The sequence below is a fragment of the Macaca thibetana genome, chromosome 12, assembly GCF_024542745.1.
Source record: "Macaca thibetana thibetana isolate TM-01 chromosome 12, ASM2454274v1, whole genome shotgun sequence".
NCBI classification, from domain to species: domain Eukaryota; kingdom Metazoa; phylum Chordata; class Mammalia; order Primates; family Cercopithecidae; genus Macaca; species Macaca thibetana.
Window position 1 is genome coordinate 29,555,298 of NC_065589.1, and position 217,631 is coordinate 29,772,928.

At 35.1% G+C, this 217,631-nt stretch overlaps 1 protein-coding gene across 11 annotated transcripts; it reads left to right on the forward strand.

Annotated features, from left to right (window-relative positions):
• Positions 1–14,510: 14,510 nt before the first annotated feature.
• Positions 14,511–170,334, forward strand: IKZF2 (IKAROS family zinc finger 2). 11 transcript variants are annotated; one of them, XM_050751378.1, is made up of 9 exons: positions 14,511–14,789; positions 15,967–16,070; positions 17,583–17,631; positions 18,418–18,522; positions 108,656–108,922; positions 116,208–116,375; positions 147,730–147,867; positions 155,978–156,121; positions 161,919–170,334. In XM_050751378.1, the coding sequence occupies exons 3-9, from the start codon at positions 17,598–17,600 to the stop codon at positions 162,641–162,643; spliced, it is 1,581 nt and encodes a 526-aa protein (XP_050607335.1). In that variant the 5' UTR covers positions 14,511–14,789; positions 15,967–16,070; positions 17,583–17,597; the 3' UTR covers positions 162,644–170,334. The 11 variants fall into 11 exon arrangements, with proteins under 11 accessions (XP_050607335.1, XP_050607331.1, XP_050607337.1 ...); XM_050751374.1 differs by having other exon boundaries at positions 15,967–16,033; XM_050751379.1 differs by lacking the exon at positions 14,511–14,789 and adding an exon at positions 14,811–15,643.
• The last annotated feature ends 47,297 nt before the right edge of the window (positions 170,335–217,631 follow it).

Below are 217,631 nucleotides of genomic sequence, written 5' to 3' on the forward strand. Positions count from 1 at the left end.
CAGTGGATTATTTTATAATACTTTATTGATGAAGGCTTTTATCTCTATGATAATTTTTATTACAAGATAGTACCAAATCTGCTTAAAGCACTGTATTAAGAAATAAGAGCACTATAAAAACAGTTGACTGAGTCTTTCTCTAAAATTGCTCTAACATAGCAGTGTAGATAAGATACACATACATGAAAAAATGTATTTTATTGAGATAAATGATAACATTATTGATGTAGATAGTAGGTGCTAAATAAGTTAACCTAAAGGGAATTACAAAGCATTCATTTATAATATATGGTATCAGCATAGTTCAGGGGCAAAAATAAAAATGTGGTGTAGCAATTTAACAGAATTAAAGCTGTATATAAATAAGGTGTAACAGACTATGTTGTCTTTCCATATACATAGGTTTTTGTCTATAGTTTTTTCTACTATTTTTGATCTGATTTCATTTAAAAATGCTGGAGCCAAAATTTTTCATTTTAAAGACTCCCAATGAGGGCAAACAAACAAAAACTAGGCAATTTTTAGTCTTTGGAGGAGAAAACTTAGTTGGCAGGTTGTCCTAAACTTTGCACTCCCTATGTAAGCATAGGTTAGTTCAGCTGATTGTTGCTATGTGTGGTTTTTCTAGGCACTTATATTATACAAATGCTCTAATTTAGAGTTGACCGTGGTCTGGATAGAAAAATTGGAATCTGATATATGTTATTTGGGGTACTACATTTTGAAGAACAAGCATAAGAAATGGGTACTCTGATGTGGAAGAAAACATGTTTTCATTAGTTTGATTTTTTCTTTTTAAAAAATGACATCATACATTTAGGAAAAGGTTTTGAACTATTGGGAAGGAAATCAATATAAAATTAAGGTACAAGGCTGAGCAACATAGAAAGACCCCATCTCTAAAAAAAATTGTTTTAAAAGTTAGTCGGACGTGGTGGTACATATCTGTAGTCCGTTACTTGGGAGGCTGAGGTGGGATTATTGCTCAAGCCCAGGAGTTCGAGGCTGCAGTGAACTATATAGTCACAACACTGTACCTCAGCCTGGGCAACAGACAGCTATCCTGTCTCTCTTAAAAAAAAAAAAATAAAAGAAAGAAAGAAAAGAAAATTAAGTTACGAAACAATGATCAGCTTTTATGTCACTGCAATAATTAACTGTAATAATTTCAATCACACTAATGTAAGAATGTCCTTTGTAAAACTGCTATTTAGAATATTCGTTTGTTTATCAAAGACATGCAAATATAACCCTTAGCCTTGAATGAGGCATTGCTCTAAGCCTTGATGTGATCACCAATAAATATTAACTCATGTAAACTGTATTAAAAACAAAACTTAGGTAAGTTTCATTATTTCCATCTACTATTAACGGATGAGAAAACTGAGACTATTAAGAAACTTCTCCAACTGTTAAGTAACACTGTAAATCATAGGAGCCTGGATTTGACAGCAGGCCATCTGGATTGAAAGATCTTGATAATTAGACAGCCAATGGTACTTGTGCCAGTATCCCCTGGGTCAAATTCCTCTTGGAGTACTGAGCTGGATTTTTTTTTTTTTTTTTTTCAATCTGGGCTGATGATTTTACAGGCTTCCAAGAGAATATGAGCTATGTAACGAAGAGTGTGTTTCCTTTTTAACCTGATTACTATGTTTGCAGAAGTAAGTTTTGTGTTCAATTGTGGTTTTTTCATAACCAAGATTTCTTGATATTTTTCTTTCCCCTTTGCATCTTAGTTTCTCTTATTATTTTCTGAATTTACCCTGAATTCGAATTCCTGTAGGAAGTACTGGTGGATAAATCAGTCAACCAACTTCAAAAAGTAGCCACAAATCAGTCTTGGAAAGAACTATTTCATGTTTTCCCATTTATAAATCAAAGGACTAGAGGCTACTATCAATTATTTAAGATAAAGCATAGCTAAACTAAAGGTTCACTTGACAGTGATCTTCACTGCTTTTAAAATTTAACAGGAAAAACATATACACATTCAATTATATTTGGCCTTTTCAAAATATTAATTCTCTCCTTCAGTAGCATTAGAAGAACCATAGGCCACAAGGCCCACTTCATACAGTAAGATGAGGAGAATGGTAATCTCTTGATTTTACCATCCTACATAAAATGATGCCATGTCCTTTTATCTTTCCTCAAAGGCATAATTACGGGGTAGAGAATGAAACACTATGATTCCAGATGACTTCTCTCTATCTAGCCTGAGTTCTACCACTAGCTAGCTGGTTAACTTTGAGTAATCAATTAAATTCTATGAGTTAAATATTAGATGAGCAAATGTTTTCATTACACAAATCCACTTCTCCTTCCAGCCGGACTCTTTGATCAGTCTCTGGTATTATCCCTTAATTTCACATAGGAAGAAACAAGGACAAGAGCAATGAAGTCACCCAAATCAGAGTAAAACAGGCAGGTAATGGCAGAGCCAGAATTAGAACAAAGGTCTCCTGCCTTCTAGAATTGTGTTTATTAAGAAATCAAACGTTGCTGATGCATCTCATCCTCCTCTCTCTGACCCTGGAGGTTACTGCTATTCCGAAAATGGTGTCTTTCTTTTATATTTTATAGTACTTTTACTACATATACATATGTACAAAAACAATACATATCATTTTCTATTTTTTTAAGAATTAACAATTTATATAAGAATCCTTTTACAACTCACTTATCTTACCCAGCATATTTTAGGGATTTTTGTGGTGGTATATGTGTGTTTATATATGTATTGATTTATATAGTACGTGTGTGTGTGTGTGTGTGTGTGTGTGTGTATGTATTTGTTGTAGTATTTAGTAGCTGTACAATATTTCAATGAAATGATACACTTCAATTTGTTTATCCACTCTCTTGGCCAGTAGCTTTCAGTCTTCTTTTGACCATGTAATCCATAGGGAGTAAAAATAGCTTTTACATGGTGAGTCAATAAATAGATAGACCTCTGATACAAAAATTTACCTTTTATTTATCTTTGTTGTGTTTGACAAATGTACTCTATTCGAATCTATTTTATTTTTTTTTAGATGCTGGTTATGACTGACTAAATACACACAGCCTGCTAATGGGGTATAACCAGGCATTTGAAAAATATTGTTCTGGGGGATATTTTTCAAACTGCTATAACATTTCCAATACTCTGATATTCCTGCTGAACATAGTGGGAAGCTAGTTGGGGGTGAGTCCAGCTTAGAATTTTTTCTGGCAATGAAATATGGAATTAAATAGGAATATCTTTAACATGTGGATCGTTTAGGTACAGAAAACAAGTTTGAACCATTGTTTTAAGCAGTGAGGCTGATTATGAGGTAATTCTTAAAAAATGTGTGTAGAGTTTTAAACAAATGATTCACATTTTGAATTCATGCTGCTAGCATACTACTTTAAGAATTTCTATGGACAGTCTATTTGTAAACTGGAATGAATATTTTTTAGAAAGTGAATAAAAATCCCCCATTTTAATTTGATATTTATTTGTCACGGTCATTGAAGAATACCCCTAACTCAGAGAAATGGCTTTACCTACATTTTCATAAATTACATCAATAAACTTTATGCCTTCATTGCATTACAGTAATATATTATTTGCAGACCAAAATACAAATGACCTCATTGACTTAAAGGTCTGCTGTGATGAGGTTGTAATGAAGATTTCTGTGTTTAGTGAGTTGAGATCATTTCATTTTAAAAAAGGAATCTTCAATTACAATTTGGTTACATGTTACTGGCCTTTGAAGGTGCATTTTAGCCTATCGCTGTGACTAGAGACATAAGAATATTTTGCTTTTAGCAAGGGTGGTAATTTCTGCTTCCTTTTTGGCATTGGCATCTGACTTGAGTACTCTAATTCTTTCGTCATCAGCTCTCAGTGTACAATGCTTGGCAAAATCTAGTGACTTCGATGAATAAACCAGTCTTCATATGATCCAGAGGCCTTAAGCTGCCTTGTTTTCTTACCCTGATTTTGAAGCAAGTAATGGAGTTGGCAGAGATAGAGCTGAATCTGCCAAAGCTCAGAATAAAGAACACTCAAAACATAAGTGCAAAAGAAAGCAAATAGTAGGAGGTTATCATCTCAATTAGGAGTCATTGTATGGCAGTGATCTGGAGGAACTTGGACTCTGGTAAACATTTATAAAGGTTTCTTACCTAAGTCTATCAGTTTGCAGCACAGTAACTACTGCAATCACTTGCAACAATGCAAAGATATAAATAATAGTAGGCATATTTCACCTATGAAGGCTTGACTGTCCACTTGACTCCAGATGGAAAGAATGAGAAAGTTGACACAAAGATTGAAATGGAAGATGGGAGCTAAAGCTGAGGTCAACTCCTTTCTTCTGCACTCTCAGTAACAACGTTGTTTAGAACCTCCTTTCTCCTGAATCAGTATCTCACTGCTCAATATGCTCTCAAACCTTTTTTGTTATGGCCCCTGGAACTCCTCTTTTAAGAAAAAGAAACAAAAACAAACACGTAAATCCATCTATATCCTCCTATCTCTTAAAAAAAAAAAAAAAAACCAAAAAACATTGCCTAGGCTGGGTGTGGTGGCTCACTCTGTAATCCCAGCACTTTGGGAGGCCGAGGAAGGTGGATAACTTGAGGTCAGGAGTTCAAGACCAGCCTGGCCGACATGGTGAAACCCTGTCTCCACAAAAATTACAAAAATTAGCTGGGTGTGGTGGCGCATGCCTCTAATCCCAGGTACTCAGGAGGCTGAGACGGAAGAATCGCCTGAACCCTGGAGGCGAAGGTTGCAGTGAACTGAGATTGCGCCACTGCACTCCAGTGTGGGTGGCAAAGTGAGACTCTGTCTCAACAACAACAACAACAACAACCATAAAAACAACATTGCCTAAATGAAAGAGGTCTTCTTTGAGGCCAGTACTTCTCATCTAGGATGAATATGTAATGTGACACAGAAACCAGGACACTTAAAGAATAAAAGGGGGTACTATTAATAATTATGCCAGGACCACAGGTGTAAATTGAGACCGTTCTCGGCAAACCAGCTCATATGGTCAACTTACCCATAGTCCTCTCAAGTGAAAGCTTTTCATTTTCTATTGATTCACCTTGCTCAAGTTTAGATTAAGGAGTCAGCATCCCCTATACAGTCCAAAGACATTTTCAGAACATACACACTTTCATGTAAAACCCCAGTTCCTCTGATGCTCATTCTTTCCAGCTGCCACGTCACAATTCTTCCTCCTTGCGTTTATTTATCAGTTTTCCAGGGATTCATTCTTCACAGATTTTGGCACCTAGTTCAGTATTTCCCTCTCTTCCCCAAGAGCTACATCTCCTGATTATCCTTTCATGTTTCTGATATTCCAACCCCTAGAGGCCATGACTTCTCAACCTCCATTCTGGATTCTGGTACCTTGTTCTCCATCAGAAATTTCTGTTCCTAATCTTCTATACCTTCCTATCTCTCACTATTCCATCTTATGCAAATTATTTAACCTCACTGGGACCCAATCGAGGTCTCTGTATCCCTCTACTTCTACCTGTCAGTACCCTCTCTGTTGGTGTTCTTTGTATAGGTTACTTGATGATCCATTACTCCAATTCATTTCTTTAAGTCAAGCTCAACTTCTTTGATTCAATGTCTTCCAGCTCTGCAGCCAGTGAAATTTTTTTACACTGGATCAATCCTGTGGTTCATTCTTTTCAAGATTCTGTCTGGGCTGTGAGGCCAGCTACAGTTACAGCATTGAGCTTATTGATGGTTTATTTGTGGTCACCAGCCTCAACTGGGTCCTCTATTTGGCTTGCCTATTTTTCTACATTTTTTTTTTCAGTTAGCCTCTCTCACTTTCTTTATAAAAGCAACTATTTCAAATTTATTCACTCTTCTTAAATTTTCAATCCAGTGGCTTTTCCTCTCACCCTTAATAAATAACATTGATACTTTCTTCAAACCTTTCCTAAACTTTCCATCATGACAACTCACAAAATTACTTACGTCTTCAACCTTCCTTTCTTACTTATTCTAAGCACATGAGGTATGTCGTCTTCTAGCTGAAGTTACTCATGCCAACTGCGCAAGAGATCCTTTTCTTTCCTATTCCCTCAGGGACCCCACTTTACCAGTTTTCTCATTAGCACTGAGATATGTCAAGGTCTTACTTAAAAGACAAAACAAAACAAACAAGAAACTTCCCTCAACCCCACATCTTCCTGTAGCTACTAGCTTCTACCTTTCCTTTTATAGCAAAACTTTTTGAAATTATTGTCTATACCGACAGCCTCCATTCCCTCGCTTATTCTTTTCTCAACAACTCTGCTGTCATTATTACAGGCAGAATTTGATGGTGTTAATCTCTCCTTTTCTCATTCTTAGATCTTTCGGGTTTCCTCTCAGATCTCTGTGGGGCTCCATTGAGACAGGTTGTCTCAAAAATACTGCTGTCCCTCATGAATCGACTTAAGAAGGCTGGCTTGCTTATGAATCCACTGACGTTCTAAAGCAGGCAGAAGGATGGTGGCCATATTCTCGAGGGACAGGAGAGAAGTCTGGCCAGGTGTCAGGGACAGTGCTGAATGGCATGACCTTAGTGAGCCCCACTTTCAAGTGACTGGCCATTAGCCTTAAACTCAAGTTTACAGATACACTACTGTACTGTTCTTAGAAAAGAAAACCATACATTTCTAAACTCATAAGCAATATGTGGAAAAACCCCAGAAATATCATTTGTTTATAAAGAAAAATAAAATGATCATGTATATTCCCTTCACATATTAAAATCACACGGAAAGTGAAAATATCAGAAAGTTGCTAATGTTGGGTTTAGAACTGAACAAAGAGTTTTGTGTATGATAGACTGCCTAATGGCACCAGGCCTGACAGCCTGCAGTGTCCCCCTCACATCAGGAATGACCTCTGAAGGCAATATTTCCAAAGACTTGGGGGTAGGGTACTCCTCTGTCATCCATATTACGTTGTAAAGGAACATCATTCCTTCCTTTTTAAATATTCAATCAGTCTGATACCAAATATTCATCTAATATAAATATGGGAAAATGTTAAATATTGTAGTTTGAACCTACCAGATACCACGTTCATTTTATTTGCTGGCTACTACCTGATGTTTTAGGAAGCTCTTCTGGGTTAGGTTATTCAAAATATCCTTAAGCAGAGTTCTCCTAAAATCACTGATTGGCTTTTCAAATCAATAGTGTCTTTGTTATCAAATAAAAGCATTATTTCTGTTTTTAGAAAAAATAACCTGTTATGAGAGAGCAAATATGTAATTTCTACACGCATGGGATAGGAAACCCTAATTAAAATAATATAGTTACGTTTCTCTACTCCAGTATTCACTGTATTTGTAAATTAAAAATGAGAGAAACATTCTAATCTCACAAGCTTCATGTATAGACCCTAGCAAAATGTTCAACTTGACTTTTACTATAAACTGAGAGCTGTTCTCCACTGGAAAAAAAAATCTGTTTCCTGAGAAATCCAAAATATCGTTTAAGAATGCCATAACCATTTAAAATTACAGTGTTTATCACAGAAAGCCATGCATTCTTTATTCACACATGTAGGTGAAGTATGTCTACAAAAGGGAGATGTACGATCCATCTGTTTCTGGGAGTAATAAATCTGAAATGGTCCCCTTTGAAATAAAATGTGTGAATATACTTGGTGACCCATACTTTTAAGTTATGTTCTTATCTGGATCTCTTTGTCACCACTGATTGTTACTCAATTCTTTATAGGGTGACTTTCTTTCAATTCACTCTCAGTGATTCTCTCATGTCATTGACTTATTCAGAAGAGCTCAAGGTAGGTATTAATAAACATCTGATATTAACATACTAAATGCCAAATAGGTAATGTTTCACATATAGATAAGTATTGGGTTTGGTAAAAAGTTCTATGTTGATATCACATTCAATTAACCTTCTTAAAACACCCTGGATATTCAGTACGCTTTCAAGAGATTCAGCAGTGGACTGTGTATTACTCATAAGGCTGGATTTAACTACAGTAAGATGTCTGTATGATTGATGAAAATAATTGGCAATTTAGAGAGACTATAGTATGATGGTTATGAATATGGGCTTTCTAGAACTTAAAACATGTGTTTGACACTGTCTAACGCTGACACTGTGGGACCAGGGACAAGTTAATACTGTCTCCAAGCTTTCTTTATGTGAAAAATGGGGATAATATTACCTCTCTTAAAATGACAGTGGGTGTTAAATGAGATAATGCATGTAACATGCTTACTATGGTATCTGGCACAAAATAAATTGATACAATTATAAAAATGATATCTGTGACTTTCCTAGTCCCACTGATACTCTAACTTCATTGAAATCAGTTATACCATCAATTTAAAATGCTACAGATTCTTCATATGGATTTATTTCTCAATAATAGTACACTTCAAAAGTACAGTCTTCCAATGTGGCCATTTCTGCAATATAGTTTGCAGGACTTAGAGTGATATTCTTAGTCTACTGAGTGGGACTTTCCCAGGTGCCTAGTACCTCACCATGACGTTAGGTTTTAAATACTTTTGTGAAGCTTCGGCACAGCTGCTGGGGGAGATACTCTGATGGTGTTACTCTCTTCTTCATCTATCATGTCTTACGACAGTTCAAAATGCCACACTAAGTTCTATATTAAGCTAACCTTTTTCTAAACCACAGTCATGAAAATTGGGGGAGGTGACATTTGACTTTACTACTTGTAAATGACCTTTCTTTGATTCAATTCCCTTTTCCATAGCACACGCCCTCTTTCAGAGTTATAAAACAGAAAATGGCTCCCCAGTCCTATCCCTATGTGGTTCTCAATTCCCTAGGTTGTAACCACCTGGCTATAAAAATGGGGAAGCTGAAATCTCTGGATTATTTCCTTTACTATCTGTTGGTAATGTGTTCCTCTATTTTTTTTTTTTTTTCAGTCTATACAGAAATTTAAGCAAGTGATTAGACTTTGCTTTACTGTGAAAGAATTTTGGTTTATAAAGAGTTGAAGCTTCTCACAAACACTATCTATGTACTTCCACAAGCTTTTCACAGAATTGAAAAGACAGTATCATACTGCTATTGGCACTGGTTTAACCACCAAATGTTTCCCTTGAGATGCAACCTGTCATCACTTTACTTTAGAGTATGGATCTCTCTTGCAGAATCCAACCTTTGAGATCACAGATCTTCAGGCTAGTCTGTCCCATTTTCACCTCCCAATTCCAAAGTCAAATGATTATGTTTGGTTTTCCTGCTGGTTCCCAGCGAAACAAGTTTCTTTTTAATCTTTTGCATGTAGCTGCTGAAAAATATTCCAAATAATAAGAGTGTTTTTTTGGTACTGTATCTAAATAAATGCTCACTAGGCGTCTTCTCCTTTGTTACCCTCTTTTGGTAAGTTATGTCTGTACAAAGCTGAATCATATCTTTTTTATTTCTTGAATTAACACTTTATTGAGGATTCCAATAACTTCCCTGTACTTTTTGTGCTCTAAAGTTTTAGGGTTACTTAGAAGAATGGTCTTCCCAATCCTTTTTAGAGTTGACTTTGAGCGTCACCATTTGACCCAGCTCAAAGTTCCCTCGTTTTTGCATTAATGGAACTCATTTTATCAAATGCTAAACAAATCTGCATTTTGAAAGCAATTATGGTGGATTTTAATGACATCTTTAAAAATATGTGCGTTCATTTTATTCAGGAACCTCTCTGGTCCTCACCCCATTGGTTTAAGTCCCAGAATTTATAAGTTTCATTTGGGATAGAGATAGCTTATCACCTGCTCTACATCAAAACATGCTCTCTGGAAGAAATCTGATAGTATTCTATCAACGTGTGAATTTAAGTCATAATGTTACCTTTTTTAGGGACATGAGTATTTGCATAAGAGCCTTATCTCTAATTGCAAAGTGACACTCTCAAGACTGTTAAAAGAAACTATTGTTCAAGGTAGATGGAATTAGAAGACCCTCACCATGTGGGACTTACATGCCAGCTGAACAGACCCCAGACTATCGGTGTAGTGACGGAAGTAAAGTTTGACAGTACTTATATGCTTTACTTATAAACTGGATTTGGTATCTTGGAATATTTTCTTCGAAAAGGTAGTTCCATTTTTGGCTTTCTTGCTTCTTCATAGTGCCAATCTAGGTCAACAGAAGTAACTGAGACCATTGTTCCATATCCCGCTTAAAAAGAGAACGCTGCTTCAAAGACAAGAACAACATCACCTGACAAAAATAAAACAAGTTATCGGTTTTAAAACATTGTGCTTATGTGTGCCTGTTATTCTTAACTTTTTCAGGGATTCAAGTTATTTTAGGGTACCTATTCTGGTTCATTGTGTTCTGTATCTAGCACAATAAAGCCATTTAAATAAAAAAATTAATATAGAATTCATTTCCAAAAATGTCTTCTTTAAGGAAAGAATTACAATTTTCCAAATTGTCCCCTCCCACCTTCTGCTAAAAACAAAACCAAAACTTAAAAATATACAGTTAATTCCTTGAGCAAACAAAAGGGGATTTTATCCAAATTCCTTTAAAGGGTACTTAGGGCTTTTAAATCTAAAACAGATAAAACAGACCACTCAAAGAAACAAAACCAACACTCCATAATGTACCTTTTAGCTATGTTGACTTGTAAAATTTTTCTTTTGCTGATCACACTTAGTGATTACAAAATTAAACCTGTTGCATTTCTTGATAGTCACCCTGGTTCATGAATTGTCAGGTAGTAACAGGAAATAATTCATTTTTGAAACAGAGAGGTTACATAAATGTATTTTATTCCAAATTGCATTTTATATACAATTTTAGCCACTTTTCACATTTATGTTTGCAAAATTAATATACAAACGTTAAAAATAGATATTTAAATTTTTTAAAATTTATATAACATTGTATTTTATATACATTTTGTAAATATAACTGTTATCTACCAAGAGGTTCAGATCCTTTGTATAGCTTGTAAGCTAGAGCTGACCTGTTAAGGATATTTGTAATATGACTTATGAGCCAAGATCTGACCAAATTCTTCATGAAATCAGCATGTATCTTTGAAATCTGACCTTTTTTGTCTTTTGAAAAGAGTTTAATACACGAAAGCTAGCTGACTTTATAATTTCCTTCAGATTCATTCATTTAATAAATGTTTATTGAGTACCAACTTGTACCAAATACTATGTTACTTCTGAGAAAACAATGATTAACAGGACATAATCCCTGGCCTTAGAAAGATCATATCCCAGTGGTAAAGACAGACTTTATTTTAAAACTCAACACATTAATAAAATATTTACAAAGTATGTTATGAAGGAAATATTCAAGGTGCTACGATAGGAATTGGTGTAAGAAAATGTTTGGGTAGGTTGAGACAGCAAGGGTCAGAAAGAACCAGCTACGTCAAAAATGGTAAGGGTTGACGGGTCTGTTTCCTCCCCACCCTGTCACTTCTTCCCTAAAGTAAAAACTTAACTCTCCAACTGGATACAGTGGCCAAAGAACATGGTACTCCACTTCCCTAGTGGTATATTTTAATGCACGGTATAGCTATATGTGTACCTTAAAAAAAAAGTGTACAGTCTATGTCTTCTGGCAAAGGACAGAAATAAATGCACCCTCTATCAAAATACTACCCAGAGACGCCAGGCGCAATCGCTCCCGCCTGTAATCCCAGCACTTTGGGAGGTCCAGCACTTTGGGAGACCACCTTAGGTCAGGAGTTCGAGACCAGCCTGTCCAACATGGTGAAAACCCGTCTCCACTAAAAATACAAAAATTAGCCAGGTGTGTGGTGGTGGGCGCCTGTGATCCTAGCTACTTGGGAGGCTGAGAAAGGAGAATCACACGAACCCAGGAAGCGGAGGTTGCAGTGAGCCAAGATTGCGCCACTGCACTCCAGCCTGGGTGACAGAGTGAGACTCTGTCTCAACAAAAACAAAACCAAAACTAACAAACAAACAAACAAAACTACCCAGAGAAATTCTGAACAAAGTCAATCACAGTTTATACAAGGCTTCTTTCCCATGAGGGGATTGCATTGTGAATCTTAGGACTATAGACTCCACAGCCATGAAATAAAACCCCCAATCTTGGTATGAAAACATAATCATGATTTCTCTCGATGAGTTAGATACACCATAATCTGCAAATAAGAAAGGAATGTAGGATGTTAAAAAGAGGGAAACATTTGCCAAGATGGTCCAATTCTCCCAGGTGGTCATGAGATCTTTGTTATTCCAAAATCTGGGATCCAATCAGGGGAAGGCAGGATGACAGAATGTAGTGTCTGAAGCCTTAGCCACTAGAGGGAGAAAGTGTGCCTCTGGTGACTAGGGAGCCAATGAAAGTTAACTCTTGAAAAGGACAGGCTTCAAGGAAGCTAAATAAAGCTCCAATAAACCAGGTGCAAGGGCTACATCAACTTGGTAACTCTGGGGAACCTGAGGATGTATCTTTAAGATTTCCCAGTGGATCCTCTTCTACCAAATAATTAAATTGTGTAAACTATCAAACACATTTCATCTTAATTTCGATTACCTTTATTTCATATTTTCAAGGATCTCTATAACTGTACAGATACCTAAACACTTAGGTTCAGTTTTTAGGAAGGACTTATGACAATTTAGAGAACTTATGTTATCCTTTATATTTTGGGCATTTACATATTATAAACGACATACAGATTTTTTGAGGTAATTTAAGACTAAAATATTTGCTGTCTGTTGGGATAATTAGAGTGACTTACTGGTTGTCTACTCAGACTTTCCCAAATATGACTTTAGGAAAACTAATTTTATTTAAATAACTGGCAACTAAGTGTTTAAAAATCTGCCTTACCAATATATAACTCACAGGAACTGCAATTTTCCTTAAAATCATCATGTTATTGCAAGCCCGAGCCCAAATAATTTCTCTCCAACGAAAATTTGTTAATCTTGTTTGCTGTATCACACCATCTACCATTTTCTATAGTTAAACAAAAAGAGACTATCGTTATAATTGTTTAATAATACAATGTATGGCAAAAAAACCTTTCAAGAAGTAATTCATTATAAAAGCTACAGTGTCACACAAGTTATATGGTATCCATTATTTAGTTTGTGTCGATGTGAATTAATTCCTTCCCCATATCAAAATGTAAAGAAAAGACACTATCCAAAATTACCTATAGAGTGGTGCTTAAGGTACCGTTGATGATTTAATTTTCAATATATAGTTTTTTTTCTCAGCAGAAAAAAAACCTCAACAACTATTTCTGGAATTCTTCAAAGGAGTAGGAGTACGGTGCCTGTTCCGACTCTTCCAGCATTGATTTTCTTCACAATCTGTGATATGGTTTCTCAGAAACACCGTTTGGCAGTCCTGATAATTTCATGTGTTTTCAAATTTCAGCCACCCAGACTACACAGTTCACTATTTTCAGCTCCTTTCATTTTCCTTTTCCCTTTAATTATAGAAGTCTCTATTCCCTCTTTTCGCAAATGTGGTCAAGAAAGATACTAAACGCTACTATTTGTAGAAAGAATATGCATTTGTTTTTCTCTTGACGGTTCACCTAAGTTCTTTCCAAATAAACAAGCTGTGATTGATAGTGATAGGTACTTCAAGGGTGGCAACTTTTCGGACCCTCATCCATTCCGTTGACTTTGGGGGACGTGGCACATGCCTCAGGGGAGAAAAAGCAAGTAAACACTTTAATTTTAAACTTGCGCTGTTAAAGCACTTTCAAAATAGTAATAGTTGAGCTTCATCTCAGACGTGAATGCCTTTCTCAGTCTATTCCCCAGGACCCCTCTTATGCCGCTTCATGTCCCGGTCAATGCGGTGCGTTTTCCGAAATGGGGCCGCAGAGTTGCCGGCGGAGACCAATGGGTGGGAGGCTCCACGCGCACTCCCCGACTCGGGCCGGGACGCGGCTCCCGGACTCCGCGCAGGGCGCCAAGATCGCCGCCGCACTCCCTTCCCCCGGCCTCCCCACCAATCCCAGTTTGAAAGAAAACTTCACGCGGCCGAAATGAACGTCCCCTCACCGCTCCAAGCCTCCAGCCGGCAGAAAACGTGAGATTTATTATGACACGGGGAGGGGGGATGGGGGTCGCCGTGGCACACTCGGAAGCGGGTTACCTGGCCCCCGTCGGGGGCGGGGTCCGCAGTCCGGGGACCAACGGGCTGGGGGCGACGCGGCCGGGCGCGCGGGTGGGCGCGAGGGAGTGCGCGCGTCGCGAAGCCTCCGGGGCAGCACTTGTCCTGTAATCGATTGCCGAGCGCGCCGAGCGGCTGAGCGCGCAGACACGCGCACACGCGCCCGCCAGCCCGCGCGCGCGCGCGCACACGCGCTCTCATACACACGCACAGGCGCTCGGGACCCGCACACACGCACGCGCGCGCACGCACGTCCGCCCGCCCGCGCCCGGGGCTCCGCTGCCCGCCGCCCGCCGCCCGCCGCAGCCGCCGCCGCCGCCGCCGACACCGCCGCCGCCAGCCCGCCCTCCGCCCGCGGGCGTCTGCGCGAGCCCGGCCGGCGGGGGAGATGTGCTCGGGCTCCACCGGATCGGTTTCTCGGGGTTTGACCAGCTGTCCCGGGCTAACCCTGCTCCTCGCTGAAGATGGAGGAAGTAAAAACAGGATTACCCTTAGCTACAGATCCACTGCCTTAGTTTCCACCACCAACTGCAGTGCACAAACACACGTTAGGCACAGGAAAGAAAGAAAGACAGAGGACACATTAACAGTAAACACAAACAAAAGGGTGATGGGATTATTTTACTGCATGCACTGCTGAGGTAAATCTCCGCTTGGCTTTTGCGTGGTGAAGAACAGCTCTTGTTTTATTTGTCTTCTGATTCATAGATTATATATAAATATGTGTATGATTTGCAAAGGGGGGAGTGTTTTCAAAGTTAAGTGTAATTATATAGCATCTCGTTTTGCACTGTGGTGTGATCAAATGACTTGTTGCTGTTAACCAGTAATAATAATAATAATATAGGTGTTTTTCTCTGGGAGGGATGGATTGTGGTTCTGATTAGGGTAATGATTTTTGTAAAGGACGCTCAGGGAATCGGGTTGAAGATGATGTCCTCTGCCTTAATTTATCGTCCCCTCCTTGTAATCTGTTTCTGGGATGTTAATCGATTAATCAGTTCTCATCTCTATAGCTGTCATGAATTTGGACTTGTTTTGCTTTGTTTTAACTTGAATTCCAAGAAGAAAGATTGGGTAGGCTGGAATAAATTGCAGCTGTCCAGATAGAAGGTAATATCCAGATCCTGTTGGAATTAAAAAAAAAAAAAAAAAAAAAAAAACCAACCCTGGTATGACATATGTAAAAAGGCAGCAGTTAAATCACTTTGACAGGTTCTAGTATGGGCGAAAGAGATGGAATTAAGATTTAATTTTTTTCTTTTTTGCCAAGGGCCAAAAACAGTCCTGTGAAGTTGGCCTAGGTTCCTAGCTGGGTTCTGCCTGACTGTCCCTCCCCTCTACCCGCCCCCCCCTCCTTTTCTTTCAGTTTTCTTGTCTTAGCTTTTGGTCGATTCTTAAGGAACCGGTGGATCAAGTTTTTTCTCTTGTTAATCGCATTGCTATAGCACTGACTGACCTCTCTCTCTCTCTTTTTTTTTCCTCTTTCCTGAAAGTACGTGGTGCCATTCCTGAGTGACTTTTCCTACTAGACCATCCCAAAGGGACGAGGGGGAGGGGTGGAACAAGGAGGAGGAGGAGGAGGACGAGGAGGAGGAGGAGGAGAAGGGGGGTGTTCCTTCTCTCTCATTTCTTGGTTTTGTTTATCAGCCGATCTGTTTGCTGGATTTGGGCTTGGAATGACCCACCTGTAAAGTGCTTTTCCTTCCTCCTCCCCTTGAACTCTGCAGGGGGCTTGGCTTGGAGGGGGCAAGGGAGGGAAAGAGAGAAGGGGGAAACACAAAAAACTTCTTTCTTTCTCCCTCCGTTTATCTTCAGCCCGACATTGTCACCTCCTCTTTGAGGGGTTAGAAGAAGCTGAGATCTCCCGACAGAGCTGGAAATGGTGATGAATCTTTTTTAATCAAAGGACAATTTCTTTTGTATGTACATTTCGTTTCTCTTTCTCCTTTTTCTTTTTCTTTCTTTCCTTCTCTGAGGGTTAATAACCATTTCATTGATGGGGCAGCCTTCTTTCGCTTCTCCCTGACGTTTCTTTCTTTTTAATGTGTGTGTGTTAAATGTGTACATTTTTAAAGAGATAAGCTCATTTGTAAAATATCCGAAGAAACTGCTCCTCTTTTAAACTTTACGGATCTCTTTCTTAAAAGCCTTATGTAATCATAATTTAAAAGAATGTGATAACAGTACAGCAGGTTGAAATTTAAGTGCTGGGTAGTGACTGAGTTGGGAATTTGATCTGATTATTCCATAAAGAAAGAAAGAAAAGTTTTTTTTTGGGGGGGGGTAGTAAGGGAGGGTGGTGGTGAAGAAGGGGAGGGGAGGGAGAAGGGAAGTGGTTTTGGAGACAAGAAGTGAAGCTGCCTGTTTTCCAGTAAGTAATGGAGAAATTCCAGGAGCCAGGGCTAAATATACTTGGCGATCAATACAGAAATGGCTCATTGTGAATAATTTAGCTGCTGGTGCAGTGAGAGTTTTGAAACTAAAGGCAAAAAGGACCAAGGCCAAAGGGGGGAAAAAAGTAAAAATCTTCACAGGACTTGTCAATTCTTAAACTTTTTTTTTCCCCACAGAATACAGTTAGATTATCGATCTTTTCATTATGTGAATCAAAGCTAGGGGGTGTCATCTCATACAGTTTACTTTTGTTTCTGAGAATTATGTTCTGTTTTCTATCATTTGTGCATAAGAATAATTGTCCAAAGTTTTTTTTTTTTTTTTTTTTTTAAGTGATTATCTCTAGTACAACCAAAGTTTATGAAATTTTCAAAATCAGACTGTATTAAGTAGGCTTGGCATTTGTATCCAAGCATGGTCTGGCAGGAAATTAAGGTTACATTGAACAGGTGCTTACACAGAACTTGGGGTAGACTAAAATGTCAATACAAGTCAGGGAGTTGGCCAACTGCTGTAGAAATCTTCAAGACACCGTTGGGCACTAAGTTTTTTGTTTTGTTTTGTTTTCTTATGTTTGTTTGTCCTCCCCCTCCCTATTAGAACATGATGAACCAACTTGCAACAATTGTGAATAGAGCTATCTGTATACTGGGGAAGTCCTCAAACTGCAGTGTGATTGTGGGAAGTAGCGAATGGTAAAACACTTAAATCCCAGTTAAAGCTGACACATTTGAGGTGTACCCCTTATTTTTTCTTTAAACCCAGTAAATTTTGATTAAGACAGTCATTCTTTTTTTGCTCTTGCCCATCTCACTACACACTTATCTTTCCTATCCTATCTCCAGCAGGAATCAGATCATTTGCAGAAAGAGTTCAGTGACTTGCAAATGAGCACATACAGTACACTGTGTATGTTTCTGGGCACAGGTTGCAGCAGCAACATGGACCAACTGCTTGGAGCTTCAAATAAGTTAAGAATTTGATGGCAGATACTGAAAGGAATCATTGTATTAAGGGTATAATCTTTTGTTTTGCAGCATTGCACTTTGACTATGGAAACAGAGGCTATTGATGGCTATATAACGTGTAAGTATTAGTTTTCATTAATTTGTTATTGGTAATAAAGTTGCCTTTGTACTACCTGTGTTTTAATTCCTGGATTATGAAACTTTATTAAGAATTCTGTATTCTTTTTTTCTATCTGTTCACAATTTCACCTTTGAATGAGTTTGAGAAAATAACAGCACTGAAGTGAAATAAGAAGGAAATACAGAGATATACTAAGTTAAGTAGTGTACTTAAATCAATAGTAGCTAGCAGATCAGCACTTTCCTACTTTTTATAATTTACTTTGTTGTAAGTTTAGAATAGTCTAGGTTTCATATATGTCTATTAATGTGATGTGTACTAAATATTTACTTCTCTGTAACCTAATTTTTCAGACATATTATGTGAAAGAGAATTAGCTTTCCTAACTTGACATTTCTTGAACTACCTGTCTTTTCCATCCTCTCTCTGATAGCTAGCATTTTGGAAAATGCTCATTATATATTCTGTATGCTTAGCAATTAAATTAGATGTTAAAAGAAAAGTTATTTCTTTCAACTGAAAGATACTTTAGAAATCAACAATTTATGTATTAAGATAATGAAGTTTTGTTAATTTTTTTTATTGTGGATTGATTATGGCTTTTCATCCTTTCATTCAACTGTATATTTCTACTGGTATTTCCTTATAGTTTTTTTTAAGGGAAAAATGTATTACCTTACAGTTTGAAGGCTATGCATGCCATTGCGTGTATAAAGCAAAGTTAGTAATTACATCTTACGTGACAGTGAATAGAAACCAAAAGATTATATTTTGTGAAAGCAGGTGACAATGAGCTTTCACCCGAAAGGGAACACTCCAATATGGCAATTGACCTCACCTCAAGCACACCCAATGGACAGCATGCCTCACCAAGTCACATGACAAGCAGTAAGTCTTCGTTTTATGATTTTTTTTTTTTTCTATTTCTCCAGCAACAGACTTGAATTTGTTAGGTCTGTGGGTCCTCTCACATTGTGGTATAGCTACTGTTATAGATTTTGCTAAAGAAAGAACAACACAGATTTATTCCTGTTCATTCTAGTATTATAAAACATGAGCCTGCTTACTAGTCTGAACTATCCCAAGGTGGCATTTGGGAGCTGGTGCTTACCTGTATCAGGTAAGAAAGGTTAGAATTTGCTGGTTATTGTTTTGACTTGCCAGGTTTATGACTCGATTTTTTGTTGTTGTTGGGTAAAAAATGTGGAAACATCACTTCCAAAGGACTCTTCACAGTTAATAAATGAAATAATTTTATATTGCCTTGGTAGAAAGCTAAACTGTCAGTGATAAAATTATAGTGTTACTTGCTTTTAAAAAATGTGAAAGTTTTTTCTCCAAAGCATTGGAAGTGAAGTGTAATTGCAAATTTATAGAACTCATTTATATCCATTTCTCTAACAAGGTTGAAAGTCTTTTGTTCAGAGAAGAGCTGATAAAATTTGGAAAGATGTTTTGAATTTGTAGGAAAAGACAGTTTTGGCTACTATTTTTGATAAAGGGTCATTTACTGATATAATATACATTGTTTTTGTGTAATAAGATGCAACTTATGTGCTGTCAGTGACAGAAGACAAAATGCTTTTCTTAATTAAGAATATGGTTGCTTTTTTCTTAATTACAATGTTTTATCAGTTATCAAGTGCAAGTGCTTTATTACTCTTACTCAAAAGTAATTTGAAATCTTGTTTTCTTTATACTTTTGATTTATATTTTATTCTTATATGTTATAGAAAGGACATTGGACTTACATGTAAATATAATTAAATTTACAAGTTTTCTGTTCTGCCGGTATATGAAGGAAAGGCATTTTCTTTCCTTTGTTTCCCCCCTGAAGATTTAGTAACTAAGAAAAGTGAATCATCTACTTAATTGTGAGCATATTCAGAAATGTATTCTGACTATCCAGGGAGAGCAACTTTTTTTTTTTTACTTCTAACAGCTCTCGAAACTTTTAAGTTATTATAAAGCTACGAGCTTAGTAATTAGTAAAGACTAGTGAATTATAAGCAATTTATATAGAATACTATTGAATACATTTTGCAATTTATTAACTTTAAGTACTTTTAACTATTGACTTGAAATTATGATTGAGTTATTTGAATTTGCTTTATTTATTTAAAAGTTATAGTTCTTTTAAGTAATGAGCATTTCCTAAGAAAATTTAATTCTAGAAGCAGTCCGTACAATTCCTTTATCATTTAGAAAGAAAAAACTAGTAAAGTTAGTGAGTGAATGTATACTAAATTATCATGCTAATCTCATAATGAATCTTTTGCATTCTTTTTTTTGCTAGTTGATTTGATAAAAAATATACTACGACTACAATTTAGGCAATAGAATTTTTACATTTCAATATACTCGTTATTTGGTGCAATGTTTTTATTTCTCAGATAGCTCACACAATTTCCCAAAGAGTAAAAAGAGATGAATATGTAGTTTCTATTAGTTAGCTGTTGGCTTTAGAAACATTGCATGTATCGGGTAGGGAGTAACTGTTAATCAGAGACTCGACTGTCATCCCCTAGACACAACCACAGGAAAATGCTTGTCAATTGGTTAATTGGCTGCTTTATTTGTGAATTTGATTCTGATTTTTCAAGTACTTGCTTCAGAAAGGCAGTTCACTCATCTTTTTAAATAAACAGTGCAGAGTGTAGGCATGATCAATTTTAACAAATAAGAACTGTGCTTTTGATATTTGAGCTTTTCTCACCCCACAACAGTAAACTTATGTTTGGTAGAGAGTTTTTTAACTTACTAGCCTGTGGCAATTCCATGTTAGTACAGGTTTTGGCTAAGATGCACGTGTTTTCAGATTCTTTTCCAAAGAGTTGCAGGTTAAATATTTTGGCTCTCACTTCAGAGCTGTCTCTTGCATCCTTTATGTAGCCTCTATTTACAGTATCTAGGTTACCCACTTAGGTGTTAGATGGAGAAGATACCCATTTTTCCTCTCTGTTAGATCTAGGAGAATATCAGCATTTTAGATTGCCAAAGCAAATAGTGATAGAGAGGAACTCTTGTCTGTTAATTAGTACAAGAGACCTAGAATTGGTCACTCTGATGTTTTTCCGTGACTTGGAATAATTTTTGTGTGCATCTGGCCTGTCAAATCGCTTGTGTCTGAGATCACCGGTTTTCCTAAATCCCTTTACATGCATTGTTGACTTTGTTAAATGAAAAGGACTTATTTATTTTCTGCATTTTTTAATATCTTCAAATATACTTCCTGGAGGGTGGCTGCTTCCAAAAACAGAATTGCAATTTTGATTGAAAGTGTTAAAGCTAAAAGTAAATGTGAAAACCTTTAAGACAGTTTCTAGTAGCAGGAAGGAGAGGATGGGAATATATGTGTAAGGAGGAAAAAAAGTTATTTTTAAACAGTTAAAAAAATAAAATAAGTAAAATCTTTTTTTTTTTTTTTTTTTTTTTAAATAAAACAGCTAACGCTCTGGCCAAAAAAGTATCAATAAGGCATGAGAGCTCACTTATTTTGACTTTAGGAAGGTGGTCAGTACTACTGTAAGGTCCCAACATTTGTTTGAGGTATTTGGTAACTCTTCTAAGATGAAGGGTCTCTGTGCAACTTGCTGCCAGCTATTGTATAAAAATAATGACAGCAGCTATCATTATTTGACAGTGCTAGAATAGAGCACCGGCGACTTGGGAGAAAACTAAAAATGTTATAGTGCCTGACAGTTTTTGGTTTTGAAATTTAGCATGTAAGATAAACTTAAGAAGAAGTAAGAGGTATTAGTGATTCTGACATTTTATAGTGACTACTTCCTATGGTTTCGAATGAATTTTCTTAGAGAACTTTAAACTTTTTCTTCTGGAATAAGGATCTCTTTGATAAGAAGATGGGCATTGTTGCCTGAGATCATTAGTGTACATATTGAGTCTGCTGACAATCTTCTGTGTCAGGGATGACAGTATATGCCTTGATGGCTATTGGAAATACACAGTGTTAAGTGATTTTTAAAAATAGAATCTGGGAGTTAAGAATCTGAGACAGACATCTCAGACAGAACAATATAAAAATACTCCATATTGTATTTCGGCCCATCAGATGAAACTTACTTTGTGATTCCTTCTATTTCTTGGTTAGCTCATTTCCTATTCTTGCATAGTTGTTCAGTATTGGTTTCAGAGTGTTCTATACTGGCAGCTGACTATTTTGAAAATTGTTTAAAGTTCAAAATTTTTAAATTAATTTCATTTTTCTTACCTATTTTTTATAATGTTTATGTACAAATTTACTTTGCAAGTAGTTACTTAAATGGGTATGAAAATACATCATGATGCAAAATTTGTTTCTATTACTTTAAAGCTCTTAAGTGGATCAACTGTACAGTCAATGCTATTTATCAGTCTGATGACCAAGTGGCATGTATGGAATCGGTAGAAGTAGTAAGTCTAGTTTTACAAGGCTCTGACCAATAATCAGGTCAGGGAATCTAGTTTATTCTTTTCAGAGTACTTCACATTAATTTTTTTCTTAGCTAGTTTCCATTTTTGGAACCTAGTGAGGCAGAAGTATATGATGATTTCTATTTTTCATATGTGGAAATTGAGGCTTGAAGAAATCAATTTACCTCTCAGAGAACTTAGCAGAAAGATGAAGTTATCAGGATTGGGACATACAATTGTGACATTACCTTGTGGGTAAATTAGATAACTGCTATCTCTACAATGTCACCTTCTCAGGGTGTCTGCCGTGTCCACTACTGGCCCATATTTTTGTGACGAAAACAGTATTTCAGAAATAGAAGAGTTATTATGAGGGTGGAGTGATATCAGCTAATCTTTTGCACTTTTTGAAATAGAGCTTATATTATGGGACTCACCAGCTTTCTGAGTTGTCTTCTGTAGCTTAGTTTGGCAGTCACCCTTGGTTGGATTGCTATAGGACACACCCTAATGTAACAACAGATGGGCTTGATGTAAAATCTTGTTCTGTTTTAAGTCACAGTACTTAGGTTTGTGTATATACCCAATGTTCTTATTTATTAGGGAATTAAATAAAAATAGTTCTGATTTAATTTCTTTACAGCTATCAGAGATAAATGTCATAACTATGTACCAAAAGAGGAAAAAAAGGGAAAAAAAAGAAAGTAAAGGATGTATAGATTTGTTGGTAATTAACAGCAAAAGTGCTGTAATTTTTTCTTTGCACCTCATTCCACTCCTAACTCCCCATCCTGCTTAGTATTGAGAATTAAAGTCTGTTTTCAAAAAACAAAAAAACTTATGGCGGAAAGATTATCCTTATTGTCTCTATCTTTGTTCAAAATCTGTCTTTCCCACTAGAAGTACTTTTTAAAAAAAAGGTAATATCATTGAATATGTTCTATTGAGAGTCTTCCTGTAAGCCGCAATGAATTTTCGTCTCTGGGTTCCGTGCTCTTCTCTCCTAACTTTTGATATATTGATATATTTTGAATATTTACATATTTTTATCACATTTGGAAATATCAATAGCAGGGTTCCAGTCCTAAAATGAGGTCGAATATGTTGTTTTTCTTCACTTTTTTTCCTTTTTATCCATTTATGTTAAAAGTACTTATTGACCTGTTAGTATTTTCCTTTTGTGAATTAATTGAGACCCAATATATCTCTGTTTTGATATAGGTAAGGCACATTTAGGGACAGTTTCCTTTATTATAAATGTTATAATCACCACTGGAGTGAGAGAAGGAAGAGGGGCATCCTTTATTGAGTGCACTTAGTATATTAGATGCTTTACTTATTATTTCACTTTGTCTCCACATCAATTCTGTGAGGTAGGCATGTAATTACTCCATTTTATAATACTTAAAACTGAGGCTCAGAAGCAGTAGATTGTGAGTGGTTAAAAATACGGGCTTTGCAATTTTGCTGGCCTGGGTTAGAATTCCTATTTTGCTGTATGACCTTGGCCATGTCACTTCACATCTTTGAGCTCCAGTTTCCTTATCTGTAGTATAGGGATAAGCAATACTTACCTCAATGGGCTGTTGTGAGATTTCAATAAGGCAATATGTGCAAAATACTCAGCACAACTTCTGGCACATGCTAAGACTCAATAAATAATCACTGCTGCTATTACTCAGAGCAGTCAAGTTACTTTTTTATGGACCTATGAGTCATAAGAAAAAGGATTTGTTTTCAAATCCAAATCTATTTGAAATCTGGGTCTTTTGCTCTTTTCTGTTTATTGCACAGGTCCAGGGAAGAAAGATAGGGATTTCTGATAATTTTGGGTAAAAATTGAAGCAGGAACCCTCCATTATTTAAAGCAGCTATGAAGATTTTGGTTAAGAAAGAAATAGAGTTTGTCGATATGTCAGAATTGGGGAGGGGGCTGGCGCTCAATGTTCCTGAGTATAGTTTTGTGGTTTTGATTATATGTAAAGCACATCACTGCATATTATTGGTGTTCCAGATATACCAGTCATTACAAATGACAAAAGAAAACAATTCTGGTGATAGAGTACCTATTCCTACAGAGAATCAATTCTTAGAGAGTCCTTATCTAAAATCTAACCTCATTTGATGCTTCTGGTGGTACCATAAATTCTCACTTGGTGATGTGATACCTAATAAAATTGTTGGTTTAATTGTTGATTGTGCACTTTGAGGGTAGTAGTTTAGGTGTTTTAAATTTGAAGTAGGCCTTAATGCAATTATTAGTTATAAGCATTTGACATTTTGCTGTTCAATTCTAGTTGATCAATGCAATAAATATTTGTGGGATACCTCATATGTACCAGGTATTGTAAGGTGAATCTAAAGGTGAATAAATAGTATAGAGTCCTTTTCCTCCAGGAACTCATACTCTAGTGGGACAGACAGACATTAAGTAGGGCATTTTACTGTAGTAAACTTAGTGTCTTGATTATTATGGGGGATGAGAGGTGATGCTCGTTTGGAAAGATTTTTTAGAGGGAGAGACTGCTTGAGCCAAGACTTATTAAATGAATAGGACTTAGGAGAGAAGTGGAAGGCCTTTTCAGTAAATAATATATCCACAATAAGAGGTGAGAAATAGCATGCAATATTCTGGGAAATACAAGCAGATTGGTATTTCTAGACTGTAAAGTTGGAGTCTAGGAATTTGAGGCAAGGAATGATTTTGGAGAGTTAATCAAAGCAGGTTAATGGAACATCTTGTCTGAGAGGAAACTTGGCTTTTATTTTCATGGAAGTCAATGGTTTTAACAAAGTAGGTGACTTCAGTCTTTTGACTGACATGGATCAATTTGACTACAATGTGGGGAAAAAGATTGTGGATGGGGACCAGTCTATAGGCAGGTGCGTCTTTAACAGGCTGTTTCAGTGATTGAGTGAGAAGTCATGCAAGCTAGTAGTAGTGGGATAAAAAAGAAGGAGAAGAATCTAGGTAATATTTAGCAGCTTAAAGTAGACAGTACTTGGGTAGTAGAATTAAGGAGAGAACAGAGTCAAGGATGACAGCCTCTAAATTACTGGATAGATGGTGGTAGGTTCTGTCAGTGGAGACAGCAAATACTGGAACAGGTTTCCTGGAAAAGATTTAGATTAGTTCAATTCTGGTTTGAAGCACCCATAGGGTTCAGTTTGGGAGGGGGATAGCAATTAGGCACATGGATATAGACCGAAGTATGAATTTTCCTAATTAGAGAAAACTAATATTAGCCCATGTTTTGGTTGCTTTTCTGCCCATATTACTTTAACAGTAGTTTAATACCATATTTTGAAAACATTCATGTCTAAGTAATTCTCAGTATTTGATCAGTGGCCTTGTTTCCCCAATTGCCCCATTAAATCAAAATTCTATATTGAATTGCATGCACATAGGCTTTAATAAACTCTTTGCTTAATGGAATCCTTTATGCTAGTCTCAGAAGTTGAATTAATTGATGTGATTGACTCACTGATTTTTAAACAAAAAGCTCTTCAGCATTTTGTGGTATATCTAATATCATAACTTCTATGTTTTTAAAAAAATCGTAAGACTAATGTATGCCGTATACTCCAGTGCCTCTACTCTAATGCTCTGTCTTTATTCTGCAACCTGTTTCTTTATAAATTAATATGCTCTTGAAAATATTGCATACTTGTTACAGGTTGTTAGCTAAATACTGGTCAGTCCTGCCACGTTAATAGATGAGGAATTTCATACTCCTCACCAGAGCCTTTTTGAAGACTTTGAGATAAATATGCAGATACAATATATATTATTTAAAAATGATTTTGTATATAATTTATTTTTAAAAAATATAATATCATACCCCTTGGGATGAGGTTACCTAGATGGGAACGTATAGCATAGATAATATGTTAGTTAATATACTTATTCTAAAATATTTATTATAGAATTCCATCTTAAAAACATAAGCACTGACTACCCAAGACACCATAGAATTCCAAATGAATGTTAATGCTAGAAACACTTCTTCTGAGATTTCCTGTATGTGGAGAGTCAGAACTCCCTAGAGAGATATTTTTCATCTTTCGATCATTGATCCAGCAAACACTTATTAAGCACTTACTGTGTATGATGCATTGCTGGTGCTGGGGCTCAAAAAAAAGGCTTGGGGTGTTTTCTAGAGAAGGATGTTATCTTCAAGGGTCCAAATGAATTGATATTTTGTATGAGATCGTAATAATGCTTATTACATTTAGAAGTAAATGAGTGTGATGTGCTAACTGTGACTTTATTATAGATTAATGAGCTGCTTATCACCTTTTACATCCAAGAGTTTTTCAAACGTGTATAAATTTGAGGATGTATAGTGAAACAGACAAAAGGGCAACCAGCCACTTAGATAGGTTCTCACAGGATAACATTTCCCCACAGAATTATTTATAATGCAGGATTTGACACTCATCCTTGCAAGTTCTGAAACTAGATTTGTGGCACACTTAGAGTGGATCTGTATCTCAAGGTTGACTGACATTAAAGAAGTTTACGAAATTGATATTTAAAATCAAAATGCCAGTTCATGTTTAGATATTGATTAAAACTAAAACACACACACACACACACACACACACACGCATATCCAACCAACAAACATAGGAGCTAGATCACTCTAGTTGGCTTCACCAGATCATTTTGTTCTTGTGAACTGACCTATATGGGTAATCAGTAAAGGTCATTTACTGAGCAAGGAATCTGAATAAAGGGAGGTAGTTATATAATTCAAATGTTTAATGGCATTAGACTAAGAAAGCCTAATATATTCAGCATCACAATAGAGATAGCATTGCTATTTGGATAATTATGGTGGAAATCCTTTGTCCAGTTCTTTCTCCTTTGAATGGACATGGATTTAGATTCCCTACGTCGATGTTCAACCAAAATACTTCAGAGAGTCATTTTTTTTTTCCCCCTTGGCTTCCTAGGCTAAACCCCCCATATTCAGTCTTTAACCTATATTAATACATACAATCAGGTTACGACCAGTTCTTTCTGGCCTGGGATCCATTCATTTTCTTTAATGTGATTTATATTTCTGCTTTAATTTGTAAAATGTTGATTTTGTAGCCTAACTCGATGAAGACAATCTTGTAATGCCCATAAAGGATACTTCCTTCAGCTACTATTGCCATAAATTCAAACTTCCATTCACAGAAATCTCGATAGGTGATGTGGTCAGCAGTTTAAGAGTTCTTAATATCTATTTTAGATGAAGATGGAAAATAGCATTACCACCTGAGAAAGATCCTTAAGTTAGTTGTTGATATTAGAGGCACTTTCCAGTTTATAGGTCAGAAGGAAAAAAACACCAAACCAGTCTCTTGAAATTATTGAAGTGATCTGACCGCAGTAAATGAGATTTTATAGCAAACTGTTGTATTTCATGTTAGTTAGTGGGAAAGCTGTCTTAATTACTGAGTGTGAATTAAGTAACTTTTCAAAGCATATAGATTTATTTGGGGGCCATACATTGATTATAAAGAAATTAATCAGGTTTTCCAGACGTGAATCTTTGAGGAAAATGGTCATGCCTCTTCATCCCTAGCATAAGCATTGTATGCATTGTAGGAGCCCTGTAAATATTTGTTGAATGAAGGAACTACTTAAGATTAGCATATTACATATGTCTATTTAAATAATATGCTTCTGACCTACTTGAAAAAAAATTTGGAAACTTGATTTCTTAGTTGTTGAAATAATCCAAAATCCTAATTTACTTGTGATTTTTTTCTGTTTGGGAATGTGTTATTTTTATAATGTCTCACTCTGAAAAAGATTTTGTAATGTTCAAATTGGTCCCAAAAGCTGATCTCTAAGGTTCTAAACAGCTTTTATGTTTTCTGATTCTATACAACCATGTTCAGTGGAATCCACATTAATGTTAATGTAGATGTTTCCATGATACCACCATCATCATCTTCCTTACTACTATTAATATCTTGATATAGCACATTTAAGGTTACAGATTTAATTCCATACACTTGTAATTTTAAAGCCAGTTCTCTATCACTTATTTAAACTGTTTTTAGTAGCATATACAAGATGGAATGCTTCAATTAGCTTTTCTTATGCACTCCAGATATTTTGATGAGTGTATAATTAATCAGTGTGAAGTCACGTTCTAATGAATTAACATTCTGGGTGTCTACACTTTTGACGTTTTTGTCATTGCTCTCATTATCATTGAAGCTGTAGTTCTCCTTACACTTGTCTGTGTCAGCTCTACCTACTTCTTACTAAGACATCAACATGCAGGGCTTGATCATATTTTGAAGTGGTAGGGTACTATGTTGCTCTGTTTTCAGTTGAATTAACAGTGAGAATTTCTGGTTGCGTTCTAAAGAGGCTTAATTTCTTCTACAAGTATATAAAACATTTTCTTTTATGGCCATTTTCATAAATGTCCTTGTTGTTTAAAAATATACATTTTAACAAGTAATATTTACATATGGAAATATCGGTCTTCTAATCAGACTTATGCCAATATGCTTATTATTCAGATGGTCTGAAGTAGATCACTTTGTTTTCAACACATCTGTTGCTTTTTAGACTGAAAAGTGGCATTTCTATAGTTTTTAGGGCTGAGGATGTGTGTTTAATTCCTGATTGTAAAAGATCTGTCTATTTCTATTGGAAATGTTTGCTCAGATCACCCATATATCATCTAAAGCTTGAAAACTGAGCTATTCAATAATTTTTAGGTACTAAAAATAGGCGGTACCTAATCATTTCTGTGTACTGCTTTAAAATGACTTACACCTTAAAAACACTGACTCGAATGTAGTGTTTGGAAATATAAAATGACTTCTATTACATTATTACATTTTTGAAAACTACTTGAAAGCAGCAATAGATTGTGACTAGACATAACTTAGAACTATGAAAGTAAGTATGAGATTTTTCTGTAAGTCTGCTGTTTGTAAGTTCTCAAAGCATGAATTTACACACTGCCATCTGTCTGAATTATGACACATTAATGACCTAATGATAGTTTTAGGTTTAATTTTTTTGGAACTAAAAACAAACAAAAAGAAACACCCCCGTACTGCAACAAAACACAGTTTAAAATAAATTATTTTTACATAAATAATCGCAGTAATGCTGTTTGCATAAATTTTGGGGGATACATTTGCATAGTTTTAGTTGGTCTTGCATTTTGAGTATAATACTTGTAACAAATTTGAAAAGATTTTTTTTTTCAGCCAGAGAAGCTATAGTTAACTAGACAATTGATTTCATACAACTCTATGTATGTAATAATGCCATTTATGTTTTTAAAAGCATATGTGTGCATGTGTATGCATGTGAATGTGTGAAAGCAAAGAATAAGAACAAGAAGGAAACATCAAAACTTGATATAGTTTATTTTGGAATATAGGAGGGTAAACAGGTTATTTTATATTTTATTCTAAATAGTTCTACATTCTTTAAGTCTCTTACAAAAAATAAATTCATATGTTATTTGTGTAATTTAAAGAAAAGACAAATTAATTCACTCAGCCATCATCTAAAAGAAAGTGTGGAGCCAGAAAACTGATAGTGGCTCTGATTACATCCGTTTAACTTTGAAATTTCAGTGAAATTATAGACTCATAAAAATGATCAGCTGTCATCAATGATAAATACTGAAATCGGGCATTTTCATGTACAAATGCTATCTTCAGATTTATTGAATACTATCTTACTATAGATTTACTCATAATGTAAGGTATTTTCTTTTTCTTTCTTTCTTTCTTTTTTTTTTTTTTTTTTGAGACAGTGTCTTGCTCTGTCACCCAGGCTGGAGTGCAGTGACGTGATCTTGGCTCACTGCAACCCCTGCCTCCCAGGTTCAAGTGAATCTCATGCCTCAGTCTCCTGAGTAACTGGGATTACAGGCACCCATCACCATGTGCAGCTAATTTTTAAAATTTTTTTAGTATAGACAGGGTTTCACCAAGTTGGTCAGACTGGTCTCAAACTCTTGACCTCGGGCTATCCACCTGCCTCAGCCTCCCAAAGTGCTGGGATTACAGGTGTGAGCCACTGCGCCCAGCTCTTTCTTTTCTTTTTTCTTTTTTTTTTTGAAATGGAGTCTCTCTCCGTCGCCCAGGCTGGAGTGCAGTGGCGCGATCTGGCTCACTGCAACCTCCGCCTCCCGGTTTCAAGCAATCCTCCTGTCTCAGCCTCCTGAGTAGCCGGGATTACAGGCGCACCACCATGCCCGGCTAATTTTTTTTTTTTAATGCACTGCACCCGGCATACTTTACTTTTCTTTTCGTTTCGTTTTGTTTCTCTTCTCTTCTCTTTTCTTCTCTCTCTTTTCTTTCTCTTTCTCCTCTTCTTTCCTTTTTTCCTTTTTCTTTCCTTTTCCTTTCCTGAGATGGGGTTTCGTTCTGTTGTTCAGGCTGGAGTGCAGTGTCACAATTATAGCTCAGTGCAGCCTGGAACTCCTGGGTTCAAGCAATCTTCTCAAGTATCTGGGGCTACAGGTGCATGCCACCATGCCCAGCTAATTTTTAATACTTTTTTTTAGAGTCAGGGTTTCACTCTCTCATTGTGTTGTCCAGGCTGATCTTGAACTCTTGGCCTCAAGTGATCCTCCAGCTTCAGCCTCCTGAGTAGCTGAGTTTACAGGTGTGAGCCACCACACTTGGCTAGGTTGTTTCCAGTGGACTTTCCAAATGTTACATACTCTGAGTTGTTTCATGAGTAGTATTCATTCCTAGCATGAAATGTCATACACTAAATAATGTACATATAAATATTAAAATGACATATCAATATTAAGGAAACATTGTGGCATCTGACGGCAAAAGAAATCTGAGTAGAATGAGTTAAAACATAGAATTTCAATTCTATCTTGTATGCAACAAACAAGTTTACTTTTAAAAAAGAGCCTTAGTCTGTTTTTCTTATTCATCAATTTAAAATTCCATTGAATGTTGCTAATTTTTTACATTAAAACTATTAAAGAGAAACTATTTTTAGCAAGACAACTCTGGTATGTTGCTAATGGAGGTAGAACCTGTGAAGATAACTTAAGGCCTATAAAAGAAAGAGCAGAGCTGTGAAGTATAGAGAGCATAGAAGAAAGCTGGAGCCAGGAGAAAGAAAATAAACATAACAGATTCAAAAGTGGAGGACAAGCCACAGACTCCACTTGAGTTAGTAGATCTCCTGGAGAGAGCAATAGAGTAAATGAAAATTAGCATCTTTTCCTCCCCTTTTTCTTTCTTCACAAAGAAATAAATAAAGATAAATCAGAATTTATAAGTGAATCAAGGAAGCTGCCTGCTTAAGCGATGAGGAATGTGGCAATAAGATTAGAATGGTTTCTGGTAGAAGCTAAATGAATAAGCATTTAGATTCAGTAGAAAGAAGCATACTTCTTCAGATATTTGAAAGCCAGGGAATTGGAGATGGGGGTAGATTGGTTAAAAGAACTGTGTCCTAAGGGATTGATTCTAGAACAATTAGCCAATTAAAGCAGGATAAAAGTTAGTGGTGCCTGGTTATTAAGTTATATTAGTTATAAACCAGTGCTATTACCAGTGGCCATCTTGGACTAATCTATTGCTTTTATCTTTTGCAAAAATGACTGTGTACTATACTGTGTGTGTGAGAGATACCCTAACTGGTCATATTCCTGAATTATCATGGATGCTGTAAACTTTGATCTTGCCCCTCAGTTGTCTTTTTACTTTAGTGGGAAAGGAGATTGGTAGGGCGTTAGGGAGACTGCAAGGCTGCCAGAAAGAACTTTCTCTGCCTTTTTTTCCCCTTCTTGGGAGGTGGCAATGAAGAAGGAACTTGATATTGAGCAGATGAGATGGGGTTTTACATCCAGTTTTTGTCCTCTGATCTCTGGTTTTTCCATTTTCCTCTTGAAGTGTCTAAGACACAGGCACTGAGGGTTCCAGAAGACTTTCTTGAGATCATACTCTGTTAGAGATTTAGAAGGCTCAGGTTGGCTTTTACCCATTGAGACATTTTTAAAAAATTAATCTGTTTTAATACTGTGGTAAAAATTTATCAGATGTGAGATAAACTTTACATGTGTATCATTGTTGAAGAAAAGGTTTACTAAGCCCATAAATAATAATAACAATAATAAAAAGATCAGGGTATATATTTAACTTGCTTAAAAAAAACAAATTTTAAGTCTATTAAGAATACCATTTTATTTGTAAGGTACTTTTTTCAAAACGCTTTGACATCTAGCATAGTATGTGCTGATCGAAACTTGAGCTTAACATTTATGCAACCAGTGTCAGAGGAATCTACTCTTTTTGATAGCACTTAGCATTTTATTACTGGAAAATAGTAAACATTTATTTATTTATTTATTTATTTTGAGATGGAGTCTGTCTTTGTCACCCAGGCTGGAGTGCGGCGGCACGATCTTGGCTCCACTGCAACATCTGCCTCCCGAGTAGCTGAGATGACAGGCACCTGCCACCATACCCAGCACATTTTTGTGTTTTTAGTAGAGACTGGGTTTTACCATGTTGGTCAGGCTAGTCTTGAACTTCTGACCTCAAGTAATCTGCCTACCTCAGCCTCCCAAAGTGCTGGGATCACAGGCGTGAGCCACCGCGCCTGGTCAATAAACATGTTTTTAAAAATTACAGAATTGAGCAAGTTTTCCTGTTTCTCTCCCTCTGTGGTATATAAAGAAGTGGGACCTAATATATGTCAAATATGTGGCCCCTAGACAGATATTTCATCTCTTGGAATCTCAGTTTTATTTGTAAAAAGGGGGTATTGCTCTCTGTCAGAGGAGTGGTAAGCATTAGAGACAACATATTTGAAGCTTCCAGAACAGTGACTGGCTCATGGTAAGTTAGCCAGAATGATAGCTCCTATTTTATTGTTAGATAAAAGAGTATGAGAAAAAAGTTGAATTACATAATAACTAAGAGACAGATCCCACAAACATGTATCAAATAGTCTTCTAGGAAGGACATGCTTTTAGTCTGCTTTTAATCAACAATAATTTTAAAAATTAGTCCAAACCATTGCATGGAACACAATATATCTGGATCGCTTCCTGAATATTTCTGCTTTTCATCTGTTTGAGTGCTGTCAGGTAGACAGACTCAGAGTTTTTGTTTGAAAAGAAATGTGTATGCAATATGAGACTATTAATTCTGTTGTATTCAAATCAATTACTGAGGAAATAAAAGTAAAATTACCTAATTAAAGTGAATCACACATAAACCTACTCTGTGAGGGGTATAATTGAAATGGTAATTAAGTGGTAGTAATGCATTTCATTTGAGGATGGCAATTCAGAAGATGTGTTTGCTGGCAGTTCTTGGCTGCATGGTGTACCTCCCTAGGTGACCTTGTCCAGAGTCAGTTTTTAGGATGGACTTATTTACTTGTATACTAGATGTGTTGGCGAATGAACTCCTAGTATAGCTCTGAAATTTTATGAATTTCCATACTTATGTTGCTATATGTTATATTAAATTCATGTCTCTATTGCATATCTGGAATTCTCAGAACCACATATACATACCCCAGCAGTGTTTTTTCTTTCCTCTTCTCTTGTGTAGAATCAAGGATAAAACAGAATATTCAGTTTAAAAGGATTTCACATTAGAGTATACATAAACAGACATTTTCATGAGTGAACTTTCACCTTTTTGGGGTCAGAGTTACTATTGTCATAGGCACAGGACAGTCGATCCCTAATTCCATATGATATATATATATTTTTAATCCAAGAGTCCCTTCTCTAAAAGTTTGGATGCCTTTATCACTTCCTATCCTTTTTATCATTACTTAATTTCTTGAGTACATCTTATCTCCTCTGTGTAACTGGAAACTCCTTGAGGGCAGGGAAAATGCCTTTGTAATCTCTGCAGCCTGAGGGTAGCAGACAGAATATGACTTTTAGCACCTAACCAACTGGGATAGTATCTTGCCTGTGCTGTGTTTTAGTTTCCATGACCTCATTTGCAAAATAGGGAGAGTTAGTGCTTGTCTCTTGGAGTTGTTATGAGGGTTAATAAACTTAGTAAAGCTTTTATCACAGGGCCTCATACATTTTAATAAATAATTTAAGAAATATTCATTTATCTTTTCCACAGAAGCTAACACAGTGCCTTGTACATAGTAGTCTCTCAATTAAGAAGATTGGCTGTTTATTTTAAAATATATTATGAGTTAATATCCCTATGTGTTGGTTATCTGATTGACTGAATGCATTAGAGACATCTCTCAGTTATTCCAGGCGTTATTATTCAGATTAACCCCATAGGTTACTTTAGTTATGCTATCTGTGTTGAGGATACCAGAGACCAAATCACTCAGCTAGTCTTACCCAGAAGGCAGTTTTAAAATAAATGTACTAACGTTGGCTCTAGCATAGACAACTTTTAACTCTCTTCTCAACACTCATTCAAGCAAAGTACTACATTGAACTAAAAGCTTCTCAAGTACATGGCTTCAAAATCTTCACATGGCTTCAAAATATACATCTTTTCAGTGTCACTCTAGATTTAGAGATAGATTTTATAAAACACTTTAAGCTATACCTAGAGAATCTTGAAATGTGTATACAAACAGGTCAGAGGTATTATTGGAAAATCTGAAAGATACAATTTAAAAGTTATTGTTACTATTATTATTTTGAGTCATGAATATTTCTGATCTTCATGATCCAAATCTTTCAAGTCATAAATCACTCATTTAGTAGATATACATGAAAATGGCATGTAATTCTAATGTTGTTTTCATTAAACTTTTATCCAGTAGCTAAATCCCAAAGATCATTTAGAATCCTGTGAATCAAATGGCTCTTCCTTAAAACTGTTAAGACAGTTCTGTTTATGCCAGATTGTGAGCCAGACCTCCATTTTCTTAGAGCAGTTGTGATAATCATCACATTTGTCTGTGATTATTGTAACAGTACCTGGGTTCGTATACACAGTGTTTACAAAAGACATTTCCCCCAGTTTTATCCCAACATTTACATTCCCCCTCAGTTTAATTCTTACTAGAAATATTTGCTTAAATATGTCCAAGCAATTTGTTACATGAGCAATCATTATCTAGTTTTGCAAGCATTTGTTTGTGATCATTCCTATAGCTGCAAGAAATAAGCCAGTATATTTAATAACTTGAAGAATACCATGTATTCTCTTTGTTTACATTGTAACAGATCATCTTCTTAAGAAGTAGTCTTTCATTGTCTTTCACTGTTTTTTTTTTTCCCCTTTAACATTACAACAAAACTTTGTGTTATTTGGAAGCTCATGAAATATAATTTGCTTGGCATACGCTTCTGTGAATTAAGACCATACTATCTAATTGGCATATATATGAAAGCAGTGTACTTAATCCGAACTGAACTGAAAATTCAAGCTTGTATCTATATATTTTTAGTAGCAATTTTATGATAATCAAGTCATATACATTTATGTGCCAAAAAGAACTGTTTGTGGTAATCAATCTGTAATTTTCTGTTTGACGTTCTTTTCCTTTGAATTACTGTAAAACACTTTCAGCTACTAGTAAGATTATTTTAAATCACAATTAAAATTGATTTTTCCCTACTTGGGTGGGTCTTAAGGTTGGTGGGGAACTTCAGTGCTTCCCCACTGCTTCCTTTTCAAGTGTGAAGTTTATGAATATTTTGGATCTTACTGTGTTCTCAGGATCACATCTCTAGGTAGGCACAGCTTTGGTGATTAATGTCTATTAATTGTGTTTATCAGTTTATAACAAAGCATTTATTGCTCTAAAATGCTCTTATGCTTTGGTATTTTGACTTCTTTCCTGCCTGTCAGAGACCCTAGCTTAGTGATTAGTATTTGTTTCTGAGTTTCTATTTTTACCACATGTTTTTATTTTCTAGATTACTGACTATTGAGGTAAAGGAAATGATCCAGTTAGAGGATATCAGAAAACTAGAAACTTTTGATAGAACAGTAAGATCTAGTGTCCCTATCTAAAGAGAAGAAATAGAGAAGGTATGGCTTCATTAGAAGTCTCAATAGAAGCTATTGATTATAATCAATAGCCAATTATTCAGTGATCAGAAAACATCTGGTACTCACCTTCATCTGTTTGCAGCCCGTATATCTCTATGTACAGGTCCTCTTCTCTCTCTCAGTTTATTTATTTAGATACTATAGATGCTTTGATGACTTTCAACTCTGCATCTAGCACTGTTTCTTTCCTCAAAGGAAATCCCACATCCAGTCTATCAGAAATCCTTGGCTCCGCTTCTGAAATACATCCTGAATTTAAACAATTCTCACCAGGCCCGCTACTGTAACTTTAGTCTATCATCATTTCCTAGTACCTTAAGCCTAAAATGTTGCAACAGTTTAACCAGTCTTCCTGCCTCCATTCTTGCTTCTCTATAGTTTGTTTTCCACACAATAGACAGAGCCTGACTTTCTAAAACCCAAATCAGATTATAACAATTCATTGCTTTAAACACAAAAGCTTTCCATTGAAACTAGAATACAACTGAAATTCCTTTCCAAAGTCTGTAAGTTCCTAAAGGCTGTGGCCCTGCCTCCATCTCTGACTTCCTCTTCTCTATTCTTTCCCTGTTCACTGAACTTTTAATACTTCTTCCCTTTTTCTTTTCCCGGACATGGCAAGTTCATTCCCGCCTAAGGACCTTTGTACTTGCTGTTTCTTTGGTTTGGGACACGTTTTCTTCCTGGTTTTGCATGAAAGCCTCCTTCTTTTCTTATTTCCATTTAACTGTCCCCTCCTTGGCGAGGCTTTGCCTGAGCATCCTAGATAAATAAGCCTCTCTCCAGGCGTTCTGTGACATTATCCTGTCTTATTTTCTTTATTATACTTAATAGTATCTGAATTTATTTAATTTATGTATTTATCTCTTCTCCCAACACACATTTGAGGAATATTTGGCTTGTTCATTCATGTAATAGGGCCAGGAATGTAGTAGACAATAAATGTGGACTCACAAATGAACTGATTTCTTGTTCTTTCCCTTCCATAAATAGAATTCTCTGTGTGTGTCTGTAAAGCCAATAAAGTATTTTACACTGTAGCATTCATTCTAAACCCTCTATTTTAGAAATCTGTACATTGAGGTGAAAGTCACATGGGGAGAGAGTAGTACAACAACATTTAAAAAACCTTATCTTGGCTGGGTACCGTGACTCACGACTGTTATCCCAGCACTTTGGTAGGCTGAGACGGGTAGATCACCTGAGGTCAGAAGTTTGAGACCAGCCTGACCAAAATGGTGAAACCCTGTCTCTACTAAAAATACAGAAAAAAAAAAAAAAAAAAAAATTAGTGGGGTGTGGTGGCCTACGCCTGTAATCCCAGCTACTCTGGAGGCTGAGGCAGAATAGTTTGAACTTGGGAGGTGAAGGTTGCAGTGAGCTGAGATCACACCACTGCACTCCATCCTGGGTGACAGAGCGAGACTCTGTCTCAACAGCAACAACAACAACAACAACAACAACAACAACAACAACAAAACCTTATCTTCTGGCTCTTGGCTTGGTGTTCTTTGCTTTACATGATACACTCTTATGTTTTGGGGTGAGGCCCTGTAGAAGTAGTTAAGAATACTGACTTTCATATTACATAGACCTGCTTTGGAGTCCTGGTTGTGCACCCTACTTTTGGGTTAAGCCATAAGGGATTACTGATACTCCATTGTTTTTCAACCTAATAGCTATGTGACCTTAGGAATCTTCCTTAGATTTCCTAAATTTAGTTCCTTCAGCTGTAAAATTATATAATAATAATACTTGCCTTAAGGTTTGAAGAAATAAATGCAACAATTGCATAGAGCACTTAGCTCATTTTTTGGCACATTTGCTGTTGTCATTTATAGACTGCAAATATTTGCATATAGCTTTTTAGTATGTATTAGATAAGGCTTCTAGGGTTTGAAAATTAATGAATACCAACCCCATTCTAAAGTTACCACTAGCATTCTAGGAAATACTTTTTTTTTTGCCTTGTTTTAAGATTTAGAATATCTTTTTTTATTAAACAGACAAACAAAACAAGTTTGCATCCTCACATTTCACCATCTCACAAATTTATTGTGGTATTTCACAAATCTATTTTATTTTATAATGGTAACTTTATTTAGCTTTTTCTATTTGCTTTTATATTATACTTAATAGTATTTTAATTATTATGGTTGATCATCATGGTAATTTAATAGCCTCTTAGGAAGGGGAATGCTTTATAAAAACAATCAAATCTCATTTCTTTAGTTCCTAGGATATTTTGGAAATACATGTATTCTTAATTTAGTTAATTGAGTGGAAAAATTGCATGTTATAATTCTTTAGAAAAGAATGTTGACATATCTAACCAAAAACTTTGATGATAGATTAGGACCTAAAGAGAAAATGCAAACAAGTGTGTTATTGATTTCAAATTACTTTTATTTGGGCTGGATTAGCTATCTTTATGCTAGGACTATTTGTGTGTAATATAGCTCAAATAAGGTGTTCAGAATGGAATTAACTATCTGGAAGGAAGTGGTGTTATTAACACTACTACAGCTGGAAAATATGACAATTACAAACTTAATTGATCAATACTGTTTCACATCATTATTCAATGATTAAGGACCGCTAGGCGAAACTGACATAATGGGGTTATCTTTTTGGAAAATAGTATCTTAGTTGTATTGGTATTCCACTGGATATTTAGTAAAAATGCTATTTACTGAGAACATCCTTAGGATTTAGAAAGAGAACTATGTAATTTTATAGTTACAGAGATTCTGGTGCTGATTTGGGAAGAGGTTTGAAATTAGGATGTAAAGTCAGAATAGCATGACCTCAACTAATGTACTGTTTGCCCTTGACCCCTTCTCCACAACCTGCCACTAATGAAAGGTCTTTGATAAGTGTAACTGCCTTATACCCATTTTATTTACAGTTTTCAAAGCTAATGAATAATAAGAAAAGTCCACCAGGACCTGATTGTTTACCTCTCTAATAGCGATTTACAAATGGTGTATGCTGTGGCTGTTACAAACCATGTCCTATAATAGCATTTGATGTAAGTAGCTGCTCACCATTCTGTATTGTGGTTGGAGCTGGAGAAGTAGAAAATTGGTCATTTCCCGGCAGATAGCAGTAAGTTTCAATTCAGTCAGAATGCTGTATGGGCTGTGATAGGTTTATAATTATTACCCAAAGATTGATGGTTTTTTGGTGAGTGTAAATTTGTGCAGCAGTAATCCATTAAGAAATCAATAATCATTCCATTCTGATGTGTAGTTCTTATTCACTGTTATAAATGTGTACCATGAGCTGAAACCAATGTGTTTGCTTTGTTTTTTGAAATTGTAGTTGACAGTATTGGAAATGAGGAAACTATTATAATATTTTTTTCTTCAGTCAAATTTTTCTTTGTGTTCCCTTGTACCATATGACATACCTGTTGCAAGTCTGCATATTTTCTTTTAAAATTTTTATTTAGAACTATTTCTATCTCCTTTTTACCATCATTTACTTTATTGTTTAATAATTACAAATTATTTATAAGCTTAAAGTAAAGTACCTCAGTGTTTCTTTCTCTAGTCTCAAGGTGATTTATTACCAACTCTGTAGGGTCAGGAAAGTAGGAAATTCTTCCCTTGTAAATACAATTTTAACCTTAAAACTATAATCTCATAAAAAAACAAATCTAATGTTTATTTATTACTGGTACCTGCTAGAATGCCTTTGTGGGAAGTTAGGATTAAGGCAGCATTGACCCTCCTCTCAAAGGAGCTTAGATTTTAGAGAAAGAAAGGCAGAAATCAACACATATAACATAAGGATGTGAAGAAATGGGAAAAGTGGTAGGGGAAATGTCAACCCTGAAACCATCCATTACGTAAGTTCCGAATTGGAACTTTGGTGTTATGGCATGATAGTGCTAGGGATGATGGGGTGTGGGTGGTAAACTTCATGCCACAGGGGATGTGGCCAGCATTACAAAATTCTGACATAGTGTGGGGCTAAAGAGCAGTCTAAATAGAGATTCTAGATAAAAATGATATAGGAACATAAAAAGTAGAGAAAGATGTAAAATGAAAAAAGCTCCACCACTCAAGTAACCTTAGTCCTCAGTTTCCTGTGCTACCAATTCCTTAATTATTTTTCCATAATTTTTTAGTATATACTAGCACAATTATGTGTCTACATATTTTGTTTCCTTTCCTATTAGTAATACAAATAGGGTTGCATGGTGCATACTTGCCCTATGACTCAATTTTTAATTTAGGATATTTTTTAATACCAACATTGTTCTTGGGTGCATATAATACCTTTATACACTGATGATACTTGGTGATTTAATTTACTCCTCATTCACTGTTGGACATTTAGGTTGTTTCTACATTTTTGTTATTATGTAGACATCGTTTCAGTGATACATTCATTTACCTTCCTTACATCCTTAGGATAACTTAACTGTATATTTGTTATGTCAAGAAGTCTTTGCAATGAATATTTTAATAGATAAAGTGTGGCCAAATTGCTCTTTGGAAAGTATAACAATTTACACTACAACTAGTAATATATGAGTGTCTGTTTTCTTACCTTGACAACAATGCATTTTATCCATTTTAGTTAATCTGAATGGGGGAAAATGGTATCTAGGTGTATTTGACATTTCTTAATTATGGTTTTTTAAACATAATTTCAAATGTTTGTTGGTTGGAAACTCTGTATTTAATTTTTGTTCCTGAAGAATATTGCTGCTTCAGTGTCTGGGAGAAATTATAATTAAAAACTCTATTAGGAACTAGGAGAAAGGGAGAAAAAAGATTTTATTCGTGATTCATGGTTTGAGGCGTATTTATTAAAAGGTAATGGGAGGGAATGGATGATTTGATGTTAAGTAGAAATTTTCAAATGTTATACACTCTAGAACAGAAGATGTGGCTTTTATTTCTGTATCTGCTCTAATTTCACTAGTTATCTTGGTAAATCACATAAGAAACCCTTCCAAAGTATTTAGCATAACAGTTCAATGAAGTTCAGGGGTTAATGAAATCTGAATTGTTATATCAAGAAATCTTGCCATCCATATAGCCATTCTATGAGGGGAAAAGAGTATGTATCTAATAAGAAGTAGCAAACAAAGAATACAGAAAGAAAAATAAGTCTTTACTTAAAAATTATACAATTAATTACATTTAAGTTGCTAGGTGAGGTGTAAGGGAATAGATACCTCATGCAGGATGTAAGGGATAAGGACTTGATTTCTTTTTCTTTCCTGTTTCAAGACTGGTAGAGAACTCTGAGTCTGTCAATTGATTAGCAAGTTGAATTCCCTGGAAACACATAGGCACAGTCTTCTCTTGAGAAAAGCTGAAACGTGGTACTTTTTTTTTTGTATACTTGTTCAGGAAACTACCAGGTTTAGACTCACCCTATACACATGGGAAACTGAAATACCCTTGAGAGCAGAGAAAGTTCATTGCATGACATATACACTTGTACATGAAAAATTATGCATCCAAGTGTGTCGTGTAGTTTTGTAGCTTCCAGTCTGTCCCAGGAACTGGATGGTTTGCAGACTGTTAGAGAGTATGCTGAAGGTTACCTAGGACCTGGGATTGTTCTTTGACCTAAAGAGAATCCCTAGGCAGAAGGCTTGTACCGGTATCCCTTTCCTCCTTCTGCACAATGGCAGTTTCAGTATAGAGCTGATTGATCTCCTTTGCTTTTTGCCTGTAAAATCACATTTTAAAATATCAGGCTTCCAAGTTCTTTTCTGTGGCTGTGTGTGCGTGTGTGTGTACGTGTGTGTGTGCACACGTGGACGTGCACCCATGCCATTCATCTCACTGAAAATGATCCTTGAATCAGTTACTTGGAAGTGACCCCAAAGGTCATTTAGAACAACTTCCTAAACAAAGCAAGAATATCCTTGACAGCATGCGTGACAGGTGGTCTCTGGGATTTTGCTTGACCGCTTCAACTGCTAGAGGAAAGGAAGTTTACTGTTCCATTGCTGATCAGCTCTAAGTCTTAGAAAGTTCTTCCTTATATTGAGCCCTCATCTGCCTGTCTGAAATGTCACTGCTTTTTTTTTTTTTTTTTTTTTTTTTACTAAGACTCAAGCTAAGTATCTCATGAGTTTTAGATGCTTTGTTATGTATTAGCGCTTGTAGAGTAGGTTTTCATGTAGGTTTTTAGAGTGTTTTGCATTGGCCCTTGTATTTAGAATACTATCATCATTTCTTCTGAGGAATGATGCCCTCGGTGTAGTGCTTAACGTATATATTATGTCTTTTTCCACCTTTGCACAAACGGCTGCAAGTAAACCATGTAAGTGTGGTAAATAACAAAACAACCAAACCCTGAATTTATTTTCAATAACTTGTATCTTATTAATGTTACTTTTAAGCACTTTACTCTTAACTTTTAAGTCTTTTATTCGACAATTCAAATAACTTATGGTTAAAATAAAATTTTGTACAAGAACTATGCATATTTTGGAAACAGAAATCCATTGCTTGTGTTTGCATTTAAATACACAATTTTGACTTTGTGCATAGAATTTTGAGCAGTTACTATAAAACCTGATGCTTTGAGACTTAAAAGTAGGACATAAAGTGAAGAAGGCTATAGGGAGATGTTACAAAACTCACATAAAGAAAGTATGATCATCTTTCAGGATTTTACTTTGTTTAGTTTTGGAAATTCACCACGGTTTCCCAGCTTACATTTCTTAAGAAAGATTCCTAGGTGAAAAAGATAATATGGAGTCCACTGAAAGTGGTTGTAGGCATCCACATTTGTTCCTCTAAGGACATTAGCAACATCTGAATTAGCTTATGACTTCTTATTTCTCCCTTGCCTGAGTGGCAGTTTTACTGTGCCTTTATTGGATTTACTGTTGTAATTAGATACGGAATTGTGCCGGGAAGCATATATTTTAGTATGTGCACCTTAGCAATCTAAATCGTTAGGATGGTGACTCACTCACATTTAACAGGGAAATTAGCTGGCTTCGTCTTTGTGTGAACATCTGGGGAGGAGTTGACCCTAGCTGCAGAAATATCACCAGTGTTCCAGGTCACCTGTGGCAAAATGTAGCCATGTGAAGGGTTGCAGTTTCTTTTGATTATCCAGGCTAGATTTTGTCATTCATCTCTTTGCTTTAGTTTGGAGAATTATCTAAGTAGGAGAATCACTGGCTGACGAATGATTGGATATAAATTTAAGAGCTATGTTAGCCCATTTAATTATGTCGCTGCAGATTTGGTAAGAGTGTTTCAGCAAAGTCACGTAGTACTTTTGTGGTCTGCCATCATGGCAAGAGACATTATGAATTTCTTAGGAAAGAATAATCCTTAAAACCAATTTATTTTAAAAATATTTATGTCATAGGGCCTTTTTCTCAAACTTGCTTGATCATAAGAATCATCTTAGATACTTGAAAAACATAAACAGTCCCAGACCTCAACTCAAGTATACTGAATCAAAGTGTTCAAGGGAGGAGGAGCCTGTGACTCTAATTCTGATAATCAGGCAAGTTTAGGAAATACTGTCAAATAGTATATATGCAGGGACTTAGGAAAGAAGATAGTGGTTGTGCAATGATAATATAAGGAGCTAATTCCAAGGAGCTATGATATTATAGCATTTTACCATCATTTTACCATCAATCACTAAAATATTCCCTACTTTTCAGAAGATGATAGAACAATGTGACTGAACTGTATCTTTAGGGTTGGGTGGTAGGCAGAGACAGTTGTAGCTCTTTTCAAGAAAAAACTAAAAATATAAACATATATGCATAATTTTATTGTAGTTTGCCCTCTCTCTCTCTCTCTCTCTGTCTGTCTCTCTGTCTGTCTTTTCTTTTCCTCTACCTGCCTTTGATAATTTTCCCTACTTGGCTTTCTAGGTCTTTTTGATTGGAATGTTTTATAAAATCATGTGAATATTTTTACACTGTATTTTATTACACTCTCTTTTATGTCTGTACTTCTTTCTCAGTTGTATTCCTTCAGCCTGTTTACACAAAATAGACACATGTTCCTGTTTCAGCCAGGGAGTTTGTGCAATCTGTTGACACTTCAGAAATAATCAGTTTAGATTTCAACAGCTGATTAGTGTGCTGTTCTAACCAAACTGAGAAGGAACTCTTAAGAATGGAAACAGATATTATTCTATTTAGTTTTTTGTACAAATACATAATAATGGCCATTTTAAACCAATGCTATAGTTATAAAAGGCCTTTGCTAAAGTTCTGTTTTTCTTTATTATACCTCAAAGAGGCTATCAAATGTTTAGTGACCAGTATTCCACAAGTTGTAATATTCCAGGAGTAATCACAAACATTTCATAATGGTCCTTGTATTTATAGCAACTCTATGAATGTTAGAAAGAATATTGGTAGAATTCCAGGAATATCCTACATGATCTGCTAACAGTTTGAGAACTCCAGCTTCCACATTGAATTACTACTGAATGTAAGAAATATAGCTAATGGTATCAGTGTAGCACCCAAGTACTGATTTGCCTAAGATAGGAAGCCATATCTCCATGAGTTGGAGCCAGAAGGAAAGAAGAGCTGCACATTTTAAATGCGCTTGTACAAATACTTACCTGGTTGACCTTATATTTCTCCAACAGTCTGAAGAAATAGATCAGAAATAGTATCAGAGAATATAATAGAATCAGTAGAAATATTATATAATATAAATGGAATCAGAAAGCATAAAACTAGTTTCTAAAAAAGATCCTATAGGATAACTGTTATGCATCTGAATCAGTCAGCAAGTATCTATTTAGTACTTTCTGAAAAATATCGTACATAGGACAGAGAAGAAGAATGCATTTTTTTCTTCAAAAGAATGAGATTTCACAATTACATCATACATAAATTAAAAAATTAAATAGCAGTTTAATATTTTAGATGTGAGTTTGAGACATTCAGGCAAACATAGTAAAATTATTTTCATATAATTAAAGTATAGCAGCCCGGGCAACATGGCAAAACCCTGACTCTACAAAAAATACAAAAAATTAGCTGGGTGTTGTGGTACGCACCCGTAGTCCCAGCTGCTTGAGGGGCTGAGGGGAGAGGATCGCTTGAGCCTAGGAGGTCGAGGCTGCAGAGAGCCAAGATCCTGCCCTGCACTCCAGCCTGGGTGACTACATGAGACTGTCTTAAAAATAAATAAATATATAAAGTGCAGGATAAAGTGATTTCTTAGGAAGAATTGTAGGTCATCTGCCTTGCAGTTAGATTTATAGAATTAATCATTGTCTTTCAGTAGTTTTGTCACCTAATTCTGTTATAAAAATTTGTTTGCCATTCTTTTTTCTAATAACCTGAATGACTCCCCTTACCTAAGGAATGCAGTCTAATAAGCTCTTTAGTATTTTGTACTACAGCCTTTATTAAACAGCCCAATCTATCTTTTTGTCTTCGTCTCCTGAAATTCCTTTTCACATATACTGTGCTTCAGCCACAGATACTTGCCATGTCTTGAACATAACATATTCTTTCAGATTGCCTTTTCTTTGCATGAACCCTTCAGCCACAGATACTTGCCATGTCTTCAGCATAACATATTCTTTCAAATTCCCTTTTCTTTGCATGAACCATGGATGTCTGTACTTTTTCTCAACCAGGCAAACTCTCAATCCTTTTCAAAGGTGCAGTATAACTGCTTATTTGAATTTTTAGTTAATTCCCCATATTTCTACAGCACTGAGTATGTACATGTATCTATTATAGTATTCACATTATAGTGTTATTGTTTTATATCTTTGTCTCCCATATTAGACTTTGAGCTCCTCTGGGGCAGACTGTGTCTTGTTCATCTGTGTACCTATAATTTTGCCCCTGTACCTGGCAGAGAATAGGTGTACCATTTCCCATTGTTTTATGAACAAATGACTAAAAGGAGATGAATTAACTTCCATGAAGTGGATGGGATTAGGAACTGCCCTTGAAGAAAGAGAGATGGAGTTGGCTCCTTTACCTGGGGAATGAAAAGAGGGAGAGACCCAGGCTCACATAACATGTAGTCTACCTTCAACACCAAATTCTTTTCTCCAAACAAACAGATACTATCTCACTAAAGTCAAATAAGTGAGACTACTTCTTTCTTTGCCAGGTACTTACTGACTACTAACTATTTTTCTTCTCCTTCAGGATTGCTAGTAAAGGCCAATTTTGATCTGATATCACATGCCCTTATGCACACAGGATGTGGTAGGGATCCATATACGATGGTGACCTCTGAACCCGAGTCTATAGAGAAAGTCTTGTATTCAGTACCCAAGTCCATTCAGGTTGGCTTCAGGCTTATTCTTATAACTCGGAGCTGACCAAGATGGATATGTCTATAGCTGTGCCTCATAGTAGGGTAGAGTATTAATACAAAAAATTCCTAGGGACTTCCTTATATGTGTCATCTGTAACAGAATAACAGCAGAACAGTGGTACATCCTTTCTTTTTTTTCTCCTTCTCATGTTTCTTCTTTCCCACACTTTCATCTCTCTTGTTTGTGCTGGCTCGCAGCTTTAGATTTTTAATGAAACTTCTTCTGACTAAACTTAGGGAAATTTGTTTCATCTCAGTCATTTGCTCTTTGTCAAGCTGACCTATTTCATTAAAAAAAATGAGGTTGTGGTAGGATGAGTACTTAGAATGCAGGAAAGGGGCATGCCACCAGTGCCCTAGCAAAGGTTATACAGATAGGGCTGGCTTTAGAGAATTACCTATGAATTGTTTTTGGGCCCCTTTTACTATTCTTTTTTTCTTTCTTAGCACTCCCATTTGCAAACCCACTTCCTTTGTGGTACTTGCTTGCTGCCTCGCTGTCCTGCTCAGTCCTGCCTGACATTCAGGGTTACGTGATTCTGATACGTGTCTTCACAATCTTTCTTTATCCAAACCAAAACCTGCCTGTGGACACTAGGAACCCTTTCCCCAGCTTTCCATCCTGTCATAGAACAATTCAAGTAAACGAATTCAAGCTGAGGTTTTTGAGACTGACATAGTTTAATAGGTTACTGTTGTTTTATAGTAGCATAAATGCCTTAATAGAGATGTCTCTAGAAATTGGTTCCCAAGCCATAGTAGGAAATTTCTGATAATGGAGATTTCAGGTACCAGATTGTGCTGGAGGGTATGGAGAAGAAGTTTGGGAGAGTGAATGTTATTCTTTTGTTTTCTGTCAAATTAATACCATTAAAGTAACTGTCTTTGCAGCCCGAAGGTGGTACCAGACCTGAGTAGAGACTTTTTTTCACAAGCACAAAATATTAGCACTAATGACTGACTTTGTAGTTCCAAAAGTGTTAGAGAATATTAGAATCTGAAAGTGACTCTTCGGCCACTCTCTGACCCTGTTCCAAATAATTTTTTGAGAAAAAAAGTTTTAGGTGGCATTTGTAAAGCTAAACAAGAACTTTGATTAATATTCTTTCAACTACCTTTTTAGTTTGTTAAGTTAGTGTTTTTTGCTTCTGTTGTGTTTTAATATAAAGAACTTCTAGTTATAGTTTTACAAATATAGAACACATTTACAAATGTCTTCGAATACTGCATAATATATAGTCGATAGTCTTAGCACAGAGCCCTCCACCTAGCTAGCCTCTTCTGGATAAGCAGTTCTCAGTTATGTGTAGTGTTGAAAAGGTGTGCTCATTTAATTATTTCCACAGTTGTCAAAACTCTGCCATGGAAAAGAATTTCAACTATTTTGATAAAGCCCCTATAAAACCACAGCTTCTAATTATCCTTAAAAATGGAAATGCCACAGGTATAAAAAATGTATTTTGCAAAAATATACCAAGTGTTTCTATTGTGGTGTCCAATTCACTTCTTCTAGGATAGAAGGAAAGCCTGGTGTGTTAGAAGACAGAGTAAAAAGTCCTTAATGTAACAGAGATGTCTTTTAAGTCCATTTATAAGTCATCTTTCTTTTTTAAATAAGAATGCCTTTTTGTTCTGTATCCTGATTATATGTCGTGGTTATAAGAATCTATACATGTTGTAGAACTGAATGCTAAAAGGAAGAAAATGCTCATATTTTTTGTATGATAACTTTAAAAATAAAATGAAGGGATTAAAGAATGTATTTTTCATTTGAAACACTGCTAAAAATGGTGGTTAATTTTCATTGAAAAAACAATTAAAAGGCTTAGTTAATGTGACAATTGTAGTGGGATTAATAGTATTATACAAACTAACGCTATGAGGAAATACATTTTAAATCACAAATCAGAATTTGGAAAATACACTTTCCTCTGTTCATTGTCAAGAGTGGGAAACGGAAGTATTGTAATTAGCCTTCTGGTGCAAGTGGAGATAAATGCTGTTGTAGTGACCGCAGTGATGGATGTAGGGGCTCAGGATCAGAATTTGAAGAGGGTAGACCTAGAGTAACTGTTAGAGCCCCCGCCCTTAGCAGGGCAGAGGTCTTGACTATTGCACAGTTAACAGCTCCTTGCTGTGCCTAGCATTTTTCCTGGAGTAGGTGTTCAGTAACTACTGATTAAATTCTGGGGCTTAGGTTCAAATCTTGGCTCCACTTACCAGCTGTGTGATCTTGGATATGTTACTTACCCTCTCCATGCCTCGTTCCTCTCAGCCCTAAAGGGTGTGAAGAACATCTCTCTCATAAGACTGTTGGGATAATTAAATGAGATTAAGCTTTTAAATCTCTTAGCAAAGTATGGAGCACATAGTAAGTGTTCCAATAAATGTGAGATATGATTTTTCAGTAACTGTGGGTTGAATGGCAGTATCTCATAAGGCTTGTGTTGGGGAGGTAGTGTTGAATGACAATTGCTCCTTTCAATGTTGGTTTGTTTATTGGGGTCAGGAGTTTTTGTGAAATTAATTTCTTTCACTGTTCAGCACAGAACACTCAGATGTCTAACATTTTAATGTTTATTTCTTCTCTTCCTTATATACCTCAAATTCTGGGCTTTTTACCTATGGAATTTACTTTAAGTGCTATTGAGTACAAATTATAAGGTACAACAGTTAGGTGAATTTTTTATAATATCGGTTAATTTTTCCAAATTGTGATTATTGGACATGAAAATTGTGATTTTTATAAAATATATTTTAATGATATATGTTTTTAAATAAACATTTTTGATAGAATGAATGCAGGTTAATTAACGAGAAGGAGAACATGTACAAGTAAAAGGAAGTTCGGGCTAAAGCTGTCATAATTGTACATTCAGAGCCAATTACCATACAAAATGATAAGAGCAGATTTTTGTGTGTGTGTGAGACAGGGTCTCTCTCTGTCACCCAGGCTTGAGTGCAGTGGTGCGATCGTGGCTCGTGTCAACTTTGACCTCACAGGCTCAGGTGATCATCCCACCTCAGCCTTCCAAGTAGCTGGGACTACAGGCATAGGCTATCCTGCCTGTATAATTTTTAAAATTTTTTTTAGAGACAAGATCCCACTATGTTTCCCAGGCTGGTCTCGAGCTCCTGGACTCAAGCAATCCACCCGCCTCGGCCTCCCAAAATGCTGCGATTGCAGGTGTGAGCCACTGTGCCCCCAGCCTGCAGAAATTCTTAAAGAGCATTTACTGTGTATTAGACATTGTTCTAAGTGCTTTGCATATAATTCACTTAGCAACTCAAAGTATAACTGTTTAGATTATTTTCTGTGACCATGTAAACATGGAAATGGATGGGATTGTATAATAGAAATTATTTATGACATAATTAATTTTCCTTTAACATTGTATGTCCTCAACACTGTTTCATGTTTCTAAGCACATGCATATATTATAATTATTAATGGCTACAGAGTAATTCATTCTGTGGTAATGAACTAACCGGTATCTCTTTTTTGTGTTCCTGTAACCAAGAAAGAGTTTAACATTTAAGATGGTAGTAATATGATTTTGTTTTTCTAAAAATAGTGTTATTAAGTAGAAGGTCAATAAATTATAATTTATTATCCCTTTATATTAAAAGAGGTCCAGGCAGTGCTTTGCTATATCTAAGAGTTTTACCTTGTTTTTGCCTTGTTTTCCTTGTTTTACTCATATACAAAATAAGAAAGCTCTGATGTTACACAGTTGTTTTTTTTTTCTGTCTTACACCCATACATTGTAACAATGTGATGGCTATTTATTTGCTAAAATGCTTTAAAGTAAAATAAAATCTAAGTATTTATTATACTATGTGAATATTTTTACTTTTTTGGTTTACTGACATTTGGTGTTTAGCATTTCCATTGTCTTTTAGTTTTGATGGGAAAAGCTTGGTCTAAAACCAATTATGACTGTTCCAAGATTATAAATGGGACATACTTGTTGAGATTCACATGGTTTGAGTCATGCATTGCCTTTACCTCTCCCTTTAATTTATTTTTAAGGCAGGAGTTCACATTATGAATTGGTTTCAGGGTGTGAACATCAGTCTCTGATTATAATTCAGGAGATATGTGGATCTGAAGTTGATGGGCAGGCTGCCTGGTTAGCCAGGCAAGCTCCCATTATCTGAAGAACCTTGGCTGATTAGTTGGCTATCATTTTGAGAGACCTCACTATGAAAACCGACATTTTCCCAGGGTGGCAGAGAGATAAAGGAAATATTCGCTATGTGGTTAAATTCTTCCATTGTTTTAAGCCTATAGAATTTTATTTAATAGTATAGCATATTCAGGAGGAGACTAGTGTTATTTACTCTCTAGTCACTGTTTTCCTTCCTCATACCTCAAATTAGGATTGTTTCATAATACATTATATTATTTTCTTAGACCAGTGCCTGACATTCATGAAAACTTCAGTAAACATAACTAATACTGAATAAATGGAATTAGGTTTAGATCTGTGTAGGAACATGCAGTATGCTTTATTATAATGTATGCGATTGTATGTATTTATTATCCAGCTTTTTCACAGCTGCCATCGTCCAGCATTACCTACTATAGCTGTGATTCTGCCTTCTTTGAGCCAGATAACTACTCTGTTGCAACTTTTAAGGGTTAACGTGCATTTGCCTTCATTCTAGAAATAGGTTTATGCTTTTGTTTCTTTGTTTTTTTTTTTTGAATCGGAGTCTGGCTCTGTCACCAGGCTGGAGTGCAGTGGCGCAATCTGCGCTCACTACAGCTACCTCCCGGGTTCAAGTAATTCTTCTGCCTCAGCGTCCTGAGTAGCTGGGACTACAGGTGCGTGCCACGACGCCCAGCTAATTTTTGTATTTTTGGTAGAGATGGGGTTTCACCATTTTGGCCAGGAAGGTCTCGATCTCTTGACCTCATGATCTGCCCACCTTGGCCTCCCAAAGTGCTGGGATTACAGGCATGAGCCACCGTGCCTGGCCATGCTTTTGTTTCTTAGGAAGTTTTTGCATTGATCAAAATCATATTAAATCAGTTGCTGTTCAGGTTCACATCTTCACACTCTTTGGAAGACTTTTGGAAAAATCTCTTACCCTGAGTTTCACATTCTCTTTCATATACTTTATTTTGGGAAGGCATTTGGTTCATTCGGTGTCATACATCACATGGCCAATTAAATAATCACTATTAATTCCATTTCTCAATTCCATCCAACAGTAAATAAATGGGAGAAATAGGAAAGGAAGAAAAAAACTTGGTTTTTAAAAGTATTTTATTTAATTCAAAATTAAACCATTTTAGATGTTTCTGTAACAATTTACATTTAGGATCTCTCAAAGTAAAACTGTCAGAATACTTGTCAGAGTTAAAAAAAAAAAACCCTTTGCACCTCTGCACCTATAACACACACACACACCTTTTTATTATGGAGGAAGATTTCATTTTAGATTACTCTGAGGAAGAAAATACTTTTTTTGAAGAAAACCTATTGTTATCATTAGCAAATATAAGCACTGAAAATATATTGAAAACTTTCAGTCAGCTATTATTTGAACTTAAAATTTGGAGTTGGGTGTAAATGTTAGAGATTTTAGGAAGACGTTTAAGGCAGAGAACCAGGCTCAAGAGATGTGTTAGACATAACTGATTATTACAGCTATATTAGGAGGAGTTCCAGATTGCAGTTGCAGCGGGAAATAGGCATTCTGGCCATTGTTAGCACTTGTCATCCTTGTGATGAGTATAAAAATAGCTATTTACCTTTATTTCTGTCAAACTTGTGTACCTTGCCCCTCCTTGCTCAATAGATGCCAACTTTAAGAATATAATCCCAGGCACATTTAGAAACATGCTAAAACAAAGCAAACACCTCCCTCCACCCCTTCCCTACAACAATTAGAAAAAACATATGTGCCAAGTATCAATAGGTACATCTTAAGAAAAGAGCAACAACCAAACTTCTTACTTCCAAAGTAAATTAACTTTGAAACATGGTTCTTTGTTTTTTAGAGAAACAGATATTTGCATAGTTAGGGGATTTCTTGAGCTTGTACCTGAAAGTAGGTAGCATATTTGCCAGAGGTAATTTACATTTTAATACCATCTGCTGTGCACAAGGGATAAATCCTAGCAAGTTTGTATAATAGTAAAATGATAAGAAAAAGCTGTTCTTCATGGGCTCTAAAGTTAACTTTGAAGAGGTCCCGAAAAACTGAGTTAAGGAAGAAATAAGATTATTCTTTCCTCCAGGCTGATTTTGAGATGTTTAAACTCCTAAATGCTGTAAAGTTTAGGCTACTTTCTATATACCATTTCAGAATGAGTTCGAGTTATACCTTACAGATCTCCACTATGTCTCAGTGTTATCAACTTGTTTGATAGCTGTTGGAGCAAGGAACATCCACAAAAAGCAGGAATAAAAGAGACACCTTAATGATTATTTAACTTAGCTAATATTTACTGTTATCTCCAAGGTCTTGAAAGAGAAGATCCAGTTCAGATTCACATTTTTTTTTTTTTTTTTTGAGACGGAGTCTCGCTCTGTTGCCGGGGCTGGAGTGCAGTGGCCGGATCTCCGCTCACTGCAAGCTCCGCCTCCCGGGTTCATGCCATTCTCCTGCCTCAGCCTCCCGAGTAGCTGGGACTACAGGCGCCCGCCACCTCGCCCGTCTAGTTTTTTTTTTTTGTATTTTTTTAGTACAGACGGGGTTTCACCGTGTTAGCCAGGATGGTCTTGATCTCCTGACCTCGTGATCCGCCCATCTCGGCCTCCCAAAGTGCTGGGATTACAGGCTTGAGCCACTGCGCCCAGCCCAGATTCACTTCTAAAAACAATCAGATACTTAGATTACATTGGCATGCTCATAATTATTTTTATGAGATGATAGGAAGTCTGTATATTTAATGATTTCTCCACAGTTTTGGTATTTTGGGGATGCAGGTTTTTGTTTTTGTTTTTTTTTTTTTAGCAACTGTAGGATCAAGGGAAAGGTTTTGTTAAACAAATCAAATACATATTTCAAACATATATTTACGTGTATTAATTCATTTAATCTCAATAAAACCCTATGAGGTAGATACTAGTATTGCCTGATGAAAAACTGAGGTACAATTAAAAGCCATTAAGAGGTAAAGCTGTGATTCAAACCTAGGTTGCCTAGTTCCAGAATCCTTCCCCTTAGCTAATATGATAATATTTCCCAAACTGTAAATTTCAATTTATTATGGTTTGGGGAATCAATATACTGTATAGAAACCAATGCTTTAGTAAAAATGATAAGGAATAGAAAATAATAGAATATGAAATATTGAGCTGGGCCCAGTGGCTTGCACCTGTAATTTTAGCTATGCAGAAGGCTGAGGCGAGAGGATCACTTGAGCCCTGGAGTTCATGGCTACCGTGAGCTGTGATCGTGCCACTGCACGATCTGTCACTAGGAGACAGGGTGAAATTCTGTCTTTAAAAAAAAAAAAAAGAAGAAGAAAAGAACTATGATTATGTATTGTATTGTTTCATGAAGTCATTTTTCATAAACATTAATATGTATTTAGACATACATAGACATATGTATATATTGAATTACAATAAAAATATATTTTCTATTGTCTGGGCCAAAAATGGTTTGCAAGCCACTGAACTACACAATCTCAATACCTTGAAAATAATAGATGTTCAGTAAATCTGTACTAAGTCGAATTAATGTATTGTTAAATAAAAAATAACCCATAAACAATGTTAGGATAAAATGCTTCATTAACCAATGAAACTGTAATTGTCAAACATAATCTATTAATTTATACCTAGTCCTTAACCCAAAGTTCTCCTCTGCAAATCTTTCTGGTTGAATTTTTTATTGCTTTAAGGCTTGGCCTCTTGTCCTTTAACAATATCAAGTAATAATAGTCCAAAAAGAAGTGGCAATTTCTTAAAAAAAAAAAAATACAATTTGAATTCCCTGAAAGCAGTAATTTGTTATTAACAAAATAAATTTATTTCAGCAATGCAAGGATGGATCAATAATAGGAAATCTAATATTTATCATATTAAAGAGAACAATCATATGATTTTCTCTGTAGACACTGAAAAAACATGTGACAAAACTTAGCAACCATTCTCTATACCTAGTAAATAGAAATAAAGGGAAACTTCTTCAGAGTGATAAAATGTATGTATGTGAGTCCAAAAGTCATCATGAGTCATAGGAAAACACTCAGTAATTTCAGAAACTAGGCAGATTTTGTTTGCTTTCTTTACTCTTTTTTAATATTGTGCTGGACGAAACTGCCAATGTATTTAGATAATAAAAAATAGGATTATAAAAATTTGATAGGCAGAGATAAAATGATAACTTTTTACAGATGATACGTTTTGTATCCATAAACTGCAGAGAATCAACTGAAAGACAAATAATTTAAAAACAAAATAATTTAGTAATAAGGAAGTTTAAATTAACATGCAAATATTTAAATGTGTAATATTTGTATTAAGGAATATGCAGAAGCATACTTAAAATGGGAAAGACACTGTATTCTTTGACAGGTAGATGCAATATCGTTTATATCTTATATTAAACTTCAGGATAAACTCTTTGGAACAAAGATATATACATGAAAGATAACCATGCAAGTAATAGAAGAAAATATGAATGTCTATTATGACCTTACAATGGGAAGCTCTTTTTAATAAAATTCAATATCTGAAAGTCGATTTCAAAGGATTAATTAATTTTAAATAATGAAAATTTCTACATGGCAAAAAATAACATAAATAAGGCCAAAAGATAAATGACGAGCTGGAGGTAAAATTTCCAACTCATATGATGACTTAAAGAGCTAATCTGTCTAATACATAACAGCTCCTAGTAATTGGCAAAGTACAGTCACCATCTAATAGAAATTTGGTTAAATTATTCTAACACAGTTCACAAAAAAATAACATTGGCTTATACACATATAAAGTTTTTCTCAACTGCACCCAAAATAGGAAGTATATAAAACTATACTGACATAGCATTTCTAATTCATTATATTAGCAAAAAACTGAAAATTTTATGTCACACTGTGTTGGCAAGGCTGCAAGGAAACAGGGACTTTTATGCATTGTTGATGGGAGTATAAATTTATATAAATGTGAATTGGAACAAATGCTTATAAGCTTTGACTCAGTACTCCTGTTTCTACAAATTTATCTTATAATAATTTGTCAAATGTTGAGTGCACAGATTTGTTCATTGCAGCATTGTTTTTAACATCAAAAGACGGGAAACATTGTACAAACAATGCCCATCAGTAGCAGATTGATTAAATAAATTAACTATATCCAATAATTGAATATTATGCAGGTATATAAAAAATAAGAATCTTATGAATATGGAAAGATTTCCAAAATATATTGCTAAGTTTAAAAAAAAGGAAGGGGCAGAAGAAAATAAGTTGGGCAAAAAAAACCCCAGAAATGTTTACTAATAATTATTTTCAAAAACTCACAGGATATACAAGAAGGTAATGAAATAATTACTTATTTGGGAGTGTATAGATAGAGGGATGACAGCTGAGCAGATGAAGGGCTGGGATGGAACAAGACTCTTCACTAGATATACTTTTATACTTTTTGATTTTTGAACCATTCAAATATCTATCTATTTTACAACAACAAAACAAAAGGAAAAAAAAAACACTAATAGTAACAACTAAACCACACTAAATATTAGTTTTTTTGAGAAAATATTTCTATAGGGTGAGACTGAAAGTGTCAGCCCTTCAACTCTTTGCCAGTGGAACTGTAAGAAACTGGTGTAATCCATTAATTTGCTTCTCCAACACCCAATGTAGATGTAGATTCCTTATACTCAGACCATTTTTTGATGGTTTTATTTATTGTGTACATTTAATAATTTTAATTGCATTTTATGTCTTTGTTTCCTATGCATTAACTCCATCAAACAATTAATATCTAACAGTTTAATTAAGTCAGTAGTTTTAAAACACCAGTTGTACAAAAATGAAGACTAGTGTTGATTTTAAAATTTATCATTTTTGTACAACATGCAACTTTAGAAATGATAGTATTATTTAAAATTTCTGTATATATTTTACCCTGCGTATGTTTTTCTTCTTGAAATATAGCATTGCCACATTGCTATACTATAACATCATGATAATAATGGTAGTGTTAGGAATTTATTGTCATCATAGTACAGTTAATATAAATATATAGCACATAAATGTAAATGAGAACACTAAATATCTGTTTAGAAATGGGATTCAAGAGCTGCATCTTAAGTTTTGGTAGGATTCATTTAATAGCTGTGTGAACTACTTAACCTTTCAGAAAGTTAATTTCTTAATCTGTTAAAAAACAAGGTGATACTAATACATGTGTTAGGGTTGTGGTCAAGGTTGCAGTGAATGTCTTTATAATACCTAGTATACTGTCTTCAATGCAAGCGTTTATTATTCCTGTGGTTGTGTTAATTATGATGTGTAGCCCTAAAATTTCAAGATGAATATTAACAAGACAATATGCACAGTTTGCCACTACCTATAAGATTTGATTTATTTGAGTAAAATAAAGGGGAGGTGGATTATAAAATTTTCACTGCTATAATTTTGTGTCTGCTTGCATTTTTTACTTGCTGAGAATTTGGTAGAATCAACTGTTAAAATAGCACTTCTAAAATAAGTCTCCCCAAAGTGATTATTTAATGTGGAGAATTAATTACTAATTTGAAATATTTTAAATAGTAGTCAGTTATTTAAAAAATAATATATTAATTGGATAGAATAAAATGGAACTGTTAAAAACCATGTGCTTTAAGAATGATTATGGCATAGACTTTTTTTAAATACATACATTAAAAAGGTTATACAAGTTTATATAGTAGGATCTCAAATATGTAAATAAAAGCCTGCCATATAGAAATAGATGTATATTTCATAGAGGAGAGATGAGAAGAATATACACCAAATATGAATAGTGGTCATTTTTGAGTATTAGGATTCTTTGTGATTTTTGTTTGATTTATACTTTTCTAGATTTTACATTTTTTTTTTTACAATGAGCATGTATTACTTTTATATCAGCAAAAAAAGCAATACATTTTTATGTATTCTTCGAGATTGAATTGTAGGATGAATAGAATCTAAATATATGTACCTTCTTTTAAAGAAAAGCGCTTTAAAGCTGTATCAACTTTGTTAGTGGAATTTTATTCCAGAAGAGTAGAAGTTGGCACCTGGAAGCACTCTTGGACCGCTTTCCTATTGAGGAGGGGTTTATTTTGGTAAAGTAACACTACCACTGTAGCCCGATGGCTACTGCAGTGGGATCAGATCTCAGGTCACATCAGTTCAGTAGCTCAGCTTGTAGCTCTGCTCTCTCAAATTGTGGGGCACAGTGAGAAGGGTTTTTTGGAAGCTGGTCCCTATGTCTTTTCATGCACACAAATCTGCTTATTATGACCACAGGTCATTGGGGATGGCAGAAGTGGTACATAAAGCTAATGTAAGCATAACATTTTACATTATGTAAAATATTACATCATGTAGAAGAAATTTTTTTAAATTTGTAAAATTTTGTCAGAAAACTTTTTTTTTCCCTCAATAAAAATCACCTACTTTCCAATGGATAATTCTACATCTTATAGTTCTTATTTCATTTTTTCACAGGTTATCCTAGTTGACATCAAAGCAAGCACCCATTTTGAATATTTCAGGAAATCTCATTAAACACTGAAAAGGATAATGCCTTGTGGGTTTCTCTATAGTAATTTCAATCATTTTTTCCCCAGTTTATATTGACTCCATTCTTCTGACAAACTCAATATGGTGTCACTGCTGTTTTTGCTTCTTTTTGCCCAGTTTAGCATCATACTCCCTGATTGTTTACGTTTCACTTAATCATAACTTTTGAGATCTATCACACCTCCCTTTGTTCTAGAGATATGAAAACTGACCTGCACAGTTAGAACACAGGTGAACTTCAGGTTTTTTGACTTCTAATTCAGCATGTATTTTGTTCTATCCTGTTCCAGTATTCTTGGTAATTCTCTAAAATGTTGTCAAGAAGGGCCTAAGATCTTTGTGATCTCGCCAAAGAGTTTATAAGTGTATATGTGTGTTGTTTGTTTTTCCTCCTGTAAGAATTCCTGAGATAAATTATCTGAATTTTCACTGAAAACTCTAATACATGAGGGTAGTTACACAGTTCCAGGAATGACTGAACTTGAACCATGATTTACATACCTTCCCTGTTAAGTGCCAGTCAGGTTCTCACTACAGATGAGCAAATCTGCTTTTTCCACAGTGAGAAAAACATTTAGAGACAATTCTACAATTAGAATTTTGTGATACTAATGGAAAGTACGCGTATGTACACGTACTTAAAATGAGCTATACAATTTGTTGGGAGTTCAGTGATGCCCCCCCTTTAAAAACTACAACTGTGAAGCTATAAGACCTCGCAGTGATGATCTCTTTGTTGACATAAATGTGATAAATCTTGTCTAAGAAATGTATAATTCTTTGTTTTTCTTGCTAAGCCTTAAAGTTCTCATGGGCAAGGGATAAGAAATGGTCTTCTGAGGACCATTGTTTGATTGTCTTTTATTAACAGCCTGAGTGGTTTGTGATGGTCTTCTTTCACTGTTGTCTGAGGGAACCCTAAGTGTTGTTTCTGACTCTGAGCAGGCTAATTTGCTCATCAGAGACAATGGACCTATTGACAAACAGGTACATTCTCCTTACCCCGTCATTCTATATGTGATATAATTGATTTCCAGGTTTATGATTTTCTCCATTATAATTAATCAGCAGCATGATGTATCTGCTGTTTATCATATAATGACTTTCTTAATGGGTGGCATAAGAAATATTTTAAATTAAAATTAAAATTTTTTTTTGTCTTTTGCTGTAAATCGGAGAGATAGTTTTTAGTACCTTTGCCCAAGATTACATATTAACCACATCTTAAATATATGTATTACTTAATGTGTTCATCATAGTACAAAGTATGAAGAATAGAGCTATGAGTGAGACTTGAGGTATTTCACTTTTAGATTTTTCAAGTGGCAAGACACTTGTAGATATTTAGTCTCAGAAATGGAAAACCTACTAAAAAAACACTTTTTTTTCTTCTTTTCTTCTTTTTTTTTTTTTAGTCAGGGTTTCCCTCACTGTGTCACCCAGGTTGGAGTACAGTGGCACAATGATCATGGCTTGTGTGGCAGCCTCGAACTCCTGGGCTCAAGAGATCCTCTCACCTTAGCCTCTGGACTAGCTGGGGCTAGGGACATGCACCACCACCATGCCTGGCTAATATCTCTCTAGAGCTGAGGTCTTGCTGTGTCTCATAGGCTGGTCTCAAAACTTGGGCTCAAGCGATTCTCCAGCCTCGGCCTCCCCAAGTGTTGGGATTATAGACGTGAACCACCGTGCCTAACCATTTTTTTTTTTTCCCGTAAGAATAGTTAGACCAATTCTTCCTTTGAAAAACAGATGTAAGGATCTCTTAAACAGAAAAATAGTTTGGTGCCCTCTTTCCATAATTTTTTTTTCAACCACAGAAGAAATTTTTTTTTAAAAAGATTGATTTTAAAGATATTTAAATACTAATTATTTGGATTATAATTATCAGTCATTATGGTAATGCCTTTTTAAAAAGAGAAATAGCTAATCATGAAGTGTAACAATTTAAAGAAAGACAGTTTAGGTAAATTTATATCTTAAAGTGAAAAATTGAATCGCTTAATTTTGTTACTATATTTTAGGTCATAAAAATATACTGATTGAAGAAAATGTTTTCAAACAAATTGTACATTTATCTTTTGCCCAAGAAATCTATTTTTATCTGAGCTAGGTAAAACTTAAGTCAGTGTAAAACAAGTTGTTTGGAAACGCTTAAATCTTTTTGAAAACATTACAACGAAATAACAAAAGTTTTCCAAAAGGGCCTGGTTAAGCATTGAGCTAGAGCACAGCATTTTCACAAGAGGAGTTTTCAGCAAGATGCTAACCTATCAATAGTTATGGCTGAAGAAGTTCTTTGGTTTTTGTTTGTTTGCAGAATTCTGATTTGTAGCATTTGATAATCACAAATTAAAAAAGGATCTTTGCACTTGTGTTTTGATTTTGGTCACAATTTTATAAATTGGTGTGTTTTGCTGTTTTTGTTAGGAAAAAAATGTAATATACTGACATACCACCCCCCGTTCCCCCCCACTATACTTCTTTAAATGTGCCAGATAAAAATCATTTAATCAAGCTTTTTGGGAATATTTGAGTGTGTCAGAGGTGATGTATTGTGTATAGACAAAGGTAAGAGAAAACCAGTCCAGGAATTAGAACGTCATTCCTGCACTGTGTGTGCATGTGTGTGTTTGGTGTGTTTTTCCTTTGCTCTAATGGTATTCCTCCCTTCCCCCAAAACCTCTGGTGTATTTTCACTAATAGTGATGTCAGGTTAGGTACTTTGGAACAGTTGGAAAGGAAAACAGCAAGGCAGAAGAGGATTGGATCTTCAGGGAATGATTGGGAGGGAAGGCAGTCTAGGGAATTGGTTTCTGTGGGTAGCTCATGAGGGAGAGCTTTGCAGTAGAAGAGGAGTCAAACCTTTTGGGAGGGTCAGGGGAATAAATGGGACATTTCAGGGAGTCCTTGGAATTGAAAGAAGCAGTCAAAGCATTAAGGGAAGTCTTTTCGACACTACTTAAAGGAAGCCAGTGAGGGAAAGCAATGAGCTCCTTTGAGAAAATTCTGGGATAGGAGCATGGGGGCTTGGGAGGGGAGGGAATCTCTAAAGTACATTTGTTGTTGGCTCCACATAGGTCCCTGGTGTGTGAAGTGATCTAGATAGATGTAGTTATAAACGGGTTGTCCCTGTAAATCTGTTTGTATATGTGAATGTCTTTCTGATTTCCTCTTCTTTTTATATTCTTATCTGAGTATGGGAATGGCTGAAGGCTTTATTGCTATCTCTGTGTTGCATGCTATGTGGATCTTTTAAGGCGTGACCTTATCAAAGTTGGCATCTAAATGCAAAAGAAAATGCAGGGCAAGCTTGTTCTAGTTGGGTTCCTGTCACCAGACCATAGCAATTTGGAACAATGGATACATTACCTGAATTCACTGGGAGCAAGCAGAGTCCCTGCTTCTATGCATGCCCTTATCAGTGTTTAAAATAGTGCTTTGTACTCTGCGTACTATCTAGAAGAGAACATCTCCTTCTCATTCTCTTCCTTTCCCTATTCTTTATTAATATTTTGGGGGGGAATGCTTTCATTTCAATAATTAGAAAATGTGGAAAAACAAGATTGCAAGGTTGAGGTGAAAGCAGTACAAGATTGGAAGAATGAAACTCTTTTCTTCACTCAGTAAAATGATACTTTTGGCTCAAGGCCTGGGGAACATAGGCGAGTTAGGATGGTGCAGACAGGACTAGCAACATGTCTGTTAAGGAATGGGCTGAGAACCCCTTGCCTCTGCCCTGTGGTTTACTACTGAATTTGAGTTGTAACTCTTTGTTTTTTTTTGTCCGTTAGAAGCAGTGGTAGAGAGATTACACACTAAGCTTTAAAACCACAGCAAAACAAAACTTTTAAAACACTTGTGTGGTAGCCTCAGAAGACAGGTTAACACATTCTGTTTCAACTGTACTATTAATGTTTTTTGCAAGTTGGTAATACCTCTAGACATGGAGGTCTTTTTCCCCCTTACATTTTATCTATATTGCAAATTGAATCTGAGGTGTGGCATGTGAGCATTAAAATAATGAAAACAAAACACAGTTTTATCCAGTATATATGTAATTTTGAACACTAAAAATCTTTTTAATGTATCATGTATGTAATATAAGTATCATCACTTTTATTCAATACATTTCAAAATATACTACTCGTTTTAGCAAATTCAAAGTCCTTTTAACATTTTCTTACAAATCTGATATCACTAAATTTGTAACTAAGGAATTTTATGGTGAGATTATTTGAGCTTTGTTTATTTCTGTAACAGTTGTTCTAAGCTATAAAAACGAACATCTTTAACACATCTGTATAGATTTTAAAATAGCTTATTTGTAATTTAAACTAGCTTCAAATATTTTGCTATATTGCTATTTCCCCTATTCAAAGTTTACAAAACAAACATTTATTGAAGATCAGAGATGTCATAGTTTTTTTGTAAGAAGACATTTCCTTTCAGAGAGTGAACATAGAAATAAGGAAGGTTAAGGAGATGTCCTATCCTTTCCTTAAAGAAAAAAGGCCTATTTATCACTTGCCATCTTATACTCATTCATTCATTCTCTCATTCACTATGCATTCAGTAAGTGCCCACTAAAGTTTTCTTAAGCCTTTCTTTTCATTCAGTCTCTGCTGATTTGATAAATCAGAAGGTTATCTTTGATAAGTATTCATATAATACTTTTTATTATCCTTTTGTGATTATTAAGCTGTCTGTCCAAGCTTTGAAGACAGTCTGCAATCCTTCAAATTTAAGCATTACCATTAGTTGTGATATATGTGTATACATGTCTTTTGGTCTCTCTATCATCATTTATCACAGTCTATCATTGTTTACCCAAAGGAATAACTAGCTACTGACTGAATGACCTTGTGTGAATAATTAATATCTCTGAGCCTCAGTTGACTTACCTGTACAAAGTAAGAATAATTATATTTTTTAAGATTGTTAGATTAGTTGTATATTTAAGCCCCCTCTATAGTATTTAGAAAATGTGAGGAGCGTGGTTACTTATTATTGTTTATATTGCCATTATCCTGACCACTATATGGACTTGACCCTCCAATTATTTCCTTGGGTCCATGCCATCTTACCTCTCTTATTTTTCCATTACTGCTTATCTCACAATATTCGAGAGTAAAAAGGAACTTTTTTACAACCAAAGGCTACCCATTTGTCACATATGCTTTCATCTTGATGCCTTCATGCATGCTGTTTTGCTTGCTGTTGTACAGCAGCAGAATATTACTGAGGAAGCACTTCTTTTTTAAAAAAATTTATAGTACAGCTGGAAATATGACAAGAAGAATAGAACAATTGATTCTTAGTTAAATCAACATATTATTCTGTAAATTCAGTAAAATTGAGACCCCCCCCTTCCTTTAAATGTTATATTTAGTCTTATTAAAATTTATTTTGCTATATGCTGTGGATTTTTATTCATTATTTTTGTTTAATTTCTAATGAAGAGTTATTGAGATTTTATGAGATTGACATCTTATTTCCTTTACAAATTTCCTATTGCTTGTACATTGGGAGCAAACCAAGAAGAGGTGCAAAAACAACCTCCCAGCTTGTCTTGGTGAATTGTGAATTGCTCTGGTTTATTCTTGTTTGTATTACATTTAATGAACAAGTCCTGTACGGTACTATGCATTTTAATTCAGTTTTGAAAATTATCAATTTGCAAATTTTGTCTTTTTCCACTTTCTTTTTCTGCTTCAAGAGCTTATTACCTTTGCTCCAGCTGAATAAAAGTTGGGCAAACAGATACCCTGACAACTGCCAACAGCACCACGCCTTGACTTTCCTGGGTACAGAAAGTAGTCAATATTTCTGGGACTACACATCTGTCCCGTCTGAAAGATGCCACTCACAATTTCTAATTTAAATACAGTATGACTGAAAAAATGAAAATCACCACTTCTTTAAAAATGTGTATTGTATTTGCTTCTTTCCTGGTTTTACCAAAAAAAGTAAAAAAGATCCATGTAGCAGATTCAGGTCTATGCCTGCAAATTGCTTCCTGTTTGCTTGCATGGTGACAATGTTCTAAGTGCCAGTTTTGAATACTAGTAACCTGTCATGGATCAGTTATCTGAAATGGCAGGTTTATTTGTTATGGGAGGAATGACATTATCTCCTGTCCTTTAGACAGAGCTAAAGTGAGAATAAAGTGGTAAGAAAGAATGTTTCTTTGCACTCTAGGTGTGAACGTACTATCATTTGTGCTACTGATTTGATTGCCACAGCTACTATCATTAGCATCTTGGACCAAACATGGAACAAGCTGTACTATATTTCATGTATGATGGAATACAGAGACTGATTAAAAATACTCTTAAAGGTGCTGGATTATTCATTTGATAGCTGATCGTTATAAGACGTTAGGGTCATGCTTTCCTTTGTGGACATAAACATTTTTAATAATTGCTTTTAAAAATTAAATATAAATTTAATTTTGAGCCTAGGTGAGAATTTTCTTCATTTGAACTAATTTTTTTTTTGTTATCTCAGAATTATCTTAATAGTAGGTAGTGTCAGTTGCCAGAAAAACCTCAATGTGAAGGAAATTTATATATTATAATTCTTTCCTAGTGTTGTCTTTAGGTAGACTACAGTGAACCTATCTATTCTATTTTAATTCTGATTCCTTTTCTAGATAACCATAGGTAAAGGTAGTTTTAATTTGACCTCTGAAAGAAGAAAAAAATTTTCCCGGTTGGAGAAATAATGAGTAATGCTGGTTTAGAGACTGCCTCTTATCTTCTTCTCAAATCTTAGTCACTACCTAGTCTAGTGTTTTAAATAACTAATGAAAACATTTTTATGGTTTCTGAGATTTTTTTTAAAGCAGGCTTGAAAGATATGAAGTAATTTACTAGTAAACCAAATTTTAACATTATAGACATAAGAATGTTGTTTGTCCATCTCACTTTGTTTCATGATAATATTTTTTCTCCTAGGTGTAGGGAAAATAGGGGATTTTGTTTAATCAATAAAGGGATGTCTCTCTCTCTCTCTTCCTCTCTTCCTCTCTTTTGCTCTTTCTCTCTCTCTCTCTTTCTCTCTCTCTCTCTGTCTCTCTCTCTACCATGGCAGCCCAAATAGGGTTCAACTGTGCAGGTAGGATCTGTATTATTAATTTTCATTATGCCAAAACTGAAAAAACGTTGTGTTGAAATCTTAAAGCACTAGAAAAGTAAATACCTAGAAAGTATTATCTGTTCTGTAAGAAAAACAGCAAACTAAACATTTTAATGTATTATTGACTTTGTTGGATTTATAATATTAGGACTTTTCTTTATACAAGTACCTGGCCTTTAAAAAGAAATACTACCTAGAGTAGCAACAAGTACTGTTAAAGTTGACAAGTGTTCCTAAGTATATTGTAGTTAGATTAGTGTGAGGAACTTCATTAAAAAATTTAAGTGTAAACCTGTAAGGTTACTTTAATTGGTTGTTTTTCATAGTTTATTTAGTGACTATTGCACAGTAATGCTTTGTATTAAATCAACATTAAGTTAGAATTCAGTGGTTGTATTAAATAGCCTTTTAAGACAGTATGTTAAATACGTGGCTTTCACCAAGGGGCCCCTATGGTATTTCGGCAATTTTACTATTTTTAAAAATTCATACCTACTTTGAATTGAGATTCATGTAAGTGAAACACCATTAATAAGGATTTTTGGTTTTAAATTTTAGTTTGTTTTATTATAAAACAGTCCATATCCATCATTCTTAAAATCAAGTATTCTTTATAACAGTCCTACTTCATATGCAGTCTGTAGGCTGGAAAGCATTTGTTACCAGTCTGCCTTGAAATTAAATATAGAAGTTGAGTAAATGCTTAAAACTGTCACAGAAGTTTGATAGAGTAATACAAATTGGGGGCTTATATTTTGTTTTTGTCAAATTTGACTTTATTATACGAATGTGATGAATTAGAAATTTAAAAAATCAATTGGTCCTTCCCACAGAAGGATATTTCATTTAAGAAATATCACTTTAGATGACATTAGAAGAGTTATCCATGTGCTTAGTGTCAGTTAGCTTAAATGCTATACATTAAAATATAAACATATCTAAAACCCACTTATATTAGTAACTTATGTAGGTAACCATATAATTTTTATAAAGTAACCTTAAATGAAAATGAAAGCCAATTCTTTAATGAGTCTAAAGCAGTAGAGCCTTTACTCATATACCTAGTAATAACTATCATTTATTAAGTGCTTACAATGTGCAATAGGGTGTCTTTTATCTTATTTAATCCTCTAAAAGCACAACGGGATAGGTTCCATATTACCCTCATTTTAGAGATACCGAGCTAAGGGTCAGAGAGGTTAAAAATGTGCTGATGGTCACTGAGCTAACTAAAAAAGCTAACATTAAAACATGCTTTTGTTCGTAATATGATTACACATCTTGTGCTTCACGTTTTTTTCTTTTCGATGAGGAGGTAATAACATGTACTGGGTAAAGAATGTTGTTTTGTGCTTGTAGGTAAAGCTGTGTACCACGCTGTATATCAGGAATTAGTTAGAGCTAGAAGAGGAAAGCTCAAGCATGCAAATCTTCAGTGCTGAGTTGGTATAGGGAGTAAGATGAGGCTTCATCACGTACGTTGCTCTTGATCTCAGAGTCTGTTACCACAAATTGTTGATGAGCACAAAAATTTAAGGATAACATGTTCAAGTTCCACTTGATACAGCTTATAAGATAGAATCCCTTTTCAAAAAAAGCAGATGAGATGTGATTGTTAAACGGCATCTCTCTACTCTTCATGTGTACCTAGATATTCAACTTTCAGGAAGCATGTCTATGATATTTGCATCTTACAGTAATATTTACAATATTTGTTTTCTTCTTCAGTCTCTTCAGTTATCTTTATAAAAGAAAGGAGGGTGGGAGGAGGAGGCTGACTTTTGTCATGTAGCTTCCCTCTTCAGATCTTCATCAGTATATGAGTAAACTCAGTTTACTAGATGCTTCACTTCTGTAAAATTCTGTAAATCAACTAGCTAATATTTAACTGAATTTATATCTTGTTTTCTTCATTTGGTCCATTTGATTGCTGATCATTGATATTCATCTGCCTAATTACCTTTGGACGTGTTTAAGGATTGAGGATAAAAACTATCAAGGGCAAGATTAAAAGAGGTGACTGACTCCCTGATTCTCTTCTGCCCTTGAAGGCACTGGATAATGGAGAAACAAGTGCTTGCATGTGTTGGATTTTGTTAGTTGGATCCAGCTCCAGCAGAGTGACAACTGAGGTCACGTCAGCACCTTGGAAGGCCGGGAAGCTGGAACTGGAGCAGCTGAGCCAATCCCCAGACAAACAGGTTTTAACCGGGACAGAGTGAGAGAATGCTTTGCTTTGGAAACTCTCTGCCCATCACCTAAGGCAGTGATTCTATTCCTATATATTTTTTCTGCTGTCTGTTCATTTTTATGTAGAGAAGATTAGTTATGAGGACTTCTTTCTATTTATGTATGGCAAAAGGTAATTGCAAAGTAATTATGTTAGATTTTGAGATATTTTTTGTTTTCTTCAGATTCAGGAGCAAAGAAATGTTACTTTTGAAATTAAGGTGGTGTGATGGAAGGATCATTTATGGCAGTAGTAAGGGTGATCATTTGTTGACTATCATCATTTTGTGTAAGGTTGAATGCCAATTAAATGTCGTGAGTACCTCAATATGTTTAAATATCTTCATATTATATAATACATATTCAAACCTCTTTTGATTCCAGGAGGAGATTTTCTTATAAGTCCTAAAATTGGAAAGTTGGATTCTAGTCTCATTTTGCAAGTCACTCTACTCTGTAGTTTATTTCTTCTCAATATGTAGAACGGTGGTTCTCAACTTTGGCTACACATTAGAACCATCTGGATATGTTTTAAAAATACTGATATCTTTACCCCATCCCATACCAATTTAATAAAAATAGGGGTAGGGCTCAGGCATTTATAATGATTTATTAATTTCCCCAGATAATTCTGATGCACAGTGAAGGTCTAGAGTCATGGATATAGAATGATATCACTGACCTAACTTCTCTGATTTTTTTGAGGTTGATTAATTCATATTAACTGTTAATCACCTTTATAAAAAGTTTCCTCTAATTTATAGGGTCTTTTTCAAAAACGTAGAATTAGAAGGTCCTTTGATATACTTCTGTTCCTTGCCAGATTACATTCAACCATTAATTTAAGGTAAGGATGTTTGACAATAGATATTGTAAATAGGTAATTATATTTTTTCACCTTTTAATTACAAATAAAAATTTGATTTGTCGACAAGTACATATTGATAGAGAGCAGAGGGGGTGAGCTGGAAGTTAGGGGAAAGGGAATGGCATTTATTGAACACTTCTGTGTGCTATGTATCAGGTTCTATGATACAATCACCTCTAATGTAGGAGTCACAATTTCTGCTTATATATGACGAAGTCAGTACTTAAAGAGTTATTAATTAAGTTTAATTATATTTTATAAGTCATAGAATCTCAAGGGTATGATTGATCTTAAAAGTCATTTGAATAACTCATCTGCTGCACATAAAGGCTAAATGTGAAGGTTTCTGAATACTTTAAAATATGAAATCAGGAATGAATGTTAGGATTTTAAATGTATGTCATCAAGAAGTATGGGGAAAAAGTAGCCCAGAGAGAGATATTTGGTAAAATGTTATACAAGTTATACAGTGTAACTGTTTGCTTAATGGTGTTGAGTTTTATTTTTATTTATTTTTCAATTATGACAGACATAGAAGTTTTTAATTCTTTAGCTATGATTATTAAAACATTTTGAAATATTTTATATCAGTTTATATTATTATAAATCCAAATTTTCCAACTGCTGCATATTTTAAAAAATCACCATAGTTAACTAGAATGATTCCCACTTGTACTAATTAGCATAAAAAGCTAATTAATTATCTCATTAAACGGCATGCCATTAGCCTTGATTTTACTGCATATTTGATGTATTATCTCTTGGTCTTTAAAAATATAGACAATAATAGTTTAGTCTTTCAATAATTGATTTTAAATTGGCATTTTTCAAAAAAACTTTTGTAATCTCAGTAATTAATAATTAACACAACAAATTCATCTTTAAAATGCTTTAAAAATAAGAAAATAGAAGAAATGTTCATCCCAACTTTCAATTAATGAAATGCAGTTTAAAATAATAAAATACCACATTTTACTCACCATATTATAAATGATGAAAACTACTAAGATTGTTTAACATCAATAACATTGTGTTGGTTTTATTGATTACATTGGTAATGTTGTTTTTACACAGTGCTCATGCAAGTTTAAATTGACACCTCATTTTGGATGGCAGTTTTATATAGCTTGCCTTCTCTTTTCACCTGATAATGCCTTCTTTAAGACTTCAATTTTAAGAAACCTATTAGAAATACAGACAGGTTTATCCACAAAAGTGGACACTGGAGTGGTATTATTGGAAATTACTTTCGGTACAGTGCTTAGGTAAATCATGGTTATTCCATAAGTTGAAGTATATATAGTCTTAAAAATTATGCTGATGAAGAATTTCTTCATGACATGGAAATGCTTCATGGTATGTTATTATAGAGAGATAAATAGTTTATAGTGTATTATATATATGTCCATACATTATTTGTTTATCGATAGATAAAATCTCAACTTTTTTGGAAAAGAAACATGCTAAAATGTTAAAACTAGGGGTAGGTTTCGGTACTAGTTTAAATATCTCTGTAAATACCTGTTTTTATATACTGAGGCATTGTTACTTTCATAATCAGAAAAAGAATAGAAAACAGTTTTTACATATAGTTAGCAGCTTTATTTTGGTCGGGCCATGCTTGATTTGCTATTCTTAGACATTCTAAGACATTTTTAGAGTCAGTATTTTGTATTGATTCTCTGGCTATCAAGTTTCTTTCATGTGAAATTCGCATCAAGTTTAGAGTATGATGCTCTCTTGGTCAGGTAACATATCCTTAGTGAATGGGTGCTATTTTATTGAGACTTCAGCTATACCCTCTTCTCTAGTACCTCTTCTAGGCTCTTTTGGACATATCTTCTGGCTTACCTTCTCATAAGCTGTATAATATTTAGTGGTTACCGTAACCCAGACATGGGTTCCTTATGACTATCAATTACTGTTAAAGATACTACAAATGGGAATTTTTTTCTCCAAGCCATACTATTTAAATTTTATTTCAAATATCTATAATTACCTCTTTAGGAGATAGAAACAATATCCTTAGATGAGCTGGAAACACCAAATTAGGAATTTTCCCCTAGGTTTGCTTCTGTAGAAATACTTAATAACTTATTTTTCTTTAGATCTAGTGAAATAGTGAAGTGTGCTTCTTAGCATAAATGGAAATGTTAATTTGTTCAACTTTTCATTAACACACATTTCTACCATAAGAGACTTTAGTAAAACTAGATTTAAAAAATTTGAAAGACATACTGATTTTTACAAAAACATATTTTAATCTTTAAAATGTTTATGGTATACCTGTGGTTAAATAACATATGCATGGTTTTAAATTTTTGATTCTTCTACGTTTAAACTCTTTTCAGTGTCTAGATAAATCTTTATTTTTTAAACCTCTTCATTGAAGATTATTCAAATTTTTTTCTAAGAATTTGACTTTACATATGTTCATTGTACAGACTATTTTAATTCAGTGATTCCCATCTAATTGGTCAAGCACCAGTATGATGTTAAAAGTTACCCGAAGAGTCTAATATGCACTCCAGTTTGGGGATGACGTTTTAAGATGAATCTTGGATATTTAAAAATGTTTTATTTAGTATATTTTACAACATTCTAATTTTTAATTTAATGATATGTTTTGGTCAATTTTAATTTACTTTATCCTAAAAGAAAGCTATCTATATGCACATTTATTCAGCATTCATTTTAATGTTCACTTACTTAAAGAGTTTATCTATTATTATCACATTTACACTGATATTTGCATAGTTTTCCCCAAAGTCTGTAACTTTGAGTTCAGATCTGAACTTAAGGTTTGTACTTTTAGTTGTCTTTATGGATGTTTATGAACAATTACAAATAACATTTTCAACTCAATAATTTAAAAACTCATAATTCTCATATACCACTTCACTCAAATTTATTCTGTTTCCAAAATACCTAATGTCTGTTATTAATATAACACTGTCCCCTATATGGTTCTTTAGACTTGAAATCTTGGAATCAGATTACTTAATATTCTTTGTTTCTCATAGTCTGTCATCTGGTATCTTGTTCTTTTTCCTTTAAGATTTCTTTTGATTTGATTCTGTCCTCTCTCTTCTTGCTGGTCCACATCTTATCTAGCCTTTCTTTACCCGGCTGATATTCACCCAGCACTTACATATATAATTATACTGGTTGCTAAAATATTAAAATACTTTTGTATAGGTTTGAGAAAGAGACTTTTCCTCAAGTCCATTGAGCACCTATACTCTATCCCAAGAGCTTTGTGGGTACCCTGCTTAATATGCTGTCAACTGGCTAACCAGCCTGTGTCCCAGCCCATGCATCTCAGCCTCAGTGTGCCTATGGATGTTCTCTACCAGGCTAGGGGGGTCTCAGATTCTTCCAGGAAAGATGGTACCCTGGTGTCAGTGCTGGCACACCAGCAAATAGTACTTACATGGGCCCCTGAAGCTATGGTATTCTCTTGCCAGCTCTCTCCTGCTGTTGCTTGTGGGAACTGCAGCCTCTCTGCTGTGTGCCAATTTATAGAATTGTTAAATACGTAGATATCACCCTATCTTTACTCCAGGCTTCATAGCTGTTATGGTAGATTGGTAGCCCCTTAGTTACTCTTTATCCCTATCTACTTATCCATCTGACATATTCAGCATAGCCAGATGAATCTCCCGAATTTTATCACTCCCCCAAGAGATGGAAATTTGAACCCAGTTCAAACTTTTTAATCAACTCACTTTACCATGTTTGCTTAACTTGTTAATCCATATCTTTCCCAGATGAACTCAGGTTTACCTTCTCACACAAGATGTTCTCATTTACCTTTTTATGTTTCCCTTTTCGCATGGTCACGTCTCTGAAGTTCTCTATCTTGTACAGTTTCAAATCAAACATTTCCTGTAAGTTATATCTTGATTATATTTCAAGTAATTCCTCCTTGAAACTTTTACTAACTTCCCAAATAAGAATGACCTTCTCTTCTTAGAATCCACATGGCAGCTTATGTCTTACAATGTATTAGTTCCAGAACTGGAAAGTTCAAGGCCATGTAGTTCATCTTTCTTCCCAACTTAGAAACCTTTGTGCAAAACATGTGATTTACAATGAAGATTTCTTCCAAGACAATAAAGCTAGTGGTTCTGTTATTGGGTATTTCTAGTTATTCCTTCAGTTATCTGATAAAATATTTCTTGAGGCTTATTTTGGGTCAGGCACTAAGCTTGCTCTACAGCAGTGAACAAAACAGACAAGGCTCTGTCCTTATAGAGCTTACAGTGTGAAAGAAGGCATTAAAAATGTAAGCACATATATAAGTGTGTAATAATTTATATTAGATGCTGCAAAATAAAAATAATAGGACATTATAATTAAAAAGAACATCAGGTCCTTAGTTTATATTGACGATTTAGAGTAAGTGAAATGTAAACTATAGAGGAGGTAAGGAGGGGGCTACTCAGGTAGCAGTAGAGTATGCGAGACCAGTGTATATGTGCAAAGGCCCTACAGCAGGAGAAAGTTGGCTTTTATAATATGTTCACCAAAGAACTGAAAGACGGCCTGTGAGCCTACTATAGAGGGAGATGGAGTGGCTCATGATGGAGCTGGAGAGGTGAGAAGGAGCCATGTTATATACATTTTTGTTTTTTGAAGCTTTGGGGAAGAAGTTTGGATTTTTATCCTAAAAGCAACAAACAACTATTGAAATAGTGTTGAACACTGACTTGGTAGAATTTGATTTATGATTTTTTTAGGTGTTGGGTGGGAAGAAGAGCAGATATTTAAATCTAGAAATGCTCATCTTCTGTATTACTTGAATAACTTTCTTAGTTAAGCAAATACAGAGCAGGTACACAATCATTGTCATAGAGCAGAAAACTTTCTGACTTCGTTAATAAAAATCTGCCACTCCCTGAGAATGCACTTGTATTCTGCTCTGTAAAGCTGGTTCCTGGGGAGGAGATCAGTTTACACAAGATGCCCAGTGCCTTCTGGGAGAGAAAGAACTAATATCTAGTCTCTGTTGACATAGAGCTGTGTGGCACTGACTCAATCCCAGTCTCTGGAAAGGGCATTGAGATTCCTGAAATGAAGTTACATTGAGAACAAAAAGGGGACCCCACCTGGCAACCAAGATTCAAGAGAAGCCCTTTTGAACTGATGGGGCTGACGATAGAAAATTATGTATGTGCTGTCATTAGTGTAGTTAGTACCTTAGGGAAGAAAAGCTGGTAATGGTAGTTGCAAACACAGAAGTAGAGCACCCTTGACTGAGCTGGGCACTAAAGGAAATAGGATCATCACTGTAGCTTGAACAGGGCAGCGGGATGGTACCATCACAGGGGGGACTAACATTGCTAGGTGATAAAAGACCATTAGCCTTGTGAGTAGCAGATTAATTATGGCTTACCAACTCTCTGCATGGCATGGTATGTAGACTGAAGTTCTGGGGAAAGTGAGAACTCTAGCCAGCTATATTTGAAGTAAAAGTTTAAATATGACCATAATTGTACATTGAAATGGTAGAGGAGGTTATTATGGTTACAGTTTATAAAAGAGAGCTTAGAGGCCAGGAACAGTGGCTCACACTGTAATCTCAGTATTTTGGGAAGGCCAAGGCAGGAGAATTGCTTTAGTCCTGAAGTGCAAAACCAGTCTGGGCAACATAGGGAGATCCCATCTCTACAAAATAATTATTTTAAATTAGCTAGGTGTGGTGGTGTGCACCTGTGGTCCCAGCTACTCAGGAGACTGAGGTGGGAAGATCACTTAAGCCCAGGAAATCAAGGCTGCAGTGAGCCTTGATTGTGCTACTACACTGCAGTCTGGGCAACAGAGTGAGACCCTGTCTCAAAATTAGTATGTGTATATATACATATACTAGTATAATAAATAAAATAGGTAAATAAATAAAAATATAATAAACTAAAAATAAAAAAATAAATAATAAATAAAAATAGTATGTGTACACAAACACACACACACACACACACACACATGCACACACATAGCTTATACTGTCTTTCACAGAGTGGATTGGAAAATGTAAGGGAAGAAATGGGGAAGCTAGTGGCCATGGAGAGGACCAGCAATAATTAAGTAAAATATATTAGCACTAGAGTGACAGTTACACAGAGAAATAGAATATTCTTTCTTTTATAAGATCTCACATCTTTTTTGCATAAGCTGCTTTGGTCCCACATCTTCCATAAGTCCAGTCTTGATCTCATATCTACCTTTCCCTGTTGTTTTTCTCTTGGTTAACATCTCTAATTCCTTCTTTCTTTAGACAGATGATTTCTGGAATCGAAACTCAGCCATTGAGGGGATCAGGTATCCTTGTCAGCTGTGTGTCACGCACAGGTTTGATAAACATGCCTTGCAAGTTTCTTTTCAATCTTGTTAAAGTAGCCCTGTGGCACACAACTTGAGATCTGTTTTCATGTTAACATCTTTTCATTAATCAATACACTTTGGGTGTGGTTGTTCAACCTGTTATAAATGTACCTCTCATATTATTTCCTACATATTTCTCCATATTGACCTCAAGAACACTTGAGAGCTTTCTTCAGATTTGGAATTAAGTTCATGATGAACAAAGTCCACATTTTTAAACTACCAGTTTAATAATTCCATCAACAATAAAAATATTATTTTTAGCGAACCCATATTGGATCATACTTTTTAAAAAGTTGTTATACAAACACTTGCCTTCCAATTTTAATGGGTTCATTGTAAGCATATTTATCTTATATTTGCAAAATTCTCATCCTTTGCCTTTAAAAATCATAAAATTAGCCTGTCTCTGGTACTCTGGCACCTTTCCTTTCCTTTGAAGCACTTCAAAATGTTCTTGCTGTAGTGTCCCGATCCCTTCTGCATCTCCTTTCTGGTCCCCAAAATATATCTCATCTGAGCCTATATTAACTTCCTGGGTTTGCTGTAACAAACTACCACAGACTGGATGGCTTAAACAACAAAAATCAATTGCCTCAGTTCTGGAGGCTGGAAGTCCGAGATTAAGGTGTAAGCAGTATTGGTTTCATGTGAGGGCTGTGAGGGAGAATCTGCTATATGCCTCTTCCCTGGCTACTGATGGCTGCTGATATTCCTTGGTGTTCCTGGCTTGTAGCTGCATCACCCTCATCTTTGCCTTCATGTTCACAGCATTCACCCCGTATGTATGTCGTTGTCTAAACTTTCCCTTTTTGTAAGGACACTAGTCACAATAGATTAAGGGCTCACCCTACTGTACTATAACTTTATCTTACCTTAATTCATTACATCTGCAATTTTTAAAGAACCCTAGTTTTTAAATTGACTTATTTTTTGGTGAAAATAGAGTATGATATAAAACCATCTTATTGTATAATTATCTTCTGTCTGTCTGTGTATAGCCAAAGCATCAGATAGAAATGTGAATGCCAAAGTAAATGAACCTGGAGTTAGTGACGGAAAAGACCATGTTTGTTTAGTTTCCTTTAGAAATATTAGGGGAAAAGCAAAAGAAATTGGACTTAACCTAAAGGCAGAACCAAGATGTTTACAGACCTTACCAGCCTTGACTTCTGCATAAAGACACATATACTTTAGTGAGCAGACTGAGATGGTTCTGACTCTCTACTACTGGCCCCACTGGCCTGATTCATATAAATTCACCTTCTTCACCATGTTCCTGTGACCCTCTAGGAATCCACTGTCACCTCACATATGTCCAGAAACCATTCTCTCAGCTGTCACTAGCACACACTGCCCCCATTTCTCCCCTAGTTCCCAAACGTTTGCATCCACAGTTCAGGAAGTCCATTGGCAAAGACCCTTTGTTGTTACTCCCTATCAGGAGAAAACCAGTGCTTGTGTCAAGGATGCCACATGTGGCTTCTGGGTGTTTTGGCAGGAGGTCTCTGCCCAGCTGTGTGTGATGTTATATTGTCTGGGCCTTAAAGAAGCTCTGCTAGTGCCCAGAGTATCAGGAAGAGTCTCTTGATCAGTTTCTGGTCATAGTCTCTTTTCCAGAATTTCATTTTAGTTCTATCATTTTTCGGCTGTCATTCCTTTACTATAAGCATTTAATCTCAGGCAAGGAGTCCAATGAAGAACAGATGCTAGGCTCTACTTTTCTCTCTATACTTACCTTTTACTAACCCTGAGTTCAATTTCCTCCTCCTTCTCCCCCTAACGGAATAAGGGTTGCCATGCATATACATGGTTGCAAACCAGATTAGGGCTGGAGAGTAGAGGTTAAATTTTTGGCCCATGATCTGTCAGCCAAAAATGTTCTATTACAAAAGCAGTAGATTTTCTAGTTAGAATCATTATTGGGAATTGTAAAACTTTGCATATTTGGTGTACTTGAGGAACAACAAGACTACCAGTTTGGTTTGGTTATAGTGGTCTGAAAGAGGGGAGAGATCCGTAGGGGGTAATCATATATTTCAAAAATTATCTGGGTCCTATGTGGAGAGTGGACAAAGAGAGAGGACTGCAAGCAAGCTGGCCTGTGAGGAGACCTGCGCGGAAGTGAAGAGGCCTGTGCTGAAGTGAGAGGGTCTGCGTGAAAGTGATCTGTGTGAAAGATGGTGGTGGATCCAACTAAACTAGAGCAGGAGCAGTGGGGATGGTGAGAAGTGGCCAAATGTCTTTTGTAAGTGGAGCCTGTTGGACTTGCTGATGGATTGGAAGTAGCATGTGAGGGAAAAAGAGGTCTAAGGAGTGACTGCTAGTGTTTGGCTTAAGTAGCCTGGTGAATAGTGATGTCACTGATTTGGGGCAGGAGAGGACTTGGGGAAGTGAAGAGCTCTGTTTTGAACAGGTGAAGCTTGAGATTCATTCCTAGAATCTCAAATGAAGATGAGTCTTAATCAAAATGTCTTAGCCAAAGGATTCGAGAGCCAGGATGCTCCTGCAGTGTAGTGCAATTATGGTTTCCCTTAAAATGCAGCAGAGAACCAAAGCTGCCAAACAGTTTTTTAAGACTTAGTGTCCTCACTTATAGGTGGGGATATATTACTTATTTCACTGGGTTCTTTGAAGGTAACATTAGATAATGTTTGTGAAACTCGGTGTAATTCTTGGCAAGTAATTAGCACCTAATAAATATCTTCGGTTATTGTTATTAATTTTCGTAAAATGAACTTTATTTATTTATTTATTTATTTGTTTATTTTTGAGATGGCGTCTCGCTCTGTTGCCCAGTCTGGAGTGCAGTGGTGCAATCTCAGCTCACTGCAACTTCAGCCTTCTGGGTTCAAGCTATTCTCCTGCCTCAGATTCCCAAGTAGTTTGATTACAGCCGCCCGTCACCATGCCTGGCTAATTTTTATGTTTTTATGTTTTTAGTGAAGAGGGGGTTTCACCGTGTTGGCCAGGCTGGTCTCAAACTCCTGACCTCAAATGATCCCCCTACCTCTCAAAGTGCTGAGATTACAGGTGTGAGCCACTGTGCCCGGCCAGGAACATTATTTTTAAAGCTGATTTTAAATATCAGCTTTGGAATGAGATAGGATATAAATTAATAATTAGTAATGGATAGTCATTTCACATGTGCAGTGTGTATATACCCACACACTAATGTAAATAAAACAACTTTTTCTTTTTAAACGAGTTGCATTTTCATCCTCAGAACTACAAAGTATTAAAATCAGGATTTTGAATTTTATGCGTACATGTGAGGAACTTTCTGAATTACACGTGTGATTAGTGACATGATTATTTGCTGCCTCTTAAGATTTGCCATGCCTTTATGCAAATCAAAGTTCCCACAGAAATAATGAATCAAATACAGCAACAGACAGTATTTAAATTAGCATTTTTTTCTCTGCTCTGCTTGGGTCAATTTTACTATACATTGCATATCAAGACCTTTGATTTGCTCAGGTTTTCCACTGATTTGACTTCCCCTACCTTTTGTTTCAAAACCTAAGATTACCACTTAAAGTGTACTGGTACTGTGGAAGGTTTTATTCAGAACAGAGTAAATATATATTAGAGAATATTATATTGATACTCTCCCTATTGCATTAACAGAGAGTAACAGAGAGATCTTTATGGAGCAAAGGCCAGATCACTTAATAAAACCACAGTCTGTTTTTTGGCAATAGTGTTGAACCTGGAGGAAAGCCAGTCTTAGCTAGTATAAAGTTAGATTCCATTCCATCAGCATAATAGTTAATAATAGTTGATTGACAGGGATGTGAAGGGTGCCCTCTTTTCCTCCCCCCTCCACTCCCATTCCACACTAACCTCTCTAGGGAATATGCCATTCCTTTCCCCATTCCTAAAATTCTTTGCTTGAGCACAGCCAGGGGCTGCTTGACTGGTGCCTGACTGTTTGGAGGCTGGAGAGTAGAGGGTCTCTCTGAAAGAGTTCCTAGTCCCTGTAGTCACTGCTGAGGAAGCCTAGCAATCTCTGGACATCTTTAGGGATATGCAGTAAAGGTGAGCTTCCTGGCTAGTGTTTATGTGTGAAAAATAACCATACTCACCTGAGCTACCTTAATACCATGGGATCAGGATCGTTTTTGCTTCCCTTCAGCCGCACACATTCATCTTGTCCACAGAAATTTAGAGCTTATTTTAGTTTGTTTTTTGTAAATCATACATCATATCATATATTATTTTGCATTGTTAAAACTATATTTTGGGGGTGTTTAGTACTGGTAAATTAGTAACATTTGCAGTTTTCTTCCAACCCTTTTTTCTTTTTGGATGTAGGTATTTGCAGGATATGAACTATTCAAAACAGTTACAGCATTCCAAAGATTCTTTCCCTGGATTCTACATGCTCACATGGAGTTATATTTAAATGCTAAGAAGTATTGTTGAATATTGCCGAACATAAGGTTCACTAGTACAGTGTTTAGGTGAAAATTCAAAAGTTTTTTTTCTAAGTCCAAATGATTTCTGTTTTGAGTGGAATAATGATTCCTATCCTACGCAGTTTTGTGTTCTTTAATTTGGTGAAGTTGGCATTTGGTGTTGCCCTCAGTTTGGGTTAGGAATTATTCTTTACCCCATGTCTCACCACTACAGAACCACTTGCTAACTTTTAATCACCACCTTCTCAAGTTTAAGAACTTGGCCAGAGTGATCCCGGAAAGTCTCAACATTTTCCAGTGAGTAAAGTCCATCTCTTTTGGAGATCTTGACACCTATCATTAACAAGTCTGCAACCTCCTTAAGGATAATTGAGAAAAGAGAACTGCTCTTCTGTATATATAGCAAAACATGAAGAGGTTATACAGCAGGATACAATAGTTCTTAAATAGAGTGCATGTATTGTCTGGCAGGCTGACCCAACATCATGTTGCCTCCTTCATTCTACAGATTATGTTATGGGTTTCAGGTGTTTTTCTCAGGTCAGTTTCCCTATCATTAATGCTGCAACACCTTTGCTGAGTAGATATCCGCTCTCTCATTCTTTTATTACACCATGGTGAAACCAGCACTGCCGACTCTCATGAGTTGATGAATAAACTCTAATTTTACTGCATTTATAAATAAAACTTTAAAAATAGTTTCTGGAATAAGATCACAGTGAATAAAGTCCTAACTAGATTTTTAAACAAAGCCACGTTTAAATGAATCACATTGAAATATGTTAATATATTTAGTGTTGGTATGTTAATATAGAAGCCCTAAGATATCAATACTGTCACTTGCCTTGCTGGCAAATTTGTCTCATAATAAGAACATATGTCCAAAAGGCTTTTTGTTTAAAAACATACATAATTTGAAAAATATATAGTTACTCTTTAGTGCATTTTAATAAAAGAAGGAGCTCACCTTTCGGTTTTAAAAATGCTTACTAAAAATTGCTTTTAACGTCATCTGTTTCCAAGTGTTTCTAAGTGTTTTAAAAGAGAAAGATGACTTGGGAAAGAATTCAGCTTGATTCTGTAAACATTTTTTGAACATTATTGTGTGCCAGCCACTGTGTTAAGTGCCTGGAATGCAGAGATGAGTAAGATTGTTCTTAGATCATAGTGTACAGTGTAATAGAAGCAGCAGTTAAATTATATTTGCAGTGTAGGTTCACTATTCTGTTAGGAGCCATTAATTTCACCAAAATTGGTCAGAAAGGGATATTCTTTTAGGAAATCACATTGAAGCTGGACCTTGAATCATGAAAGCTAGAAAATGAGGACATATGAGGACATCCAATGCAAAGGGATACTACATAAGCAAAGAGACTTGTATGTATGTGATGGGGAAACAGGGAAGGGCTGTAAAGTTTATAAAATACAACTTCAACAGGATTTAATGTTATTGTATTCTTTCAGATTAGAGAAGGCCTGATAATATTTTTTTGTGTGTAAAAGGCCTGAAGATAATGCTCATCAGCTGATACTGGGACTTAGTAGTAACAGAAAATAAGAAAGGGAGAGTTGAAGGAACCTTTTTTTTTTTTTTTCAATTTCTTTTTTAGAGTGACATAGATATATTTTATCATTTAATGATTTTTTCCAAAAATCTTTATGTAGACTTTGTTACTTCTGTTTTCATATATGTTCATTTCCTTACCCCCAAGCCATAATAAAAATGATTACTAAGCACTCTTCTAACACTGGCCATAAGAATGAAATTAATATTGCTGTGAGTAAACTGTAGTTTAGGAAAATCTTTTGGAGTGAGGAACAGAACTATTATTTATTGAGTATCCCTATATGTACTTATCCCTATATGCACACAGTACCTTAGGTACTGTGTGAGGTACTTTCATATACTCTATATAATTTACTCCTTAAAGCATCCTTAGAAAGTTATTATCTCAATTTTCTAAGCCAGGGAAGCATTCTAGGGAAACTGAGGCTGACTAATATGCTCTGTGGTATACACCTGGTAAGTGACAGGTTTGGGATGCAAAACCAAGGTGGTTGAATTCCACATCATATGCTCACTTTACTGTAGATTAGACAGGTGTACTTGAATAATTCGTAGGTAACAAGTGTCAGTTTGGATATTTAAACTGAGGCCTGACTTACTGTAAATAATCTGTATTCTATCCCTAACCTTTTTGGCACCAGGTACTGGTTTCGTGGAAGACAGTTTTTCCACAGCCTGGGTATTGGTGGGGGATGGTTTTGGGATGATTCAAGCACATTACATATATTGTGCACTTTATTTCTATTATTATTACATTGTTATATATATGAAGTAATTCTATAACTCATCATAATGTAGAATCAGTAGAGTCCTGAGCTTGTTTTCCTGCAACTAGATAGTCCCAGATAGTCTGGGGGTGATGGGAGACAGTAACAGATCATCAGGCTTTAGATTCTCATAAGGAGCACGCAACCTAGATCCCTGGCATGTGCAGTTCACAATAAGGTTCGCCATCCTAGGCCGGGCGCAGTAGCCCACACTTGTAATCCTAGTACTTTGGGAGGCTGAGGTGGGCGGATCACCTGAGGTTGGGAGTTCGAGACCATCCTGACCAACATGGAGAAATGCTGTCTCTACTAAAAATACAAAAAAAAAAAAAAAAAAAAAAGTTAGCCTGGTGTGGTGGCGCATGTCTGTAATCCCAGCTACTTGGGAGGCTGAGGCAGGAGAATTGCTTGAACCCGGGAGGCAGAGGTTGTGGTGAGTAGTGGTGAGCCGAGATTGCGCCATTGTACTCCAGCCTGGGCAACAAGAGTGAAACTCTGTCTCAAAAAATAAAATTAAAAAAAAAAAAGGTTCGCCGTCCTATGAGAATCTAATGCCCTAATGCTGCAGCTGATCTGATAGGAGGCAGAGCTCAGGCAGTAGTATGAGAGATGGGAAGTGCTTGCTGTAAAAACAGATGGAGCTCACCTCCTGCTGTGTGGCCAGTTTCCTACTGGTTCACACTGGTCCCTCGCCTGGGGTTTGGGGATGCCTGCACTAGAACTTATAGAAGCTATTTGAACTTCAAACATTGTAAAAACAGAGTGTTTTCATTACTTAGTGTTTAATTTTAGTGCGTCTTACTTTCTGGCTATAGTTTTTAATAGACTTTTCAACTATATGGCTCATTTTAACTGAAGGTTTAAAAAGTCATTTTATTGTTTCAGAGGTATAAAATTACCATCAAATAAGCAGACATATGAAGTAGAAGAAATATAAAATGCTTTTCTGGACCTCTAAATGAATTGTTAAAAACCCTGCAAAGCAAAACAAAATTTCTCCTCTGAAATTATATTTTGCAAACATATTTTAGAAGGAAAACTTGAACTGTCAAAAGTAGTGAAATGTCCCCAGTGTTTATGGATGTAATGAGTTAATTAGCTGAAACCCCATTTAAAAGAATTGTCAGTGAAATTTATGAGTCCTTTTGCCATCTGTATGGAGTTGACAGCAGGTGTTTCTTACTCACACACTCATCAAACTTTGAAGAAGATTATTTTTAACCCTTGCTTCATAATAGGCAAGTTCAGATGATCTAAATATTTCTTCATATTCTGTATACTGAGTGTCTTGAGTAATTTGAATGATATGGATATTGACTATATATGTGTTAAGTTCCAAATCCAACAAACTTAGAGTTTTAAAGTTGACTTAGTCAGAGGGTTTGCTTCATTGCCAACATTAGTCCAGATTCTTTTGTGTAAATGGGCCTTTTCTTCCTTTTACCTATGTTTTTATCATTATAAATCTTACCATTTCTTGCATGAATATAACATCACAGGATAAGCTAGTAAAAAGTACATTGGCATATAAAAGAAGAGACCTATTAACATTTGCTGTACCTTGTATATTTGCTCATATTTCTAGATAGCTGTTTTATTTCCTTGATTTGGCTGTAAACTTCTTGAGAGTGAGGATCATTCTTTATCATTATTTTTATTCCCCAAACTTAGCACAATAATTTTTCTATTGTAAGCCTTCAGTATACATTTATTGCTGCTTGATTTCGTGAAAAACTGTTTTAACATATAGCACATAACACTGTATAGAACAAAACTAGAAAAATTTCTGTTTGACATGTTATCAAAATCCTAGATTTTTCATCACTGTTGGGTAACTTGTAGTCAGCCTCACTTGCCTTTAACTTGATCATGAATCCCACTTGCTCTTCAGAGACCTTTCTTTAGGTCTGTAAAGTTCTTATTAAAATATAACTGGTTTAGTTCTTATTAAAATATATTTAAAGACCTGCCTAACTTTGCAGCCAGACCTCTGACCTTTATAGCTGAATATCGTTAATGGACTCAGGTTCTGGACCCTACCCCCAGAGGATATTAGGAGTGGTGTGGTAGCTCACTGGTTTAGTACACAGTCGCATTTAATGTCAGTTCTGGTCTGACCTTGGTACCTCAGTTCCTCAGGGCATGAGTTTATGGTTTGCTCTCAGAGTCTTGAGTTTCTTGCCCTGGAGACCCACTTTCCCCATGACTGGCACCTGATGATAACTCCATTTTTCATTCTCCATTGCATTTGCACTTGTTACTCCCTCTTCTGGGATATCTTCCCACCAAGCGTGACTGGTGAAGTCCTCTTCATGTTTCAAGGTGTAATTCAGTCATCTTCTTTGAGAAACCTTCCCCAACCTATCCAAACTTCTTTGATATCTTCTCTTTACACCTGAGTCCACACATCTATTAGTGCACTCATCATGCCATATTCTCATTATTCGTTGACTTTCTGTCTATGTTGGACTTTGAGCTCTTTGTAGTTCAATAAATGTTTGAAAGAGTGAATTACTTCTGTGACTTTGTTTTGGGTCATTGCCAATCACCTGTCCTGCATCTACTTTGAGGATGTTATAGATATTGGATTTAATTGAATCTACTAATGACATACTCACATACCTGTTCTTTTTTTTTTTTTTTTTCTTCCGTTCTGGCTAATATCCTGATTTCAGTGTACCTTTGGGCCATGTTCCAGTTTGTTGGTTGCTGGAATAACCACTGGCCAGCTCTATATGCTGTAAGTCTTTCTGAACTACCTCCTGTACTTTTCCCAGGCCTGGTGTGTCTCCACTTGAGCCTCATGGGCAAGGGTTCTGCGTTACTCACCTTTCTGGACTCTAGGCCTTCACCGACCTAACTTAATATATGTTGGACATATAAATAGAAACTCTAATTGCTTTTTTATTAATTGTAATAGATTTATACTAAAAAAACTCAACCTAACACCAATTTTTTTTTCTTTTTGAAAGGGGTATTTAATGATTAGGACTAATTTAACAATAGGTCAAGATGGTGCCAAACATTTCATCCCTTATTAAATGGATTAGAAAAGTAGCTTAGTAAATAGTCTTTTTTTTCCCTTCCATATGTGTTACAATTGTCAAGCCTATTAGAATTAGTTAGGATTTTGAGTCAGTGATATGTGTGGTATCATTAAACCATTTCTTGCCATGACTAGCCCATGTCCTTTATCTTAAATTTGTCAATGATTTAAAAATTAATGTTGTTCCTTTAAAAATATTCATTAGATACATCAAAATTTACTAGATGTAAGAAAATGTTTAAAAGTCTTTTCTGAACATTTAGTTCTCATTTATTTTGAACTAGTCTTAATCACTTGCATTTTACCCATGTCTCTTACTGTCATACATTATTAGAGGGTTTTTTCACTTATTTTCTATTTCAACCATTTTCAAAGTTTTCTGAATTATAATAGTTGCAGTTATGTAACTTTTGCTCCCTCATTCATTGATTGATTTGTTCTCCTCTTTTTTTCTTTCCTTTGATGTTGAAAATTGAATATATAGAGAAGTGGATGTTTAATAAATCTTTGTGCCTCCATCAATGAGCTTTAATAGTTATCAATTCTAGTCAATATTTTTTAGCCATATCCCAAAATACTTTCCCTCCCAAATTATTTTAAAGTAATTTCCAACTTTAGAAGTTCACTGATAGAGTATTTGTAAATTATGGGTGGGCAAAAGAATCTCCCTTTCTATATTATCACATTATAACAGAATATGACAGGATATCCATATCTGTCTATCTCTATATAGATTTTTAAAATATACACTTCAGGGTAAATAGAAGCTCAAGCTTATCTCTTTTTCTCTTAAGAGAGTATTTTTATTTCTTTTGTTCCTTTGAACTTTGTAGTTGTAAGTTGTGGGAACTGGAATTGGGTACATGTGTTTTTAAGTGTTAGTTAAATTTCTTGCTAAATATTGCTTAGCAGTTTATCAGATTAGGTGATTGGTTTCTTAAAAAGCTTTTGGCAGGGTTCCAGGTGATAGGAGAAGTGAAAAGTAAATTTTAGTTGTGGCAGGTGATACAAAACCAAATACAAAGTGTTGTTCATTTAGGGTATGTCATAGAAAGCTGGGCATCAAATTGGAGGGTGGAAAAACAATGGGCACTAATTAGATGCCTTAAGGTGGGTAGCACTTTGGGAAAAATGGAAGTTGCTGCTAGGAAAAAATAGAGAAAGTAAAAATCAGGAGATAACAAGCTTTGCCTCTTTCAATCATATTTTTACTTGGGCTGGCAAATGTATCCTGCCCAACTGTGGTGGGACAATACAAGCTTTCTCTCTTGGTAGTATACGAGAAATTTATGGTGATGGTTTATAGATGGAAATATTTTCTTTTTTTCTTTTCTTTTCTGTTCTCTCTCTGTCTCTCTCTCTCTCTGCCTCTCTCTCCTTTCTCCTTCCTTCCTTCCTTCCTTCCTTCCTTCCTTCCTTCCTTCCTTCCTTCCTTCCTTCCTTCCTTCCTTCCTCCTCCTTCTCCTCCTCTTTCTTTCTCTTTCTTTCTTTCTTTCTTTCTTTCTTTCTTTCTTTCTTTCTTTCTTTCTTTCTTTCTTTTTCTTTCTTTGTTTCTTTCTGTCTCTCTCTCTCTCTCTCTCTCTTTCCCTTCCTTCTTTCTTTTCCCTTCCCTTCCCTTCCCTCCTTTCTCTCCCTTCCCTTCCCTTCTCTTCCCTTCCCTTCTCTTCCCCTCCCTTCCCTTCTTCCCTTCCCCTCCCTTCCCTTCCCTCTCACTGTGTTACCTAGGCTTGAGTACAGTGGCACAATCATGGCTCACTCCAGCCTTGAACTCCTGGGCTGAAGCAATACTCCTATCCCAGTCCCCCGAGTAGTTGGGACTACAGACATACACCACCATACCTGGCTACGTTTTAAATTTTTTGTATAGATGGGATCCCACTATGTTGCCCAGTGTGGTCTTGAACCACTGGGCTCAAGTGATCTACCCACCTCAGCCTCCCAAACTGTTGGGACTATGGGCATGAGCCACGACACCCAACCAAGACTATTCTTTATAGACCTTCTCCCCCTTCTCCCTCAACAACAACAAAAAGAAAATTCGACAACAGCAACATATAGCAGCAACAGCAAATGCTGTATTCAAGGTTTATTTTTCAATAGATTTAACTTCACAATGATGGGCTAGTACTACTGTCATGTCAACCTGACATATCAGAAGTTAGTACTCACCATGCAGCTATTGTTTCTCATAAGTCTGGAAACAGAAAACTCAGAGAGCAGTTTGGTTGTGAACACAGTTGGTTAACATGGGAGAGAAGAATGACTTTGGTTTGGCAGGAAATGACAGCAGAATTTCGTTTTATATGGTGGGCTGTTCATCTGGTCCGTCCATGCTAAAGAGACGGATAAATGAGAACTGTCAAAATTAGGTAGCTACTCACTCTATTTCACTAAAATGTAAAATTACCCCTCTGCACTCACTTTTCAAAGGGATGAAGAAACACAGTATTTAGAAGGCAAAGCAAAAAACAAAACGTAAGCCCAACTCTTCAACTTACTTACTAGCTGTGTGATTTTGCTCAAATCAATTGAGTTTTCTGGGATTCAGTTTTCTTGTAGGTTTGCTGGGGATAATAATGGCACCTACTTCATATTCTAGTGTGAAGATCTATTGAGATGGAAGATTTGAAAACACTCTGAACTAAATAGAACTATTTAAGTATGAGTTACATTATAATATAACTCATGAAGAAAAGAGTTTCTCGTAATCTCTGTAGGATACAGATTTTGTTTCTGGAAAGAATATAGTAGTTGTTCCTGTGAGTTGAGATCTAATTTAATATTAAGTAAAGGGAAGAAAAAACGTTTATTAAAAATAGAAAGTATAATTTTTAACATTTTCAACAGAAGATAAAATATTACTGTCTACAGTTTTAAGTTTTCTTAGCAAGTTCAGCCAATTTTCTCTACCCTTCTAAAATAGTATAGCAAAACATAAATCTTTGTATTCATGAATTGTTTTTTTTTTGAAGGACACACAATCTGTTTCCATTTGAGGAGCTGAGGATACAGGAATATGTAGGTTTATCAGTGGGATCCTTAGTAGGATTGTAAAGCTCTTAAGATGGAAAGGAATATGAAATCTTCTAATCTAACCCACTTGTTTTATAGATTATAGATTTCAGAGAGAAATATAGATAGAATTTTATCTTCCAAACTAGTGTGAACATGATTTTAAAAAATGAGTGTATAGAATAAAATCAGAACTGGAAGCCCAAAGGTCAGTTAAAAAAATTTTAAAAACAAATTGACAAAGATGTTAGATTGTTTCCCATTTTTGTAGTTCATACTTATTTACTATTTTCATTCATTTTGTTGATTGACAGCATTCACTATAGATAAGAGTTCATGGCAGTGGTTTAATATAAATTATTAGAGAAAATTTAAATACAGAAAGTTCAAGAAATTCATATTTCTGTGATGGAAAAAAGACCAGTATTATTTTACTTGAGCTATGGAATAATACAATTTAGTATATATAACACTTATGCTTTTCATGGATACATTTTAAGAACCACTGATATAAACAAGTGACACATTAATACACTTATTTGTTCACATTATCATATTCATTCGGTGTTGGAATTCTGTAAATGGAGAATTAAGTCACTACAAAGTCCTTAAAATAAGCGTTCTCTATACCAGATTCAGTGAATCTCATGTATATAAGATGGATATTTATATAATTATTAAGCAGCTTGCATAAAGATACTCTACAGTCCTTTAGGTAAATTTGTACCCATGTGTAACAATCTTTTATTCCGAGGAAACCAAAATTTTCCTTGAAATGATTTATATGTTAGTTGCATGTCTTCTGATTCACTAAGTTCATATACTTTTATTTCTTAATAGTGAATTGTAGAATTTGGATGTAGAATTTGGAAGTGGGACATCTCTCAAGCTTCCAAATAATTTATCCTAAATAGTTGAAGATAAATAATTATTCCATGGTATTAAGTATAGGTAAGTGACAGTATCTTGTTTATTCCTGTTTATATATTAAACATTTAATTCCAAAAATATTATAATAACCAGCAGTTAATATATGAATTTAATTTTAGAGTTAAAAAGCACTTCACATACATATTTCATTTAATTTAAATAAAGTACAAATGCTGAAGATAGATCGATAGATGTTATATCAGTATAACTGTATTGCAAACCACCATGTTTAATTTTTGTGTTAGGATTCTATGCCTACTATACATTATTTGTGTTTGAATTGTTCTCTGTCTTATTCTTCTCTTGTTTATATTACATATTTAGGAATTTTGTGTTTATTATTGTAGAAAATGAGATTATATAGTAGTTTTGTTTCAGTGTTTTAGAATAAATGGAATTTCTATAAAAAGAGTTTTCTAGTTTCTTTTTCTAGTGGAAAATTAGTGATGGTGCATATGACTTCATCCCTAGTTGTATTATTGCTTTTGTAATAATAACAAAAAATTATTACTTTTGTAATGGGATTTCATGAAGCTTACTTCCCTTCACTTTTTTCCCTGCCTGTTTAAAAAAAATCCAGTTATAGTTTAAATGATATGTAGGAAAGCATTGTGAAAACATTTTTTTTTTTATAAATAGTTATTTAAAAACATAGTCATTAATGTGTCTGTGTTTTAAATATGTATATGAATTTCTGTGATGCCTTATCTGCTCTGCTTTTTGCTGTGTGCCGTTAACCTAAATTTGATAAAGTCTGGTGGTGGTGTATTCTTAGTATTTGCTTATGATTATTTTATGAGTTCTTTGATAATATTATTCCTAGGCAGAGAAAAATAAAAAAATCTTCTTTCCGTATTCTTTAGTTTGTATGTCAGTGCTTGAATTATATCAAGATAGAGGTCATATGAAAATGTTTTATCTTCATTTCTCACCCAAACGAACATGGTTAAAATACACTGGTTGTGTTTAATATAAACTACTTAATGGTTATTATGTCAGTATGTATCAATTAATGAAAAATTAATCAAATGTTTACTTTGAGGATACTAGTTTCATTAAAAGAAAACTTCTGTGTGACCTCAGAAAATTAATACTTGTATTCAGATTCTTAAATGAGAGTTGATAATATTTATTTAGGCGACATTTGGAGCAAACTGTGTCACTTTAAAAAATAAACTTCTACTAATGACATTATGACAACATCCACATTGGGGGAGCGCGAATATAGGATAAGATATATATTTTTTCTACTGAGTATAACTTGAAAGTACTTGGAATTTGTATTTATTTCCTGGTTCATTTTAAATATTAATGGCAAAAACCACAGTTACTTTGGTGTCAACCTAATATTTCAGCTGATACCCTAATTTTAAGTATTGCAATGGCCAATTTGCTAATGAACATAAATACATACAGCATGTGCCAATAGATTGTTTCTCTAAAGCAGGGATTAGCTTTTAGAAAACTTTCCCCAGTGAGATTTACTATTTCATATTTAATGTTAATAAATGGGAATGGGACATATGTTGAAATAATGATAAGGCCGTATTAAGCCAGCAGAACAGAACGAAACTTTAACTGAACAAAATAAGATAGTACAGACTTCAGCCTTTCTCTTTCGGTGAGACTGTCTCAGTATCTGTATAGCGTATGGCTAAGGAACAGTTTGAAAGCCACTTTAGAATTGTCTTCTAGAAAAGTACACACATAGTAGAAATCTGAAATAACTGAAAATTGGTTTTAAGAAAACAAACTGCCTTTTCAGGATCCATACTTGTCTGTCTAGCCTGAATAATTTAGGCTTACATTCAATAACCATTTAAATACTATTGTAATAAATTCATCATCATATCAATAAGGCTTGATGAATCAAATTTTTATAGAATGTGTAAGAGGAGGTTTTTACCTAAATGAAATAATTGCAGAAAATTTGGCATTCTATTACTGTAGCAAAACTTGGCAAAAACCAAAGTACAGAACAGAATCTAGATTCTTAGTGAAATTTGAATCACAGCTTCTATGTGGTAATGCAGTGTCAGTCTTCTAAGAAATATGTATGTAAGCATAATCCATTGATTGGATTTAAGAATTTTGTTAGGCTTTTGTATATTCTAACTAATGTTCCATCTGGATTTTAATATTTGACATAAATATGTACAGTTATGTGCATGCCTGATGAGTTTTCAATGATAGACCACATATACAACAGTGATGCCATAATGTTATAAATAGGATATTTTTAAAGTACATTTTCTGTGTATATATAGATACCATTATGTTACAATTGACTACATATTCAGTATAGTAACATGCTGTGCAGGTTTGTAGCTTAGGAGCAACAGGCAATATATACCATACAGCCTAGGTATGAAGTAGGCTATCCTGTCTAGATTTGTGATGTGCACTTGACAATGTTCACAGCTAAGGACTCATTGCTCAGAACACATTCCTGTAGTTAGGTGATAGTTGATTTTATGTGATAGTTACAAACATGTCAGAATAATATATTTTCCTTGACTTAGTATTGTATGGGGTTAAAAAGTAAAGGGCAAAATACTGCTACCGTGTTCATGTTTTTAGTTAGACATGGATGTGTCTCTTCAAAGTTTTTTCTTTTTGCTCTTTTTCTTTTCTTTTTTTTTTTTTATTATACTTTAAGTTCTAGGGTACATGTGCATAACGTGCAGGTTTGTTACATATGTATACTTGTGCCATGTTGGTGTGCTGCACCCATCAACTCATCAGCACCCATCAACTCGTGATTTATATCAGGTATAACTCCCAATGCAATCCCTCCCCCCTCCCCCCTCCCCATGATAGGCCCTGGTGTGTGATGTTCCCCTTCCCGAGTCCAAGTGATCTCATTGTTCAGTTCCCACCTATGAGTGAGAACATGCGGTGTTTGGTTTTCTGTTCTTATGATAGTTTGCTAAGAATGATGGTTTCCAGCTGCATCCATGTCCCTACAAAGGACACAAACTCATCCTTTTTTATGGCTGCATAGTATTCCATGGTGTATATGTGCCACATTTTCTTAATCCAGTCTGTCACTGATGGACATTTGGGTTGATTCCAAGTCTTTGCTATTGTGAATAGTGCCGCAATAAACATACGTGTGCATGTGTCTTTATAGCAGCATGATTTATAATCCTTTGGGTATATACCCAGTAATGGGATGGCTGGGTCATATGGTACATCTAGTTCTAGATCCTTGAGGAATCGCCATACTGTTTTCCATTTGCATGTTTAAATCAATGCTCTGGATATTTACAACAAAATAATGAATATTGTCACTTTTCTCAGTTTGAGAGTTTAGTAAAATACATTCAAGGGACCAGGGAAACGATTATAGGAACTGGGTCAAATAGGTACAAGTTTCTGGATCCCAGGGATTGTGAAAATGAAATTTATTTTTTTCTACTTCTGGATTTTGTTTTAGAGATAATTCTTCACATCATTCTGAATTTTTAAAATTTAGGTTATTTAGGGAGGCGGAGGTTGCAGTGAGCCAAGATCACGCCACTGCACTCCAGACTGGGTGACAGAGCAAGACTCCATCTCAAAAAAAACAAAAAAAAAAACAAAAAAAGATTACGTTATTTATAAGTTTTTATGGACTTCTGATTCATTAGAAGTTAACATGGCTTTCACTTCCCTGATTTTCATTTTATATATTTAATATATGCTTTACATTTTGGAAAGGTGAAGTGTACATTGATTTTTCTGCTGTTTTTCTTGTAGTGTTACATCTTTCAAAGGTGTAACATGCTATCAAGCATTTGAATAATTCTGTCGTACTCTACATTTTTATATTTATGAAAAATAGATCATGGATACTATCATTTGTTTAATATTTCCCTGGAAGTGTTTTCTGTTTAATTTTTATATACTTCTTCTGTGTATATGGAGTTAGTTTATTTCTGGTTATTTATTGGGAAACTGAGACACTAACATTTACCTCCACTTTTACTCATTGAACTCCATCACTAACCAGCAGTAGAATCTAGGAATCTTACTTCTAGTTCAGTGATTGGTTTCTTGTATCTCAGTTCCTAGTACCAGATTAACTATAGTAGCTTCTTGTATTAACTTTTATTTGTGATGTTTTTCAAGGACTGGAAAAACAGTCTTCATTTCCACTTCCCCCAAATCACGAAGAATGTGGACTTATGACATATTAAGTAAACTTTAAGGTTTTTAAGTAAAATGTTTACATCTATTCCTGTAAACCTTCTGCCTTCTTGCATCCGAGACAATACTGTACTTGTACTGGATAAGTATTCTGTCTGAATATTTACTGAATTTATGCATTATTAAATGAATGAAAAAAAGGAAACATTGATTGGCCATCATTTGAGAGTATTGAAGAAGCTTAAGCAGAATAAAATTTATAAAACAGCATAAATTCAGTCTCTAACTGAATGGGTTTCAGTGCCTTACATTTCATGTTCATGTGTCATTTTCGTTGAATTTTTATTTCTTCTTCTAGGCCATACTTAATTTTTATTGAGTTGCTATGTTTAACAGTTTTCAGCAAAAGCTTAAAATAAAAACACTGGAATATATAAAGTTTAGTGTACCTAATATGCAAGGCTTGATAAGGTGCCCTATAAATGGGGAAACAAATAAATACAGTCATTTCTCTTAACAGACTTACTTTCAAGAGTGCTGAAATACACTAAGGCTTATAAAAGTTTGTTACTAAAGTCGGTATGTAGAAAGGTATCTTTGCCTTCTCTATCTTTGGATGAACTGCTTGGTGACATATTCTACTACAGGGATAAGTTCAATACCCAGTGAGTGATAATGATAATAAAATCTGCAGATTGTAGACTGTCACTGCATTATTCCTTACTATTGTATAACACTATATATTTTCAGTGAGTTTTACTCAATATATTTGCTGGTGACAAAGTGAGTTTTTAAAGAAAAGAATTAGCTGACTAGTAACATTTAGGGAGATCATCAGTTGAAATAGAAAAAAAAAAAACAAAAAAAACAAAGGAAAGGAATCTGAAAACTAATCTTTTTTTGACCAATTAGTGACAGAAATTTCTGAGTTACTCCTTTCTTATATTTCATCGTTAGCTGATTTGATTGGGAAAAGAGATTTTAATTTTACCCCTGTCATTCAGGGTGAGAATTAACTGTTTGAAAACAGAACTGACAAGCGAATTTCATTAAGACTGATAATATAGCAACATAGTGAAAGCTTGCAACTATTATCAGCATGTAGAAGTTTTAAACAAGCTATTATTTTTGACCAATGTTCTATTACTTGTCATAGCGATCTTGTATCTAATGATGGTGACTATAATGGGTTGAAGAGGTTTCATTTTAGGTTTTCATTCAAAAATGTGTGTGTGTGTGTGTGTTTCATTTTAATATTTTTAGGTTTTGCTTGCATTGTAGGGCTACCTTCATAGTGAAAAAAAGACAATTATATAATTTTGTTTATATTTGTGGTGGAAACAACCTAGGAATTATTGGTGAGAACTACCAGTTGATACTGATATGTGTATTTTCAACAGTAAATATTCTGCTTTGTTAGTTGTTTACATAATAAAAACAAAAGTACAGATCTATAAAGCCATAATGAAATGATGCTATTTCTGATAAAGGGATATATGGTAGAGCTACAAGTCCTTAGTTCAGGAATTTGAGTGAATTGCTGGGAGCTTTCCTTCTTCCCAATTTTCTGCCTTTATACTAACCCCCTCCTTCCACGCAGACAGATACTTGTAATAGGACTGTGACCTCCTCTTGTCTCCACCTAATATAAACAGAATGTGAAGTTAGGACTATGGCTTGATCGTTACTGTATCTTGAGTGCTTAGCAGTGTGTCTGGTACAAAAGTCTTACCCATAAATATTTGTTGAGTGAATGAATGAACACTCACATTTTATCACCTTGAAACTGGGTGTAAAAAGCCCAGTTGTTAGACTCACTCATTGCATTCCATTCCCTTTTCTCCGCAGATTCTTTGCACTTTTCTATTTGTTTTGTTGCATTTCACTCGTTTGCATATTACTTAGTAAATGAGCTTGTGTTTTTTAATGTTGTATATTTTTATTCCGTAATATTCAGATATCAGTTACTAATAAATATTTGTTTGTATAGTATCTAGTAAAATATAAATGGCCCCATTAATGGAAAAAGACTTTGAATTCCCATATTTGTAGAAGCATTTTCCCCCAACTTGGTTTCCTTTATAGCCAATGATATACATTATGAGGGTGTTTGACTGGTTCAGACACACAGTATTATTCAACATTGTGATGTGGTCTTGATCCTTAGCTTCCTTTTGTATAAAATGAAACTATTACTTTCTGGAAAGATTTGTTTGGTAATTAAATGGCTAATGTTGAAGGATGCCCAACTAAATGCACCTTCACTAAATGTTAGTACTTTTCCCTCTGTTCATTTGTTCCTTCCATTACTACCAATTTCACAAAACTAGCCCCCAGAATAATAAATTCCTGTGGTCCCATTGGCCCTGGATTTTAACCTTTAAGGACCTTAAGCCTTTCTTTTCCAGCAGTATTATTTTGAGAGACCTGGACACCGTCGTTGACTCTACTGTCTCTTCCTTTTAGTTCCCCTCAAACACTGTGTTTTGCACTGAGACCGTGCTCCCATCTGGCATTCTGTACTGTCCTTGTCTGAGAACTGCTTACATTGTTAGCATTGTCTCTATCCCCAACCAGACTATAAGTCGTGCCTGTCTTGTCTAGTCCTGTAGCTACAATACTTAGCAGCGTTTAGTGTGTATACTATACTCTATAAATTGGTATTTAATAAATTGATTTGCTTATTTGTTTTTCTGTTATTATGGGAAAGTGATGATGGGAAGAAGGTATCCTGAAAATCAGTGAATTCCCTGATCCTGGAATACAATCCAGTGAGTTCCCAAGTCCACATTCTTTTTATATTAGATGTAGTCGTAACAGGAGTTTTAATATGTGAAGGAAGAAGCTAAATTTTCTGTCTGTAAAAGCTATTCTTCAGGATTCTATTCCTTAATTTAATTTTCTGTTATGTAGTTAAAGATAATGCCATTTAAGACTTACTTGATCTCTTTCTTAATAATGGATGTCTCTTTCCCATAATTAAGCATAGTTAAAATATGTCCTGTGTTTTCCATATTATTTGAAAAACTATCAGGATTTTATGGTATTCATATTAACCTTGTAAATTGATAATTCTTCTGTCAGCTGGAAGTTTAAAGCTTCCTGAGTTTAAGGAAGTTAGTTCAACTTTCTGAAAGGTATTTTTTTCCCTCTGAGTATAAAAGTCAAACCAGACATTTGAATATAAATTTAATCTCAAAATGCATGAAAATAATGGAGTATGCTAGGTGTTTATTGTTAAAAATATTGCACATTTAAAGGCAGGCTACCTTGCCACTAGGTAAATTAGTCATGCAATAGGTTTAATCTACTTAGAAATAGCACTATGAGGAAGAAAATAAAATTAATTCAACTGATAGTGTTAGATCAAGGAAAGAAAAGACAAAAACAGCTTGCTGTTGCCAAAAACATATTGCTAACTTTGTTCAGCTTGCAGCTTTTGTGTTTCATTTAGGTTTCAGCTTGTCCCAGGAGGTGTTGCTATACTGTGAAGGTGTTAGGCAGTGTAGTAATGGAACAGGAGATAAAATGGAAGGCACATAAAATGTCTTATCATTTGGACCTTCCTGGAGAAACATAGCTTGAATTTCTGAGTGGTCAGCTTGACATTTTAAAGCAGTGAGAAGTTGTGTCATTATTTCTAGAATACTACAGTAGTTAGAGGAAAAAGATTTAAAGTTCATTGCGGTAATTGCTGACAGCTTCCATGGAATGAGAGGTGCTTTTAGTAAGCATGTGCTGCCTTGAAAAAAGGCAACCTGCTAGGAACGTGAAAGAAGACAGTGGGCTTTGGAAGATGAGAGTGACAAAAAGGTAGATTCGGGCATTCTTGTGCTCCTGAAATAATTGCATTCATTTTAAAGGTGGAAGATTAAAATAACTTTTAATGGTTATTCGTATGTTTATAGCCTTTAAGAAAAGGAAGACTTTAGGCTTCTGAAACTAATGCCTTACATATTTTCATTAACAAAGAGTACAAAACCTGGTGGCTAGCTTGTCCCAGGGAGCAAGGTAGCTGGTATCACTGGGCTTGGCACAATCCATGTGAAGTGCTGAGGTGATCCCTACTGTAACAGCATTCCCCTCCCTGGAAACCTGCAATTTGCCTCTTAGTCCCAGATGGGGAGGAAACTCGCAAACAGCCGCAAGCCATACATAATGGCAGGGTTCACATCCTGACGGGGACAAAGTAGAAAAAAAAGAAAAATTCAAAAGAGTCTTCCTAACATTATTTGAGTCAAGGACTTTATGCTTTTTGTGAAGGTTGTAGCACTTCTTTTTTCTTTTTAAAGTTTTGAGTATGTGTTTTTTTTTTTTTCCTCCCTCCTGGATGCTAGCCAACATCCAACTGAAGGAAACACATGGGGATGGCACATTTATCACATTGCACTATCTTTTGCTTAAGTAGCTAACATTTATTGCTTAATAAAGAACATCCTGCACACATACCAACTAGGTGTCCAGTATATTACTATGCATATGTATAAATGTACATTCACATTTAAACATGCTCTTACCTGTGACCCTCAGAAACACCTGAACATATAAAATTAGGCATGCACAGAGGTTTCAAATATATGATCTAAAAGGTAGATCTTTACCCAAACCCCAAACCTAGGAACAGATTTTGTATAAATAAATTTATACTATTACTTATAATAGTGACCAATAACTGTTACCAATTATACAAATAGTTATTTATGTAAAACTTAAAGAATAATCTGGTTGTATTCTGTAATCGTAGATTACCGTAGACTGAAGGGATCTTAAGATCCTTAACCTCAGGCAGGTAGGCTTTTAAGCATTTTACCTGTACAAATCAGTAGCATTACCTTTATTTCACAGAAAAGGAAGCTAAGCCTCTTAGAAGGTAACTTGTACAATTCCAGGTGACATAGATGTGATCTTCAGTGCTAAATCACCAGTTAATAGAAGAAATAAAACCCAGTTTGTATAAATTTTGATCTACTTACCTGACCAGAAAACATCAAGTATTCTAAAAGAAGTATTTTTTAAATGGATAAGGAACTCTCTTACATCTGATTAATGTAATACCATACATACACAAGTGTTAAAAGCAAGCCATTTATATGCTCTTCAACTATACCTTATTATGTCTACTTTGCTTTTTATGGTGCATAGTCATCACTTTAATATGTTTCACATACTTTAGTTATGAGCTTTAGAAAGCTGTTTAGATGGTCATTTAGAAATGGAGACAGATAACTCATTGAATACTCAAGACTTCAGTTCACAAATACAAGGATGGCATGCTTAAAGTAACTACTTACAATGAGAAGTTATCTTTTTGAGTTAGTGATCTTGTGAGAATATTTCTTGATTTTTTTATGCTCTATATTTTGCACTGAGGTTTTATAGTAGCTGAATATTCTGATGTGGTATGAGGCTTATGAGTCCTTGTATTTCTCATCAAAATATTTTACAGTGCATAGTTGCCTCTATATATAAAAAGATAGACATATATATCTATATGCATACCTTTCACTAGTGCCATAAAAGCAGGGAATATATCTGTCTTGTTGCCATTCAAGCATTAATTCTCTTGTGCTTTACTCAATTTTAAATGCTCTGTGGTTTTAGAATATGTTCTATTATGTATTATCCAATGATTGTATCTATTCTGGAAAAAATGATGTCATTCACAACCAACATGTACTCATGCCTTTTTCATCTCTTCATGCTTGCCCCTATCTTGAGTGCTGGCTAGTTCTCCTTCTATATAAGTTATATCCAACATATTAGTGCTATTTTACATGCCATTTCCTTCATAAAGCCTTCTGCATCTTCCCTGTACTTCCATGTAGTAAACATAACCCCAGATTTATGTTTGTTTGATGTTGATACTTAATGAAATGCTTTCATATAGATATATTAATAAGAAGCAAAAAGTTCCAAGTGTATTGTTTATACAATTTTATTTAATACTCAGGACAACCCTAGGAGGCAGCTGCTGTCATTATTTTGATTTTATAGATGTGAAAATTGAAACTTAGGTTTCCTAAGGTCATGTATAAGTAAAAGAACCTGGCCTTAAACTCCAGGGCAGTGGACCTAGAGCCCTTGCTCTTTAACCACAGGGCTATGTTGCTTGCTTTAAGTGATTTCATGCTTTTCCAGTCTTCACAGTTTTAATGTACAGGATATTATCTTCACTTTATACAGTAGGAAGCAGGGAGTCAGCAAGTGACTTCCTAACATTTGTATATGTAAGCATTTAAACACAGATGTTATAATCTGGTATTTCCATGATTTAAATACTTCATAGGATTGCTGCTTTGTAAATGTTTTTGCCTTTAATTATATGCATTCTATAATCCTACTTAAAATGTTCATTCATTCATTAGGAGTAGGAAGCTAGGTATGAGCACGGTAAAGAACGACGACGACAACAAAAACTGCTGCTGCTACGTTGTGGAAAATAAGTATCTGGTACTGATCTGTCAAAATTTGCTTTAATTGACCTTAATCACCACAAGTTTTCTCTTTCTCACTACTTGATAGATCTTATTGGTTATTAATTTCTAACTGGCCAATCCTGCATCTAAGGGCCAAATGCAGACTCCGTTTGTTTGACTCAGACCAATAGTACAGTGTTTATGGAAGAACAGCAGGGAAAGAAATTTTGTAGCCTTGATCTCAATGTGTATGACCCAAGGATATTTGAACCTGGGGTATGGAAAGCTGTTGGGTTCCCCTGTTGCTTCACTTCAGAGACCCAGTAAAGCTGCTGAAGTGTGTTGCACTGCTTTGGCTCTTCCCTTTGTTGCCGTTGCCCAGTGATGGAAACCCTGCTCCATTCCTTATCTCTTTCTGTTTAGCCGCCAGCAGCCTTGCCTTCTGACCTCGTTTAAGCGTCCTTAGTGACCTCTGGGAATCCTTGTGGGTCCCTTTGGGAACATACCCACTCAGCTGGATCTTATAGTAATTATTTTACTTCTTACAGAAGTTAGGTTAAGAATTTTGTACTTCTCTTATTAAAGAGATAATTTCACAATGTAATTTGCTTCACAAGCCTCCCACAGTTATATTAAGCAGATGGTTGCCAAACGCCAGTTCAAAGTAGATTGCTCTTATATGAAATAAAATCCACGCTCAGGAAATTTGGCAGTATAAGTTGGTCTTCTTCCAAAACAGACTTACTCAGACAAATTTCTCTTTACCTCAAACTGGCAATCTACTACACCTGTATTCCACTGTAGAATAAAAAACATATCAGATTGTATACACTGATTCAAAGGTATCATTCTTTAACATACCGACATCTGTTTTTTTCTTTACTAACTACTACTAGCTACTGTGCTTTTTTCATCATAGGAAAATAGCAAGAATTTGGTCATCAGTTCTGAGTTCCAGTCACAGCTCTGACTCTGAATATTTATACGAATTGAATATGTTACTTCACTGATTTTGAGTAAAATGAAGATAAAATTATGTACTTCATAGAGTGGCTCTTGTAATTTATTCAGTTGAGATATATATATATGATATATATATATATATATATGATATATATATATATATAATGCACCTAAATTCTTTCCTGTCATTACTGGTTCTTTAATTAATATTATGTTGATATTGGTGATTTGTGTTTAAAACCTAAAACTGTGTTGTTATATTTATTCATCACACATGTTTGATTTATGTGAAGTCTCCATAATTTAAAAAGAGAAATATCATACGTAAATCGGCAGCACTGGTTCAATAAATACATATTTGGTGCTTCATATATGTAAGGATAGGATGATTTTACAACTATGAATAAAGGCAGTATTACCTTTCAAGGACCTTACACTGTATGCAGTGTAGAGGTAAGGCAAATGTTCAGATGAAATCACTGAAATGTAAGGTGACGTAAGTTTCATAGGAGAAGAACTTTTTGCTCAGAAAACATTCATGAAAAAAGGTAAGAGATAAGTGATCCTTTAATGATGTGCTAATTTTTATAGAAATAGGGGAAGTATCCCAGAAAATAAAAGCAGGTGCTTGGGAAAAAAAACAAAATCAAAAACAAAAACCAGTAAGTAGAGATGTATAAATGTGCTTCACAAAGACTGAGGACAGTGGTTTGGCTGGAAAAGGTATGAGTAACTAAAAGACTCATAGGACATATGGCTGAGGGATATAATGGGACTACACTTTGGATGTCCTTAAATTCCACACCAGTGCCTTTGTATTTAATGTGTAGGCAGTAGGCAGTCCTTGAAGACATTTAGAAGAGTAATATGAACTCTGCAATAGAAAGATTAATCTAACAATTGAATATAGATGAATTGGGGGAGAAGAGTGTGGCAAAAGTTTGAAGAAAAGAGACCAGTTAGAAAGTTTTTGATATTGTTCCAGGTGAGAAGTCATGGGGATCTTAAAGTAGTTGTATTGCCCAAGAAGATGCAAAAACAGTTGGATATGCAAGACACAGAAGCTATTGAACCTTTAGGACTTGGCAAATGAAATCATTCATTGGATAAAGGAATAGACTGCTGTTTGGCTGAGGCATTTCTATTTAAAGTAGGTTTATTTTCTCTGCATTGTGTAGTTCTCATAAACTAGTTGTCTGCCAAAAAATAGAAACTCCATCTGTGGGCCACAATGGTGCTACTGTGCTAGGTAATAAAGGTGTGTGTTTCGATGATGTGCATGCTATATAAGGTTTCATGCATTGTGGAGGATCATCAGGAAGTTAGATATTTTGCTCTCCATTCTTTTACAATTTTTTTTCCCATGAAAGTAGGGAGGAAAATTTTTGGTCTTTATTATCATTCTATCAGTAGTTGACACAAGACTGTCAAACATGACCACAAAGGAAATCCTGAAATGCTATCCTTCATAAACTATTGGTTTAGAGATTAAAATTGATAATACTGACTTACTGCTCAAATTGCTGCCTTGACCTACCACTGATAAGTCATAGCATGACAAGGAATATAGAAATTAATGTTAAAAAATAGAGAGGAGGAGGAAAAGATTGAATATTGACAGATTCTTCAGCAACTAGGTGTACTGCATAGACATACCCTTGACAACACCAAAGCAAATTTTAAAATTAGGAGGTAGTTGTTTTGAGGGAGACATGCATCCCAGTTTTGATAGAAAGTCGTAATTCAATAGTTTGGTTTATGGAAACTTAACATTTCTTTATCTGACTATTCTGGACTTAAATTTCTGGTATCCTCTTCAACTGGTGGATATAGTTTTAGAGCTACCAAAAGAACTGTTTGCCTATGACTGATTTGACTGATTTTTGTCCTGAATATAATACTAATGTCAGTTACTTGTTTCATTGGAGAGCCAGTATCATGTCATAGAAGGATGGATAGGCTATGAGTCAAAAGATCTTGAGTTACTGTCAGGTTCACATTTACTAACTTGTATCCCTTCAATAGCCACTTAACAATCATGCTTCAGTGTTTATCTGTGGCTGCCCTTCCTACAATGCAGTCATTTTGAGGATCAAAAAAGAATTTGTCAGTATTTTATAAATAATAAAAACTGTCTTATTTTTCTATTATTATTATCTTTATTGTTACTATTATCATTAAAAGGATTCTAAATCTGTAGTCTACCAGAGATTATTTTATCTAGCCTGCTGTTTTCAGGAACATCAAGTGTTACTTCCCCCCATAGTTTAGATGGTACTAGTGGCTGTGTCAGGATAAACAAATACCCCAAGGTCCCATCACAAGTTAAACGGCAGAAGAGGTGGCAGAGACCCTGGTTTTCCGCCTTTTGGTGCAGGGAAACTTTACTACACTATTGTTGGAATAATAACAGTATTTCAGAAATCAGTACTGTCTTGATCTGGAGTAACTCCAGTGGGTTTAAGAAATACATAATATAGCTATATTGAACAGTGAAGAAAGAGGATGGAGAGAAAAGTGAAGTGATGTGATACACAGATTTAGAATGCTACCCAAAAGTGGCTCAACTGCAGCTTAGTGACACCAGTGTCTGGACATGTCCAACCATTTCTAAAACGAATTCTTTAAGGATGTTGTGAAGAAGCTGTTTTTCAAGACTCATCCACTTCCCTATCCGCAGTCAAAAGGAACAAATATATTGTGTGAAATTTTGCTGAGGATATTAAAAAATGATTGCATATACCTTTGTTGTGATGTGATTTTACTTTAATTGTTTAGACTGTTGGTAAATTCTTAGTAAATAATTGGGCTTTATATCACCGTTTTGAAGGCAGTTTGTTTTCCTAACACATTATTTGAACAGCTGTTGGGATATTAATGTGGATTTAATAATGTTTGGTGTTTCTGTTTAGAAAGTTTAAATGGGAGAGAGTTATATTAGTGCAGAAGCAACTTCAATAAATTATTAGATAGCCATATTGGTTTCATTGGTATACGTAACACTGGTATATGTATTCAAGTGTCTGGCATAGATTGGGAAACATTCATGCTTATAAGTTATAAAATCCCTTAAGTGCCCACTTCAATTCTCAGGGAACAGAAACCAAGCATATAAAAAGTCCACTTACACATCACACCTGAAATACATTTTTTTTTCATTTGGTAAGTAAGAATGTTATTTTACTATCTTCTATTCCACACTGTGAAAAAAATATTTCTTTAATTCTCATAATATTTACTTCCTTAAAAAATTAAAAATTAAAATTAAAATACACACTTTGGCAACTAAACAAATGTAAGTCACTAATTCCATAGAAATTAAACTAGAAAGCTTATTTTATACTCTATCAGATCAATAAATATATCATTTTAAGTAGAGAAAATAAACCATAATCCCTCTGCGTTATTTTCCTGGTTAGGAAACTTGACTAACTTGTTTGTAGATTAGTAGAATCCGGTCATATTAATAATAAAGTTTTAAGTTGTAGAAAGTTTAATATGTATATTAAAAAAGTCTTACTGATATTTTCAGTTCTGATTACTATGTATGGTGTTTCCAGAACTTGACATTTAAAAATTATAGCATTATTTGTGAAAATTAAATTCTAATGATGAGGGCAGAATTTATTATCTTAATTTGAAAATTCAAAATTAATATACTTATCATGCAGATAAAGTGATCTCTTTCTTAAAATTTTTAAAAATTGAGAATTCATATAATTAAAGAAATAAATTGCCAGACTGCAAAATCATATGCTGTCTTGCACAGATGGGTGACTTTGTGAAGTTATAGCGTAAAAAGTAGTAAAGTAAAATGTCCAAGTTATAAATAAGTGCCTTTTCACATTTACATCTTGTTCAGTTCAATAGATTTATTATGTAACCAAATTACATATGTTAGTAAAATATTTCTTGTATTCTTACTCATGAACTCTTTTATGGCCATTTTTGGAGTACATACTCTTCTGTTAATATGGGTTTCTTATTTAAGTTAATACTATTTTTTTGCTTTAGGCTTTAAACATTTACTATCATTGTTGACAGAATATTAGGCAAGTAGTAGATACTTAATAAATATTTACTGGTTTAATGATTTTTAAAGAGAATTCAGTGCTATCTTTGTTCCTTATTGGCAAAGGTAGATGAGTTCTATGAATGAACGTAAGGTCTACAAATGTATGTAATGACTGTTGTGCATTTTATTATCCTTTTCATTCTTACGTGAGTAAAATTTGGATTTGATTTTTTTTTTTAACTTTTTCAAGTACAGTGGTGGCAAAGAAAATGTCCATCATAGCATTGATTGGATTAAATTAATTTGTTTTTAATAGCTTCACAGAATAACATGATTTTGCCCCATTTGGTTTTATATTCTACCTTTTTTTCCAAAATGATCTATACCTGTTTACCTGTGTAAAGGCTTTTATTCAGTTATCCTTTTATTACCATATTAGTGAATTAAAGGCAAGTCTAGTGTAACTGTCCATTCACTATTACGTATCTGGAAGCAAGGACTATTGTGAAACCTTTGATTGTAGAGAGCCTAGAATGGTTACTGAAGAAACTTTTGTAATTGAAAATTGTTTGGCTTGAAAGTCACTTTAAAAAAGAGAGTATCTGTACAAGTGTCTTTACTTCTTGTTATTTGTAAATGGAATTGATTAAACTAGTTGTTTTTATGGCATCAAGATTACATTATAGTGTTTATAATTATATTTTGAAAGCATAAAGAAGAAGAGAGGAAAAGCTTGAATTCATAAGAATGTTTATATCCTGAAGCTTTTTTTTTTTGGAAAAATACGTGGCACATTTTATCCTGAAATATGTTCAAAGCTTTTTCTACATAAACTTGATCGTAACAGATTTTTTCTATTAACTTATTCTTGCCGTGTGTTCACAAACCTGAGTCTACTAAAATATGGATATAACAGTTATAAATATAAATGCTAAATGGAAGTGCCATTACAAATGAAGTATAAGAAACATCTTTATCATCAAAACTAAAATCTTATTTCATATCCTCTTTTCATTGCTAACAATTTGTTCTGGCAAAATTCTTTTTAACTTAAGTCATTATTGTTTATTAGCATATGATAACGTGTGTACATTTCCACAAATATGCCCAACTTTTACATTCTTTATTTCATATCAGAGAAACAAGCTTGAAAAATAACTCTTGGTATTGAGAATTGTAACAGTGAGATTTCATTTTACTCAAATGAACAAGTTTTCATCTTTATAGCCCATTTATGAGAATGTCTTTGTGTTACCAAATTGTAAAAGAAATTTCATGTAAGTCTAATTTCAAATATTTGAAAACTAAAGGACTCTGAATATTATTGTACAGTGGTTAATAGCTGTAATTCAATAGTTGTAGCATCATATAGTATAGCTACAAATATAACAAAAGTCTTAATATATAAGTTATAATTTAGAGTACACTTAAGTTTACTACTTACATTTAATCATTAATAAATTAAAATATTAGGTGTTCTACATTAATTAAAAACATCTTAAATAGTGAAAATAAACCATGGGAGAGTTTCTATGAGTGGAGAAAACTTTTCTATTTAATAGTTAAGATTCAAAGAATAATTGCTTTTTATTCTAGAGTTTCAACCTAATTGTAGTGAGACGGGTTAAAGATTAGTTACACTGGGATTTTGTTTGTATATACACACCATGTAAATGCTAAATTTAATCTATGACATATGTATATTAAAATGTGTTGGACTTTATTGATTTACTCTATCAGTACAGCAAAATTGTATACATTCATATAAACATATATTTCTTTATAGTATTGTTAGAGAAGAGATTACTACAGCTTACTATTTCTTGTCTATTTAGGTTTTAGCAAAATATACATTTTTTGTGTATTTATTTGAAGTATATCTTCTATAGAGAAAAGCTTCTAACTATATTTATAATCTCATACTTTTAAAAATCACATTTTATCTGTTTCATGTTAAGTTTTAATCTCAGTAGGTAAAAAGATAATTTAGTAGTGTAATGTCAGTCATATTCTTCATAATTCTGAGCTATTTTGAAATTTAATAGACTCATAGTTTCAGGTTCTAAAACTACACTTTCAGTTATGTATTTCTTCATTCCTGAAATGGAATTCTGATAAACTTTATGCACACTAGGTGGTATAAAGTCATGCTGTATAAAGTTACACTTTTCGATGATTTTCTTTCTTCTTAAGTTTAATTTTAAATGACAATTGTGAATGGAATATAGCATTATATGGGATAACCAAAAGCATTTTACATTGATTTTAAAAGTCTCCCTTACCAGAAAAAATATCATGGAAGAATTACTTAGATTATGGAAAAACCTATTGATGCAAGATATAGAATCCAAGAGCCATAATTGAAGGCTTTAACAATTCAACATGTGAAATTAGCATATATGCCAAAAAAATGCCCTTGAGTAAAGAGATAAACCAAAGTTTTTGCAAAACACATCATAAACACAGGGCTAAGTTCCTTAGTATATAAAGAGCATTTAAATTCAGTGAGAAAAGACTGATAACCTAATAGAAAAATGGGCAGACAACTTTGATAAACAATTCCGAGAAAAAATACAGAACATTTCAACATAGAAAAAGATGTCTAAGTTCACGCATAATTTTAAAATGCTTTTTAAAAACCGTAGCAAAATACCAGTTTTAATCTGTCAGATTAACAGAACTATGTGGTATTGTAAAAGAATGTCTGTAATAGAAAGAAGCAAGAAATAATTTTGAATTTCCAATGATGAACTGGACGAACAAATTACACTACATTTATAAAATGGATTCAGACTATTTGGAATTTGAAACTGATGGTACTGGTTGCTTTTGAGACGGCCTGAAAGATAGTGAGCTTGATTACAAAAGAACTTAATTTTTAATTTTTATTCTTTATGTTTTTTGTTTTTTCTTTGCCATGTTTATGGGTTCTTTAAACATACAAAGCAAGTTTAAAGCAATAAAACTCTTAAGTTAGTAGAACATCTCAGTAAATACTACTTCAACATCTCTTATATACCACAACATTCTTGAGCATGCTGGCAATATAAAGATGGATACAATACTGTCCCAACTCTTTTTAAAAACCAGTAAGGCAGTACCAATTTGTAAGTAGGGTAAAACTCAATATAGTTGGTACTCTGTTAGAAATGGGTCCTGGAAGGATGCATATCACTTTGTAGATCTCAGAGTGGTTTATATACTATAAGTTGATAGAGCTTCACAAAAACCTTATGAAATAGAACACAGAAAAAAATATGTCCAGAAAAAAATAAAAGATAAGCGCATTTCCTGTACTTACTCATTTAATGCCACAGCAACCATAGGAAGTAGGTACCATTATCATCCCCATTTTATAAAGGACATGGTGAAATTAAACCTAAGTTCCTCTCTGTCCTCACTCTTAATACCTAAACTGTTCTGCTCGAACTTTATTCAGTTATCTGAATTCATGTCTACTTTGCAAACATGAGACTCAGTTTAAATAATTAGTTCAAGATTATAATGTCAGTACTCTTCTGCCACAGAGCCATTTTGATAGTGCACCCTCTTGTGATAAGTACTAATGACAAATCACAGACTGTGTGGTTTCTCTAAGAAAACAATGGCAGTGAAAAGAACTTACTTCCTTTTTATGAAAATATTTCCTCTACTCAAGTAGTACCAAATAAGTTGTTTTGCTTAGTAACTTTGATATGACTTCTTAAGAAATTTTCAATATTACTGGATAAAAAACTGATACTCACTTAAACCTCGTTTCTGCTTTATGAAAAGACTGTCAGCAATCCAGAATGAAGGCTGTGCTAACAAAATTCCAACTTTTCTGTGGGATGATCCAAAAACAGCAAACAGAACGCATTAAATTTCTTAACAGTGGCAAGTGTGTACATGCATGCTATGCCATTCCTGTGATTAGCTGCTTTTTGGTGTGCATAGATTAGAGTTGGAATACTTTGATTTTCAAGCATGTTCCATAGGTAATTTTTTAGATAGAAAAAACAAGCGGAGTAACTTAAGAGCGTGTGAGATCTGTGTACTACATTTCTATAGCTCTAAACTGAATATATGTGTTTAGTCTGATTTTAGAACATTTGCCTTGACAGTGTATCTTCATATGTCAAAGACATTTGCTGGATTAAGTTCCTGAATTGTTTCTCTTGCTGTGTTCAGAAGCAGGTTTATACAAGTACTCTGATGAGAAACAGAGAATATGAAGTACATATAATGATCATTAAATTAAGAGGAGGCATAGTTCACTGTGTTAAGCAATATTTAATCTTGTTTCTTCCATAATCCTATCTCAGTCTTAGTAGCCTTAGTGACAGACTCAAAAGCCAATACCAGGATTATTAAAAAACTTGTTAAAAAGCAAATGTCTAAGCTAAAGAAACAAATGTATGCAGAAATAAGGAGTCATTCTGTTTACCTAGAGTTTTCCTGAGCTATCTTCACTTCCATGACATTTCACTAAAATATCATAGAACACAGTATGTATTAACATGGCATTTGATGATGAACCCTATTCTACTTTATATATCATTTTCGCCCATTTAGTAGAATGGCAATGAGTGGAAAAGAGATGTAGGTGATATTACGTAACATGTATTTAAAATGTATTTTCTTCTTTTCAAATTACAGCAAACTCAGTAAAACTAGAAATGCAGAGTGATGAAGAGTGTGACAGGAAACCCCTGAGCCGTGAAGATGAGATCAGGGGCCATGATGAGGGTAGCAGCCTAGAAGAACCCCTAATTGAGAGCAGCGAGGTGGCTGACAACAGGAAAGTCCAGGAGCTTCAAGGCGAGGGAGGAATCCGGCTTCCGAATGGTAAACTGAAATGTGACGTCTGTGGCATGGTTTGCATTGGGCCCAATGTGCTTATGGTACATAAAAGGAGTCACACTGGTAAGCAGCTGAAAGAATAACCTGATGACTGCCTGTGACATCTGATGTTGATATTACCTGACATCTATTCTCTTTCCTTTTTATTCAGGGGTGGCAGTGGTGAAAACTACCTTTTCAGAATTCTGCTAGTATTGGATTGCAGAAAAACAGAGAGTAGCCTGGGTCTTGACTTCCAGCCTTCAAATCTGAATAGCATATCAGAAAAGAAGTTTGGGATTCAGTTTCCACAGTTCTTAATATAGCAATAATATGATAAGGGTTCAAAAGGTATAGGAGAATTTCATTGTGTAACTTAATGTTTTTGTATTTCTATACATATTTTACCATACCCATGGGCAGGTAATATAGTTTGCTAGATAAGAGTTTATACTACAAAATGGCACTCATGCATTTATATAAGTGAATAATTTTCACTTTATCCAGTTAACTCCTTGGAATACAATTTCTAATCAATCTCTGCCTACCACAGGTCTCACTAGCAGGCAGGTGCTTTTGTAGTTCAGGGATGCTACCATCTTTCTGTAATTGTTGGTTATAACTCCTGCAAGGATATATATAGGATTGAATATGACAAATAGTGGCTGGTGTGTAGGTTGGAATATGTAATTCTGGCATAGAGTAAGGAAAAAGCCCTCCGATTAATTCATACTATATTTTTAAACATTTGAGAGGTGAAAAGTTTTTCATGAAAACTAACCAAATGAGAAGGCCTTACTTAAATCTTTTTAAACCATTTGCCAATTTTTTTTTCTTAAAAACCAACAGACATGAGATAGTAAGTGGTAAGCTAGGAGGATCATTGACTCTTAACCAAAGAAGTTTCAAGTTCATGTGAAAATTGGTTTAATGGTAATGATGGATTTCACTATAATGCAAAGTAGTAGTGTACAGTAAAATATTAATAACTAATATTCTCAGAGTTTTAAAAAATACTCGGAAGAAATATAAATCACAATAAATTTATTTAAAAGTTTTATTTCTAAATAGTTTAATAATTACATGCTTAAAGCATTAAAGATACAAGGTAGGTCAAAGTCTTTATTAATTTGAACCTTTCATAATACACATGAAGAAAGTCAAGTGATTTGTCCATTATCCCTTATGTAGGTAAAGGCATTGCTGAAGCTAGAACCAGGGTTTTCTGATGCCCATATTGGTTTTGTTCAGACACACTATTGCTTGGTATGTCAGTATACCAATAATTTATTATAAGGTATAACTGTAAACTAAGACTGATATTTTGAACATTACAGTGAGAAGTTATACATTAAAATCAGTGTTATCATAATCAAAATCATCAGCTTTAGAATATATTTACTTATTCCAATCATATAGTCAATTACATTTTGCTTTTCGATTTTTTTAATCTCCTTTTTAAACAGCACCATGTTTTAAAGATATTTATATTACTAGTGTATTTTTTTTTCTTTAATTTTTAAAAGTATCTTAGAAAAGGCTGAAAGATCAAGCTTGGTATCTACTTTATGAAAAGAAAAGGGAAAAGCCTATAAAATAATCTACTTTTCATCTATGCTCATGAGCTAATTCTAACGACACTTCTAAAAACAAGTTTCACAAAGTTATAATATATTCATTATGTAAGAGTGATTATGTTAAGGAAGATAATACTCATTCAAATGTGTAACTTCTCCTATCTAGTAAAATACAAACAAAACAGTCAGTCTAATGGTTTTTCAGTTAAGTTGCATGCAATGTTAAATTTTAAGCTAAAAAATAAACTAAAAACAGTATTTAGAAGATTTTTAATTAATCTTTTATGTTCTGAATTAAGAACATTCAGAGAACCAGAGTACAGTTTTTAGAAAATTTAGGTTAATCAGTGATTCAATGTGATACAATAATATTCATGAAGATTGTTAATTTGTAAATACAATAATAATTATATACCTACTCTACTGTCCTTTTGATATTTACTAGAGTGGTAGAGTTGAATTATTTTATTTTTGAAAATAATCTAATTGGCATAATAAGGTTTATAAACAGTTATACAGATTTCCACAAATCCTAGGAATACGAGACTCACTCAACTAATAACAGCAAGGAGTATGTTAAAGTACACTTGCAACACTATCTTTTTTGTCAATCAGTGTTTATTGGAGTATTGTGCAAATTATTACACTTTCTTCAGATCTAGATTTTTCTTAAAGTTAATAGCCATTTACGGAGAAACTGTGATATCTGTCATGCTTTGTCAACTTTGAAATTGTGAATAGGATATCTTTAAACTAGACACTTAAACATATTTCTCATGATCCAATTTATACATCTGATTGTGTCCTGCCATTTTCAACACCACTTTAGTACCATTTTAAGACTAGAAAGTCTATTTGCATTTCTTTAAACTAGATTGAGAAAAATGTAGTCAGAATCTAGTCATTCGCCAAATGTTTTCTCCTTAATACCGTGAACTAGCCTGCATTTTAGAACTTCCCACTCTTACCAGTTGTTTATCTCTAATATTAAAGGCACTGTCTTAAAACCTTATAATGCCTTTGAGAAACATATTTTTTAGTGTTTTTAGTTCATAGAATATCTAGTGTAATTTTTTTTTTTTTTTTTGAGATGGAGTCTTGCTCTGTTGCCCAGGCTGGAGTGCAGTAGTGCGATCTCAGATCACTGCAACCTCCGCATCCCGTGTTCAAGCAATCCTCCTGCCTCAGCCTCCCAAGTAGCTGGGATTACAGGTGCCCACCACTGTGCCCAGCTAATTTTTGTTTTTTTAGTAGAGACGGGGTTTCACCATGTTGATCGGGCTGGTCTTGAACTCCTGACCTCAGGTGATCCACCCACCTTGACCTCTCAAGTGCTGGGATTACAGGTGTGAGCCACCGCACCTGGCCTCTAATATAAAATTGATAGTGAAAAATGATGGAGAACCACCCACTTCATTACAACATCATGGAGCATCAGATTGAATCTGCTCTTCTTCTTTCTCTGTCATACTCTACTAAAGTACCAATTGCAGTGTCTTATTAATGACTTCATTTTATTTATTTGATGTTGCTACTTTAGTAAGTAATCAGGTAATATTGTCATCGGATAGTCCAGGCACTCTTCACTGGGAATATAGAAAGAAGAGTTAAAAAAATAGGGATAGTGAATCAATTCATGCATGAACACATATATATTGGACATTATAAATGTAGAATTTCCTTAATTTTACCTCTCCTTAATCTACTCCCATCTTTGTAACTCAGTTTTCAGCACCATATTTTGTACATTGCAGCTTTGTGCAGCCATCCTCTTGCTCACAGGCACTCAACAGATGCTTGGGATTCTGCATATTTGTAGGTTGTTGTTCCACCCAACATAGGAGCACCCCCTGTCTGTGATTCACCAAAGCAAATTGATGCATATATATATTTGCATTTTAATTGAATATTTAAATGCAGATCGAGAAATAGGTGTTTATGAAGGTACATAAAATATCGAAATATAAGATATTCCATAACAAAAATAATATATAATCTCACCCAGTCAATAAATAAAAATGGACCAGTAGATTGGTATATTGGATTTAAAAATAAAAACAGCAGATTCAGATATGGACATGAAGGACACATGACCATATTTTAATTGTTTTCCTGGATCCAGTTTTATTAGTCTAGATTTTTGTGCCTACCAGGGGAAAGATTAGTCATTACGGTTATAACAAACTACTTAATGTTTTCAGCTTGGATTGCTCCATTAATGTAGTTAGGAAATTTGTGAGGTTTTCTTAAAATTTGCTTTGATATACATATGAAGAACATGATTAATATTTTTTTCAGACAATCTCTAAACTGACTCAGAAAAGACCCATTGATGCAGTCCATTTAAAAACAAATTATTTACAAGAAATAATTGAGATATGTTGTTTTAAAGTGACATAGACAGTATGGAGTTTTTGCATATGTACTATTTGCATAGAGAAAAGATAGTTAACTGAACCTTTTACTTAATTATCAGATAATCTTACATTTATCTCTGTAATGCCTAGGCCAGGAAATACCCCACGACATTGAAAAAAAGGGCTGCTAATGTTTTATAGAAATAACTATCAAAAATTGAGTCAATTCACTTTTTATTTGTTATTAGACAGATATGGATATTACTTCTATATTTGGATTATTCCTGGAATATAACTATGTGTACTTTTAGAAATCTCATAAATTACCCTCTGTTTTAATCCTTGTTTCTAACAGTATTGTCATTGAGGATTTCATTATGATTCCAACTAACTTTAGTTTGGAGCACAGTAAAACAAATGGACTCTAGAAATGATAATTATCTTTTCATACAATCAAGACATCAATAGGAGTTAGGCAAATAAAATGAGGAAAGCCATAAAATTAATATCCAAATGTAAAAAGCTCCTATCAAGACTTACAATTCAAATAAATATCTCCCAAAGCCTTATCTTATTGAAATTAAAATGTATTATTTTCAATGCCCCTTTTCTCTTACCAGAAAAAGGAAGAAAACTAGTTACCTTCATCATGCCTTGTTCTTCTTTACTTCCCATGTCCATGGGAACTTACCAAAGGCTTCCATAGTATGACTTGCACACTGAGCAACCGGACAGTATTTCCAGATATACCTAGACCACCTTTTGTTTGTTCTACCCTATTTGGGGATGATCATATAAATTCAGAAGTACTTTCTTATTAAAAAGATTTGAAGATATCTGTAGTATTTTGTAAATGTAAAAACTAAATTACCCTGTCATTAATCTCTTAAAACTCAATTAGGTGAATTTTAAAATTCCCTTTAAAAAAGATACTATTATTTCATTTTTAGACTAGCATTATTTTTGAATAATGAACTACTCTAAATTAGGGATTCTGAAATATTTCAACCCAAACATTGTAGGAGGTTTAAAGGAAATCTGAGTCAGCATGCTATAGGAGTATTATCTCTTTTTGTTTGTTCGTTTTGTTTTGTTGTTGTTGTTGAGATGGAGTCTCGCTCTGTCGCCCAGGCTGGAGTGCAGTGGTGCAACTTGGCTCACTGCAACCTCTGCCTCCCGGGTTCACACGATTCTACTGCCTCAGCCTCCCGAGTAGCTGGGATTATAGGCACCCGCCACCACGCCTGGCTAATTTTTGTATTTTTAGTAGAGAAGGGGTTTCATTATGTTGGTCAGTCTGGTCTCGAACTCCTGACCTCTTGATCCCCCCGCCTTGGCCTCCCAAAGTCCTGGGATTACAGGTGTGAGCCACTGCGACCGACGAGGAGTATTACCTAAAGGTAGACATGATTTCAAATTGTTCACCACACTTAGTAATTTAACTCTTTTGTAAAGTTATTGTGAACGAATTTGCAACTTGCTTGGGAAACCTTACATAGACAGATTTTAAAAGTAAAATCAAATATTTGGAGTGAAAAGTATAATATATATTTGCTATTTTCCTTTTTCTTTAAAAATTTAATTTGTGAAAGAAGTGCCTCCGTCTTTTAATACTATGTAATTCTGTGGCAGGGGTAGAGAGTGGAAAATTCTTGATATAAAAAGATGCAGCCTGTGATTCCATTAGGAAAGAGAATCAAATAATTAAGTTGTATATTGTGTGTAAAATAAAAAAGATCTGCCAAAATTTGATTTATTTTAAAACCTTATGTTGGAAGACTTTATATGAGGAGATATAGATCTTACCAGGTTAATCAAACTAAAGAAGATACCACTTAAGGGAACTTTAACGTTATAGATAATTTTGTTCAATCCAATATTATCAATATAGGACCTCTTATATATGTAGCTCATAAGAGCTCCAGATTTCTTAAGAAAAAACCTTAACCCCCACCACAGACACAGATTATACCTTTTTGGTATGTACCTCATTAAGTTCCCGAAACACTAAGTACTACAGAATTTGAGATGTACCTGATCTATCAATTTTAAAATTTATCTAGGTTTTATAAACAAATCTATATGACAGAATTTGCAGTAGCTGCTGCCAGAAAGTGACCATAGTTTGTCTTCTTTATACCTCTTAGCTTTCTTTAATTTATTAAAGAAATCATTGAGTTTGCATTACGTCAAAGGGCCAAAATATCTTGAGTTTTTATTATTCACTATTATTATGTGTGTTTCAGTTAAAGATATAGGAAACATGACATTTCAATGTAAGCTTTTTGAAAAACTATTAAAATTACAATCATCATCTAGCCTCAGGTACAGAAATGGTCCAGTTCAACCAAAAGGGAATTGTTTTGTAATGTTCTTTTTATTCTAAACTTAGAGCTTTAGTATGATACATTTTTACTATTTACTTATATTTGAATTTATATTTTATTTTGTGTATATATTTAGAGATAGGTGAATTTAAAATAGCATTTTCTTTATGGTTTGATAATGCTATCAATTTGATCCTACGTGCCAGTTGTACTGCTTCATTGCCTACATGTTTTTATATTTGATGACATTGGTGAGTCAGTTGATGGCAACAGACCAAACTTAGAATTGAGGCTTAAAAACTTTATAGCAATATCAGTAATAGAAAAACGAGGAGAAAAGATTCCTTTCAAACAATAATTGTCACGAAAGAGGTATATAGGAAATGTCTGGGTGAATAATTTTATTTGGAAATTTTGCTAAAGTTTTTACTATTAGTGACCAGGAGAATCAAGAAACTTGATTTCTTTGTGCTAATGAGCTTTGTAAGCGGGTTCATTTGCTGTACCTTTTAGTTGCCCCTTTCCACATCAGCTAAATGAGGGAGTTAGACTGAAGGTCTCTTTCAGCTTAATTTTTCTGCCAATTTTAAAGAGATAGCTTGGTAAAATAAAGAGAACAAGATTTTGTAGACAAACTGACCAAGTTCATTTCTCACCTTGACTACTTTCTAGTTCTGTGTAATAAAATACTTTGATCTATGAACTTTAATTTCTTCATTTGTTAATTAAAATTAATACTACCTAATTATTGTCATTGTAAGAAAGGATTGAAATATTCTATGGAAAGCGTACAATTGTGTGTAAGGCAGTAAAGTGACAGCACCTCGTTGTTCAACCAATGGTAAATGCTATTATTGTTATTCTTATGAGTCAATGATAGGACTTCTGTCACATTTATACATAGAAAGGAAAAGATCATTTGATGTAAAACTTGAGACTTTGGTAACTATATTAGCAAAGCAAATTCTAGGAAGATAAATGTTTAAAAGACTTATGAGGGAGATGAACATTTTTAGCATAGAGAAATGGCTTTGGTTAACAGTGGATGGCAAATTAGTCACTTGCACATACCCTAGTTGAACCTTCCCATTTCTTCTCCTTACTGCAGGTGAACGCCCCTTCCACTGTAACCAGTGTGGAGCTTCTTTTACTCAGAAGGGCAACCTTCTGAGACACATAAAGTTACACTCTGGAGAGAAGCCGTTCAAATGTCCTTTCTGTAGCTACGCCTGTAGAAGAAGGGACGCCCTCACAGGACACCTCAGGACCCACTCTGGTAAGTGTCACCAACTCCTTGAGAAGAAAAGTAAAACAGGAAAATTTAGAAGAGTACTACTGGATGATAGTAACATGGCTTTGGTATGTAGTTAGTGATGACCAAGACAATATTGTTATTGGTATACATTAGATAATTGATAAATCTATCAGGATGCATGTGTCTTTCATCTGTAGACTTTCAGGCTTGGCAAAAAGAAGCACTGTCAACTGGAGAGTATCTTACTTCAATATATTAGCATAAGAAAGCAGCTGTTATATATTTTCTATGATTTTAAAATTTTAAGAATGCAGTCATTATGGTTAATTCAGCATAAGTGAAGATCCATTACAATATTAGTTATGTTTCGAGTTACTATAGAGAAAATGAAAACTGATTTTTTTTTTTGACTGATACAGTGCTCAGGCTGGGATCTCTGTGGAAAATAAAATGGTTTCTTTTGAACTTGAAAATATCCTCAGAAAATTGGCCGTTGGAGTATTTTATATTCTAATTTTAACTCTCCTTGTATCTTTAGCTCCCAAACTATAGTCGTTGGGTACTCTGAAACTTTGCTGTGTTTCATAAATCATTAAAAAAAAAATCTAGAATATGACAAGTTCTTGGGAATAAAAGAAAAAAATCTGAAATAAATTTAATGTTTTTAAGAAATGCCAGAATATAACACATAAAAGAGAAAGAATGATCAGAAATCTAAATGAATCTCATTTGACTTTTAGCATAAATTTTCATAACCAAGAAGTTAAACGTGGAAAATTAATACAGCATACTCTCAAACCAGTTTTATTTGTTTCTTCTGTTCATAATGACATACTAAATTTTAATTTTAATATGAAGATATGATAGAAGTGATATTTTAATCTACATTGACAAATCGTATTGGAGAGTGCTGAGGTTGTGAGATAATGCTTATTGTATTATCTCTCGTATTACATTTTTCCTTTTCAGGCTGTACTGAGTTTTTAAACATGAATGTGAATTGTGTAAAACTATTTTAAACATTAACTCTTAAATTTGGGGCAGTTACAAAAATTAAATTAATGCCAACATGGAAACAAAATATTTTAAGTATATATTTTTCTTTCCTCCTTGAGTTAAAGGAATTCACTTATTTCCAACTACAACATTTTATGTCTTATTTTAAAATTATGCTATCAAAACTATATCTTAAAGCAGTATTTTATTATGAAAAGTTTTATTGAAAAATATTTTTAGGACATGACAGGCATTTCCTTTAACTTGTCATGTACTCTAGCCAGAGTTAAATTATTACTGAGTTGTCCAAAGATTATATAACAAATAGATCTTCATGAACAGATATTTTTGCCTTGACTTCATGTAATAAATAACTGTACACATCCATCTTATTTTTGTTGAAATTGTGTTGTTTTTAATATCATGGTTTTGTGTGTGCATATTATGTAATCTGTCTTCATAAATAAAGACATGGTCCTTATAACTGCCATTGTGCTCATTTTGCAATTTTAGTATACCAAGTTATGATTTTTGCAGATATATAAATAGATATATTCAAATTGGGTAATTCAAGAGAGTTTAATGGAGTCACTGTTGGAGAGGGGGCATCCAGCTACTGCATCACCAAGAGCTGATACCAATTCAATCATGCTTTCAACTGGAACCTAAAATACTAGCCATCCCTAATGTTCTTCATAATAGATAGAACATAAAACAGAGTTGCTATAGTTTTTGCTTCTCTAATTTGCCAGAAAGCTCAAAATTGATCATTATAGTTTTCTTCTTCCATTCAAATACATCTTCCTCTTCCTCTTACTCTCTTTAGCACATCGGCTAAATAAGGTTCTTTATCTAATAGGTGACTCAAATTTTATAGATTCTGAGTCTTTGGTGGTCCTGTCTTTCTTATATTGCTACAGTTTTTCAATAACCAAAATTATTAGATAAGTGTTTCAAAAGATATGCCCCAGTAAATCCCCTGAGTTCCAAGCGTAGTTCTTATCCTCAATGTATAGCAACAACTCCAAATCATTCTGGTAGTCTGGAAAAATTGTAAGCCAGTCCCTGTTTGTTTAGCAGCTTGCATGCCCAAAATAGCTAATGAGTATTCTCAGCTTCCAATACAACAGGACTAGATCTCTGAAACCTGGAGAAAACATTCTTTTGGGAACTGAGGTCTCCAAAACCACCAATCTGAAGGGGTTTCAGGACACAGAGTAAAAAGCCTTTAAATGAGTTATTTGATGTTATTAGAGTGGCTACCTCTACCTTAACCTCTTTGTTCTCAGACTCATGCTTTCTGGCTATGGAGGAGATGACGTTGGCCATATATCATATCCTGTAGAACGCACACACCCAAACTCCTCCCAACTGGCAACCATACATGAACCACTCCTTTGGTAGGCCATTTCACCACTCCATATAGCCAGCTGATTCTAGAGGGTGATACTTGGGGTATGATCCATGCATTCTATAGATTTGAGCTAATTGTGTTTGTCTTTGCCATAAAAAGGAGTTTCCTGGTTGAAGGCAGTGTTGCAAGGAATACCAAGGTAATTGGTAAGGCATTCTGTTAAATCCATACTTGAGGGAGCTTCCAAAAATATTGAAGAGAAAGGGAAGGCACATCCCAATAGGATAGATTTCTGCCTCCTCCGTGTTGAAAGAGTCAAATTTAACCTGCCTGCCACTACTTGCTTGGTTGCTTTCCCTCAGGAATGGTGCCATATCAGGGTCTCAGCATTGGAAAATTGTGAACTCAGCAGTGGTGGTAGTTAAATCAGTCATGGAGAAGAAGGAAGTCTACATAATTGAATCTGTTCATAGTTTCTGTGTCCCTACTCCCATTATCACTTTGTACATTGGCCCACTGAGCAAGTACCAGGTAAGCCTGGTAAAGAGTCTGAGATTGATGAGATTACCTTGTCCAGATTACTAAGGGCCTTCTCTATAGTGAATGCCCTCTGGAGAGAATTTACGTAGAATACCGTATCATCACACTTTTTGCCAATTCCGAAAGATACATCCTCATAACTCTCCCCTAGACCTTCTGTCACCAGTCATCCAATTTTGTTCTTTGAAATCCTTGGCTGTATGGCCATTCCATATATCATTACCTCGAGTATCTCTTCTTCCATGCAAAGTACAGTTAAATGTACTAGCTGAATGAAATTCTGGCTGCTGGAGGGATAGCCACTGTATTTCAGGGCCATCTCCCTTAAGTGGACCTGTAAACACTGTAGTCACAGCTGGTATTGAATTACAAACCAGATCTGCACTGTTTCATCCTCATCAACTGGTCACTGAGAATACCCCAAGAGGTCATACAGATGGATTGAAGCAAAAAGATTGAGAAACAGTAGTAGCAGGTATTAGAGACCTCTGAGCTACTTGCTCATACAGTATACTTGGGCTTCCTCAACCAGTGTAAGAAGGCTGCGGGGAAGGAAAATATACCAATGAAATGCTGTTGTATACATTTTTGATATGTTGAATTAGATAACACCTAGTTCATGATGCATGGTTTGGGCCACATTGTCATTGGGAGTCCTATTGCCTGGTACACAGTCTTAACCAAAGTTCATTAGCAAGTAAGGAGTGGCTTTTCAAATGGTGGTTAGTTATTGTTAGAAGACTGCATGTCTTTACTATAAAACCATGAGGGATCTACACATTGAGGCTTCCACTGACAGAGATGTCATACGGCATCTTCGTTTGCCATAGACATTTCCAAAAATCATTGCATCTGCTGAATCTTAGAGTCAAAGGTAGAGGGAGCTTTCATCATGGCAGGAGTATGATGCAGATCCTTTTCTTGCCCCAAACTGCTCTCAAAATGGACAGCCTGTGGATTACCTAGTACATGCACCACAGAAGTATACCCAAATATGGTCTATGTTGCTTCTAAAATCTAGAGAGGCCACCATATTTTGTGCTTCATTTTCACGAAGGAAGGTGCAGGGTGCAGCAATTTCTCACTTACGATGGAGGATCTATTTCAGCATGCCCAGATCACTGGCCCATAAAATTTTACCAATGTGGAAAGTCCCTGAACTTTCTTGGAGTTTATCTCCTGTTCTATAGCATATACCTCTTACTGAGGCATCTCAAATATTTACTATATCCTTCTCCCAAGTTCGATCAGTGTAATGTCATGAATGTAATATTCCAGCTTGATGTTTTGTGGGATGTCAAGATGAACAAGATTTTTCCAGACTGTGTTATGACAAAGAGAGTACAGTTGACTTAGCCTTAAGGTAAGATAGTAAAAGTATGTTGCTCCTGCAGTGTGAAGGGAAAAAACCGCTTCTGATTATCTTTGTTGTACAAATTACCTTAACCAGAAATCAAGTCCATTGCTTCATACCTAGTGTTGGGGGCTATATTAATATGCTCCGGTAAAGATTGTATAGCTAAAACTGCATCTACAGTTAGCATTATGAAATGATTAAGTCTGCATCAATGCCATGCATTGATAATAGTTTAAATGGGTGTATACTAAACAGTTTAAATGGGTGTATAGTATGAATTATCACCCCTAACATCTTTCAGTTTTCTGATGGTTTCACTAATGTCTGTTATTCACCCATAGAATTATTATTTCTTTTAGTTTGCTGTCTTGGAAGAGGTGATAGTTGTAGGGCTATGCTGTCCAATATGGTAGCCACTAGCCTCATGTGGTTACTAAACACCTAAATATGGCTAGTGCTACATGTTGAAATAATATTTTTTTATTCTTCTTGTTTTTTACTACAGTTTTATGTATGTTAATTATACCTCAATGAAGTTGTTGGGGGGAAGGGAGAAGATACTACCATCCCATGTTTCTCTTTCTCATCATTGCCCCACTACCAAAAACTAGTGGTCTTAGTATTGTCCATTGTATTTAGCATTGCAATTCTATAACCTTTCAAATCAGATTCTGGAGTTGGTCTTCAGCCTTATTTGCCCTGAGGCTTAAGTGGATAAGGGACCCTTTTAAAACTGACATAAACTTTCTGGTATTTTGTCTGTATTCTGACTTGAGTATTCAAGGCATGCAGTTTGTCTTTCACCTTTGTGTGCTCCTTAGGGCCATCAGCCATATCATGCTATAATCTTTACACACTGCCATTGCTGCTTTAGCAAGAAATGCCACAGCTCCCAAAGCCTTACCCTGCATCGTACATCCTTACCTGCTACCACCAGTGACAATTTGAATAATCATCTTGCCAGCACATACCTTGGATCACTACTGTCCCATTAACTCCCTGGTAAGGAGGCTATCCTGCTATCCCTGAATTCCATTTTGACTGGAGCTTTGGACCATTCCTGATACCAATAACTCTTTTTTTTTTTAATTAATTAATTAATTTATTTATTTATTTATTATTATACTTTAAGTTCTAGGGTACATGGGCATAACGTGCAGGTTTGTTACATATGTATACTTGTGCCATGTTGGTGTGCTGCACCCATCAACTCGTCAGCACCCATCAACTCGTCATTTACATCAGGTATAACTCCCAATGCAATCCCTCCCCCCTCCCCCCTCCCCATGATAGGCCCTGGTGTGTGATGTTCCCCTTCCCGAGTCCAAGTGATCTCATTGTTCAGTTCCCACCTATGAGTGAGAACATGCGGTGTTTGGTTTTCTGTTCTTGTGATAGTTTGCTAAGAATGATGGTTTCCAGCTGCATCCATGTCCCTACAAAGGACACAAACTCATCCTTTTTTATGGCTGCATAGTATTCCATGGTGTATATGTGCCACATTTTCTTAATCCAGTCTGTCACTGATGGACATTTGGGTTGATTCCAAGTCTTTGCTATTGTGAATAGTGCCGCAATAAACATACGTGTGCATGTGTCTTTATAGCAGCATAATTTATAATCCTTTGGGTATATACCCAGTAATGGGATGGCTGGGTCATATGGTACATCTAGTTCTAGATCCTTGAGGAGTCGCCATACTGTTTTCCATAATGGTTGAACTAGTTTACAATCCCACCAACAGTGTAAAAGTGTTCCTATTTCTCCACATCCTCTCCAGCACCTGTTGTTTCCTGACTTTTTAATGATCGCCATTCTAACTGGTGTGAGATGGTATCTCATTGTGGTTTTGATTTGCATTTCTCTGATGGCCGGTGATGATGAGCATTTTTTCATGTGTCTGTTGGCTGTATGAATGTCTTCTTTTGAGAAATGTCTGTTCATATCCTTTGCCCACTTTTTGATGGGGTTGTTTGTTTTTTTCTTGTAAATTTGTTTGAGTTCTTTGTAGGTTCTGGATATTAGCCCTTTGTCAGATGAGTAGATTGCAAAAATTTTCTCCCATTCTGTAGGTTGCCTGTTCGCTCTGATGGTAGTTTCTTTTGCTGTGCAGAAGCTCTTTAGTTTAATGAGATCCCATTTGTCAATTTTGGCTTCTGCTGCCGTTGCTTTTGGTGTTTTAGACATGAAGTCTTTGCCCATGCCTATGTCCTGAATGGTACTACCTAGGTTTTCCTCTAGGATTTTTATGGTATTAGGTCTAACATTTAAGTCTCTAATCCATCTTGAATTAATTTTCGTATAAGGAGTAAGGAAAGGATCCAGTTTCAGCTTTCTACTTATGGCTAGCCAATTTTCCCAGCACCATTTATTAAATAGGGAATCCTTTCCCCATTTCTTGTTTCTCTCAGGTACCAATAACTCTTCTCAGTCAGGATCCTGACAAGAAAAGAGTAAGACACACAAATGGGGAAAATTTGGGGACATGCATGAAAGACAAATATTCACAAAAGAATGGTTAGGAATAAGGGTAGTCTACAAGAGATGGTTGGGTCTACAATAGTAGGAAGCCATTACTAGCTCTAGCCTGAAAGGGAAAGGGGATCTAGAGGTCACTGGAATTAAGAGAAATAGGATAGGGTCTTGAGCACTGACCTTCAGTAGAAGAATGTAGCCTTTGCTAACCTGTGACTTGGGAAATAAACACCCTGACCTCACTCTTTCCACCCTCCAGTCTCTTACTGGTGCCTCACATTGACTAAACTTAACCAGAAGCCAGAGGACAAGGGAGCCTATTGATTAAAGCCAGTAAAAATTAGCTTTTGCAGGAGCAGAGCAAAGAAATGTGGAAAATGGCTATGGCAGCCAAACAGAGAATGTGCCACAGATTAACTAAAATTTAAGAACTAGTGCTTAAAATTACTAGTATAGAGCGGGGGTCCCCAACCTCCTGGCTGCAGACTAGTACCAGTCAGTGGGTGGTCTCTTACAAATTGAGCCGCACAGCAGGAGGTAAGCAGCAGGTGAGCAAGCATTACTGCCTGAGCTCCTCCTCCTGTCAGATCAGTGGCAGCATTAGATTCTCATAGGCACACAACCTATTGTGAACTGCGCATGCGAGGGACCTACTTTGTGTGCTCCTTATAAGAATCTAATGCCCGATGATCTGAGGTGGAATAGTTTCATCCTGAAATCATTCCCCAACCACCCGTCATTTGTATTCCATGAAACTGGTCCCTGGTGCCGAAAAGGTTGGGAACTGCTGGTATAAAGTATTAAGGGGAATATAAAGATTTTAAGTTTAATCTCTTTTTTTATGAACATTATTATTGGTAGAAAGTATTTGCCTCCCTTTTTCCTCCAGGTAAAAACTGTCCATTGTTTTATTGTATTGTTATTTATCATGTTGGATATTAATACCACATTTCTGCTTCCTATATTGTAGACTTAAACATTTCTCATCTTGATTTTCACTTTGTAGGTTGGTAACAACAAGCCCAGCATTGGTGTGCATGAATACGTTACTGTGATAAATGTTACAGTTTAAAAAAAGTGAAAAATACTTTGAAAAATATCTGGAATACGACATGTATTGAGTAAATACTAGGGGTGTATGTGTGTGTGTGTGTGTATTTCATTTACCTTGCATGATCCCTGTACAAGGTGGTGTTTTTCTGCTTAGGAACTCTATTTGTCCTCTAGAGGACACCAAGTAGTGTCTTGGTTTTTGTTGCATAGGCCTGGTAGTGAGGTTATTTATCTGGAATTTCTTGAACTTTCCCTATACAGTAGACACTATATTAAGCATTTTCCATGGTTTCTTTAATAAAAAACCTTTTTATCTAACATAAGCAAAAAGAGATTGTTTGTAGATTAATAGCAATAAGTCTAGTAACATGGAAAATGCATTTTTGAAAAGTTTTTACTTTAAAAACTATAAATGTAATATATATTTTATTGTTTATCTTTTTATTTAAGTCCAAGCTCTTTTCTTTCAGTGAGAAATTTGGTTGTTGAATAACATGTAATTTTTCTGGCTTAAACCATACCCATAACACATCATCTTTAGTTACATTTTCAGTTTCTTTAAGGAACTTAAAGATCCTGTGAAGCAATCAGACTTCTATTCATTTTTAAAGATTTTTTCACTAATTTTTATGATTATTTTTGCTCATATTCATTTCTTTAGAAATATTTTTATCAGCTCATCTTTACTGAATCTTTTCAAAGTGGTAAAATTTGGTTTCATAGAAACAGTGTTCTTTTTGTAATTATTTCATTGGAAATAATTATAGCAGGTAAACTGGCATATATAGGTTCTGCTACAGTCATACCTGACTCTTAGTGACTATACATACAGCTCAACTGCTAGGAGTATACTCGGATATACCAAAGAAGAACCTATGAGCTCCAAGAATTCAGTGTTTTTGGTTATCCATTAGTATGTTTTACAAAGAGAATGGAGAGGCAGTTTCATTATAAGAACCTCTCGCTTTGGTTATTCCTGTTGTACAGGTGAAGAGACTGAGGCAGAAAAGAAGTCACACAGGCAGACCCTGGATTTAAACCAAGGCAGCAAACTCCACAATTTGTGCTCATCACCACCCTGCTAAGTGATAAATGACACAGCTCCTATGTTTATTCTATAAAGCTTTAACTCTACTGAAGTAACTCCTAATGATTGAAAAAAAAATGTACTGCCTAGAAGTCAGGAGATCAAGACATGTGGGTTTTAGGGTAGCTTGCTGCAAATTAGCTATGGGGCTTTGTCAAGTCACTCAATTCACTCTTTAAATCTCCTGGTGCTGCTATTATATGATGCCAACTACAATGTATTATCTTTTCTCCCTGGACTTTGCTAATCAGTCACTACTACCACACCTTAAAGAGTAGTCTCCACTCCCTCCAAATTACTACTTCTTTTTTTTAGTATTTTGCCCTAGTTTATTTTAAAATAAGTTTGCATGAAACTGAATTAACATCTTAAGGTTTATATTGAGTCTTCACAGGGCCAATATTTTTTGTCTACTACTGTCTGATATCCTACATCTGATAGCCTTGAAGTGTCTAAGAAAGAAAAAAAATAACTTTTTTTATGTGAAATTTAAATGACATTTTAAGAAGGGGAAGGAGAAGAGGGAAAGGGGAGACAAATAAATAATTAAAATGTTTTATGAACAAAGATCAGCTAAAGATTACAGTCAAGTTGTGGCCAGGTGCGGTGGCTCACACTTGTAATCCTAACACTTTGGGAGGCTGAGGCAGGCGGATCATGAGATCAGGAGATCGAGACCATCCTGGCTAACATGGTGAAACCGTGTGTCTACTAAAAATACAAAAAATTAGCCAGGCGTGATAGCACGCACCTGTAGTCCCAGCTACTCGGGAGGCTGAGGCAGGAGAATTTGCTTGAACCCAGGAGGCGGAGGTTGCAGTGAGCCGAGATCACCCCACTGCACTCCAGCCTGGGCGACAGAGCGAGACTCCGTCTCAAAAAAAAAAAAAAAGATTACAGTCAAGTTTTTAGCCCACTGAGAAAGTGAGCTGCACTTTTAAAAACACGTCCCAGAGATACATTACATAAAGTTACAGGAAAATAAAAGGTACTAGTCTATACTTGAAACTCTTGCTATTCAGTAATCTTGAGATTTACCATACAAATAATCTACTTTGCTTTATGTAAACTTATAACGTAGTATTTAAGTGACTTTTTAATGATGAATCAATGCTTCTGCTAAAAAATGATTTTTATTAGTTTTGTCTCTTAGATTTTTCAGTTTTGCAGGTGATTGTAGTTCTTTCTTATAAATTTTATTACTGTGGTTTGTACATTATATATATTACACCTTTTAATTTATTATACCTAATACTCTGAGGGAAATAATGTTTACATTAAGCTGTGGACCCCTATTAGTCAAAATAGTATTTGGCATACTTGTTATTTTAAAAAATCTAGGAGGAAATAGAATTACATATTTTTTCTCATTAGCATTTTAGGTATATTTTGTGTATACTCTTATGCTGTACCCAAATTAAAGGTTTAAAACAGAAGAGTGTATAATGGTAAAATATGAGAAACATATATGTGTTGTACATTTCTTTTTGTAAATTATAAAGAGAAAAACGATGAGTAAGAATGTGTCTCCATAGAGGGGAACAACACATACTGGGGCCTATTGGAGAGTGGAAGGTGGGAGGAAGGAGAGAATCAGGAAAAAATAACTAATGAGTACTATGCTTAATATCTGGATGAGGAAATAGTCTATACAAAAAAAAACCCATGACACAAGTTTACCTATATAACAAACCTGCACATGTACCCCTGAACTTAAAATAAAAGTTAAAAAAACAGAATGTGTCTCATAGAGTCTCAAAATATTTTTATACCAGATGAAGAATTCAGTTTTGGCGATAGAATTATACTGGTTCAGAGTACTATGAAAAATTATTTATTGCTCAAAAATGGAGTCGTCCAAATACATTTGAAAATTAAAAATCCTAATTTTCCAAGGACATTTATTCATTGTCTCTTATATTCTAAAAAAGCCAAGTATTTGTTGAGTACCATATATTTAAGATACTTGTTAGTTCTAAAACTAAGTTATTTTTCAAAAATTTATAAGTAAAATGTCCTGAAGTAAGCAAATAAGTAAAGGAATTGTTTTCTAGTATTTTTGTTCATCCTCATTTTAAGAAAATAATTATTTCATATTTTTAATAATGCTCTTAAATTCTAAGTAAAACCTTAGCTTTCAATTGAACCAGCATATAGTATATAATTATGTATTTGTGTATATCACTTAAAAATAACTACTCTTTGTAAAATTAGTTATCTGTGTCACATAACTTTGGAGTAAGAGAGATTTGAGGAACCTTACAATGTCAAAGTTCTTTTGACTTAGGGTTGATAATGCCTAAACTATTCTGAACATATATCTCTTTTATTTCCAAACACTTTAGGAATGTTGATTTTTACAACACTACTTTGTGATCTATTCAGTGTTTGACAATTTTCGGCTTATGAAGTTTGTTGTTTATGTCTAATTGTCAGTTTAAAGCTATTCTGTTCCATAAAAAGGAACTGGACCAGATGTACCATATAAATCCCCATCTGTTAAAACAACAACTTCTTCCCAACTAAAAAACATTTTGTGTGTGTATATGTGTGTGTGTGTGTGTGTGTGTGTGTGTATATCTACATATAGATATATCTATGTAAGGACTATCTTTATTTTTCAAGTCCCTGTAATTCCAAGGACTATATTTTGTCCACAAAAATAGCTCAGAGATGTTGAATGCTTATATTAGCTCCTAATATTGGCTTTTAAAATTCCCAGTTAAATAGCCTAGTTTATATTTTGTTCAGTTATGCCTTTACCTATTATGAGAAAATTACTGTAAAGTATTATGACTCACCTTGCATTTAAATATATTTGCACATTTATTTTTAATAGAATTTCAAACTAACATGTATTTTTAAGGTATATGCTACATGCCCTCAGAGAAACTGGTAAGACAAGATAGTCTTTTTTACATCTTCAAGTTTCTTAAAAATAAAATAAAAAATTACCATGTGGCTTGGATTAAGATGGAGCTCATCTTTGCCATATTGTTTAAAGAAACAATGTAATGTTAGTTACTCTAGTTTTAAATCTCATAGAAATAGTCTCTTGATTTGTCACAAGTGTAGTATACCCTCAAACATATTGTCCTGTCTAAGGAATTTATTATCATGATCACATCATTTCTTTAATTTGACAACTGATTAGTGATTTCATAAGCTAAAGTATTTTCTAATGTACTGTAGCATTTGTCATCACTTACTCTCTTTTATAATACACCAGTTTCTATTTTGTTTTATTTAAATTATCTTCCCCTCTTCTTTAGAGTTTTGTGGTCTGCTCTTTCTTATAAGTCTTTTCCCCCAATCCTTCAACCATTTTCTTCCACATTACTTCACTTTTTTTTTGTAATGACTACCAGAAAAAAAGTACATAAATAACTTTCTTCAGTGTATGTATCACGCAAAATGTTTTGTATAAGATGGGATTGCTGCAAGTTATAAACCTTTGGATATTAATATTACTGATAGTTTTGTGGAATGATTGAGGACAAAAAATTTCTGAAAATTAGGTACTTGGCCAGAAGATTATGATAATTGGTTGTTTTCATGTTTACATTATTTTAAAACCAGACCAGCCGGACGCGGTGGCTCATGCCTGTAGTCTCAGCACTTTGGGAGGCCGAGACGGGCAGATCATGAGGTCAGGAGATCGCGACCATCCTGGCTAACATGGTGAAACCCCGTCTCTACTGAAAATACAAAAAATTAGCCAGGCATGGTGGCGGGTGCCTGTAGTCCCAGCTAAGGGAGGCTGAGGCAGGAGAATGGCGTGAACCCAGGAGACGGAGGTTGCAGTGAGCAGAGATCGTGCCACTGCACTCCAGCCTGGGTGACAGAGTGAGATTCTTCTGTCTCTCAAAAACAAAAAACAAAAAAAACCGGACCACCATGACTTTTTTTTTTTTTTTTTTAACCCGGATTTTCCAAGGTTATCCTTAAAAAACAACAAAAGGTAGACACATTGAGTTAAATTATGCTGGTTTAGAAATTGAATCCAGTGCAGCTCATTCATAATAGTGATGGTGCATTAAACGTAGTATAATTTGTCCTGCAGGCTTCTTATGAGAAGGAACTGTTTTAAACTGATTGTAGACCTGGCACCTGGCCCACTTTCTGGGTGATCTCCCAAGTGTGAACTTTCCCCACCCTTAGCCCCTCCTTTCCTTCCTGGAGGTGGTTGATAGAGGTGGATTATACTGATAATTACACAAGCAGTGTCAGTTGCACACATGATTTGCATAACTGTGCTGTGCTGACTTCATCCATCAAATCCTGATACTGATGCCCTTGTTGCTTCACTGTATGCTTTGCGATAAACACTGAAGAAAGGAGATGGGATTAATATTTCCATTCTTGACTCTTAAAACACACACTTGAGGTCCTACTCATTGAAATTTACCCAGAAGGTAAAAGCCACTTTCAGTCAGGCCAGCTGTAAGACAGCCCATGTGATTTCCACCAGGTAGAACACCTCTTTCCCCCTACCCCAGACCAATAATCATTATGTATCTTCTCTTCCTTATATGTTTCTTATAAAAGAAAGTAAAACTTTTAATAGCATATACAATCTCATCTTTTATGAATTGTAGTAGTCATGTTTCTTTCAGAACCTATTTCTAGAAGGAATTAAAAGTCTTTCTTCTATAATTCTATGTAGCTCTTTTCACCTCGGTGCAAGTCATTTAGAAGATCAATTTACTGTAGGAAGCTCTCCTTCCTACTTTATTTTCAGGAATTCTAAGGAAATGGACAAGATTCCCGGGTGCTTTCTCATTATTTTATATATTCTACATTGTCCTCATTCCACAGCTTGCTACCACAGTTTTGTACCCTGCATGGATTTAGTGTGGACAGTCTTAACTTTGGTCATTTCACATTTTCCGTTCCACACCATGAGTCTGCAGGCCTGGCATGTTTGCAACTCCACAACAGAAGTGGAGAGGCTGCACACAAACTTTATTACTCACCCAGTATCCAGAAGGGTATGACACAGTGGGACGTGTGTATGTTGGGGGGGGCGGCGGGGGGGTTTTGTTCGGATGGTTTTTTCTAACCTAACCTTTACCCTTTCTTTCAATTTTTCCTACTTGATCTGTGTATGTGAGTCAAAGAAACCTGTTCATCCACAGCCTATACTATCTTGCCAAATACTGTAAGAAAACTCTCAAATGGTAGAAAATCAGACAAATAAGGAAAATAAAAACAAAGTATCATTCATCATAAGCATGTAAAATATATTTAGAATATAAAATTTTATGTAAAGTATCATGAATCATCTATCAGAATGGAGTCCCTTTAAATTGTATAGAAACATGATGATGATGATAAGCATCTGGATAAGAATAAAAGTTCCTAAATTCAGCATCTCAAAGAAGAGAGCTTATTCTGTTTTGCATCTTCATCCTTTATATACCATATTGATTGAATGAATTAGTTAACGGACAGATTATTTTCTTTGAATATTCTTATATTAACTAGGAAGGTTTTAAAGATTCATGGAGGTCAATGGTGGTTGTGTATGTTGCCTAGTACATGATAAATATTAGTCTATTAAAAAAATTAAAAATTATGGGTATATTGAATAAGTTCTTATTTTGTGGCAAGAATCATTTTAAGGGCCTTATTTTGCAGATAAGTAGAGTCAAGTTTAAAGAAAGAGATGTTACCTAATGTCCTCATACAGTCTGTCATTTTACATAGTACATGTATGCCTCCTCAGCTTATAAAGATTATACTTTAACCTTATCTTTCTTTTATTTTCCATGGTTTGGCAACAATGTATTATTGCATTAGATTTCAAACATGCACATACTCACCCACGGCACAATAAAACAAGAATTGTATCATGCTTTTATAAACAAAAATATATCATGATGCTTGAAGACATACAGCAACTTAGAACAAAATAAATCTAGCAATAGTATAAATTATATTTGTGAGAGTACTTTAAAAAATTATTGTCTGATATAGCAAAAAAACCATACCATTATAACTATATATTTGCATTTTATCCAACTTCCAATGTACTCATGAAAGCTGAGAAATAAGCTCTGGTCTATCTGAATCTAGGGTCTCTGCTCTCAGCCGCTATACTCCTGCTTCCCAATCTATTCTCCATATAGCAACCAGAATGTTACTTTAACATCTGATTTAAATCGTGTCACTCCTCTTAAAATATTTTAATGGTTTTCCATTGCTTTTATAATAAAATCAAACTACTAATCATGGCCATTGGTGGTTCTGCCCACTTCTCCTGTCTGATCTTCTTCTACTTTATACCTCACTCTGGGTTCTTTGCAACCGAGGTTTCTTTATTCTTTCCTACTCTTTTTGAACTAATGGATGATCCTAGGAGTCAACACCTTCAGCACTTTCTCAAGATCTTGGCACAGTTGCCTCATTATCTTTCAGATGTTAGCTTAAATGTCATCTCTTTGAAAATAGTGTCATCCATAAGCAACCTACCAGAAGCATCCCCTCAGTTCTATTTTGCTATCTCTATCTCAATAAAAAGCTTGAATCAGAATCTGTGATTATGTTGGTGTTTAGTTTATACACATGTTGTCTGTGCCGTCCCACCCCACTTGAATGTAAGCTCTGTGAGATTGTGGACTGCAAGACTGTCCTTGTGGAGCTTACATTTTAATGAGGGGAGACAGGCAAGAATCAGTTTTAAAAAATAATATGTTAGAAGGTGTTGACTGCTACAGGGAAAAAAACAAAAATTTTCCATTTATTGTGTGTCAGGTACCTTCAGTGTTCCATATGGATTTTAAAAAAATCTTCACAGAAATGCTGTGAGTTAGGTACAACTATTTCCTAATTTAACTTAACCTAGGCTTCACATACAACTGGCATTAGGGTTAGAATTTGAGATCCAAGTAAGAAGACACATTCTGGATATACAAATACATATTCTTTATATGAATATTCCATAAGTTAGAGCAAACTACTTGCTTCTGAATGGATTATTTTGGGAGCTGTTTGCTATCCAAATTATTTGCTTACTCATAAGCCTGAGTTATTATAACATAGAAAGTCAGATGAAAGGAAATACAAGCATAACTTCCTTTATTGTGCCTTACTTTATTGCACTTCACAGATACTGCGTTTTTTACAAATTGAAAGTTTGTGGTAACCCTAATTCCAAGCAAGTCGGTTGACACCATTTTTCCAATGACACATGCCCACATCATGTCTTTCTGTCACATTTTAATAATTCTTGCAGTGTTTCACATTTGCTCATTATTATGTCTGTTTTGTGATCTGTGATCTTTCTTGTTATTATTATAACTGTGTTAGGATACCGCAAACCACACCTGTACAGGCTGGCAAACTTAAATGTTAGTGTTGATAAATGTTGTGTAAGCTCTGACTGCTCCACCAACTGGCTGGTTTCTCTGTCTGTCTGTCCCTCACCTGGCCTCTATATTCCCGAAATGCAAAAATCCTGAAATTAGGCCACTTAATAATTGTACAATGGCCTCTAAGTGTTCAAGTGAAAGGAAGACTCATATTTCTCACTTTAAACCAAAGCTAGAAATGATGAGGCTTAGTGAGGAAGGTATGTCAACAGGCAAAACACGCCAAAAGATAGGCCTCCTGTGCCAAACAGCCACGTTGTGAATGCAAAGGAACTGTTATTGAAGAAAATTTAAAATGCTACTCCAGTGAACACACAAGTGATAAGAAAGCAAACTGCCTTATTTCTGATTATGGAAAAAGTTTCAGTGGTCTGGACAGAAGATCAAACCAGCCACAACATTCTCTTAAAGCCTAATCCTGAGGAAGACCCTAACAATATTCAATTTTCTGAAGGCCACGAGATATGAGGAAACTGCAAAAGAAAAGTTGGAAGCTAGCAGAGGTTGGTTCGTGAGGTTTAAGGAAAGAAGCCATCTTCATTACATAAAAGTGCAAGATGAAGCGGCAAGTGCTGACGTAGAGGCTATAGTAAGTCATCCAGAAGAACTAGCTAAGCTAATTAATGAAGGTGATTGTGGTAAAAAGCACATTTTCAGTATAGACAAAACAGCCTTCTATTAGAAGAAGATGCCATCTAGAGAGGAGAAGTCAATGTCTGGGTTAAAAGCTTCAAAGGACAGGCTGACTCTCTTGGTAGGACAATGTAGCTGGTGACTTAAAGTTGAAGCCAATGCTCATTGACTGTTCCAAAAATCCTAGGGTCTTTAAGAATTATGCTACATCTACTCTGCCTGTGCTCTATAAATGGAACAGCAAAGTCTGGATGACAGCACATTTGTTTACAATATGGTTTACTGAATAATTTAAGCCTATTGTTTAGATACTGCTCAGAAACAAAAATTCAAAATATTATAGTTCATTGACAATGTATCTTGTCACCCAAGACTTCTGATGGAGAAGTAAAGCAGAATAATGTTGTTTTCATGGCTGTTAACACAGCATATATTCTTCAGCCCATGTTCGAGGGGTAATTTCAACTTTCAAGTCTTAGTACTTAAGACATACATTTTATAAGGCTAGAGGTGCCATAGACAGTGATTTCTGTGATGGATGTGGGCAAAGTAAGCTGAAAGCCTTCTGAAAAGGATTCAGAATTCTAGATGCCATTGAGAACATTTGTGATTTATCTGAGAAGGTCAAGATATTAACAGGAGTTTGGAAGAAGTTGATGTCAACCTCATGGATGACTTTCAGGAGGTCCAGGACTTCAGTGGAGAAAGGAACTGCAGATGTGGTAGAAACAGCAACATAACTAGAATTAGAGGCGGAGCCTGAAGATGTGACTGAATTACTGCAGTCTCATTATAAAATGTGAATGGATAAAGAGTTGCTTCTTACAGTGAGCGAAGAAAGTGATTTCTTGAGATCGAATCTTGTAGTGCAGATCCTGTGAACATTGTTGAAATGACAAGAGAGGATTTAGAATATTACGTTAACTTAGTTGACAAAGCAGTAGCAGAGTTTGAGAGAGTTGAATCCAAGTTTGAAAGAAATTCTACTCTGGGTAAAATCGTATCAAATTACGTCACATGCTACAGAGAAATCCTTTGTGAAAGGAAGTGTTGACTGACCTGGCAAACTTCATTGTTGCCTTATGTTAAGGAATTGCCATATCCATCCCAGCCTTCAGCAACCACCAGCCTTATCAATCAGTAGCCATGGACATCAAGGCAACACCCTCCTCCACCAGTGGAAAGATTATGAGTCCAAAGGCTCAGATTATCTTTACAGTGTATGTATGTATGTATGTATGTATGTATGTATGTATGTATGTATGTATTTAAGACAGGGTCTTGCTCTGTTGCCCAGGCTGCAGTGCAGTGGTGCAGTCACAACTGACTGTAGCCTTGAAAGTCTGGGCTAAGTGATCCTCCCACCTCAGCCTCTCAGCCTCCCAAGTAGCTGGGACCACTGGTGCAAGCTACCACACCCTGGCTAGTTTTGCTAATTTTGTATTGTTTATAGAGACGAGATTTCATCATGTTGCCCAGGCTGGTCTAGAACTCCTGGGCTCTAGTGATCCTCCTGCCTCCACTTCCCAAAATGCTTGTATTACAGGTGAGAGCCACTGCACCTGGCCTGTTTAGCATTTTTTAGCAATAAAATATTTTTAAAATTAAGGTATATACATTGTTTTTATACACAATTCTATTGCACACTTAATAGACTATGGTATGATATGAACATAACTTTTATCTGAGTGACCCACTTTATCAGGATATATTCTTTATTGTGATGGGCTGGAACTCAACCTGCAATATCTCCAGGATATGCTAGGAGTTTGATGAATTGAAATCTTATTAAAAGGAAGAGTCTGTGTAATTTGGATTATTCATTTAATCTGTATGCCTAGTGAATTCTTACTAGCCTTTCTGTTTACTTTTTGTTCCCCATAGTGAATATTTTGCATATTTGTAATAATGAAATAGTATCAAATATATCTGCTGTTTCTCTTGTGTCTTAGATTTTACTGTACCATCTCCTGGCCACCCTAGGACTTTTTGCACCTTTATACTTTCTCTAGTCTTTTTCCTACATTCATCAACCAATCTGTTAAATAATTTATGTTACACTTCCAGTGAAAGAAGTGAGCAACCCTAGGAGTTAAATGGTTTTTGAATATAATGTTTATTATTATGATTATATATGCCACATTTTAGGCAGTTGGTAAATTATATGTTATATGAATAAATAATTGATATGTATATATTTTAACAGAAATGGAAAAATTTAGAGAGATTAAACATCTACTTCTGTTTATTGTTTATTTTATTAGCAATGATAAAAATAAGCAATAAAATATTTTATGTGATAAGGAAATGCCGGGGAAGCATAACTGTTACACTGCCAAAATATGTTATTATGTATATTTTGCTTAATCCCATTTTGCTTCCTTATTTTAGGTGTTAAGTTCAAGAAATCTGAGGAAACATGTTTACTTAAAGTGATAGAAAAGTAGATGCCAACAACTTAGGCTCTTATAAAAATAATCTTACATAAGACATTTTCTTTTTTGAATTGTGCCTATTTTTCTTCCAGAGTGCCCGAAACAATAAAAAGGAGTTTTCTTTTGCTTTCAAATGTCTGTGATTTTACTTTAAAGATCCCACACATACTTTTTTATATACAATTTTTCCTGGTGTTTGTGTCCTGTATAAGATTTTCAATTTACTTTGAATATTGTTGTTACATTATAAAACAAATGGCAATATTTGGATGGTTAATAATGTTAGCTCTGTGGATGCAGGAATGACATTTGTCTCATTCAGTGCTGTACCTACAGCACCTAGAATGTGGACGTGGAACACTGGAGGTGCTCAAGAAATTTATGTTAAAGGAACTTAACACCTGGCATATCCTGTTAAAGAAGAGTAAACAGTATTAATGTGGCCAGGCGCGGTGGCTCACGCCTGTAATCCTAGCACTTTGGGAGGCCAAGGCGGGCGGATCACCTGAGGTCAGGAGTTCGAGAGCAGCCTGGCCAATATGGTGAAACCCCGTCTCTACTAAAAATACAAAAATCAGCCAGATGTGGTGGTGCATGCCTGTAGTCCCAGCTACTCGGGAGGCCGAGGCTGGAGAATCATTTGAACCCAGGAGGCGGAGGTTGCAGTGAGCTGAGATGGCGCCACTGCACTCCTGCACTCCTGCACTCCAGCCTGGGTGACAGAGCGAGACTCCGTCTCACCAAAAAAAAATACAAAAAGAAGAAGAAAAATAGTACTAATGCTGGCTTTTTGTGCCTCTTTTACTGTCATAATGCAGTGTTCCTCACAGTATGTTCACAAACAATTATTTACTTGGGAAATTACTAGTGGCTAAAATAAAAAAAATTGTACTATATAGTTTTTTGGGAAAACATTGGGTTAAATAAATTTTATTTGTTGCTTTTTTTGTTATTGCAGCTAAACATCCAAAAGAACCTCTGATAGTGCTCATGTACATTGTAAATCTCTAAGAAATCTGCATTAAATATACTGTCTCACAGACTTGTTTAAACATTTAACATTCATGCCCCCCACCCTCAAGTACTTTAGTAAACTGTCCTTAGAGAGATAAAAGTTATTTCACTGTAATGATTTTTGACAGACACCTAATTATCCTGAAATGATTTCATATAAAGAGATACTCTTTGAAAGATGTCTCACTTTTCAGGTAGGGCTCTGTTTCCTTTCTCAAATATTCTTTTCCCACTTAATCATTTCATTAAAAAAAGAAATCTAGAGTCATTAAGACTTCTAAAGATTTGGAAAAAAAGTAGGTGTGGATATTTCTTAAAAATTCTGTGTCAGGCAGAATTTTAAAACTTAAAACAGTAAAGAAATCACAACGTGCGAAACTACCAACAATTCTGACCGTACAAAAATATAAAACCTCTAAACCTCAAAAAAAGCATAAGTAAAATAGGTAAGTCAAGAAATAAGTCAAAGGCGTTAATATACACAGAGAGCGAACAAATTGATGAGAAAGACAAAAGCAGTAAGATCATAATTAAAAAATAGATGAAGCCATGAAATAGATAATTTGAAAGGATATCATACAAAAGGCTAATAATTTTTTTGTTTAACATTTAGTTTCACTAATGCAAATGTGAAAGAAATGCAAATTACATTTTATTACCTAGCTCAGTTTTCCCAAACTTTCTTGGTTCATTGTGACCCTAGTGTCTTAATAATTCTGTCAAAGTGCATTTATGGCTAAAAGTAATACTGAACAGTTTCATTTTATTAAGTAGTAAGGTCCAAACAACTTAATAATGATTTATGCCCTAACAACTTTTTATCCATTTGGGAAAATCATAATATATAAATTGAAACCCAAAACAGTGTTTTGTTTTGTTTTATTTTCATCCTTAGATGGCCACAGTTACTTACTAATGGGATTATATGCCGTGTTGGGCATGGTACAACTTCCCCAACCTTGAAATCAAGTTGGACACTGCCACTCTCTTTTCCTGTTCCATATTGATTGTCATGCAGTGCTTGCTTTGTATTGCAGCAACCACTGAAACCCAGCTTCACAAAGATATGACATAATTGAAAGGAATGTAGTGTGATACAATGTTGAAACTGAATAAGTAATGTGCATGATGTCTAAGAGGTATCTCATATTATTTCCCTAAAAATGGAAAATATCATACAGTATCCCTAAGAGTTTGCTTCAGCACCCCAAGTGCCTTACTACAATTTGAGCATATAGGCTAGCACATAAATGGATAATGTATTATTTTAAAGATAGTATTTATTGTTGGTGACAGCATGGTGAAATGGCTTTCTTACACACTTCTATTTTGAATATGAATTTGCAACACTGTTTTTGAGGCAGCAGTGTAGCAGTGGGGATCAGAAACCTTAAAATTGTTCATACACAGAGTTCATGCAATGTAACAGACCACTAAGACATAGTAAAACTTACCAGTACTAAGAGCAGAAAAAAATTAAATGCCTGTTTTGCCATATTGTCATTGCTAATATTTCTTCAGAGCAATTTATAATTCTATAAGGTAAATTAGATTTCAGACTCCTATTTTTTGCCTTAGAGTATCTATAGGAAAGTAGGTACATTTAATTTTATTAAAGAAAAATAAATGTGATATATGCATAATGTTAAATTTATGTTATGAAAAATGGTAAATGTATTTTCTATATATAAATGCATTGCTTTGTATGTTTCTGTATGTGTAAATGTACATACATCTATATAAAGAATAAAACCTTTACCACATGTATTAGTGCTATTGTAATTTGTTTTATAGATTTCACTAGGATAACTCTTGAAGTGACGTATTTCAAAAAAATGTAAGTGAACAAGACTTGGTTCTTCATAGTACTCCATGAATTTATGGTAAATGTTCTTATTTCGAAAAATTTTTATGGCAATTTGACTTTCTCTTACTTTTTGGTAGGTATATGGGTTCTTAGGGGAATGAGGGCAGATTATTTTGTATTTCTGATTCCACATAAAGACAGATAGATGAAATGCTAGTAAATGCCAGCAAACTATTTCCTAATTGATCAGTTGGCCAAATTGTCAAGTTTTCTTTACTGGATATTTAATTTGTAATTCATTCCTCATATCTGGAATCTGTCTCTGTATCTTTGACAGATTACACCAGTAAATCTCTCATTTTTGTTACTATAGGGCTATTGGTGAGGGACAATATGTCAAAGAAAAGACTATATGTTGACTTTTGAGGCAATTGAGAAACACTGCTATCTTTTGTGTTGTAGAATCCTTAGTATTGTAACACATCTTAAGATTGTATTTATAGGAAACTATTTCAGTTACCTGAATTGTATTGGTGCTAAAACTTTAAAAGTTAGTGTGACTTCTTGGTATTTAATTCAATTTAAAAAATCCATTTAATCCATGAAGAAGTATCGGGGACCAGATTTATCTTCCCAACTCAAGCAACTAGAAGATTAGACAAAATATATTAGATAAATTTTAGACAATAACAATAAACAATGCAAGACTGTGGTCCCTGAGAGAGAAAAATAAAAATAAAAAAACCCAAACTTGTGAGTCCTATGCCCCCAACTTACTTTCTTGAGGCGATTTCCAGGCCGTAGCTCAAGGACATCAAACCCAGAGCCAGGTAGTCTTGCTGAATTGAGAAGACAGATCAGAGACCAGGGAGACCAGTGTGTTTAGTGCATGCAAAGCAGAGTAACACATTGGAGGAAGCTGCACAGAAAAAGCTCTGGAGTTTTGCAGAGTAGAGGGCTCCCTTGATTCTTTGGCTAAATAGTTATCTACTTATCTGTACGAGGTAACTACCTGAAGTTGGGAAAAGAAACACTAGGAAGCAGAAGGCCAAGTAATTTCTGGAACACATAGAAGTCTGGGTATAATTAATTCTCACCAGTCAAAGTGAGAAGGTCTTGTAATATGCAAGACACTGAGTAAAGTCCTTCGAAGAGTATTGCCTTAGTACTGGAGCTAAGCTAGTCTTTAGACTGAAGCATGCTCTGGACCTGCCGTCAAGCATTAAAGTAAATTTTGAAAGGATCAAACTAATTCCAAGTAACATAACTGCATATTGGGATAAGTCAATCACATTGTAAAGAAATGCAGTAAAATCTAGAATCAATTAAAGGAAAATTCACAATATCCAGCATTCCATTAAAAAACTAACAGATATGCAAAAACATAGACAATATTATTTATAATCAGGAGAATAATCAAGCAATAGAAATAGATCCAGAAATGGCCAAAATAGTGGAATTTGAAGACAAAGTTGATAAAACAACCATTATATATATACTCCATGTATTCAAGAATATAGAGGAAAACATGAACATGATGTGTAGAAGTGGTGCTTAGAGGGAAATTTGTAATTTAGACACTTAGTTTATATTGGAAATGAAGAAAATCTCAAACTAATGATCTTAAGCTTCCTTAAGAGATTTAAAAAGAACAAGATCAATCCAAAGTATGTTAAGAAAAAAAAATAAAAATGATAAAGACTGAAACCAATGAAAGAGTAAAACAAAAATAATGGAGAAAAGTCAGTGAAATTGAAGACTGATTATATGAAAGATCAATAAAGTAGATAAACCTCTAGCAAGACCAATCAATATAAAAAGATCACATAATTTGGCATCATCCAGAGTAAAAACGGGAAATCGCTAAAAATCCTGTAGCCATTGGAAGCATAATATGGGAATATTGTGAATAACTTTATGTCAAATTCAGCTAGATGAAATAAAAAATAGAAATTATTGACTCATTCAAGAAGAAATACATACTCTGAATAGCCTATATTTATTCCAGGAATTGAAATTGAAGTTAAAAACCTTCCTGCAAAGAAAACTCCAGATGACTTCACTGGTAAATTCTGTCAAACATTTAAGGAAAATGTAATTTAAGAAAAACATTAAAGGAACAAATTCCTCTAGAGAATAGAAAAGGGAGGGAGGGAGGCCTCCAAACAAATTATGTTCAACATTACTCTGACACCAAAATCAAAGACATTACAAGAAAAAAATACTACATAATGGTATTCTTCATGATGCAGATGCAAAAGTCCTTAAAATTTTAACACATTGAATCTAGAATATATAATCACGACCAAGTGGGATTTATCTTAGGAATTTAAAGTTGGTTTAACATTGGGCGAAAAAAAATACCACTCAATGTAATTTTCCATATTAACAGACTAAAAAAGAAAAGATTTTAGTTTGTCTTTAAAGTTGCAGAAAAAGTATTTGACTTAATTCAGCATTCATGTATTATAAAATTTCTCAGCAATAGAGTAGAAAAGAACTTCCTCATAATGAAGGTTATCATTTGATGAATGTAAAAAGAAAAGGTGGACACTTAGGTTGATTCCATATCTTGGCTATTGTGAATAATGATGTAATAAACATGGTAATGCACATATTTATTTGACATACTGAGAATAATCAAATGTATTTCTATATGCTAGGAATTAATAGTTGGACATTGGAATTTAGAAAGCAATGCCATTGATCATAACATCCCAAAATGTATGAGATACTTAGAGATAAATTTAGTAATATGTGTAAGAACTGTGCACTTAAAATTGTAATACATTGCTGAGATAAATTAAAGACTTCAATAAATGGAGAGATGAGACATTATCATGATTTAAAAGATTCAGTATTGTTAAGATGTTGGTTTCTCCTGAAATTGAGTCTGTCAGTTCAAGGCAATTTCAGTCAAAATCCCAACAGACTTTTTAACAGAAATTGGCAAACTGATTTCAAACTTTGTTTGGAAATGTAGACCTAAAATAGCCAAAATGGTTTTGAAAAGGCAAATTTGGATGACTTGCACTACCTGATTCCAACTTTATCCTAAGACTTGCTCTGTTGGTTTAAGGATAGACATAGAGATTAATGGAATGGAATAGAATCCAGAAATAGACCCCAAATTGATCAGTTGATTTTCAGCAAAAGTACTGAGATAATTTAAGGGGGGAAAGGATAATGTTTTCTACAAATGGGTCTAGAACAATTGAATACCCATATTTTTGAAAAGAATGGTCTAAGACTCTTATGCCATATATAAAAATTAAGTTGAAATAGCCATAGACTTTTGACAACTATAGTAATAATGTGAAGAGATGTTAAACACATATTTATATGCTTTATCTGTGTATATGTAAATATTCTGTAATATATGAAATAGTATATACTTATTATATATAGTACAAACATGTGTTTTTTGAGAGGTAAGGGACAAACATCCAAATAAGAGACTTTAGACCGAAGATATACATTCATATTTCAGAAATTTCAGAACATCAGTGACAAACTGAAGTTACTAAGAGCTTTCAGACAAACAGGACACATATAAAGCTACATTTATATAATACTTTTAAAAAGAAACTTTGGAGGTTAGTAGCCCAGTGGAAAAAAGTCTTCAAAATGTTAAGAGAAAATGACTTTCAACTTGGAAATTCTAAACCCAACAAAGAGGAAAACATGGGGTTCAGGCAGCAAAAGACTAACCATGAGGGAGACAAAGGAAAGTTCTGGATAACAACTCTGTAATAAACCCAGGGTACCATCAGTTCCAACTGGGGAAAGGGGTGCCAATGGTTGTGAGAAAGCAAGAGGAAAGTGGGGTTGGCAAGGACCTATGACATTGTTTTGGACTCTGAGTGTTTAGAACAGTTATCAGTAAGGTGTGAGAACCTCAGAGGAGGGGGGTAAGTGGACTGGATACAGAAACACAAGCAAAATAAAAAGTGAGACGATTATTAACTCTAGGAAAAATTAAAAGCTGCACAAAAAAGGAAATGTAATCACTGTTGAACCAAATAGTATGTTATGATTAATATTTCTGTGACTACTGGAAATTTCCATTTCTATACTATTATCAGAAATGATTATGTAACTATTGAAAGACCACAGAAGTGAGAATTGAGAGGGTGTTTGTAAGAGCTGAATCCTTAACTACCAAGACACAGAAGCAGTAGATTATCTCTAAACCCGATGAATAAAAATAACCTATATATTATTTAGAAATATGAATATAATCACCAGAAGAAGGAGCTGAAAATGGTTGCTTTTTGGGATTTCGATTAGATTGCTTGGGGACAGGTAGGGCAGCACCAGGAAGAGACTGTGTATTTCATTAAATGCCACTTGGTACTATTTGATTTTTTTTATAGGCATATCTAACTATGGTAAAAAGAAAAATAGTCATTAAACTAATAAAAGAAAAGGACTCAGAATGCTAGGCAAACTGAATAATTCAGCATTACCGTAACTCTAGAATCTGGGAGAAAATGTTACCTAACAACAGCAACAAAAATATCACTTCATAATATGGGAAAATGTTCAAAATATACTGTTCAATAAAATAAACAGGTTATAAAATACAGTGTATAAAATAACTCATTTTCACACCAAAATTTATCTTTGCATGCATTTAAAAAAACATGAGTATGATACTGAAATACCAAAGACAGTTATTTCTAAATGATATAATTATGGATTTTACTGGTGATTAAAAAATTTTTATATGAATGTTTTACATTTGAAATTAGAAAAAGTTTTAAGAAAAACTAATGAGAGAAAGCTATTTTAAAAGTTTCGAGATGGTCTCACTCATAAAAACTGCACTTATTAGTTCTTTCTGTGAGCAAAGCACCCTGCTAAACTCTTTGGAGGTTACAAAGATACATAAGATATGGTTAAAATTTCTCAAAAAGGTCAAGATCTAACATGAAGATGAAAATTGGTGTGTAAATACCAGTGTAAAAGTCACAAATAATGTAAGATAGAGTGATAGAGTTTTGAAAGCGTTCTAAGCATGAGGGTCAATACAGGAATAGTTCTTTAGTGAGAAAGATCACTTTAAAATGGAACAGAGTTAAGGAGGTTGGAAGTGGAAGGATGCGGACGATTTCAAGAGGTAGGAATCATGTGAGGCCATTACAGCAAAAAACAAGACTCAGAAGTGTAGGTGCAAAGTAATTTTGACTGGAGCCTGGGGTAGGAGTGGGACGTGCACTTTGGGACCAGATTGTATCGGGTGCTGAATGCCAGGTAAAGGGATTTCAACTTAGTTCAATAAAAGTTAACAGTTATTGAAGGTTGTTGGAGAGAGGAATAAAATAATTACACATGGGAAGAGAAAGCCTATTTGAAGTCTATTATGCCAGCCCAGGTCAGCAATAATGAAGGCCTGAACTAGGATATTGATTGTGAGAATGAAAAGAAGGGATCAAATTGAGAATCATTTTACGAGTCCGGTATATGGAATTTAGCAGCGATTTGAAGTAGGAAAAGAGGTAGAAGGTAAAACAGTGGTGCACTGTTGTGAATCTTGAGTATGAGAACAGTGGTAATGCTAGCAAAGGAGGGCAGTCAGAACAAAGAGGGAGTTTTGTGGAGGAAGATAGTTGTGGGTATCTTGAATGATTTGCTTTTGGGGGAATATCCATGAGGCAAGACTCAAAAGGCAGTTGAAAGTATGGATTTGAAGTAGTCATTCAGCAAATACATATTGTCTCCTATGTTTAATAACTTGATATGTATTATCAATTTAAAATTGAGTAAAACAAGATCTCTGTCCTTATGAGGCTCATCATTTGGACTAGGGAAATAAATAGATATCAAATTGATAATTACAACACAGTTGTTATAAGTAATGCATCAACAGAGTATGAACAGAGTTCTGTGAGAGCAGAGGAGACAGCTGTGTCCTGATGCTCTTTGTTTTCGTTGTAGGGAAGGGATTCACTCAGATATTCAAAGATGTACATGGCCAATTGGAGCTTACAAACATGGGAAATTATTCTTGACCTGATGTGGATGTTTCATAAAAATGAGCACTTCATTTAGAGAGCAAAGAGGGAGAACATTGTACTGAGAACAATATCTGAAGGGGTGTATGTAACATATTTGCAAGTTAGGAAAAAACTGAGAAGCAGTGGGGGGAATGTAGGATCTGATCTCAGACGCTAAAACAGGAGACCCAAGACACAAGAAAGCTTGATAGTGGCCAAGAGATTAGGAAGATAAAGGATTAATAAAAGTCTATGGATTTAATGATTCAGAGACCATTGACTTTTCAAAAATGTTTCCATAATACGAGAAAAAGTCTGCTTCAGTTGGTGACAATATGTAGTAATAATAACTATTATAAAAATAAAGGTAGTGAAATATTGGTCCTTTTATATGAATATATATGTTATACATATTAATTATGTATTACTTTAAAGATAAACTCATGTACAGATAAATACATGTATAGGGAGTAAGTATAAATAATAGTTTTATAAACTTTATTTTTCAGAAATAGTATGAAAAGGATAAGAAATGGTCTTGTGGAGAGAGTAAAGCCATTGAATTTGCAGGGATTGTTGGTGATGTCTGAAAACAATTTTCAAAAGAGTAGTAAGGGCAGAATGTAGACTTTGAAGGAGTTAAGTATATAGAAGAAAATAAATGACTACAGGTCTCAGAAATCCTGAAATCCTGCCTTTCCACCCCCACTCCCCAGCTGTATAATGACTACTTTTTCTTCAGTTATCACCTGAAATGTTCCTACTTCAAACAGACCTTATTCAACCTTTTCAAACTAGTTTCCCCATGTTATATTACGACAGCATTCTTTTGCTCCATGTAACCGCCCACAATTTATAATATATTGCTTGTGTATTTATTAAATGTCTGTCTTTCTCACCAGACTGTCAGTTACATATGGATAGGCACCATGGGAATTTGTTTTCCACTTTACATTTTAGCCTCGTCAGCATTGATGCACAGTAGTCTGTTACTAAATACGTATTGAATGAATGAGAGAGGTAAAAGGATAGATTGTCTCCAGAACAAATTTATTGGAAATAAAGTAGTTGTAAGAAATGTCCAAATCCAACATGTCACCTAATAATTGGGTTGCTGGAATAGAATGGAGATGAAGAGTTGGGAAAATTAAAGTTGTACTTTTATAACAAAGCCCAACTCAAATCCCTGTTGGACTCAATGATGGGATGAAGAGGAAAGAGTGATGCTTTAAAATAGAGGACAAAATGGAAGAAGCTGAATTAAAGCAGATGCTATAGTAATGAGTGTAGTAAAAAATGAGTAGAAAACAGTAAAAACTTCATGTCTCTTCTTTCTTATCAGGTGAGTTGGGACTTTTAGAGGGTTGTGAGCCAAGGGCAGTAGAATGAAAAACCATGTTTTAATTAAATTGATAAGATACAAGGATTGCTTAAAGAAATAAGAGGAAGAAAGTGTTGGAGAATATGCTCATGGTACAACAGAGGCATCATAATGTGATGGGACTAATACCAGGGAAGACCAAAAAATGACTGAAGTAGTTTACAGTGGGCTATTAGCTTCAATGTAAGCGCTTAATAAGTATTAATTGGTTAATAAGCTTGTTCAGTGTAAATTTGTTACTATTTCTAAAGAAATATTACAGAACAACCCAAAATTGAGTAATGCGAATCGCAAACAGATACTTTTTCTTATGTAGTCCCATATCTTGGAACATAATTACATGTAAATTTATTTATATTATTTACACTAGATGATTTCAGCAAAACTTATTTTCTTGTATTTTTAATGCTGTCACATGGTGATATAAGTTCTGCACAGTATTATCAGCTACTTCCCAGAAATCCATGGTTCCAAAAAATAGAAGCTAGTTTGCCAAACATTTTTTAAAAACTGAATAATCACTCCATAAATAGCTTTTATGATAGTTTACAAACAATTATGATTATGAAATAACTGATCTTAATTTATGTGTACCTCAATTACATTCTATTAAAATTTTGCCCCCCCAAAAAAAGATTTGGTGTAGTTTTCTTTTTCGTTAGTACTGTGAAACTTTTAGGCAGCCATGAATACCTTGCCTTGTTACAGTATTTCAATTCCTCTTGTGACCAATGTCATAGCATGGGTTTATAAGATGACGAGTTAGGGATGCTATCTTTGGTCATGAAAAAGAGTTGTCTGTTATTCTCTGGGCAAAACTAAATAATTCCTATGGGAGTCAAATAGAGACATGGGCGAGGATCACACTGTGCTTTACTACTGAGGGCTTTGGCACAGACCACCTGGGGTTTTATGTTGTTCTGTATTCATTCAAAACCAAGAGTCAAAGTGCTCTGTGATGTCCATATGAAGAGTCATGCATTAAAACATGCTTCTTTCTGTAGAGATTATATTTTTCTTCTTACTTTGTTTTTTAAAGTTTTTTTTTTTGTTTGTTTGTTTTTTTTTTACTGAACATCTTAGTATTTTAACAGATGTATTGAGATAATGACACTGAGATAATGGCTCCCTAGCTATTAGGGAATAATTCATTTCCTGAATGTGAGATGTTTTGGAAACTATTACTATCATTTCATAACTACATATTGTGTAATAATCCTGACTCAAAGCACCTAGTAGGTTAATTCTTGGTATTATGAAAGCTGATGAGGGAGAATATACTTATCTGCCACAAAATTTTGCATGTGTGAATAGTTGTTACCAAAGTGAAAAGAAAGGAAACTACTTTCATCTGTACTTTTTCTCACCACTTGAGTTCTTTTTAATCTTCTTGGTACCCAAGAATAATCTGTTTATTAAACGGTGACATTTCAAGTTGTTGCATTTTAAGTTTTCTTCTGTAAAATTCTCTGCCCTTACCCGAAAAGAAAGAAAAAAAAAAAAACTTATGATGTATCTAGGATACTCCTGATTTGTCTTTTAATGAGTCAAAGCTGAGAGTCAATGTATTAAGAGTCAGATAATTTGAAGATTGATCATCAGGCCCTCAAGGTCTAGAATACAGTCAGAGCAAGAATTTGATTCAGTATTTCCCTGTTGCCAGAGGTACGATCCGCCTGTCTTCTTGTTGTCTTTTAGTCTTGGTAGAAATGTATTATCTTTTCTTGCCAAAATGGGAATGTAAAGGAGGAAGAGATTTAAGTCTGAAAATTATATGAGTGCTTCCCCCTAGACTATCAAAAGTTAGCTATTGATTTTGCTTTGAATGTGGATGGGACTGACAGCACACTGACCTTGAGTTCTCTTCACAGTGGGTAAACCTCACAAGTGCAACTACTGTGGACGAAGCTACAAGCAGCGCAGTTCACTGGAGGAGCACAAGGAACGCTGCCACAACTATCTCCAGAATGTCAGCATGGAGGCTGCTGGGCAGGTCATGAGTCACCATGGTGGGTAGAAATTGGATTCATCATTTTTATTTCCCCCTACTGCTTTTGTAGTTCAACATGAAGATAAAATCTTATGCTGTTTAAAACTATTTTAGATCACTTTAACTTAAATGAGTTGAGCTTTGGGGTACATTGCAGATAATCTATATTGAAATTTTGCAATATTCCCAAATTATTTCTGATAACATTTGACTTAGCATAATAATGGCAACCAACATTTAATATACCAAAGGCAGGTGCTGTTTACTCTTCTTTTTCATTTAGCTAACCAGATAGTTAGAGCTGGTTCCACGTTAGTTTGTAGGTTGCCTTAAAGAATGCAAGTGATCAGTCATATAATTTGAAATTTCTCCAATCGGCCCTTTAATTTTTCTGAGAAATTACTGATTTTGCTTTCTACAATGTGCAAAACAATCTAGACCAAAATTAGACACCATCTCTCTCCATAAAAAAACATTCTCCAAGCAAAACATCCTCATCTCTAACTACACTGTGGCAGGTAGGAAGACAATCCCTAAGGTTTATCAATGAATAATTCTCTGTTCCTGAAAAGTTAATTTTAATAATCAGCCTTATATAGGAAAATAATGAATTTCAATTCTTTTTTTTTATTTATTTTTATTTTTTTATTATATTTTAAGTTCTAGGGTACATGTGCTGAATTTCAATTCTTAAGATTTGTAGTGTCTGTCTTATCTTACTAATTAGATTTGTATAGTGATAACTTTTATTTTTACAAAGACAAAAATCTCAACTTATTAGTACATGTATATATTTTATTTATTTTTTAAAATTATTTTTTATTTTATTATTCTTTTTTTTGAGATGGACTCTTCACTTTGCCACCCAGTCTGGAGGGCAGTGGCACCATCTCAGCTCACCGCAACCTCTGCCTCCCAAGTTCAAGCGATTCCCCTGCCTCAGCCTGCTGAGTAGCTGGAATTACAGGCATGCGCCACCAGGCCTGGCTAATTTTTGTATTTTTAGTAGAGACAGGGTTTCGCCATGTTGGCCAGGCTGGTCTCAAACGCCTGACCTCAGGTGAGCTGCCCGCCTTGACTTCCCAAAGTGCTGGGATTACAGGTGTAAACCACTGCACCTGGCTACTTGTATATCTTTTATTTAAAAAAGGTTTGCCCAGTATTAAATGGTATAGTTGGGGATTGCACAGTCACTTTTAAAATATAAATATCTATGTATTGGCTTAGACATAGCCAGGTCAAGGATTATTTCTGGGGTTTTCTGTTTGTTTTACAGAGTATATACTGTGGAACTGTGTGTGTTGGACAGCTAGTGATTATGTGTTGTTGAATTGGGGATTTTTTTAATTTAAAATTTTTCTTGTTATTCTGAACAACTGAAATGTTTCCTTCTAGTTTCTATAATCTAAAGAATCTAATTCTATTGATTGTTTTGATCAAGTCCATTTATTTTTATATTATCATCATTAACATTTTTTACAAACCTATCTGTGTATCAAGTCTTGGTAAATGTGATATTTCAAGCTTGCATTACCTGGGCTGATGACGATAGCATAGGATCTAGAACATAGAGATTACAAAATGGTGTGTGTCGGAGTCTGCCAAACCTGCTCTGGCTACATGGTGTCTGGGTGTGTCACTCACAGGCTGGGTTTGAGGATTAAATGTGATGAGATGTGTAATAAATGCCCAACAAATGGTTTACTTTACCGCTAACATTTGAGAACATTAAATAACTCAGTAACAGTAAATGTGCTATTCCCTATAAATTTGTTATTTACCAGCAGTAACTTAAGCATTAGAGGTTTCATTTGCTGACCAAACACACTGTTACTATTTAAATTGTTGGATTTAAGGGTAAGTTGAGGCAGGAAGCTGATGGAAGCTTAGGGGAATACCAAATCTTCCCCAAAACACCTTATGGCATTGCTACTAGTTTTTCTATATGATGTTCTCCCATTACAGTTCTGACATTTGATGGGGTTATGCATTTCCAACTTTATTTATTATTTTTGCATTCCTAGTTATTTATGGAATTCTGTATTGCATACATACTCCTAAAAGACTATATGGTAATAGGGAGGTAAAATGTAAATAAATTATTATAATCAACATTTAATTATCTGTTGGCAGACTGAACTTTTAGAGAATCAAATGCTAACGAAAAATTTAAACAAGTGCATTTTGGGGAAAGCAAAGACATGTCTTCTAAACAACTAGGGCCTCAGTCTTAACCCCTGTTCCCCAGATTGCTTAGCCCTCCACAGGCATAGGCCCTTTACAGGTGGTGCGAAAGCTGGAACCAAGTGGAGGAAAGTGGGAAAGAGGCAGGGGCACTGGGTAGGTAGAGCAGAGGGTAAAACCAAAGAGGATAAGGGGTTGAGGGTAGCTTCTGATACCATTTATAGAACCAAATATTCTTAAATATTGGATATCGTTTTAACCACATAATTTTATATTCATGCCATTTCATACTGTACTTTTTCTGGGTTTGTTGTAACAATAATTTGAGATTATCCTTAATCTTCTCTTCCTTTTATTAACATGCTTAATGGGAAATTGGCCATATGAGGTAGGAGTTGATAAATACTGTAAGAGAAAAACATGGTTCTGTAAAATGCTGCTAGAGTTCATCATTAACATATGTCTCATATAAATAGCTTGGCATATGTCTCTTTTTAAACAGAACCACGATAAAACTTACATTTATCCCCTTCTCTTGCTGTATCTTATTTATTTGTTTTCCTTTTTTGTGGTAGATATGAGAGTTGCCATCATTTTGGTTGCCATTAGCTCCATGAAATGATTTAACTATTACTCGTTTTTAAAAAATATCTGACATAGTTATATTTCCTAGTCTGTCTTTTCCAAAACATGTTTTTCCCTATGCTGTTTTTCTAGTATGGAATTTTTTAAAGAAAAAGAGGCATTTTTCACTTTACTCAGAAAACATTTATCAAGTGCTTACTATGTGCTAAGTTATATGGAACATTCTGGGATATAAAAATAAATGGACACAGTTTTTTAATACACTTACTTTATAGTCTGGTAGGAAATACATACTTTAAGAAAATAAAATACAATGGAGCAAAAGCTCTAATAAAGATGCATACACAGTTCTGTGGGAACATAGATGCAGAATTAACCTAACTCTGGAACAAAGTCAAGAGAGGCTTCTTACATGCAGGAGTGTTCAATCCAAACATGAGAGATGAGTAAAAATTGCATAAATCAGGCAGGATACAGAAAATGTATATTCAGAGAGAAGAAGAGGCTTGGAGATATAAAAGATAATTAACAGCTTCCCTGATGTTGAATGTAACTGCAGTTTAAGGAGTGGTAGGAAGTGAAGCTTCTGAATTAGTAGGTTGTGATGCAAAGACGGAGTCTTCTCTGCTAATCTAGTGTTTGAATTTCATTGTGTAACTGATGGGGGGCCACTAGGGTAACCAAATTTGTTATTAATGAGGTAGTCAAATCAAGAAAAATGTCTCCAATGAGGATACATGATAAATGCCTACCTCAGTCAGGGGGTAGGGTATGAGGAGAGACTGGAAATGAGAATGCCAAGAAAAAGATGAAAAGGCAACAGCAAGAGAAGAGAACAAGGTGAAATATTGAAGACATATTTAGGAGGTAGAATAAAATGTTCTTAGAAAAGTTGATTGAGTTTGAGGAAAAAGGAGGAATATCATGACTCACACTTTTGGAAATAATGATAACAATTGAGTTTTATGGAAGATAATTTATATAATTAAAGTATTTAATTGGGTTTGATGAGCTTATTTATTTAATTGGGATTTAGGGCAGATTATTTATCTTATTTAATTAGGTTTTATGTCAGATTATCTTGTTCAATATTATCTTTATGTTGCTTTTTCAAGTCTATTCAGCTTGAAGAAAAAACTTTAAAATCAAACTATGTTATTACCTGTTTTACTGCAACCTAAAGATGAGAAAGAAAGTGCAAAGCAGAAGGATAGCCAGCTTAAAATCTATATATATTGTTAGGTTTATGCTTTGAATTGTTGGGGGAAGGGAGGTTCTTTTTCACTGAGTATAGAGGCATTATTGGGCACCCCTAAACTTTGGAGTAAGCTTTTTTGACTTATTTCCATTGGGTGACATCATTCAGTGAACATCCATTGAATATTATATCTCTCTTGTATCATAAAAGGTATTAGAGACACAAATACAACAGAATGCAACCCCTGAGGTTATTTACCAGCTATTGGAAGATAGACCAGTAAAACAGCAATTATAGTACTATGTGATAAGCATTATGGAGATAGAGAGGACATACCTAAATCAGCAGGACATCCAAGAGGAATTTCCCACGAAATTTATGTTTGAGTTTAGTTTTGAAAAGGAAAAATGTGAACTAATAAATGGAGAAGGGTGTTTCCTGAAGAAAGAACAACATGTGTGAACAGCTACCAATGTAGCATCTAAAACACTTGGGTTACCTCCATGTGTGTTTGTAAAGAGATGTGGTAGGGAGGAGGAGAGGCAGAAGTCTGGGTGAAAGGAAGAAATCTAGGATTTTCCACAGGTGACCAGCATAGCTGATGGGGTAAATAGTAGTGTCATTTACTGATATGGTAATTAGGAAAATAGAAGACAGAAAGGTAAATGGAGATTTTACTTCTTATACTATATTCTCTTATGTCCCTATGAAATAGCCAAGTAAAACTGTCTAGGAAGAAGTTAAATATATAGATCTCAAGCTCTTGAGAGGGGTCTGAGTAGTAAACAAAGATGCAGGATCCATCATAATTTATGTAGTGGCCCAACATAGTAGTTTTTAATAAGGCAGTACGGATAAGTACAGAGTGAGACATCAAGAAGGCCAAGAACACACTAGCAGGAAAAAAATTTCATGAAGATGAGTAAGAGCAGAGTAGGGACATGGAAAGAGTGATTTCACAGAAGCCAAAGCAAGTGTCAGCACTGCCAAATCCTGTCAAGAAAATAACTAAGATAACTGTAAAGTTTTTTTTTAGATCGGGTAACATGGAGAAAATTTGCAACAATATAGAAGACATCTGTTGTTTTTGCCTGCCTGACATCCCTTCCTCCTTCTCTTGATAACAAGAGTGCCCATTTACCTTTAGAGAACTTGCCTGTTGCATGTAGCTGTGGTGGGACCCTCAGTCCAGGTACTCTGCCCTCTCCTGCCCAGGGGCTAGACATGTGACCTCAGACGCTCTTTCTGGAATTTGAATTTGGGTGAACTGTTTGGTTTTTCAAAAGGATACATTGGGAATACACCTATGGTTTTGCCTTTATGGTTATCAATGTGATGAAACAGTGATCTAATGGAATTATGTTTTTATCTTTGTTATAACCTCAAATATAAGGTCAAAGAGGATGTTTGGTTATGAATTTTGTTCAAACAGGGGAAGTTACCTTATTGGTATATTTTTAGCCCAGATTAATGTCTGTGTGATTAATGCATTATTGAGATATCTACAGAATTTGTTTTATGTTTCTAGCAACATATACACAGAAATATTTTGATGAGTTGCACCGAAATATTTTGATGAGTTGCACCCAGATCCGTGAAGCAAAAAAAATCAGATTGGTTACATAATTAAGGAAAAATATATCAGGTCTTTACCCAATGGCAGACCTTACAAATATGTCTGACTGGTTTATAAAAAGTCAATGCCCAAAATACCTCTACAAAGAATAGTATAGCATAATGGTTGAGCCAGGCTCTGGATCCAGACTCTTAGTAGTAATAACATTCTCTACTAACCAGATGTAAACCCTGAGGAAATTACTTAACATCTATGGGTCTTTGTGTTCTCATCTGTACAGTGAAGATGGTATTACACCTATTTCATGGGGTTTCTGGATGAATTAAATTAATTATTAAATTCAAAGCCTTAAAACAGCACACAGCACATAGTATACGTCAGTTATTAGTATTGCCGATGTGGTAGAAACAAGATCAATTTTTGACATGAAAAGGGCTATTGTAAAGTAGAAATTAGATCAGAACTCTGCCAAAGTCATCATTTTCAGTTCACATGAGCTTCATTGAACTGGGGACAAATCATCTGAATTGAGGTGGATGTGGTGTGGGACGGTTCCCACACCCGGGTTTCGTTTTGAGTGTTAAGTGCGTTCAAGTATGAAAATTCAGGGTGAAACTTAGCACAAAACTGCCAGGTTTTGGACTACTCATTTCAGAACAAATTAGCATATTCAATTTTGGGGGCAAACCCATTAACCAGTTTTGCTAGTTTTTTAGCAAAATTTACAACAACATTTTTTTTTTTCTTTCCAAATTATTTCAGTTTGGATCTTGGTCTCTGACATATTTTCATCTTTGGTCCATACTTGGACTGCTTTTTAGTTTTATAGTTACTTCTAATAATGTAGTAAGTGTTTGAAAATCTACCTTCCAAACAAAAAGTTAAGATTTTGACCATAATTTGTATCTTATTACCTGGTTCTCCACCACACCACCACCACTGTGCCATCCTTCTGACTCCCCTTATGTGAATTGTGTGGTCATCCTTGAATGTTTTTGAAATTCTTTGCTTTTTTGTTGACTCTTTGGCTTTTGTGTAACTTTTTTAGTTGTTACTAAAAGAGAATATAATGTTTTATACATAATATCTTGGGACATACTTTTTCAATGTGATAACATCATTAATTAAATATTGTAGACAATGATGTGTTTCCTTGTTCCTCAGTCTCACCTTGGAAATTTTTCTCCAAATTAACATCAAATGATTGCACAATGGCTTGCTATTCATAGCCAGAGGACTTCTTATTAAATGTAGATTACAGTTCAATTTTTCTGACCCATCTATAGGTTAATCAAAACTTGGATGGAATGTTGATTTCTTTAAACATGTCCAAATCATGAAAACATTTTTTCACACTATGTTTCACTTTTTCAAAATTAGCAACCTATTGGTTATTAAATACGTCAACTGAATTGTGCACTCGGTTTTCCTAACTTTCATCTCTTGCTTTCTCACTTATTTTTGTGTCTGCCAAGCGGATCCCCTTATAAATGAGAAATTTTTTGTACACAGTGGGACTATCTTATACAAATGAAAGGGTCAGAGTAAATCATTTTTACAGTGCATACTGAACAAGTAAAATTATTCTAAGAAATGAAAGCTTTAGGTTTCCAAACAGTGCTGGCACAAATGCAACTGGAGAAAGCAACAATAATAAAGAACAAGTAATAAGTTATGTTCTTTCCTGAGAACACTGTTTTTAATCAACTGATTTGCCGTGTCTGAGTTGTTACCCTATCTTTAATTAAACATCCTTGGGTGGTATTTCTACTCAAAAAACAACTGTTGTAAGTTCTTTGCACTATGAATGTCAGTGTCTAAGGGCTAACATATTAGCCCGTAGCAACTTGGACAAATGGGATGAATAGGGAACAGCATTGGAGAGTGTATGTCAAATGAATTAGGGCAGTAGTTTAGTGAGCCAATGTGCCAATTTGGAAATGGATTCTTCTTCCTGCTGAAGAGCTCTTTTTAAAATAAATTACAATCATAAAGCTGCCACAGTTTACTGTGCATAGACATGTTCAGAATTGGCTCTCCTTCATGAGGGCTGCTTGGTACAGGTATTTAAGCTACTGCCAATAAGGCTAACAGCCTATCAAATAGAAAATATGCTGCAGGAAAATACATGGGTTAAGAAAAATAGTTAAATATCATGCTGTTATTTTGTATGTCTGTTTAAGCATTTCTCTAAAACAAGTTGACTTGTTTTTAAATTGTTTTTAAAAAATAAACTCTAAAAGCCTTGAAAATAATGCAGTCTTAAAAGTAGTATTGATTTTAGTCAGTGCTAAAAACACTTTCAGGGGAATAAGATGAGAAACCACATGAACAAGTTTGCCACCAATAGTGGCAACAGTGTATGTCATGGATTTAAGAGAGACTCAAATAAAAATAAATCCTCTGGTGTATATGTGTGTGTGCAGATTTAAAGAGTATACTTTCACACTACAAGGTATTCTTTCTACTTGCTTCTATTCAAGCATACTAGCTTTTATAACACATATTGAGATGGCAAATCCAGCTTTGTATCATCCAAAATGTTGAAGAAATTATCAGATTGCGTTTTTCTATGGTTTTGTATAGTACCTCCTATGGAAGATTGTAAGGAACAAGAGCCTATTATGGACAACAATATTTCTCTGGTGCCTTTTGAGAGACCTGCTGTCATAGAGAAGCTCACGGGGAATATGGGAAAACGTAAAAGCTCCACTCCACAAAAGTTTGTGGGTAAGCATTACAAATGTTTTTGTTTCTTTGCAAGGTGATTTTAATAGGAAAAGGCAAGTTCCCATGTATTAGAAATATATATGGTGTGTTTCAGTTCATGAAATAAATACCCATCTCTTTTCTCCATTATTCTTTTCTACTCTCTGCCACTCTGTGTGCACCACACTTACACCAACACACACAAACACACAAAAAGAAATAAAGACTGATAGTGGTCACCACTCAAAATGTGATGATATATAAAGTGAAATTACATGTAAAATAGAAAGTATTAATTTGTTTAAAAAATAATCATACAGAAGAGAAATGGTCCAGCCTGTTGGCCAGTTTTGTAATCTGTTTTAAAATTTTCATTAGTGCCAGTTTTTAACTGTTTTTTTTTTTAACCTGTTAACATTTATGCCTAATGTTCCATTATTGGAAAGCTAAGCATGTGGGAGTTATTTATATCCCACTGCTCAAGGTCATCACCAAGGTCTGATTGCAAAAATTAAAAAAAATTCAACCTCAGGCATAAATGGGTTAATTATTTTAGTATTTTGTCTGGAACAAAGATAATTTTTCTTTTTTTTTTCCCCAAAATTCTGTATTGGAAAAATAATGCAGCAACCTACATTCAAGATGTTTCATGTTTGGTTCTTTATTTTATATTTTGATCTTTGTTTTTTCATCCAGTCTATGATTTTGAACTGAAAAGATTAAATATCATATATTTAGACTTTCCCTTTTCATTTCCAAACCCTTAGATATTCTTTGATACGCCCAATGTTGGCATCATTCTGAATGCATGCTGTAAGTCATAGACTGTCTCTGAGGATACAAAAAGCATGGACTTTTTAAAAGAAATATGAATAATAGAGATTCAATGAAAAGAATTGTTAAAGAATTGTTATTCATTGTATATATAATATATCTATTCTTGCAGGCTTAATGTAGGATAAAAATATTCAAACAGATTCTCACATTCTAGTGTCATCATTGTGGGACATCCTGATTAAATGGTGATTGAGAGAAAAATCTTTGCTTTGGTTATTTCAGGAAGGAGAGACTAACACAATTACATTACTTCAATAAACACTTAAAGAAGGTTTCCTTTTAATCTGAAATTGAAGAACTAACACATCACCAAAATAGTACTCTAAGAGTAGCTGGAGGGATTTATTGAGAACTCATTGAAAGACGGCCGAAGGGCGACTGTAAAGGCCATAGTTTATACTATGTCAGTTGAAGCCCCTGAGTTATACACAAAGGACTGCCTCAGGCTTTAGGTAACTTTTCTTTCTGTTCTTGTGGGTAACTATGAAGAAAAAAGAAATAAACAACCAGTTTACTTATTTTTAATATTGATTTTTTTGATGGATGTCATTAAATGTTTAAATCTAACTAGACTCTAGTGTAGTTGGAAAAATATAAAATATATTATTATTCTTTCTGTCTTCTGAATTTATATAGTCTACTCTATGTAACATTTTTGTCATGTTTCCTGACTTAGAGATGTTACTCTCAATTTTATTTCACTGCATTCCTTAGAAAAGACGGACAGATTTTTAGAAAATTACATTATGATTCTAAAATATATATATTATATTTTTTAATTAAGAATTTGAGAGTATATTTTTCTTTATTTGGATTCTGTCCTAGTAATATATAACAAAACAGTAGCCACAGTTATTACTTCTATTACTGTTCTTGAAACAAAAAATTTCATCATTCCACACTTATTATAAATTGCCTTCTTCATGTGCCTCAGTTAAATACTATTCTTTGACCTTATCAAATTCTCCAGACTAATGATCCCTGAACTTCCTGCATATCTACTTGTCTCTCCCTCTCTTTTCTTATTCAGCTTAGATTCCATGGTTCATCACATCTACATCTCTCTTGCCAATATTCTTGCCTTTCTTGCTTTGTTGGCTGATCTGTCATCCCCTTCTCCTGGTGAAACCCCACTCTCTTGTAAAGCTGACTGGGCATCCTTTCCATACTTGTATCTCACTAGATGTGCACCCCAGCCTGCACATCTGGTACTTTTGGAGAAAATTCCACAGGCTGATGAGTTGGCATCAATATAGATAAATGAATAACTGATCCCAAATATCAGCTGGCCCATCCATGCTATGGAGCAGCAATCCTTTAATCCATCCCTGAACAATCATCTCTCCTACTCTCCACCATGACAGTGCCAACCTTCTCTATTGTCTGCAACATGCTGTCTCACTCCTTGGTGATCCTATATCTATGTTCACAGGGGATAAAATCACTGGAAATGATTTCAACATAATATTATCAATTCTGTAGGATTGTATGCATCCATGTAAATACTTTTATCCTTTTTCCTTATTTCAATGAAAGAACTATCCCTCTTTCTTATTAAAGTTCATTCCTCCTCTTGTCATAGGAATTCTCCTATCCTGGCCCCCCAGATACCTCACACTATTATTTTTCTTCTTTCTCACTTACATTTTTAACCTCTCCCCTCTATTAGCCATTTCCTATCAGCATTTAATGCAATAAATTCTCATAATTTAAAAAAATCTTCTTTTAAGCCCCGTCTCCTTCCAGGTACACCTATAGTCTCCTTTTCTTCAAAGATGAAATTGTTGAAAGAATCTCTGTGCTTGTTGTATATGATTTTTTTCCTACTCATTTCCAAGTCCATGCAACCTGTTTTTATTTCCCACACTCCATTGAAATTATTCTCATTGAGGTCACAACTAGCTTCTGTAGTGCCAAATCCAGTAGACTCTTTTAAGACAGTGTCTTACACAGCTCCTAGAGAATGTCTGCCACTATTGAATAGTCAATTCCTTTGGAAACACACTCTTTTCTTGTTTTTTATAACACTGTTCTCTCTCTCTGACTGTGCTCAGTATTCCTTATAGACTTATCCTTAACAGCTGTATAAGTTGGGCAAAGTCCAAATGGAGGCCCCCATTCATATGCCTAAATATTTTTATATTATTAATCTAACTGTAAAACGTATTTTCTACCCTTCCAACTTGACTAAGTTCAAATAAATATGCAATTCTCAGATTTCTTGTAGCTCTACACTACACCTTGGCAGCATGAGCAGAACCACGCACTGGCTTACAGCTAGGCTGCTCTCTTAGACCCACTGCTAGTTCTCTCCATTACCAAAGGGGGTCTCACACACACACGTGTATGGACACCCCAGTCTGCACCTCCAGGTTCTTTCTACATTGTACATAAAGACCAGTGCCTTGGCCATCAGGCCTAGGTGTGTACTTACCAGTAGCACAGTTGGTATGAAGTATTATGGACCCTATGAAGAGGACTGTGTAGACCCTAGAAGCAGGCTCAGAACCATTTGGTCAAGGAATTCTGGGGTCTGAGTGAGCTTCAGATCAGCACATTCCCTTGGCCCTACAAGCTCTTCATTTCCTGAGAAGGGCCCAGGGCTCCCTAAACATGGGGCCCAGTGCAAACCCCACTTTCCCTGATCTATGAATAGGCAGAAAAATCTTTGTGTTATTCCAGGTTCTATTTTTGATCCATCCCCTTCACACTCTACCTGGGTGATATCAGTTATTTCCTTGGCTTCAGAAGTTGCTTTCTGTCAACCAATGACTCATTTCTACATCTCCAGCTCAGGTCTGTCTTCTGAATTTGAGACTGAATCTTACTGGACATGACTATTACTCATAGTCCTCCCCAAACTGAATTCATCATCTTTTCTATCTCATTGTCATCCACTAAATTTCCTAGGCCAGAAACCTGGGCCAGAAACCTACAGCAACAATTTCCTAAACCCCTTTGCTAAATTAATACCTTGAGGGCACTTCCCTGTTTATCCCCTTCAGTCTGTATTCCTTTAGGGAAATATTCAATTTTTTTAGCATATTTAGCGTTATATTATCTAACTTGTCTTTCTCACTTGTTTCCACTCTCAGCCTTATTGAAGTATAAGTAATTCCTCATTTATAAGCCATGCCCTCTTGTCTCTGATCCTTTCTACCAGCTGCTCCACCTCATGTTTCCTCACTCGGCTAATGTTTACAATCACATTCTTGTCCTTGATTCCATTTCCTTCAAGAAGTCTTTCTTTAGTCCTCTAGTATGTGCTAAATATTCCTCTTATTTGACCCCATCACACATATCACACTATGTCATAAATGATCCTTAAATTACTGTTGTTCCTTCCAAACTGTAAACTCTTTGAGAATATAGATCAGGTTTGTCTAGCTTAACTTTGAAATGTTTGACACTGCATGTATTTTAAGTTGAGTGCCATGAAATATTTCTCCTCATTTTATCTTTCCGTTTTTATTACTCTAATCATTACACTGATCTCACTTAGGGGCCATTTCTTCAAATCTGAAATAATGCTATCTACTTTAGTGTGTTTTTCTAGAATGCAAGCCTGTAGATCAACATTTTTCCATCAAAATTACAAGTTAAGCATCCATCCACAACAACATATTAACCATTTATAGGAAACTCACCTATGTTTTTAAGAAGCATTTATCTGTAAGATTTATCTATAAAAGTAACTGGTAAATAGAGACCACATTGTCTTATGGACAGAATTTTTAAAAGATGAAATATTCTGTTCAAAACCAGCAATATGTGGCTAAAAATCAAAACTGCTTTTCCTGTTGCAAGCACCAAAACTCTTTTATAGTTATCAGTCAGACATTATGTTGATGTATAATACTGGAGTAAAATTATATTTGTTAAGGTGTATATTTAAGGAAAAACTACAAACATACTTCAGTCAAGAAAAGGTATGGGAAGATAGCAATCGGTGTACATACCAGCACCATCACATACACATGTCTAAATAAGAAAGAATGATATAAAAATGAATATCAATTTCAAGAAGCAAAACAATGAAACAAGATTTTCCAAGTTTATAAGCAAATACTTTTTGAAATAACTCCTAATTTTATTTTTAAATAACCCTAAATTTCATTCATTTGTATTAGGTGGTACAACTTTTAAAAGTATTTTAATAATGACTTTTAAAAAATCTCCAGAATGACATATATGGATTATATATATTTTTTTCTAAAATAGTGGCTGAATCAAACAACTTAACCCTACACAACAGTGAGGTGCCATCTGTTATAACAAGATCACTCTCACTTTTATGCAAAATCAATCATAATCTCTGACTTATTTTTACTGGGTATTTATTCCTCCTATTCTCCTTGAGCTCTGTTCAAGTGAGAATTTTAAAAGAAAATGAAAATATAATAGACTCAATCATCTCTTTCAGACTAAATGCATTCTCATGACGGCATCAGAACAAATGCAAAGGGCTTATGAAATTTTTATTGCTTTTATATTTTTTCATGTCAAGAATATTTGTGGCCGGATCCAGTGGCTCATGCTTGTAATCATAACCCTTTGGGAGGCCAAAGTGGGCAGATTACTTGAGGCCAGGAGTTCTAGGCAAGCCTGGCTAACATGGCAAAACCCTATCTCTACTAAAAATACAAACATTAGCCAGATATGGGGGTGCATGCCTGTAATTCTAGCTACTCGAGTGGCTGAGGCGTGAAATCCCTTGAACTGGGGAGGAGGAGGTTGCAGTGAGCAGAGATCACACCACTGCACTTTGGCCTGGGCAACAGAGTGAGACTCTGTCTCAAAAAAAAAAAAAAAAAAAAAAGTGTGAGCATCAGCAGAATTGCTCAAATACTTGAGCATAATTTGGTAATATATACCAAACTATGAAAAATGGAGGCAATCAGTCAACTTTGTACCCTTTCATATTTTTAATCTGATACTAATTTTTTTTTTTTAACTTCTTTCACCTCCCATTCCCTTCCAGGGGAAAAGCTCATGCGATTCAGCTACCCAGATATTCACTTTGATATGAACTTAACATATGAGAAGGAGGCTGAGCTGATGCAGTCTCATATGATGGACCAAGCCATCAACAATGCAATCACCTACCTTGGAGCTGAGGCCCTTCACCCTCTGATGCAGCACCCGCCAAGCACAATCGCTGAAGTGGCCCCGGTTATAAGCTCAGCTTATTCTCAGGTCTATCATCCAAATAGGATAGAAAGACCCATTAGCAGGGAAACTGCTGATAGTCATGAAAACAACATGGATGGCCCCATCTCTCTCATCAGACCAAAGAGTCGACCCCAGGAAAGAGAGGCCTCTCCCAGCAATAGCTGCCTGGATTCCACTGACTCAGAAAGCAGCCATGATGACCACCAGTCCTACCAAGGAAACCCTGCCTTAAATCCCAAGAGGAAACAAAGCCCAGCTTACATGAAGGAGGATGTCAAAGCTTTGGATACTACCAAGGCTCCTAAGGGCTCTCTGAAGGACATCTACAAGGTCTTCAATGGAGAAGGAGAACAGATTAGGGCCTTCAAGTGTGAGCACTGCCGAGTCCTTTTCCTAGACCATGTCATGTACACCATTCACATGGGTTGCCATGGCTACCGGGACCCACTGGAATGCAACATCTGTGGCTACAGAAGCCAGGACCGTTATGAGTTTTCATCACACATTGTTCGAGGGGAGCACACATTCCACTAGGCCTTTTCATTCCAAAGGGGACCCCTATGAAGTAAAGAACTGCACATGAAGAAATACTGCACTTACAATCCCACCTTCCCTCAGATGTTGACATACCTTTTATTTTTTTTTAATATTATTACTGTCGATAATTCTTATTTTATGGACGCAGTGTCATTTGCTCTGCCTAATTATGATGAGGAAGAAACAGAAGAGAGAAGGGATGGAAATATTGTTTCTTTATCACTGGCTTGTTTATTTTGTGGGAATTTAAAAGCAGTCCATTTCTACTAAGGCAGATCATGCTTTGAAAAAATCACTTGATTCCTAAAGATTTGTCACCTAAGAGATTCTGATTTGCCACTGATATTCAGGATTATGATGGAAGACAGGAAAGTTTAGAGTTTTCTGGGTAGGACTTTGGTGGTTTAAAATGGTATAAGTAACTTTATTCTTGAAAGAAGAATGTGTTTCAAACTGTAAACCAATTTTTTGTTCTTCAGACATCATGGAACACAAAACACATTGTTATTTTCAGTGATAACTCCTAAGATGAGCTGAGTTGTTGTTGTGGGTTCTATGTTTACTTCCCCTATGGAATTTATAATTCAATATGTTTTACACTGTACCATATAGCAAAACTTTTCAACTACAGGTAGTTAAGGGCCACCTACAATACATCTGAGGTCCTGTGATCTTATTTTTCTAAACGTAAGCACTGTTTTTCCATAGTTTTGATGACTGGCATTTTATAGACACCCTGGCAGCCTTACTTTTAACACCTTTAATGAATAGTATTTTTATGTAGTTTTCAGAATAACATATGGTCTAAGAGTGGATAAAAGGCAGTCAGTAATTTCTGGGAGGGACTTCTACTTTCGTAAATTTGTTTGAGAGGTTTTCTTTTAAAGTTGTAATGTGATGGCAGCATAGTATATGTATTTGTTTCTAAAAGTATGCTTACGATTGTCACTTTATCAGCATTTGATCAGTGTTAACCAGTCAGCAGAAAAATATAATTATGCTAACAGTAGGGGGAGAAAACCCACTTAGAAATCCATTTTCTGGTATTTCTTTTCACTAGTTTTTTTCAAGATGTGACCTCCCAGTGTTCTGTCCATAGTTCATTCATCTTTTACTCTTCGAGTAGAGGGTCTTAAAAGTCTTGCTGTTGGCTGTTTCTTTCAAAATCTCCTCAGAGCAATTGCTAATTTGACCTGAATCTGGTAACTTGAACCCTGCAAGGTTATAGAACTAGGGCTATTTATTTTAGTATTTCTTCAGTAGTATTTACTACTCTTGCTGCAAAGAAAAGGGAATGGGACTTCTTTGTAACCTGTACATTGGACAACAGATAAAAGACACAAAAAAATAAGAAAGTTTACTTTTACCCTTCTCGGAGTCTAGAATGTGACAGAACCCCCAAAGGAAGGTCCTGCACATTTTTCTGTTTCCAAAACATTTAACTCTGTAAGTCCTTGTCAGAAATGAATCTCAATCCCTTAGTATGGAATTCCCCTTACATGGCATAGGTTGCCATATTTCATGTGCAGATTTTGATTTCGTTTATGTGGGTGCTCTGTTTTTTCTTTGCAGTCCAACCACATTAGAGGGGAGGAACTGAGTGATATTGATTCAAGTCATTTTAGGGGGACATACTTGGAAGGCAGAACTTGCTGCTTCTGTTTGGGGAGGACAGGCCTGACTGTGACTGGATTATCTGATAACCATTTGTGAATACTGAAATTCTGTTAGCAGTAACTGATAACTACTCTAAAAGATCATTAAATAGGATGCTGAAATTATGTATCTCAATACAGTGTGGTATGAGAATTACGAAGTCAAGAGAATTGTGGACATAACCAAGTTTGGCCCCAATACTGCTCTTAACTCATTTTCCAGCTTACCATTTGCTATTTAAATGGTAAGCACCAGCTAAGCACTTCTAAGCACTAACAAAGCTAGAACTAGGCAAAAATTGTTAGAACTCAGCCCTCTTCTACCAGTCCCTATCATAATTATTTTTGGGAAAATGTCCAAACTGCCCCTTTAAATCTAAGGGAATGCACCAAAACAGAGATATATAGAATGTCAACCATTTCCTTTTTTTTTTTTCTGCATGCCTTGGTACATTGTGAACATACAACCTATTCAAAGTTAAAGCATGTTTTTGAGACTCTCTCACCCGCCCACTGCCAACCATTCCTGAATAATAAAATAATAATTGGAATGGCATTTTTTTTTCCTTTTGGATGAGGTAAATAATTTTAAGGTTCACAATTTTGTCTTTTACTGCAATTTAAGGAAACATTTGGATGTCAGTCAATATGTTTATAATTTTGGCTGCGTGCAAATTTCTGCTGGCATTGTCTATGAATTTTCTTCCTGCTTTTTTTTTTTTTTTTCAATATATGAACAATCATGTATCTACCTGCCCCGGGATGGAACTGAATTTAGGTGGACCCTAAACAGTTGTGTAGTTCCCTGATGAAGACAGTGCTAGGCACTTACCTTTTCTGATTTCATCTTTTTGGGAATCTGTTTTACTGAAGGTAGTTAGTAGCTGGGAGTGCATTTGCTACAAGCATGTACTTGTATTTTCCTAGCTTTGTGAGGAACAGAAAGAGGTGGATATGGCTCAGGGTGTGGCAGGGACAAATGAGGACAAGGTCAATTCAAATTTGTGGGTCAGAAAGAATTTTTGTGGACATAGTGTTTTTGGAGAAACTCTGGATGGTTATATATGCATGCCTTCACAAAAGGAAATACGCAAGGTTGTAGCATCTAAAAATAAATATAAGAGTCAGACACCAAATAAATCAAGTTTTACATAACAGTTGTATGCCCAGTTTATTTAGGTGAGATTTCACATTACAGAAACTATTTGAGGAGCATGAAAATGGGTTATCTTCTGTATTTCCCAGTTTGGCAAAAGTTCAGAATTTCATCACGTTGCTTTGCCCTAATTTTGCCCAGAATTTTGTCTTAGCCTCTCTCTAATAGTGATGAATCATGCATAAAAAGCCATTCTAATTGGACCTTTTTAAGACAGGGAAAGTGACCAGTAGGCAGATTGGAAGACATTTCAAGTCATTGAAATATTCCACTGAGATTTCCTAAAGGGACAAAATTGGGAAAATAAGAAACTACCACTTAGATTTGGCTACATAGTAGAAAGTATCTCCCCTACATACATATGTATGAATCATAGGGTATATGTGTGTGTGTATTACACACACATTCTTTTAAAGAGAATTCATGGAAAAAAAAAAGCAGTTGGAGTGATCAGACTTATTGCGAAAACATACAGAGAATTTAAATGACAGTTAATACTAAGAAATTAGGTGGGTTTAGTTTATCAGGTTGTAATAGGAATCACTAAAGAAGTTACTAGTGTGTCTTTAGGACCAGTGGCAACTCTTAAATAAAACTTTGGGTCCTTATTATCTACCTACAGAACAAAGTGAAACAAACAATGATTAAGCTGATTTGATGTAAATTCAAAGATATTTAATGTAAAGTTTTTTGGAATAGGAAGAAAATACAGAAAATAAATATTATCAACAGTTACCTATTAGCAAATAGAGAAAGACAAGAATAGTTTAGTGAGTCCAGTATTTTGTTTTTGTAGTTTTTATCTCGGTTGTACAACTCACAAAACCCTGCAGTCTTTGGTATTTTATAAATGTTTAACAAAATTTACATCAGATTAAGGCATTTAGATGAAAATTATGGTCTCACTATCTTCCAAATTTTATTTCATCCTATCTCCAAAATGATTTCTTAGGGTAGAAAAGGAGCAGAAGGGGCTGTAAAAATACAAACAAAAAACTGTGTGCCCCTAGTTTCAGGCAGAACTTAAACTGTCAGAGGTACTAGCTACATGATTTGTTTTTGAACTTTGGATTGTTCACGTCCAAAAATTGATAAATTACATTTGTGTTTATCATCAATTATATTTTATATATTATTTTAATAAATACTATCTGAATGAAGACTATTCTAAACCAGAAAATTCCCCAAATCCAAAAGAAAAAAAAATGTGGGAGGGGGTGAAATTGAAGTTTGTATATATGAAAGTTATCTTAGAAATATTTTTAATTCTCCAGTTTCTGCAAAATAATTAAAATATACAGTAACTGGCCTCCTGAATTTAATGTATTGAATACTTATTTTCTTTATGTTGGTGCCTTTTTAAAATGCATTGAGAGTGTTGGTTAGCTGTCGCAGCTCTACAATACTTTTAATATGCATTTTTAAAAATCACTTAAAATTGAGCACTGTATAATTCATCCCTGTGTTTTTAGGGCAAATCTTTAGAGCAATTTCTAATAGAGAAATTTTCAGCTCAGCTGTTAAAAGGAAAAGGAAATTTTGAAACTAGACTTTAATAATACCTTTTTAGTTTCATAGTATTTCTGAATATGATTACAAGATTATGCAGGTAAAATATAGAGTGAAACTTTACCTGTGAATTGAATTATAATTTGTTTTTTGTTTTGTTTTTAAGGAAGAATAAGTCCTGTATCAAACAAGAATTTATTAGATAATTTTTTGGTCAATAAAATACAGTGTTGATTTGGATTTTCATCTCCAGACTAGTATTGTTCTAGTCTTGGAATCTGTATTTTCTAATCTGTTAGAAAAGAGATTGAAAATTGATGGAATAATGTGAAAAAGCAGGTAATTAATTCTCCTTGAACAAAGCAAAACTGAACAGTCATATCACATTGCTATTCTCCAAAGCATAATTTCAAATGGTTTCATACCATGGTTGTGTATTACTTGCAATGAGCGTGTTAGGATATGACAGCTTTTTAAAAAAATGAGCTGCTGGTTATACAAAACAAATGGCATATGACCAAGAAGCTGTGATATGCTAGTGTTTCTTTTTATCATAGCGTATTACTAGGCCAAATAATGACACCTTGAATATTTTTACATTTATTGCAGAAACCGTGAACTTTGGAATTTCCATAAGGTTTTTATGTAATATTCTATTTCTAGCTTTTTAGTTTTATCTTGCTGTACTGTAAGTTTGAGGATATTTTTCACATGCACTCTTAGGAATAAGTTCATAATTCTGTTTATGGGGCTTTCCTCCCATAATACTGCGTTTGTATATTTCCTGTATAAATGTGTTGTGTATTAACCTTTATCCCATACAGAGAGTGGTACAAGAATGACTAGTTTTCTAAGATGTCCTTTTTATTGTGAACACAATATAAAATCTAGAGGCCCTCTGCTAAGCCACATAAAGTACAGCATATAACTTCGTATAGGTACAAATAAGCAAGTTTGCAGTGAATTGGGCCTTCAAATTACCTCAAATGACACACAGTAAGAAAAGCTTCTTGAGCAGGTGGAGGTCACTGAATCCCCTACTATGCACTTACCAAGATTTTACTTACTTTAATTTACTGGAAATTGATTTTTTTAAAAAAATGAGTACACTGTAACAAGGGAAGGGATCTGGGTTTTGTTGTTGTTTTATTCTTGCTTTTTAACGTAGCTCAAATTCTGAAACTGTGATTTAAAAATTTTTGACAGTGAAGCATTCTGATTTTAAGCATAACTCCCATCCCTTTCTGTGTAACAAAGGTCTCTCTGTTATCTCTTAACTTTTGTCACATCTCCCCCAGCCTCTTTCTTTGTCCATCTCCCTTCTGTCATTGTCTATGGATGTCTTTACCTCTCTGTTCTCCTAAAAGTTTGAAGATTAGATCAACTCTTATTTCTAGTTCATTGGTAATTTAATCTTAATTTTTTTTCTCCTGATTTTTGTTGGTTGTATAATCTGCTGACGTATTTTTATACTCAAGTGTAGTTTTCTATTAAAAAGAAAAGTGGTTGGATTAAAAATAGTAAGCTATATAACCCTCATGTTACTTTCACTTTCAAATATTGGGTACCTAAAACATTACTTCAGAGATTATGTAATCCTATTATAGTCTGTTTGCTTTCCTTTATTGTTGGATTTTACATTCTGATTTGGCTTTCTTCCAAAAAATGTATATCATGAAAGACTAGACAGTTATTTGCAAGTGTTTAGAAAGGTGTTAAAAATGTAAAGCAAAGAGTCTTAACTTTCTCCTAATTGGGAGAAAAATGCTTTAACATTACTATAATAATATTCCAGGTTTGGAGGGGGTCTCCAGGCCCCATATTTGCTGTTAATAGTTGGACCTTTTAGACCATGTGTTATTTGCAATCCCAGAATGATTGCTTCTGCTATTAGTTAAAAAGATACTATTCTTTTCTTTCTGTACAAGTGCAATACTCCCCTTGAAGTCTTAAAAACTATGGTGATTTTGTTTTTTCTTTTCTGACCTATTCTTCCTTTAGCTAATGGCAAAAAGAAACTCATAAAAGTCATAGTATGTTAAAGGACACAACAAGCAAAGAGAAAGACACTCCACAATCAAAAGATTACAGAATGTGGAAACCACTAGTCTGATCTCATGGTATCTTTATTTAGGCTAAATTTCCATGGAAATTAGTAATCTTTTGCTTGAAAAATGTGTCCTAAAGTTGAACTTTTTACAGATTGAACCTTCTTAGACCCTCGCCCAATGCTCTAAATTAAGAACCTAATACTTAATATTTTTATTTCACTTCTCTCCTTTTAGAAATAAACTTTTAAACAAAAGCAAAGCACTTAGCTGAGTTTTAAACACTTACATATCACCTATTGGAGAAAAATTTTTAAAAAATATTTGGAGCAGTCCTGTTTTCATACAAATTTAAGTAAGAAGTATTTTTCTTATACGTATTTATATGTAGTGTGCTAATTTTCTTTTTTTATACCTGTGTCCCTGTAGTTAAACTGCTGTAATATAAATACATGTTTTTTTAAAAGATAACATTTCTTTGGCATTTCTTTTAAAGGCAGTTACTGCATTTCTGCGTTTGTACAGTATGTGTCTTGGCCGTTTTAGATATTTTTTCTTTAACAATACCAAAGGTAATTAGACTATTTTAAAGACTAATTGCTTGACAGTTTCTAGGATATTTTGTGTTTTAGAAACAAAAAAAAAAAAAAAAAAATAGGTCAAACCAGTAAACCTCATTTTTTTTCAAACTAATAATTTGGGGAAATAAAAACTATTGTTTAAAAAAGGAATATATATATATATATATAAAAATATATATGTAAAGTTAAAATTCCAGACCTTGTACGTCAGGTTTGCTAAGTGTAATGTAGTTTTTTTAAGGCTCAAATACCATACCTCAGAAAATGAGGTTTACTATGGAAATACTGAAACAGTCTTTGCAGCTGTGTGACAAGTCACTCTACTACATACTGATTTGGAGACCTCCGCTAAACACTTTTATCACTGCAGACTAAAATGTGGGACTTGTATTTTCTTTGTTTTTAATGCACACACATACATGTTCTGTGCATGTATGTGGTTACTCTGTATATGTGTATGAGTGTTGTATATGCATGTGTGAGTGTGTGTCTGTATGTGTGTACAACTAAAGAAGCTGCAGAAACTTTGTAATACTTTGTGAAAAGGATTATATTATAAAGGTTTGTACTGTCTGAGTGCACAGCTACTGGAATAAATTTAGGGAATCTCAGGAACAAGCATATAATTTGTCCAAGATTTATTTCTTCTCAGAAGTGTAAGTGCAGTTTTTAATTCTGTATATTATTTAATATTTTACCAATAAAATAAACTTCTGACATAAAAAGTTTGCTATAAAAACTTTCTGGTGAAAATTCTGTACGCAAACATGTCTTCCAATTACAGAAGACTAAACTGTTGACTATACCAGGCTTAAATTACCATTCCCATTGTGTATTTGTCACACTTCCGGTTCCAGAGGTTTGGATACATGTGATATCCACAAGCTACATCTCAATCATTAGTCATCTCCATCATTGCTACGTAGTCCACCAGAGCAGAGAACAAAGTATTACATGATTTGTTAAGAATGACATCTTTGCTCTTTAGACAGCTTTCATACGTATCTTATTTCACTTTTAAAACAAATAGAGGAGTGTACATCAGAGCCCATCCCCTTTGTATAGAAGAAAATAGACCTGAGGAAAGAAAATTGTGACTTACTCCAAAGCACATAGTAGTGCACTTAAATTACACAAGAGGTCTGAGTGCTCTGATATGGTCAATAACACTACTAGAATAACACTACTGCTATAGAAACCAGCATTTCTTAGAAGTCAGACAAAGATAAAATTAAGAAGTCATAGCAATTATTCAATCACACTGGCAAAAACTGTTTGCCAGTTCTGCTTCCTGATGTACATTCACTACGTGAGTCACACATATCTCTTTGTTTCTTAGATTTTACAAATGTAATTTATCTTTTGCCATGAGAAATTTGTTCTGTTATAAACATCTTCATAACCAGAAATGCAAAAGGGCATATATGACTGCAAATTCATTTTATTGAGTGTTAGCTATCCACTATCCTTCAGGTCAATTTGAACTCCACCATCACATTTGAGATAGCTGTTAGAGTTTTTCCTCATTGATACGTATTTATAGAATTTCATGGATACTTACACATTCCCCAATAATTTCACTTCCACGTGTCACACAGAATGAAAAATACCACAAATTCAAATAAAAATTTCCTGCCTTGACTGTATCATAATTCAAAATACTAAGCTAATTTGGGCAGGGGAGGATGTAAAGAAGTGAAATAGCAAAGCAAAAAGAAGAAAAACTTACCAAATCATCCTCCAGTATTAAGTTTATAAAGGATTCCTTCAAGATCAGCAAGGAATATCAAATCCCCCTGGTGTATTATATCAACAGGAGCCAAATGAAAAGGATTTCTTGAAATATGTGCCATATGCTCTTGACTTTTCAATTGCAATATGGTCAGAGAAATTATAAATAATTTAAATCTTGATATGATTGTAAGACTTTTTATCAGCATGCTCAAGCCAGAAGACTGTTCTTGAGGTGTGAACCACATGGTGAAAGGATTTCATCTAGCATTTTAGCAACCCTCCCTCCTGCTATTAGGGGGTTCCAAATGGACCCGTTAAACTTCCAGGAAAATCCCCTTTTTTGTTAATACCCTTACTGAAATTTCCCAGTGTGTTTATTTAACTTCACTAGAGGTTCCAACGAAGGTAACAATTGGTGATTTTGAATTTTCCTACTTTTCTCCTGTTTGGCACTACACCCAAGGGAGAGATTTCAATAAAATAGCCTAACTGGCAAATGGGAGAAATCAACAAAGAGGACAAAGTTATTTGGACATCCATTATCCCGTATAAAAATGGGTAAAACCTGGGGGAGATCCTGGAAAATAAAGATGTGTTCAGTCTGAGAAATATTAATGTGTTAACCTTTTTCTTCTTGCTCTTATTGCTGCTTTATAATCCTAAACTGTCTTCGATCAGACCAAGTGCTTCTAACTTGAAATTTGTCAGGCAAAGGACAAATCCCTCAAAGCAGTACAAACGGATACTGCCCATATTGGTGTTGAGTTGTTTGTTCTAGAAATCCTTAGAAGAGCTGCATGAACCTGATCATCAAACCAAATGGAATGTCTGTGAAGAAGCAAGAGGAAGAACCAAAGGTAAAAGGGAAGTAACTTAAGAGTATTTGTGTTGGATTTCATGGGGCCTTTGGTAAGCCTGTGATGAAAGAGGGAGGAGTCACTGTGTTGTCATTTCACCTCACCAGATGGAGTTGGGATCAGAATCAGCTGCCTCCACCGGGAATACTTAGTGAAAACCCTTCATTGGGAAGTAGGAGAATTTAGCTAAGAGGGAATGGCAACAGAGTTCATATTGTATCAATGCCCTAGGCCCAATTATTGGTTCTGGTTTTGTGGACATAAAAGGTTAAAAGACTTTGATCAATATCTATCTGTTCTCCTTGACCCTGTCACAATTCTAATTACTCTAAATAAAACACAATATTTTTCAATGTGAGAAATTTAAAGCAACCACAATATGTGAGTTTTAACCATACCCCTTTTTACAAGTACTTTGCAAATGAGCATGATTGTTCCTGACTTTATCTAATTCACTCTCAAAATGCTCATGGAAAGTGTAGGGTATCTGATACTTTATCTTCATTTTATTGGCAAGGAAACAGATTCAGGTTGGTGATTTTGTAAACAAGCACCCCAATCAGTGAAAATGCTAAAACTAGACTCTAATTCCATTTATACTTAGTTTAGTGTTTTAATTTCTAAACCAGATTATCCACCATTTGATTGATAAACCCAATTAATAAGAGAATCAGCAGGCATACTTTAAAAGTAATGTTTTGTTTTTCTAATTTTTAAATAGAATTATCCCAAATGAACTCACTAGCATAGTCATTAGGACTGAGAAATATAGTATTGGGTAGCAAGGCAAAAATCATTTGAAATTAAAATACTGTTGCAGAAATTTTTTAAATGAATAAATTATCCTAGCTTGGTCTTCTAAAGACCCCTTTGTGACCCAATTTAAATAAATGTGGGCTTTTGATTACTTACTAAATTTCCTTCAGAGTTGATGGAATTCTTTGCCATTTTCTAAATCACTATATCTCATCCCCATACTCATTTTCCTTAGTTCTTTCATTGCAGAATGTACTTTCCAATATTTATACTTTGTTTTTTGCCTTCTCTTCATTTGAAAACCTTCACCTGACTCATCATTAAATCTATGAATTTATCAGTACTGGAAGTTTATCAGTACTGTCAGTGATATCCTAGTGTTTTCAGTGATGTCATTGTCATTATGTCTTCCAAATTCAATGAGCAGCCTGGAGATGGTGCTTATTCTTCTTAGGTGCTAAAACCTATCTACTAAGTTATCTCTTTACTGTTAATTCTGTAGCATAGAGCAATATCAAGATTCGCCCTCAACCCCAGCTCTGTTCATTGTGAAATGAGTGATATATTTATGGTAAAATCCAACCTTATGTTGTCTGTCCTTAGGAATGAGACATGTACTACCATTTGGTCAAAGCCAAGACAAGTTTCCTCAGTCTTCAAGGGATGGTTGCTGTAGTAACACCTAGCATTATGTTCTCCTTGTCTTACTTCTCCAATGTGAGTAAATAACATTTTTTTGGCCTTCAAACAGTCTATTCTTTGTCTCTCTGCTTCTCCTCACCCCACCCCTCTACACAGCCCCTCCCCACTCCACCTCCCTTCACTGTTTGTTTGTTTATTTGTTTCAGATTGTACTGCATATATATTACTATCATTTGATAACACTCAAGAGGAAAAAAAGTGGGACAGCAAATGACTCATGTTTTTCCAAGCTCTTAGCCAAATTACTTTTTAGTCATCCTAACAAATGGGAGTTTGGCTATACCATAACACTAATACGTTTTCCAAGCTGCAAGTAGAAGCCCAGAGTCTGCTGCTTTCTTCTTTAATGTCTTGACAAGTCTGATTATAGCTAAGAAAGTGATCACTTGATCACATAACAAGCATGAGAAAAATTCTGCTGCAGGCAAGGCTAAAGGAAATAATATATTCTTTATTTGCCTTGAAGAATTCAAGTAGCTTTCTTGGGTCTTTAATATATGAAATGGGTCATCACCTAATTCTTTTGAAAAAAAGATGAGCACTGTATTAGATCCCTTATGCTTTTTCCTGTTTTTACTTGAAATTGCAAAAATGAGTGCACAATAATATAGTCAATGCACACTACAGTATGCTGACACATTGTCTGCTCTAATTGGAAAAAAAGTCATTTTGACTCTTAAAAATTATGATTAAGCATCATATTGAGAGACTAGCCGCCATATTCAATATGATATCTCTCAGCCTTAACCAAATGCCCATTTGTGTTAACATATTTTGAATGATTAATTTATCCTGGTTCATAGTTTCCAATCTATAGAGAACAAAATCTTAACACTAAAGAGCTTGACATAGTGTAGTGAGCTTGAGCTATATAAAAAACCTACTAATACGTCATTCCATCAGTGTAGATTATCTTAATGCTGTGGGATTTTTAAATGAGCAATCTGTCATAAGTATGTTCGGACACTCTGTATGTTTGGGTTAATTATATTATACTCCTTTTTCTGACTCTTAGAACATAAACATGGCATGATCAGCCCAGTTCAAAAAAAAGAAGCACTTGAGAACTCCCAGAAATGAACAAGATAATGAAGGCTATGTATTTTCCTTTCTGTACTCACATGGTTCATATGAGTATCAGTAGGACTTGCCAGCCACATTTCCAATGTGTGTATAACTCAAGTACAATTATTAGTCATCACATGGAAGTTTATAAGTAGCTTTGGGCAATACTAGTGTCCCATGGTAGTTAGGCACATCCAAGCATCATGTATTAGTAATGGCAATCTATCAGCCTACCCCTGGACAGCAAGTGTCACCTATAATAATACACCAGCACAGGATTAGGGAACAACTAGTATAATTTATTTACTTGCTATGTTTTATTTATTTATTTATTTAGAGACAGAGTCTTGCTCTGTTGCCCAGGCTGGAGTGCAATGGCATGATCTTGGCTGACTGCAACCTCCGTCCCCCAGGTTGAAGCAATTCTCCTGCCTCAGCCTCCTGAGTAGCTGGGATTACAGGCTCCCGTCACCATACCCAGGTAATTTTTGTATTTTTAGTAGCGATGGGGTTTTGCCATGTTGACTAGTCTGGTCTCAAACTCCTGACCTCAGGTGATCCACCCGCCTACGCCTCCCAAAGTGCTGGGATTACACGTGTGAGCCACCACGCCTGGCCACTTGCTATGTTTTAAATCTGCAGACTTTTTATTTCTATGTATCTGCTGTTTGTTCTTTAGTTCTCTGTATGCTGGGTTATAAATAACCTTCGTTTTTCTCAGAAGCAAAGCCTTTTTTTTTTTAAACTTTTTTTATGTAAGACTAATTTTCAATATTTTGAACCATGTAAATTACAAATGCAATAGGTGGGAGAATTGGCCTAGTGACTGTTTTACACTTCTAAATTTGTTTTGGTCTATGAGACCTAAATTCATTCCATTTGTCAAGACTATTATGGCAGAACTCCATAATAAAACTTATTTGGAGAAACAAGGACAGCTACATCATTGGCCATCTGAATGACAGTAAGAGTGAATGACTTATCCTACCTCATTTATCGCTATGTACCAGGCAGGCCTGATTTATATGTAGCAACACCTTTCATGACAGCAAGGCCTTTGAATATTTTACTATAAGTAAAGTAAAACTATAATGGGCCTAAGTGTAAAAAAAAACCTTATCATTTTATTGAGTGATATAAAACATAGAGTATCTCAAGATTATGAAAGAATGTACACATTTTAAAACCTAAATTTAAACCCAAATTCAAGATAATTTTAATTTAAACCTAAGTTCAAGGTGAAGGGAGTAAAATATTATCCTTTAAAGATGTAAGGTTTTTGCTTTTTTTCTTTTGAGAACCCTGAAAACATTGCCTGATAAGTAGTACTAGAAGTATAAAAAACAAGTAGGGAACAACGTATCCACATATTCTTTCTAGGATTCTGGCTCAGTGACATTATTTGTTCTAGGATTCCTAGTAAGGCCACTTTGTGTCCTTGGAGAAATTTAAGTAAAGTCTGCAGAATTAGCCTGTAGGATGAGACGAGGATAGAATGTGCAGATGATTTAGTTCTCAACATTAAATTTGAGTCTACTTGGAAAATTGGGTAGATCATAAGCTCTGTCCTTTCTTTCGATACTATCTCTTTCTTTCTGAATGATTGGCTCCTGTTACAGTGTCCACAAGAAAAAATATCTAAAATTTAGGAAGTAGAGTATTTATTGCGTGCAAGCCCCTTGACTAAATACTGTAGGAAGTTCATTCATTTATTCAGTACTTCCAATGTGCTGGTCTAGGTGCTTAGCACATAATATTGAATAAGACACAACCCCTGTATTCAAGGATACAAAAATCTTACAGTGAGGAAGCAAACAAATAATTAAGCATCATAAAACATGATAATTATTACCATAAATATAAAAGAAATATACTATAGAGACAAATGGGTGGGGAACCTAATTCAGCCTGAGACTAAGAAAAATATGTCCTGGTAGAAGTCACAACTAAGCTGAGTCCAAAAAGACAAGCAAAAGTAAATTTCACAAAGAGGGAAAGATAAAATAGGAAAATGGAAAACATGTTCTAAGCAGAGGAAAGACATCTGCAAAGTCCTGGAAGAGACAGTGGGGCAGACAGGGAAAGAAAAGAAGAGTCCAAGAGAGACAATGACAGAAACAGAGAGTGAATAAATATGAATGGTTACATTCAGAGAATTGCGTGTTCAGTATGGCTTGAGTGTAAGATGAGAACAAGAGATGAAATTGGGGAGTTGAGCAGAGTTGCATATTAGGGCTTTGTGTTTCAAAATGAAGGAATTTGAATTCATACCAAGGGAAACAAGGACCAACAGAGGCCCTATTTGGAAGTGATATGATTAGATTTGCAAAATTGCTTGGGCTTCAATATGAGATGAGATTGGAGGGATGCCATACTGGAAGTAGAAGCTGCTGCAGTAAATCCTAGAAAAAGATAATCGTGGCTTGTGCTATGGGAGTGTTCTGGAAATGGAGAGAGAGAGATTCCAAAGATGTTTAAAAGGTGGAAAGTACTAGTCTGCTCTGTGCTGGATGTATGTGGGTAGTGAGGAAGGGTGTTAATTAAGGATGATATCCTGGTTTCTGACTGGGAAAGTTAGGTGCATGGTGGTTCCACTTACTCAGATCAAAAAACACCAGGGGAAAAATAGATTTAAGGAGTAGAAAGGTGATGAACATGCTGAACCTGTTGAGTGTGAAATACCAGTATCACATTCAAGTAAAGATATCTAGTAGGAAATTAGAGATACCAGGTTAATATCAGGAGAAAGATCTGGGCTTAGATCACACACACACACACACACACACACACATAAATGCATATACAGTCATGTGTTGCTTAAGGACAGGGATGTTGTTAGGCAATTTCAGTGTAAACAGTACAGAGTATGTATGTAGTTCTCATGCAAACCTAGATAGTATAACCTACTGCTCCTAGGCTACAAACTTGTACAAAAAAGTGGTCCTAGAGATGCCTATACAAGTAAAAGAGATTATCTAAAAGTTGTGTGGGAATATAGGGTTGTTATATAACTGTGTAACCTGCCTCTTAGTGAGACCTTAAGCATTACTATATGGAACATAGTAGGCAATTATAATACAGATCATTAGGCAATAGGAATTTTTCAGCTCTATTATAATCTTATGAGAGCACCATCCTACATGTGGTCTGTTGTTGACTAAAATGCTGTTATACAAGGTATGACTATATATACTTATGTATATTTATGGTAATTGAAGCTACAGATTTGATGAGATCAACTAGGGAGAGTACACTAACATAGAAAACATTAAAGTCAAACTCATGGAGTTTGTAAAGTGTAAGAAAAGTTCTACCAAGGAATTCCTTCAGGAGAAGGAATAAGATTCATGTGAAAATTAGTATAAAGAAAAGCTGTCACAGAGGGTCAAAATATAGGTACTGGCAGTATGCAGTGGCTCACAACTGTAACCCTAGCACTTTAGGAGGCCAAGGTGGGAGGATCACGTGAGGCCAGGAGTTCGAGACCAGCCTGGGCAACAAAGCAAGACCCTATCTCTACAAACAATTTTAAAAATTAGCCAGGTGCAGTGGTGCACACCTGTAGTCCTTGCTACATCAGAGGCTGAGGCAGGAGAATCGCTTTCACCTGGGCATTTGAGGCTACAGTGAGCTGTGATTGTGCCACTGCATGCCAATCTGGGTGATGGAGTGGTACCCCATCTCTAAAAAACCAACAAAATCAAACAAAAAAAAAAAACCCAGAGGTACAAGTTACCTGGGACTCCTAGTAGGAGAAGGTTTGGGTGGCAAAGAATAGACTCATGGAAACAGGGTTATTGAAGAGAGATTCTAAAATTGTATTGGGAAGTTTTCAGAAAGACAACTAAAGACTTAGGTGGAAATCATGGTACAGAGTAATTTTAAGAGAAATGTACCTTAATTTTCAGTTCCTTTGAGTATGAATGTGTATTAGAAACAGAAACAAAGAGCAGAACCAGAGGGCCCGAACTTCCACTGAGCACAGCTTGGTTCAGAGAGTCCCTGAATACCTCAGGGGGGTCTGAGGAATCTAGGCATGTGTCTTTTCTGTCATAAATGTTCAGAGGTTTTTTTTGTTTTGTTTTGTTTTGTGGGGTATAGGGTAAAGTAGTATTTAAAATTATTCTCTTTATAAATGTGGCATATACAAATGTAAAAAGTAGGTATATATTTGCACTTACCTATTTGAATGTGTCATGTATTATCATCTCCTTTTGAGCTGGAGGTTATCAGAGAGCATCTCAATTTATAGAAATGGAATCTGAGGCCTTCAGCATGAGTCTTTGGGTGAATTTATTTATACAAGCCTGCTTTCTTAACAACTAGTTGGTCACATGACTGGAAACTAGGGTTTCGTCATAGTCCATGATGCTCAAGGTCACACTGAGAGGCAGGATGTACAGTTATAGAACAGCCCTATATCCCCACACAGCTTTTAGACAATCTCTTTTACTTACACAGGCTTCTCTAGGACCACTTTTTAACCACAATCTATTACTGATCTTCTGGTAAACTGCATTCCTTTTAGCAAAATTAACTAAGTTTCCCATCTATTATCATACAGGTCGTTACCCCCACATTTGTAAATTAACGGGGTGTATAAATGTATGATGCCCAAGTAAATATTATTATTTTCACAGGCTACATAAGGAAGACATCTTGCAAATATGATATAAAAAGAGCCTTTATATCAAATTGTAATATATTAATATGTCATTACAAATTAATAATCCTAAGAGAGAACATCTTCTGCATATCCTATAATAAAAGATTTCAAAATATTTTAAATGTCTATATAAGAATTTTTATAAGAGTTCATTATGGGTGACAACATTTCACATAAGAGAAAATTTATGACAAGATTTCTAAGTAAAACTAAACCCACTCATGGGTTTATAATTATTATTATTTATAGCAGTACTGTACAGTAGAAATGTAATATGTACCACAAATACAAGCTGCATGTGTAATTAATTTTTCTAGTGGCCACGTTAAAAATATTTAAAATATATAAAATTAATTTTAATGTATTTCATTTAATCCAATATATCTAAAATATCATTTCAACATGCATGCATGTAAAAACTTATTAGTGATATGCTTTACCTTCTTTGTTTTTTATACTAAGTCTTTGAAACCCAGTGTGTATTTTACATTTATAGCATATCTCAATTTGGGCTACATTTCAAGGGCTCGAAAGCAGATCTGTGGTCTATCCTAATAATTACATTGAACTATATAAATACTCCTGCTTTATAACAATAACCACAGCTACCTTTTATTGAGTCCTTGTTATGTGGTAGTCACTATGATAATTTCCATGTTTTTCTTATTTCATCTTCAAAGCTATCATGGAAATTCCATTGTCACCCATATTTTCTAGATGTAATAACAAGAGACTTCAAAGGATTTAACGGCCTTGCCTGAAACTGTGGAATTAACAATTGATAGACCAGGGATTCAAATAAAAAGATTTATATGTACATTGAAATAAGGTATATAAATTATTATAATATAGTATAAAATGTTATTTAAAATTATTATTTTATGTTTTTATATGATTTCATATTTATAATTTTTCAGTAAAGATAGCCAATTCAGTTGTAGGAGAAAGTAAATTTGTGGTAAAGTGATTTGATAGTTGGAAAAGTTAGACCACTGCCCCACTGAACTTGTGGAACAGTAAGAGAATTTATAAATATTAAAAAAAGAAAAATAAACAAAAGAAATTATGTTGCAGAGATAATGATATTGAATAAAGTAGCCACAGGGCCTTATTTCCTTGCCAAATAAAACCAAAAAAATGAATAGAGGTGGGAAGAATAATAGTATATCCTGGATGCGTTTCAATGAGATGATATAGAAGACAATTAATATGTGATGCAATGCACTAAGTTGTTGAACCTCTATATTATTAAGTGTGTGGAAAGAAAATCAGTGACAAGGGTTGGAAAACTAGAGAATTGATTTTGGTCTGAATTTTCTAAAATACAAAGTTAGGAATTTGAGAGCCAAGAGATTCGGCACAAGATATGACATCTGAAGAACTCAGATGAAAATTAGCCAATCTGATTTGAATAAAACTAAAGATGAATGTGGTGTTCAGTGGTATGGAGTTGGAGGTCCAGGAAAATCATTAACAAAAAGATGTTCTGTCCTTCTCATGATTCTATGGGGTTTCTCTACTCTTCACTATAACGTCACAATGGCTTGTTCTTCCTTCAAGTATGCCTATTTTTTATTTGAATCTGCTCCTTCAATCTCACTGGCCTTGAAGTCTGCAAATTAGACCCCTTTTTCCAAACACTAAGCCATATTTTCCCAACCATTCAAGATACACTTGGAATCAATCTACTCCAGGAAGTCTCTCCAAACCACATATGGAAAATATGATATCTTCTATGGAGGAAGACAGTGGCATGGATAATTCATACAAATGTTCTCATTGCATGGGTTAAGTATTACCATAAGGTAAACCAATATCCTTGGGTCTGGTTTGCTTTACCATCTCTTTCCCACCTCAGCTTCCACATACCTCTGCTTCAGACCACGTAATCCTTATTACACCAGTTTGTATCCTTTCTTCTGAGCATTCTGGCCTCTGCCTCTCTTGTTTACTGTTTACCTAGGAGTCTATTTTTTAAAATCCCGCAAAAGCAATATTAATATTCACAAGCAGGTGGCAAGTAAAAAGAATTGATTGGGGCCCGGAAGGCTTTACTTCCTAGAAGAGGTTTCATCTTACTAGCTGATTCAAAGACACGTAATAGAGTTGAAAGAGAGCATGAGCTTTGACATACAGAGCAAGGAAGTCCCAAGAGTTATTTGCTTTGTTAATATTACTTAAGCTGTTTAATCTTTCCAGCCTCAGTTTCCTCATCTAAAGTGATATCAAGGATAACTATATGGCACAACTATTTTATTTATTCATGTATTTATCAATTAATTTGGGAATGGAAATAGCATGTGTCATTTATATATTAAAACAAGATATAAAAATACAAATGATTTCTTGCCTTCAAGAGATATGTAATAGGTTAATGGGAAATAAAAAAAAAATCAGATGTTAGAGTATTTTAAAGTGGTATGTTTGCAGTAAGTGCAGGTATATTGGAGGCAGAAAAAGGGAAATTACACATTTTTCTTTGGAGGATAAAGAAATCATTCAGGAAAATCAAGCAGTAGTAAGGGTTGACACTTGAGCTACAGTGGAGGAAGGATGTAATTATTCTAGATATTTCTTAATATATTCATTTATTCATTTCTTTATTCCTTCCGCAAATATTTATTGTGTGCCCAGTACATGGTAGTGAAAGTAGGGATGAATAAAAAAGAGATGGTCCTTTCTAAGACATGCGTATTTCTTCCATTGTCACAGTACTTACAGTCAATGTGAAAGAAAAACAACTATGTTAACAGAAGTGCTCTTAATAGATCTCCATTTAACTGAGTTGGCAAATTAACCAATATGATCAATTTCCTTTGCAAAACACTCTGATTAACATTCAGGGCTCAGGGAAAGCTCACAGCTAGTAGATGATGCTCCAGTAAGCCTACCCATTTTTCTCATTGGTTCTGTTGCATGCTTGCCAGGAATTAGTTGTGTTTATTCCCAAACCATTGCCAGTTGACTTCGTATTGTAACCATGTAATAAAAATAACATTGCTTCAGTAATTCAATGAAATAGAGTATAAAATGAAAGAATTGCTTCTTTGAAAATTAACTTGAATTTTTTGGAGAGATTCAATAAAGGAGAATTGCTAAAAGCTTTCCTATGAAATTAGGTGGAGGAGATACAATGAACAAAGACTCAGAAGGAAAAAAAAAAAAAAAAAAAAACCTTTAATAATCCAGAAAGTTCACATTTAGATTGGTTTGCAAATATGATTTTTTTTAGTTTAAAGAAAGTGAAATTGGAAATTATGGATGGTACACTATCGTAAAGAAAGACTGCCTGGATCTTCAGTCAATGGACCTGTTTCCAAATTAAAGGCTATATCCTTAAATTTAAAAATAGGTGAATGAGTGTGTAACTGTATTATATTAAAATAAATGTTTAAGAAATGTAAATATCTATGCTTCTTAGATTTGAGTCTATTTTAATATTAGCAATCATATGAGATAAGAGGGCTTCTAGTAAAGAAACATATGTTGTGGATATGTTGTGGTATGGAATGTATTAAGAGCTTGGAAATCTACAGTGGAGGACATGATCAATCCTAGAGAATAGGAACTATGAAATAGATTGAGCCAGGCAAAGAAAAGGGGTAGGGACAAGAGACCATTCAATGTAAGCAAAACAGAGACAAAAAGAGACACAAGAGGCCGGGCGAGGTGGCTCACGCCTGTAATCCCAGCCCTTTGGGAGGCAGAGGCGGGCGGATCACGAGGTCAGGAGATCGAGACCATCCTGGCTAACATGGGGAAACCCCGTCTCTACTAAAAATACAAAAAATTAGCCGGGCATGGTGGCGGGCGCTGGTAGTCTCAGTTACTTGGGAAGCTGAGGCAGGAGAATGGCGTGAACCCAGGAGGCGGAGCTTGCAGTGAGCTGAGATCATGGAGCCACTGCACTCCACCCTGGGCGACAGGGCGAGCCTCCGTCTCACAAAAAAAAAAAAAAAAAAAAAGTGAGAGAGAGAGAGAGAGACACAAGAGGTCCAGATACAAGCTGGACCATATAGTGTGAAAGTACACATGGTACATCATCTGGGCTGGTAGTGGGGGCCAGAACTAGATCTTAGAAAGCCTTAAAAGTCATAATAAGTCTTTGAACTTTATCTTGAAGGGTTTTAATTTAGGGGGTTATATTATCAGATTTGAAGAAAAATAGATGAGCCTAGAGCAGGATGGGTTGATGAGGGACAACATTGGAGCCAAGAGATTAATTTAAGTAAGAGATGATGGCAGCCTGGGGTAATATGGCTGCAATGGAATTGTCACTATGTGATGAATTTTAGAGATATTTGAGAGATATAATCAACAAGATAAGGTAACTAGTTGTAGGGGTCAAAAATAGTGGGAGAGGTCAAATATATCTCCTCCATTCTCACTGAAGAAATTGGGTGAGTGGTGTCATTTATACAAGTGTGCAACTTTAATGAAAAAGAGGTTGGCTAGGGAGGGTTGGAGGATGAGGAATTCCCTTCTGAAAACACTATGTTTATATCATGTACAAGACCCTTAAGTTGGAAAGTCTTACGAGCAATTGTATATAGAGGGTTCAGGAAAGAGGTAAGCTTAGAAGAGGATTATTTGGTACTTGCACATAGATAGTAATTGAAACCATAAAGACTAGAGTGGATATCCCAAAGAGAGTTAGTAGAATATAAAGATAATTGAAGAAAAGAAAACTGCTCAGGAAAGAGTCCTGGGGGCAGAATTTTGAACTATAAGTAGAAGAAAAATCACCAGAAAAGGAGATTAATAAAGGAGCAGCCAAAGAATTAGGAGGAAAGGAAGTGTTCAACGTGTTCATTGCTACTAAGTGAAAAATGCCCAATGGATTCAGGAGTATATAGGTCGTGGGTGCCCATATTTGAGGGTACATTCAGGGGAGGGTCTGGAGCTTAAGGCAAACTCTTGTGGGGTGAGGAGTGAGAGGAAAGGGAGAAATGGGAGATGGAAAATGCCATTATTTTGTTATTTCAAGAGACATATGCCTAGTGGAGTATATAAAAAGGAAAGCCTGAAAAAGCTGAAAAGGATAGGTCTAAAAGATCTTAAATGCCAAGCTAATGGGAGTTGTATTTTTTCTCATAGAAAATTCAGGGCAAAGAGTAACGTCTATCTAATAGAAACTACATACTTTGACAATAGTGTAGGGAATGGAATTATTGTGGGATGAGAGGGTTAGTAAAGGAAGTTAGCTAGGGCAAAGCTCACCCATGGTATACTGGCACACAGGTATACTGCAAGCAGTTTGCTACTAGAAATACAGTACTCACATTTGCACAAGACAAAAAACGAGCGGATTTAGCAAAGTTTCCCTCTTTGCTAATTCCACTCTTACTTTTTTTCCCCAATATATTCTAGTATATTTCCTATTGGAATGGGAAACAAGGAGGTGGAGTTATCACCTAAACTTCTAGAATTGTAGTTAACATGGAGTATGCCTGACGGAGCGTCACATATGTAAACTTCATCCATTCTGTGTGTTGATATCAGGAATAAAAAAGAGGTTGAGAACCACTGAATTAGAGAAAATTGCAACCCTTAAAGCAGAGATAACAAGATCTTAGTTAGGCATTATTGGCAGGGATGGTAAAGAGAGGAAGATTATTGGAGTGAGGTGACAGAATTAGAAACAATAGGACTCAGAAGCTGATTGGATGTGAAAGGTGAAATATCATTGCCAAAATAGCAATACTCTTTATTGAATGCCTTTAATATGTCAAGCACTCCCAAAAGAACATACACAGTATAACATAACATCATCCCATTTCAATTTCCCAACAGTGTTGCAAAGTAGGTATTTTTATTCTGATTTTATAGATAACAAAAATAAAGTTTAGAGAGTTTGACAACTTTCTCAAGGCCATCCAGATTTTAAGTGGGATACCTTGGGTTCAAACCCAGGGCTGTCAGATTCAAAACCTTTGTTATCATCATTACTCAAATCTAAAATGACTCTCTCATTAGGTGTTTGGCTGAATGATGGTAAAGTCAAATTCAGATGATAAATACCAGATGAAGATCAGGTGTAGGAGAAAAATGGCCAGTTCAATTTTAAACATATTCAGTTTTTAAAAGCCTGGAGAATATCCCTGGTGAAGATGTCTAATAGACAGTTACATATATAAGTCTAGAGTTAACGGAGATATCTGGAAGGAGATAAAGATTTATGAGGCATTAGCATTTAAATTGTGGTGAAAGTCATGGGAATGGATGAGATTTCCCAAGGAGATTGCAACATGAGAAGAGGATAAAGTGGAGAGCAAAGAAACACCAAAATGTAAAAGGAGGTCAGAGAGAAGTATCAGTGAGGGAGCCAGGGGAGGAATGTTAATACGAGTTAGAGGGAAGTAGCTGAGGGTGATATCAAACCTAAGCAGGAAAGAACAGCAAGAGAAAGGAGTGATCAATCATCCCATGCTATGGAGTGGTCATGAAAGATGAAGACAGAAAAAAGTTCAGTAGATTCAGGGATTGTGAATAAGAAATGCAAGTTGAAACAGTGTGAGATTTAATTTTAATAACACCCAATATCATCTAAGGTCTGTTAATAAACAGTTTGTAGGACAGAAAAGTACAAATGTTTTGAAGGGCAATTGCCAATGCATTTAAAAAGGGTGCATTTTCATTCTAAGTATTTTTCTAAGGAAACAACAAGAAATGAAGACATTCATTGCAGCATTATTTCTGACAGCAACCATATCACACTAGTTAAGAGCACCTACTCTAGAGCCAGACTCAGTTGAAACCTCAGTTCTGCTACTTATTGGCTCTGTGAACTTGGGCAAGTTACTTTTCTGTGCCTCAGTTCCTTTATCTGTAAAATAGGAACAGTAAGAGGATTACTACTATTAATAAGGTTGTTGCAGCCTGATTGGTTTTTTATTGTTACATAATAAAAAATCAGGGCAATTGGGGTAGCCATCACCTCAAACTCTAATTATTTCGCTGTGACTGGAACATTCCAAATCTTCTCTTCTAGCTATTTTGAAAGATACAATAAATTATTATAAATTATATATAGTCTATTGTGCTATCAAACACTAGAACTTAATGCTTCTAGGTAACTGTATCTTTGTACCCATTAACCAACCTCTCTTCATCCCTCACTCAGTTGTTCCCAGTCTCTAGGAACCACGAGTCTACTCTCTACCTCCCTAAGATAAACCTTTTTAGCTTCCACATATGAGTGAAAACGTGCAATATTTGTCTTTCTGTGCCTGACTTATTTCACTTAACATAATGACTTCCATTTCCATCCATGTTGCTGCAAATGATGTGACATTTTTTACAGCCAAATAGTATTTAACTGTATCTATATAAAACATATTTTGTTTATTCATTCATCTATTGATAGACACTAAGTTTGATGCCATATTTTTGCTATTGTGAATAGTGCCACAATAAACATGGAGGTGCAGCTATCTCTTTGATATACTGATTTCCTATCTTTTGGATAATACCCAATAGTGGAGTTTCTGGACTGTATGGCAGTTCTATTTTTAGTTTTTTTAAGGAACCTCCATACTATTCTTTATAATGACTGTACTAATTGACATTCCAACCAACAGTGTTCAAGAGCTTCCTTTTCTACACATCCTCACCAGCATTTGTTGTTGTGCAATCTGTTAGCCTATAATACTTACTTGTCCTAATTGGTTTTTACAGTAATTAAATGTGTAAATACCATAAAGTGTTCATTAGAGTGCCTAGAACATAGTAAGAGTGAATTGTTTGTTAAATGAATAGAGATAATAGTAACCAAAATGCTCAATGGTGAGGTTGATTAAAATAAATTATATATCCAAGCACTGGGATGCTATGCAACTGTGAAAAAATATGTAGTTAACTATTTAACAATATGGAAAGATACCGATGGACTCTTAATTAGAAAAACATTACAAATCATATGAATAGATTGATTCCATATGTGAATAAACAATATGTACCTATGTATTAGATATGTACGATAATTTTTCAAAAGATTTGTACCAAGATGCTTATATGTATAGATGGTTGGATTAAGAGTTTTTTATTTTACTTTTAAATTTTTACACATTTAAAAATTATGTAGAAAATATTATTTTTATGATAAAAAATTTAACATCCTGGAGGTCAGGATATTGAATAGCAAGTGGTAATTATTCTTTGGCAAAACTTTTCTGTGGAAGAAAGTGGACTGAAAGCATAGGAGCTACAGCATATTTATAACCATTTAACACTATGTAAAATGCTGTAGAGTCCTGCTACCTGGGAGGCTCCTAATAAATGGGGGTTGCTATTATTATTATTGACACTAAATGCTTTCAGGTCTCATAGACTTTCAGCACCAGCACAACTCTACTGAGTAGCCAAGGAGCAGTAAATAAGAGAAGAAACTTTAAAAAAGGAGAGCGTTCTAGAAAGAGAACTGTCCTTCTAGAACATTCTGGACAGTGCTCCTGGACAGTGTGCTGGTGCTGAAAGTCTATGAGAACTGAAGACATTTTAATGACAATAATAATAATAGCAACCCTCGTTTATCAGAAGCTTCCCAGGTAGCAGCACTCTGTACAGCATTTTACATATCCTGCTTCTCCATTGGTTATAAATAAGCTGTAGCTTCTAGGCTTTCAGTCCACTTCCTTTCACAGATGAGTTTTACCAAAGAGTAATTATCACTTGCTATTTCTATATCCTCACCTTTAGGATGTTAAAAAAAACTTATAAAAACAATCTTTTCAACATATATATATTTTTTTTAATGTGCAAAGTTTTTAAAGTAAAATTTAAAAAAAACTCATAATCCAGCTGGCCGTGGTGGCTCATGCCTGTAATCCCAGCACTTCGGGAGGCTGAGGTGGGTGGATCACTTGAGGTCAGGAGTTTGAGACCTGCCTGGCCAACATGGCAAAAACCCACCGCAACTGAAAATACACAAATTAGCCAGGCATGGAGGCGAGGGCCTGTAATCCCAGCTACTCAGGAGGCTGAGGCAGGAGAATCACTTGAACCTGGGAGGCGGATGTTGCAGTGAGCTGAGATCACGCCACTGCACTCCAGACTGGGAAACAGAGTGAGACTCTATCTCAAAAAAAAAAAAAACAAAAAAAAACCCTCATAATCCAATCATCTACATTTAAGCATGTTGGTATGTATCTTTCTAAAAATTATCATACATATATATTACATAGGTACATATTGTTTATTCACATATGGCATCATTCTATTCATACGATTTATAACTTTTTTCTGATTAATAATCTGTCTTTGTCTTTCCATGTTGTTAAATAGTTAACTACGTAATTTTCACAGTTGCCTAGTATCCCAGTGTATGGATATATAATTTATTTTAATCAGTCTCACCAATGAGCATTTTCATTATTCTTATCTGTATTCATTTAACAAACACTCAGTACACTCTTCCTATGTGCCAGGCACTGTAATGAACACATTCTAGACATTGCTTCTGGAGGTCAGGCCAGGTCCAGAGCTAATTGTATATAGGGACTACCTCAGGACCACAGAGAAGATAAGACTCAAGGTACCAGACAATCTATACAGTGGCCAAGATAATAAGAAAAATATATTGTTTCAAGATGCTTTTTACCCACCTGTCATTTGTACAAATTTGTTTTGGTATCTAATCATTTGGGCTAAAAATACTCTGGTTTATTTCTCATAGAGGCTATAAGCCCCTAAAGGTGTATGAACTATATTAATCCTATAATGCTTCCTCCTCTGCTAATCATCTTGTGTATTCAACAAACTCTACTTGAATAACTAAGGGCATGAGCAACATAAACCTACCATGATTAAGAATTATTTCACACAGCCACAAATAATTTTATAGGCTTATTTTTTAAAAAGATGACCCATTTCATTTTGAATTTCTGATTTCTTGGTTCTATTATGGACTAAAATTCTAAGGGTAAAAGCAAATAAAATCCCAGGAAAATCTGCTGTTTTTACAGTCATGGCCATAATCAGAACAAATTTTGGTGACCTTAGAACTTTACAAATTTTAATAATTATATTTTAAAAGATAATTCTAAATCAGTTGTATCATCAAATCAGAGCAATAAGAAAGTGGAAGCTGCTATAATTGTAATCTATTTTTAAAAACTTGAAATGGAAACACAACTTTAAAAAGCACGTCAGAGTATATCGTGCATATGCTTCAGAATAAAGATAAACACACCATTTAAAGAGTTGCTTAAATTCAAATGTCATTTCTTTCAAGTTCTGTGTTAATGGACCATCCAGTTAGCTATTGTCCTAAAATTTTAGACTTGGACGATTAGCCTATTCAGGTCACCTAAACTTTCTAGATATTTAAGTCTCCAAATTTGGAAGAAACACAGCCATGTTATCTAAATAGACAAGTCTAGCAATTTTGAAGTTCAGGTAGACATAGAACATAGAAGAGGGAATTATCACTACTTTAGTGGTTTGCCACTACTCCATAACTCAGCCCCTGACTTCCCTGTCCCCTTTCTTCAGCCCGACACCCCTCCACCCCTCCACCCCATCCTAGTCTATAGACAAACAAGCTCTCCAATCTAATTCTTATCAAGATAGAAACAAGGCCAGACCTGCTCTTCTAGATAAAATGCCTTGGCTTCTAACTGCCTGGCTGCTTATCTTTCATCTTGCAGTGTTAACCATAACCCCTTTCCTGACCTGCTCTACTTCTTGTTTTCAGATGAGCAGTAAGGAGTGGGGGAAAAACATGCTTAAATGAACAAGTTCACTCTCTCACATCACTCTCCATTCCCTTTAAAGTCAATTCAAAATATCTTTCCAAAATTATCAGAAATCACATTGTGTGCATTACATGTAATTTGATATATTTCTAAATCTCTCTTTTCCAACTTTTACTCTTTCTATGTTATGCTGCCACATATATCTTTTCCTAAAAATTAAAAGTTTTATGTTGTTATTTTTTCGGTTGTAGAATTAGGTTTTCTGAGGAATAATAGGTTTTGTAAGGGTTTATTTTTCTTTTTCCTCCTTTTATTTTTTCTCATTTGTTTGCCTAGATCTGAATAAGCTGAATCATCTTCTCACCTAAGCTGTTTGGTTTGGATACCTGAATTTTTGTGCTTTCATCCAAACAAAGCATTGCACTTCTCTTTCCTGAGCAGGTGAAAGTTAATGCAATATAGACCTTGAGGAGTCAGGCAATGTAACTGCTAGGTTTGGACTAGCTTGCTGTGTGAGGTTAGCCTTCTTTGACCCTCGTTCCTTATATATGAAGTGGGAAAAAGAAAAATAAGCTAGGTTCCTTCTGTATGTGAGAATCCTAGGAAATTCTATTGTCCTATATTTTGAAACAGCTATTAAGTTGAACGGTGTGAGATTACACAGGGTGCTTGCTGGTGTTGTAAACACCACGTTCTGGTTTATGACACCTTTATCCCACACACACTCAGGCACTTGAACCTGCATGTCCTTGAAAATATGGGAATCTTTTCAAAAGAAGTTGAACTTCTTGTAAGAAAACCATTCTCCTAATATAAGGTGTTTTGTTGTAACTTTTACTTTTTAGCATTTAAAACTAAGTCTACATTATACATCAGAAAATGATCTGATAGATACTGTGTTTTGATTCAGGTCCTCCATTTTATTTTCTTAGCCTAAAAAAGGTTGAAGCTAGAATTTTACTGCTTCTTTTCATTTTTCATTTTCTTCTGGCAAATTAGAAATCTAATTGACCGTTAGAGACCAATTGTTTAACTGTCAAAGTATTATCAATATCGGGAAAATAGTTCCACTGAATTTAATTTATAAATACATTATCACATGCTAACCATGTATGAGGTATTTTCTTAGATACTAATGGGTAAAAAATAAATACCTGCCTTTAAAGAAAAGATTTTTTGCCAGAATAATGAACTGTAATATTTTACTCTAACAATGACATTCTCATAATATTAATGATTCCATTTTAAGGATACTACATTCTCAAAAAGCAGAACATACATTTCTTAGTTTTATGTCACCCAGTATCCATAAACAAGGTTCTAAGGTTTATTTTATTATCAAAACAATTGATCTTCAAATATCACTTTCCTTAAAGGAAATTTATTCTTATTAGCAAATATGATGTTTCATTTCTTATCTTTTCTGCAAAAGGTCATAGGCAAGTAAATCTTTAAAGCTTGTTTCATTTGTGATAAATGCATCTTTCCCATGACTCTGTTAGGGCTGGGAACTCACGGGGTAATTGAACTTGTTGCACTTGTAGTTGAAGGAGGGGGATTTCTAATAATCTGTGATTTCTGAAAATTCTTAGTTGCCTATGGTCACAGAAATTTGTCCCCATTTTTATAGGACACTATTAGAACTGGTCTACTTGTCTTACAGACGTGAAAGGAATTCATTTTCACTATATCTTGTCTTGGTTAGGTATTTAGGTATTGTTTGTTTGGTTTGTTAGGTTTGTCTTTAACCTATAGTAGATCCTTATATGACTATAAAGCAAGGGTTAGGTTTAAATAAATAAAATTATTCAGTGTCAAATGATGGAGTATCTTTAAAGTCCAGTGAAAATGTGGAAAGTACAGTTTAAATTACAACAGTGGGATTGGGAAACAAATTATATGATAGTACATAGATTTTATAGCCTTTCTAAAAAGCCTTTAAATAAATGTTATTTAAAATTCTCTTCTACTTAGAAAATGTTAAAACTAGTCAGATTAATGTGCAAATGAGAGTGAAAGAAAAAAATCACAGACTAGAGCAAATTACAAAGAGGGAGGGAGGGAGGGGTAAACCTAACTAGGATGGAAAACTTTCAGCCGGAGTTTGACTTGAGCATAAATTTGCTTTAAGAAGATAAATCAAAGGATTGGTTTGGGTCTGGGAAAGGGAAGTCTGGAAGTGAGAAGGCCAATTGGCTTTCAGTCAGCCATTCACACATGAGAAAATGATAACATGAATTTAGTAACAGTGACAATGGGAGAATGGAGAAAACGTACATGAAAGATGTTTTGAATGAAAAATAAAAGGCCAGGATATAGGGATTTACTGAATCAGAAAAAGAACGAAAGAGCTAAATCAAAGATGAAGTTTCAAGTCTGGGCAACAGAAAAATGGGGGTGGGGCTGACATCATGAAGTGAGGAGGGGAAGTTGGTGGGAAGTATCAGAAGAGAATGACATAGAAGTTCAGGGGTTGAAGAAATGAGATTTCTGATAGCTGTCTGTAAATTAGTGGAGCTATAGGCCTGGAACTCAAAGGAGAAGCTGGGGCTAGCAGTTCTGCTTTTTTTTTTTTTTTTTTTTTTTTTTTTTTTTTTTACAGCCTTTATCATAAAATTGTTTATGAAAATTGTAGGAGTTTCCAGAGTTCACTAAGCCAGTCATGTTTAGAGAGAAAAGCTCAAGTCAACAATGGTATCTACAGTAATAACCACACTTGGGGGATTTATAAAGGAAGGGAAAGGAGAAGAATGTTGGAGGGCTACCACAGCTTAATTTCAAGACTTATTAGAAAGTTACAGTCATGAAGATAGCATGGTATTGATGTATTGTCACCTATATTACACCAATAATATATATTACACCAATAAGCCAATGGAATGAAATAAGCCAATGGAACAGAATATTTAAAAAATCTGTACACATATAGACAACTGATTTTTGACAGAGTTGCAAGGGCAATTCAATGGAGAAAGGATAGTCTTTTCAAAGGATGTTAGAATAATTGGATATACATATGTCATAAAATGAATGTTGATTCATATCTCATACCATGTATAAAAATTAACTATGAATGGTTCACAGACATAACTACAAAACCTAAAACTAAAATTTCTAAAAGGAAACAATTTTTTAATCTTGAATTAGGCAGAAATTTCTTACATATAAGACCAAGAACATGATCAATCAAAGAAGAAAATAAGTAGGTTTTCATCAAAACTAAAAACATTTTTCTGAAAGATATTGTTAAGAAGAAAGTAAAAAACTGGAAGAAAAATATTTGAAAATCATATTTCTGATAAAGGGACTTGCCTCCAGAATAAATAAAGTCCTTTCAAACTCAATGTAAGAAAACAAATAACCCAATTTAAAAAAAACTGGCAAAAAGTTTGAAGATACTTTGCCAGGGAAGGAACACACATGACAAATTAACACATGAAAAGATAGTCAACATCACTAGTCAGTAGAGAAATGCAAATTAAAACCACAGTGAGATATCACTACGCATATATTAGAGTGGCTCAATTTAAAATACTGACCATACCAAGCGTTAGTAAGGATATGAAGAAACTGAAACTCTCATACATTTGCTGATGGGAATGTAAAATGTATACCACTTTGGAAATCAGTTTGTCAGTTTTTTAAAAGATGTACTACCGTATGATATACACATTCCACCCAATAGAAATGAAAGCATTTGTTCAATAGAAAATTTGCACACAGATGTTCATAGAAACTTTTATAAGCAATAACTCCAAACAGGAAATAACACAAATTTCCATCAAAGAGCAGAGAGAATTGAAGGCCTGGACAAATTGTATATGATACAATGGATTCAAATTAAGCAATAAAAGGAAGGAACTATTGATATAGGAAATAGCATGATGAATCCCCAAATTATTATGCTGAGTGAAAAAACCTAGACCAAAAAAGAGTGAATACTGTGTCATTTCATTTATAAAACTTCTAGAAAATGAAAACTTATCTATAGTGACAAACCAGATTAATGATTGCTTAGGGATAAAAGCAGGGGATTGGGAAGAGGGAGGAGAGAGTGATGACACAGAGTCATGAGGAAACCTTTGGGGTTGATGGATATGTTCCCTATCTTGACTGTAGTCATGGTTTCTTGGGTGTGTAAATATATCAAAACACCAAATTGTATACTTTAAGTACATTCAGTTTATTATATGTTAACTATTTCTCAATAAATCTGTTAAAAAAATTAAACACATTAAACCACCCCTCAATAGAAGCCCTAAAATAAAAATTTAAAAAGGGGGAAAAAAGGAAGGGAAGCTACTGAAAGTTGTAAGAACAGACAAAAAGCCACCAAAATAATGAAGCCGGTGTTTCAAGGAGTGTGCAGTTAAAATAACATGACACACAGATATCAAAACTGACAACTGAGAGAAGTCCAAGGTCCTTGGCAAAGAGAAAGCCACTGGCCATCCGTGGAAGTGTGGTAGGGTGACAGCCAGAATGTCAGAGGCTGAAGGGAAGCTATGTGAAACAGAGAGGATGGCAGCGAGGTTAGACCCCTTGTTTAAAAAGCTCAGAAATGAAAATGAGAGAAGTAAGACAGTAGCTAGAGGGGACAGCCAAGTAAACTGAAGCTTTTTGGTGAAGTTTGAAAGCAGAGAAAAGTAAAAGAGGAATGAAAAAGAAACTGAAGATTCCAGAGATGAAGGTAAAACATGTAGGAACAAGATTCTTGAGGAATTTGGAAGTGATGGGATCTAAGGCACAGGTGCCAGAGTGAACCTTGGAAAGGAGAAATCTGTAATTGTTAACTCCTGACAGTCCTCCCAAAAGGACGGCTTACAGAGCCCTTGCATGGATTATTTGAAACACCGAGACAAAAATAATAAAAATTCCTTTGCCAGCAGACTTCATGGAAAACCTGGATAATCCAACATTCTGACATTTCTTAAAACTGATCTCTGAGAAAATAACACATATTAATCATCAACTCTAACCCCCCCAAATGTGACTTTTCCTTGCTGTAATCTGCTGACCACAGACCGTAGGTCTTTGTCCCAAGCCCAATGCACAATAGCACTTCTGCTTTGCTGATTGCAGTTTCTTGCTGTTTCAGAAAGATTACTCTGAGTCAGACATTTCACAAGGAAAAGAGGGCAGGAGAAGAGTCAGGGATAAGCTGTGGGTTTATGTGTACACGGTAATGAGAGAAATCTCCATGGAGAAACAAAACAACCATCACTGGAAGGCATTGCTAAGGCTTACAAAATAATGGACAGGGTATGAAGTTTGGAATTAGACTTGATCTTAAGTCCAGCCTCCCCTTCCTATGTATGCTATGCCCATTCATCTCCTTGCTTCATCCATGCAGTGGGTATACTGTTTACCTCACATGGTTGTTCAAAGAATTAAATAACCTGATGGATTTAAATATATATTAGAACACAGGAAAGGAATATAGGGTAGCTATACTTATTATTTTAATATGAATATATAGGTGTTCTTCTTCCATAAAAATACCCCCAAGGTGTTGTAATTCCATGATTGTGTACCGTGTATGTTCAATTAATGCCTGTAACATTTCAGTGATTAATCTAGCAGCCCTTTTTGTACAACAGTGGCAAACTGACTAAAGGTCAGATAACACATCAGCACGCAAGGCTGAAGTGAATGCAAACAATTGGCCTTTCTCCACATCAGCATGTCGCTTCTCTTTGGTGCCTACTGGGACTTAATACCACCATTCTCCCTTCTTGTCACCAGTGAAGGCCCACAATGATGGGTCAGTAACTGAGAGGGGTCCTGTGACCCTAGAAGATGAATTCTCAAGGAAGAATCTCCAGTGGAATCCCTCAAGTGCAGGATATTTTGTAAGGCTATAAGATAGGACCAATCTTCCAGAATATGAGTATACTTTTACATTTCTGAATATAAATCCTTATCAGGAAGTGAAATAAAGTAACTCAACTATTTTCTGAAATCAAAGAGAACATGTGTTTTAAGTAAATTAATCCTTTAACATGCATACCCCATAGTACCTTGAGTCTAATTTAATTATAGTATTAGGCCCACTGCTGAATTATTATGGTTTTCTGATAGATTTAAACTGAGGCTTTCTAGACCAACTTGTAATATATTTCAGGCATCCTCTGTCTAGCAATTTAAAGGATCTAGAATTTGTGGGTTACATCTACTGTTCATTTATCAAGGCAAAAGAGAAATTTCTTGATCAATTCTTAGAATGAATGCATAAACTCAGTAATAAGATCTCTTTATTATGACTGGAAATTCAAATGTGTAGTATGAACATATCCCGATGACCCTAATCATTAGTGATTTCGTGGTAGGTAGGTCAGCTTGTCTCAAACTTTACACTACAATCAAGAATTAGTTCAAGTGCAAAACTGGAATGTGGTCTTAGTTATCAGGATACATTTGCTAAAGATAGCACACCTCTCGCCCATCTGATCCTCCTAGTGGCAGTTCACTGCATACTGAGTCCTATGACTTAAGAGCTATAAAGGGTCTGGCATGAGTTTTTTCCTGCTTTATTTCATGGCTGGAATTCGTTGATAACTCAATCCTTGGTTATGGTTTGGCTCTAAGCACTACTAAATTAATTCATATATTACATCTGAAGAATCTGCCACAAATATTTTTTTCATTTCCTAGGTCTTTGGAGAGTATAACGTTGGGCAGAATATCATTGAAGTAAATATTTTCTTTGAGTTAAAAAGGGAGAAGCATGCACCATGAGTCAAAACCTACAAAAACTGTCCAAACTTGAACTAAGCTAATAATGCTAAGTTAACATTGCAAAGTTAGTATTGTAAAGTTAATTTGGCACATGTTTAATGATACACATTGTTGTGTTACATGGTAATTAGGCATAAATGGTAAGCAATTAATATATATGACTGAAATTAGAAGTTTTACACAGCCAAACCAAGTTCAAATTGATCATTTCTTCTTGGTTTGTTAATTTTCCATTTTTTATAAACAGCATTAATGTTGACAGCTTCTCTGATACCTTGCCTTCGGAAGCTCAGCAGAAAATTATGGTACTGTTTTAAAAATGTACTCAAAATCACTCATTCATTACAGGTTTGTGCTGTTTAACCAACCCACGCTGACTGCATAGATACTTAGAAAGTTTTAAAGGATGCTGAATTAAGTCACTATGGAGTGTAGATCTATGCTCCACTCTTCCCCACATTGCTCTGTAGCCTGAGAGACTAAAATATTAATATATGGGCCCCATACACAGAGTTTCCTCACTGTCTGACTTCCAAGCAGGCAGAGAAGGGAGTGCAGAGAGGGAGGGGGATATGCGTTCCTCAGGCTTCATTCCTGTGGGGTCTCAAGAGGTTCTGCTCTATCCAAGTACCCTTCCTGTCTCTGGGTCCCAGTAACCACCCTGTCCCCATTGCTTCTTCAGGCCTAAGGGCTATGCAGAAACCTCCTATCACACTGGTACCCTGCACTGGCCTGAAGTTTCCTTCTACTCAGCTCGTAAAAGGGTCATTCAACTCTTCTCACAGTTTTTTCATGTGAATATGCTGTTTACTTCCTGCTTGGACCCTGACTGATTCAAAAGGTATGATTTCACCCATAAGCATTTATTTTGTCATGGTTAACAAAAAGCAATGTTATTGTAACATCCCAGTATTTCTTGTTTTGCTTGTGTTGTATTTTATCAGCCTTGGTGTGTGGAATGTAGTAGGCACTGAATATCTGCTTTTTGAAAGAATGCATGAATCTATGTAATGTGTAATATTTCCTGAATTACAGTTTTCAACATCAACAGTTTTCCAGTAAGACAATTAGTGATCAAGTCATAAATTGTATGTAGATAAATAATATTTATTTTGCCATGGTTGCAGGATCACCTTTGAATTTAGAAACCACCTGAATACATTGTACCAAACTTTGCTTTCTGAGTTTCTTGCTTGTTAAATTGCCAAAGTTGTACCTTTTCACTCACAACATAGCATTGATATAATTGCTTGAATCACCAAGGTAACTGTTTTTTCTTCTTGCACGAAATATATGTTTAATAAATTGAGTTAACAAACCAATTATTGGGTGCCTCATGTAGATAAGATCATTTGATCACTTGTGTGGAGAATGGATAGGACAGGAGAGATTGGTGGCAAAGAATTTAGTTAGGACTCTATTGGAATAGTTCAGGATAAGCTAAATATTTACTGAGCTTTGTTATGGCTTTGCTTTGGCTGTTTCAGTCCTGCTTAGTTTTGGGGTGGAGCTTTGGAGTGGAGCTGGTATTTGAGTTGTTGGGGCAAATTCTTCTGAGTTACAGTGTTTACTTTCTTTTTCTGCATTACCTTTTCCTTTTCTTTCTTTGGTCAACTAATTAATTTTAAAAGAAAAGACATCTTCCAGGCACTTCAAGTTACTTACAATCTAATTAGGAAACAAAATATAAACACAAGAAATATAATAGCAAAACATGAAAGCAGCAGAAAAGTTAGAGTATGGCTTGGGATTAACAGCCATACAAGTGGGTAGAGAGACAGGTGCCAGAAAATTATGGGACTAAGAGGAGGCTGTGGGCTGGGAACACTGGGAAAGTTTTGGGATAAGCTTGTCCTTGATGGATAGGCAGAGAACTGGAAAGAGAAAGAAAGATATTCATGGTAAGAGAAGTTCTACGAAGAAAGGTAGAGTTGTGAGAAGTCTTATTTTTCTTATCTGTTCCTTGTATGTGCCCCCTCCCCTTACCTTCAAAGTGCAGTGCTGTCTGAGTTATGAGCAGGGTGGGGAGGTATTATCTCTGAATGGGGAAAGCTATTCCGTTTCCTTTTCTCCCCTTCCTCAAGGCTTAGTGAGACCCGAAATGCTTATCCAACATGTTGAGGTACTACATGTCTTAAGCCTTGCCTAAGTTCACACTAAAGATTTATAAATTAATTTATGCATTAATTTCAACAATTAACATTGAATATATTTTATATTTTAATTATAAAATTCATAGGAATACTATTTTTCCAGGAATGGTATGTAAATGGAACATATCAATATATTCTTTAAATTATTCTAGAGTCATGGAGAACAATTTAAAAACCTAGAGCAGATGAAGAGTTGTGAAAAGAAATTTCTCATTTATTGGGTGCACATCAGTTGTAAATACTGATTTGAGTGGTTTATATGTATAAGCAGATTTATTTGTTTCTTGAAACAACTTATTAGTTTAGTGCTGCAGAATCATCCCAATATCACAGATGAAACTAGCAAAGGGAGGTAAAGTAACATACTTAATGCCCCATAGCTAGTGATTGCTGGACCAGTCATCAAACTTAAGTAGTATTGACTCCCAAGCTTTTGCTATGGAATGTCTTAAGACATCATGTCACTTATCTGATTCCTTGTCTGTAAAAATCTGGGAGGTAGAATTAGATAATCACCAAGGTTTCCATCCGGCCCTAACATTCCCTCTTTTGTGATGGTGTGTTCTTCATCTCTCTCACATATGCACCTTGACATTTGCCCTTATGTTAAAAATTAAGTGTTGGATTCATATCTTCAATTCCCACTCTTTTTACATGGCTTAAGTTTGAGCTATTTGTCCTCACTTCTAAATGAATGCTCCCTTTAGAGAAACTCTGACACCAACTGTTCTGTGTTTTGAATAACTTAGAGAGAAGAAGATTCCAGGTCAGTAATGAGCAACCCATGACTCAGTTTTGCAATCTTCCCATATTTTCCATGTGATAAAGGACCTATTTTCAGGATACAATTAGAAAATTGCTCTGGATTATTACAAACCTTAACATATTGGTGACTAAGAAGTGCTTGCAGTTTTTTCACTGACACTAAATGGATAATCTAGGTTGAATGAATATATCCACTCTCACAAAAGCCCAAATAAAGCTATGCCCATGTTGAATTTTTTAAGGTGGCCTGTAAACAAGTTTATTTTTCTTGAATTGGTCTAAATAAAAAAGAAAATTGCTCTTTCTGTTACAAGCTCATGACATACAGCCTTGTAGGACACATGCATATTCCAGATCTTACCCAGCTGCCTCAGTATCTGAGGGAAGATGGGCACCAGACAGGAAGAGGCCTGATTTAGAGGCAGAATAAAACCCTATTTGTTCACCATGAGTTCCATGTCCCAGAGTACTGAAAAAGCCCCAAGCTCCATTATCATCTGTACTCCCGGACATAGATGTGCATCTGCTGTCATTGAGACAGCCTCTTGCACTCTCTCCAATGCGAAAGAGAGCACGAGAGCATGGGAAGAAGAGCAGAGGCCAAATCACCTACCACTACCACTTCTTCCATCTTAAACTTAATAGTCTTATAAGTAAACATGGTGTCATAACTGAAATGTCTTAGGGACAAAATGTTCCAGAATTGGATGCAAGGGTTAAAATGCAAATCCTGCTAAAAAAAAGGCAGCACACTGATTGGACACTCATAGGAAAGTATACATGAGAGAGGAAGGAACAGAGAGTTTTCTGGTTGAGATTACAAGAGGAGAAAAGAGGACAGAATCAAGGTTGAGGTCTAAAGACAAATTTTGTGTGCTTAATTATTTTTCTAGACTAAAGTAAAATAATTCTACGCATTATTTTCTCTCATGAACAGCAATGGAGAGGCAGCCAAAAGAACTACTAATAGAATCTGTAGGAAGCCAACATATTATTCTACACCTCATTGTCCAGGTTCCCCACAATAAATACGAAGCATCCAAAGTTAGAATAAAAACTCATTGTGCTCTCTCTGTTTTCCTATGATGTATTGTGTGTCATAAAAGTCTAGAAGAAAGACACCTTGAGATAGGGGTAGGTATTTGATGATGGGAAGGGTGTATTTTCGAGATTTAGCCCGTCATTTTGTTTAAGCAACAGCCCTGAGCACACGTAGGGATGAGATTAGAATACGGACAGGCTGTGACTTCAGAATTCAAGGATGTTCTACTAAGGTGTGAGAAGGCTGGACAAACAGGTAGGGCTGTCTCTTCAAAAGTGTGGTAAAATGGAATGCTGATAAAGTCCTCAAGTTTAGAAGATTCAGAATATCTTGATATTTTCTATATTAGCTTTTTGGGGCTTTTCGTTTGTTTGTTTCTGTTTTCCTTTTAAAGTATTTATTTTCCCCTAGGAATCTACAAAAATTCTAAATCATTTCTATCACCTTTATACTTTTGTTTTTCTTGATGTTTATGGTTTGCCTTCAGTATTTAAGCCCACTTACAGGCAATTCCTCTCCTAAATTGCATTACCTCTGGAAATCATATTGCTATTTGCCTCCTATTTCAGTTTAGTTAAATGTCAATCTGGACTTAAGCCCTTTAACCACTGATGGTGCCTAGGGTCTGTTGGGTGAAATACTGCTTGCAGCTTTTTTGGAAAATGGTGGGATATATCTGACATTTTTTGAAAAACTGATGGTTATTAAATAGAGAATTTGTCTGGGAGACTTCTAGGTAGTGGATGAACATATTTACTACGTGTTATAGCACTTTAGTCTTCACTGAAAGGCCAAGAAGCAAAGTATAAATATATCGGCAAAATGTAAATTAGTGCTAAGTATTCCATATAGGAAAGGGATATGATAGTGGCTATGCATATCTTTGAGAAATTAAAGAAAGGTAAGAGAGCAAAGAAATATTTAAATAGATTGTTTAAAGATAACAGCCAGAATAAAGTGCAAGTTCCAAGCTGATTTATTATTATTATTATTATTATTATTTTTTTTTTTTTTTTTTTTTTTTTTTGAGACGGAGTCTCGCTCTGTCACCCAGCCCAGGCTGGAGTGCAGTGGCGCGATCTCGGCTCACTGCAAGCTCCGCCTCCCGGGTTCACGCCATTCTCCTGCCTCAGCCTCCCGAGTAGCTGGGACTACAGGCACCCACAACCGCGCCCGGCTAATTTTTTGTATTTTTAGTAGAGACGGGGTTTCACCGTGGTCTCGATCTCCTGACCTTGTGATCCGCCCGCCTCGGCCTCCCAAAGTGCTGGGATTACAGGCGTGAGCCACCGCGCCCGGCTGATTTATTATTATTAACAATAGCTGGGTTGTGTTAGTTTTAATACCTATCTCTATCATTCTAAATAGTCTGAATTGCAGCCAGACTACTAAATACCTTTAATGAGTTGAATCCAAAATAAAAATCCGTCTGTTTCCACCATGCACATTTGGTGTTTTAGCTAATATTACATGGTGAGTATCTTCCTCTTCACTTATTAGCATAGGCTAAGATTCCACTGTGGTTTTTTTCTTTAGAAGCTTGTCTTCGAAGTATTAAATACATATAAATAGATGCCATATTCGGTTTATTTAGCTTTTTGCTGTTGGATACTTTACATTTTCTAAATTTCTGACAGTTTCATCTAAGCTGAAGTCTGCATTTTGGGCCCAAATGAGACCCAATTAAATAATTGAAGAAAAGTTTCCACTTAAGTAGTAACAATTTGATTGGAGAATATAGATCACTGAAGAGCCCATCCTGTCTCCTCTGCTAAAACTGGGAAGATTTAAGGTCTCAACATATCACTTTTTAAACAAGAAGAAACATATTCTCACTAGATAATGTAAACCACAAAGAAATTCAGTTCTGTTAGCTTAAGTGTCACATATAATAGGATGAACACATAAAGTCTAAGGGCAACTCCAGGTTATTTTATAGAAAGATGTGTCTCCCCTAATCTCAAAGTTAGTTTTTGTCAATCTGCATGGTGTCGTACTGACATGAATCAACTTTTTCTAAATCTTGAGCGATGAGGAAAATGAGCAAGTTGGGTGGAGCTCAGAAATAAACAGAAAATACATAGCATGTACAGGCATGATTTAGACCAATATCAGTGAATATGACTTTTGAGGGAAAAAGGAGCGTATTTGTAAACAGTTTGCAAGTGGAATGAAAGAGGTGCTGTGGTACAAGTAAGCAGTGTTGAATTAACATTTTTGTGTTAAAGAAAAAAAAGAAAGCAGAATTGTTTGGTTTCTTATGAGTTCACAGTTTTCTCTGTCATCTCTAGAGTAGTTCAAGTTGTCTGTCCACACCAGAATTCTGTATACTAAGGGTGGAATGCAGGCTTTTGTACTTTGCAGAGTTCTCTTCTGGGCTTTCTACTTGACATGATATTTTGGCTCACTCTGTGAATTCTGACGAATTGCTCAGTACCTGCAGACCAATGGTTTCCCCACCAGCAGCATAGTAAGTGCTTACTTGCAAAAATGTTCATGTATGAAAATTACTGTGAAAGACCTACTTAAATATAATTCATAAACATAATATATTTTAGGATTATAAGTGGTCTTCATAATAAGAGATGTCTTTAAAATTTTGGTTGTCACCTGGACTGTTAAAGTATGTGTATGCGCCTCAGACTTCCTTTCCTTCTCTTCTTCCTAGTAGTTAAATTTATGATAATCACATGTAGAGTCACAGTCAGAATCTGAATAGATTTCTGCAAACTCTCTACTGATTCCTACAGGAGAAGATAACCTCACTCCCACATTTACAGTACTATGATGTTTTCACTGATCTGTTTTGCGATTCCAGATTTATTGCCCTAATTATGAGCTAATGAGCACAGAGCTTTGAAAGGAAATTTGCATTACTTGCTTAAGTAGGACAAATTATCAGCTTAACCAAGATAAAACATACTTTATTGCTTGAGACCCTTTAACTTACCCAAAGAGATGCCTATCACCTAGCCAAGTTAAATCAGCTTTCAGAGAAGGACGCTGACTATTACCTTGAAAACAACTCTACTGCAACTTTACACAGTTTGCTTGGCAGGTCCAAATACCTTTAGAAGCCCTTTCTTTAATGTTCTCATTTAGCCGCTTTTACACCCATCTCCTCCTATTTTTAAAGTAGAAGAATATGAAGAAAGCCATTGACAAGTCTCCTTACAACCAAAACAAGAATTCAGAAATAATTTAACAAAGAAAATACAGTGTTACAAGTACACAGACTTTTAAGATCTCAAATGGTAAGGTTTCTTGTCTTAAAGTGCAAATTACAGGTATTCTTTTCTTTTTTTCTTAGAGCCAGAAAAAAATAGTAGCGCACATTTTACTTCATTTGTCTTTCTTTCATATTTTCTCATTGAGAGAAACAACTCTGGGCTTTGTTTTGGAGTTAGATGATCATCACTTTATTAAACAAATTAAAGCTCTTATTTTTAGCATTTACTTCCTCTTTTTAAGTGTATCTTTCTAATATTAAGTAGTAGTTTGAATATTCTTTGATACATGATATAAAATATAATACAAGGAGACCCCCAGCGTCTCCCTAAGAGATTAAGAAGAAAAAGTGAGTAAGCAAATTAATCAGCTAAATTAACTAGTTGCCTTGGAAGACATGAGATCTTTAGCACCATCACGTTATACCTCATTAGCTCCATTAGTTGCTTGACATTGTCATTATTCTACCCATTTCTTTCTGTGCAGTTTCACTGTGTCAGCTTTGATTTCCCCCTGTACTTATTTTTTTTTCCCAGCTTAGAGCTATTATATCACCTTCCAGGAGCATTGATTTTAATTCAGGTGTCACAAATTTCCCACTCATCATTTCCTTGCAAGCACGAAACTGACTGTTGCTGCTACTGCTGCACCTGTTCATTATTTCAGTATTCATCACTTGTTCCTACGGGCCAGTTCTTGCATTCTCCTTCCCTGTTAAGCTCAATGTTTAATTATTAAATATTTTAATTGAAAAACATTGAAATAACTTCCCATGAGTGTACTTTGGCAAAAATAAACAAAAGCGCAAAGGAGAGGTCAATGATACACACGTTTTTGTTAAACTATCAGACATTTGTAAAACATGTATTATTTGGCCAGAACACTAATAGATGACATTGGAAGGTTCATAGAAATGTAAGATATCACCACTTGTGAGCCTTAAAGTACTTACAGTCTTGCTATTGAAGTAATTTTGAAAAATAGTTTAGAGCTTGAACTGTAAAGTTCACTTTTTGTTTAGCTTAGATTTAACTTGCCTGGATTACTTTAAAACTTTGGAAATAGTAAGTAAATAACCAGTAAAGGAAGCTTTTTTCCCAAAAAACAATGTAAGTAGCAGTGATTATTAAAATTTCAAACAATGAATGGAAATTTTGAAACAGAAGTAACAAGCATTGCCAGTTGAAATTTTAGTCTCTCACTAGAAGAGCTTACATACCCATACCAAAAGTGTAATACATGTCTTAAAAATTGCTAAGATCCATCACTGCCTCATTTTAAATTTTAAAAATTTTAACATATAGGTCATTTCCTTCCTCCAGATAAATAAAAACAAAAATGGCCTTTAGCAAAAACTACTACAGCTATTTAACAATGCAGTATCTGTCCTATGTGGTATAAAGACCATAACATTTTAAGACAGGAATGTTCAAATTAACACTATACAGCACAGAGAAGTTATGTCATCTATGAACAATATTTCTAAAGTGGGCAGAGGAGATATTACAAATATGGTCATCTCATTTGTCAAATGTTACACTTCCAGATTGGAAGTGATAAAAATTGTGATTTTAGGGAAAGAATGAGGGTGGGGTCAGGAGGAATTTGTATCATCATCCATGGCAATTTAGATATTTTAAAGCTTCTTTTGGAGCTATGTGGTGTAGAATAATTTTGAAAGCAAGTAATGTATATAAAAAATACCATAAGATAAATGTTATTTTACCAAGGCATAAGCAAGGGGTGAGATGACAAATGTTGACCATACCAACTCCAAGGGATTATAATGCTGCATTATCTTCATCTGCCAAGCCATCTTTTAAAAAATTATTATTGTTCTTTCTTCTTTTCAGGGTTATTTCCAATTTTCGGTTGAAGTCCATCCTGCTTCTCCTTTTGACAGGCAACAAATTTTCTTGGAAAGAACATCAAGGTGATAGAATTTTAATCTGAATAGAAATTCCATATCTGCATTCCTTGGGCAGGTAACAAGCTCATTTCCTACAGTAAAATATGAGTAATTCTAAAGATCAAATTCACCTATATCATAAGAATGTTGTTAAAATAAAATAAGGGGTTAATGGGTTTGAAAGTACACAGAAGGAAAACATTTCATCCAAATGCCAAATGTTATTCTATTTTTTTGACCATTTGTAAACTTCTGCTTCTGTACATTTTCCAGTGGCAAATTGTATGCTTACATGTTGAATACTTATGCTTAATTAAATCTGAAGGGACCATAGGCAATATCATTAAAAAGGTAATGGGATATATTTTAGTGAAGAGAAATTTAAAGGACTTTTCATCCAACTGCCAAGTATCAATAATGCCCAATCAAACTTTTCTGGAGAAGTTTTCTCTAGTAACTCCTGTTTGGGATGCCATTTGTAGTTTGAGTATCTTGAGTTAAAGTTTTATTTTTGACTGAATGATGTTGGTTGTAAACATGCCTGTAAATTAGATAGATAGATATCGATTTTTTGTTTGTTTGTTTTTTGTGACAGAGTCTCGCTCTGTCACCCAGGCTGGAGTGCAGTTGTAAATATGCCTGTAAATTAGATAGACAGATAGATAGATAGATAGATAGAGTTTTTTTTTTTTTTTTTTTTTTTTTTTTTTTTTTTGAGACGGAGTCTCGCTCTGTCACCCAGGCTGGAGTGCAGTGTTGCCATCTCGGCTCACTGCAACCTCCGCCTCCTGGGTTCAAGTAATTCTCCTGCCTCCAGCCTCCCAAGTAGCTGGGATTACAGGTGCTCATCACCATGCTGGCTAATTTTTGTATATTTTCTAGAGACGGGGTTTTACCGTGTTGGCCAGGCTAGTTTTGAACTCCTGACCTCAAGTGATTCACCTGCCTCAGCCTCCCAAATTTCTAGGATTATAGGAGTGAGCCACCTTGCCCAGCTGATATATTGTTATAAATACACTCTGTCATACTCAAGGCAATGTATCATTTGATGTTACATGAAATAACTATACAATTTTCTTGTATTTTGTTTCCGTTGATTCTAATATATGAGGTAGAATACTTTGGTAAACACCTATGTCTCTGCAGCCTTCCCTTAGAGGAATTTCCTACTTATATACATATTATTACACCATTTACTCTGCTTTATAAAATGAGTAATATATAAAAAATTACTGCTCTACAAATAGTAATACAATACCATATCAAATACCTATAGTTGATTTTTTATAATTATTCCTAATAATTTAGAAGTTTCAATTCATTTTGCCCTATTACTTGAGACAGAATATAGTATTATATTGGGCAGGCATTGAGATATTCTGTATTTTTCTCACCTGCAATACCTGACAATGTAGTTTTATTATTATTTAATTTGAAAGACAGCAAACATTTCATACTCACTTAGCCTGACTTGGAATAGCTTATCTAATTCTATGGTACTACATAGAGAGACTCCACCAAAAGAGCTAATGAACATAGAGTAAGTTATACATATGGCATTTCTCTTCTGAAACAGTTATCTTTAAATTTAATATGAAACACCTTACAGAAACTGCATTTTCAGGGCTTTCAACTTTATGCTTTCTTGAGAACGTATTTAGAAACCTATTCACTATAAATACTGAATATTTGTGGAGTCAAAATACAATGACTTTATAACCAGTAAATCTTCCAAAGGGGCTATCTTAAGATAAAGGCCTGGCTTTGCCAGTGTATTTCTGCCAGTACAGAAATATGAGCCTTGCCTAAGGTTATCTTGTACCTATGCTAATATTGCTCAAGATTCCTAATTGTCTGCAAAATTTGCTCATCATCCACATGGAAACAGAAGTAAATTAAAATCATTGCAATATTGCCTCAGAAATGCAACAAATGATTCAAAATATTAGCTTTTTTTTGTCTTAATATTTCCCCTGAAATTCAGCCATACGTACATGTCTACAGAACTTTCTGGTTTTAACAGTATAAGATTGTTTCTTTGCTGGATCTTTTTCTTTTTTAGTAACACCTTTATCTAGAGATCTATGTATATATCTTAATGTTAAACTTCTAAAAAAATCATAAAGTTCTTAATTTTTCTCAACACACCTATTCTTATATAGCTGCCATTACACACTGTATTTTTGCCCTAATCATTTATTTCTTCAAACAATTAAGCTGATGAAAAATATTATGTACAATGTGAAGTAAGTTTATTATTTAAAACAGAGAGATTCCTTGCAATACCTGTAGAGAATACTATTTTAGTGTGTAGGAAAACACATATAAAACCCTTAGCAGCACACCCAACGTAGAAGATCCCCAATAATTGTTAAATATTCATTCCTGCCAACATTTGTAATAATAACCTAAGACATTATAAGAAATCAAATTTCCTTTTGAGTCAGAAAAAAGATAGGATTATATTCCATAACATGTAATTTCATAGGTTACACTTTCCACATTTAAAATCATTTAAAATTCATTTTCAATGGTGTAAATGAGAGGAGAAAAAAGGGGGAAGAACACACTACTCAGTGTCCTGAAGATAGAGCCTGCCTTTGACTTCCATAAAAGCAGTCTTTCCTGTTCCAAGAAAATTCAGTGTAGTCTGGCCCCAGCAAATTCCATTCCCCAATAATGCCAGCATTTACTGTAAGAATGACATTTTGTTACTTCATATTTTGAGTTACATTCTTCAAGTGAGTTCTGAGTATCTTTGGTCTTAGCTACTATTTCTTGGTTTACCATTTATATTTAAGATCCTCTTCTCCATTGGTAAGTTCACCTAAATACTGCTAACTAATTTTCATTGCTGGGATCACATAATTCTTTTCTGAAAATCCCTCAAGTGCCTAAATTGGGTTTAATCATCTATCAACATTCTCATGGTCATACCGAGCTCGATTTTTCCCTGCGTCTTCATGATTTACCCACAAACTCATCTGCATTCATTTCTAAAGTTTCTTCAATACTGAGCCCAAAATTCACACTATTCACAAAGCCTTTCCCATCCTAGTAAAGGCAAATGGAGTCCTTGGGCCATTTTCAGAGATATCATTGCATACTTGGTTTCAATTTGACCGATGTATTCTTTTCCCTATGATAGATCTTATATCCAAGCATAGGAATTTGATCACATGTATTTCATCTGGTTTTTGTCTTATCAGATTCTCTCAAATGTAAAGATTGCCCTGCATATTCCTGAAACTGCTCCCCACAGCTCAAATGCATGGATATAAGCAACATACACTTGATTCAACATATTTTTGGTGGTTCACAGTAAAACATATATTGATTTATGACGAGGTGCATACATCTGTAGTTGAGATAGCAAACATTTACCTCCTGTATGTCTATGGCTGTCTAATCACCACTACAAGTGGCAATAATTCTGTCACCTATCTTTCTAAAGGACTGGTAAGAAATACCAGATGAGTAGGAGTCTGTTATTTTTGCATTAACAAAGGAGGCAGTAAAATTACAGTCTTGGGGAAAACTATTTTTCTATGTTCTTTATCCTTTTAGTTGTTGTTTCTGTGCTAGGTGATGGTGTTATAGCTTGTAGTGTTTGGTTTACTTTTTCCATAGTCCTCCTAATCTTTGGTAACAAAGTCACATCTGCTTGATCAACAGTTTCTTAGTTTAGCCAAGGGCATCTTGACACCAGAGTCTAACTTGGAATAAAAGCACAAGTCTGAAGTCTTATTAGAAGACATCCCTTGATTCACAGAGAAGCATGCTAGAAATGACATTGTTGTTACCAGTTCGTCTTTGCACACAAGGAAGTCTCTATATCTATCCTTTGTATACTACAGGATGAGTCCTTTAAATCCCTGTTTAATTTTTCTAGGTAGGAAATAATTTCAAATAAAGTAACTTTGGGTGTTCAAATGAATAAACAACCAAGATGACTGTGGAATTGGGAAATAAGATGCCAAAGTGGAGTAATTTAAAATGGCATGAAATCGCTGGATAAGATCAAAGAGCGTTCCCTTTTCAGTTGACACCACTTCTGGGGTGGGAAATCCACCTTACTGTGGTCAGTAGTTACTGTCTGCAAAAGCCTGAGACAATTCTTATCTCTGGTACCACAGTGTGAAAGCCTTTGAAACAGACTTGGGTTACCCAAGAGAGCACTGGAACAGAGCAGATAGCAGAGGACAGTGGCAGGCATGCCAGTCAGTAGCTCTTTAGTTAGGTGTATTTCAGGATTATGTATAGATACTATTCATCTGTAGTAGGAATGTTGGTTGTGGTTCATGCTTCTGAGTTGGAAAATGATTTCTCACGTATTTTTTTCTAATTCTATGTACAGGGAATGGTTTATTTCTTTAAAAATGGGGGTCTAATAGCTTAGCAGAAGTCAAAAGTCTCCTCATCAAATAAAATTCAGAACTTTGTATATATGGATTCTTTTTATTCTCTCATTCAGTCGGTTGCACTTCTGAAAAAGATAGTCCCATACTTTAGAGATTGCACGTGCAGTGTCCTAGTGGAAATAGCCTTCCTCCCTCTTCCTTGTCTCTACAGTAGGTCCGGGTTATGCTTTAAAACTTTCCGTATCATTTACTTCATAACTTCTTCCCTACTTTGGTGTCTTTGTTTCTTAATAGTAGACACCAAAAACATTGAAGAAAAGTAACTCTCCCCTGTAAAAATGAAAACTTATAGGCAAGAAATTGGAGACATGGAACTTTAATATTTGTGGAAAGAAAAGGTAATATCCTTTTAATAAAAATATTCAGTGTGATATTTATTGAAAATTCACAGAACAACAACAAATATGGATGATATCTATATCATAGGTTTAGATTTTATGAAAAGCCAGTGTCTCTTAGACTTCAGAGCTGGAAGAGACCCTCATTATCAATGAAACCAATCTCTATTTTGTAAGTGAAAACACTGAGGATCAGAAATATCAAGGGCCTACCCCCAGGCCTCACAGCTAGTGAGATCTGCCTCCTCACACCATTCTTGGTTTAGTTCCATTTCTGTTCTAACACAATGTCTCCCGTAGAGTAGTGAAAGAATGAAAAGAAATTGCTGTGCGGCAAAGGTAAATATACATATAAACTAGTCATTTGGGAATAAAAAGGCAAAGGTAAACATAGTAAAAACAAAATGGAGAATGGCAATGTATTTAATAATAATCTTACCTAGATACCAGTTATCCTATAATATGATTTTTAAGGAGCATTACAGAATGTTTTGAAATAAGTAAAAACAGATCTGTGGTTTTGATTCACTGCGATCCTATACAGTTAAAAATCTCTAAAAGACATGATATATTAGAATTGACTTAGCTAGTTTTTACAATATATTCTTTTTCTCATGTAAGATTGTTCCCAAATGATTATTTTTCAGTCCTTATAACCTACTTTAGACTGTTTGAAATGTAGGGCTTCCTTCCTTTCTTTGAAAAGATAATTCCAGTGTAATCTATCTTGGGAATCAAGATAGGATACTTGGGAAACTGTCGTGACCCACAGAAAACATTTTGCATGGCATCTGATAAGGAGGCCACAAATTACAGTCTTCAGATACGAAATCACCTGGGAATCTCCTAACATCATTTAACAAGTGACAAATAACCAGGGCAAGGAACACGATGGCATTCCTCATTAACCAATCAGGGCCATTTGGTAGCTGGGATATCATCTGGAAGGAACAGATATCCAAGATGCCTGAAATGTAAAGTGCATTCAGGCTTGCTTGCCTGGACAAAGCCCCAGTAGAAGAAAATGTATAGTACAGCTACTTGGATGCCATGTAAGGAGTTACTAGCCAGCTGGGCAGAGTGAGTGACATTTGGTTGAGTCAGGGTGTGGGCACAGTACTCCAGGCAATCTGGCTTTCATCTTCCCTCGTATTTATTTGGCAAACTCAGCCATCATTCCTCACTACTCCCCCTCATATCTGAAGCAGTCATCTTGGGGTGAGAGGATTTATTATAAATTTCACATAGTGTTACTTAAAGAGCTTTCCAAGGGAAACAGATCCTCCTGGAAAACATGCCCAGGTCAAAGAGGAATGTAGTGTGGCAGCACCAACCCTAACCTGGCCTGATTGACCTCAACTATTTCTGGCTTCCTTGTGTCCCTGAGATCTTCCTTTGTTCTTCTAGATGAGCCCTAATCATGTTGCAGCCTCTTTAGGTGGAGAAGAGAGAACACACTCACTATGAGATAGAAGCTCCATTTTCCTCGGTAAGCTGAGGTGCTATGAAGGCTAGACAGAAGAAAAGCATTCAGTCATCTTCACTGTTTACTACCTTTATTTGGTGGAAGGTCATCATTTCCTCATTCTGACAAAGGGTAGTAAAGAGAACATCTATTCCCAGATGACTCTTTGGTTTTTAGCTGTCTTTGTCCCTCCCATGTCTGACCGGCTTTATTCAGGACAAAGTCGGGGAATCAGCTGTAAGGAATTGCTAGTGCAACTCAGTTCAAAGAAGGAAAGACGTGTGCTCACATACACACACACAAATAAGTGGGAGCTGCTTTGTTCCCCCAGAGTCCCAGTCAGTCTTATCATTTCCTTTGTGCTTTAATCAGGACCATAAGTAGGGCATGTGACTAGGAAAAGGAGGTTACCGTTTGAAGGTGGTAATGGAATAGGGTTACATTTGTTCCATTTCCTATGCTCTTTACATTCACGAGATCATTATCATGAAAACGGATTTGTGCTGTGCCATTTCCTGTTCTTGTTACAATCTTTATCATGACAAGAAGGTACTAGGTTTTAACGCCTGGTGTTATGTTAAACTGTTTTTAATAACTGGTATGTAGTATGACTTTTCTTCCCATATCGTGTTGTCTGCACAAAAAGTAAAGGTGATGCAGTCCAGGAATTTGAGTGTTGGTTTACTGAGTGTCTTGAGGCTCTGCAATATCAGGGTAGGGACACATCTTCTTTCTATATCCCAACCTAACCAACAGAACTTTCACAAGAGGCTCTGACTTGCTACTGCACCTTCCACGTAGATTTCAGATGCCCACTTTTCTTATCCCTGACTCTTTATAGCCCAAATGACACTCCTAGTGACAGTCAGATTGTATAACTTAAGGGGCAAGGCAGTACAGTTTCCAATTATCATCAAAGAATTTCCCCAGCATTACCATGCTGAGACTTCAGGCTGTTGATACGGATTAGATCAAAAATAGAACATGGTATAATAAGAACCTTTGCTTCCTGGCATGGACTAGAATCAGAATAGCTAATGGTACAACACTTTCAAGCTCTCCTTTCTTTAAAAGTAGGTTTAGTTCTTGTGAAAGCTGCTGAGTTGACAGCTCAGGATACTATGGATAGAAAAATGATAAGCTTTCCCTCACTGCTTTTCCCAATATACCTTCGGCCTGCCCTGGAGGGAATGTCTCAAGAAGAGAAAGGTTAGTTCTTTTTCCAGGTACTTTTAATCTTTGAATTTGGGAGTAGGAGGATTATCCAAGCTGATTATAAAGAATGTTTCAAGATGGGGCTATGTTTCCCCTAAGAACAAAGCTAAAATTGACAGATCATTTCATTCAGGCAACTGCAAAACCACCCAGCTAGAATCAGTTTTGAAATCATGTGTGTCTTCTCTTAAGTGACCTCCAGAGCTCTCCAAGTGAGTTTTGCAATGCCTTGTGTGTGGCTGAAGTTTTAAGAACTCAACCTTTTGAGGAAGATAGGGTAGAGCATTTGCTTCATAACTAGTGGTAATGAAGAACCAGTCATTGCTAATTGCACCTGCATTTCTAATAGCCACCAAGCTCAGAGCAACAGAGCTGACGAGGGGAAACTAAAGACTTCAGTGATAGGTTGGGGTTGACTGGATAGACAAAGTCTCCCAAAACTTGGTGAAATAGAGCTGAAAATTCCACCCCTTCCTTATACAAGACTTATTCATAAACTTTGGGGTGGGGATCCACTGATGCATTTCAGGGGAGTTATGAAATTCCTGAAATTCTATATAAATTTTGTTGTAAGCTAATGACCTATTTTTTTTTCTCTCCTGAGGGTGTGCCTTCCTAGCTTTTATCTAATTTTCAAGGAGATCTATGACATCCCACCTTTTAAGAGCCACTGCTTTAGATAGTCAAGTCTCTTTCCTCCTGGGAAGAATGGGTCTGTGACCAATTGTCACCAGACTCACTCAGAAGACACTTAAAGAAAAAAAGGCGTTAGATTACTAATCACACTTAAGTTGATTTCTCATTTCCAAAAGCTTGACTCCTTCTCATTTGGGCTGTTTTCTTATTTGCTAAATGTATTTTTATCTTTGAGCTTTTTGAAATACATGTGTATAATGTATTTAATGTCTAGAATAACATTTTATAAAGCAAACTCTTTGACTGCATGCATAATCGTGGCTGGTTCATCTGCCAGCACCACCCACCGTAAGGAAAGGAAGGGTTCCCTTAATGAATACTACCTTTTTAAGAAAGTGAAACTAAGAAAAATATCACCCAACTTATAAAGGATAAAAATCCATTTTTAAATATAGCAATTCTCCTCTCAGAAATAATCTTGAGTGCCAATAAAAACATAACCACATTGCTTGCTCTTAATATTAAAAAAGAAAAATAGAAAAGAAGCTAAAGAGAACAGCTCCTCCTTTTCCACCGAATATTGTTCTGGGGAGTTCATAAGGTCAGGAACTTGACACTGGTTTCAGGTGGAAGCCAGTCAAGCAGGATTTCTTTGCCCTCTGGACAAATGGTTGGCCTACTTCAGGAATTTTGAGTAATTATTGCTGTTCTCTTCAGCCAGGAGAAATGTACTTTTCACAAAGAGAAGAGCTTGTGGTATTAACTTAATCCCACTGCCTGAGTGCACAAAATCAGTTTTGCTCTGCAGAATTATAGTTCCTAATTTATGAATATGAGAATTATTTCATCTCACCCCTTGGGTCTTTGTGAAAATGAAGCACTCATGGTGTCACCTAGAGCATGATGTGATGCCCAGCACCCATGTACTTCCTGGAGGGATATCACTTCATAAATGCAAGGTACTAAGAGGAGCAGATTGCTGTTCCCGGTATGTCCAATGCTGTTTTTCACTAAGAAGCGTGGAAGCAGCAGTTTTGTGCCTTCAACCATGACAGTCAAGAATTTTGAATTTTCACTCTTTCCCACTAGAATTACTCCTGATCATTCCCATAAAGACACATTTGTAGTAGCTGAACTCTGGAGCATCACAGTCAGACATTTGCAATGAGACTATTATGGTATTGTTTTGAAACAAGTAGTTGTATAAACTAAATGTTTCTACGATCAAGTTCTTGAACAAAATTAGCATCTTAATTAATTTGAAGAGGACACGGTTTTGGCAACCACTGGCCAAAATTGCCGGTAGCCCTGTTTTCATCAGAAAAGCAAAGTTCTCTTCATTTTTAACTCCCTCTTACTATGCCTTGGTGGTTTCTATTGTTTTGGAATCATTCCCTGCCATACATAACAAGTCCTATGAACCATATGGGATTACCTGTCCAAATTCCCAGGGAACAGGGTAGCTGTGAATATTTTTGTATGCTCCTATAGTATTGCCATAATACTACCTCAGATTGCTAGAATAATTCTCACCAAAAACCCTCCAAGCAACTAACATGTCAGGAATTATTCTACTTCTAACAGGAGGCCCATTAACACTGAAAATTAATATATTATTTTTTCACATGCACACAAATATGTTGATTCAAATATGTGTACATTTTGACCTAATATTAACAATCTTGTCTTTTTTTGGTAATCTGAGAGTTTTTGTATTTTTTTTTTCATTATACTTTAAGTTCTAGGGTACTTAGACCTGCATGTGCACAACATGCAGGTTTGTTACATATGTATACATGTGCCATGTTGGTGTGCTGCACCCATTAACTCGTCATTTACATTAGGTATATCTCCTAATGCTATCCCTCCCGCCACCACCGCTACAATAGGACCTGGCGTGTGATGTTCCCCTTCATGTGTCCAAGTGATCTCATTGTTCAATTCCCACCTGTGAGTAAGAACATGCGGTATTTGGTTTTCTGTTCTTGTGATAGTTTGCTGAGAATGATGGTTTCCAGCTGCGTCCATGTCCCTACAAAGGACACGAACTCATCCTTTTTTATGGCTGCATAGTATTCCATGTTGTATATGTGCCACATTTTCTTAATCTAGTCTGTCACTGAAGGACATTTGGTTGAGAGAGGGAGTGTTGTGTGTGTGTGTGTGTGTGTGTGTGTGTATATATATATTTGAATAATAATCAATCCATAGCATTCAGTTGGTCTTTCAGCCCAAGTGAAACAAACACAACACCAATTCTTAACTTTTACACAGCCGATGCAATTGACCTTCTATCCAATTAAGCAGGCAACAAGCCTAGTGTTTTATGTAGAGGTCGTTTCTCAATACTTTTTGACCCATGTTTGTGGATTGCTTTAATGTCATTTCATTACTAAAAAAGGGTTTCTAGATTTAAAAAATAGTTTACAGTTTAATTCTGTGATATTACACAATTTGCCTTGGTGTCTGGTCATTCAAGCTTTTCACTTGTATTTTTAAATTACCATTTTAGGGTCACAGTAAGAAAAAACAGCTTTAATGGCATTTACTTATTTTGTGTTCATTAGATAAAATTAAATGTCTACAAGGAAGCTTTTCAAGTCCGTACCCGATTATGGAATTTAGCTAAACTTTTGAAATGTGACAGTTAAGTCTGTGGGCATGCTATACATCAGAATTTTGCTTCTTATCCCTATTTAGGCCACGTGAATTCAGACAGGTCCAAGCTGAGGAATCCCAATTTATGAACCTTCACTTTGTTTGCTCAAACTTGAGTGTCCAGATTTTTCAAACAGCTTATCATAGAAGAAGATTTAACAATGAGATCTGTTCTCTTAACAAATTTTAAAGTGTTCAATACAGTATTGTTAACTACAGGCACAATGTTGTACAGCAGATCTCTAGTGCTTCCTCTTTCATAACAAACCGTATATCAAACTTTCCATTTCTCCCTCTCCCCAGCCCCTGGCAGTCACCATTCTACTCTCTTCTTCGATGGTTTTGGCTATTTTCAACACGTCATATAAGAAGAATTATACAGTATTAGTTCTTCTGTGATTGGCTTATTTTACTTAGCATAATGTTCTCAGAGTTCATCCATGTCATGACATATGGCAAGATTTTCTTTTTTCAAGGCTGAGTAATATTCCATTGTCTGTATATACCACAATATCTTTATTCTTTCATCCTTTGATGGACATTAAGAGTTTTTCTGTATCTTGGTTATTGTGAATAATGCTGGAGTGAACATGAGAGTGTGAATATCTCTTTGAGATCTTGATTTTAATTCTTTTGGATAAATACCCAGAGTACGATTGCTGGATTATATGGTAGTTTTGTTTTTAATTTTTTCAGGAATCTCCATACTGTTTTCTATAGTGGCTGTACTATTTTACATTCCCACCAACAGTATAATAGAAAAGGGTTCCAATTTCTCCACATCTTTGTCAATATTTTTAAAAACTGCCACCCTAACAGGTATGAAGTGATATTTTTGTTTTGGTTTTGATTTGCATTTCTCTGACGATTAGCAATGTTGAGCACCTTTTCATATACCTGTTGGCCATTTGTATGTCTTCATAGAATTTATAGAATAGAAATTTAAAGAAATGTCTATTCAAGTCCTTTGCCCATTTTTAAAATCAGGTTATTT

Bases quoted from the DNA above. Each gene is read 5' to 3' on its own strand.
- IKZF2 (XM_050751374.1), top strand. The intron at 108,923-116,207 runs GTAAGCAGCTGA...TCCTTACTGCAG, and splicing joins ACATAAAAGGAGTCACACTG to GTGAACGCCCCTTCCACTGT. The intron at 147,868-155,977 runs GTGGGTAGAAAT...GGTTTTGTATAG, and splicing joins GCAGGTCATGAGTCACCATG to TACCTCCTATGGAAGATTGT.